We start from the raw sequence: 288358 nt of genomic DNA, 5'->3' as shown, positions 1-288358 counted from the left end.
AATACTCTAATATATATATATATATATATATATATATATATATATATATATATACTGAGTGGCCAGATTATTATGCATTCAGAGATCATAATAATCTGTCCACTCAGTGTATAGTCCACATAAGGTACATGGTTAGTCACTCAGGTATTTCTAGGCTGCAGGTTACGTCATACTCCGCCCACCAGTTGGGGGAAGGGAGGATCTATCAATTATCTTTCCTTTCCTTTTTCTTTTTTCCATTTCAGTGGTTGAAGCACTAGTCTTTCTTGCCAGGACTGAAGCTTCCTTTTATGATCTTGAGTTCCCTGCTCCTGCCTTCTCTAAGATTGCAACTCTTTTTCTCCCTGCATCTTAAAAAATCTCTTTCCTTTTCCCTCATCTATAGGATGTCCATCTCATCCATCTTTTCTAACACTCCTACATAGCATAGGCAAATGATGCTCCCCAAATCACAACCTTGATTATATTTGAGAGCTACTGAGGAACCCTTGATGACTCCCCATTGACTAAAAAATTAAGTATAAAATGTTCATTTTAACATTCAAGGCTTTTTCCACAATAATGGTCTCAACCTCCCTTATTTGCCTCATCATCCACCACTCCCTTTGCCATAAAGAACTTGAGTTTTTCACTGTTGCTAGAGCATACCATGCATTTTCTTACGAAGTGAATTTCTTTAGTCCATTTTCTCTACCTGGAATCTCTACCAGTTGAACTCATCTGTCCAGACTCATTTGAGTATTTTACCTCTATTCAGTTTCATTCATTTCAGCAAATATTGACTGAGGACTGATGATGCTGAATGCATTATGCTAGGCAGTGTGAGTGTACAGTGGTGAATAAAGGTGACTTCTGCCTTTAAAGGGCTGCAATATTATTGAAAATACATATTGGCAACATATAAGTATATTCAGCTTTTGACACTATACTAAGTGCCTACCTAGAGCTCGGCTCACAGACCATGCAATGCATGTTTGTCAAATGACTGAATAATTGTTATATGAGATGCAAACATAGTGTGTACTATGCATAGTGCACAGTAGAGAATAGGAAATAAAGATATATCAACTGGGGGTCCATCTGGGAGGCCCAAAGAAGTTGCATTTTGAGCAGAGGGATGCCATGCTGTGAAGGGGTCAAGAACATGGGCACAAGAGGAAGTTAGATTAAATGCTGCTATTGTTCTGAAAGTTCACCTGCCAGTTAAAGGGAGCCTGAGACACACAGCCTCTGTCTCCTGAAAAGTCCCACCTTGTTTCTTGGGCCAGCCCTCTCTGCATAGTCCTTTCTTGCATCTTTCTTTTTCCCAGCATTCCTAGACTTCCCCAAATCTACCAGGTGTCTGTCCCTAGGAAATCCCAAACTATTTTGCATAGAAAAACTTTCCCGTCTTAGAGAAGAAAAATTTTACTTTGCTATTCAGAGCCCTCTGGACACCAGAGGATGTTGCCTTTCAATTAGGCATTTTGCAAAACAAAGGAGTCATTTTCTCCTTTTGCCAACTTCAAACAAAGAAACCTGATTCTGTTTGCAATGGGAGCACAGAGAGGGTTTGGGGCACTGTAGTCGAAGTAGCACTAATAGTCAGCAACATGTATTAAACATTTACTATGTACTAGTTAGTCACCATATAAGTCCTTTATATACATTATCTCATTTGATCCACACAGCAAACTTTGGAGGCATAGATTATTGGAATCCTCATCCCCATTTTACAGATGAGCAGGCTGAGGCTTATAGAAGTTTTGTAACTTGCCTATGGTGACATACCTAGCCACTGGAGGAGACAGAACCTGAACTCAAGTCTTATGCCTTCATAGCTCACCTCTCTAGCCAATACACAAGAGATTGCTTCACAGTAATAGATTATTGGTTGCAGAAAAACTTTTGGATGAATAGATACACCAGCACCTCTCTTGAGCTATTGGAAATTATAAGAGCAACATTAAAAGCCTCTGACAAATGGAGAGAGAAAACTTCCTTGGCAAAAGAAAACTGGATCCAGAGTCACTTTCTTACACAATGGAAATTTAGGCAATATTATCACACATTCCCCAGTTTACTGTCACACACATACAACCTGCCTCACCCTTTCAAGGACCTTTAAGGTTGTTTTCTTTTTATGACTAGCCTGCAACAACTAATCTGAGGGGGGCGGGGGGTGGGGGCTGGCGGATCTTTTTCTCAGGAGGGAATTTTCCCTTTTGATTAAATCTTTCACTTTTATTTCCCACAGCACTTACTTTATATAGTGTTTTACAAGGGGTGTCTCAAAGGTCTTAGTGCAGTTTGAAACTTTATCACTTTCAGAAGAATATGTGTTACAAACTTACCAAAACATTTTAGAAGTTTAATATTTTAACATTTTTGTACAGTTACTACATTTTTTTTATTTTTTGGAATAACACATATTTTATTTAATTTTTCCCCTCTAAATGAAGATAGCAAACATTGACCAAAACAAAAAAAATTTTAAATAAAACAATTATTCAAAATGAATAACAGTAAAGAAATTGAAATAATACACTTTCAGAAGATTTGCTGTTGTTTTTGGTGGTGGTGGTGTTTGTAACAAATGCATGAGAAGAGAGAGAGAGAGAGAGAGAGAGAGAGAGAGAGAGAGAGAGAGAGAGAGAGGAAGGAGAAGAAGAAGAAGAAGAAGAAGAAGAAGAAGAAGAGAGAAAGAAACATCCATTTGTTGTTCCACTTATTTATGCATTAATTGGTTGCTTCTTGTATGTGCCCTGACCAGAGATCAAACCTAAAACCTTGGCTTATTGGGACAATGCTCTAACCAACTGAGCTACTCAGCCAGCATGCATATACACTTTTGGAAAAATTAAAGCTTAAAATTGCATTCAGATTTTGGGACATCCTGAAGCATGGTAACAACCATGCTTGGGTAAAAATTGCTGTTTAATATTTTAACCCTGCTGTTTGGCTTCTGTACTTATTTGCTTGCTAAAACAATAGAAAAGTTATTTTGATTTTCTGAACTTATGTATGCTATCCCAATCGATTGAATACTCCATTGATGGTGGTTTCAATATCCCATTGATTGTGATCTCACTGGTTATAGAAGCACATTCTTCTGGGAACCAGGACAGCTCAATTACCCTAAATTGCCTCAGTAGCTACAGATAATGCGTTCCAGTTGACTCAGTGGTCCCGGAATCCGGACAGCACAATTTTCCTAAATTGCCTCAGTGCCCCAGATAATGTGTTTCTGTTGATTCAGTGATCCATAGACCCAAAACTATAGATAACTAACTTGCTCAATTTCACTTCTGTAACTGCTTCGTGCAAACCAGGTTCCTCATTCCAAACCCAGAGATGTAATCGATACCTTTGTGATATTCTGCATATAAGCCAGATGTGGCGAGCTTTTTGGAGCTGCGAGATCTGGAGCTTTTGCCCCTCGTATGCCACTGGCCTTTAATAAATGACTCCATAATTCGACTTTTTGAGGCGTCCTTTTTGAGATTCGGGGTACATGCAAAAATCCTACACATACTATGCCTTAGGCTACATTGAAGTAACTTACTTGCACCTGAAGTCACTTCCCAAGCCACATGAACACCCAAACTTTGCTCAAAAAAATAATCATTTCACTAAAATACCTAACATATGTAAAAGCCTTACATTAATCAGCCATGTGGTGTCACTTTGCAAGGTTGTTGGCCATCTCTCTTCACAGCACTAAAATTAATGCTAAATAAAAATTTCAAAATGATGAGCACAATGGATATTTTAACTGCTTTATAGACAGTGTTTGAAAATCCACACTACTTACATGTCTGTTCCAAAATCAGTTAAACTCTGTCTTTAAGATAGAGCTGTTAACTATTTTTAAAAGTAAGAGCTGAACATGCCTTTATTGGTTGCTGAATTGGTATTTTCTGAAATTTTTCTCTTAGAAGTAATTGTAAAAATGAGTGTCATTTTAAGGCATTAAATTACTGTTTCCCTAATAAAATAATTATATCTGTTTACAAGCATTTGAAGAAAAAAACACTTCCTCATTTTTATGGGTTTTTTGTTTGTTTGTTTGTTTGTTCGTTTGTTTGTGTGTTTTTTTTCACATTCTCCGGCTGTGTGGGCTGGGACAGAGGGATTTGCAAAGCAGAGAACAGAATCTAAAGATGGGGAAGCCAGGGCTAGAAAGTGGTGTGTTACCTCTGCAGAGATCAGAGATGTATATAACTTTAAATTCATGGTTAGAAACTTTTAGTATGAGCGATTACTGTATATTTTCAAAAATATATCATATTAATCCTGTGAGGCAAGAATCCTGTGAGGCAAAATGAAGAAACAAATTTTCAGAGGCAAGCAACCAGTCCAAGATCACACAACCAAGGGACAAAGCTAAAGTCCAACTCGACTGCATTCGGATGACACCTGGTGGCAGAAACAGACACAGTTTGAGAAGTGCCACTTTATCCAGCTAGGCTCAGAGAAGAATTTGACCCTTGCTGAAGACAGCTCTCTAAATTCACTATATATATTGCCACCACCACCACCCTGACCCATTATTACATATCCAAAGTATTGAAAGGTTATTTTTGCTTTCTTTTTTATTCCTAGTCTATTCGTTGCAAAGATTAAGTGCCCATTACGTGCTAGTAATGGTTCTGAGTACATGGCAGAAAGCAAAACAAACAATAACTCCTTCCCTCAGGAAACTTACTAAGAGATAACAATAAATACTTCAGTTATTTTTATTTTTTTTATTTTTATTTTTTTTAAATATATTTTATTGATTTTTTACAGAGAGGAAGGGAGAGGGATAGAGAGTTAGAAACATCGATGAGAGAGAGACATCGATCAGCTGCCTCCTGCACAGCCCCTACTGGGGATGTGCCCGCAACCAAGGTACATGTCCTTGACCGGAATCGAACCCGGGACCCTTCAGTCCGCAGGCCGACGCTCTATCCACTGAGCCAAACCGGTTAGGGCTACTTCAGTTATTTTTAATGGGCTGAATTGTGTCCCCCAAAAATTCATATGTTAACATCCTAAACCCCAGTACCTCATAATGTGGCTGCACTTGGAGACAGGGCCTTGAAAGAGGTATTTAAAGTAAAATGAGGTCATTAGGGTAGGCCTAATCCAATAGAACTGGTATTCTTATAAGAAGAGATGCGGACACAGGCTTATACAGAAGGAAGACCATGTGAAGACACACGGAGACAGCAGCCACGTGGAGACAGGTTTAGGAAGAGCTACCGCTGCCCATTGCTCCCCTGGTTGCAAGTCTCCTGGGGCCCCATGGTTTTCTTCTGCAAGGGATGTGAAAAGGCTGGATTCTGCTAAATAAAGAGCCCCTCTGTCCTGGGACCTGGATATTTTCTCAGAGAACAAGGAGGGTTTTGAGGGGCAGGAGGAAGCAAGGAAGTGTAATCGGACAATCAATGCGTCTGTGCTGCTTGTCACTACTTGAGCCAATTAAGCAGAGACAGGGTTGAGTCATATACAGTAGGTCCTCGGCTTATGTCCGAGATCCGTTCCTACAGCATGACATAACACAATTTTTGCCATAAGTCAGAACCCACCTACATAAGCACCTACGTCACTCAGATGGAGCACATACACAGCAGTAATGAAGTGAAACAGTAAAAAAAAATTTTAAAGATAATAATTCCTGACCTTTACTTGTGGTAAATAAATAATAAAAAACATATAGCACATATGTACATACGTCAAAATGACAGAACATTTTTTTCATAAATAAATGGGAGATGGCGATGTAACCACGAAACAACGTCGTGTCCAACGTAACCCAAGGACTGCCTGTATAAATAAGTGGAAAAACAAATCGATCGTGCGCGCTCTCTCTCTCCTTCCCACTTCCTCTCTCTCTGTCTAAAATCAATAAATAAAAACTTAAAAAAATATAAACTTCTGCCCCTCGCCTTAACTACCTAGAAGAATTTGAATTAGAGGCCTTGCCTATAATAAGAGATAATCACAGATAACCTTTTTTGACCTATCTATGGTGCAGGACAAACTGCAATGACCCTTCTCCCCTCTAAAGCCCTAATGTGATCCTTAGCTCAGAAAGTCATATATAGCTAATTTTCCCTTTCTGTCTTTGAACCTCTCATGTATATGGGGTCTCTGATTCTCCCATGTATGCAGAATTCCCAAAAATCCCATATAATAAAAGGCTAATATGCAAATTGACCGAACAGCAGAACGACCAGTCTCTATGACATGCACTGACCACCAGGGGGCAGACGCTCAATGCAGGAGAGCCCTGCTCAGGGAGAGCGCTGCTCAGCCAAGGAGAGCACCGCTCAGCCAGAAGCTGGGCTCAGCAAGTTTCCTCCCCCACTACAATTTGAAGATATTTGCTTCTCTGCAGTGTAAACCCTCCCTCTGTCTCCCTAAGTCTTCAGTGAATCCTATATCACTTGGTTGGAATGAAAGTTTCAGCAGGAAGGAGGGATGGCACCCAGAATTTTGCCAGGTGAATCATCAGAAAGCTAAAGAACTCAGGAAAAACAGGAGCTTGGAGCAGAGCACACTGGAAGCCTCCTGAAAATATAGCTACCCTGAGGTGGGCTTTGAAATCGCAGGGGGCATGGAATGAGGTGCACGATGGTCACATTTAGATAATTCCGGGCCAGGGATAGTCCACCTGATGGCTAACTTATAGAAGCTTCTCAACAAATTTATTGAAAACAAACAACCAATCAAATCAGTTTCTTCATCTGTAAATGAGATAATCATAGTATCTGTCTCACAGAGTTGTTTGTGAAGATTAAATAAAATGATATATGGAATATGCTTAGGACAGTGCCCCTTCCCTTAAGTGCAAAATAAATGTTACCTCTTGTTATTGCAACACCCCAGCACACCCTTTGCTCATGCTATTTCCTCCTTATGATTTCTATGAAAATCTCACACACTTCCTCAGTTTTCCAAACTAGAATTTTTAACTGGCTTTATTTCTTCTTTAACATCCGTTCAGTGTTTCTGAGGAGCACCATCTCAATTATCCTCAAAGTTGGCCGATCAGAGGAATCATTTGTGCCACTCATAGAAAATACAGAGTCACTATCCTATCCCAGAACTTCTGGATCCTGAAATGTGCATTTTTAATAATGTGATCTTTATGATGAACAACTTTAAGAAGCATGGTCATATAGCATAGTTCTCAAATACCCGGCTTTCAAGTCAGACTGATCTGCCTTTTGAATTTCCCACTTTACCAAGCTCAAAGACCCAGGTAAGTTTCTTAACTTCTCTAAGTCTCAGCTTAGAGATATGTCCTCATCTGTAACATGGGAATACTAATTGTACCTACTTCATAGGATTGTAGTGAGAATGAAATGAGATCTTATGTAATGCATTTACCCCAATGCCTGGCGAAGTAAATGCTCAGTCAATGTTGGGCTATATAAAGTGCCTACTAAGTGCACACCACCTCTACTCCTATCTTTCTTTGGCAGATAATACTAAATTGTATAAATTATACGTACTGAATGATTACTGTGAGAAAACAGGTTCATAGAATTTAGCTACCTTATCCAAGATCATAAAGCCAGCCAGCAGCTGAGCCAAGATCATCAGTCTAAACATTTGTTGCTTCCATGTTCACCTTCTTGCCACTATGTCACACTGAAACACACGATCTCTTCTCCTTCTTTAAACTGCTATAGCACTGCTTTTGCATCTCTCAAGGTACATGATGTCTCTGTCAAGTTTTCAACTTATCTGTAATCATGTCTTATTGCCTCTGTAGACCAGTGGTTTTCAACAGGGGGCAACTTCCCCCCAGAGGTCATTTAACAATATCTGGAGATATTTTTGGTCTTTACAGTTTGGGGAGGGCAGTGCTACTGGCATCTAGTGGGTGGAGCCCAGGAATGCTGTTAAGCTTCCTACAATACACAGGACAGCTGGTCCTTTCCAAGAAGGAACTATCCAGCTCAACATGTCGACAGTGCCGAGGATGAGACAGCTTAGACTCTCAGTTCCCTAAGAGCAGGAAGCAGGTACTGCCGTGTTCTTGTCCTGTACAACAGTCTTTCTCAACACCCTGCATTTCACAACCGCTCGAAAGCTGCCTAACTCACCCAAAAAGTCTGACTAAATTGGTCTGGGTGAGGCCTGGGCATCAGTCTATTTTAAAGCTCTGAGGTGATGGAAATGTTCTAAAGTTGCATTGTGACAATGTTCACACAATTCTGCAAATTTACTATAAATTATTGAATTGTATACTTAACACGGGGTGAATGTTATGGATATGTAAATTAAACCTCAACAAAGCTGTTAAGAAGAAAGAAAAGAAAAGCTCTCCAGGTCTCCTTATTTGCCTTCAGTGAGTGAGAACTGCTATTCTTAAGCAAGTAGGTGGTGCTTTGTTCATAGTAGCCACTCAGCAAATATTAACTGTGTAAATTGAAATGTAACTGGATTGATTTAAATGTGTGGGACAAATGGCCTTTATATCAAAGCCAGAATGTAACTACTTTAAGTTCCTTTAAAGGTTATAAGCCTTTCATAGAAAATCGCATTACATTAAAAAGCGGTAAAGCTCTGGCCGGCTAGTTCAGTTGATTCTGATACACCAAGGTTGTGGGTTCGATCCCTGTCAGGGCACATGCAAGAATTAGTCAGTGAATGCATAAGTAAGTGGAACAACAAATTGATGCTTCTCTCTCTCTCTCTCTCTCTCTCTCTCTCTCTCTCTCTCTCTCTCTCTCTCATATCAAGCAATAATTTTTTTAAGGGAGTAAAGTTCTTTGGCCCGAGAGCTTTGGCAGTTGGTCACCCTGGAGCTGGCTGAGTGGCTCCCTGGGAACCACTGTGACATTGCACTTGAAAGCACACCCCATGTACATTCCACCAAGCAGAGCACTCAGCTTCTGCACCCAGAAAAATAGGAAACATCTCTTTTCCCACATTGCATGTGGCCATGAAATCATCCGTATGCTTAAGGATTTGCTATGCACTATCTGTCCATACCTTCCTTTTCCAATTAAACTATATTTTTTTCCGATTGGGAGCTGTAGGATAAAACTGGCCTATTTGTGTGGGTTGGTATGTTATTGCAGGCCTATGTGAAATCCTGAGTTTAAATGAACTAGAAAAAGATAATTTTTGTAAGTTTAAATTCTTTATTTTTTTAAAGTATTACATATGTCTCCTTTATCCCCCATTGACCTCTCCCCTGCCCTTCGCCCCCCAACCCCGCCACCCAGCACATGACCTTGCCCTCCTACTGTCTGTGTCCATTGGTTATGCTTAAAGAGAATATTTTTGACTATGAGTGTTGCCTTTCATCTGGAGAAAATAATGATTATCTACTTAAGATTTATTGTAGGAAAAATAAATTGTTCCCTCCCTTTGTGGCAGCAGCAGCAGAAGTTGAGTCACTGCTGTATCTGTGGAGCATGAGACACAAGATCTGGCTTCCCCTTGCTGGGGCCCCTTTAAAAACATAAAGAGGCGTGCTCTCCCTCCCAGGAGCACGCCCATGCCGTCCCCTTCCACCTTTTCTTCCCCCACACGCATGTATCTCCTCAACTCTAAGGGACCCCACGAGACTTGCAACCAGGGAGCAATGGGCAGTGGCAGCGCATCCCAGGCTCACTCCCTGAACCTGTCCCCAAGGCCCCTTTTCTCTGACTTCCCAGTGAGCCAAAGCAGCCCCACCTAGGCTCATTTCCCACCTAGTCCCTCTCCTGTTGCTTCTTCTATCCTGGGCCCTTCCTTGTTTCACTGTCCCCAGCTTTAATAAACATCCTCTACAAATCTAAAATAAATAAAATAAAATAACATTAAGACAAGTGAGTGTAGGTAGCCTCTCTGTGGCTGAAAACATTTCCTTCCATTTTGTTTTACCTAAAGGACCCTTGTCTGATGAGGACTTTCAGACTTTTCTTCTATCACTGGCTGCTAGGGGGTATTTTAAGGGAAATGCAGGGCTCCCTCTGTTCTTCTATCTTCATGGCACTTTGGCAATGTGCAGTCAGGCTCCTGGGCTAATGAGTATTATTTTGGATCTGCTCCCAGGAATGCACGCACACTGGATTCATCATACGCCCATCCTCCTTTGTTCCTCTCCCTTCTCACAAGGTGGGGTTTTCTTAATGCCTCTCGCAGTTCTGTGACCTTGCCTTTTCAGGTTCGTCACATCCAGGTCACCTGGCTATGAAGAAGCTCATCTCCCCCAGGAAGATTCCCGGGCTCCCTGCTGACCAGGGAAGGCCAGGAGAGGCCTGGAGAAGTGGCCTTGCTGGCCGAGTCCTAACCCCATCAAATCCCCCCCCCACCCCCGGGCATTTGGATGGACCATGAGACTTCCCTCTGGCCTACTTAGTCACCAGGAAGTCTGAGGGACTTCTAGGGAAGCATGTCTGTACATTAAGACTTGTGAGGCAGGGTGTGAATTTCTTTTTCTCCCACCTTATTTAATTCTCAGGTGGTGGCAGTGAAATAGAGTAGACCAGGCAATAGATAGAGACCTTGTGCAAGTTATTCAAACTCTGTGTGCCTCAGTTTCCTCATTTGTAAAACAAAGATAATAAGAGTTTATATTTCATAGACTTAAGTAGTCAATGAATGGGAAGTATTTTGCTATAAGGCAATGTAGAAATAGAGGCTTTGTCAGCAGAGCGAGGCAATGTAGTTATTCTCTGAGCAAAATTTTACATTGACAAAAGACATACTATTTGCTTATAGCTCTGAAGTGCCCCTCATCCGAAGAACCTGAAGGACTTTATGCCTTTTTCAGCTCCACCCAGGGCAGAGTGGAGATACTAGTGACTCCCAGGGCACAGAGGCTCAGAAAATGCTCCCCTGGGTGCCCTGTGGAGTGCAAAGAGGAAGGAAAGGTTGGGAGGGGCCAATCAGGGGAGGAGAAAAGAGGAGCCACATTGGAAAAGGCCCCTGGTGCCTATGGGAGGTTGACTCTGTAAGCACTAAGAGGCGACTGTGGGCACACACAGAAATACTTGGCACTGTCCTGTGCATTGCAATTGTCCAACAGTGACATGTGGCTTCACTTTCTGGTAATAGACTTTCCTGCACACCTGTCCAGACAGTTTGCGCCTGACTGAGATGTCTTTCTGGAGGCTTCTGGGAAGGCTGGGAGCACTCTAGTCAGGATGTCTACAAGGGTTGGGTAAGGGCCAACTTTTTAAGCACCGGAGAGAGAAAATGCAGAGATGAGTTGAAGGCAAGATCCAAAGAAGGAAAAGAAGAAAGAAAGGAAGAAAGGAAGGAAGAAAGAAAGGAAGAAGGAAGGAAGGAAGGAAGGAAGGAAGGAAGGAAGGAAGGAAGAAAGAAAGAAAGAAAGAAAGAAAGAAAGAAAGAAAGAAAGAAAGAAAGAAAAGAAAAGAAAGAAAAGAAAGAAAGAAAATTAAAAAAAATAAAACAAAGAAGGAAAAGAAAGTTTATGCCAAACTTTTCCTGGTACGATAAGACTTACACCATGAGGTGGGATTACAATCAAGACAGAAAATTACTGCCCTGGTGGGGTTGGTTGGAGCATCATCCTAATACACCAAGGTTGTGGGTTGGATCCCCAGTCAGGGCAGGGCACATATAAGAATCAACCAATGAATGCATAAATAAGTGGAACAACAAATCAATGTTTCTCTCTCTCTCTCTCTCTCTCTCTCTCTCTCTCTCTCTCTCTCTCTCTCTCTCTCTCTCTCCTTCCTTTCTGTTTCTCTCTAACAACAACAATAGGAAGTGATAGAGTTGTACTTACCCATGGTAGGGAAGTTCCAGGAAGAGAGAGATCAACAGGGACAAGGACATAGGGATAAATATGGATTTCAAAACCTACTCTAATTTTTCCACTCACAACTTGAAAGTTAGGCATTATTTTTCCTATTTCACTCAGAAAATTGCAGCACAGTGAGATTTAAAACAATGTCCAAACTCATGCAGCTAATAAGTAGTTGTGTCTAGATTTGAACCCAGCTTTGTCTGTGTCCAGCATGCTTTCTCATCCCACTCTCTCTTGGACTTAAGATGAGATTTGAAGAATGACGATGAATTGGATGGGTAGTGGTATAAAGAAGGGGCATTCAGTAGAAGGAAGTATAGTTTGGACTGGTGTTTGATAAGGGCGAATCCTCATTTTCTTTACTTGGGTAATTGCTGTGCATGAATCAGACAAGAAGAAAGAAAATAGCCCGGGGGCTTTCTTCCTTTGGAAACTCTTCTGATGATCTGGTGTCACCAAATTTTGCCAGGGCAGCTCTGTGGAGACAGTCCAACATAGTGCTGGAAAAGTTCCAACAGCCTCTTCATGATTTTATGAACAGATGGCACCATTTGGACCACATTTCAGGACTTACAGATTTTGTCCAGGAATTTTTTAGTTGCCTTTTCTGTGTGTAATCATATGTGCCTTGACACCTTACCTTACTGAAACATTCTCTTTTTAAACTCTACACTCCCAGTTGGTCTCTATCTGCCTACATCAATGGCCAGTTTAAACAAATAAATAGTAATTTCTTTTACAGTAATTCATGCCTGATTTTTGCCAAAATAACTCAAACTAAACTTTTTGTGAAAATTTTTAAAGTCCACTTGAATGATTATCTCTAATTCTGGTGCTAAGGTGGAGAATTAGCAATGGGTGGTTGCACTGCTAGTCACTTATGCATACATTATCTTATTTTGTCATCAGTAATACTCTGAGGTTCTCAGGCAGACAGAATTGGACTGATAGGACCAATCAGACTCCTTAGTTTGTGGTGCATAATTGACAGCACTACCTGATTGTCTCTCTTGTTTTTTACTGATTGATTTTAGAGTGGAAGGGCAAGGGGGAGAGAGAGAGAGACACTGATTTGTTGTTTCACTTATTTATGTATTCATTGGTTGATTCTTATATGTGCCCTGACCGGAGATCGAACCCACAAACCTAGGCATATTGGGACGAAGCTCCACCCAACTGAGCTACCCAGCCAGGGCCTTTAAAGTCTCTTTTTAATTTAATTTTATACATATATATTTTTGTCATCCTCACCTCCCACACTCAATGCCATTCTCCATTTCCTCTCCCACTATACATACTCATGCTCATGTATTTAATAAAATTTGTATGACAATGAACAACATAAAGTATTATTTTATGTTATGTAAAAAATATATATTTTATTTTGATAGTATTACAGATATATCTCATTCCCCCCATTCCTTCCCCTCCTTCCAACCCCTACCCAACCCCCAGGTCTTCACTACCCTGTTGCCTGTGTCCATGGGCTATGTATATCTATAATAATAAAAGCATAATATGCTAATTAGACCAGATGTCCTTCCGGACGACCTTCCGGATGAAGCCGAAGGGAAGCCCGGGTCCCGGGTGCCAGAGGGAAGCTGGTGCTGGCAGCCAGGGGAAGGAAGGCCTACTCTTGCACGAATTTCATGCATCAGACCTTTAGTAAGTATATAAGTTCTTTGATCTATCTATTCTCATTCCTCTAACACCACATCGAGGTAAGTCAGCCTGCTCCATGCCTCCATGCTTTTATTTTATGTTCTACATCAATTATGTTGTACTAAGCATTTCATTTTATTTGGGTAAAAATTAAAAAATAGTAATATATCCAAAATATGAATATTTTGACATGTAACTAATATTATGAAATTATTTAGGAATCACTTACTTTTTAAAAGACTATGTCTTCATAATCTGATGTTTCACATTTACAGCACATCTCTATTTGGACTACCCCCACATTTCAAGTATTCAGTAGCCACGTGTGGCTAGCAGTTACTGCATTAGACTGCAGAGTCCTAGAGCAATCTGTGTCACCCCTGTCATCCCACGTATCACTCAGGATTGTTATTCTGATTTACTAGCCTGTCTTTCCTTGGACTATAAGGCCCCTGAAGGCAGAGACCGTCTTCACCACTGTTATATCCTTGGCATCTAGCATGGGGCCTAGTGCATATATGTTTGCTGAGTGTATTTGGTTAGAAGGTGAGTATTCTGACCTCATCCTACTTGAGATGTTGACCTTTGTGGTCTTCTACACCTTTAGGATACTGGAACTTGAGAGATCTTGCCTGAAAGAGATGCCATTGTCACCTTCTCTAGTTAACATTAATATTAATCATTACTACTCTCAGCATTTTTAGTTTTCATTATGTTATTTGATACAAAATCCCCATGAGATGGGTAGAATATGTTTATCCTCCCCCATTTAAAGTTGAGGAAACTGAGGCTTAAAGATATTAACTTACCTAATCAATATGCTGGTAAATGTTTCACAACAAGCTTTCTAGGGAGGCAAGTGGATGAGGAAGTCCTAACTGATAGCATTTGCCCATTTCCATAGTGTAAATATTCCCACCATAGCAAATTTCAAGCTACCAACATGATGTCCCTGGAACAAGAAGCAGTGCATACAATTGGCCCTAGCCAACTCTTGTGTGAGCCAACTCCAGCACACCACTATGTGAGAAAGAGGATTTGTGGAAAGAAGATGGCAACTGGTATTTTTGAGTACCTGTTAAGCACTGGGTAACCTGCAAGGTGCTTTTCCAATATTATCTTAATCATGATTACCTGATATGATAAACATTTGAGGTAGGTATTCATTATCCTCATTTTAAAGCTGCGGAAAATAAGACAGATTGGGTACCATGCCCAAGGTTGCTTGCAAATATGTAAGATGACTAAATCAATGGCAAACCCTCCCTCCTTGACTTTTCCACTCTCCCTCTGTGCATTTGAGTTCGCTATTGCTGGCTTTTGTAAAAGTCCTCTTTTTACCTGGACTGCGTTTCTATACTAGCTCCCCCAATACCAGGGTCACCTCAGCTTGGCTTACCAGATTCCTTCAGCTACACTTCCTGCTCCTAGGAACTTTACATGCCCCCCTGAAATATTTTAGGACTTCCTCAAGACAGAAGGTTCTCAGAGACTTCTCACGGTAAGGAGCTCTAAAAAGGGGGCAAATACAGTGTGTGGGGGTTCTGGCTCAGGGACATCACAGGCTTGAGTTCATAGTCAGTGTCAGTGTGAGTAGGAGACATGTGGAGAAGGACAACATCAACGGTGTACCTGGGATGGGAGGAGACACCCATCAGGATGACACGTTTATACATATTTTTGTTTTTTTACATTTAAAAATATATTTATTGATTTCAGGGAGGAAGGGAGAGGGAGAGATAAAAATATCAATGATGAGAGAGAATCATTGATCGGCTGCCTTGAGCCTGCAACCCGGGCATATGCCCTGACTAGTAATTGAACCATGACCTCCTTGTTCATAGGTCGATGCTCAACCGCTGAGCACACCAGCCGGGCTATATTTATTTTTAAACTAATTTCCAATAACCTCAGCTATAACCAAGGGTGAGTTTACAAGAAAGATGTTTCAGGACAAAAAAATAAATAAAAACAAAACTATTGGGTATTTTTTAAAGCAAAATTTTGAAGCAAACTTTCATGTTTTTGAAGCAAAATTTTTGAAAGGATTTTTTGAAGCAAAATTTTTGAGGCAAACTTTCATTTTCCAGACCTATTTATTAGCCTAATTAGTGGACAATAGTTTATTCTAGCATAAAGAGGAACAACTGGCTACTTCCTTCCACCAGAACATACAGCAGGAGTTAAACTTCATCCTCTCTTTCCCTAGAGCGCCAGAAACAATAACACCTACTAGTTTTTTACTGGTACAATGCAGCACATGGTTTAAATACACTTCTCTAATTCTTTCAACAACCTTAGAAGATTGGTATTATTATCCCTGTGATAATCATGGAACTAGGGCTCAGACATTGAGGTAACTTGCAAAGACCCTCATCTGGGATTTGAATCCGTCTACCTAACTGCCAAGCTCACGGTGTCTCTGTCCCACCATCCTGAAATACAGGTCCCTGACCAAAGTTCTGCTTACCCAATAGCCTCTCTGGAGTTCCTTTTCTGCCTTTTGTTTCTATTGTTGCATGTTTCCTTGCTTGGCAGTCTGTTTGATGCCAATCTCAGTCTGAAAGCTGGGTGAGTGGCACCTGGCATGTGGGCAGACAGATAATTAAAAGACACTTTCCACCTCTCCTACGTTCTCTTGGATTAGGCAAGCAGAAATTAATGAAGCTTACTGACGTCAAAGGTATAGTCTTGTGGGAAGGTGTGGTGCTCTCACGCCCATTTCACAGACCAGGCAAACAGACGACTAGGGAAAGAACCAGACCTACTCAAAACAAATAGGTGGGAAGATGAGCCTAATACTTTGTCTCATTGCCTCATCATTATACCTATTCACATAGATTACCTTTGAGATAATGCTATTATTCTAAAACTTGATATCTAGAGGTACATTTCAGAACTTTTCCAGAGGGGCCTGAGTATGTGCCCTGACCGGAAATTGAACATGACCTCCCGGTTCATAGGTCCATGCTCACCCACTGAGCCACACAGGTTGGGCGCATGTTTCATTATTCCTTGTTTCAACAGATGTTTGTTGAGTCTCTGCTATGTACAACGCACTCCATTGCAAGCAGAGGATTCAGCAGAGAACAGTCCCTGCCTTTATGGAGCTTATATGAGATTACAGATACTATTCAAGTCATTACTGGAACATTAACTTTGACTTGACTTGGGGTTGTGAACACACAACACAGTGTGCAGATGATATATTGCAGAATTGTGCATCAGAAACCTGTATCATTTTGTTGACCAGTGTCACCCAATAAATCTAATTTTTAAAAAATAAAATAAAATTTAATTTTTAAAAAGAAATACTAAGATAGTCACAGCTGGTTGAATTGGAGTGGAGGGATGTTATAATCGTTTAGAAAAAAACAAGAATGTTGAAAGCCACAAATTTAGAAAATCTAATTGACCTGGACTTGATCTAGATTTTTAGACATCTGCATCCAATGCTGTGTCCAAATGTGGGAAAATTAGGTTCAATTTATATAATCTTAATTGACAGGCTGTGTGAAGAATGTAGCTACAAAATACATGAAAGAGCTGGGCTATTAATTTGTTGTGTTGGGTCAGGACTCCAGGGCCTGCTCAGAGTGGCAGAGCACAGCTGAGCTCAGTAGGTGGAGGGAACAGCACATGCCACTTAGCCTGACAGCCGAACACCGTGCTTACCCTTCTTACTTCCTATCTGCTGAGGTAATTAAGTGGTGCCCATCTGCCACTCTGTAGCCACTCAGAAAAAAGACAGTAAACAATGAAAATATGGGATAGAAACTCCACCTAGACTTGCTTCTATTTTCTACTCTGTCTTCATCACTGAAGCCCAGTGGGCCTCCTAACCTTAGACATAGCTTGACTGAGTGAAGGGTTTCATGGCACCCTACCAAATGAAGTTGGCTAAGAAAGTGACTCAGATCATAAACCACCTAAGTCCTAGAATGCTCTAATCCAATCCTGGTCTATCTTTCAGAACACAGACCAAGTATTTCCTTGTAGATTTTTCTGACTATTCTACCAAGTCCACATTGATCTCTTTGAATTCATAATCCTTCCAATGAGTTCAGGTGAGTCCTCTATTCTGTCTTTCCATTTATGAATTGGTCAAGGAAGCAAAAGTGGTCATAATTTGTCAGTATTTGCTAAGGGTGGATCATTAGGATCGTTTTATAAAATTAATCCTCACCCTGACTGGCAGCTAGACAATCGCCCACATCACAAACAATAGCCATTGATGAATGAGGATCTGGCAGGGCACTACCAATTTACAATGGAGGAAATAAGATTAACAATAATGACAAAATCAGAATAAAAGGCTGATTAGAATACCAAAAGATTAAGAAAGGCCCTTAAAGCCTGGACAGTGTGGCTCAGTGGTTGAGCGTTGACCTCTGAGCCAGGAGGTCACAGTTAGATTCTCAGTCAGGCACATGCCCGGGTTGTGGGTTCGATCCCCAGTAAGGGGTGTGCAGGAGGCAGCCGATCAATGATTCTCATCATTGATGTTTCTATCTCTCTCTCTCCCTCTCCCTTCCTCTCTGAAATCAATAAAAATATGTATTTTTTTAAAAAGTCCTTAACAAAATTGATGGCAACTCAATTATTTTTTTACAAAGAGACTCTGTGAGTGAGTGCATTAGTTTCCTATGGCAGCTGTAACAACTCACTACAAGCTGGGTATCTTTAAATAACAGAAATTTATTTTCTTATTGCTCTGTAGGCAAGAAATCTTTTTTTTTTTTAATATATTTTATTGATTTTTTACAGAGAGGAAGGGAGAGGGATAGAGAGCCAGAAACATCGATGAGAGAGAAACATTGATCAGCTGCCTCCTGCACACCTCCCACTGAGGATGTGCCTGCAACCAAGGTACATGCCCTTGACCGGAATCGAACCCGGGACCTTTCAGTCCACAGGCCGACGCTCTATCCACTGAGCCAAACCGGTTTCGGCTAGGCAAGAAATCTGAAATCAAGGTGTCAGCAGGGCCACACTCTTCCAGTAACTATAGGGGAGAATTTGTTCTTTGTCTTTTCTAACTTGGAGTAGCTGTCAGCATTTCTTGACTTGTGACCACACCACTCATTGACTTCTTGGTTATCTGTGTGTCTTCTCTTCCATGTTTCTCTCTTATAAGAGTATATGTGACTGCATTTAGGATTCACTTGGCTAATGCATGATAAGCTCCCCTTTCGAGATCCTTAACTTAATCACATCTTTTGCCATGTAAGATAATAATCACAGGCTCTAAGGATTAGGACATAGACGTATCTCTTGGGGCCCACCATTCAATTTACTATAGCAGAGATTTTCAACCGGTGTGCTGCAAGAATTTTTTTAAATATATTTTTATTTACTTCAGAGAGGACGGAAGAGGGAGAGAGAGATAAAAACATCAATAATGAGAGAGATTCATCAGCCGGCTGCCTCCTGCACATCCCCTACTGGGGATCAAGCCTGCAACCAGGGCATGTGCCCTTGACCAGAATCAAACCTGGGGACCCTTCAGTCCGCAGGCCAAAATTCTATCCACTGAGCCAAACCAGCTGGGGCTGCCAGCATTTTTAAAACATGCATTATCTGACTATTTAATCAGGGGCACTGACCTCTTTCCCCTTAGATTGTTAAATTTTAAAAAATGACAACAGCCAAACAACAATAGCCATCCAATGTGAATGCCCTGTCTTGCTTGAACCATAAATATATAGGTCATATAATAGAGTTTCATCATATTGGTCACATCAATTCCTGATACCAGAAATCTTTATATACAAGAATAGATACCTGATTTTTTGAAAAGTCACTTTGGAGCAAAAAGGTAATTACTATTATTATTATATTAGAGGCCCGGTGCAAGAAATTCGTGCACAGGGAGGGGGGGTGTCCCTCAGCCCAGCCTGCACCCTCTCCAATCTGGAACCAGTGGGATTGGTCCTAAATGGGCAGTCTGACATCCCTCTCACAATCCAGGACTGCTGGCTCCCAACTGCTCACCTGCCTGCCTTCCTGATTGCCCCTAACCACTTCTGCCTGCCAGCCTGATCACCCCCTAACCACTCCCCTGCCAGCCTGATTGATGCCTAACTGCTCCCCTGCCAGCCTGTTTGCCCCTAACTGCCCTCCCCTGCCGGTCTGGGTCCCCCCCAACTGCCCTTCCCTGCAGGCCTGGTACCCCCAACTTCCCTCCTCTGCCGGCCTGGTCACCCCTAAGTGCCCTCCCCTGAAGGCTTGATCTCTCCCAACTGCCCTCCCTTGCAGGCCTGGTCCCTCCCAACTGTCCTCCCCTGCTGGCCTGATCACCCACAAATGCCCTCCCTTGCAGGCCTGGTCCCTCCTAACTGCCCTCCCCTGCTGGCCATCTTGTGGTGGCCATCTTGTGTCCACATGGGGGCAGCCATCTTTAACCACATGAGGGCAGCCATCTTGTGTGTTGGAGTGATGGTCAATCTGTATATTACTCTTTTATTAGATAGGATAGAGGTCTGGTGCACGGGTGGGGGCCAGCTGGTTTGCCCTGAAGGGTGTCCTGGATCAGGGTGGGGGTTCCCTTGGGGTATGGGGCGGCCTGAGCGAGGGGCCTGTGGTGGTTTGCAGGCTGGCCACACCACCCGGCAACCCAAGCAAAGGCCCTGGTATCTGGGATTTATTTATCTTCTACAATTGAAACTTTGTAGCCTGGAGCGGAGCCAAGGCTCCTGCTTGCTCCATGGTGGCAGCCATTTCTGTTGGGATTTATTTATCTTCTATAATTGAAACTCTGTAGCATTGAGTGGAGGCCTGGGCTGGCAAGGGCAGGTGGAAAGCTTGGCTTCCTCCATTGCTGGCGAAACCCAAGCCTCCCTCCTGCTCTCTGTGGCTGCAGCCATCTTGGTTGGATTTATTTGCATATTCGCTCCTGATTGGCTGGTGGGCATGGCTTGTGGGTGTAGTGGAGGTATGGTCAATTTGCATATTATTCTTTTATTAGATAGGATTTGTAAGTCAATCAAATGTATATGTTTTTTTTTTGTCAGATCAGCAAAAAAATATAATTTATTCTTTGGTGTGCTGCAAAATTTCACTAATTAGTTTACATGTGCCATGAGATAGTTACATATATCATGAAGATACAGAGGACAGCAAGATGAACAGGACCATTACCCTCATGGATTTATAGTTTTATATCTGGTAACCAGTAATTACATTATGGTAACTAGTAACCATTTTTTTCCCAACATAACATAAATAATAAACAATTCAGAGGGTCCATGTTTCCATCATCTGCTGTAAATCCCCTTATAAGGTTCTGTTAATCTTGCCTATGTTTAGTGGTCTATGGTTGTAAAGTTTATATAATGAATTAACTGAGCCATGCTTGGAAGCCTTCAAAGTCTAGCATACGATGTAGCCAAACTTCTAACTAGTCCTTTAAATCATGACTAATTAATTGCTTGGATGGAAATAACAAAAGCTGGTTAGACAAAGATATGTGTTAATTATCAAAAGGAAATTGAAAAAGTAAAACAAAAATGGAAGGCAAAGCTCTTGGCCCTAGAGAAATGCATCATTTAAATCACAAAGAACACATGCAGAAGTACCAACCTGGAACTCCAACTCTGATGAAAAATATACAATTAAGAGTGAAATGCAGAAATCAACAAATATTTAGTGGGAGCTCATTCAATGCCAGTTTTTGTTCTAGGCTCAGAAGATAATGCAATGAACTAGGCCATGTCCCTGCCCTTGTGGGTCTTATGTTCCCATGCGAGACACAGACAATGAGCAAATTAGCAAATACACATGCAATACAATGCCAGGTGCTGTGATGGAAAATCAAGTAGGGTAAAGGAATATAATTGGCTGGGGGTACTATCTTATATAAGGAAGCCAGGAAAGAAGGGAGCAATGAAGTATGAAGTATGACGCATGAGAATATCTGGGAAAAGAGAGTTCCAAGGGGAGACACAGGCAATAAAGAATAGTTGGCATTCCAAGGACGAAGGCATTGAGAACAGAGGGGAGTGAAAGGGGAGGATTTGCTATGAGGCCAGATCTTGTAGCCTTTTAGGCTACAGTGGGGATTCCATCTGAAGGCCACCAGACACCAGGAGCGGCATGTGTGAGGCCTGATTCCCTTGCATCCCTTCTCCGTTTCTTCCAAAAGGTATTGTTTTGACAGTCTGAGGAAAGAGCAGACATCAAACACATGGGTCATAGTCTACCATTAATCAAGTTAATTACAGGAGCACCACTGGAGAGTTTGGTTTCCAAGTGTGGATATTATCCTCCCCCACTTTCTTGTCTTCAAACACCTGCACTGGTAGGCAGCGGAACAGAGACAGACATCAACCTTGCTAAGTCTTCCTTCTGTTCAGAGTTCCTACTTCTCAGTAAGCAATTAAGATCTAGGGCTATTCTCATAATTCATTTACTTCGGGATTTAGATTCATTTGTAAACAGTGACTTGCTATATGACATTCCTATTTGTTTTTATTTTTATAAGCATTTATTTGTGCCAAACTAATGACATATGCTGGAGATTAAGATCTCAGATGCTCCAGAGATGGACAGTTTTGCTGTTTCTTGTCTGCATTTGACATTAAGGAGGGAACGTAAGGAAGATTGGAGAAAGCAAGGCAGGGGATTGGATTGCAGGATAGTTAACAGGGTTATGTACTATCTTGAGGGTGGTTACAGTTCATTTCAAAGGTGTGTTAACCTAGGTGCACAGAAACAATAGACAGGGCTTGCTTGAGACGAAGATAATAAACCTTTTACTAAAAAGTTATATGTCTGGGGTGTGACTAACCACCATGACCTGCCCAGTTAGGAATTTAGATCAGATCACATTGTCAGGGTACTTTCTATAGAACCCTATTTTCATCCACATTACCATTTGACATTCCTATTTGAAAGATAGGAAAATTAAGTTTCAGAGAAGCTGGTCACCAGGTCCACTGCCAACTAACAGGACTATGGAAAAGAAGTCTCGCTTCATAGTATTCAGAGTTCCCATCCCAGGAGCTCCAGATACCTCTCCAAGACACTGCCATGAGTTACAGTAGATCTACGCATGCTTCACTCAGGGAGAGGCTGACAACTGGAATTACTTTAGGAAATGCTGATAAAATAGAAAATTCACTCAAAAGAAGTTTTGAGAAAAACGTCTTAGGGTTTCTTTTTATATATAAGTGAGTTTTTACCCTATCAGACCCAACAACCCCCTTTTAGAATAAATATTATCTAATGTCCTTTTTCCTACTCTAAAATGAAATTCACAGATGATATAACCTCCTAGTTGTTTGTAAAATAGAGATATGTTCTAGGACCAATAATTATAAACAGATTTTCAGCTACAACAATGTCCTTGGGGACATATGCAAGCTGGGTGGGACTTTGAAAATTTGTTATAAAACATGGGTCAGCTCCTCTTAATGAGGAAATATACTACACAGTGAGCATCCCAGATCCTTGCCCACTCTGCCAGTAAGTAGTGTATCGTTCACTATTATTTCCAAATTTCCAAAACTCCCACTAGGGAGCATACTATTTCACATTACCTTTTGAACATTAGCATATTTGATCTATACAAGAAAGCTGGGATATTTACCATTAGCGATCTGTAGTATGGATTAAATGGTAGCCCCTCAAAGATATGTCAGTGTCCTAACCCTCAAGCCTGTAATGTGAGTTTATTTGGAAAAGGAATCTTTGCTGATGTAATTAAATTAGGGACCTTGATTTGACATCACTCTGGGCTATATACGTGGGGCCCTAAATCCAATGACAACTGTGCTTATGAGAGACAGCAAAGGACACAGATAGGAGGAGAAGGCCATGTGACAACAGGCAGAGATTGGAGCTATGCTGCCACAAGTCAAGGAATGCCAAGAGACAAGGATGGATTCTATCTTATTGTCCTTAGAGGAAACACAGCCTGCTAACACCTTGATTTTACACTTCTGGCCTCCTGAACTGTGGAGAATAAATTTCTGTTGTTATAAGCCACAAAGTTTGTGGTAATTTGTTATAGCAACTCTAGGAAACTAATATGTTATGGGTACCTCTTCTTTGGAGATAGGTCCTAAAAATAACTTTAGAGTGTTAGGTTCTGAGACTGGACAACACATTCACATTCTTTATTCTCCAGAAGGACCTCCTGTACTGCTTCAGCAATAAATAATTCCTCCTATAGAATTGTGTAGCAAGGGGAAGGGTTGAAAACTTCTGTCGTCTCATTTCACAGATGAGGAAGCTGAGGCCCAGGATGGCAAAGGTCATGCAGCTGTTGATGGCTGAGCAGCGAATGGAAGCAAGTTCCTATGACTTCCAGAACACAGTTCCATCTGCAGCACCAGCCTGCTTTCTCCGCGGAAAGCTGGCTACTGTTGATGTCAGACACTTGGCACTTAGCCCTGCTATCTCATAGCCTGTGCTCAGAACCCTGCTCTGTAACTTCAATTCAGGCTCACTGGGCATGCATCCTTCTTTTGTATCTGCTTTACCAACACAGTGGTCTAAAAGTGCTATCAGTAAGACATCACTTTGATTGAAGACTTTCTGTTGTCTGGATTCCTACCCCTTTCCAGCATCCTCTTGCATCACTTTCTTCCTCATAGCATGTGCTCTATGACCACCAACCTTCTCTTTATTCCTCTAACTTGCCACAATTATCCTTTCCTTGGAGCCTTAATGTGAACAGATTTATTGGTGCCTTTCCCAAGTGGAGGTTTCAATCAGCATCCTAGAAAAAGTATGACAGGAACCAAGAAAAGGGAAACAGAGGGGAGAAAACAGTAATTCCCAGAGCTAACTTCATAGAGCCCTGGCTACTCAGGCTTTATTCATAGGAACTCAAGCTTATCCTCACACCTGCCAAGGAGGTTGATACATCTCCCCTGTTTAAAATGTGAGGAAATTAAGGCAGAAAGGTTAAATAACATGTCCTGAGTAAATAGTCAGGAGGAAAGAGACCTGGGATTCAAATGCATGTGGTCCAGCCTGTTCTTAGGGTACTTGAAAATTTGCCCACAGTGCAACTGCAGCCATAGTAGGAACAACCAATCATATTTTATATGCATTAGGGGTTTTATAGTTATAACTAGAGGCCTGATGCAGGAAGATTCATGCAAGAATGAGCCTTCCTTACCCTGGCTGCCTTCCCACGCTGCCCAGAGGACCGGAGCGGCTGGGGTGGTGCGGAATGCCTGCATCGTCACCATGGTGACAATGCAAGTGTCCCACCCTGCCCCCAGCCGCTTGGTGCCTGCATATGAAAATTAACCTTCCATCTTTGTTGGATTAATTTACATATTCACTCCTGATTGGCTGATGGGCATCGTGAAGGTACGGTCAATTTACATCTTACTCTTTTATTAGTGTAGATAGTTATAATCTCAAATTATCAAAATTTGTGCAAAAATAAATGTAATCATCCTCCTTCTACAGATGAAGAAACTGAGGGTTTGAAATGGCTTGCTTTAAGCCACCCCACTGGTGAATGGTATAATTGACATTCCTAATCTGACCCCTAGCTGCTGCCAACTTTGCTTATCAAGTCAAGCTGATAAATCACTAAGTGGGAAACATGAAGGGCTGTGCTCATGCTATTCTATGTGTGGCACTCAGGTCCCATAACCAGGAACAGAGCATGCATGTAGACAGTGTGTGTGTGGTGGGGGTAGGGAGTAGCAAGTAAAAGCTCAAATACACTGTGACACCTTTACAGAATCACCTGTACACCATAAGACAAAGCTCCCATGCCTTTGATTCTCCCTTTGAAGTCTCAGTTTCCTCTTTACTAAAGCCAGAACCATGGAAGAGGCTGTCAACTTGATGGTGATAGTGGTGTTGGTGCTGGTGGTGGTGGTGGTGGTGGTGGTGGTGACAATGATGCCAATGCGTTTAAGAATCTCATTTGGAAAAAATCTTTCACACTTAGCTCATTGGCACAAAGCTCTCTGGCTTGTAGAATTGGCATCTGCAAGATTAAATGGGAAGAAATTAATACAGAATTAGTCCTATTGAATTTCTTCAACTTGAACCTCCAAAAGGCACTTGTCTATATCATGTAGATAATAAAAAAACTAAAGAATGTCATTAGAGAATTGATTAAGGCTATGTTTTGTAAGGATTATTCTGTAGTCAATATAGATTGCAGGAGTGCCATAAGCTTTGGTAACTTCCTGCAAACACTCCCAAATTAATCTTTTTTAAGCACAGATCTAAAAAAAAAGTAGCACTCATTGAAAATGTGAGTCAAGGAGACAAGGTAGAGGGAGCAGAGCAAAGGGCTGAGATAAGAACCTTGAAAAATGCCTGCCTTTAAAGGGTTGGGGGAATAAGAGCCAGGTGGGGTGAGAAACAGAAAAGTCCAGACTCATAGATTCCCAGGGTGTTAAGAATTTTCAAGAAGGAGGCTATGATCAGTACATGGAATTCAGGAATGTGGAGGCGGTATTTAGAAGTTGGAAGGTGACAGTGACAAAGTTGAAAAGAAGTTGATGACCTGATACCCTGTATGTCAAGGGACAAAGATTATTGACCACAATGGTAGAAGTTAGTGCAACAATAATCTGGAAATAGCACTAAAGAATAACAAAAACCAGAGCCTTTTTTCTGGATTCAGAAGTTTAGGGTAAAAGAACAAAGAAACAACAACTACTTGAGGAGGTTATAAGATAGAAAAAAATAAGGTTTCAAATAACATTAAAAAATAGAAAGGGGAAGCAATAGAGACTGATCAGATCAAAGTATAAAGGATTTACTGATAATAGTATTAGAGTTGCAGAAATTACAAAGCAAATAGCTGGCATTCACTGAATAAATTACCTTTTAGTCAAGTCAACCCAAAGGAGTTACAAAAGTTACTATATGTCATCAGTTAATATCTGTCAGCAGAGAAAATCTAGCATATGTATGAATATATAAATATCAGGTCTGTTTATCTTTCCATATCAAAGTTAATTTAATGTTTCAAGTCATCTTCAATTATTGCTTTGTTTCCCAAACTTTGGGCATTTGCATGTCACCGGTATAGACTATCATACAATTGACTTCTATATATGCTATAAATTATACACTGTAATTATAAAATTTACAGTGTACATTGTTATAATTATAATATATAGTAAATATGTTATCTATATGTTATAACATGTACATTATCATTATACATTTACAATATGCATTGTTGTCTACAATTGCTTTATATAATTTACCTCTACATGTGTTATAACCTATATAGTATTGTTAGTTTTAAAAAAAATTTTAATGAGAAAAAATAGTTATATTTACCATTTCTAAATGTTTCATTTCAACTCCTCAGAGAAGGAGAAGAAGGGAAATAAAAAAGATAAGACTGAAATCAATGAAACAGAACAGTGGAAAAAATCAATAATACAAAAAAAGGTAACTCTTTGGAAAGTTCAATAAAATTAATAAACTTCAAGCCTAATGAGGAATAAAAGAGAAGTAAATTATTAATATCAAGAAAATGAGAGGAAACATAGTGACAGATTCTACAGATTTTAAAGTGATAATAAAGATAATATTAATGCAATATTATGGCAATACATTTTACAGCTTTGATAAAATGGACACATTTATTGGAAGATATAAGCTGCTTAAGCTTAATCAAGAAGAAATATATTACCTGAATAGCCTATATTAAAGACATTGTATTTGCAATGAAAAACTTTCCTACATTCTTCACCAAAGAACATATACAGATGGCAAATAAGCATATGAAAAGGTACTCCACATCATATGTCATCAGAGAAATGAAAATTAAAACAATGAGATATCACTACACACCTACTGGAATAGCCAAAATCCAGAATACCGATAATTCCAAATGCTAGCAAGGATGTGGAGCAACAGGAACTTATTCATTGCTGGTGAAGATGCAAAATGATACAGCCACCTTGGAAGACAGTTTGGCAGTTTCTTACAAAACTTAAAAATACTCTTATCATACATTTCAGCAATTGCGCTTCTTGATAATTAACCCAAAGGAGTTACAAAACTTATGTCCACACAAAAACCTGCACATGAGTGTTTATAGCAGCTTTATCCATAATTGCCAAAGCTTGGAAGCAACCAAGATATCCTTCAATAGGTGAATGGATAGTAAACTATGATACATCCAGATAATGAAATATTATTCCACACTAAGAACAAATGAACTATCAGGCTATAAGAAGACATGGAGGAACCATAAGTACATATTTCTAAGTGAAAGAAGTCCATATAAAAATGCTACATACTGCACTAACTGGTTTGGCTCAATGGATAGAGCGTCGGCCTGCAGACTGAAGGGTCCCAGGTTCGATTCCGGTTAAGGGCATGTACCTTGGTTGCGGGCACATCCCCTGTAGGGGGTGTGCAGGAGGCAGCTGATTGATGTTTCTAACTCTCTATCCTTCTCCCTTCCTCTCTGTGGAAAATCAATAAAATATATTTAAAAAAAAATGCTACATACTGTCTGATTCCATCTATAAGACATTCTGGAAAAGGCAAAACTATAGAGACAGTAAAAAGATCAGTGGTTGCCAGAGAGAGGGAGAGCAGGTGAACAGATCAAAAGAGTTCTTTCTCACAATAAAGGTCTTAAGTTTGCTGAAGTGAATATAAAGAGACATAAAACATAGTCCTCCTCAAACTGGTTTGGCTCAGTGGATAGAGTGTCGGCCTGTAGACTGAAGGGTCCCGGGTTCAATTCTGGTCAAGGGCACATGCCCATGCCAGGTTTCAGGCTCCATTGCCAGTAGTGGGAGTGCAAGAGGCAGCCAATCAATGATTCTCTTTTTTTTTTTTTAAATATATTTTATTGATATTTTACAGAGAGGAAGGGAGAGGGATAGAGAGTTAGAAACATCGATGAGAGAGAAACATCGATCAGCTGCCTCCTGCACACCTCCTACTGGGGATGTGCCCGCAACCAAGGTACATGCCCTTGACCGGAATCGAACCCGGGACCCTTCAGTCCGCAGGCCGACGCTCTATCCACTGAGCCAAACCGGTTTTGGCTCAATGATTCTCTTTCATCATTGATGTTTCTATCTCTGTCTCCCTCTCCTTTCCTCTCTGAAATCAATAAAAATATGTTTAAAAAAAAAAATATATATATATATATATATATAGTCCTCTCTTTCTGCCATTATGAGATTTATTTTCTAATCATGGAAAAAGGAAAAATATTCAGCCCTAGCCTGGTGGCTCAGTTGATTGGAGTGTCAGCCATACACCAAAAGGTTGCAGGTTCGATTCCCAGTCAGGGCACTTACCGAGGTTTTGGGGTCAATCCCAGTTTAGGCACATATGGGAGAACCAATTGATGTTTCTCTCACACATCCATGTTTTTCTCTCTCTCTCTCTTTCTTTCTCTCCCTCCCTTCCTCTCTCTAAAAGTAAATAAAAACATATGCTCAGGTGAGGGTTTAAAAATAAAAAGGAAAAATACTAAATATGATAGATATATTTATACATGCTCACAACAGTATGTAATAGCATCTACTGTGCAATGGTTAATTTTATGGTCAACTGGATCATGGGATGCCTAGATATTCAGCTAAACATTATGTCTGAGTGTGTGTGTGAGTGGGTATTTCCAGATCAAATTAGTATCTGAGTCAGTGGACTCAGTAAATTGGTTTGCCCTCCCTAGTGTGGGTGGGCATCACCTAATCTGTTGAGGGCCTGAACAGGACAGAGAGGCGGAGAAAGGAATTAATTCGTCTTTTCCTGACAATTGAGCTGGAACATCAGTCTTCTCTTGCCCTTGGTTGTCCTGGTTTTCAGGCCTTCGAACTCAGACCGAATTGCACCACTGGCTTTCCGGGTCTCTGGCTTGCAGACTGCAGACTGTGAGACTTCTCAGCCCCCATGGGCCAATTCCTTACAATAAATATACTCCTGTAGATTTCCTATTGATTTTGTTTCTCAAGAGGACCCTAACTAACATCCACTAATAGCCAAGTAGTTTGTATAGATGCTAAATGCAAAACTGGTTCAGAGGGTGAACATTACAATGAATTGGGTTGTACAGGAAAGGCTACAAGATTCTAAAAATTAACAGAAGAGTGAATTTTTAGGAATTCTGTTCAGTGAGAATTTTGTGTCTCCTATGTGACAGATTATAACTAAGTCTGCTAGTAAGTGGTGAAGCCCAGATTTAAGTTCATGGTTGTCTGATTCCCTTATTTATGCCCTTATACATAAGCAGAGTTATTTAAATTCATCTATGCCCTTTCTAATCCATTCTATGCTCTTTCTACTCCACATTGAATATTTCAGTCATATATATATATATATATATATATATATATATATATATATTTCATTTTTTAAAACTCCCATATTCACTTAACAGTTAACCACATCACCGCCAAATGGGGAAGTAATTGTTCTTCAGAGCATACCCTATTCACATCTGTGGGCCACTGGGGAGGATGCCAGAGGCCAGCTCCCCCTAGAACACGTTGGCCGTAAGTGTCCAGATGTTGGCCTGGACGCTCGCCAGGTCCTGCCTCCTTGATCTCTGTAGCCTGTTCCCATCCATATTATGGCTCCTGGGCATGTTCTCCCTCACAGCTAAAAATCACAGTCACTGTGGTTCCTCTGGATTCCAGCTTTCCACACTGCTATCCACCTGGATAAAAGCAAAAGAAGTTGCTAGGATAACAGGAAACAAGCAGAGGCATCTACGAGTGGGAGTATGGTGTGCCATCATGGCCGTATTTTTAGGTTGGTAACTTAATGCTAGAAAGGATATCCTCTTGAGCTATGTTGCTTGTACTGATACCAGGAGAACAGTCATGGTCTGGGTAAGCACCTGGAGAAACAGGAGTCTTTGCCATGGATGTGATTTGCTCGAGCTGGAAATTTTGGCATAATTAAAACAAAAACAGAACTGTATTTAAAAATAGCTAACTTCATCAAGTATTACTAAGTTATACTAAGTCTGTTGACCAAAGTTTAAGAATGGAAACAACTAGACTCAGCCAGATTGTTGTCTTGAATAACAAAAAGGTTGTAGGTTTCATTCCCAATCAATGAACATATCTAGGTGATAATTGGAAAAAAAAAGAATAGAAACAAATATTTATTTGTACCCAGACAGAGTGGCTCAGTGGTTGATCATGGACCCATGAACCAGGAGCTCACGGTTCGATTCCCAGTCAGGACACATACCTGGTTTGTGGGCTCCATCCCCAGTCAGGGAGTGCAGGAGGCAGTTGATCCATGATTCTCTCTCATTATTGATGTTTCTATCTCTCTCTTCCTCTTCCTTCCTCTCTCTGTAGTCAATAAAAATATATTTAAAAACATTTATTTGGTCTTTTATTCACTCATTCTTACTAAATTCTCATGATCCTAAATCATTTTGCCCAGTCTTCTTTTCTCCTTAGTTTCCAAAGAGAAACCCTTAAACCTTTGTTGTCACTCACTTGACTCCATTCTCAGAATTTTATCTGTTCATCATTCAACTCTGTGGAAATTGGGGAGTAAAAACTCAGATTCTATGGAGAATGGCAATAAGCCAGATCTCCATCTCTTCCTCCCTTAGCCGGCAGGAGACTTGCTGGGATAAAGACATTGCCTCTTTATGTGCTTCTGTCTTAGCCTGTTCTTAGTTTTCCTTTTAATGACGGAAGGTTAAGAGCTAATAGACACATGGAACCTATAATGGAATACATTAGATCATCTTCCCTCTCCAAGATTTCCTGACAGTGGCACTTTGGGAAGAATCAAATGACTTCTCTTGCCTTAGATTTCTAGATGCCATTAAGAGTTTATTGGTCATGTAAATACTATATTTTCCTTTGCTGACAAGTTTGGGCCTAGCAACCTACTTTCACATATCAACAAATATAGTTACTGTTTTATTATTATTACTAGTGGCCAGTGCATGAAATTTGTGCATGAAGGGGGGGTTCCCTCAGCCCTGCCTGCACCCTCTCCAATTGGGGACCCCTTGGGAAACCCACGTGGGATCAGGCCTAAACCAGCAGTCAGACATTCCTCTCGTAATCTGGGACTGCTGGCTCCTAACCGCTCTCCTGCCTGCCTGATCACCCCTAACTGCCTCTGCCTGCCTGCCTGATTGCCCCTAACCCCTCTGCCTGCCTGCCTGCCTGATCACCCCTAACCTCTCTACCTGCCTGCCTGATCTCCCCTAACTGCCCTCCCCTGCTGGCCTGATCTCAACCCAAACTGCTCTCCCCTGCTGGCCTGATTTCACCCCCAACTGCCTCTGCCTGCCTGATCACCCCCAACTGCCCTCCCCTGCCAGCATGATTGCCCCTAATTGCCTCTGCCTGCCTGATCTCACCCCCAACTGCCCTCCCCTGCCAGCCAATTTGGTTCTGATTGGTCGGTTTCTATGCCAGTCAGTGTCAAAAGCTCTGCCTCCTAGGCAGCCATTGGCTCCTCACTGTTCACCCAGATTTGGTTCTGATTGGTCAGTTTCTATGCCAGTCAGCGTCAAAAGCTCTGCCTCCTAGGCAGCCATTGACTCCTCACAGTTCACCCAGATTTGGTTCTGATTGGTCAGTTTCTATGCCAGTTAGCGTCTCCGGGCCTCTCTCCAGGCCTGATCAGAGAGGCGGGGCTGATCAGCAGCCCCCGTGGAGGCCCAGAGAGAAACAGAGGCGCAGCTGCTGGTGAAGCCCGGAGAGAAAGAGAGAGGCAACAGCTGATCAATGGAGACTGCAGATCAGACCCTGCCTCTCTCTCTGGGCCTCTCTCCGGGCCTGATCTGCAGCCCCTCGGCAGTCAGTGCTGGGTCACTGCGCCTGCACCAGTGGTAGTCAGTGCTGGCTCATCACGGCAACCAAGCACTGACTGCAGGGCTAACTTCTGGTGTTCAGCTGAGCCTTCAGTCATTTTGGACATTACGGACCCTAGGTTTTTATATATTAGGAATTATTATTATTTTAATCCTCACCTGAGGATTTTTTCCCCATTGATTTTTAGAGAGAGTGGAAGGGAGGGAAGAGGGGGAGAGAGAGAAACATTGACATGAGAGAGACACATCAATTGGTTGCCTCCCACACTCACCCCGGACAGGGCCAGGATTGAACCTGCCACTGAGGTAAATGCCCTTGACCAGGAATCAAACCTGTGACTTTTTGGTCCAAGGGCCGACACCCTAACCCAGCCGTGGGCAAACTACGGCCCGCGGGCCAGATTCGGCCCATTTGGCTGTTCTATCCGGCCCACGGAGCCGAAAGAGCGGAGGGTTCTCTTGCTCTCCCCTCCACTCCTTTACTTTGAATTTATATTAGTTCACACAAACACTCCATCCATGCTTTTGTTCCGGCCCTCCGGTCCAGTTTAAGAACCCATTGTGGCCCTCAAGTCAAAAAGTTTGCCCACCCCTGCCCTAACCACTGAACAAACTGGCCAGGGCTATAGTTACTATTTTAGACAGCATGTCCCCAGGCACAAAATCAAGTTAACACCAGGGATACCCTTTTAGAAGATAATTGAAGTAAAGTTTAACAAAGTGTCTTTTTAAAAAAAAAAGTAACAGAGATGTCAGGGCTTTCTTTTTGCTGCCAAGTAGTTCCTTAGTAAATTGCCCTGATTTGTAAATCTGCATGCATATATGCAAGAATTAAGTAATATTTCTCCAGGTTCCCTGAGTTTATGCTCTCCACCAACATCCACCCATGTGTTTCCACACAAATGTCATTCATACCCAAACATTCAGTGACTCCAGAAACTACAAGCAAGGCCACGTGGTGAACAGGACAGATCTCACCCTATACGGAAACCTGTACGAGCTGCTGGGAAAATAAATATCCTGCAACTCACTGTAAAAGTGGAGAGCTTCCATGATGAGAGTGTCTGGGTATGTCTGTGTGAAAGGAGCCTTAAGGCTCCTTTGCTAGACTGGATCACGTAGATAATAGGGTGTGTCTTCTTTGGGCTGTGAAACATTACGTGAAATATGCAAACATACTTCCAGGAGTATTTAAACGTGTTTCAGGCTATTGAGACATTGGTGCAGATTGTCTTAGCTGTCCCTTTGGAAAGAGCGAAGAAGAGGCTGAGAAAGGCAGCAGAAGAGACGGGGTCAACTATGGAAGGTCTGGAAGAGAGTGATATAGAATCATCTGAAAACTGGACTCTTCACAGAAAGGCCAGGCAATGATGAGGCAGGAAGGGATGCCTGTATTAGCCAGGTCCCCAGAGAAAGGCACCCAACTCAATTTAGTTTAAGAGGGGAAATAAAAGGGAAATATATTAGCTTTGTTACCACATTGTGGCATATCTGACACTCTTTGGTGTTCAATAAATGCTGCCTTCAGAGTTAATGCTCTCTTATTGATGTCTCTGGTTGCTATAGAGCCTTTACTCCAGAGTTCTCTGTAAGACTATGGGCATTATACCTTGTTCATAATTAGATTATGCTCTAGGGACCTATGGATGAAAGTAAGCCTGTCTCAAATGTCATGTTTCAGAATCCTAACTATAAAAATCTATAATTGACTGCCTCCTTAAGAACAAAGAGAATGATGGCTTGTCTGCCCCAAGAAGGATATGCTAGAGGAACACAAAGAATTGTTGCTGCTGGGAAATGAGATTTTTCAGTGAGCTGGGAAAAACTGATGGTATGGCTCATGGGAGTAAACTCTGTGAATATAAAAACCAAGCTGGGGACGAGGCCAATCAGTGCTTATACAGAGCACTCTGAAACTAACGTTGGCTCCCTCAGGATGCTGGGAAGTTTGAAGGTAATTACCTGTGACACTCAGCCTTTCCTTGGGACACAATTTTAAACAACTGACCTAATTTCTGAGCTGAGTGAATGCCAACATTGAATTTCTGCTCAGTTGGAACCAATTTCATTCCTAGCCATCTCTCAAGTAAGTTGGCAGTACTTGCTTCGAATTCTTTATTCTACTTATGCAGAAATAATTTGGGGTCATGTTTAAGTCTTTCTCCTTTGGGCTGGGAAGTGGTGAGGGAGGCAGTGTGTGGCATTGAGGTCCTTATTTTCCTCTTTGGCTACGTGGCTGCTTGGGTTTCTTCTTCCACTGAAGTCCTGTTCTGCACTTGGGTTCACACCAATTCCATGAGCAGTTGTTGAGGAATCATCATGGCTTTGGGTACTCTGTTAAATGCTGGAGTGGCAGGTCTGGAGGAGGAATAGTATGGTTTAAAGAGAATGTGTGATTCCCCTGGCTGGTTTGGCTCAGTGGATAGAGCATCAGTCAGCCCTCAGACTGAAGGGGCCTGGGCTTATAGAAGTTTTGTAACTGAAGGGGCCTGGGTTCTATTTTGGTCAAGAGCAAGTACCTCAGTTGCAGGCTTGATCCCCGGTCCTGGTCAGGACATGGGTGGGAGGCAACCAATTGATGTGTCTCTCTCACTTTGATGTTTCTCTCTCTCTGTCTCTCCCCCACCCATTCCACTCTCCCTAAAAATTAATGGAAAATATCCTCAGGTGAGGATTTAAAAGAATTCTCTCTGAAAAGAGTGTGTGATGGAGGAAAGAATCCTGGCACTGGAGTCAGACTCTGACTTCTAGCCCTGGCTTCCCTACCGACCAGGAAGGAGAACTTGGGCAAGTTATATACACACTGTGAAGTCAGGGTCATAATTCCAAATTGGAGAAAATTGTATCTTTAAACAAACTCAAAATCACATATTTTATCTAATAAAGAGGGAATATGCTAATTGACCCTCAAGCCATCACAAAGATGGCGGTGCCTACAGCCAATAAGGAGGGAATATGCCAATTGACTGCTCCGCCCTCAAAGATGGCGGCACCCACCCACAAGATGGCGGTGCCCAGCCACCCAGGGCCGCCCGAAGCTCAGGTAACCAGGGCCGGCCGTGGCTTGTGCTATTGGCAGTGACAGCATCAGAGGTGTGATGGGCCGTCGCCTTCCCCTGATCGCCAGGTTGCCTCCCGCCCTTGAGGGCTCCCGGACTGTGAGAGGGGGCAGGCCAGGCTGAGGGACACCTCCTCCAGTGCATGAATTCTCATGCACCGGGCCTCTAGTATTTCTATAAAAGCATAGCCTATAATCTTTAAAAAAATTTTAAAAGCACATCACAAGGCCTGCCTAGATGTTCCCATCATCTATCATCCAAGCCTCGGTGCTCACCTAATTAGGAAATGAGGGTGTTTGGTTCTCTCTGTGGTGCCTAGTGTAAATTCCACTGCATTCTAGCCCACATGAAATCAACATATAAATTGAGAGCTGTTTGAATCTCTGAGATGAGGCAACTTTGGCTTTTCTATTTGAAGGAACAGAGTCATTGCTCCTCTATTAAATACCAAAAAGAGAAAAGTTTTCACCCTCTCCCTTATGAATTATAAAACCAAAAAGGGAAAGCCATGCCCAAAATTTGACTGATGAATAGTCTGCTCCTAGTAGTTGTGATAATGTATAGATGTACACGCAATAGTAATACCCACATATATAATGTATATGTATGTATATGTAAAAAAGGAATATGTGTGTGTAATGGTATACTGACATAGCAACCATCATCAGTGGCCAATCTATGTAACCTCAGTCTCTAGAGGATAGCTTTTTGCGCCTGGGAGGTCTTCTAAGGTCAGTGATCCTCTAAATATAAAACAGAGCACGTGAAACCCCACCTAGGGTTGTTCCCAGCTCCAGGAAACAGGTGACCTGGGAGGGAAACTAAGATATTTAAGGCATCGACTGTCCTCCACAAGTAAGCATTTCTGGTTTTCTGACTTGAAGATGTGGATATTTTCAACCTTTTAATTCTAGTCTGCCTTGCACCTGTCTCCTCTGGTGGGGCCTGTTTTATCCCAGGAAAACAGTCTTTGACAAGCCACTTCCTCACAGCTCACCTGATGCACACCAGTTGGCCTGTCTTTGCCTGATGTCAACACATTTAAAGGTGCACAAATGGCCATTTTACTCCTAAAGTGTCCATTGAAGACTAATTTTATCTTAATTTGATAATACCAGTTTCTTTTAAACCCAGTTTCTGGCCAGTGAAACACTTGAGTCAAACAACTGTGTAATCAAATTCTTCCCATATCCTGCAAGCATAGCTTGATGATTTTAATGAGTGATAATTTTGTTGTTGTTAATCCTCTCACCTGGAGATATTTTTCCATTGCTTTTTTTAATTTTTTATTTTTCATGTTTTATTTTTTTAGAGAGAGAGTGGAAGGGAGCGGGGGAGACAGGGAGAGAGAAACATCGATGTGAGAAAGACACATCGATTGGTTGCAGGGCCCGGGATAGAGCCTGCAACTGATGCTTCCTTTTTAAGGAAGTAGATTAACTGAAGGTGAAGTGTGGGTATATAACCAGAAAATTGCCCTTGACTGGAATCAAACCTGGGACCCTTGGGTCCACAGGTCGACGCTCTATCCAATGAACCAAACTGGCTAGGGCTGATGATTTTTTTAACTATTTCATACAGACAGATTTTTTTTCCCCCCTAAGTCATTTATGATGCCAAGATTTCAGATAGATATTGATCCTCCTAGCAGCTTTGGCAGACCATACATTTTTTTCCTTTCCAAGGTGAGCTTATGTTGGCTATATTTTCATAGTGTTGCTGATACAATGCTCCCTTTTTAAGGAAGTAGATTAATTGAAGGTGGGAAAAGTGTGGGTGTGTAACCAGAAAGTTGTTCTCTTTTTATAGAACTATTGAGTCATTTGGAAGGCACTGTAGAAAGCATCTAGGTCTCCTCTGTAAAATGAGGGGCTGAATTGGATTTCCTTTGTGTCTTCCCCCACTTTAGCATCCTGTGAGTCTATCACCCACTTGACTTTGAACTCCTGGAGAACATCACCAGGCCTTAATCACCTCCGTATTTCCAAAGGCCTAACACCCAAAAGGGCCTCTTTACTTATTTGTTAATGGATTAATTATCTTGCCTTTTTATGTGGTTCATTCTAATACCTTCTGAACAGAGCAAGAATCAAATATTTCCATGAATGGCTCACAATATAAGATTTTCCCATTTTGTATTTTGTTCCTATGCTGTAGGGCACATACACATATAATAACCACTATCAGTGATGGTGATTTTGGTTGAGGTGGGTCAGTTCATTAACTCACACAATAATATTTGCAGGTACTAGGACCACGATGCTGAACTAGACTCAGTTCCTCCTTCCTGGCACTTAGAATATGATGAAGAAGACAGGCAGGTAAGTGTAAAACAATATAAGTGCTATGAAGGCTAAGCACAAGGAGCTGTGGGAACAGAGGAATGCAGGGAAGGTTTCCCAGAGGAAATAATAAACAAACTCAACCCTTACCATTAAATAGGAGTTAGCCAAGTACAAGTGAGGAGAAGGGTGGGTGGCACTGGAGGAACTGAGAACTATTGGTTGCTGAGATAGTGTTTATTTAGACGACAATAAAGGACTTTGGAAAGAGTTCAAGCAGAGGAGTGATATGATCCGAATTGTGTTTTAATTGCACTTACACAATTAGAAAGGGACAAGATCCGGAGCTAGACGTGTAGGAAGCTTTGGGAGTGGCAGTGAAGGTGAAGAGAGTGGCAGTGGATGTGAAAAGAATTAAATGAATTCTGGAAATAACAAGGAAGATAGTGAAGGTATATTTGTGCATGTTGGAGGGTGATGTAGGAAATAAGGAGCCGAGTCTGATACTTGCTTGGAGAACCGGGTGGATGGTGTGTCACTCACGGGAGTAGACACGCCTGCTAAGGCTGCCGCACTCTGGGAGGGGATGATGAATTCCACGGTATAGCCAAGGGACATCCAATGTGAGAGGCCTGCTAGCCTGTGGGTTATGTGGAACTAAACCTCAGGAGAGAGTTCTGGGTTGAAATTATAGAATTGGTAATCATCAATATATAGATAGAATCTGAAGGTATTAGAATGAATATCCTGGGGAGGAGAAGAGGCTCTGGGGAACCCTAAGAAATGCCAGGCTTAAAGGCCAGTCAGATATTTTGCTTGCTGATTAGTATCACCTGCTTAGTCCTCACTGCTAAGGGCCAGGTTCAGTTTAGGTCATAAAGGACCTGACAAGGCCCTTTCCACTGTGGTCCCAACCAGGAGCTCTGTGGAGGACAAAGCCAGGCCCTGAGCACTCAAGGACGCCTCACATATATTATCAAGTTCGCAGTCAAAATGATTTGCAAATATTGCTTGCTCGTGTGGGTGTGGAGAAGAGGAAATATGATTATGAAGTATACAGGAGCTAAGGCATGTTCCTGAGCTTAATGTAAGAATGCTTTTTGTAGATCGCATTGAGCACGACAGACAGGAGGTCCGATATCATAAAAATCCATCCAGGATGGAGATCCCCATGTTTATCACTGAGCTACAACTGGGGAGGGGTGTGGAGCAGAGGCAACACAAGTCTCTGCTTTCACCATCTTCCCAAATCACAGACACAACTTGATCAAGGACGAGGAGCAGAGGGCAGCTGTGATGGTATTAGCAAGAATGAGGTCTGCAAAGAGCCACGACCCAAAAAAGCACTTGTATCCTTGATAACAAACTGAAATCAAGAGCTTTCTGCATAATACCTGAGTCACACAGTTGGCCCTCTGTATCCGTGGGCTTCACATCAACTGATTCTACCAACTGCAGATCCAAAATATTAGGCTTAGATGGTTGCTGTACCAAACATGTACAGACTTTATTTTCTTGTCACTATTCCCTAAACAATACTGCGTAACAACTATTTACATATCATTTACATTGTATTCAGTATTATAAATAATCTAGAGATGATTTCAGTATACGGGAGGATGTGTATAGGTTACATATGAAAACTATGCCAGCTTATTTAAGGGACTTGAGCATCTGCAGATTTTGGCATCCGTGGGAAGTTGTGGAACAATTCCCAGTGGATACTGAGGATCAACTATAGACGTATGATGTCCAGCCATCATAAGCGCTGGTCTCAGAAGTATGTCTGTAAACAGGTTTAGGCAGAAATCCATAACTAAGCAAATAATCGTTTATTTTATAATCTTATAAAACCCTGGAAAGATTATAGTTATTTTTTTAATTTTTGTTTTCTTTTGTTTTGCTTCACATAAGCTGACGTATCCCAGAGCTATTTAAAAATCCCATCTGTTGAAACCTTCCAAGCTGGTTGTCGACTTCAGGACAAATATTTTGATTTACTAAGGAGCTTAAATCAGATAAGACATCCGGGGGGATGTGGAACCATCTAAAAATTGTTATCTTAAGAGAATTAGTTATTTTTTTAGCCTTACATCTGCTACAAACTTCAAGTCTTAAAAACTTAACTTTTTGCAGGCACTCCAGTTCTGAGGATACAGTGAATCCCTGGGATTAGACCTCTTGGTAAAAATAGACATGTGGATTAGTGGCAGATAACAGGGTACCCAAAATGGAATCACACATCCTGCTTAAAATCCTACCAACACTGTGGACTCTCTGAACTTTGACAGGAAACTGGATATTATACATTGGCCCAAGATGATTTTATGAATAAAAATCCACCAGTTTTCATTTCCTTTGTAGTGGGGTGTTTTAACTAAAGTGAATCTCTATTTTGTTTAAATTATTTTTATTGTGGTATAATTGACATATAACATTGTATTTGCTTTAGGTGTACAACAATGATGTGATAGTTGTGTATTTTGCAAAATGATGACCACAATAAGTCTAGTTAACATCTGCCACCATACATAGCTGCAAATAATTTCTTTCATGTGATGAGCACTTTTAAAATCTATTCTTTTAGCAACTTTCAGAAAAGCAATCCAGCATTGTTACCTATAGTCATCATGTTCCACATTACATTCCCATGGCTTATTAGTTTTATAACTGGATGTCTGCATCTTTTGACCTCCACCCATGTTGCCCACCCCTCACCTCACCCCTACCTCTGCCTCCAGCAACCACCAGTCTGTTCTCTGTATCAATGAGTATTGGATGTTTGTTATAGTTCAAGCACTTTACATCTATCAACTTACCCAATCCTCACAACAAATCTATAAAATGAGCACCATGGCCCTGGACAGCAGCACAGTGGTTAGAGCGCCGGCAGGTTTGATTCCCAGTCAAGGGCACTACCTGGGTTGCAGGTTCCATCCCCACCCCGGTCGGGATGCATGCAGGAGGCAACCAATTGATTTGTCGCTCTCACATTGATGTTTCTCTCTCTTTCCCTCTCCTCCTCCCCCGTTCCTTCCACTCTCTCTAAAAATCAATGGAAAACATACCTTCGGGTGAGGATTAACAACAACAAAAAGACCCAATTCCTAAGGGAAAACTAACCTTCCATGCTCTGTCTTACAGGTGGCCCATCTTCCTTTCCCTTGGGGGCAGGGTGGGAAAGGGGAGTTACTTCAAATAAAGGCCAGGTTTCTTTGGGGCCTGATTGAATTGTTCTAAAATTAGATTGTAGTGATGGTTGAATAACTTTGTAAATTTACTAAAAATCATTGACTTGTGCACTTAAATGAGTGAATTTTATTTCTGTAATTATACTTCAATATATTTGTTTTAATAAAAAACAAACCTACAATCAGCAAAGTCTCTCTAATTCCTGCACTGAACTCTGATCTCTCTCATCCCTTATAGAAGTCATTTGTGTTAGTTCTTGGTTTATCTTACCAGTTTTCCTTTGACAAATATCAGCAAATACATCCTTATAAGTAATATTTTAATTGATTTTAAAATGTTGCCTTAAATACTGGTGATTGAAGAAAACAAATCTAACCTAATCCCTTTAAAGTTTACAGGGATTCTGAAAGAAGGGCAATTCTGGGCGCCACAAAAGTTTTAGACTTTGTTACATTGGTTTCAGTATGTCTAATAACGCCTGAAAACATACAAATTTTATTAACTTGAGTGAGAGGTTCACAGATTTAAGGGGGGGGAAAGGGGAAAAGGAGAGGTTTTGGAAATGACAAAACTGCCTTGTGAGAGAGCAGAAAGAATAGCAATAGTTGGAGGTTGTAAAGCGGGGAGGGGAGGGAGAGAGAAAGAGAAAGGGAGGAGGAGAGAGAGAGAGAGAGAGAAAGAGAGAGAGAGAGAGAGAGGTTTTCTTTAGTGGCATTTGCTGAGCTGTGAGTTGTGAATATCTGAAAGAAAGACTGGTATATTGCATGAGTTGTGAATATCTGAAAGAAAGACTGGTATATTGCAAATTTTCCTGACTGAAAAAGAAGGCAGGCTTGCATTTGATAGTTCCCCAAGATAGCCACTAGGTGGCAAAATCAATCCAAGACAGTTGTCTTCTGAAAAAGGAGCTGCTTTGCAGGAGGTGTTAAGTGTACAATAGCTTAAATATACAGTACACTTTTTAAATATATATATATGTGTGTGTGTGTGTGTGTGTGTATGTGTATGTGTGTGTGTGTGTATATATATATGTTTTATTGATATTTTTTTTTAGAGAGAGAAGGAGGGAGAGGGAGAGAAGATAGAAACATCAATAATAGAGAAACATTGATCGGCTGCCTCCTGCATACCTCCTGCTGGGGATCGAGCCCCCAACAGGGCATATGCCCTGATGGGAAATCGAACAAGCAACCTGTTGGTGCATTGAAAGATGCTCAAGCCACTTTTTAAAAAAATATACTTTATTTTTTAGAGCAATTTTAGGTTCACAGCAATATTGAGCAGAGGTAGATAGATTTCCCATATAACCTGTGTCCCTACGCATGCGCTGCCTTGCCTGTTACCAACATCCCCCTTCAGAATGGTAAGTCTGTTAAAACTGGTGAATGTATATTGGCACATCATTATCACCCAAAGTCCCTGCTTACATTAGGGTTCACTCCTGGTGTTGAACATTCTATGGGTTTGGACAAATGTATAATGACATATATATACCATTATAATACATACAGTATTCTCACTGCCCTAAAAATCCCTCCCCATTCCCCTCCCCCCTCCCCACAGCCCCTTGGCAGCCACTGATGGCTTTACTGTCTCCATAGTTTTGCCTTTTCCAGAATGTCATATTTGGAATCATACAGTCTGTAGCCTTTCCAGATTGGCTTCTTGCACTTGGTAATATGCATTTAAGTTTCCTCCATGTCTTTTCATGGCTTAACAGCTCATACAGTATCCTTCTAAGCCAAGTATTCATGCTGCAGGAAGGGCAGGTATACATTTATGCATGTATAAATCTAAGAATACAAGCTGGGCAGGTAACTGAAAAGCAAAATTTCCTCAGTGGTTAACATTCACGTCTCCTCTCACTAACTCTTCCAGCTGAGGAATTCCTTTACATAAAAAATGGGTTTGGGCCTGACCAGTGTGGCTCAGTGGTTGAGCATTGACCTATGAACCAGGAGGTCACGGTCCAATTCCCGGTCAGGGCACATGCCCAGGTTATGGGCTTGATCCCCAGTGGAGGGCGTGCAGGAGGCAGCAATCACTGATTCTCTCTCATCATTGATGTTTCTATCTGTCTCCCTTCCTCTCTGAAATCAATAAAAATATATATTTTTAAAAACGGGTTTGGCCCTGACTGGTTTGGTTCAGTGGATAGAGTATTGGCCTGCAGACTGAAAGGTCCCAGGTTCGATTCCAGTCAAGGGCATGTACCTTGGTTGTGGGCACATCCCCAGTAGGAGGCATGCAGGAGGCAGTTGATTGATGTTTCTCTCTCATCGATGTTTCTAACTCTCTATCCCTCTCCCTTCCTCTCTGTAAAAAAAAAAAAAAATCAATAAAATACATTTTTGAAAAATGGGTTTGGGCCCCAAAGTGAGAAATGGTAAGACATTAGATCTTCAGACAAAATTGATTTAAACTGTACATTTACTGTCAGCGTCTCAGAACCCAGCCCTCACATTTAAAAGTGTTTCCAGGTTTTGATTCCAACTTAATATCCCAAGAGACTTCTTGTCTCCCCACTTTCTCAGATAGCGAGGATTTCTTCAGCATTAAGCCAGCTCGGCCACTTACTGTGGATGTTGTGGCTCCTTCATGCGTCCCATCTCATTAGGACGGGACCATCGGCCCATCTTCAGTGGTGTCTCCGGGAGGATTCTAATCCTGCCAGTGTCCCACACACCAGAAAAATGTATTTGACCCATGACCACCTTGAAATCACATAACCTTTTGAAGGTTTTCCAAGGACTTTTTGTTTAGTGAGGTTTGGTTTTACTGTTAAATATAACAGGAAACAGGAAAGGGATGGAAACAGCAAAGAGAGAAAGTTGCAAAGTTGCAAACAATTCCACACACAAAGTCTCACAAGGAGAGTTGTCCTCGGTGTTCATTGAAACATAAATGAAATTAAGCTTTGATCATTCTCTAGACAGCTTAGCTTTGTCCTCCAAGAGATTTTTTTCACTATCTTTGCCTCCCCTTCCTCCCACAGGAAGAGCTGTAGATACATATGGACATTTTCAGATATAAAAATAACTACATGAGATTTAATAGCATTCAGAAGAACACAGATTTTTTTACCCAAGTTTTCCTTCTTTAGAAAACTGTTGTGTGCTCTTCCTTACTTGAGCAGGGGATGAGGAGCAAATTGGGAAGCAAAGACTTGGACTGACGCTAAGGATGTAGACAGTTCAAAGACAGAGTTACAGGGACTGATGGGGTGCCTGGTAAATGCTTCCCATCCAGTAAGTCCTAAAGTATGTTATTAAACATCTGCCTAATCAAGAAATCTCTTCCAATTCAAATGAATTAATGTAATCCTGTTTGAATTAGTAATAAAAGTCTGAATTAAATACATTGAGGCAGATACTGTCAGTGCCTCAGCCTTTACTATGTCTGGCTGCCAGCATTAGGGTCCCTTTGCCCAAGGACTTTATCTAGACACTGGAGCTCACTCTGCTGCACCTGGCTCACATAGACATCTAGGGAGCAGACCTTAAAAATGACTGATGGAAACTGGTAGAACAATATTCCATTGCTTCACTTCATCAGGGAGTTGGCTCTGAAGTTTGTGTTATACTGGATCCCAAGTCCCCAGCTGGATTAAGTCTCAGTTGTTCATAGTGGTAACTGTATTGATAACACAAATCATCTGGATTGCTTTTTCTTCCTTGCCTCTCTCTCTTTTTTTAATATAATTTTTTATTTATTTCAGAGAGGAAGGGAGAGAGAGGTAGAAACATCAATGGTGAGAGAGAATCTTTGTCAGCTGCCTCTTACACACCCTGTGCTGGGGATCGAGCTCACAACCCGGCACGTTCCCTGACCAGGAATCAAACCATGACCTTCTGGTTCATAGGTCAATGCTCAACCACTGAGCCAGGCCAGCCAAGCTTCCTTGCCTCTCTTCCCCACTTACTAATATTTCTTAGTTTCCCAAGTAAACCACATATTCTTTTTGGTTATTGTTGACACTATTACAGATTTCCACCACCACCCCTTTGCCCACCTCCACCCAGCCCTTGCCCCACCCTGGCCTGCCCACACGGCTGTCTGTGTCCGTGGGCTATGTATATATGTTCTTTGGCTAACCTCTTCACCTTCTTTAATCCAGTACCTCCTGTCCCCCTCCCTTCTGAGACCTGTCAGGCTGTTCCATGCTTCCGTGTCTTTGGACCTATTTTGTTCGCCAGTTTATTTTATTCATTAGATTCCCCATATTAGTGAGATCATATGGTATCTGTCTTCCTCTGACTGTCTTATTTCACTTAGCATAATAATCTCCAAGTCCATTCATGGCATTGCAAAGGGTAAGAGTTTCTTCTTTTTTATAGTCAAGTTTTTTAAAAATTATATATATGTATTTTTTTATTGATTTCAGAGAGGAAGGAGAGAGAGATAGAAACATCAATTATGAGAGATAATAATCAATCAGCTGCCTCTTGCAAGCCCCTTACTGGGGATTGAGCCCTCAACCCGGGTATGTCACCTAACCCAGAATTGAACTGTGACCTCCTGGTTCATAGGTTGATGCTCAACCACTGAGCCATGCCTAGGAGGTATACCACAGCTTTTTTATCCACTCAACTGCTGATGGGCACTTGGGCTGTTTCCAGATCTTGGTTATTGTAAATTAGCTTCTATGAAGATAGAAGTGTATATATATTTTCTGATTGGTGTTTTGGGATTCTTAGGATGTATTCCCAGAAGTGTTATCATTGGGTCAAAGGCAATTCATGTTTAATTTTTTGAGGAAACTCCATACCATTTTCCACAGTGGCTGCACCAGTCTGCATTCCCACCAGCAATGTACCAGGGTTCCTTTTTCTCCACATCCTCTCCAGTACTTGTTGTTTGTTTACTTATTTATTTATTTATTTATCCATTCTGGCAGGTGTGAGGTGCTGCCTCATTGTGCTTTTAATTTGTATCTCTCTGATTATTAGTGATATTGAGCATTTTTTCATATATCTACTGGCCATCTCTGTGACCTCTTTGGAGAAGTATCTATTCATAAGGTTCTTTGCCCATTTTTTAATTGGATTGTTTGTCTTCCTGGTGTTGAGTTATATAAGTTCTTTATATATTTTGGAGATCAATCCCCTACCAGATGTGTTATTGGCGAGTATGTTCTCCCATACAGTTGGCTCCCTTTTCATTTTGTTGATGGTTTCTTTTGCTGTAGAGAAGCTTTTTACCCTGTTTCCCTGAAAATAAGACAGTGTCTTATATTAATTTTTGCCCCCAAAGACATGCTAGGTCTTATTTTCAGGGGATGTCTTATTTTTCCATGAAGAAGAATATGGTACACATTTATTGTTAAATGAAAATAAAGGAAATTTATTACCTGTATAAATACGGTAGTACAGTAGTTGTCAACACAAACCAGACAAACTGTGAATCCTACAGTATCAAGAATTTACTCATTTATTCAATGACAATCATGTCATCATCTTCTGGAACATCATCATAACAATCCAATTCCTGAATTTCCTGGTGAATTTCTTGTGACTCCATTTCTTTCAGAATCAGTGGACCAAATCTCTCATGTTTAGCAATAGCACTGTCTTTAAATGAGTACTTCTTGTCAAGGTAGCCTGCTCACAGTGCATTTGCAATGCAACTGTCAGTGATTTTCTCCCATAAATTCTTCACCCAAGTCACAACTTCTTGCAGTTTAGGTTTCACAAAGTTTCCACGCTGATTTCTCTCCATTCTATTTTCAATGTAGTCATTAATTTCCATGCGCAAATTGTCTTTGAATGGCTTGTTTATTGCAATATCAAGAGTCTGGAGATAGGCCGTCATTCCTGCGGGAATCATTATCTGATCTATTTTTCTTTCGTGAAGAAATGTCTTCATGTCTTTAGCGCAGTGAGTGCTGGCTGCATCCCAGACTAGCAGACCTCTTTGGCTCCCTCGCATAACAAGCGGCAGCATTAAATCGACCCACTTCCTTATAACTGCCTGTGTGGCCCAGGCTTTTTCAGTTTCAAGAATAAAAACGCCCAAAACACGTTCAATCTTTTCCTTCTTGCCCTTAGAAATGATTAAAGGTGGGATTTTAGTGCCATCCAGATGAACTGCCAAAATACAGGAAACACGTGCACTTTCGTAAGCAGTGGAGGGAATGTACGCTAAGGAGGCGCCCCGCTGTTCAATTGTTGTTTGAGATGATTGGCCCATAAACACTGCAGTTTCATCCATAGCAATCATGTTGGAAAGATTGTATTTAGAGAAGTCAGCATCATCAATAAAGGACTTGAATGCAAGTGCTCGCTTAATAACTTGAGTATCTTCCAACCTAAACAATGTTGTAGATCTTCTTAAAGACAGTTCACTTCGCTGAAGGAAATTATCCAGCCAGTGTTGTGATGCTTTGAAGTCTTTGGGGGCTATGTCAAACTGTGGTGCCATTGCAAGGGCAAATTCTTGAATCTGAGCCCTATTCACAACCAAAGACTTTGCTCTCCTGTCAACAACCCATTCACAGATCAGGTCTTCCAGCTCGGAAAATAATGGTTGCCGACCTGATCCACACTTGCGCTTTTTAGCATTTCCCTTGTCCACTTGTTCAATGAGGTTACCATACTCTGCTCGCCATTTTCGGACCAATCGGATACTCAACATCTTCTCTTTGCAGAAAGCAGTAAGATTTTGGCCCCAAGAGTCTTCCACAATTCCTTTCTTGTACTCCACGAAGTAGCTTTTTCTTTTTGCGCTCATTTCTAGGGGTAAAAAAAAAGGAATTGAGGTATCAAGGTGGGGGTAGGGGGATCACTCAAAATGACACAGGGGGGATCAGAGGGGGGAATCAAAATGGCACAGGAGAATCAGAGGGGGGATTACCATTTTAGTAACCCCCTTTGATCCTCCTGTGTCATTTTGATTGCCCTCTCTGATCCTCCTGTGTCATTTTAAGTGATCCCCCTCCCCCCACCCCTGTGCCACTGAACACCTTCACCAGACATCCCCCCTACCCCTTTATCAGACATTTACCCCCTGGGGCCTGCCTGGGGACTGTCACTGGGCTTGCTGGGGCCTGGATCTGGAGCAGGGTCTGCCACTGACTGAGAACCTTCAGTCATCATGAAGGCGGCCGCGAGCATCAGGTAGTGTCACCAGAGACAGACCAGCACTCACCACCTTCACCGCATCCCGTCTGCTCTAATCCTCCTGTTCTTTTACACGCATCTGCGAAAGTCTCCTCCTCTCTCCCGCCCTGCGCTCACTGCTCACTCCGACCTCCGCTCCGCCTCCACACAGCAGTGACGTCAGGACTCCACATAACGTCACTGGTTGCTAGACGCCAGTCGGGGCGGCCCTAGAGACTAGTTTACGGTAAATTAATTTTCATTCTGAGACAGAGTCTGGGGGCCTTATTTTCGGGGGGATGCCTTATATTTCACTCAGAAGGAAACCTGTAAGTAGGTCTTATTTTCGGAGGATGTTTTATTTTCGGGGAAACACAGGAGTTGGATGTAATAAAAAACATAGTGTTATAGTTTTAAGTCTTATGTTTAGGTCTTTGATTAATTTTTAGGTAAGTTCTTAAAAGTACATATTTAAGAGTTTTTTAAAAAGATTTTTTTAGAGAAAGAAAGGAAAGGAGAGAGAGAGAAACATCAATTTGTTGTTCCACTTACCTATGCATTCACTGGTTGACGCATATGTGCCCTGACCAGAGACCAAACCTACAACCTTGGCCTATCGAGACAATCCTCTAACCAACTGAGCTATTTAGCCAGGGAGTTATTTCACTGGATTTTTTTTATGTGGTATAAGGTAAGGGTCTAACTTAATTTTTTGATAAATAATGTGGTAAATAATTTTTAAAATAAGCCTCAATTATTATGAATTAATGTGAATAGTTTTACTTAAGGAGAGGGAGGACCATTTATTATCTTTAATAGTCCTCCTAAATTCTGTTTACATTGTGGATTTCTGGCCAATTGCCCATAATTGTAAGAGAACTAATTCAATGGGCGACACAGAATGATAATTCTGAACTCTAGGTTTTTTGTTTGTTTGCTTGTTTGTTTGTTTAACATTTTTATTGTTTTCAGAGAGGAAGGGAAAGAGAGAGAGAGCGATAGAAACATCAATGATGAGAGAAAAATTATTGATCGGCTGCCTCCTACATGCCCCCCACTGGGGATCGAGCCCACAACCTGGGCATGTGCCCTGACTGGGAATCGAACTGTAACCTCCTTGGTTCATAGATCAATGCTCAACCACTAAGACCCACTGGCTGGGATCTGACTGACACACAAATGAGTGGTTAACTTCAATGTCTCTTTCCTGACTTTAGATGGGCAAATTGATTGTGATATTTAAGAAATAAGGACATACTTTATAAAAGATAAAAAGAAGCCAAATTAGATGACATCCATTCCCAGTTGAAAGAAAGCTTAACAATAGCTTGAGATCAATAGAAGCATCCAGACAGAACCTGTTTCATCCCATTACATACACAAATGTACCCAATTTTATCCCAAATAGAATACTTCAGGCTACCAACAAAACCACTGGAAGAGTCCCTGGTGTTATGCCAGTGTGTGAGGTAGTTTCTCAGGGAGTCGCCAGGTATGGGTGAGTGGTGTTCACAGGGTTGATATGATTCAAATCCAGCTCTAGTGCTGGGTCTACAGCCTCTCGGGAGAAGTCTCAGGGTGCCCCAAGGCCAGCGCCATCCTCCTGGTGCCTACAGACCTTTGTGGTGGAGAGGGGCCCTAGGGAGTCATCAAGGTGAGGCCAGTAGTATTCATTAGGCTAAAACAGACTGAGATGTGGCCATGAGGAGGGATGGTGCTACACAGCCACCGTGGTGCCCAGTTGGGGTGCACAGAGTGGGGTGGGGGGCGGGGAGAATGGCCCTTGCTCTAGAGCCACACAACTCAGTCTCTCCCTGTGCATCTTTGTCACTCCCTGAGTCTGCCTGGTCCTCATCAAGAGCCTTCCAAGAAAGGCTGCAATGGGCCCTGGCCGGGTGCTCAGTGGTTAGAGCACTGGCCCAAAAATCAAAGTTGTCTCGGGTTCAATTCCCAATCAAGGGCCCTGGTTAGGGTGCATGTGGGAAGCAACCAATCCATTTGTCTCTCTCACACCTATGTTTTCTCTCTCCCGCTCACTTCCACTCTTTCTAAACATCAATGGAAAAAATATCCTCAGGTGAAGATTAACCACAACAAAAAAGACTGCCCAGGCTTCCCATGGCTAGTTGATTCCTCGACAGATCACAAGCTTGGCAGAGCCAGTCACAGAGTGTGGGATGGGGTCTGTGGATCTCTGAGGCCGACTCAATATAGAGGCGAGTGCTTGAACCCAGGAAGATGGCCATCTGTGGGCAGCTTGGGAGAGGGACTCAGCACAGGGGCAATGGTGGCTGTCCCTCTAGGCCTCTCTTGAAGCCATGCAACCCAATCTCTCCCTGTATGACTCCAGTCTGTTCTGAGCCACTGTCCTTTTGGGTGAGTGCCCGGGAACACAATTTTCTGTGCTGGCCCTTTAGGAGAGCACCCGGGTCTCTGGCAGACTCCTCTCTCTCCCTGGTGGGCAGGATCCCCGCTGATTTTCACAGCCAGATGGTATGTGAGCTCCTCTTCCTGGGGCTGGTGTTGCCGGCTGGGGAGCCCAGCAGGGGGTTGAAACCCCAGGCTCCTCACGGGGAACCTTTGCAGCTGAGATATCCCTCCAGACCCTCAATAACCACATGTGAGTGCTAGGCCAGCCTTTTTCTCATCTCCACCGTTCCTGCCAGTCTTGACATGGCTTCTTCCATATGTTCTTAATGGTAATGCTTCTGTTCAGCTCATCTTCAGCTGGTTATTCCGGTTGATTCTGCTATAACTTAGTTGTAATTATGAGTTGGTCCTAGGAGAAGGTGAGAGTAACGTCCACCTACTCCTCTGACACCTTGGATTCCCCCCAAACCACCTTATTTTAAACTTCAAATCATTCCTACGTCTTGTGAAAAACAAAACACTATAAAACACATTTAATTTTTTAGAACTTTGGGAAAAGAGCTTTACAAAACTAGTTTGATTTTTTAAATCCTAAAGAAGGGAACAAAAAGCTTAGAAAACTGCCTTTCTGCATTAATAGGAAATACTAAAATATGTTTTCTAAGCCTAAGGTACCTTATGAAAAATGTGTATTACAACAAATCACTAAGAAGAGGGAGATAACAATTTTAAAAAAATAAGTAGAAGGTCAAAAATAAACATTTTAGAACTGCACATATTTAGTTTAACTGAAGTTGTCTCCTCATTAGCCATTCTCTCCGTTCTAAAAGTTAAGAACAATAACGTTTCCTGCAAAGGAAATAAAGGGACAGGTACATGAAGGCAATTCACTTTTTAAGTGTCTTTTCTACATTAAGTATTATTAGGCTTTGCATCCAATTAAAGAAGAGGAAATCCCCCCAATTATCAGGGTCTTTGAAAGCACTTTGGCTGTTATTGTTTCTTAAACTGAAATAGTTTGGGTCTGAATAAGCCTGGCAAACCCTCCTTCCCAGTGGGTAATCATTACCCAGCTTATCAAATCCCAATCATTTACAGTTAGATCACACGACTCTCCCTTCCCAGAACCACAGCAAGTGGGGGGGTGGGGGGGGGCGGAGGAGGGAAAGGAAGGAGGCAATTACTAGTAAAAAGCAAACTTAATTTCTTCTCATTTTCCAGAACTGGATAACTTCAGCTTTCTTCATCTTTCCCAAGAAATGGCCCAAATGATTGTACAATTAGGAATCACACTATTTTTAAACAATAATAAGCTTCCCTTAGAGATCCTATGCCCAAATTGGATAAAAGACAGAACAAAAATAAACCAACACATATGTATTAGCTATGGTACTTAGTATAGTATGCTCAACTATGTTACCAAAATTTTATACTCTGTTAGCTGCATTTGGCTCGAAGCTTTGTACAGTACAGCTCAGCTTCAGTATCTCCTGCTTTTGATCTTTGCAAATATTTTATCAACAAGCTGAAAAAACAAATGCATCCTTGCCTCCAGCCCTCATTTTTGTCCTTCGTATTTTGTCTGCTTTGCTCTGTCCTGTTAAAGAGCAAGCAGGTAAGATTCTTGACCTCTCCTTCTCCACCTCCACTCTCCACCAGCTCCGAAGCTGGAGGGCAGGTAGGAAGCAGCGTAGCTTCCAGGTATGATATCCGATGCTCAATTAATCAGAACATCGGGATTAAAATATTTAGAATCCCCTGGAAATCACTTGTGTGTGGCTGAGACACCAACCTTATGAATTCTGAGTCATCTGGCTGGAATGGAATCCAGGGCAAATATGTTCACACCCACCCAATTTATCTCCACCTCTGGAAATTATCTTGAATAAAGCAGGCATTTTTCACTACATTGGCCCTTGGGCTTGCCCTCCTGAAAACAAATCTTTCTCGGTGGGAAGGATCAGATGTATTTGCCAAGAAAGCCGAACCACCAGGAAGCCCGAAGGCAGGCCCTGCGCTCCAGCAGTCCACCCATTCTGTCGTAGAAAAGATGTAGCTAAGCTCTAATTTAGAGTCTCTTTCAACCTGTTCAGCTGAATTGCAAAATGTAAGCTATTTGGTAAGGAATTGACATACTGGAAGCTGGCATGCATAACTAATGCGCTATTATTTATGTGCAGAAACCTGCTTACTCTGATATTTCCGTAGCCATTTGGCCCTGGTGAGAACAGCCCTTTACCATTTTATTTCTGAACCGTCTCTAGGTGGCACAACTGAACTTGTGCTCAAGGAATAAAATGCATTATAATGTTCATTTGAATGAGTAAAATAACATATATAATAAAATTATATTAAAAGCAAAGCATATGCATTATTTATCATTATTTTAAAATTGCTTCCTCCATTGAGTTCATTGCCTGTCAATTTAAATATATGTTTATACACTTAGCAACTACTTTTACTGATTCTTACCCTTAGTTTGGTATTACTATCTCAGTTCTAAGAGGTATTTAAATTAAAGGGGAAAAAAGTGTATGTGAAGGTAAAAAAATCAATGAAATTATACAAATAATCAATTATACAGGACTAAAACTGGAATATGTTTTCCTCCTTCATCTTGCTTCTTAGCACATACTAATCAAGGTAATTCATTACCCACAGTACAATAAAACCACACACTCCATTCAAGGGGCATTTACTATTCTCCACTGCTGGTTATTCTCTCCCTCATCCCCCCCAAAATGTAACATCACTGTCATTCATATGGCATTTCTTTGCATTTATTTAAATTTATTTATTGTCTAAAGTTTTACATATGTCTCTTTTTTCCCCACTTGACCCTCCCCCTCCAGCCCCCACCACCCCAGTGTCTGTGTCCATTGGTTAAGCTAATATGCATGCATACAAGTCCTTTGGTTGCTTTCTAACCACCCCCCTCCCCTGACATTTGTCTCTGGGTCTATTCTTGTTCATCAAATTATGTTGATCATTATATCCCACATATTGGTGGGATCATGTGATATTTATCTTTCTCCGACTGGCTTATTTCGCTTAGCATAATGCTCTCCAGTTCCATCCATGCTGTTGCAAATGGTAAAAGTTCCTTCCTTTTTATAGCGGCGTAGTATTCCATTGTGTAGACGTGCCACTCATCTGCTGATGGGCATTTCTTTGCATTTGATAGCTGGGCCTGATCGGCTTTGCACATTGTTTTCTCTTCATGTTTACACAGTGGCAGCCTGGGAAAAATCCTTATTGTTAATGCTATTAAACTACACTGGAACTTACTGCAAGGTGGCTTTGGGTCTGATGAAAGTCCATGTATCATGTGTTCTGTACAAAGATTCATTGTTGAAAGACCTCGCTACATGTAGCTCGGTTTCACCAAGAACACTATCTCCAGCGTGTGCCTGAAGAACATATTAGAGACAAGTTCCCTGAACTACTTATAAACTCATTTTGAGAACTGAATGTGCACCTTACCTAACTTCATCATGGAAAGGGAAGCAAAACTTTTCGAGGTATAATATTTCCTCATTTGTCACATAAGGGAGCTGGGCTAAATGACCTTAAGGTCATTTGAGCTCTGTGAATGCTTATTTTAACTCTCTGTCATATTTTAAGACCTTACAGCCACTGAATGGGATATACCTTTAGAGATTTATTTTACATATTTGCTCCTAATGAGATTTCTCCCTTTCAAAAGAGCTTTTTTTGTTTTTTTTTAATCCTCTCCAGAGGATATTTTTAGCATTGATTTTTAGAGATAGTTGTGGTGGGGGGGCTGGAGAGAAACATCAACATGGGAGACACACATTGATTGATTGCCTCTCACATGTACCCTGACCTGGGCCGGGAGGGAACCCGAAACCCAGGTACATGCCTTTGATCGGGAATCAAACCCGAGACTCTTCAGTGCACGGGCCAATGCTCTAACCACTGAACAACACCATCCAGGACTTCAGAAAAGCTCTTAATTTCTCACCTCCCAACCTTCTTACCAAGGTTAGTTAGGAATTGCTTTACATTAAGTAGTTGGTGGGACAGCTCATTTATTATAAAATAAAACAGAACCCAGGCCCAGAAGTTAAATGTCTTTCTTTGGCCCTAGCCAGTTTGGCTCAGTGGATAGATTGGCCCTACCTGGTTTGGTTCAGTGAATAGAGCATCAGCCTGTGGACTGAAGGGTCCCACGTTCAATTCCAGTCAAGGGCATATGCCCAGGTTGCAGGCTTGATCCCCAATATAGGGGGTGCAGGAGGCAGCTGATCAATGATTCTCTCTCATCATTGATGTTTCTATCTCTCTTTCCCTCTCTGTTCCTCTCTGAAATCAATAAAAATATATATTTTTTTAAAAATGTCTTTCTTTGGCCTTCTGAAAGGGTCAGTTACAGTCCAAATGTGCAATAGATTCCAAGTGGAAGGTTCTGTTTTTATTAGGAAATACGCTGCTCAGATAATTATTCTCCTTTATTTAGTGACTAGTGAACTGTATCCGGCTGGTCATTTCTATTTCCTGTTAAATGAAAATGCAAGAACTATGCCCCAGCATGAGTCAGTCTAAAATGTTTACTGAGTAAAAAATAGCTACAGCTCTCAAAGGCAGGAGTATGAGGAAATAGGATGGAAATAAAAGATACATATCTCTTCTGGGCAGCTTTCAATCTTATAGAAAAAAATAGAGATACATACTTTTGTTTTCTCTGAACTTTTGAAATTCACACAAAGCATAGTATTGACATTATACAGAATCAATACTATGTGGCTGTGTGTGGTTATTGAGTAACTGAGACAGGTTGTGGTGAGGAAGAACACTTTTTCTGGAGCAGAATGAGTTTTCAAGTGAGGGAAGGACATGGTTTGGTGGGAGAAGGATGAGCCCTCTGGGGCAGAACAATGGTATGTGTTATGGCTCCTCCATAGTGAGAGCATGCAAAGAATAACAGGCAATTCAATTTAAAAGAGATAATAACTTTGCCTTTCCATATTTGGTATCTTAGTAACTCTCATTCAGGTACTCATATAGGAAGTATGGAGTGGCTATGATATAACATTCTTTGTGCTGGATATTATATAATTACATATAAATGTCACTACTATGATGATGAGCTCCAAATAAGTACCCTCCCTTTCCAACACTTCCAAGCTCTTTTTACGAGGCCAGCATTATCCTAATTCCAAAACCAGATAAAGACAAGACAAAAAAAAGAGAGAGAATTACAGGCCAATATCCCTGGTGAACATAGATACTAAAATCCTCAGCAAAATATTAGCAAATCAGATCCAGCAATATATTAAAAAGATCATCCACCATGACCACGTGGGATGTATTCCAGGGATGTAAGTACCCTCCTTTTCCAACTCCATTCTTGTCATCTCGCTGCACATTGGCTTAACCGATGCACCATGCCACCGAGGGGGAGCAGAGTTTGCTGCCCCCACATATGCCTTTTGGGGTATATTGGTTATGTTAAGCTGGTTACTTTTAAGAAATGGAAGATGCAGGAGAAACCTTTGACCTTTCCCCTAACTGCCTTGAAGAATTTGTTAGCGGACCTTCTCCGGGAAGGGTGCTGCCATCAGAAGTCACTGGGCTTGAATGTGAACTACTCTGTGATAGACGGGGAAGACTTAGCAAGGCCCCTTCGATCAAAGCCCTCTGGGTCCCACTGTTAGAGCTGGCTCAGCAAACATTTGTTTACCGAACATTTGGTTTTCCAGCTCCAAGTTTATAACCTTGCTCCCCTTTGAAGTCCAAACCACAATGTCCTTTCCTTCTTAGCTCAACACGGCTTATAAACCTTAACTGCCTGACTTGTCCCAGGGGCCCCATATTCTTATGGAACCTGCATATGCACATATGTCATTAAATTTGGTTCTTTTCTCTGGTTAATCTGTCACATGTCATTTTGATTATTAGACCAGTCCGAAGAAGTAGGAGGGAAAAGAGGGGCCATTTTCCCCCCAACACACACTCCCCACCACCACTATATCAGTCTTCCCAGTGTAATCCCTCCCAGAATCCCAAGGAATGGCCAATTAGCACTTCAGGTTCAGGTCTGCTGTTCTAAGCCTGGAGATTGAAGTTACTTCTTTAGGCCATTGTTTTCACCTTTCTCCCCTGTTGTGTATACAATGTGAGGCTTGTGTTCTGGAATCTCAAGGTGTACTCCAAGTCTACCCCCTATCTCAAAATACAGCACCCTTCAATTTCTGTTCTTCATATCTTTTGGTGCCATTTCTGCCCTCTCACACATGGTCTCACAGTTCCTTTTAACCCTTTAGCTCCTATATAAGTTAGGGGATGTGCTCAAATGTATACAACAAAAACCCAGGGCCCTGGCCAAGTAGCTCAGTTGGTTAGAGAATCGTCCAGTATATCAAAGTTGCAGGTTAGATCCCCAGTTAGGGCACATTGAAGAAGCAACCAAATGATTACATAAAAACATGGGGAAAAATTGATATATCTCTCTCTCCACCCCCCTTCTCTCTCTCTTTTCAAATCAATTTTTAAAAAACAATCTGTACATGAATATTTTGTTTAGTTAATCCTCATCAGAGGATATTTCTTTCCATTGATTTTTTTTAGAAAGAGTGGAAGGGAGGGAGGGTGAGAGAGACACCTAGATTGGTTGCCTCAGCTGGATTGATTGCCTCCCACACATTCCCCAACCTGCAACCCAGGTACGTGCCCTTGACTGGAATTGAACCTGCTACCCTTATCAGTCATTGCTCTAACCACTTAGCAACACAGGCCAAGGCTGAACATGAGTGTTTTTAGTAGGTCTATTCCTAATAGCCACAAACTGAAAACAACCCAAATGTCCTTCAATGAGTGAATGTCTCAACAAGCTATGGTACATCCACAAAATAAAATAATACAGCAACATAAAGGAATAAACTATTGAAACATGCAGCAATTTGGATGAATCTCAAAAGCAGTATGCTGGATGAAAAAAAAAAAGCAAGTTTTAAAAGCTTATGGACTATACAAACACATTTATACCATTCTCAAAAGGATAAAACTATACAGTTGAGGGATAGATCAGCGATTGCCAGTAGAGGGATGGGAGGTGGTATAACTATGAAAGAATAGCATGGGGAACTTTTGGGGGATAATGAAACTTTTCTGTATCTTAATTATGGTGGTGGTTATACTAATCTGTACAATATGTCAAAATTCATACAACTGTACACTTAAAAAGTCCATTTTTAATATGTCATTACCGTAACAAATACTCTTAACACAGACAATTCAGCGGATGGGAGTAGAAAGTAGTGAATTAGCCATAAGCAATTTGCATGACAGTATGCCATGGGCATCTGCCAGAATGTCACAGTGAGAATGGAGAGGTTTGGCTGGCCCAGAGAGTTGGGTCAGTGGAGGTCTAAGAGATCCTCTACTGTACTTTCATAATTTCACTCTTTCTTTAATAAACCTATTCTGGTTGTTTGAAATCTCTAAATTTAAAAAATGTCAGTGTAGGAAGCAGCCCTCACGCAGGGACAGCAGGAAACAATAGAGGCCGCGCGTGGAGAGCGAGCGTTCCGTAGCTTCCCCGCCCCTCCCCTCCCGCAAAACGGTAGACCTCGGGATCCCCCTGGCTTTCCTGCACGCCATGGCCGACAAGGAAGCAGCCTTTGATGACGCAGTAGAAGAACGCGTGATCAACGAAGAGTACAAAATATGGAAAAAGAACACCCCTTTTCTTTACAATTTGGTGATGACCCATGCTCTGGAGTGGCCCAGCCTAACTGCACAGTGGCTTCCAGATGTAACCAGACCAGAAGGGAAAGATTTCATCATTCATCGACTTGTCCTGGGGACACACACATCGGATGAACAAAACCACCTTGTGATAGCCAGTGTGCAACTCCCTAATGATGATGCTCAGTTTGATGCTTCACACTACGACAGTGAGAAAGGAGAATTTGGAGGTTTTGGCTCTGTTAGTGGAAAAATTGAAATAGAAATCAAGATCAACCATGAAGGGAAAGTAAACAGGGCACGTTATATGCCACAGAACCCATGCATCATTGCAACAAAGACTCCATCAAGTGATGTTCTTGTTTGTGACTCTACAAAACATCCTTCTAAACCAGATCCTTCTGGCGAGTGCAACCCAGACTTGCGTCTCCGTGGACATCAGAAGGAAGGCTATGGGCTTTCTTGGAACCCAAATCTGAGTGGGCATTTACTTAGTGCTTCAGATGACCATACCATCTGCCTATGGGACATCAGTGCTGTTCCAAAGGAAGGAAAAGTTGTGGATGCGAAGACCATCTTTACAGGACATACAGCAGTAGTAGAGGATGTTTCCTGGCATCTGCTCCACGAGTCTCTGTTTGGGTCCGTTGCTGATGATCAGAAACTTATGATCTGGGATACTCGTTCAAACAATACTTCCAAACCAAGCCACTCAGTTGATGCTCACACTGCTGAAGTGAACTGCCTTTCTTTTAATCCTTATAGTGAATTCATTCTTGCCACAGGATCAGCTGATAAGACTGTTGCCTTGTGGGATCTGAGAAATCTGAAACTTAAGTTGCATTCCTTTGAATCACATAAGGATGAAATATTCCAGGTTCAGTGGTCACCTCACAACGAGACTATTTTGGCTTCCAGTGGTACTGATCGCAGACTGAATGACTGGGATTTAAGTAAAATTGGAGAGGCACAATCCCCTGAAGATGCAGAAGATGGGCCACCAGAGTTGTTGTTTATTCATGGTGGTCACACTGCTAAGATATCTGATTTCTCTTGGAATCCCAATGAACCTTGGGTGATCTGTTCTGTGTCAGAAGACAATGTCATGCAAGTGTGGCAGATGGCAGAGAATATTTATAATGATGAAGACCCTGAAGGAAGTGTGGATCCAGAAGGACAGGGGTCTTAGATTCATCTGCACTTGTAATTTTAGACTGCCCTTTTTTCCCTCTCAACCCTGATAGTGATTTAACACTGGCTTTGAGACACAGATTTTGTTCAGCTATCCCTCTATAATAGGTACCATCAACAATGCTATTAACCCAAACCAAGGGGTTTTCTAAATATTAACTGAGGGGCTTGATTCAGCAAAGCCACAGACTTATATTTAAATTTTTTTCAGGAATTTTCTAGTATCAAAGATCTAAAGTAACCACTGAAAGGGGAATATTGTGTGTGGTTATTTTTCTCTGTATGCCATATCCCCACGTTTTTCAGGCTCATTTAAGTAAAGGCTAGAAGTAAATAAGGAATAGAGCCAAGAGAGGTAGGTGTGTGAACCATGAAGTGTAAGTACTGCAAGATGTTTTTACTCAGGAATTAGGGGAGATTCGAGTCATAAATTCCTACTCTAAAATCTTCACACCCAACTTTTCCAGGATGCACATTTCCTACGTAGACTAGTCTCCTCTCAATTTCTTAAGTCAAAAGTACGTGTTCCTGTTTTCCATATATTTTTGCCTGTTAGTGTATTTCTTGAGCTGATTTCATATTATTTCTTTCCTTTCTATGAAATGTTTTTTTTAAAAAAACTTGGGACCACCAAGTTGTAAAGATGTATGTTTTTACCTGACAGTTATACCACAGGTAGACTGTCCAGCTAAGTTGAGAAGAGTGAATCTATAGCTTGTATTTGTTTTTAAAATTAAATTAATCCTGGATAAAAGTTGCTTTTTTTTAGGAGTTAGTCCTTGACCACTAGTTTGATACCATCTCTGTTTTGGGTGACCTGTTTCACTTACAGGCCTGTTACTCTCTATGACTAACTGTGCAAGTGCTTATAATGAAATAAATTGCTTTTCTACATAAAAAAAAAAAAAGTCAGTGTAAATGTTCTTTTTTTTTTTAAGTAACATGATTAAGCATGTTTTCTCCCCTTGTTTTTTTGTTTTGTTTTGTTTTTATCAATCCTCACCCAAGAATATTTTTTCCATTGATTTTTAGAGAGAATAAAAGGAAGGGGGAGAGACAGAGAAAGAGGAACATCAATGTGAGAGAGACACATTGATTAGTTGCCTCTGGCACATGCCCCATCCAGGGCTGGGGATTGAGCTTGCAACCGAGGTAGGGGCATGCCTTGGCCAGAATCGAACCAATGACCCTTCAGTCCATGGGCCAATGCTGTAGCCACTGAGTCAAATCAGCTGGGGCTCCTTCTCCTTTTGATTACTGAACATCAAAAACACTTTTTCCAGGCACATGAACTTTCATATGTACTTCCCACAAGAGCTATCTCAAAGTTCTCAGTTCCTCTTCACTACCCTCACTTAAAGTGGGTGACCTCTCTTACCCTCCTCAGGGAGGATGGCTTCTGTAGTGTTAGGACGACTAAGATCTCCATTGACTGGGGGCAACCTGCCAGCCCTGACCATCACTCTCATAGGGGCTTGCTGATTTCACAAATGGATGACACACGACAGAATGAAATAGTAAATCTGTGGGAGCATTCACTTGCACTCAAAACATAATTTTGGATACAGGCTCTGCTGAGGCCAGACCTTGAGAATGTTCCTTTTGAGACAGATCAAGAGACACCTGTCATGGAAACTCTAGCTAACTTTCCACCTCAATATTTCCCTGAGTCCATCATCTTTTCCTTCTACAAGAATCTCAAAGAAAACGTGGACCCTTCTTAAAGGATAATAACCCCCCTCTGTTGTGATTCTATAAACTTCTTGTAGTCAAATCTCCTTCTTTTTCCAGTGGAACACATTTTTCTATGCTCCAAAACCAGTTATTCTTCTTTAATCATTTCTATGATCATTTAGATCATCTTATTGAGAAATATGGGGATATATTTTCATACCTCATCTGTAGACATCTGTGAAATCATTCTATTCCTTATAGTTGTTATTGCTTTACCTGGAAACTTTTCTGATCAATAGGTAGAAATCCCATCTAGGTCGAATGTGCTATTAAGAGTGTTTCTGTCTACATAAACCAACACATGGGAATCTTGTGCCATTTGAGATATATAGAAGAGGAGAACGAGGTATACAGAACACAGTGCAGAGTGAAATGCCCTTGAAGATCCTTGTAATTCAAAGTTTCCTCGAATGGCCATGGTACTTAAAGCATAAGGTTGAGAAATCAGTGAGCACCAGAGCATGACCACGGCATTTCTTCTTTTTCTGTAGAACCATTTGAGGTTGTGACCCTTCATGGGAGGAAGCCACAGGAAGAAGTCTTGGGCTGGGGAAATAGAAAGAGGCCACAAGAAATGCCCACTGTCTTAACGATTTTCAGCTGTCTCAAGTCTGGCCTAAAAGGAACCCAATATTAGTCTGTCAGAAGGTCAGACATGGAGCCTGTCTGGCCACAAATGGATCCTATGAAATGACTGAAAGCCACCGAACCTGTCTTCTCCCACACTTTACACCCACTCACAAGCTCTCCTTGGCTGTCAGGGCCTTGAGCTGCTCAGATTCAAGTCTGAGTTCATGCGGAAGATATAACAATACCTAAAGAAGAATATCGGGTAAGTAACATGAGAATAACAAGAAAATTCTGATGTACATGCTATGTGCCAGTTTTTATATTAGGCATATTTCACAGAGAGAGCTAAATGTCAACACTAGCTAACTGTAACGGAGCAGCTTTCTGAAAAATAGAGAAGGTAACTTTGCTTCTGAGTGGTGACCTTGATAATTTACATATGTATTTTTACTTCCACTTGCCAAGCTTCCTTCAGAAAAAAATTTCCTCTACATAATTCCCTTTCTTCAACTCTCCTTCCCCCTCCTTTAAAGGAATGACAGCACTATGTGGACCGTGATCTGTCATTACTAAGGCAAATGAAGGGTTGATTTCTCAAAATACTTCTTATGCCTGTTCTCTGTGCTACACATCGCTAGACACTAGGGCTACAATCTACAAGCATCTGCAGGTCTTGTCCTTCTGAAGCTCAACTCCTATAATAGTCCTTTTCTACCTTTTTTCGTTATTCCCCTCCATCAATGAAACTTTTTAGAGTGTTTTTACCTAACCACCTCCACCATGAAATGTTAATACCACAGACATACTGTGTATCTGTTTATGTACTGTCTATGTTTATATATATTAAAAAACTAAGAATTTTTTTTCCCCTTCCAAGAACCACGTTTTATCCTATTGGGGGTGGTATTATCCTTGTGAAAAAATGCACGCTCTAGGAGAAAGACAGATAATTAGCAAATAAGTAAGAAAAGTAATTGTGATAAATAAAATGAAGGAAAATAAAGGGGCTAAAAACTGGGGCATGCTTACTTTGTACCCAGTTGCTTGCACCACTGACAGAGAAAAAGGAAACAGTTTATCTGCAGCTTCTCCTTATCTCTATTACTTCTCTATCTCAGTTGTTCTGGGAACACAGGGCTGTGTCTTTGCACCTGTGCAACCACATGCCTGCAGGCAAGCTCCCGAGGCCCATCTTGCCTGGAGCCCAGCTGCTTAAGTCCCCCATCTGAAAAACTTGAAAGGAAAAGCAAGGCTGAATGTACTCCATGGTGTAAAAATAATTTCTCTCTTGCAATTTTTCAGACAAATTCGGGTGAAGTTGTGCTGCCTCCCTTTAAACAAGCTCTGCCAGGAATCCAAGCTGCTTGGCCATTTGTTTCTGTGCAACTCTGAAAGGGCCATTGTTCCTTCGTGTGGGGTGAGACTATCAAAGATAAATTTAACTTGCCATGGTGGTGGGGGAACAAAGCATACATTTCTGCACAATGCTCTCTCAAATAGGTGTGCTTCAGCAAAATAATGAAGGCAGGATAACTGAATGCTGGAAAGCAACATAATGCTCTGGTTTTAGAGTACAGACCACTGTTGGTGAGTTGACAGGCAATTGAAACACTCTGAGACTCAGTTTACCCCATGTTCATTGCAGCATTATTCACGGTAGCCAAGACGTGGAAACAACCTACGTGTCCTTCAATGGATGACAGAAGGAGATGAGACTATGGGTGAGCACACAATGCAACATACAGATGGTGTACAATGCTATGTATATAATTTAATTTAAAAAACAGTTTACCCATATGTAAGAGGAGAATAATGACACTAATGTATTGGGTTGTAATAAGGACTAATGAAAGTAATATGTATAAATGATTTGGCATAATACTTAGAGCATAGTAAGCCCTCTATAAATAGTTGCTCTTGTTATAACTGTTTCTGTAGGCCAACCATATTTTTTTGTTTTGGTAATCATTCCTACTTTTGCTATTTTTGAGAATGAAAAGTTAAAATTGGGTTAAAATCAAAGCAAGATCTCTGGCATTTAGTCTGGTATTTATAGGCATTGGCCTAACATGCCTCTCAGATACACTTGCCCTTCAGTTATATTTGTCGATATTCTTCTAAGTCAATTTATTACTTTATTTTCCTACTTTGGCTGTTAAATTACATTTTATAAATGTAATTTTTGCTACCCTTCATCCAGCACAATGAGAGTGGTAGATCTGCTAACTTTAGTTTTTACAGAGACTTATTCTGTAAAAATTTATTTTAGTCCTAGAAAGTTCAAAAGCACAGTTCCTCTTTGAACCTGTATCAGCTGCGAGATCTCTACCTTGATTATGAGCATCGCATTCCTGATCATTATCTATGCTAATCCTCAGGATCTCTTCTCATGCACAGTCCAGTTTCTTACCACATCCAGGCAATATTTCTGTTCTGTGTTCCTGCCTTTCCATGCCTTTTCCAAAACCTATCAAATTATATTTCCTCAAGAGAGGTGTTGTTCCCACAGGCCAGAAAATGCTCAAGCACTGTGGAAGGGACATTAATCATGTCTGGGGCCACCCCACATGTTTAAAGACCCTTTTGATGTTTCAGGAATTTCCCATAGCTCTGAGCCTGTTTATCAAGGGCTCATGGATTAGGCCAGGAGCAAAACCTGGTTGTGTGGGGCTTGAAGCTAACACAATTATGGGCTTCTTTAAGAAAAAAAGCAACAAAATTATAAATTTAAAATTAGGTTACAAATTAAGTACTTATTTCGATTTAGAAAAAAAATAAAACAAATTATAAATTTTTAAAAGCTGACCAGTATTACAACCATCACAAACCTAGGGGGGGAAAAGTAATGTTAAGCCCGGTTGGCTTGGACCAGTGATTGAGCATCGAACCTATGAACCAAGAGGTCACCAGTTTGATTCCCAGTCAGGGCAGGTGCCTGGGTTGTGGCCTCAGTCCCCAATGGGGGGTGTGCAGAAGGCAGCCAATCAATGATTCTCTCCTCAGTGATGTTTCAATCTCTCCGTTTCCCTTCCCCTAAAAATCAATTTAAAAAAATATATTTTTAAGGTAATGTTAAAAGTAATTGTCTAATACACCCCTTTAATATTTTCCTTTGTTATTTTAGCTGTGTACTCTGTGTCTTCACATACAATGATTTTGTAATATTTTTTAAATTCTTTATTGTTTAAAGTATTACATATGTCTCCTTTTCTCCCCCATTGACCTCTCCCTGGTCACTCCCACTCCCCAGCACAGTAATATTTTTTATTTAAAAAAATAAATATATGCTTTCTTCTTTCCTTTAACAAAGTTGGTCTTTTTTAAATATATATTATTGATAGTTTAGTAAAGTTTCTTTAAACTTTCACAGCTTATGGTTGATAATATGTAAATTTAGTAAGTGGGACAGGGATGGCAGATTTGTAGTTATGGTATCTTTTGTAAATTTCCCCAAACTTATGACATTTCTAGGACTCTTTCAGGGCTGGGGGAGGGGTATGCAATTGAGAGGTCCTGAGGCTCACCCTTCATTAGCTCTATGGCACTTGCATCTCTGCATGCACTTAGCCTTCACCAGTCATTCATAATCATAAAGATTCCACACCAGAGAGGAACAACTGGGGAAGCAGGAGCCCTTACAATCTTCCATTAAAATAATTTTTTAACCCTGGCCAGTGTGCTAAATGGTTAGAGCATTGACCCATGTGCTGAAGGGTCTCATGTTAAATTCCCATTCAAGGGCACATACCTCAATTGCAGGTTCGGTGCCGGCCCTAGTTGGATCCTGTGGGGGAGGCAACCAATGGATGTGTCTCTCTCTCACATCGATGTTTCTTTCTTTCGCTCTCTCTCTCCTCCTCCCCACCCCACCCCCCCAGCCCTCACTTCCACCCTCTCTAAAAAGCAATGAAAAAAAATTCTCTGATGAGGATTTAAAAAATAATTTTTAAGTTTTTTTTTATTTTTTTTTCTTGAGAGAAAGAGAGAAGGGGAGAGGGGGAGAGAGAGAGAAACAACAACGTGAGAGCAAAACATTGATCTGCTGCCTCCAGCACAACCCCCACCAGGGATCGAACCCTCAACCTGGGCATGTGCTCCAACCAGGAATCCAACCCGCAACTCCTCGGTGCACAGGACGAGACCCAACCAACTGAGCCACACAGACCAGGGCCTTACAAACTTCCATTTCACAAGAATGACCACAGGGGCTCACTATTCCAGAACCTCCTTGGTGACATTTCTTGGGTGGAGTCCCCGGAGTCATGGGCAGGGGCTGTGGCGCCGTGCTGAGCCCCAGTGCTGCTCTCTCCCCTTCGCAGCCCTCACAACATGATGTGGGCGTGATCCTGGCTGCAGAGCCTCTCGCCTGACTCCCCAGCCCTCTTGGAGATTCCAGGAGATACCAGACATCCTTTATTAAATTAAAATTTTGTTTTCCTGCCCAAACTAGCTAGAGTGGTTTCTGTTTGCAACCGTGAATCCTCGCTGATACATGTGGGAGTGGCTCTCGGACTCGACAGGGCTAAGGCCTGGGCTGAGGCATCGGGAGATGATGGAATAACCCAGGAATGGAAACGTGAATCAGAGCGGAGTGCACGGGAGAAAACTAGGGTTCAAATACCAGAGAAGTAAGGCTTGGAGCTCAGAGTTGAAGGTAAAAGTCAGGGAGCCAAGAATCTTAATTGATGAAAAGAGGTGAGGCAAAGGAGATTGCGGGGGGGGGGGTGGGGGGTGGAAGCAAAGAGGTCTTGCATCTGGGCCACCGACATGCCATCCAGACTGAGGAAGACCCGGAAACTTCTGGGCCACGTGAGCCACAGCCATGGCCTCATCGCAAGCACGGGGAGAGGGGTGAGGTGGGCAGTGGGGGGCAGGTAATGCTGGTGGTTTGCATCATCACAGGATGAACTTCGACAAATATCACCGCTTACTAGTAAAGAGGAAACAGAGCTTCTGCCCAACTGTCAACCTTGATAAACTGTGCACCCTGGTCAGTGAACAGACGTGGGTAAATGCTGCCAAAAACAAGACTGGAGCTGCTCCTTCCATGGATGTGGTGCCATCTGGCTACTACAAAGTTCTGGGGAAGGAAAGCTCCCAAGGCAGCCTGTCATTGTGAAGGCCAAGTTCTTCGGCAGAAGAGCTGAGGAGAAGATTAAGGGTGCAGGTGGGGCCTGTGTGCTGGTAGCTTGAAGCCACATGGAGGGAAGTTCATTAAAATGTCCACAAGTAAAAAAAAAAAAAAAAGGCAAAGAAGGGTAGGTCAAGATTCCATTTGATGGGCTGGAAGAGAGACAGAAGTGAGAGGAAAGGCTTGGCATGCTCCAGTAAAAGAGAGAGAGCAGGTGTGGGGTTCCTATCTTAAGGGCTTTTATCTGGAAGTTTCAGGGGAGTATTTCAATAGAATATTCATCAGCATCCCAGGTGTGCCACCTCAAGGTCGTGGTCTTCACTGATTGGTTGGCACCAGAATAGGGGGGTCATTAGTCAATGCAGCTGGTCTGTCAGCCATGGCATAGCTCTGTCTGATTTTGCTGCTTCTCTGGGTCTGGAGCTGAAACACAGGGGTTAATGCTTAAGGGAGTGGTCATGCAAGGGCTTGTCCTTTTGCCTGTTGCTAGGCACCTGGAGCTCTCTGCCCTGGTAACCCTCTGCACCTGACTTATCCTTCCTACTCTGCTCACGCCTATCTGACTACCTACTACAATAGGATATCTCAAGTGTGACCTGACCAGTTCATAGAACAGTGAAAATATTACTTGGCATGATCTGGACCCTATACTTCTATTTTTACAGTACAGGATAGCCATATCAGACTTTGACTAATTTTAAGCTTGTGATTAACTAAAATCTTCAGAGTTTTTAAAGAACAACCTACCTTCAGGTCACAAGTAAGTCCCTTTCATACTCAAAGCTAAATACAAATACTTACACTTATCTCTGTTATGTTTCAACTAATTTATTTAAGCCCAGAATTTTACTTTACCAAAACAACTTTCAGTCTTGGTTTTAATAATTTCTAAAAAGGCATTGGGGGGGGGGGGGGAGGAAGGGAGGGTAATGGGAGTGACCCTATGCAATAACTTCAGAACATTCTCCTTAATCTTATTTAATTGCAAAATAAACACCTCCCACAGTGATCTCTAATGCAGGCCAACATTTGTGAGTATGTGGAGAAAAAAATTAACTTCTATACTTTGCCTCTGCTAATCATAGCCATGTAAGTAATCAAACTTCAACAAAGTAATTGAATAACAGAAATATATTTTTTAGAGGTCAACTTAAGGAAAATGAAAAGGATGACATTCCTTTAATCTCTCAAATAGAAGTTCTACTGTGTTTTAATTAAACACTGTATTCTTCCACCATCAGCACTGCCCCAAAACTTGATTATCAACAATATTCTTGCTCTATTGCACAAACTTAAGAAATTTAAAATTTCAGAGTCTGTGCAGATAAAATTATATTTTTCTTTGAGAACATGTAAAATAAACAAAACAATATAAGTTTAAAACCTTTAACTGAGGTTCTTCTGGAAAACTGCTCCATAGAGAAGCCATTGGTAATGTTTTTATTATTGGAAATTTATAGGAAATATTCTTGAGATGCTTCCAATTTCCCTTATCAATGTAAATCCTACATACACCAAATGTATGTTTAGAGGGAAAGATATTAAAAATAAAGAGAAACTTCTTCAACACAATTTCTATAAAGTAAAATAACTTTAGTAGAGTGAAGAAGAAAAATTCTGATAAAATTTATTTTGAAATCTCTGCCACATTTTACAAGGAAATGAGATTAAAGTCTAAACCAACAAGAATATTATAAGAAGCTTATGGGATTCATGGAGTCTAGGGCCAATATTTTTTTAACATTAAGGACTATCTGGGACATTGAATTTATACTTAAAATATTTTTTTAAAAATTCTAACCCAAGGTCCAAACAAAAATAACCCATGAAATCAGTCTTGAGATTTCAGTGCCAATAAAGTTAGAAGATAGGGAAGGTGGGACTGGGCATTGGAATGGGACCCATTTGAGCCAAGGAGAGAGGGTTTTTGGTAACCTCTGAAAAAAGAATAGTTCTTGTCTAAAGAGAACAGCAGGAAAAATATTCTTTTTTCTTCTGGACAGCGTTGGAAAACAGGGATGTGAAGCTTGTACATTCTGCATCCATTCTGTCATCAAGAGGGATGCCACCTTGAGCATGAGCCAGTACTCAGAGATAAGCATAGCCAGGAGGATTGTGAAAACAGGAGCTGTAGTTACTTAATTAAACCAACCCCTGAGCCTGCTCAACCTCTGAACTTCAGTTATGTGAGCCAATAAATCTGAGCTATGTTACCCACCCCTTCATTTTACAGAGAGAGACTGCATCCTCTTCAAATTTAAGAGACTTGTCTGATGAAGCAGAACATGGATTAGAAGGCCTGGGGCGCGGAAGGGGGATGGGGGGTGGGCTGGAGGGAGTCCATGGGGGAAAAAGCGGGACATATGTAATATTTTCAACAATAAAGAATTTAAAAAAGAGCCGAAACCGGTTTGGCTCAGTGGATAGAGCGTCGGCCTGCGGACTGAAGGGTCCCGGGTTCGATTCCGGTCAAGGGCATGTACCTTGGTTGCGGGCACATCCCCAGTGGGAGGTGTGCAGGAGGCAGCTGATCGATGTTTCTCTCTCATCGATGTTTCTGGCTTTCTATCCCTCTCCTTTCCTCTCTGTAAAATATCAATAAAATATATTAAAAAAAAAAAAGAATTTAAAAAAGAAAAAAAAAGAACATAGATTAAATAACTCAAAACAATTTTCTTTCCTTACTGCAGCCAGATTAAATATTGAGGATACATACATAATTGATAGGAACATTAAGAAGTATACATGTAAAGTGTTTCATGATCAGAATGAAGAAAATATTCCCGCTTATCTGATCAATCCAGGAAGGCTAAAGAGAGAATGGGAAGTATCAGAAAGGAGAAAAGAGATCTAAAAATGAGCCTTTTGCCCTAGTTGGTTTGGCTCAGTGCATAGAGTGTCAGTCCACGGACTGAAGGGTCCCAGGTTTGATTCTGGTCCAGAGCACATACCCTTGGATGCTGGTTATATCGCAGCCCTGGTTGGGGCGCTTGCAGGAACCAACCAATCAATGTGTCTCTCACATTGATATTTCTCTCTGTGTCTTTCCCCCTCCCTCACACTCTCTCTAGAAATCAAAGGAAAAATATCCTCGGGTGAGGATTAACCAAAAAATAAAAATAAATAAAAGTGAGTCTTTTTTATTAGTAAGTCACCTCTTATGTCCTTCCCTCCACCCTCAACTTTAGTCTCTTTAGTAGGGACTCTGCCCTACCCAACATTTACCCCCTCTATTTCTTTTATTGCCCTCCTGATTATGGGTCTCAAGATTTCTGTGCTGCTCCAAACATTTTTCCACCTGGGGATAGCCCATCTGTACCTCTGCCCAATTTTGAATACCTGAGCTCCTATATTTATATACTCTCCCATGATCTATACATCATAATTACATTTTCAAAGTAGCTTCCATATTTTTAAGTGGTTAAGACATATGTTTTATGAAAATGCACTGTGTTAATCTTCTACATAAAGAAATCTTATTAACCATTTGATAAGTAGAAATTTTACCATATTTGGCCCCTTTAAATTTTATTTTATTGATGAGAGAGAGAGAGAGAGAAACGTCGATTTGTTGTTTCACTTATTTATGCATTCATTGGTTGCTTCTTGTATGTCCCCTGACTTGGGATAGAACCCGAAAGGTTGGTGTATTGGGATGAAGCTCTAACCAACTGAGCTATCTAGCCAGGGCCATATTTGGCCACTTTAAACTTCGTGGCAGTTTCAAGCCATTCTATCTCACTGAGATTAACATTTCTATTCCAGAAAGTGTGTAATGTCACACTGAGATACTACCAATTTATACATTCTAGGTCATGCTTTTGTGATTGAAGTTTTTTTCTTTTAAGTCTTGGCAAATTAAATTATAAATTAGGATTATCCATCAAATTTAAATTTTATTTTTAACAAGCATACTATAATTATAATGAGAGCAGGACAATCTCTTCAGAGCTTAGAACTGTGCCTGGCATATAGTACATGACAAATAAATATTCATTGAATAAATATTTGAATGAATTGTTTTTTGTTCCTTTTTTTGTTTTTAATTTTTGTGTTTGCTTTTGTGTTTACTCCCTTGACCCAAATGAATGATTTTGACACAACTTTGTGATATATTTATGCATTTCAAGTTACTGAATAATTTTATTTTAAAAATTACTTCTTGGGTCATTTTAATATCAAATATTTAAAATTTCACATCAATATATATGCTAGGAAATGGTAAGCTGTGCTATCAAGTTGTTGGGCTACACATGTGATGTTGTTATTTGAACCTGTCGATTAGTAATAGAACTGGACAGACATCACAGAAAGCCTTGATTTAACAGGATATGATTATGCAAGGAACCATAGAAAGTAGCCTTTCCTCCCTGGGAGGGTGTATAACAATTAGTGTTACAATTCATCTACTATAAATTGCTACATGTCCTCATCCACACGTGGGTATGTCACTTTCTTGCCACCCATCTGTATGCTGTAGCTCAAATCAATAACATCAATCTTGGTTTTTATAGTTGTCATGGATAGAGCATGCTACCTTTGTCTTCTGAATGTTTCCAAGTTTGCTGTGGGGTCACACTATTGAGTATTTAAGGGAAACAGAAGTTGAAAGTACAGTTCTATACTAGAAAAATATGATAAATTTTGTTTGTTTGTCTTTTAATAAATCGGGCATAGTCAAAATCCTGCTGTTGTTTTCGTTTTGATAGTTTATATGCTTCTCATGGTTAATTCTTTTTTTGTCGTTCTTCTTTTAATGATTTCAAACTTTAAATTGCTTATTACCTTAAAGTGCAATTGGCATTATATCTAAATGTATGGTCATATCCTCATTATTCAGGAAAAATGGAAAAAGTATCATTTTATTCGTGTCCAATTATACCTTTCTAGAAACTCTAGTCTAAAACTTGGGTATGAATATCCTAGAAACTATGGTCCAGAATTTCTTCATTCATAATTTAAAATCCTAATTATCCAGAACACCAACCTTTGAAGTAAGCCATGAGTGGTCACTGATGCACAAGTTGATTTTGCATTTTTACATACTTTGCCTTCTTTTTTCATGAAAGAAACAAAATCATTCCTGAAACAAATGTTAACCACTTGATCAAAGGCTGAAAAGGAAAATGCATCTAAGTCTCATTCAACAGTGTCCATGCTTCATTGCCCCTAGCTCTGCCTACTTTCCCTAATTTTGTGTATCCAGGGCCACATTTGCACAGATATTTGAAGACAAGGTTTACAAAAAAAAAGTGTCCTGTTTTTTAAGAGAAGCTAGCAAGGATTAAAAAGTGTGCTACTTGGCAGCCGATCACCTATCATTTTTTCCCCTTCATGCTCAGTGTTCACATAACAAGGTGAATTTAAACTTCCTAGCCAAGTTTTACTGACTGCAGTGGTGAGCTCTTTCTGACCTTTGCTATTCTAAGAACTATAGTCATGGAATCATTTCCTTACTAAATTACATGGTAAACAAGTTATCTTCCATTTCAGGCTATCAAGGAGACTGACAAGTTATTGCGTATTCCACTTGTTTCCCAGGCCAATGATTTTTTGCTCAAACCACCATTGTTGTTTCTGATCACTGAGCTCCAAGATGTTAAATGAGACCAGAAGAGTGTCAATGACATTTGGGAACCCAACAATGGGCCACTAGAAGTCCTTGAAAGTGGGTATTAATTTTCCTATAGACTCTAGAAAATAGCACTTGAAAAGAAATTTCCATCCAGGAGCATGAAAACACAAGCAAACATCTTTTCATTTGTGGCCTCCTTACTGGCTGCCGATTTAGGATTGAGTGAACATGCCAGAAGCTGCCAGCCAGGTCTTATGACTCACAGACACATGATGCTTCTGCTTGGGAGCACCGACAGGTGGATACAGACCACACCTGTTCATCAACTTTGTTCTGAGATTTCAAATAGATCACCCACTAGTTAGTGGAAAATGATTCCATTTGCATTTTTTTTTCAACAAATGCTTGTAGACTCCAAGTAACTTTGAAAAAGGAGGATAACAAACCTTAAAATCAAGTAAGTTGTGTGATGGCAGCCTTAGTGTGAAGGGTTTTCTTTTAGGGGTGATTTAGGTCATAGTTCTTACCTTCTTTGTACCTCAAAATGGAGTTTTCCTACAACAAACTGGTGCTGGGCTCCATCCCTAGAGACTCTAAATCATTGATCCAACAATCCTACTTCTAGAAGGGAGGCAGAAGAGATTTCACTTTCATTTTGTAACTTTTATATACTGTTCGAGTGTTTCCATGCTTATATCGATTTTTTATTTTAAAACTTAATTTGAAAAGCATTTGTGCTCAATGTGGCCTTTCCTGGCCAAACCCCACTGCTAGTGGTTCTAGTTCTTCTAGGTACTAAAAATACCTACCCAAACAAACTTCTATCTGTAGCTTTCAATACATTGGACTGGCGTTCTAAATTCTTACAATACAAAAATGGATTTGAAAGTCTGGCTCTGCCAATGTATAAATTTAGGCAAGGTCTATAACCTCTGAGCCTCAGATTGATCGACTGTGTGATGGGTACTTTGATTCTGTACTTAGTTCTCAAGGTTGAGTGGATATAAAATGATACGATGCATAAATCAGTTTTATGTAGTAGGTGTTCAATAATGGTTTCTAGCCATTATCCACCCTAACCCCCATTCCCACCCCAACAATAAAAGGTAGTTTATGAATTCATTGATTCAGATCATTTTTTCTTTTTTTTTAAAAAAAACCCTTCCTTTTATTTATTTATTTAGTTAGTTTTATTGAGTTCAGAGAGAGAGGAAGGGAGAGGGAGAGAGAGATAGAAACATCAATGATGAAAGAGAATCATTGATCAGCTGCCTCCTGCATGCCCAACCCGGGCGTGTGCCCTGACCAGGAAATGAACCCTGACCTCCTAGTTCATAGGTCGACGCTCAACCACTAGCCACACTGGCCAGGCACATATGGCTCTTTTAATTACAAGTGTAGGAAATATACAAACATTTCTTAAACAGAGTATCCCATCTGAACCCAAAGGCAAATATGAGTTATTATATAAGATTTTTTCCAGTTATAAAATGTTCTCTGATTCCTTTCTGTTAGCTTTTCCTCATCACCTGCCATTTGTAGACCTAACTTTTTTCATTGGTGTTTGTTTACATATAACCCCAGCTTTTACAGCTTCACAAAGCCCAAGTAATGTTTCCGTGAGTGGTGTGTTTTTAGATAGGGGACAGATGGATTTGGGGTATGAATGAGTCTTTGTTTTGTGTTGTTGATAGTAGCGTTTCATGCCTGCCAGGTAGACACACAGTTCAGGGACTGAAATGAAACAAGGAAACAGGTAAGTTATACTAATATACTATGTGGTCTGTATCTGGAGCTTTATAGTTTTCCCCTATACTTTCCCTCATGGAACAAGTTTAATGTTGTTATTCCCCATCCTCCCACTGTGGGTGGACCAGCATCGGCATCACCTAGACACTTCGTAGAAATGCAGAATCTCAGCTGCCCTTCCCCCAGTTGCTGAATCAGAATCTGCATTTCAGTAATATCCCCACGAGTACTTTTTATTTTTATACTGGGCATTACAGTCACCCTCTATGCATAGTCCCACTGCGCCATTTCTCTGGTCCCCCTGAGAAAAGGCCTGAGCCATCTGGAGGTCTGGACGCCTCGGTCCCAGGTGAGTGGCCCTTCTCCTGTTTCCCACAGTTCTTCCTGCTAAATGTTTGAGATCGCATCTGACAGTGTGTGCAATGTTGTCCTTGGTGGAATCAGATTTCTGGTCACAGGTCAGCTCACTGCTTGGAGCAGTTTCTTCCGCCACACCCAGTGAATTCTCCATGGAGTCGGTGTGGGGTGAAGGGGCCATGCAGATTTCTGGGGCCCGCCTGCTTGAATTGGTAATAATGAGAGCAGCAGAGAATTGTCTTCCTGGTTCTAGTCAGTGATTAACTTTCTTTTTTTTTTTTTTTTTTTTTTTTTTTGTAGTGATTAACATTTGAAGGCAACTCTTCTACAGCTAGCCTAAGTGTGTGAGTGGTGTGTGTATGCGCGCGTGTGTGTGTGTGTGTGTGTGTGTGTGTAGGCCATAGAGGACCTGCTTTAAGTGTTTTCACACAGAGTTACACTCCCTTTTTCCTTATCAATCAATGGCCCACTTTCAAAGGGTTGTGACTACTATCATTGAGTCAGTAGTAATATGAGTAAATTCCAGGGATCTTCTGTACAAATTAGTGCCTGTGTTGTTAACAATAAGGTATATTATGTACTTAAAAATGTGTTGAGGAGATAGATGTTACCACAAGGAAAAAAAAAAAAAGGAGGGATGGGGACATAAGGAGACTTTTGGAGGCAATGCATATGTTTATTACCTGGATTGTGGTGATGATAACACGAGTGTGTACATATGTCCAGACTCACCATTAAATTATATACATGTATTATGTGCAGTTTTTTGTGTGTATGTTTTTTTTTTTTTGTATGCCAATTATACCTCCATAAAGCTGGGAGTGGGGAAATAATAAAGTCCTGTTCTCTCAGAAATCTCTCAATTGCCATAGAAGTGAAATTGGCATACGGTTTCCCTGATGGGGCCCTGTAGTGATGTAGGGCTGACTAAACTTATCTATGTAGCCTATGGGAGTCCACAGGCCAATACAGTGGGAAGTGCCCAGAAGGTTCAACAATCTGATTGCAGTTATGCCCGTCTGCCACATTTCTAAGAGAGGAAGCCTCAGGTTATTATATCTACTCACTTCCTATTGAAGTCATATGTGTTCATTTAGTATTACTAAGAATGAGCACAGATCTCTATGTATGTTGGAAACCTGTTTTCAACAGATTTCATCAAGACCTTCATAATGGTTTGGGTGATTATTGAATGCATATGTCCAGCAGACTTGCCCTCTCTTAAATTTCAGTTCTTTATTTCAACAGACTGCCCAGACTCTGCTACTTGAAAGACCATCTCCAACTACCAACCCCAATGCTGCATAAATCAACTCATTTTTCTTCCCCAGACAAAATACCACTTCCTCTGGATTCCCCATTTCGGTCCCCACTTCTTTAAATAAATCCTTTTTATACTCTTTCAAACTCAGCATTATATGTAATTTACTCCTCAAAACATTTTTATAAAAGTTTAATAGGTTTTATTTTTGTAAGATGATCCTATAGAACTAGAGAACTGTTCGGTTTTGGCATCATGCCTGTAACCTTTACAGGTACTAACAGCGGAATTGTGGTTCTTGGCTATGGAGGTAAGCCCAAATGGTTAGCCTTATTCAAGTGATGGATAACTGAAAGCAAGTCTTTTGTGTACATATTTGTTAACGAGTCACACTAAGAAATGGGTAAGTAATAAGTGAGCGCAAAATGCAAGGTCAAAAAAATATAGAGAGATTACTTTTTACCTATCCTCATGTAAAAAATAATATAAAATTGAATTCCAATAATGATCAATTACTGCTTCACCTATGTTCTTCCTCAACTAGACCAAATATAAAACATTTATTTCACCAAGTACTGGTGTGGTTACCCTGGTCTGTGGACCAGCTGTATCAGCATGATTGGAGATATTTTTATTTATTTTAGTCTACTTGGCTTCATTTTGCCCTATACCATTTTAAAATTATTTAATTGTGAATAACCAACATGTGCAAAGTACCAACTTCAATGGTTACAAAGGATATACAATAGATATAAAGTGTCCCTCCCATCCCATCCTGCAGCCACATCCCTCAGCTGCCCTCCTGAGCTGCATCCACTATACCAGCTTCTTGTGTTTCCTTACAGAAATATACCAGCGTGCTTCCAGCAGATATTTGGTTCATTTGTTTAATATCCATTCTCAGCTTCCTGTTGGTATGCCTGCTGGTGTAGCAGACACTAGAAAGCTAAAAATAACATCTCCCAGACTCCATTATAACCAGAGTTCCTGCAGTGATTTAGGTTCCTCTAAACAGATACACTGTATGACACTCGATTTTGAAACGGAGCTATATGAGTAGAGAGACAGGGCAAGCGACAACCACTTTGCTGGTAGAATCATGGCAGACGCTGCAAGATCAGCAGTGCAGTCTGGATTCCCAATTTAGCAGAGGCAGCTTTCTAATTGTAGTGGAGCTGATAGCTTTTACAGACAACGACCCCACCCACAGCTTCCAGATTCCATAGACACGTGTACCTGATTACATGTCAGCTCTCTGGTGGCCTAGTTCTGCACTGTGCTCTTTGGAAATGACTCCTGGAAGTTTAAATGAAGTCTAGTTAGTTATTCAACCAACAGTTCTAATGCCATTGAAATAGGTTCTTTTCTGCTTAACCTAGCTAGAATAGATTATGCTCTCTGTAACTTAATGTTGATTTGTAACATGTCTGTAAATGTATATGCTGCAGTAGACAGAATAATGGCCCCTCCAAAATGTCCATGTCCTAATCCTTGGCACCTGTGCATAGACCAAAGGGAATTGGATGGAATTAATGTTGCTAATCAACTGATGCTAAAATAGGGAGAGTGTTTTAAATTTATTCAGTCGGCCCAATGTAATTACAAGGATTCTTAAAAGTAAGAGAGAGAGGCAAAGAAAATAGTCAGAGGCGATATGACTACTGAAGAATGATCAAAGAGATGCAAAGTTGCTGTATTTGAGGATAGAGACAGGAGCCACTAGTCAAGGAATGAACTAAATTGAGAGTAAAAATTAATATCAAGAAAGACTTTGGGCCCTGGCCGGTTTGGCTCAGTGGATAAAGCATTGGCCTGTGGACTAAAGGGTCCCACATTCGATGCCAATCAAGGACATGTACCTTGGTTGCAGGCTCGATTCCTGGCCTCCATTGCGGCCCAACACAATCAATGTGTCTCTCTCACATCCATGTTTCTCTCTCTGTGTCTCTCTCCCTCCCTTCCAATCCCTTTAAAAATCAATGGAGAAAATATCCTTGGGTAAAGATTAACAACAACAACCATATATATATAATGAAAGACTTTGGGAAGAACACTGTATCCTTTGTGTGCCATAAATGTTTATAAAGTTTTAAATAGCAATAGGAGGAATAAAAAAGAGATAGTCTTTTTAAATTACAATTTTTGTAGAAGGGTTGAAAATGCTGACAGTCACAGCATTAAAGAAAATGTTTATGAAATATATTAATTTTTGTTTATTTATTTACAATTAAACAATTGATCTCTCAAGATAAATTCTTGTTTGGGAATCCTTTCCATTGTGTGAAAAGAAATTAAAGTCAGGCTGTCAATTCCACCATTTCAATGTTCTATGAAGAGGAAAAACTTCAAAATCACATACAATGGTATCCATATTAAATTATTTTCATTCAGACATAGTGAAGACTTTGAAAAAAATGAAAAATAACAAACACAATTTAACCACTAATCAAACAATAAAACAAGATTTTAAAAATGCTCTGAGGAGATAATTCCACATACTTTAAAGCTATGGAGACATTGTCCTAGTCCATTACCAATGGAGAAGGAAGAAAACTTGAAAACTTTGTGGTTGGCTAAAAGTAACTTGCCCACCCACTGATTACTGTTAAAATGAGCATATATTTAGCATCATAAAATATGCATAACAATGACCACAGAAGCAACTGAGCTGGCACGAGCACTGATACATTATTGTTCCTTTTCTGTAAGGTCAAACTTAAAAACCTGACTTCTAAATTTTTAAATAAGATAATAATTTTTAATGAAAAATTCAGATTTATTCTTGTATGCCAGAAATTCAGTCTGTGACCAGCTCTGATCATGAGTCCTGATAACAATTGATTTTAATACTCAATCAGTTGGAATTTAGCTAAAATGTGCCTTTGGTGTACTTTTTTCTGCTCAGCCAGGTTTGGAAACCACTTATTCACTTAATATTTACATGTACCAAGTCCTGGCTAAATGGGCAGTAGAAAGATAAATATCTGAATAGAGTTACACAAGACAATTTATTAACTATGTTAGCTGGTCTGGAGCTTGTGTTTGATATTGACTCATTCTTTCTTGCAGGGGCAAAGCCCTTCTGTAAACATTTAAAACAGTTCACATTCTGAGGCTGTGTAACTAGGGTGAGGGGGGTTATTTAGCACAATTTTACAATAAAACATTAAGAAATAGTGAAATAGGCCCAGCTGGTGTGGCTCAGTGGTTGAGTGTTGACCCATAAACCAAGAGATATCAGTTCAATTCCTGGTCAGGGCACATGCTTGGGTTTCAGGCTCAATCCTCACTAGGGGGCCTGCAGGAGGCAGTCAAATAATACTGATGTTTCTCTATCATCAATGTTTCTATTCCTCTCCCTTCCTCTCTCTCTAAAAATCAATAAAAACGTATTTTAATAAAAGAAATAGTGAAATACTAACATAGGTAAGATAGATCAGAGTCCAGAAATGTATCAAGTACATGCAGAATTAAGATTTGATAAAGATGGCATTGCAAATCCATAGGAGAAATATAGCTGACTGATCTCAATTATGAATAGTTAATTATTGAAGGGAAAATGAATTTGAATTTCAATCTTATCTATATACCCCAAATCAATATCACTCTAAATATAAAATGTGAAATTATAACATGACTAGAAATTTATAGTTTATAAAAATTCAGCAAGCAGAACACCTCTGATACATACTTTTGTGATTGTATATTATTTATCAGTAAACATTTTAAAACTATTTAAAAGTTTAATTACATGCAAATTTAAACTTTCTGAATGGCATAAAAGCACCATAAAAAACACACACAAAAGCCTGGCAGGTGTGGTTCAGTGGTTGAGCATCAACCTATGAACCAGAAGATCACAGTTTGATTCCCCATCAGGGTGCTTGCTCAGGTTTCTGGCTCAGTCCCCAGTGTAGGGCGTACAGGAGGCAGCCGATTAATGATTCTCTCTCATCACTGATGTTTCTATCTCTCTATCTCCCTCTCCCATCCTTTCTGAAATCAATCAAAATATATTTTAAAAAAAGAAAAGAACAGAACAGAAAATTCATTATGAGTCATGGTTAAAAATTCTCCTTCCACAATGAATGAATGAATGAGTAAATAGAGATTTTTCCCTCAGGCCTCCTGTGGCTGGCATTTTTCTCAATAAATTTGTTTTGAAAGTTCCTCTTTCTCAGGGTTCTCCCCCCACAGATGAAACTGTCCCTATGTGCTTTCAATTCCTGTCTCTACAAAGTGTCTGTCATGAAGTTCCTTTCCCTTTCATTCATTTGGTTTAAGCGGTATTCAAATGTAATCATTAATTAATACTTTCATTTGGGAAAGAGATCTGTATGTGAGCTTATATTAGAAATGGTAATTCCTCTAAGACTGTTTCTCTTGGCACAGTATCTCTTTCCTGGGCCTTGGAAACCTGCTGGCCTTTTAACAAAACTCTGCTGTGTGGTGATCACAGCACCTTTCTCTTTTGCAAATGTTTTATTTAATTGTTTAGTTGGATTCTGAAACATTGAACTCATCTCTTAATCCTGGATTCTCTTTTGTTACGTGATTTGAGGTAAAACGGTGCACACAGGTGAGTGACTAATTTCCTTACCGGCAAGTCATGACTCTTTAATATGTTTTGAGCACAACTTTTTAGTGTTATAATAGCCTGGAGTTCTACACCCTTTATATACTTTTTAAGGGTGGGAGGTGAAGTTTGAAGAACAAGGGGGGATTCCACGGTGGAAAGAGAACATGCACATGTGTAGAAACACTAGGATGTGTCTACGCTGAGGTTGGACCCTGACATTTTTAGGCTAGAACTGATTACAAATTTTTTATCTTTTCTTTTCTTTTTAATCCTCACCTGAGGATTAAACTCAGGCATCACCTGTCAGGAGTGGCTGCTCTGATGTGGACCATAAAATAGATAAGATTGTTCCAGCATTACTTTCTATCAGCGTTTATTTCACTACTTTCTCCCACCTCCCACCCCATAATTCTTAGAAAAAAAATATGATGTAATAAATGAATGTGTTTTTCTAAACATATTTCTTCAGCTTTTTTGACTTGATATTTCTAATAAAATTCAGGTATGCAAAAATTAACTTAAAATTATTATTTAATTGTTTAGGAAGGTCTGTCTTCATTATAAAAGATAAGGGGGCACTTATCTAAGCATATGTCTTAGGTAATCACATCTTGGCTTATCACTCTAAGAAGAGTTTACCACTAGGTGACAAATATTTCATTTATAAGACAGCATTCATAAGAAGAATCTGATCTAAGCACTGAAATAACCATTCTTTGATTTGAAATCTTGAGGACACTGAGAAATAATTTCACAGTGTCTTTCTATTGATAAATGTGATACATAATTATCGAGAGCCTCCTACACGTTAATAACTGGCAAAAATGCAAAGATAGGGAGGACATAGTCCCAATTTTCAAGGCCATCACTATCATGACAGGAAATGAAAGTTGTATGAAAATGACTATACTATGAGAGAAAATACATCAAATGTCCTAGGAGAGGAATAAACACAGTGTTTATGAGGAAAGGAGCCAAAGAAGGCATGTGAGAAATAACATAGATGATTTATATTGTGTACTTGAGAAATACAACTTCCTCCTTTACACCATAAGCTCCATGAAGGTAGGGAGCAGGTCTCCTTTATACACCCATCTTCTACAGTACCTGGCACAGAGTAGGTCCTCAATGAATGCTTAATGGTGGGAAAGAAATTAGCCTCAAGTATCTACTCTGTGTTAGGTCTTTTCTGGTTGATCTTCATAACAAGCCACTGAAGGAGAATTCCTTTAGGTGCTCCTCCTACCCCTTTCTCTCTTTCCCCCACCTTTTCTTTAAACCAAATGAGGGGGGAGCTAAAATCATTGCTCAAGGAGCAAATGAACTTGAGTTCGGCTGGAACATTAGCTGTAGAATTAGTGCTGCATTCAAGCATAGGTTCTGCTACCTAATAGTTATGTGATTTTAGGCAGGGTAATTACTGGTTTCAGTTTCCTGCTCTTTAAAAAGTCGTTTAAAAAAAAAACAATAACACAAAAAACGACTCATAGAGTTGTAATGAGGATCATATTAGATGAGGTCTGTGAAGTGTGTAGGTCAGTGCTCAAGACTTAAAATGGTCAGATCGTGTTAGCTGTTAATCACACTGCTTTGATGCTAATGTAAAACAAGAAGTAGTATGAGCTACTTCACTGATTTACTTTAAGGACTACATTGAGATTGTGTGCTATTAATGTGTAAAAACCTTTGTTACCTTATAATAGATTCAATAAGGTCCAAGATTATTCTGTGAGAAGATTTGTGGTGGTGAAGGAGAGTTAGAAGATCAAAGAGGCTGCAAGTGTAGAGGTTACTAGACCGGGCAAACTGGATTGAGGATCAAAGGACAGTATTAAAGAGTTAGTAGAGACATGCTGTCAGATAGCGAAAAAGGGTGGGAAGGAAGAATGAAAAAAGGAGGAAGAGGATACAATCTAGGAAATTAAGAGTGAAGAAAAGGAATAAAGTATAACGTATAAAGTTATGAGGGTCCAAATAAGAGATATGCCTGTTCAGAGAACAAAAGGAGCCATCTTGATGTTGAAGAAGAATCAATTGTGTAGACCAGGTGTGGGGAACGTCCAGCCTGAGGACCGTATAATCATTTGGTCTGGCCCTGCCAAGGCATTAGGGGCGAGTTAATTAAGTATTTGATCAAATATAGCAGGCTAACTTTTAAGTTGATAAATTTGTATGGACCTTGAATGTTGTTATAAATATTCAAATGGCCCTTGGCAGAAAGAAAGGTTCCCCATCCCTGGTGTAGACAGAATATGCAGAAGATCATTTAGAATGCCTCCGTTTACCTGGTTGTAAACTGGAGGTATTAGCATGAGCTTCAGGAATAAGGAAGTTGGACTGTACTAGGTTTCACTTGAATTCACCCTCAGATATTCAAGGAGATCAGAGAAAAGGCAAAACTGGACAAGGAGGTGTGGGCTGACAAGGAGGTTGAGGAGACCTGCTTAGGAGTCACATATACAACGTGGTACAGTAGGGGGAGTGGTGAGATGTGGCCCGGAACCAGCAGAACGGAATGTGAAGTCTCAGGAATATGCAGAGAAGAACATCTTGGGTTATGAGCTTCTTTTGCTTTGGCAGGCTTTTAATTTTAGGCATCAAAATAGTGGCAGAGCAGGCAGTTTAAAGGCTCCAGTGTCAGATGGGACATAACCCACATTATCATCTGTGCAGTTGAGGAATTTACAGGGATTTGTAATAAAGTTTCCACTTCTTGTTTCAGAAGCACAGAAATATAATAATTTGATGAGCGCCTTTTAGTGTCACATTAGGCCAGATGTAGAAATGGTAGTGCCCAAAGGATAATGATTATAGATGGAATCCTTTGTTGAATATTCTCTTGGGTTATTTTTTTAAATTTCCTTTTTTTATCATTTATACAAATTCACAAAGGAAGAAAACACACATTACTAATATTTTGTTTTTAAAAAGACTATTTTGGGCTATTGTGATATGTTCAAATATCTTCTGAATATTGGGCAACAGGTCATTTGTATTTACAGCTTAAAATTTGCAAAGTGATCTAAATAAGAATAGTGAAAATTCATGACTAAAATGAGAATGTGCCTAGTTTGGTAGTTGTGCCATGATGATTCTAAATGCAGATACTCTGCAATGAGGTGAATTTTACTTCAATAAGCATAAGTTCAAAACAGTTAAACATATCTTAAACTTCTTAGCTGGAAATCACATTCCTTAAAAGCAGAGTTTGTGTTTGCTGTGTTGAATCTCAGAATACATAGTGCCTTGTATATTATATTAGCTTAAATATTTTTATATTAGTAAAAACATATTTACTAATTAATCAAGAGTATGGGTGTTTAGTCAATGCTTATTGAAGCAAATGTTTCATAACTAAATTTTTGAGAGGTACGATTTTTTTTCTGTGACTGTAGACATGGTTGAAAGAGCAAATCCATTACCTACTTAAAATTTCTCATTAACTACCTATACCTTCTAGAATAACATCACAAATCATTCCCATAACACATGGGGCCCTCTGTGTTAGACTCTCGTTCCCTGAGCCTGGCCCCCCAAAAGGCATCCTAGGGCTTCGATGGTACACCTGCCTGTTGTCCTGGCTGTTTGAATACACTTCCTTATCCTTATTGGGCAACTCCAATGTCCCTCAAAGACTCTCCAATACTTCCTGTTTTGGAGGCAGGGACTGTGTTTCCTATCTCTATATTTATCACTGAGCAGGTGCTGATCTATACTGGGTGATCAGTTAATGTTTGTGGAGTTGAATGAATGTGTATGCATGACTGGAAATTCTTTACATAATATTGTGTGTATCACTGAATTGCCTGATATTTGAAAACGCAAATGTATTTGAGATTGCTTAAAATACTGACACTTCATCAGAGTCTAGCTTTAACATTTTGAAAAAGTAATACTTCTTGAAAGAAACTCTCTTTGAGGACCTACAAAGCTCTGTGACTTACCTGTCATATATCAACTCTATAATGACACTACAATCAGAATAAAGCGCAAATACCATTATTAAAAAGGTCCTTTCAGTTGGCAAAGTGGTGAGACATTTGGCTGGCCTCATGATGTTTTTAATTAAACGTTTTCTTAATGTGCAATAATGAAAAGTTCTGGGAGTGGTTATCTGTTTGAGCACATCCCCAAAATTTCTAGCAGAGTAGCAGGATTTTGTTCCAAGATGATGGGTCAGTTTGAGTGGGGCGATTTTCCAGCTTTAATGACACCACAGTATAGGCATTGTGTTTGAGATTATTATTTTCTGCAATTGGTTTCTAAAGAATGATTTTTAAAATTCAGATTATACATTGATGTAATTTGTGCTTAAGTACAGTATACCGTAAACTAGCCAAGCCAAAACAAGATAATAAGAAAAATGTCTAGGAAATATCATACTGTGAAACTAAGAATAAAGACACAAAAAACAATTAGTTACCTGTATATAGTTATAAGATTTGAGCTAAATGAGTGTTTAAAAAATAACACAATTGAATTGATATTTAATTGAATTTTCTTCAGAATGATCTTCCTGGTTAGAATAGTTTTTACCAGAAGGAAAGAAGGTAGACAATGTTTTCAATATATTTATCTTCTGATAAATTTCTAAGGAAATATTAGGAAGAAATGATGGCAGTATAACATGATTAGGTTGGTGTGAAATTGTATCATTTTCACAGAGATTGTAATATTCTCTTTGATACCAGATTGACACATTAGCAGATTTTTTTAAAAAAGAGAGTATTTGTCTATTTGTCTGGGAATACAAAGAAGATTGAGGCCAGATGAATGAAAAAAAAAAATCTAATCTATACTAATAATAGAGGAATATGAAAATTGTCTGGGACACCATCACAGTAACAGTAACGACCAGCAGGCTGCCTGGGGCGACCAGGCTGGCAGGGGGGGTTAGTGAGGGACAACCAAATGGCTGAACAGCAGGCCGTGTGGGGTGACCAGGCCAGCAGAGGGGGGCATTTGGGGGCAACCAGGCAAGCAGGGGGGGGCAGTAAGGGGCAAACAGTCCGGCAGGCAGAGGTGGTTAGGGGTGATCAGGCTGGGGGGGGCAGTTAGGGGCAATCAGGCAGGCAGGCAGGCAGGTGAGCAGTTAGCAGCCAGCGGTCCCAGATTGTGAGAGGGATGTCCGAGGGGTCCTGGATTGGAGAGGGTGCAGGCTGGGCTGAGGGGACCCCCCATGCACGAATTTTGTGTACTAGGCCCCTAGTTCATTATAAGATAACAATAAAGGAAATAGAGGCCAAATGAAAAATAATCTGTTTGTAGCTGAAAGGAATTTGAGGTTAAATCTAAAATGTGTGATAAATATGAGATTATCTTCTCACCATATTTTCTAATAGTTATTGCTGAGGAAACGAGCATTTTGAGCTTAATAAAGTGCTAGCTATATCAAAATATATAAAATACTAGAGGCCTGGTGCATGGATTTGTGCACTGGTGGGGTCCCTTGGTATGGCCTGTGGGGATCGGGCAAGACCGGCAGTCCAACGCTGCCTGCTGCTCTTGCCTGCTGCTCCCACTCCCACTCCCACTCCTGCTCACCCAGACCCCGCTGCGCCTGCCGTGTGCTGGTGCCCATCAGTCCCAATCCAGAGGCTCGCGCTGCTGCAGCAGCACTCACCAGCCGTGAGCCCTGCATCTGGCACCCACTGGTCAGCTGAGCAGCATTCCACTGTGGGAGTGCACTGACCACCAGGGGGCAGCTCCTGTGTTGAGCGTCTGCTTCCTGGTGGTCAGTGCGCATCATAGCAACCGGTCGTTCGGTCATTCATTCGGTCACTTAGGCTTTTATATATATAGATAGTGCATACTTTGAAGGTCTCATTGGGGAGGTAAGACAAGATGAAAAGAACTCCATGGAGTAATTAATAGGTAATATTTGCCCAGTACTTGGAATTTGGAATGTAGTTTTACATACCATTTTGTAAATTTAAAAAATACATTTCTGATTTCATTCTTCTATTGGGGTTTCCTTTGGCTTTACCTGTAGAAGATAGGATTAACTCTAGGATTGTGATTATTTTATAGCTTTACTTCAGTTTTTTTTTTAAATTTTCATTTATTTATTTTTTCTGTTAATCCTCACCCGAGGATATTTTACCATTGATTTTTTAAATTTATTTATTTATTTTTTTTTAGGGACAGTGGAAGAAAGAGGGAAAGACAGAGAGAAACATGGATGTGAGAGAAACACATTGATTGGTTGCCTCCTGCAGGTGTTCCAACAAGGTCAGGGCCAGGCCAGGGAGGAGCCCACAACCTGGCTAGGACACTTTACTTCAGTTTTCTCAACCTTTCTTATGGGTCCTATTCCCCTGATCCTTTCAATTCTTTTATGATCCAGTATTTCAGCAATACCTCATGGGATACTGTCCTCTGAATTTGCAATGATTTTGCTTATTTTAATTTTCTAACACCTAAAGTACATGACTTATTATGGAAATAATACAGATTCTGACATTTCTAGGCTAGAACTGATTGTAAATGTTTTATCTTTTCTTTTCTTTTTTAAATCCTCACCCAAGGATATGCTTTAGGGAGAGACAGAAAGAGAGAGATTAGTTGTCCCTTGAACACACCCCAACTGAGGATTGAACCTGAAACCTAGGTATGTGCCCTGACTGGGAATCAAACCAACCACCTTTTGTTGTACAGGAGACACTTGGCCAGGGCTAAATGATTTTTGTTTGTTTGTTTTTTTAAATATTTTCATTGATTTCAGAGAGGAAGGAAGAGGGAGAGAGATAGAACATCAATGATGAGAGAGAATCATTGATCAGCTGCCTTCTGCATGTCCCACACTGGTGATCCAGGCCGCAACCGGGCATCAGAATCCAACTGTTACCTCCTGGGTTCATAAGTCAACGCTCAACCACTGAGCCACGCCAGCTGGGGGCAGGGCTAAATGTTTTATCTGGTTGTCAGATCGTATGACCTGACTTCTGGTTAAGAAAATATGGTCACCTTATCTCTTTGTGGCCTCCACTCCTTACCTCTCATTTAGTCACTAAAACCTTTAACTGACTTTTAACTTTTCTGTTACATATTCTATATATTCAAAATATATAGTTATATATTATATTCTGAAATTACACTTTTAAAGGTAACCTTATTGTCAAAAACCTTATTGTCGTCTTTTTTCCAGAGGTTAGTTTTTATTAACCTCTATTCAATTCTATTCATTGGCCTTTCTTTTTGAAATGTCTAGGATTCTACAGACCTGGGAATTTAGTTCTTTTCCAATATACTATTATTCTTTGTCTCCTTTCATGAATTTTCTTTTGCCTCCCACCATCCTCATTCTTCTAAATCTGAAATTGTTTACTTTCTTATGGGCCGCTGGAGCCACATAGATTTCTTTAAGGCTCAGGAATGTTCTTTTTGTATGTCCACTTCGTCTTACTTCTAGAACTCCTCCAGGCCGAAATTATTGCCTTCTCCCAAGCTTTAGTTCTATTTATGCCTTCTTCCTGAAACTTGCCTTGCCCATAGTAATTTATCTTCCTTTAAATTCTCAGGCATTTGACCCTCCCTACCCCATACTATTAATAAACTGTGTTAATGTGTCACTTCCTAGTTAGAGTGCAAAATCTTTGAGGATAAGGGCTGTACTTCAGGTTTTGTTTTGTTTTGTTTTGTTTTGTTTTTGGTTTGCTTGGTAGGGGACAATGAACACAATTCTCAAATATTTGATTGCAAAAGACACAATATATTCTATGGTTTCAATACAACACAACTAATACATACATCTTGTTTAGGTGTGCATATTAAATTATTTTCTTTTCTCCTTTCTGGCTTCTGATTATAACTGGCAATTCTTTTTATAAAGGTACCATATGCAACATTTTAGAAGTCATAACGGAATTAAAAGTTTGCAAAAGCAGGCCTATAGGAGACAGTGGGAATGGATATTTACAAGGCTGCTACATTGTGCCAGACACTGCTTTGCATTATGAAGATTTTTTTCAAAAGACTCAAGAAACTGAAGTCCAGGGAGGTTAGTTAATTTATCCAAGATTCCCCAAAAAAGTAAATGGCTGTGCTGAGTTTCAGAAACCTAGGTCTGTCTGGTTTCAAAGGGCAAGGCAGTTTTACTATTGGATGATTGTTAGAATTAAATGACATTGTTTTTTTAAAAGCACTATGCAGAGTAGTTGGCATTCAACAAATGTTGCTGTCACACACTTCTGTCTGGGGGTTGGGTATACTTAAACAAGAAGGGAAAAAAGCTGGCTGAATTAATTATACTTTCCCCCCTCCTGTTAGTTTTCCTTAACCTCTACTCAGAGTTTCTAATTCTAAGAAAGACTGTTTGAGCCTGTGTGGCTCGTAGTTGAGAGTTGAGCGAGGACCCATGCACCAGGTTAGTCAGAGGTTGTGCTTGGATTCTGGTCAGGGCACAAGCCCGGGTTGCTTGAGGACTGGATTCCCTGTTGGGGGCATGCAGGAGGCAGCCAATGGGTGTTTCTCTCTCCCTCTCCCTTACTCTCTCTGAAATCAATAAAAATCTTTCATAAACACTAAAACAAAAAAACACACTGGGATTTAGTGAAGGTGTAACTTAGCAACCAATGTTTCATTAAAAAAAGAAACACTATTTGATTACAATAATCTTTTGCCCTTCTTAATGATGAGGATAGAAAAATATACCTGGCAATATTTCAAATTATGAATATCATGTAACAAATTATACTTATAAAAGAAAAAAGGGATTTAAAAATTATCTTATAGGAAGTCAATAATTTATTCCTGTAAAATATAATTTATTTTGTGCTTCGGGTTTTCTTTTCCCCATGGAGAAATGCTGATTCGCAAGGAACTTTGCAAGGTAAACTACGGAGTCCTGGTAGCAGCCGGCCTCGGAAGGTGGGAAGCCAGGGGATTGCTATCTCGCCGCCTCTTTTCCTTTAGGTCCCCCAGAGCCTCTGCTCTGCAGCACCGCCTCGCCGCCGCGGAAAGCGGGGCAACAGGCTCACTTTGCCTGTCAGCAAACTCTTTGTATTCATCCGAGGCGCCCAACCAAACAACCCCCCTCCCAGCTGTTCCAAACTTGAGCGCGGAGGGTTAACCGCAGTCCCTTCGGCTTCCTCCGACATCCGCCCGCCGCACCTGGATGCGGGCGGCGAGCGACCTCCGGCCGTGACGTCACCGCACCTGGCACGGGCCCGCGGGCCGGGTGGCGAGCCGGCACCCGGCGGGGCGGGAGGGCCCGGGAGTGCGAGGGAATCTCGCGAGATTTGCCTCCTCCCGGGCCCAGCTCCCGACACCTTCCCGGGCCTCGGTCCGCGTCTCCACCTCAGTCTTTGGCGTCGCGCTCGCATTGAACGGCGCGCATTGAAGGGGTGGCGCGGGGCGGGCTCCTCGGCCCAGCGAGTTGGAGCCAGCGGCCTAGAGGAGCCGGCCGGTCCCATCCTCCTGCGGGAGCCACGCAGGGTGGGAAAGCCGCTGTGTGGGCGGGCGGGGGCGGGCCAGGCGCCAGGAGCCGCCGCCGCCTACCTCTCGCCGGCCGCGCCGACGGGACTGTCCGGGGAGCGCCGCGGGCAGATGGAGGCACCTCCTAGCCCCGCCTGAGCTCAGGAGGGGCAAGAGCGGGGCGCAGGGCCCGCCTCCGGCCGCCAGAGCGGCGGCGCTAGCAGCTGGAGGAGGAGCGGCTGCGCCGGGCTTCTCCCCGCGGGGGCCCCCAGCATGGGTAAGAAACTGGGGCGCTCCCCACCGGCCGCCGGCCCGGCCCGGCCCATTCGGGAGGGCGGTGTCCCGGCTTGGTCTTCGCGCGGAAGGGACGGGGGGCGGCCAGCCCCTGCGCGGCCACACCGAGCCTTTCCTCCGCCCCTGCGTCTTGCCGGCCACCTTGCTCTCCCCGGGGAGAGGGTAGTCGGAGGGCTCGCGGGTGCGCCTCGTGCCCCCCTTCCCGCCTTTTCCTGCTCAGGGAAAGGTGAGGGGGGAATGGGGCGCCTGGTCGCGTCTCCTCGCCCACCACCCCGCTTACTCAGCTCGAGCTGCCCTCTCTCCCCGGTCCCTTCCTTTCCCCCCATGGGGAAGGGTGATCGAAAAACCTGACAAGTTACACTTTCAACTTCTTTATCTTCTGCGAGGCTTTTAAAGTTTATTTTTGGTTGGGAAAGGCAATCCCCTCCGTAAAAACTCGCAAGGGATTCCTCAAGGACAGGGAAGCGAGTATTCACTCCGTTTCTACCTAAGCGAGTCTGTTGGCATTTAAATATTAAATCCCCGAGGACTGGGTTGGGGTTTGGTAGGATTTCTGTGTTGAGCCCTTTGAGAAGCAGTTTCCTGTTTGGGAATTTAGACTTCCTTGCTAGAGGAGGGAAAAGTACAAGGCCTTATATGTTATTTACTGTATGCTTTAAAAGTTTTGTTCGGATCCAGGGAAAGCGGTGTGTGGTACACAGCCTGGTGTGAAAGGGAGTGTTGTTGAGCTGTGTAACAACTCTGCTGATAACGAAGTGCCGCGTAGGGCTAGGCACGATCTCCCTCAGTCCTTTAAAAATCAAAAATTTGAAAGAGAACTGCTTTAAAAAAAAAAATCAAAGTATGCCACCTTAAAGCATAAGTTTGCGTCACCATAAGGCATAAGCATATTCTGTCAGCGTAATCTTCATTTTGGTCTTGGACAATAAATGAAGAGAGTGCTATCACTTCTTGCTGTTGAGGAGAGTTGGAAACTGCTTCATACGGACACACTATTAACCTAAATGAATAATTTATGAAACTAACAAATGATTTAGAAGCAGGACATATACAAAACACTGCCGATGTGGCTCCTCCTTGCCCACACATTGCTTTGTGGGAAATGCTTTGAGCATAGTGTTTATAGACACTCACCTTGCTCTTCTGTGTTTTCCGAGGCTTGCCACGTTCATGTTCCCCCACCTCCTCTAACTTTCAGGTGACTTTTGTACACAAAGTGCTCTTAAACTCAAACAGTAAAACCTTTGGTATTTGGAACTTTCAGATGAATTCCTTTCTAATTGATTGGTTGAGCTTATTGGGTCATTGAGGGATTATTCCTTTAAGTACCAAATTATAAAATCACTTTAATTGCTTTGAATGAAAATCATACTGAAATCAAATAGGTAGTTCTTTTCTGTCTTGAGAGGGAGATGCAGAATGTAATTAACTTTCTTGATGACTTAGGGTCATAATTTCAGGTCTGTCAGGTACTGTCATGCCTTGAGTATCTGTTGATTGTATATAGGAGTGTTGATCAGATTCCTTTGCATTTTGATGTTATTTAAGTACTTTTCTGCTTTGCTGTTGGGTGTGCTTGTCAGTGAGATCAATGTCCCCCTTCCCCAACTCTGTTCTCTTAAATTTTCTACAAGTGTGGAGATCATGCTCATATTTGTAGTTCTGTATAAAGGAAAAATAAAGTAGACCCTTAGGTAGTGTATGAGATCCTCTCTTGAGAAAAGGAAATGAGTATCAATACTTGGGTATTGGAGTATCTATTCTGATTGTCCAGAGGTCTTTTCTTAGTGACTTTTTCATTGTGTTCTGGTTAGATGAGTTGCCAAATTACCTTGGTAAAGTGTGATTGCTGCATACTTTCACTTTGACTACCCAGCGTGTGTTTCTTGAAGGTTGATTTATTGGGGCATTTGTCGTTAATTTTTGAAAGGTATTTGTCAGACATTTTCATATGAATGTATACTTTAAATTTATTGGTCCTGTAGTAATCATAGTAAAATTATTAAAATCATTTAAAGGGTGTTTCCTCTTATAATAGAACTCTCATTTGCTTGGTTATCAGCAGTCTTTCTTTTTTTATTCCTCAGGATTTAGGATATTTTTTACATTAATTCTAAAGAGGGTGGAAGGGAGGGGGAAAAGAGAGAGAAGGGAGGGAGAGAGAGAAAAACATTGATGTGACAGATATGTCCATTGGCTGCCTTCCACATGCGCTGCCTACACACCCTGATTGGGGCGGGATTGGACCTGCAACCCAGGTACATGCCCTTGATGGGAAAGCGAACCCTTGGGTGTGCAGGCTGATGCTCTAACCATTGAACTTGCCTACCAGGCAAGCAGTCTTTATTTCTTATGCTTTCAGATGACAGCTTAAAATATTTACATGGTATTTTATTCGGTTTGTCACAAAATGAAAAAATCTTTAATTTCTTTGTTTTGAATTTGAAAGCATTTAATATAAAAATTATAAAACATGGATTGCTTTTGGTTCATTCCATATTACCAATCAAAAATACATACAAGCCCTAGCATGTGTGGCTCAGCTGGTTGAGCGTCAACCCATGCACCAAGATGCATGCGTCCAGGAGCAGCCCGTCGATGTTTTTCTCATGGAATTCTCTCTCTTTTTCCCTTCCTCTCTAAAATTAATAAAAACATATTTTAAAAAATAAAACAATGCCAGTGTTCTCAAAATTTTTTTTTAAAAAAATATTACAGCATGTGTTTTTTTAAAAAATACCTTCAAATTTTTATTGCTACATAATCCAAATTTGTTATTTTTTTCTCCCCTCCTTAATCATGGAACATCCTCCCATATTAAATGTATTTTAAGTGTGATAACTGTTTAATTTTCTAATGTATATGAAGAAATGGTGTTTTGTCAAAGGCCTGAAGGTAGGCAAGGAAAGAGCTGTAATGATTCTTGATTTGGATGAAAATAGGACAGAACTGCAAATCTGCTTCCTAGGTAAACTGGTAAAGCAAGTTGTGAGAGATCTGAAAGTTTTAGTTTGTGTTCTGAAAAGAAAGGGTGAATAAAACCTAATATATAACTGAAAGTTAGGTAAATTGGGTAATCATGATGATTGAGCTATGACTTGCTTAGTTGTAAATTTGATATCCACTACTACTAGGCAGATTGATCTCAAATAGAACTTATGTCTTTTTAGATGGGGGAGAAAACTGGTCTGGGAAGTCTGGATGGAGGTTCGTCCATATATATCTACAGTCAGTTTGTCAGCATGAGGGATATGTGTAGCAAAAGGTAGTGTGTAGACAGATAGATGGAGCAGGACAGCTTGGTGTAGGAGTGGGATGGTTGTTGGTAGCAGGCACTAAGTAGTTCAGATTGGTATCTGGGGGAAAGGGAAGGATGTGGGGTTTGGTAGTATGTAGGCCTTGAAGACCTAGCCACAGGGAAGCGAAACCAGAGAGAGTCCAGGTTTCTTGTGAGAGGTACAAGGTAGCTATTTGTTTCCAGGATGAGCTTGGTTATTGGAATTATTTAAGATAGAGGCCCGGTGCATGAATTCTTGCACCAGTGGGGTCCCTTGGCCTGGCCTGTGAGATTAGGCTGAAACCAGCTCTCTGACATCCCTTGAGGAGGTCCTGGATTGTGAGAGGGTGCAGGCCAGGCCGAGAGACCCCACCGGTGCACGATCAGGGCCGGGGAGGAATGCAGGAGGTTGGCCAACAAGGGAGGGACCGCTGGAGGGTTCCAGGGCCTGTCCGGCACATCTCACTCAGTCCCGATCGGCCAGACCCCAGCAGCAAGCTAACCTACTAGTCGAAGCATCTGCCCCCTGGTGGTCAGTGCATGTCGTAGTGAGCGGTTGAGTGGCCTTAGCATATCATGCTTTGGTTGAACAGACAACCGGACACTTAGTATATTAGGCTTTTATTATATAGGATGAGCCAAGCAGTAAAACTGACAGGATGTTGGACTCCTGTATTTTTTGTTTTGGGACCACATTAGTTGTCTATATTAGTAGTTGGATCTATAAACATGATATAAATGGTCCTAGATAAGTGGAATGAAATGAGATCATCTATCTAAATGTTTGAGGATATTCCCTGGTCACAATTTAGCATTCCCTTTGTGTGCATTTGGTCCCAGGGATTTAATGCCTGCTTTTTCTTTGCTGCTATCTATTTTTCACATGAGTCAACTCCTTTCAGACCCAGTGCAAAGCAGATTACAAAGTTTCAGCATATCCTTCAGTTTCAGAAATAAGCACACAATCTTTAATAGTGTCAAGTATTCATAACTGCCAACATAATAAGCAAGTAGGCATAAGAAACTTGAAAGTACTAATTGTTGGTCCCTTGATTTCACTGAAGTGGTGTTGACCGGGTATTAGAGAGACCTACTTGGTTTTCTTTTTTGGTAGCATGTGCTTGTCTTTTTCAGTCCTTGTCCTTTTCAGTCCTTCCCCACGTCATTTCTTCCAGCTTTCCTTAGGTTTATGTTAGATGTTCAAACTTAATAGAGTTATTTATTACCATTATTAAGCAGATAGAATCTCTTTCATAATCTTACTGGGGCTTTTCTGACCTGAGACCTTGCTATATGTTATACTTTTATTTTTCATTCATAACTTTGGCTTTTAGCCCAAGTGAGGTAGGCCTTTACCTTTGGGCTTCAAATGTTTCCTCCTTTGGAGTAAATTGACATTACTTCTGGTTTGTTTTGGATTTTGTTTTAGTTTCTGAAGGTCTCAGGTGTCTGGGTGTTCCACTCTCTCACCGTTTTCATTCAGCCAAAAATATAACTTGCTAGTTGTTTGTATTTAAAGGAGCTATTACTCACCCTGACTGGTTTGGCTCAGTGGATAGAGCGTCGGCCTGCGGACTATAGGGTCCCAGGTTCGATTCCAGTCGAGGGCATGTACCTTGGTTGCAGGCACATCCCCAGTAGGGGGCGTGCAGGATGCAGCTGATCGATGTTTCTAATTCTCTATCCTTCTCCCTTCCTCTGTAAAAAGACAATAAAAATATTAAAAAAAAATAAAGGAACTTTTACTCTAAGAAGAAACTCTCCTTTTAAAAAAGTCATTATTCTAAATTTATATCTAGTCTAAGATGTTGATCTAGTAGTGTCAGATATGGCAGTGTTATGGATTCATTCTTTCCTAAAACCTACTTGTGCTATGTCAGTCCTTCCCAATGCCTCCAAGTAGACTTGCATCTCATAATCTTTCAAATTTTTTATACTTTGTTAAACTTCCCATCATGATCACATTCTATTTCTCAACTTATTTATAAGACAGATGACTGAGATGGGATCCTAAATTCCAGTGTCTATTTTAGTGCCACTTAGTTCAGGTTCTTTTTTGATGGTTCATTGTTCAGGTAATTGCAAGAGAGTGACTGTGTGGCATCTAACCACTAGGAGTTTCTAGTAGAAAAATATTGTAAGCATAGTAACATAACGAACAATTACCACCAACACTAAGAGAAAGTTTCTATCACATCATTAGAAAAGGAGCATTCGATGAGAGATTAATGAAGAAGAATTTGTGTTATTATGAGCAATGTGATTAATGCCATGCTAGACATTAAGGGACTTAGGACAAATTAAAATTTTGGGTGCATCAACTGGTTTCCAGAAGTATTGGGTATATTATTAGAATCATCTAGATCTAAAAAAAGTTTTTCCACAACCCCTGAAAACTGGTATAAATGCTTTTGCCTCTCTTTCCCTCCATTTGTTGATGAGTGTCATGAATATACGGGGATAGTTTACAGTGTTGAGATAGGAATAAAACTTAACAGGTGAATCATTGGAAATCCAAACAAGAGAGGAAATATATAGTACATTAACATATGCCAAGTCAGATATGTTAAAATGTACTAGGAGTAACATAAGGAAGATGAGGATATAGATTCCTACATTGAAAGATAAGTAGGATTTGTTCATCTCTCTTTAGTTTGACCAGCCACATAGTGAGTACTTGGCATAGCCAAGATATCTTTTTTTTTCTACTCCTGTCACTGAATTTCTAGAGTAAAGCATACCTTTAGTTGAACTGATGTCTTTAAGATCCTTATACTTAACTATTCAAACTGTCTTAACTTTCTTAGTATCCATCAGTGCCCCAGAACTGAAGCCAAAAATTTACCCAACATCTAGACCAGGGGTGGGCAAACTTTTTGACTCAAGGGCCACAATGGGTTCTTAAACTGGACCGGAGGGCCGGAACAAAAGCATGGATGGAGTGTTTGTGTGAACTAATATAAATTCAAAGTAAAGGAGTGGAGGGGAGAGCAAGAGAACCCTCCGCTCTTTCGGCTCCGCGGGCCGGATAGAACAGCCGAATGGGCCGGATCCGGCCCGCGGGCCGTAGTTTGCCCACGGCTGATTTAGACTGACTTTACTAATTATAACGGTGTCATTGCTAGAGTATTTATTTATCATGATCATTATAATAATCAAGTGCCAAATTACTTGTTTTGGATCATAAGTTTAGAAGTTTATATATTTGTGAAATTAAGACTACATATTCATAATGTTTTTAGGAAACATTTAAAGTTGGTCTTTCAAATGTATAATCTTTCTGTATTTTGTAACTTAATTTATTGAGAAATGTGTTTTACTGATATAAAAGTTTTTGTATTAGATTTCCATTAAAATTCCAGCTCTACTGCAGTGGGCTGTGATCTGATGAGTATTTTATCTTGCTATATTGGAGTGTGTGTGTGTTTGTGCACTTGTACGTGCTATTTAAGATGAAGATTCCATTCTACTTACCTACTAATTAGACCATTCTTATCAAGCACACTTTCTGAAGCAATTTAAGAAAATTACTTTAAATAATGAAAATAGGTCTGTTGAGAGTTCAGAATTTTCAGAATGAATGTCAAATGGAAACGTAAAACCTTTGCCATGAAATATTCCTAAATTTCTTATCCTTTATAATAAAAGCCTAATATGCTAAGTGTCCAACCATCCGTTCGACCAGTTGCTATGATGGGCACTGACCACCAGGGAGCAGATGATCTGACCAGTAGGTTAGCTTGCTGCTGGGGTCCGGCCAATCGGGACTGGGCGAGACAGGTCGGACACGCCTTGGAGCCCTCCCGCAGTCCCTTCCCCATCCAGTCATGCACCAGTGGGGTCCCTTGACCTGGCCTGCACCCTCTCGCAATCTGGACCCCTCAGGGGATGTCGGAGAGCCAGTTCCGGCCTGATCCCCACAGGCCAGGTCGAGGGACCCCACCAGTGCACGAATTGGTGCACTGGGTCTCTAGTATTCTATAAAATTCAGTTGAACTTATTTATTTTTTAATTTAATTTTTTTAAAAATTTTAAATATTCAACACAAAATAATCCCTCCAACTTTACTGAGGTGATTGACCACGTCCACAACGAAATCCTGGAATTTGGCTGCTAACCCAGCCCCAGCCTCAGCTTTCTTGTTAGCACCAGCAGGCACATCACTCCTTCTGTAGTCTGTAGATGTCTCTGTTGGCTTCCTTTCCTGTGACTCTTGCAGGTTGCATGCCCTACAGACCTTTGAGTCTTGGCCTGTCAGTCTCAGGCCAGCTGTAGGCAAAGTGGCAGGCAAAATCTCAGGGGGCAGGTTGAGATAACCAGGGAAATACTGGATGCCCTCATTGGTAAGGTAGCAGTAATAATGTCTCCAGGCAAACTTTGTGATTTGAGAGACTGCATGACCTTCATGACATAAAGATTAGGCACATTCCTGTCTGCAAGCTGCAAGTATTTAAGCATGTGAACATCATTCTTCGCCACCATCACTTTCTCCTTAAAAAGGAGTTCATAGCCCTAGCCGGTTTGGCTCAGTGGTTATAGTGTTGGCCTGTGCATTGAAGTTTCCTGAGTTCGATTCCTGTCAAGGGCACATACCTCAGTAGCAGGCTTCTCCCCAGCCCAGCCCTGGTTGGGGCGTGTGCAGGAGGCAACCAATTGATGTGTTTCTCTCACATCGATATTTCTCTCTCTCTTCCACTTTCCCTAAAAATCAATGGGAAAAATATCCTCAGGTGAGGGTTAAAAAAAAATAAAATAAAATAAATTTTTTTAAAAAAAGGGGTTCATAAATGGCAATCTGGTTTTTTTTGGCATTAACTTTGCAATGACTGTAGTGTCTGGGGCCAGAGCTGGAAAGAAAGGGACCAAAACCCAATTGAATTTATAATTTAGAAGCTCATAGTTTAAAGCCAAAATAAAAACTTTTTTAAAAAATATTTTTTTATTGATTTCAGAGGAAGGGAGAGGGAGAGAGACATAGAAACATCAGTGATGAGAGAGAATCATTGATCGGCTGCCTCCTGCATGCTCCACACTGGGGATTGAGTCCTGCAACGTGGGCATGTACCCTGACCAGGAATTGGGAATCCGTGACCTCCTGGTCCATAGGTCAATGCTCAACCACTGAGCCATGCCAGCTAGGCTAAAATCGAAACTCTTGTTGTTCTCTTCATTTCATATGTAATGACCTTACTTGTCCTGAACTCATTGATGCCAGAAACTACATCACTTGTTTTATTCTATTTAAAAAATTTAACACCCTTAATAAATAACAGAAAATTGGGAGCCTACTATGTGTTCACTAAGTCAATATTCTTTCACTAAGTTCAATAGTACTTTAATTTGGAATAGTTGAGGAGGGGGGGGGGCAATTTAATGAATAATACAAAATTTAAATATATCGAAATATGTCCACCTAAACCAGATTAACAGAATGCTGCCTAAGTGGAGCTCCTGTTTCAAGTTGGTGGATGAGGTCTATCATTTTAAAAAGAAACTCTTTAATCCTTTCTGTCTGACTCATTGTGGCTCTTAAGTCCCTTTGGTAGAAAGTCACTGATCTGGGATATTAAGCATCTTGTCAGGTGGATCTGCTGATTGCCTACTCCATGTATGTTACATTGATGTTACATACTTCTAGTAAATAAAGTAAAAATTACTGATTTGCAGATGAGACATTTCTATATGACTATTTTATTATGTTAAACAAATTTAGGCATTAAGAATTAATTTAAAAATGTTTGTCTAATAACTTGAACAGTATTGGTTGAACTGTAAAATTTTATTATCTTCAGTGGGTGCTGCAAAGCAAGTGTACATATGTTCTTTGAAGTATACTGAATTGATAAATTACATACCAATAAGTTTGCTAGTAGCTATGTTAAAGAAAAAGGAATAGGTGAAATTAGTACATTATTTCAAAATATATGTAATATGTTATTAATGAGATAATTTTTTTCCCCTGGTTTTGAAATCTGGTGTGTATTTTATAAAACATCTTGGTTTAGACTATTCACAATTCAGGTGCTCAGTAAACACCTGTGCTGGTGGTTAGCAGCTGGACAGTGCAGTTTTAGTTTTAGAGTGTAAACTTTATAGATTTGTTGTGAATCTAAGGAGCATTTATGAAAATATTTTTAAAGTATTATACAATTATAAATTATTATAAGGAATTGTACTGTTTTAGGGTTTGTTAGTGATAAGTCATTTTTGTCCTTATTTGATTAATACTGTATGAGATATTTAATTAATGATAATTTATTATAATTAAATAGCAAGTATATTTTCTAATGGAAAAAATGTTCAATTTAGTGTATTACATATAATAGGCCTGGAGTTTATTTCATTCTGTTTTCTAAATAAAATGTGGTTTTGGGCACTTGGCCTACTTGTGTGAGAGAATTTGAGGCCTTTGAATGGCATTTGGATTGTTACTAGAAAGTATAATTTGGCCTTAATAATAAGAGAGCTGTTCTTTCAGTTTAGAATGCTTATCTTTAGAAATAAGTAAGATTAAGAGTCACATTTTACAAATAAATGAATGCTGTTGGTCAAAAGCTCAAAAGGAGAACACAAATAATTATTGGAGTATGTTATTCCTCAGAAATGATATGGGGAAAACATGTCAGAAGTCTGTCAGTTTTAAACATAAAATTTTGGCCCAGCCAGCATGGCTCAGTGGTTGAGTGTTGACCTACGACCCAGGAGGTCACGGTTCGATTTCGGTCAGGATAAAATGCCCAGGTTGCAGGCTTGATCCCCATTGTGGGGTGTGCAGGAGGAAGCGGATCCATGGTTCTCTCTCATCATTGATGTTTCTCTCTCTCCCTTTCCCTACCTCTCTAAAATCAATAAAAATAAATTTAAAATTTTTTGAACAGATCTTTCTGTTGGAATTGTTACGGCTAAAGGGTTTGTATCTTTTATTAGCTTTTCAGTGAGCTCTATGATATGAAAAAATTCTGAAGGACTGTTAATAGCTATTACGTGATTTCTTCCCCACGAACATTTCTACTTCTTTTTAATCAGTCATAGCCCATATTAATTGTTTTTTCCCCAGAAAAATAGAATTTTATCTTCTTAGTAAATACTTTGGTTTAAATTTGGTAAATGTTTCTTAAAGTCTTTATCAGCAAAGACAAAAGCACTCAAAATAAAAAGGTGGGCAAGATTCTTGAAGAACTTCTATTAATATTTCTTTCATGGCAGGTCTGGCAATGAGTTCTTGTTTTTGTTTGAGAAAAATATTTATTTCTCTTTCACTTTTGAAGGCTAATTTCGCTGGAAATAGCTAAATTTGTAGTTATTTTTCTTTCAGTGCTTTAAATAGTTTACTTCACTCCCTTCTTGCTTGAGTGTCTGAAGAGAAAGAAGCTGATGGAATTTTTATCCTTGTTCCTCTCTAGGCTTTTATCTTGCGGTTTCAAGATTTTCTCTGTCTTGGGTTTTCTGTAGTTTGAATATGGTATACATAGGTGTAGACTTTCCTACATTTATCCTATTTTGTGTTCTCTGAGTTTCCTGGATATGTAGCATGGTGTATGTTATTAATTTTGGAAAATTTTCTGGTATTCCAATTACAGATATGTTATATCTTTTGAAATTACTTTACAGTTCTTGGATGTTCTGTTGTTTTTTTTGCTATTGTAGTTTTTTGTTTGCTATTGTAGTTTATTTTTTTAATTATTTTTTTGGGGAAATTTCTATTGACCTATCTTCAAGCTTACTGATTCTGTCCATGGCAGTGTCTAGTCTGCTGTTGAACCTACCAATGGCATCCTTTATTTCTGTTACAGAGTTTTTTATTTCTTGTATTTCCTCATGATTATTCATCTGCTTACCTTATTAACTGTGCTTGTATATTGTTGTTTTTTCCATTATCACTAGTAACATATTAGCATAGTTATATTACATTCCCTGTCTGGCCTTGGCTGGTGTGTTCTCCCATGCACCAAGAGGCTGCTGTTTTGATTTCTGGTCAGGACACATTCCCAAGTTTTGGGTTTGATCCCCAGTAGGGGGCGTGCAGGAGGTAGCCGATTGATGTTTCTCTCTGATTTTCTCTCTCCCTTTCCCTTCCTCTCTCTGAAATCAACAAAAACATATTAAAAAAATAATAAATCCCATCTGATTCCAAAAAATATTTGAGTCCAGCTCTGATGCTTGCTTTGCATTTGTGTCTTTTCTTGCCTTTTAAAAGCATGATGTGGCACGACCAGTATGGCTCAGTGGTTGAGTGTCTACCTCTGAACCAGGAGGTCACGGTTCAATCCCCGTCAGGTCCCATGCCCAGGTTATGGGTTTGATCCCCAGTGTGGGGCGTGCAGGAGGCAGCCAAACAATGATTCTCTGTCATCATTGATGTTTCTCTCTCTCCCCCTCTCCCTTCCTCTGAATTCAATAAAAAATAAATAAAAGCATGATGTGTAATTTTTTGTTGACAGTTGGACATGATGTATTAGGCAGTAGTTGCTGAGGTAAATAGGTCTTTAGTGTAAGGCTTTATATTAATTTAGCTAGGGATTGTACTTTATTTTTTTATTTTTTTATTTTTTTTTAAATATATTTTATTGATATTTCACAGAGAGGAAGGGAGAGGGATAGAGAGCTAGAAACATCGATGAGAGAGAAACATCGATCAGCTGCCTCCTGCACACCTCCCACTGAGGATGTGCCCGCAACCAAGGCACATGCCCCTGACCGGAATCGAACCCAGGACCTTTCAGTCCGCAGGCCGACGCTCTATCCACTGAGCCAAACCGGTTTCGGCTAGGGATTGTACTTTAATATTTGCTCTAGCTGTAGGTGCCAGAGGCTTCAGATTCCTTTAGTGTCCTTGTTATTGTCTCTTGCTGTATTTGGGTTTCCCTAAGAACTCTTTCTAGATAGTATCTGCATTGTGCAGCTCTTTCAGCATTAATTAATTCTTATACTGGAACTCCATTGGTATGGTGGTAAGGTGTAAGAAAGAAGAAGCATCCTATAATCTTAGAATTAAATCTCAAACTTAGTGGATCTGTGTCCTGGGACTGTGACCATTACAAGTCTTTCTTAGTTGTCTTCCCTTCTACCCCCAACACAAAAGAGAAGGGACAGGAATCTGAGAAATGCCCTTTCCACAGGTGGAAAAGTCCCTGATAAGGTCTTTTCCTTGGAGCATAGGTCTTTGTTATGGAGAATGCTCTGGTTCTTGGTTATTTCACAGTGATTACTTTTTCCTTCCCCTTTGCCAGAACTACAAAGACTCTATGGGCTCTTCAGGGTGAGAACAGGATGGGGCTCCTAGAAGTAAAGCCCACAAAAGTGTGGGGTTCTCCTAAGACTACAGTTTCCAGAAGTTTCCCACTCTCATGATATTCCACACTCAGCCTCCAGGAATTCATTGAAATTACCATTAAGTATTTGTGATGGATTGACTTTTTGTCCCTCAAACAGCAATGGTCAAGTTCTAATTCTTGGTAAGTATGAATGCGACATTATTAGAAAGCAGAATCTTTGAAGATGTAACTAAGGATCTGAACATGATGTCATCCTAGGTTTAGGATTGACCATTAATCCAAAGACTGATGCCCTTATTAAGAGTAAGGAGAGGGAGATCCCAGACAGAGATATATATTAGGGGAAGGCCATATGCAGATGGAGGCAGAGGTTGGAATTAGGCAAACCAAGGAATTCCAGAGATTGCTGGCAGCTCCCAGAAGCCAAGATAGAGGTATGGAGCAGTTTTTCCATGGAGTCTTAAGAAAGTTCCAGCCCTCCTGGATACCCTGATTTTGTACTCTGGCCTCTGGAGCTATAATTGAGAGAAGAGTGTTATATTTTAAGTTACCTAGTTTGTGTCAGTTTGTTACAACAGCTTTGGGAGACTGGTAACAGTGTTTCTCCCAGTTTATGGCTCTAGTGGTTTCTACTGGATGTGATCTAGTAGATGATGGCTGTGACTCTCTGAATATGTCTATCTTTCCATATCTTGAAGTGGTGGTTTGCTCTGGTCCTTATTTCTCTGATGGGTTCAAAGAAAGTCATTGATTTTCAGTTTGTTTAGCTTTTTTCCTTGTAAGGATGCGAAGGATGAGAGTGACAACTTCCAAGCTTTTTACATGTTGGAGCTAAACTAAGTCACGTATTTTTAAAAAATACATTTATTGACTTAGGAAGGGAGAGAGAGAAAGAGACATCGATGTGAGAGAGAAACATCTATCAGTTGCCTTCTGTTTGCACCCCTACTGGGAATTGGACCTGCAACCTTTTGGTGCACAGGATGATGTTCCAACCAACCAAGCCATATTGGCCAGGGCCATCTTAGAATACTTTTTTTCTCCTGACTTTTGTACTGCTGCTTTTATTTTAATCTTTTTATATTTTAATTTTCTTTCTATTATTATGTTATATGTCATAACATATTACTTTCAGTTGTACATGATTCGATATTTGTATATATTGCAAAATAACCACCACAGTAAGGCTAGGTCAGTGGTCTGCAAACTGCAGCTCGCGTTCCACATGCGGCTCTTTGGCCCCATGAGTGTGGCTCTTCCACAAAATACCACGGCCTGGGCGAGTCTATTTTGAACAAGTGGCATTAGATGTTTAAAAAATTTGGCTCTCCTTCCAGCAAACAAAAGCCTGGGGCCAGACGGCTTCACAGGAGAGTTTTACCAAATATTCAAGAAAGAACTAAAACCTATCCTCCTCAGACACCCTAATACCAAAACCAGATAAAGACAACACAATGAAGGAGAATTACAGGCCAATATCCCTCATGAACGTAGATGCCAAAATCCTCAACAAAATTCTAGCAAATCGGATCTAGCAGTACATCAGAAAGATCATATACCATGACCAAGTAGGGTTTATCCAAGGAATGCAAGGATGGTACAATATCCGCAAATCAATAAATGTGATACATCACATAAACAAATTGAGAGATAAAAATCACATAGTCATATCAATTGATGCAGAAAAAGCATTTGACAAAATCCAACACCCTTTCTTGATAAAAACTCTCAACAAGGTGGGGATAGAAGGATCATACCTCAACATAATAAAAGCTATATATGATAAACCCACAGCTAACATCATACTCAATGGGCAAAAACTAAAACCATTTCCCCTAAGAACAGGAACAAGACAGGGATGACCACTCTCACCACTCCTGTTTGACATAGTACTGGAAGTATTAGCCATTGCAATTAGACAAGAAGAAGAAATAAAAGGCATCCAAATTGGAAAAGAAGAAGTAAAGCTGTCTTTATTTGCAGATGACATGATATTGTACATAAAAAACCCGAAAGACTCAATCAGAAAACTAACAGACTTAATAAATGAATTCGGCAATGTAGCAGGATACAAAATTAATGCCAAGAAATCTATGGCATTTCTATACACCAATAGTGAACTTACAGAAAGAGAGACTAAAAAAGCAATCCCATTTACCATCGCACCAAAAAAATTAAGATACTTAGGAATAAACCTAACCAAGGAGGTAAAAGACCTATACGCGGAAAACTACAGGACACTGAAAAAAGAGATAGAGGAAGATGTAAACAGATGGAAGCACATACCATGTTCATGGATTGGTAGAATCAACATCATTAAAATGTCCATACTACCCAAAGCAATAGATTCAATGCACTCCCCATTAAAATACCAACGGCATATTTCACAGACCTAGAAAGAACTCTCCAAAAATTCATCTGGAATAAAAAAAGACCCCGAATAGCCACAGCAATCCTGAGAAAGAAGAATAAAGTAGGAGGGATCTCAATACCAGATTTCAAGCTGTATTACAAAGCCACTGTCCTCAAAACAGCCCGGTACTGGCACAAGAACAGACATATAGGCCAATGGAATAGAATAGGGAATCCAGATATCGACCCAAACCACTATGCTCAATTAATATTTGACAAAGGAGGCATGAACATACAATGGAGTCAAGACAGTCTCTTCAATAAATGGTGTTGGGAAAATTGGACAGATACATGCAAAAAAATGAAACTAGATCACCAACTTACACCATACACAAAAATAAACTCAAAATGGATACAGGACTTAAATATAAGACGGGAAACCATAAAAATCCTAGAGGAATCCACAGGCAGCAAAATCTCAGACATATGCCAAAAGAACTTCTTCACTGATACTGCCCCTAGGGCAACGGAAGCCAAAGAGAAAATAAACAAATGGGACTACATCAAAATAAAAAGCTTTTGTACAGCAAAAGAAACCATCAACAAAACAACAAGAAACCCCACTGTATGGGAGAACATATTTGCAAATGTTATCACTGATAAAGGTTTAATCTCCAACATCTACAGGCAGCTTATACAACTTAATAAAAGGAAGATAAATGATCCAATAAAAAAATGGGCAACGGACCTAAATAGAATCTTTTCGAAAGAAGACAGAAGGAAGGCCAAGAGACACATGAAAACATGCTCAAAGTCACTAATTATCCGAGAGATGCAAATCAAAACGACAATGCGATACCATCTCACACCTGTCAGAATGGCTATCATCAACAAATCAACAAACGACAAGTGTTGGTGAGGATGCAGAGAAAAAGGAACCCTCGTGCACTGCTGGTGGGAATGCAGACTGGTGCAGCCACTGTGGAGAACAGAATGGAGTTTCCTAAAAAAACTGAAAATGGAACTCCCATTTGACCCAGTAATCCCACTCATAGGAATATATCCTAAGAAACTAGAAACACCAATCAGAAAGGATATATGCACCCCTATGTTCATAGCAGCACAATTTACAATAGCTAAGATTTGGAAACAGTCTAGGTGCCCGTCAGCAGATGACTGGATCAGAAAACTATGGTACATCTACACAATGGAATACTATGCTGCCATAAAAAAGAAGGAATTATTACCATTTGTAGGCACCTGGATGGAATTAGAGAACATTATGCTAAGTGAAATAAGCCAGTCAATGAAAGAAAAATACCACATGATCTCACTCATTTGGGGATAATGAAAAACATTATAAACTGATGAACAAAAAGATAGATACAGAGGCAGTAAAGCATCAAACAGACTGTCAAATTACAGTGGGAAGGTTAGGGAGAGGTGGGGGAAATAAGAGATCAACTGAAGGACTTATATGCATGCATGTAAGAGTAACCAACGGATGCAAAACTTCAATGGTAAGATATGTACACATATAATACCTTAATAAAAAAATAAATTAAAAAAAATTTGGCTCTCAAAAGAAATTTCAGTCGTTGTACTGTTGATATTTGGCTCTGTTGACTAATGAGTTTGCCAACCACTGGTCTAGGTAAACGTTTGTTACCTATATACATAATTACAAAATTTTTTCTTGTAATGAGAATTTTTAAGTTTTACTCTCTTAGCATCTTTCAAATATGCAGTACAGTATTACTAACTTTAGTCAACATGCTGTATATTATTTAATTATTTTATAATTGGAAATTTGTACCTTTTGACCACCTTCACCCATTCCCGCTTCCCCCAGCAACCACCAATCTGTTCTCCCTATGAGCTATTTTTAAAAAAATTATTTTTTATTTATTTTTTAAGATTTTACATGTGAGATCTTACGATATTTGGGTATTTGTCTTTCTCTGTCTGACTTATCTCACTTAGCATAATGCCCTCAAGTTCCATCCATGTTGATGCAGATAGCAATATATCCTTCTGTTTATGATTGAATAGTATTCTGTTGTGTATATATATCACTTTAAAAAAATCCATTTATTCAATGGAAGGTTAGGTTGTTTTCATATCTTAGCTATTGTAAATAATGCTGCATTGAACATGGTTGTGCATATATCTTTTCAAGTTAGTTTTTTGTCTTCTTTGGATAAATTCCCAAAAGTGGATTTGTTCAATCATATGATAGGTAGTTCTGTATTTAATTTTTGAGGAACTCTGTACTGTTTTCCATAGTGGCTGTACCAATTTATATTTCTATCAACAGTGCACAATTTGGATTGCTTTCTTCACACTTTAAAAATAAACTGGACCTGGCCAGTATGGCTCAGTGGTTGTGTTGACCAGGATCTGAAGGCTGAGAGTAGAGGAGGCTGCAGAAGAAAAGTTTGATGCTAGCAGAGGTTCATGAGGTTTAAGGAAAGAAGCCATCTGATGTAGAAGCATCAGGAAATTATCCAGAGATCTAGCTAAGATAATTAATGAAGGGTGGTTATATAAACAGATTTTTAATGTACATGAAGCAGCCTTGTATTGGAAGAAGATGCCATCTAGGATTTTAATAGCTAGAGAAGAGAAGTCCTTGCCTGGCTTTAAAGGACTGTCTTATTAGGGGCTAAGAGTAGCTGGTAACTTTAAGTTGAATCGGTGCTCATTTACTACTATGAAAATGCTAGGGCCCCTAAGAATTATGCCACATCTATTCTGCCCATGCTATTTAAAAGGAACAGCAAAACCTGGATGACAGCATATCTTTTTACAATATGTTTTACTGAATATTTTCAGCCCACTGCTGAAACTTACTGCTCAGAAAAAAAAGATTCCTTTTAAACTATTATTGCTCGTTGACAATGCACCTCATCACCCAAGACTTCTGATGGAGATGTATGAAGACATTAATGTTTTTATGCCTCTCAATACAACATACATCCTGTAGCCTGTGGGTCAAGGAGTCATTTTGACTTTCAAGTCTTATTTAAGAAATACATTTTAAAAGGCTATAGCTGCCATGGATAGTGATTCCTCTGATGGAACTGGGCAAAGGAAGTTTTAAAACCTTTTGGAAAAGATTCACCATTTTAGATGTCATTAAGAACATTCTTGATTCATGGAAAGAGGTCAAAATATCAATATTAGCAGGAGTTTGAAAAAAGTTTGAAAAAAGTTGATTACAACCAATATGGGTGACTTTGAGGAGTTCAAGACTTCAGTGGAGGAAGTAACTGTAGATGTGGTGGAAATAGTAAGAGAGCTAGAATTAGAAGTGGAGACTGAAAGTGTGACTTGAGCCGAAACCGGATAGAGCGTCGGCCTGCGGACTGAAGGGTCCCAGGTTCGATTCCGGTCAAGGGCATGTACCTTGGTTGCGGGCACATCCCCAGTGGGGGGTGTGCAGGAGGCAGCTGATCGATGTTTCTCTCTCATCGATGTTTCTAGCTCTCTATCCCTCTTCCTTTCTCGCTGTAAAATATCAATAAAATATATTAAAAAAAAAAAAAAAAAGAAAGTGTGACTTGATTGCTGCAATGTCATGAGAAACTAACAGATGAGGAGGTATTTCTTATGGATGAACAAAGAAAGTGTTTTTTTAAAATTATTTAAAATATTGATTTCAGAGAGAGAGAGAGAGAGAGAGAGAGAGAGAGAGAGAGAGAAAAGAAACATCGATTGGTTGCCTCCCGTATGCTCCCCGACCGGGACAAGATTGAACCTACAACTCAGGCTTGTGTCCCGACTGGGAATAGAGCCCGCAACCTTTCAGTGTAATTTTGAGATTGGTTACTTTAGCAAAGATCCAGGTTACTTTCATCTTTCTTGTCTTTCATCCTAATCATAACTGCTCTTTAACTTGTCTCAAATAATTGTGGCAATTTTGGGCATTACATTCTCACCAAGGAACATCCAAAGTCTGCAGGAGGACATTCCTTCTCTGTGTTTTGTATTTAAGGTTAACTAAACCTTTCCAGAACTCTTGCTCACATCTTATTGATCAGAATCCATCAGTCACATGCATATTTGAAAACCCATTGGAGTGTGTGCATATGAAATTATTTTAAATCAATTATCTTTAGACCTTTGCTTCTTTGACCAGTAGCATTAGGTATTCTGGGACCTACTTATTCAGAGTATGCATTTAAACACAATTCCTCAAGTCAACAAGATGACTTCTGCAAGTAAATAAGATGGTTTGATTGTACATTAGTATTTGGGAAGTACTGGTCTTGACTAGTCAAGAATTACCCCCTTGGGACTGAGACAAACCTCACTTGTTAAGAGTACAGGGTCTCAAAATAACTGAACAAAAAGATATGATGCTGTACATGGGTGGAAGAAAGATGAATGGAGGTATGGTTAGTCTGCCACCTGAATAGGAAATCTGTTACTGCTTTTCTTTTATTGAGCCCTATAAAATATTAATAGCATGCATAAGTCATGTCCTATAATCTAAAATTATACTTAAAGGAGATGAAATATGGATCTTTACTAACCTTCATTTTAGGCTATATTCATTTTATTCTGTTCTATGACAATATCGCCATTAACTTAGCAGTTTAAAACAATATACATTTATTATCTCAGTGATTTTGTGGTTCAGCAGTCTGGGCATGGCTAATGGGGTCCTCTGCAAGGCTGCAATCAAGGTGTTGGCCAGGGCTTGGGTTTTCAACTCAGGGAGGATCCAAACTGACATGATTATTGGCATCATTCAGTTTTCTGTGGGCTGTTGGACTGTGGGCCTCAGTGTTTTGCTGGCTGTCAACTCTAAACCTCCCTCAGGTGCTTGCACGTGGTCCTTCCCATTGGCCAGTTCACAGCATGGCAGCCTGTATCTTCAATGCCAGCAACTGAGTGTCCTGGGAAGATGGACATTATAATCTTAGGTTGTCATATACAGTCCATCATGTTTGTCAGATTCTGTTGGTTAGAAGTCAGTTATTGGTTACATTCATATTCAAGGAGAGGGAATTCTACAAGAACATGATTATCAAGAGATGGGATTTTGGGGACAACTTAGAGTTGTCTGCCCCTGAACATGAAGGGTAAAATATCTATATATATATATATAAAAGCCTAAGTAAACATCTGACTGGTAGCTCTGATGTGCACTGACCACCAGGGGGTAGACACTCAATGCAGGAGCTGCTGAGCTGCGGTGACTTGGCAGCTGCAGTTCTCAGGTGATGCACCCAGACCAGAGAGGAGGGAGTGCTGGGGTTCTTGTCCCAGCCTTACAAAGGGTTCAGCATTCTGGAGAAAGGCTATGTGTAGATGATTAAAGAGTCCAAAGACGAAAGATAATTTTGAAAGGCATTGGGGGTCAGAGGATCTTTAGCTAAAGGAGCTAGAAGACTATCCTTGACTAAGGACCCATGCTTTTATTAACACAATTTGTCCTAAGGCAGTGGTTGGCAAACTGCGGCTCGTGGGCCACATGCAGCTCTTTGGCCCCTTGAGTGTGGATCTTCCACAAAATACCACGTGCGGGCGCGCACGTACAGTGCGATTGAAACTTCGTGGCCCATGCACAGAAGTCGGTTTTTGGCTCTCAAAAGAAATTTCAATCGTTGTACTGTTGATATTTGGCTCTGTTGACTAATGAGTTTGCCGACCACTGTCCTAAGGCAAGGTGGAGATAATACACTTCAAAGGGTAGGGTACAGAAGCATTGTCAGTTTGGGGAATAGCCTACAGCTGTTCAGGTGTTTGGCCAACAGAAGAAAATAAAATGCCCTGAGCTGTCTGGCAGCAAGCGATTATCCTATTCAGGTTTGGAGGAAGTGCCGTTTAGCCATTTCCAACAGGTAAACTACATATGTGGCTCAGCCATTGTTGAGTCCACCAAGCTTCACCAACCTTTTGATGAAACTCTTGTAATTATTACATGCTGGAATTGGTTTCCGGCAAGGGAGCTCGATTCTGGACTATGTCACCTGAGAACCACCCTGTCGCAATCTGGGACCCCTCGGGGGATGTCAGAAAGCCAGTTTCAGCCCGATCCCTGCAGGCCAGGCCAAGGGACCCCACCGTGCATGAGTCCATGCACCAGGCCTCTATTGCCTATAAGAATAACTGATGGCATGAATTATACATTGTATTGAATCTACTACTTAAACTCGTACTATGTTTTATACTAAGGTAATCAAGAAATTTACAAATATAGCCAAATATTTAAAACCACCGAGGTAAGCCTTAATGATATCTTTGTAATATTCATTATTGTTGCTAAACAGGTTCCTTAGTTTAGTAATAGGTTTAATAGTATTTTATGAGTTAAGTTTTAGATATTAATCTATTGTTTCTTTTTTTAGTTGACTATATTGTGGAGTATGACTATGATGCTGTACATGATGATGAATTAACTATTCGAGTTGGGGAGATCATCAGGAATGTGAAAAAACTACAGGAGGAAGGATGGCTAGAAGGAGAACTAAATGGGAGAAGAGGAATGTTTCCTGATAATTTTGTTAAGGTAAGTATTTTCAGTTAAAACATCTATCTGTTGCTTTATAGGATTTAACCTTTAGCATTATATCTTAACTAGAGGCCTGGTGCACAAATTCGTGCACTGGTGGGGTCCCTTAGCCTGGCCTGCACCCTCTCGCAACCCAGGACCCCTCGGGGGATGTCAGACTGCCGGTTTCAGCCCAATCCGCAGCAGTCCAACATCCCCTGAGGGATGTAGTAGTGTGTCAAGTGGCAGGCAGCTGGGGAGGAGCCGGAGCCCAGGCCGGGTGCTGTGCTGCTCCCACTCAGCCCGGCTCTGCTGTGCCTGCTGCTGCCGCTCAGTAAGCTTGCTCTTTTGTTGAGCGTCTGCCCCCTGGTGGTCAGTGCGCATCATAGCGACCAGTCGATCAGTCAACCGGTTGAACAGTCAACAATTGCTTAGGCTTTTATATATATGGATGTTACATATAAGTATAACCACAGTGTTTTAGATAAATTTTTACTCTGCAAAATTTAAAAAACATGTACCTCTTTAATGGATGTCATTGTTTCTTAGTGTCCTGGTAGTTAACAAGACTCTGTGTGTTTGTGTATGTCTGTATGTATCTACCTGTCTGTCTTTTAAAATAAATAAATAGTAGTTTGCATTTGGGTAGCACTTCATAATTTACAAAGAAGTATTACCATGAAATTCTTATTTGAGCCTTCAAAAGTCTTGTAAAATAACTGGGATATAATAAAGAGGTAATATGCATATTAACCCTCATGCCCTCACAAAATGGCTGCCTAGGACCAGGCCAGCAGGGGGGTTAGTGAGGGACGACCAAACGACTGAACAGGCTGAGTGAGGCAACCAGGCCGGCGGGCAGTGAGGAGCAATCAGGCTGGCAGGGGGGGAAGTTAGGGGCGACCAGGCAGGCAGGCAGGCAAGCGATTAGGAGCCAGCGGTCCAGGATTGTGAGAGGGATGTCCTACTGCTGTCCGGCAGTCAGACATATCCCGAGGGGTCCTGGATTGGAGAGGGTGCAGGCTGGGCTGAGAGGATCCCCCCCACTCTGTGCACGAATTTCATGCACTGGGCCACTAGTTTTTCATAACAAGACATTGTGGCTGGGCCACAGAAATATTTGTTGTGGGCCGCATGCAACCCACGGGCCGTGAGTTTGACATGGTTGCTGTAGAGCATTCATTTCTTCCTATATAAGAGTGGGATACTCCGCCTGTTTGGGTTATTGGTAGGAATTTGAGTATGTGTCTTGCATGTAGATATATGATGGAATTTATTATTTTATCCATTTTGGAAAGGGGAAATGGGAGAAGAAAATCAGCTAAATTATTAATTTAGTCAACATATACGTAGTTTTTTTGTGTGTTTTTTTTTTAGTGCCTGTAATAGTCGAGGTACTATTAAATGTTAATAATAAAAGTAGGTAAATAAGGTAGAACTTTACTAATTGCCCTTTAGAAAAAGTGAATAGTTTTAAAGGAAGGACAAAAATAAAGAAGAAAGTAATTAAAATAAGAAAATATGGAACAAGCAGTTAGCCTGGTTAGCCTATGTGCCTAGGGAAATCATCTTGTCTCGGTGGTGGTAGTAGCAATAGAACAGATTAAGTTTATTTAAAAGTGGACCAAATGGATGAAAAACTAGACACTAAAAAAAGCTTTTGGTGTGTTAGGATTTGGGTAAGCTCTAGTTCCCTAAGATAACACTAATTGTGACAGGTCTTTTCTGTGTAGCTAGTCTTATATTTATAGAAAAATGACCTGGTGGAAATTATCTTTTTTTGTTGTTATTGAGTCCTTTGGGGAAAAAAAGTTCGTTCTTTGAAGATGAGGGGGCTAAGATAAAATGCCTTTAGAAGGTTGCCTCAGTTACAAGACGAGAAAGCAGACATCGGTGGTAAAAATATTTTTTAAAAAATCAGAATATTGGTTGAGGACCTGGGATCAAAATCTAAACTTTAACTAAAGGGGAACCTGTGCTGGGGAAAAAAAAAATACCTCCAATTCCTATTCCCTACTTGATCTCCATTGACACTTGGAGGGGGAGGAGCTTCTTGTTAATTCTGAGTGAGTAGGAAGGAGTTCAGGCTCCAGTAGCCTCCACTGATACCCTCCTTACTGGAGGGGCAGGTGTGCCTCAGTGTTGCCTTGTGGCCTGCCTTCACAGTAGGTGGGAGAGGAGGGCTCATTCCTACCTGGTTGGGCGGAGAATTCTGGCTCTCCATATGGCCTCCTCTGATACTACCCTGGCTGGGGATATGGGGGAAAATTATTAATTTGCTTAGATAAACCTCAGTGATCTTGTTGAGCAGTAGTTCAGGAAGCTAGCTTTAAATCAGGAGAACACTTGGTGTTTGAATAAGATCTCATTGCAGCCTGCTAAGGATGGAAATGTAGGCTCCCTACTTGGCCTTTGCTGGTATGGGGCTATATATTTTTTTTTTTTTAAATATATTTTATTGATTTTTTACAGAGAGGAAAGGAGAGGGATAGAGAGCCAGAAACATTGATGAGAGAGAAACATCAATCAGCTGCCTCCTGCACACCTCCCACCGGGGATGTGCCCGCAACCAAGGTACATGCCCTTGACCGGAATCGAACCCGGGACCCTTCAGTCCGCAGGCCGACGCTCTATCCACTGAGCCAAACCGGTTTCGGCTGGGGCTATATTTTTTTACGAAGGGGCTATTTTTTTTTCCCCCTGTAATTATTTGACTGCAGTGTAGTGGCTATTGTCTAAGAGCTTTCTGTCTTGCTAGACTATCCTTTCCTTGGTCCTTTGGCTAAAGAGAGAAAGCTTTTCTTGGAGCTTTTTTTCTCTCTGCCTATTGGCATTTTCAGGTTGCCAGCTTCTCCAGTACTCAGTCTGGAATATATGAGGCAAAAAGAAAATCCAGTGAACTCAGCAGGTTCAGAGGAACCTGGTCTCTTTGGCTTGTGTTACCTTCTTTCCTCCACTTTTTACAATACTTTTATCTATTTTTAAAAATATGTAATATCTAGAGTTTTTAACTGTACTTAATGGGAAGAATAGGGAAAAATACATCTCTCTGTAAGGGGAAAGCAAGATGATGATGCCTTTAAGTAGAGATTGTAATGTACATCCTTAACAGTCTAAAATCTCACAATCTAGAAGAGTTTCTTCTTTTGGAAGTGGTGTAGGAATAGTGTTTTCTTAAGCCATTGTTATAAAGTGCTAAGAAAAATGTAATATTAGCTATTTACACAAGAATAGATTAGCATTCAGTAAAAAGGTAATAAGCATAGTTGATACCTTTATTTTCTTTTATGACTTGCTTCTGAAGATTAAGATAACACATGAAAGTAGGTAATAGTGCAGTTGACTATTTATAGGCATTTAATAAATGTTAGTGAACTCTGCTCATTGAGTTTCATATGTGATAGAGTGCATAGTCTGATGACCTGAGTGAATGAGTCAGAGGAAGTTGGGGAGGGAAGAGGGTTGGGCATCAATGTAGAAGGCACATTGGGTAGTTTTACAAGTATTGAAGCACAGGAGGTCATGGGGAAAGCGGAGAAATATCAGTGAAATAAGATATCAAAAGAGGTCAGCAGAAACATTAGTTGTATTTAAAGCGTGTTAGGACAGTAGTTTTGGATTGGGAATGCCAGCTTCCAAGCAGCTTTCTTGTGGGCTTTATACTGATCTTGGAGGTGCTACAAGTTTTTATAGGATCTGTTACTGTTATGGTGATTTTACTTTAGTGTTTTAAAAAAACAAGTGGATATGTTTACAGAAGATGTCTCAGGTGTTGGTAAGTGAATTACTATATTTAAAATTTTTAAATGAAAGTTTGATCCCCTTTGAAGAGTCCTTGGAACTTTATAAAGTATTTTAGGCTTTTTGGTATAATAAGAAACAAAAGTCATTCACATATGCTACAGGAAGCTGACAAGTAAATAAAAATCATTTGGATATGTTTTGACCTAAATTTCTAGCAAGTTTTTTTTTTTTTTTCACATTTAGGAAAAAGATTTAAATTATCGAATCTGCTTTTTTTAGATTAAAAAATAGGCAGTTTGCAACTTACCTTGCATTTTAAAATGTCACTTTATTTCTAAATTATATAGGTTACAGATGTATTTAAAAATCTTTTAAAAGGCTTCCTTCAAAATACTAAGTAGCAAAATGGGGAATAAGATGATCTGATATACATGGCTACTTTGGAAAGGGTCTTAGAGATTATTTTGTTTTTTAAATATAACTTTTTTTCTGGAAGAGTGCAGATATTGTGTTTAAATCTTATGGTATTCCAATGTTTCAACAAGAGGAATTATTATTTGAGTGAAGGAAGTGACAATTTTATTTTATTTTTTAAATCCCTTACTTTGTGAAAACTATTAATTTGCTTAGATAAACCTGTGATCTTGTTGAGCAGTAGGAGATTTGTTGGTAGCTTTAATAAAATAGTTCAGGAAGCTAGCTTTAAATCAAGAGAAGATCACTTGGTGTTTGATTTACTTTCATAAATCAGAAACACAGGAGAGGAGAAAACAACTCTGTAGATAATAGAATATTAAATGGAAGACAACTTTTATTTGTTTATTGGGAATTACAATAAAAATAGCAGATATAATGCAAAAGTTGTATATAGTTATTCGTGATACCTTATAGTACATTTTCTGTTACATATTGTAAAACATTAACTATACTTTACACACTGATTAGAGCAATTTGTTTTGTGACTTGGGTTAATTTTGATAATATTTTGAATCCCATATGTACTATATTTACTGAGAGAAATAGTTTAATACAGGTAATTGTTAGAAAAGAGGTATAAGGATTTAGATTTTATAATGTGTGTTCACACACCTAAGATCTTTCTAAATGCTCTAAAACAATTTGACTTACAGTGCTATTATTTGTGGGCACACCAAGTTTTTTTTTTTTTATTAAAAACTAAAGGCCCGGTGCATGAAATTCATGCACAGATAGGGTCCCTAGGCCTGGCCGGCAATCAGGACCAATCAGGTTCCTCGCCTCCTCCTTCCCTCGTCGCCCATGTGCTGCTACCACGCGGTTCCCGCCTCCCAGCCTCCCTGCCTGCTCCTTCCTTCGCTCCCTCAGCGCCCTGCCACTGCTGCCATGTTCCGCGCCAAATCCCTGGTGGTCAGCGCACATCATAGCAAGCGATCAAACTCCCAGTCTGCCAGTAGAACTCCCGAGGGGACAATTTGCATATTAGCCTTTTATTATATAGGATAAGTAATACAGCCCTAGTTGGTTTGGCTCAGTGGATAGAGCATTGGCCTATAGACTGAAGGGTCTCAGGTTCGATTCCGGCCAAGGTCACATGCCTGAGTTGCGGTCTCAATCCCCAGTGGGGGGCGTGCAGGAAGCAGCCAATCAATGATTCTCTCTCATCATTGATGTTTCTATCTCTCTCTCCCTCTCCCTTCTTCTCTGAAATCAATAAAAGAAATATATTTTTGAAAAAAAAAAAAAAAAAAGTAATACATGCCGAAACAAAATTCAAGCAGTATACAAGTATTTATTGGGAAAAATACATTTCTTAAAACCCTCCTTTAAAAACCTCCTTTTACATTTAGGAATTTGGTAGATATTTATTTTATAGACTGTTTTCTATAGAAATTCTTTTAAATTGAAATATTTGTATCTTCATCCCCTTTATCCCCTATTTTTCACACCATAAATTTCAAGTTGAGACATTGTGATATAAATCATGTTAGTGTTTACCAGGGACTTAACTGGAAAGTTAAAATCTTAATTTTTTTCCCCTTAAACAGTTAATATATTTTGTTTCTGCAAAAAGTATTTCAAGCTGTAATGATTTAAACCAGGAAAGTTTGATTGGCAGAACGTGAGCTTCTGGGATATCTCCTGGTTTTGCTTTTAATTAGGTCAGTACTCATTGCCTGCTTGTCACTGTCATCTGTGGCCTCCAGTGAGTCTAGGAGCCTTGAGAGAAGGATCTACATGTAGGCTTGGTGTCTTTTGAGTCATAGACTAGCCCTCATCCCCTGCTGTACTTATCCTAAAACTCCTTTATCCTAGTGCTGAAAACACAAATAGCATTTTTTTAAACAAATAGCATTTTTTAAAAATTAATAAAAAGGGTGACCATTATAAATTATTGAGGTATTTTCAGTTCATTTCGATCAGTGTGTTATGTCTGAAAGAATATGGGTAGGAGAAGAGTTCTTTAGTGTTTTTTCTAATCTACTTCACTTGGCTGTCGTTAGCATTCTTGTGATAGGGAAAGGAAAGGAGTAGGATGCCAATAAATGTACATAAATCCTCCCACCCCTTTTCCTACTCTTCCCTTTTACAAATGGGGGAGGGACAGTTGAAATAGGGAGGCCCTTTGTCCAAATTGAAGAGACAGTGGTTTCATGGAGAATAGCTTATTTAGGGAAGGAGAAAAGTAAGTTTAGAAACTTTCAAAATGGCCTTCCTACATTATATTTTTACTGTTTTTCTTGATGATTCTGATATGCTAGCATTCAGAAGTACATATAGATTTCATAGTAAGATTTTTAAGAATGGGGTTAATTATCTTATTAGCTGGAACAGCATATGGTACCAAATAAACATTTAATCTTATTTTCCTTTTATTAATGTCACTTTTCCATACATTTTGATTTATGCTTCTGTAAAGTTGGAGGTCACATTCAGGATTTCCAACACTTTTTGCAAATCCTGAATGTAAACTTTAAAATAATTATGTATATTCCTTAATTTTAATTAACATAAACAGATCTGTAACTCTGTTTAGGAATTTAGTGATTAGATATCCTCTTTCGTTTAAGAAAAAAGAAGCTCTTACCTGGTTTTTATTCTTTGTGACCTTTAATTTTATAATATGGAACTTAAGTGATTTCTATTTTCAAATCATGATCATGGCACTGGCCATGATCAGAAAACCAAATTATTGTATAAATATATTACAACATGAAGGAGAGGTTGTGAATTTTGGATTGATAATCTTTCACGTTACCTGGTTTTGCTTAGTGCAATCAGAGTTAAGTATCTTTGATTACCTTAATAGGTGAAGAATAACTATATCCTCTCCCATCTTTTTAGCTTCCTCATTTGCTTATATTTCTCATGTTCCTTTAGTTCTACTTTTTACTTCCTTTAATTGTTACTTTTTACCCCTTATGAAATAAAATAATAGAATATATTCTTATCTATTTGGAAATTATCCCTATCGTGTATTTTTTCTTTGTCAATTTTGGATTGAAAAATTGGATTACGTGTTATGTAAGAGGCTTTCCTCATTTGTGGAATGAGATTCAGAGTTTTTCTGAGTGTGCTTTGTCAAGACATGATGCTCTCTGAGTGAGGACTCTTTTTTTTTTTTACTGGATCTCCTGAAGTCATTTTCAAAATCAGGAAAAAAAGTGAAGTTGGTAGACAATGGATGCTACGGGATTAATATGTATTTTATTTACTGGCTAATTAAGTAAAGGCAGTAAAGGGAAAAGAAGGAAGAAACACTAGAAGCCTTACTAATAAATAAGTACTCTATAAAACTGCTGTTAAAGATGATAGCCAAAGAGTAATTTGGGGGCACTAGGTGTCCAGGAACTAGAAAAGAGAGTTAGGTTAGTACAGTGGTCGGCAAACCGCGGCTTGCGAGCCACATGCGGCTCTTTGGCCCCTTGAATGTGCCTCTTCCACAAAATACCACGGCCTGGGCGAGTATTTTAATGAAGTGGCATTAGAAGAAGTTTAAGTTTAAAAAATTTGGCTTTCAAAAGAAATTTCAGTCATTGTACTGTTGATATTTGTCTTTGTTGACTAATGAGTTTGCCGACCACTGGGTAGGTTGGTGAGAGAGGAGGAGGAAGGGGAGAAAGGGAGGGAGGGATAGAGAAAGGAAGGAAGGAAGGAAGGAAGGAAGGGAGGGAGGGAGGGAGGGAGGGAGGGAGGGAGGGAGGGAGGGAGGGAGGGAGGGAGGGAGGGAGGGAGGGAGGGAGGGAGGGAGGGAGGGAGGGAGGGAGGGAGGGGAGGGGAGGGGAGGGGAGGGGAGGGGAGGAAGAGGAGGAAGAAAGGAAGAAAGGAAGAAAGGAAGTAGGTGCCTGGTGGTAGATAGAATCAGAAAAAGGTGGAGGAGAAGCCCAGTGTAAACTTTATTTGTAATTTTGCTTATAGCCTGGAGGTCACTTGGTACTTGTGATAATATCTTAATTGGCACTTTGTATTTGGAACCTGAGTTTTCCCTGTGTAGGGTAGACTGTGTGTATATGTGTGTGTGTGTGTGTGTGTGTGTGTGTGTGTGTGTGTGTGTGTGTGTATAATAGTTTGCTTCTCCCTTTCATTTTATATATTTTGCCCTCAAATTTATTATCCTATCTAATAAAGAGGGGATATGCTAATTAACCATCACTCCATCACAAAGATGGCTGCACCCACAGCTGAGGCCAAGTTCCTATAAGGAGCCTCAACAAGCAATCAGCAGGAACCTGAGGCTATGCCCTCCCCCGCCCCCATGGGGCTTGACAGGGGACCTCAGGCCACCTTCCACACCTGGCAGGGCTTGACAGGGGACCTCAAGGTGCGCTTCCCGTCCTGGTGCTGGGCTAGGTGACCTCAGGCTGCTTTCCCTGCCCCAGTGCCAGGCCAGGAGACCTCAGACCATGTCTTCCACCAGGTGGGGCTTAACAGGGGACCTCAAGCCATGCCCCCCACCCAGCGGGGCTTGACAGGGGATCTCAGGTCATGTCTCACACCTGGCGGGGCTTGATGGGGGACCTCAAGGCACACCCCCCACCCCGGTCTGGGCTGGGGGACTTCAGGCCACGTCCCCCGTCCTGGCGCCGGGCCAGGGGACCTGAGGCTATGTTCCCTGCCTGGCTTGACAAGGGTGGGACTAGCCAGGTCTGGATCTATCCCAATGGGGGGGGGGGGGCTGGCCAAGTCTGGGTCTCACGAGATTTTGAGGCACATGTGGGTGGGCGGGGACTTGACTCTGGGTCCCGTTGGTGTGCCAGACTCTGACAGGAAGAAGGTTTTCATATACATTTTACTAATTTTCTTTCATCTCTGACACTTCTATTATAGAGAAAGGGCAAATAGCAATATTAAATTATTTCCTCTAATTACCCTTTTAATGTGCCCGAATTTCGTGCACCAGGCCACTAGTATCTAATATTCATGGATGTGATTATGTTTCAAAGAATTTTGAAGGCCCTTCAAATGTTTCTAGATCTTGAGCAATATGTTGTAAATTAATTTTTTAGAAATGGGAAACATTGTCTCAAATATATTTATTCACATAATTTCTATTTAAAAAATAACTTAAGTAACCAAAATTATATAACTAGTAAAGAGGATAATGCCAGAATTCATACCCAAGTCAGCTGTCTCTTGATCCTGTACTTTTATTTACTTATTTTTACATATGTTTATTGATTTCAGAGAGGAAAGGAGAGGGAGAGAGATAGAAACATCAAGGATGAGAGAGAATCATTGATCCACTGCCTCCTGCATGCCCCCTACTGGGGATTGAGCCTGCAACCTGGGCTTGTGCCCTTGATCAGAATAAACCCGGGACCCTTCAGTCCGCAGGCGGTGCTTTATCCACTGAGCCAAACTGGCTAGGGCCTGATTCTGTACTTAATCATATTAAGTTAAACTAACTTTACTTTCCTAGAAGAAGAAGATTTGAATGTCCACCTAAGTTCTTGGACTTTTGTACTAAAAAGCAACAATAGCTCTCAGAGGTACGGCTTTTTATTAAAACCTAGGTAGCTCATGAGACTGGAGAATCCAAAATGAATACTCTTTGGCATGTTGAGTTTGTAAACTACCAGTTTTCACATAGATTTTATGTTTGAAAAATACTTAGTGCAGTTTGAAAACTGTAAGGTTTTCAAATGTTGATATGTCATGTGCTATTAATAGTAAATTGAAGTATTTTTCCTTAAATGAATTACCATAAGAATGAAGCATCTATATTATAAAGCATTTTGTCTTCTGTAATTTGTACTTTAATAATTTTTCACAATTCTCCACCAACTTTCACAGTTTTCCCAAAATGAAAAACTTTTATTCAGATTGAAAGACAATATTCATTGTTTAAAAGAAAACAAAAGCAAGCATCAAACACTTTTGTATAGTACAAAGGAGTCAAAATCACCTGAAATCCTACTAGTTAGAGAGTAACAACTGGTTAACATTGTGGTAGACACAAACACCTAGAGATAGAAATTTTGTTAACTTTGTATGTGAAACATATCTTCGGGTTTGTGATTCACTTTTTTTAATGCTAAGTAATGAACAGAAACTGTTAAATTTTAATATTAAATGTGTGAGGTTAGGAGTCCAGTTTCATTCCCTACACCCTAAATAGGGAACATTAGTTTTACAAGTACTATGTATTTTAAGAATCTATTTTTTCTTACTTTTTGTCTATCATAAATCAAGTTTGTTTTTTTATGGACTTTTATTTTGTTTCATTTATTAGTATGTCTGTTTTTATGCCAGTACTGTACTAATTTATAGTGTGTCACGTAGTTTTTCTCTATATCTTAGTAAAAAAGAAAAAAATCCCCTCACTTTATTTTCCCTGAAGTATTCTGGCTGTTCTTGACCTTTTGTTCTTCTATACAAATTTAGAACCTGTTTATTAAATTGCTCTCCTAAATCTGTGTGATATTTTTGAAATTGCATTGCATCATTACATCAGTTTTAGGAAGATTTGATATTTTTGTGATACTGAGTTTTTAAAATCACTGAACATGGCATAAGTTCCCTTTTCTCTTACACTTCTTTTCATGAAGGTTTGCATATCTTCTGTTAGCCTCTGACTTAAAACATGGTTCATTAAACTATGGCCCATTGGCCAAATCTGAATGCCTCCTGTTTTTGTAAAGTCCATGAGCCAAGAATGCTAGCTAAAAATTTTATAAATGGGGGGAGGGAGAAAACCAAAGGAAGCATGACATTTAATGACATTGTGAAGTTATATAAAATTGAAATTTTAGTATCCATAAATAAAATTTTGTTGGTGGATAGTTATGTTCATTCATTTAAGTATGTGGCTGCTTCTACACTTCAAATAGCAGAGTCCATTGTTTCAACAGAGATTGAATGGCCCACAAATCTAAAGTATTTTATTATTTGAACCTTTATAGAAAAAGTTTGTCCACCCCTGACTTAGAATTATTGTTTGTCATTGTTTGTTTATGTATTTCAGGGTGCCATGTGTATGTTGGGGTGGAGGTGGGGTTTCAGCCTCCTTTTCTTTACGTATATCTCCAATTCTGATAAGACCTAAACTCATAGTAAGCCACTGAAGTGCATTGCATTCTTTAAATTTGTGTGGGTAGAGAAAAGGTTTGAAAACTTTTGATATCATGTTTTATATAATAACTAGAGGCCTGGTGCATGAAATTCATGCACGGGGTGACGGGTCCCCTCAGCCCGGCCTGCACCCTCTCGCAATCCAGGACCCTTCGGGGGCAGTCAGACATACCTCTCGCAATCCAGGACCGCTGGTTCCTAACCACTTGCCTGCCTGCCTGTCTGATCGCCCCTAACCACTCTGCCTGCCTGCCTGATCACCCCTACCCACCTCTGCCTGCCTGCCTGATCACCCCTAACCACTCTGCCTGCCTGATTGCCCCAACCACTCTGCCTGCCTGCCTGATCGCCTCTAACTGCTCGCCTGCCTGCCTGATTGCCCCTAACCACTCTGCCTGCTTGCCTGATCGCCCCTAACTACTCTGCCTGCCTGATCACCTCTAACCACTCACCTGCCTGCCTGATTGCCCCTAACCATTTTGACTGCCTGCCTGATTGCCCCTAACTGCTCGCCTGCCCCGGAGCAGTTTTGTCCAGAAGGACATCGGGAAAGTCGTTTGGCTGTCCAGTCTAATCAGCATATTACACTTTTATTATTATAGATCACTTACCTATGTTTTGGCATTTTATAATAGATAATTTAATAAAATATAACTTAATTTGCCTATTTCCTAATTTTCCCTTTTATAGGAAATTAAGAGAGAAACAGAATCCAAGGATGACAATTTGCCCATCAGACGGGAAAGACATGGGAATGTAGCAAGTCTTGTACAACGAATAAGCACCTATGGACTTCCAGCTGGAGGAATTCAGCCACATCCACCAAGTAAAAACATTAAGAAAAGTATGTAAATAATTCCTTTACTTTTAAATTGAATCAAAATAGAAGGATGTCTTGTAGCTGTTCATAAATTATGTTATGAAAAATTAGCTCAACCTTTTGCAGCTGAGTGGAGAAACTTCTCACTTACTCTCATGTTACCAGTTCCTGGCCCATGTACAATTCTTTATATCAGTTGCTGACAACTATATGTGGGAATTGTTTTCTTATTATTGTTATAGGCTCTGTTGACTTGTTAACACTTTCCCTTAAATTTATTTTAATATCATTTATTTACTGAAATGCTTAAGTGTCTGCTTATCCTTAAGCAGTATAGGTAGATGCAAGAATTTTGATAGTCTGTTTCCTTAGTGGTTAGACATCTGAACATAAACATTCAGTTTTTCAAGGTGATTGCCCCAAGAGAGTGCCTTTTAAATATTTGGTACTCTGCAAATGTTAGGAGAACAGTTTAGCATAGAGAGACAGCACCACATTTGAAATCAGACATGAGTTGGAGTTTGTCTTATTACCTTAGAACAGATCATTTAAACCAGTGGTGGGGAACCTTTTTTCTGCCAAGGGCCATTTGGATATTTATAATATCATTTGCAGGCCATACAAAATTATAAACTTAAAAATTAGCCTGCTATATTTGGTCAAACATTTAATTAACTCACTCCTAATGCCTTGGCAGGGCTAGACCAAGTGATTTCTTGGGCCTTATACAGCCCACGGGCCAGATGTTCCCCACCCTGAAACTCTTGCATTTTATTTTGTTGCTGGTGAGAAAGTGTTAGAAAAAGATGGATAATATTGCTGTTCTCAAAGAGCTTGACATCTTGAGAAAGACTGTACCAGAAAGTATTAAACATGTACAAAGAAGTGCAACATTTATGGGAGCAGATAGCATTTTAATGTAGTAAAACCGGAAACTCCTTGAGAGATTGATTACTAATTACTTTGTTCAATTTAATTTAATAAGTAGTAAATTAGTGTTCAAGTACATTTATCTTAGATTAGTTTCTTTGATATTGTGGTCTTCAAATCTCTTGCAGTACCAAGTACTCTACTGTAAACAAATTATATTTACATACATTTCACAAATGTAAGAAAAATGTATGACTTCTATAGTCTCCTTATATCTCAACCTGTTACTTTCTATGCTACTGTCTGAAGTTTAGGGAAACCTGTACTTTCTGGGTTATATTACCCTTTGATTACTTTCATAAAATAAAACCAGATTTTCATAAAAAAAAGCAACAGATTTTATGACACTGAGACAGATCAATAAAAGCGTTATATGTGTTCTTTGTATCCCAGTAAATGCAATGTACAAACCATATTTAGATATTACCTGTACTCTTTTCAGTGCACTGGCTGAAGATGGAGAGTTTCAGTAGTTTTAATTGTCCTGAATTCTGAAATTCTGTTTGTTTGGAGATTGGGGACAATTAACAGAGTGTCTACATCGTACAGGTGAAGCTCTATGTAGAATTTCTGTGCACAAGGAGAATTTTTAGGCCCACAGAAGGAATATTTATGACTTCTGCCTACTCTAAAATTCACTTACCACTTTCTTTAGCTTTACTGAGCTATAAAGAGACAAGTTTCTTCTTAAGTGAAGGCTAGACAAAGGGTTTTAAGGTTATGAGTATTTTATTTTATCTCCTTAGTGGCCCGGTGCACGAAATTCGTGCACATTAAAAGAGGATTAATTAGAGGAAATAATTTAATATTGCTATTTACCCTTTCTCTATAATAGAAGTGTCAGAGATGAAAGAAAATTAGTAAAATGTATATGAAAACCTTCCTCCTGTCAGAGTCAGGGGCGCACCACGGGACCCAGAGTCAAGTCCCCGCTCACCCACATGCACCTCAAAATTGCATGAGACCCAGACCCGGCCACCCCCGCCCCCATTGGGTTAGATCCAGACCCGGCCAGTCCTACCCATGTCAAGCGCTGCTGGGCAGGGGACATAGCCTCAGGTCCTATGGCCCGGCGCCAGGATGGGGGGGCATGGCCTGAGGTCTCCCAGCCCAGACCGGGGTGGGGAGCGTGGCTTGAGGTCCCCCGTCCAGCCCCCCCAGGTGGGGGACATGACCTGAGGTCCCCCATCAAGCCCCACTCGTAGGGGGGTGCAGCCTCAGGTCCCCTGTCAAGCCCTGCTGGGTGGGGGGTGGCCTGAGGTCCCCTGTCAAGCCCAGCCATGCAGGGAGGCGCAGCCTCAGGTCCCCTGGCTCAGTGCTGGGGCGGGGGGTCTGGCCTGAGGTCCCCTAGCCCAGCACCAGGATGGGAAGCGTACCTTGAGGTCCCCCATCAAGCCCCGCTGGGCAGGGGGCGTGGCCTGAGGTCCCCTGTCAAGCCCCACAGGGGCGGGGGAGGGCGTAGCCTCAGGTTCATGCTGATTGCTCATTAAGGCTTGTTATGGGAACTTGGCTTCAGCTGTGGGAGCAGCCATCTTTGTGACGGAGTGATGGTCAATTAGCATATTCCCTCTTTATTAGATAGGACTAGTGGCCCAGTGCACGAAATTCGTGCACATTAAAAAGGGATTAATTAGAGGAAATAATTTAATATTGCTATTTGCCCTTTCTCTATAATAAAAGTGTCAGAGATGAAAGAAAATTAGTAAAATGCATATGAAAACCTTCCTCCTGTCAGAGTCTGGGGTGCACCACAGGACCCAGAGTCAAGTCCCTGGCCCCCCCCCCCCCCACGTGCGCCTCAAAATCGTATGAGACCCAGACCCAACCAGCCCCCCTGCCATTGGGATAGATCCAGACCCAGCCAGTCCCACCCTTGTCAAGCCCCACCCGGCAGGGGGCGTAGCCTCAGATCCCCCAGCCCAGACCAGGTCAGGGGGCATGCCTTGAGGTCCTCCATCAAGCCCCGCCAAATGGGAGACATGGACTGGGATCCCCTGTCAAGCCCCGCTGGGTGGGAGGCATGGCCTGAGGTCCCCCATCAAGCCCCGCCAGGTGGAGGGGCACAGCCTCAGGTCCCCCAGCCTGGCACCGGGAGGGGGTGCAGCCTCAGGTCCCCCGTCAAGCCCCACTGGCAGGGGGGGCGCAGCCTCAGGTCCCCTGTCAAGCCCCGCTGGGCAGGGGGCGTGGCCTGAGTTCCCCCAACCCAGCACTGGGGGTGCACCTTGAGGTCCCCTGTCAAGCCCCGCTGGGTGGGGAGCATGGCCTGAGGTCCCCTGTCAAGCTCCGCCAGGCAGGGGGCCGCAGCCTCAGGTCCCCTGGACCATGCCGGGGTGGGAAGTGTGGCCTGAAGTCCCCTGTCAAGCCCCACCTGGTGGGGGGGGGGGCGCGGCCTGAGGTCCCCTGGCCTGGTGCTGGGGTGGGGGGAGCAGACTGAGGCCCCTAGCCCAGCACCAGGACAGAAAGCGCACCTTGAGGTCCCCCGTCAAGCCCTGCTGGGTGGGGGCATGGCCTCAGGTCCCCTAGTCTGGCGCCGGGGTGGGGGGCGAGTCCTGAGGTCCCCCAGCCCAGACCAGGGCGGGGGGCATGCCTTGAGGTCCCCCGTCAAGCCCTGCTGGGCGGGGGGCATGGCCTGAGTTCCCCTGACCCAGCACTGGAGGTGCACCTTGAGGTCCCCTGTCAAGCCCCGCTGGGTGGGGGGCACGGCCTTAGGTCCCCTGTCAAGCCCAGCCAGGCAGGGGGGCGCAGCCTCAGGTCCCCTGGCCCAGTGCTGAGGCGGGGGGTGCGGTCTGAGGTCCCCCGGCCTGGTGCTGGGGTGGGGGGTGCAGCCTGAAGTCCCCTGTCAAGCCCCACCTGGTGGGGGGCACAGCCTGAGTTCCCCCAACCCAACACTGGGGGTGCACCTTGAGGTCCACTGTCAAGCCCCGCTGGGTTGGGGGCACAGCCTGAGGTCCCCTGTCAAGCCCAGCCAGGCAGGGGGGCGCAGCCTCAGGTCCCCTGGCCCGGTGCTGGGGCAGGGGAAGTGGCCTGAGGTCCCCCATCAAGCCCAGCAGGGAGGGGGGCGCAGCCTGAAGTCCCCTGCCAGGCCCCACCTGGTGGGGGGCCCAGCCTGAAGTCCCCAGGCCTGGCGCTGGGGTAGGGGGGGAAGCCTGAGGTCCTCTAGCCCAGCATCAGGACAGGATGGGAAGCACACCTTGAGGACCCCTGTCAAGCCCTGCCAGGTGGGGGGCATGGCCTCAGGTCCCCTGGCCTGGCACTGGGGTGGGGGGCGTGGCCTGAGGTCCCCCAGCTTGATGCCAGGGCAGGGGGCATGGCCTGAGGTCCCCTGTCAAGCCCCCTGGGGGCAAGGGAGGGCGTAGCCTCAGGTCCCTGCTGATTGCTCATTAAGGCTCCTTATGGGAACTTGGCTTCAGCTGTGGGTGCAGCCATCATTGTGACGGAGTGATGATCAATTTGCATATTCCCTCTTTATTAGATAGGATAGGACAGTGGTTGGCAAATTCATTAGTCAACAGAGACAAATATCAACAGTACAACGATTGAAATTTCTTTTGAGAGCCAAATGTTTTAAACTTAAACTTCTTCTAACGCCACTTCTTCAAAATAGACTCGCCCAGGCCGTGGTATTTTGTGGAAGAGCCACACTCAAGAGGCCAAAGAGCCGCATGTGGCTCTCGAGCCACAGTTTGCCGACCACTGGGATAGGAAAAGACACACTAAATTTTATCTTCCTTATATGGGTCGTAATTCCTTTTTTTTTTGTAAGAAAGAAAAAAACCCCATTATGTCATTGGTGCCAGGAAGCTTAGGTTTTTTCCTAAGGATCTTCTATAACTAGTTTTTAAGTTCCTGTGCCAGAAGGACTAAATTGGTCATTTGGTGCTAGCTAACATTTAAAACAGGATGCAGGTTATTTTTGCTTTCAGATTACTTTTCCAGGAAAAGCAAGCTTATGTGTTTTTTTTTTAATCTGATTTTTCTTATTGTTAGTTTGCATCATATCCTTCAATCACAAAATAGACTAGTTTTAAAAAGTGGTTCATTGCAATCTATATATATAAAAGCTTAAGCGACTGTTACGGCTGAATGACCGAACGACCAGAACAACTGGTCGCTATGACTCATACTGACCACCCCGATTGCCTGATCAGGGCCTACTGGCCAACCTCCTGATGGGGAATGGAGAATCAGGGGTGCTTGGCAGGCGGCACCAGGCCAAGGTGGGTGTGGCTGGGGCGTGGGGCCAGCAGCTGGCAGCCAGGGGAAGGATGGCCCTGGCCAGCTAACCTCCTGGTCCCTGAAGGCTTTTAAAAAAACCTCTTTCTGGGGAGGCTTTTCTTTTCCCCCCAGCAGCATGCAATTCAAAGGTGCTAGCTGCGGAGCTGCCTGCTGCAGAGCCACGCAATCTCTCCCTACTCCCAGTTGGATTGAGCCTGGCGCAGCAGGGCAGAGCACCTTGAGCTGCTGCCCACAGGCGGCCTCGGAGCTGGACCACCCGGCCCCCAGTGCTCTCTCCACCTGGAGGCGTCCAGCTGCAGACCTCCGACCCCATTAACTGGATCAGTGGTAGGGTGGAAAGCAACCCAGGAGTGTGAGGAAATGAAACTTGGGGCGATACCACGGTGCAGTCCCCAGGACCTTCCCCTCCCAGGATAATGCTGCGCTCCCTAACTTCCCATGCGCCAAGAGATAAATGTGGATTCTCAAAGAGGCAAGCCCCTGAGGAGCTTCAGCTGGGGGACGAGAGGAGTTAACTCACTTCTTCCCTAATACATGTTGCTTGAAGTACATGATGGTTTGTGTTTAGACATGTGATAAATGTGGGAAAAGCTAAGTTTTGTGCTTTAGAACAAAAGAGTCTTGAGTCTTTGGGGGTGTGTGTGTGTCTTTCACACACACACACAAACTCACTCTCTCTCTCTCTCTCTCTCTCTCTCTCTCTCTCTCTCCTCCCCTCTCTCTCTCCCTCTCTCTCTCAGTCACTCCTTCCTCCCTTCTTCCCTGGCATGGCAAATATTCACTCAGAATGTTAACCCTAGCTCCTCAGAACCCACCCTTGCTGGAGTGGCCTCTGTTTTGTTTTGATTTTTTTCTCTCACAAGGCTTTTTTTTCTAACCTCTAAACTGGCCATTGGACATCCCCTGAGGGGTACCGGATTTCGAGAGGGAGCAGGCTGGGCTGAAGGACACTCCCCTACTGCTCCCCCACTACACACACACACACACACACACACACACGAATTTCGTGCACCAGGCCTCTAGTGTTAAATAACAGTTCACGCTGCTAACCAATAAAATGTAATTTTAAGAAATCACACCTTAAGCCCTGGCCACTGTGGTTAAATGGTTAGAGTGTTGACCTGCACACCAAAGAGTCGCAGGTTTGATTCCCGGTCAAGGGCATGTACCTGGGTTGTGGGTTCACTCTCCACCTCTGGTCTGGGCATATGCAAGGGGCAACCAGTTGCTCTGTCTCTCTCACATCGATGTTCCTCTCCCTGCACTCCTCCCCTTCACTCTCTGAAAAGCAGTGGAACCCTGGTCGGTTTGGCTCAGTGGATAGTTGACCTGCGCACCAAAGGGTCCAAGGTTTGATTCCTGTTAAGGACCAGTACCTCATTTGCAGGCTAGAATCCTGGCCTTGGTCAGGGCGTGTTTGGGAAGCAACCAATCAATGTGTCTCTTTCACGTGAATGTTTCTCTCCCTCTCCCCCTCCCTCCTTTCCCTCCTCCTCCCTTCCACTCTCTCTAAAAATCAATGAAAAAGTATCCTCGGGTGAGCATTAACAACAACAACAAGAGCCCTAACCGGTTTAGCTCAGTGGATAAAGCGTCAGCATGCAGACTGAAAGGTCCCAGGTTCGATTCCGGTCAAGGGCATGTACCTTGGTTGCGGGCACATCCCCAGTAGGTGTGCAGGAGGCAGCTGATTGATGTTTCTCTCTCATCGATGTTTCTAACTCTCTATCCCTCTCCCTTCCTCTCTGTAAAAAATCAATAAAATATATTTAAAAAAAACCAAGAAAAATCGATGGAAAAAATATCCTCACGTGAGGATAACAAAAAAACAGCAACCCTTAAAACCATTTTGTAAAAGTTTATAGTGATAAACATTGCAGAGTGAATATTCAGTTTAAATCTGTGTGCCAAGACAAGTGAATTGGATGTGTTGAATTTTGAATAAGCAACTAAGGACAAGCTCAAATAGATAATATGATGTTAAATATCTGGAAGCTATTTGTTAGCTACTTTTTTTTTATAGTCTCTAAAGCCAAAAAGTGTTGCCTTTTTTGTGAAGTCTAGTCATGAAGCCATTGAAATTTTCTTTGTGCCCTGCCTGGTGTGGCCTAGTTGGTTGAGTGTCATCTTATGCACCAAGAGATTGCCAGTTTGATTCTGGTCATGGCACATATCAGGGTTGTGGGCTCCATCCCCAGGAAGGGCCTGCAGAAGGCAGCTGATTGATGTTTCTCTCTCATCAATGTTTCTCTTTCTGTCTCCCTCTCCCTCTAAAAAAAAAAAAAAAAAATCAATAAAAACATATTTAAAAATAGAAAGAAAGAAACTGCGTGTAAGTTAAGCATGATAACTTCTTCAGTCAAACAAACAGGTATTTTCTAGAACTAGTATTGAATAATGTTTTCCAGGACAAAGTTGACTGTTATAAGTTGCTGAAGTTATAGAAGAGCAAAACAGATACAAGTCTCACATTACTTCTGAGATCCTTGTAAAATCAGGCACAAAGATAATGGATGGTGTAGAGTATTTTACTTAGAGAGTAAAGATTTGACATCTTTCAGCATCACAACTCTAACATTAATTGTGGAATATTAGTAGATATTTCACTTTATATGTGGAAGAAATGGATGTCAGATAAGAATCTACACTTAGCATGTGTGAGGGAAGGTTATCAGTGCCTGTAAATTTCTATTCCTTATTAATGGGAACTCATGCTACAGAAGTGCTTTTTTTGCATGTAAACAGATACATCGAGGTTGATAGTGATAGATCACTAGTAGCTGTGGTGAAAGAAATGATGTTGCTACATGAAAAATTAGTTGACTAGAATGCCAATCTACACATTGTTTCATTCCCAGTAAACATTTGGTAGTAAATAGTATGCCTCCTGATTTTGAGTAAGCACTGGAGAAAGTAATGAAAATTCTGAATACTATCAAAATACGGTCACTGACAATACATCTTGCAGTTTACATTTTTTAAAAAATGAGCATATTAGTTCAGGCTCTGCTCTTTGACAGTAAAATATTCTGACTCATAAGGGGAAAAAGACCCATTCAGATGGCTCCTCCCCAGCTACAGCCTCTCAGACGAATGGGGTAGGGTGTTCTGTCTCTTTTCTGACATCATATTTTATTTTATTTATTTTTCTCTCATTGAACCCTTCCACCCTGCTCTTAACCTCTCCCAAGGCCTTCACTGCACTGTTGTCTGTGTCCATGAGTTATGCATATATGCATATAAGTTGTTTGGTTAATCTTTTCCCTACCCTCCCTCCCAACTTTCTATTTTATTTTGAAAATTTTAAAATTTTATGGAAACGTTGAAAGAATAATTGTGCAGTGAACATGGTATGCTCTGCACCTAAGTTTGCTGTTTACATTTTGTCAAATTAGCTTTATATCTGTATGTATAAATAAACAAATACATATTTTCAGCTGAGTCAGTTGAAAGTATATTGTAGACATGATACTGCATCCCTAATCATATGAGTTTTTGCTTTGTAATGGTGATAATGATAATATTTTCTAAGATTTTGATTGTTTTAAATAAAGTGGTATATCTCAGCAATATAACTAGAATCTTGAACAGCTTGAATCTTTCTTTAATGGCCTAGGTCAGTGGTCGGCAAACTGCGGCTCATGAGCCACATGCGGCTCTTTGGCCCCTTGAGTGTGGCTCTTCCACAAAATACCATGGCCTGGGCAAGTCTGTTTTGAAGAAGTGGCGTTAGAAAAAGTTTAAGTTTAAAAAATTTGGCTCTCAAAAAAAACTTCAATCATTGTACTGTTGATATTTGGCTCGTTGACTAATGAGTTTGCCGACCACTGGCCCAGGTGTTGTGATTTTTTATTGAATGTGGGTAAGAAAGAATTTTGCAGAAGATTCACCATATACATAACAAATAACTCAATCAATGTGTTTCTTAACTTTTGATGGTTTTCTTTGAGGGTTATGGAGTTCCAGGTAGAATTGCTACCTTTGTTAGACCTCTGGAGAGAAGCAAGTACATAGTATTTTCAAGGAATAAGGATCTAACATGACTGGACTGCATGAACTATGTTAAAGAACTGTTGTCTGTAAAGAAGACAACATAATGATATAGTAGAAAGATAAAACACTTGAGTCAGAACTAGATGTAATTCTAGTTTTGCCTCTCTTTAGCTCTGCGGTCTTGGACAGGTTAATTTCTGAGTTTCTGTTTCTCATTGGTAAAATGATGATAATACATTTTCTTTCTTCTTATTTTTTTTTAATCCTCACCCGAGGACACTTTATCCATTGAATTTTAGAGAGAGTGGAAGAGAGAGGGAAGGACAGAGAGGAACATCGATGTGAGAGAAACACATAGACTGGTTGCCTCGTACGCATGCCCCAACCAGGACCCAGGACACGGAGGAGCCTGCAACTGAGGTACATGCCTTTGAACAGAATTGAACCTGAGACCCTGCGGTCTGCAGGCCAATGCTCTATCCACAGCCAAACTGGCCAGGGCTGATAATACATTTTTCATGGTCTGCTGTGTGGAGGATGTTTGTGAAAGACCTAGAATAGTAGTGGTACATAAAAGACATGGAATATGTCCCTGCCTTCGTTGTATCGCCTTTTTTTTAAATTTAATAAATCTTTATTGTTCAGATTATTAAAATTGTTTCTCTTCCCCCCCCCCCATAGCTCCCCTCCACCCGGTTCCCACCCCACCCTCTGCCCTTACCTCCCCCCCACTGTCCTCATCCATAGGTGTATGATTTTTGTACAGTCTCTTCCCGCACCTCCCACACCCCTTTCCCCCTGAGAATTGTCAGTCCACTCCCTTTCTATGCCCCTGATTCTATTATATTCACCAGTTTATTCTGTTCATCAGATTTTTTATTCACTTGTTTTTTAGATTCACTTGTTGATAGACATGTATTTATTGTTCATAATTTTTATCTTTACCTTTTTCTTCTTCTTCCTCTTCTTAAAGAATACCTTTCAGCATTTCACATAATACTGGTTTGGTGTTGATGAACTCCTTTAGCTTTTTCTTATCTGTGAAGCTCTTTATCTGCCCTTCAATTCTGAATGATAGCTTTGCTGGGTAGAGTAATCTTGGTTGTAGGTTCTTGCTTTTCATCACTTTGAATATTTCTTGCCACTCCCATCTGGCCTGCATAGTTTCTGTTGAGAAATCAGCTGACAATCGTATGGGTGCTCCCTTGTAGGTAATTAACTGTTTTTCTCTTGCTGCTTTTAATATTCTCTCTTTGTCTTTTGCTCTTGGCATTTTAATTATGATGTGTCTTGGTGTGGTCCTCTTTGGATTCCTTTTGTTTGGGGTTCTCTGCGCTTCCTGGACTTGTAACTCTATTTCTTTCACCAGGTGGGGGAAGTTTTCGGTCATTATTTCTTCCAATATGTTTTCAGTATCTTGCTCTCTGTCTTCTTCTGGCACCCCCATAATTCTGATGTTGGTATGCTAGAGGTTGTCCCAGAGGCTCCTTACACTATCTTCAAATTTTTGGATTCTTTTTTCTTTTTGCTTGTCTGGCTGAGTGTTTTTTTTGCTTCTTTGTATTTCAAATCTTTGGCTTGATTCTTGTGGTCCTCTAGTCTGCTGTTAGGTCTCTGTATAATATTTTTTATTTCAGTCAGTGTATGTGTAATTTCTAGTTGGTCCTTTTTCATATCCTCGAGGGTCTCGCTAAATTTATCGGCCTTTTCTAGGAAATTCTTGAAAAACCTTATAACCATGGTTTTGAACTCTATATCCAGTCATTTGTTTTCCTCCATTTCTTTCATTTGTGATCTGTTTCTTGGTCTCTGCATTTTCGCTTCTTCCCTGAGTTGGTAGAATAGCTTTGTGTGGTAGGTGCCCTCTAGGGCACAGTGGCTCAGCCTCCCCAGTTAACTGAGGTGGACACTCTTGGTACACCCCTTTGTGGACTGCGTGCTCAGCCTTGTTGTAGTTAAGTCTTAATTGTTGTTGGTATCACTGGGAGGAATTGACCTCCAGGCCAATTGGCTGTGAGGATCAGCTGTGTCTACGCTGGGAGAACTTATGTGCTGGAGACACTCTTATGAGACAAGACTTGCAAAATTGCAAAAGCCTCTGTGCTCACCTTGGATGGGGCGGAGTTTCAGAGTGGAGCAGACAGCCTTGGTTTCATGTCAGCCCTGCCCTCTGAGGCCCCTGGGTCTCAGTGTCCCTTGGTAATCGCTGCAAGCACCTCTGAGAGAAAGTCGCCCTCGAGTTTGGCCCTCTGCCAGACAGTCCAGTTTTTCCCCGAATGAGTCGGGGTTCCCAGAAACTTGCCCGGAACTGGAGTTCAGCACAGACGGGAGCTTCTGTCTCCCTCCCGCTTTAGAAAGCCAGCCGTGCACTCAGCCTCCCGTGCATTCAGCGGTCAGTCCTCTCTGCACGCGCGCGCCTCCAGACCTCTGCCTTCCACAGCTCCCGAGTCTCAGTGTGCTTTCTCTTTTCCTGACAGTCCAGATTCCCCCCGAATGAGTCTGGTTTCCCAGCGTCTCGCCCGGGACTGGAGTTCAGTGCAGTCAGGAGCTTTTGTCTCCCTCCCGCTTTAGAAGGCGACCCACGCAATTAGCTGCCTGTTCACACAGCCGCCCGTCTCTCCACGTGTGAGTCTACGGACCTCAGCCTTTTGCAGCTCCTCTGAGTCTCAATGTGCTTTTCTCTTTTCTTCTAGTTGTAGAATTTCCACTCAGCCAGCTTTCCTGTGGTTCTGGATGGTGTCTGTTTTGTCTTTTAGTTGTAGTTTTGATATTGTTGTACGAGGCAGCAGTTTAGGTGTTTACCTATGCCGCCATCTTGGTTTCTCCTGTTGTATCGCCTTTATCCTCTTCCTTGTTAATAGTTTTATTTATAAACTAGTGAGTAAGCGCTGGATTAAAAGGGGATTAATTAGGGGAAATAATTTAATATTGCTATTTGCCCTTTCTCTATAATGGAAGTGTCAAAGATGAAAGAAAATTAGTAAAATGTATATGAAAACCTTCCTCCTGTCAGAGTCTGGGGCTCACAATGGGACCCAGAGTCAAGTCCCCACCTACAGACCCGGCCGCCCCCCCGCCCCCATTGGGCTAGATCCAGACCTGGCCAGTCCCACCCTTGTCAAGCCCTGCAGGGCAGGGGGTGTAGCCTCAGGTCCCCTGGCCCGGTGCCAGGACAGGGGGCGTGGCCTGAGGTCCCCTAGCCCAGAGCGGGTCTGGGGCGTGCCTTCAGGTCCTCCATCAAGCCCCACCAGGTGGGGGACACGGCCTGAGATCCCCTGTCAAGCCCCGCCGGATAAGGGAGGGCATAGCCCTAGGTCCCTGCTGATTGCTCGTTAAGGCTCCTTATGGGAACGTGGCCTCAGCTGTGGGTGCAGCCATCTTTGTGACAGAGTGATGGTCAATTAACATATTCCCTCTTTTTTTAGATAGGATTATCAATATAAAAACTTTCTTGACATTGTTTGTAGATATGAAAAGCTATGTGGAAATTACTTGTGATAAGAAAATGCTGGTTACTACTTTCAAATAGTATTATGTAAAGTAAAATAAGCCAGTTAAAGAAAGAAAAGTACCATATGATAACACTTATATGTAGAATCTAATGAACAAAATAAACTAAGAAAGTGGAGACAAACTCATGTATACAGAAAACAGACGGGCAGCTCTCAGAGGGGAGTGTTTGGGGGCTGGGTGAGAAGGAAAGGGATTAAGCAAAGCAAAAAATAAGAAGGAAGACTCATGGACACAGACAACAGTATAGAGATTGCCAGAGGGAAGTGGGGGAGAAAGGAGGTAAAAGAGGGTAAAGGGGGGATAAATGATGATGAAAGGAGACTTGACTTGGCATGGTAAACACACACAACAGTATACAAATTAATGTATTGTATAATTGTATACCTGAAACCTATCTAATTTCACTAACCAATGTCACCCTAATAAATTCAATTTAAAAAAGACAGCACTGGCTGGTTAGCTCAGTTGGTTATAGTGTTGCCCCGCTATGCCAAGATTGCTGGTTTGATCCCTGGTCATAATACATACAAGAATCCGCCAGTGGGAATTATAAGATGGCAGCAGATTAAGTGGAAGCTACACTGACATTCCCCGCCCCCTCTCCCCCCCCCCCCCCCCCCGCCAACCCCCAGTACCAAACTGGAATTACAACTAAAATATAGAAAAACCATCCTGAAATACCAATTGAAGCCTAGCTAGGAGAACCCTTATAACCAAAGATGGAAAGTGGAGACTACATAAAGACTGGTAGGAAGGGTAGAGGCATTTGAGGGCTGGCTGGGCTTCAATAGACAGCAGCTGAAGTTTCGGTGGGATATCTCAGCTGCAGGGGGTCAGGGCCGTTCCCTATTGAGAACTCTGGGGTCTAAACCCCAAGATGGGCCCAGAACACCAGAACTGAGAAATGTGCCCGCATAACATCTGGCTGTGAAAAGCAGCGGGGTTTCTATCTGCCAGGGAGAGAGGGCTAGAAATGCAGGCACCCTCTTAAAGGGCCAGTGTACAAAATTTTGTGTGCAGCCACTCACCTTGGGCTCCAGCAGAGGGAGGATAGAGTGGACTAGAGCTGTGTAAGGAGAATTTACAGTTGGTGGCTCTGGGAATATTCTGTATATATAAAAGGCTAAGTTGACTTGCGCATGCGCAATACATATAAAGCTCTCACTGGCACCAATCGCACGCATGTGTTTCAATCTGTCATTGTCCATTGTGAATTTGGTTGACACTTCTATTATAGAGAAAGGACGAATAGTGATATTAAACTATTTCTTCTAATTTCCTGTCAAGGTGCATGAATTTGTGCGCCGGGCCTCTAGTCAATAATAGCCTTACATGTAAATGGATTAAATGCTCCAATCAAAAGACATAGAGCAGCTAAGTGGATACAAAAACATGACCCAGTTATATGCCGTCTACAAGAGACTCACCTCAGAACAACAGAACAAAAGACTCACACAAGATGAGAAAATGTGCCATGCATATGGAAAAGAACAAAAAAGCTCGGGTAGTAATACTCATATCTGACAAAATAGACTTCAAAATGAAGGCCATCAGAAGAGACAATAAAGATCACTACATAATAGTAAAGGGATTGATCCAAGGGAATATAACCCTGGTAAACATATATGCACCTAAATATATTTAAAACAAACTTCTGGAGGACTTTAAGGGAGAGATTCACAGCAATACAGTCATAGTAGGGGACTTTTTACACCCCACTGCACTGGATAGATCTTCCAGACAAAGCATCAACAAGACAACAGTGACTTCAAATGACATACTAGATCAGATGGATGTAATTGACATTTACAGAACATTTCATCCCAAATCTGCAGAATATACATTCTTCTCAAGTGCTCACGAGACATTTTCAAAGATAGACCACATGTTTGAACAAAAAAAAGCCTCTACAAGTTCAAGAGAATTGAAATTATATCAGGTGTCTTCACAGATCACAATGGCATAAAATTAGAAATCAACTACAGTAACAACAGTCAAAAACATTCAAACAAATGGAGGTTAAATAGCATGTTATTAAACAATGAATGGGTTACCAATGAGATCAAGAAAGAAATTAAAAAAATTCCTGGAAACAAATGAAGACACAACCCAAAATCTCTGGGACACAGTAAAAGCAGTCCTGAGAGGCAAGTTTATAGCACTACAGGCCTACCTCAAAAAACAAGAAAAAAAAAGTATTTAACCCTACAACTTAAAGAATTAGAGAATAAGAAAAGCACAGAGTAAGTAGAAGGAAGGAAATAGTAACATCACAGTGGAAATAACATTGAGACTAAACAAGAACAACACAAAAGATTAATGAAATGAAGAGTTGGTTCTTTGAAAAGATAAAATTGATGAACCTTTAGCCAGACTCATCAAGAATCAAAGGGGGCAAAAAAGAAAGAAACAGAGAGGACCCAAATAAAATCAGAAACAAAAGAGGTGTAGTAATAACTGACATCACAGAAATATAAAGGATTGTAAGAAAATACTATGAACAACTATATACCAACAAGATGGACACATGGGCGAAATGGACAAATTCTGAGAAAAATACAATCTTCCAAAACTGAATCAGAAGAAGCAGAAAGCCTGAGTAGGCCAGTAATAACTGATGAAAGGGAAACAGTAATAATAATAATAATAATAATAAAAACTCCTAGCAAAGAAAAGCCCTGGTTCATATGGCTTCATTAGGGGAATTTTACCAAACATTCAAAGAACTAATACCTATCCTCCTCAAACTATTTAAAAAAATCCAAGTGAAGGGAGCTCTTTTTATGAGGCCACATTATCCTAATTCCAAAACCAGAAAAAGACACTACAAAGAAAGAATTATAGGCCAATATCCCTGATAAATATAGATGCTAAAATCCTGAATAAAATGTTAGCAAATTGGATCCAGCAAATATTAAAAAGATCATACACCATGACCAAGTGGGATTTATTCTAGTGATGCAAGCTGGTACAATATTTGCAAATCAATAAATGTGATACATCACATAAACAACTTGAAAGACAAAATCACATGATTATATCAATAGATGCAGAAAAAGCATTCGACAAAATCCATCACCCATTTTTGATAAAACTCTCAGCAAAGTGGGAATAGAGGGATCATACCTCAGTATAATAAAGGCCATATATGGCAAACTTACGGCCAACATCCTACTCAATAGGCAAAAACTAAAACCATTTCTCCTAAGAGCAGGAACAAGACAAGGATGTCTGCTTTCACCACACTTATTCAGCATGGTTGTGGAAGTCCTGGCCACAGCAATCAGACAAAAAGAAAATGTAAAAAGCATCTAAATTGAAAAGGAGGAAGTAAAACTCATTATTCACAGATGACATGGTATTTTACATAGAAAACCCTAAAGATTTCACCAAAAAACTATAGATTTAATAAATGAATTTAGCAATGTTGCAGGATGCAAGTTTCCCCCCAGAAATCGATGGCATTTTTAAAGAATATATATATTTTATTGATTTTTACAGAGAGGAAGGGAGAGGGATAGAGAGTTAGAAACATCGATGAGAGAGAAAGATTGATCAGCTTCCTCCTGCACACCCTCTATTGGGGATGTGCCCAAAACCAAGGTACATGCCCTTGACCGGAATTGAACCTGGGACCCTTCAGTCTGGAGGCCGTCACTCTATCCACTGAGCCAAACCTGTAAGGACTTGATGGCATTTTTATATACTAATAGTATGCTCTCAGAATAAAAACTAAAAAAAATCCCATTTGCCATTGCAACAACAACAACAAAAAGATTTTTAGGAATAAACTTAACCAAGTAGGTTAAGACCTCTATTGGGAAAACTACAGGTTGTTGAAAAAAGGGATAGAGGAAGATATAAACTAATGGAAAAATTACTGTGTTCTTGGATTAGTAGAATTAACATGATTAAAATGTCCGTACTACCCAAAGCAGTCTATAGATTCAATGCAATTCTGATTCAAATACCAACAGCATATTTCACAGATTGAGAATACTCCAAAAATTTACCCTGAACCGAAAAACACTCCCAGTAGCCACAGCAATCTTAAGAAAGAAGAGCAAAGTTGGAGGGAATCACAATACCAGATACCAAGTTATACTACCAAACCACTGTAATCAAAACAGCCTGGTATTGGCCTAAGAAAAGGCATATAGATTAGTGGAGCAGAACAGAGAACCCATAAATTGACCCTAGCTATTATGCTCAATTAATATTTGATGAAGCAAGAGCACACAATGAAGTAAAGATAATCTCTTCAAGAAATGATGCTGGGAAAATTGGACAGGTACATGCAAAAAAAAAAGAAAGAAAGAAAGGAAGAAAGAAAGAAACTAGTCCACCAACTTACACCATACACAAGAATAAGCTCAAGATGGAGAAAAGACTTAAATGTTGGTCATGAAATCATAAAAATCGTAGAAGGAACCATTGGCAGGAAAATTTCAGACATCTCTTGCAGCACTGTGTTTGCCAATCCATCTCCTAGGGCAGTGGTCGGCAAACTCATTAGTCAACAGAGCCAAATATCAACAGTACAATGATTAAAGTTTCTTTTGAGAGCCAAATTTTTTAAACTTAAACTTCTTCTAACGCCACTTCTTCGAAATAGACTCGCCCAGGCCGTGGTATTTTGTGGAAGAGTCACACTCAAGGGGCCAAAGAGCCGCATGTGGCTCGCGAGCTGCAGTTTGCCGACCACTGTCCTAGGGCAAGGGAAACTAAGAGGAAATAAATTGTACTACATCAAAATAAAAAGTTTCTGCACTACAAAAGAAACCATCAACAAAATGAAAAGGGAGTCCTAGCTTGTTTGGCTCAGTGGATAGGGCGTCAGCCTGCATACTGAAGGGTCAAACAGTTGAATTTAAAAATGGGCAAAGGACCTAAATAGACACTTGTCCAAAGAGGACATATAGATGACCAAGTGACATTTAAAAAAATGCTCAAAGTTACTAATCATCAAAGATGCAAATTAAAACAACAATGAAGCATCATGTGTGTCAGAATGGCTACCATCAACAAATGATGTGTCATTGGACACCAAGACTAAGATCACTCACACTCTCATATTTCCAATTACTATCTACAAATATGAAAATTGGACAGTGAAAAAGGCGGAGAGAAAATTAAATCAATTCTTTTGAAATACGTTGCAGGAGAGCTGTATAATACCCTGAACCACCAGAAAGATGAACATGTGGGTGGGTCCTAGATTAAATTAAGCCTGAACATTGCTGGGGTCAAAAATGACAAAACTGAAGCTGTACTATTTTGGGCACATCATGAGAAGGCAGTTACTTCAGCTCTGACATTCTGTGAATCTATGAAATTATCAACACAGCATGTTTGAAAAAGATATAGGAAGATATAAATAAGTGGAAGAATATACTGTGTTCATGGAATGGTAGAATTAACATCAATGAAATGTCCACACTATCCAAAGCAATCTATAGATTCAATGCAATCCCTCTTAAAATACCAACAGCACATTTCACAGATCTAGAACAAATACTCCAAAAATTTATGTGGAACCAAAAAAGTCCCTGAATAGCCACAGCAATCTTGAGAAAAAAAGAACAAAGTTAGAGGGATCACAATACCACATAAGTTATCCTACAAAGCCACTGTATTCTGAACAGCCTGGCATTGGCACAAGAACAGGCATATAGATCAGTGGAACAGAACAGAGAACCTAGAAATCAATCCAAGTCATTAACACTCAATTAATATATGACAAAGGAGGCAAGAGCATACAGTGGAGTAAAGACAGTCTCGTCAATAAATGGTGCTGGTGAAATTGTACAGGTACATGCATAAAAATGAAACTAGACCACCAACTTACACCATACACAAGAATAAACTCAAAATAGATAAAAGACAAATGTAAGTTCTGAAACCATAAAAAACTAGAAGAAACCATAGGCAGTCAAATCTCAGACATCTCTCGTTGCAGATTTTTTACTGTAAATTCTAGGCTCATTATAAAAGTTTAAAAATGATTTTTCTTGTTATCCTCACCTGAGGATATTTTTTCCTTATTTTTTAGAAAGAGTGGAAGGGAGGTGGAGAGACAGAGAGAAACATCGATGTGAGAGAGACACATCAATTGGTTGCCTCCCATATGGGCCAGGGATCTATCCTGCAACCAAGCTATGTGCTCTTGACTGGAATCGAACCCACGAACCTTCATTCTGCAGGCTGATGCTCTAACCACTGAGTAAACTAGCCAGGGCTAAAAATGTTTTGTCATGAAAAGAACCATTCCTTTAGGAAAGGGGGAAACTATTCCTGAAATGTAACTGTTTCTTTTTTTTTTTTTTTTAATTCTTTATTGTTTAAAGTATTACATAAGTCTCCTTTTTCCCTCATTGACCTCTTCCCAGCCACCCCCCCCCCTTCCCCAGCACATGCCCTCACCCCCCTACTGTCTGTGTCCATTGGTTATGCTCATATGCATGCATACAAGTCCTTTGGTTGTTCTCTTACTCCCTCATCCCCCGCCTTCCCTCATGTGTTGGACAGTCTGTTCGATGCTCCTGTGACACTTGTTCTATTTTTGTTCATCCGTTTATGTTGTTCATTATATTCCACAAATTAGTGAGATCATGTGATATTTATCTTTCTCTGACTGGCTTATTTCGCTTAGTATAATGCTCTCCATTTCCATCCATGCTGTTGCAAATGGTAAGAATTTCTTCTTTTTTACAGCAGCATAGTATTCCATGTTTAGATGTACCACAGTTTTCTGATCCACTCATCTGCTGATGGGCACTTAGGCTGTTTCCAAATCTTAGCTATTGTAAATTGTGCTGCTATGAACATAGGGGTGCATATATCCTTTCTGATTGGTGTTTCTGTTTTCTTGGGATATATTCCTAGAAGTGGGATTACTGGGTCAAATGGAGGTTTCATTTTTAATTTTCTGAGGAAACACCATACTGTTTTCCACAGTGGCTGCACCAGTTTGCATTCCCACCAGCAGTGCAAGAGGGTTCCTTTTCCTCTGCATCCTCACCAGCACTTGTTGTTGTAACTGTTTCTTATTTGAGATTATAGATTCTTCTATCTACCTGATTGTCATGTCTGTTTTGCACATCTTCACAATGTTGGTTATGATGTTCTTTTGTTGTTTTGATGGTTCAATTGGATTTACTTTTTGTGTTGATAATTTCATAGATACATAGAATGTGAGAGCTGAAGTAACTGCCTTCTCATGATGTGCCCAAAGTAGTACAGCTTCAGCTTTGTCGTTTTTGCCCCCAGCATAGTAATTCATGGTGTAAACGTACCACAGCTTTTTTATCCACTCATCTGCTGATGGACACGTGGGCTGTTTCCAGGTCTTAATTGTTGCCCATTGCGCTGCTGTGAACATAGAGGTGCATGTATTCTGTCTGATTGGGTTTCGGGTTTCTTTGCATATATTTCTAGAAGTAGGACCACTGGGTCAAATGCCTGTCCCATTTTTAAATTTTTGAGGAAACTCCATACTGTTTTCCATAGTGGCTGCACCAGTCTGCATTCCTACCAGCGATGTACTAGGGTTCCCTATTCTCCACATCCGCACTACCACTTGTTTTTCATGATTTCTCCGAATTCTTCCATTATGACTCTTCCACGTCTTAGCCTCCTCTTGATTTCTTTGAGTAGCAAGAAGCAATCCTTTAATTAACCATACCTGGTCACCTACCCATAGCTGCTTTAATGATTCACTCTTAAAGATGGGAGTGATTCTGAGTTCCCAATTATTAAGAGTTCAAAAGAAGTTGAGAACCACAAACCTGGATGGTTATAAATGATCATTACTTGTCTGAATAAATGAACTTTATTTGAAAAGCTAATGCAAAAAATTAAAAAAATATATGTTTTTAATGATTTTTAGAGAGAGGAAGTGAGCGGGAGGGATAAAATCATCGATGAGAGAGAAACATCATTGATCAGCTGCCTCCTGCATGCCCGCTACCGGGGATTGAGCCCACATGTGCCCTACTAGAATTAACCAGTGACCTCTTGGTTCATAGGTCAATGCTCCACCACTGAGCCACACCAGCTGGGCTAAAAATAAAACTATTTTTATCTTTTCCTATACGAGTTTGATTTTTATCTGTCAGAAAAGAGGGCTATTAAAGAAGATAAAGTACATTGTAGACTTGTGTATTTTATCTCTTTAAATAGGTACTCTTAAATTAGTGCATTTTAAGTATTCCTAGGCTTTGATCAGGATGTAGTCTGGAAATCACTGACTTGGAGGACTTACATGTGAAACTTTTTTTGTGCCAACAGTGTCTTTTATTATCTATACTAGAGGCCTAGTGCATGAAAATTCATGCACTGGAGGGGGCTCCCTCAGCCTGGCCTGCCCCCTCTCACAGTCTGGGAGCCCTCAGGGGTGGGAGGTGACCTGGCGATCAGGGGAAGGCGATGCCCCCATCACACCTCTGCTGCTGCCACTGCTGGCAGCGCAAGCCTTGGCTGGTCCTGGTTACCTGAGCCTTAGGCGACCCTGGGCAGCTATGCAGCTGCCATCTGAGGCTTGCCTGTGCCTCGGGTGTTGGCTGGGCAGCTGCCATCCCAAGCTTGCCTGTGCTTCGGGCAGGCCCTGGGTGGCTGGGGTCTGAGGGGACTGGGGGACTCCGGAGGCAGGCACGTGGAGCAGCCAGACCCTCCTGGGGGCGGGTCCGGCCATGCCACGCGCTTGCCGCCCCGGCAGGTCTGAGGTGACTGGGCGCCGCCATATTGTGGCTTTGGGTGCCGCCATCTCTGAGGGCATGGCAGTCAATTAGCATATTCCTTCCTGATTGGCTGTGGGTGCCACCATCTTTGTGAGGGTGTGACGGTCAATTTGCATATTCCATCTTTATTAGATAGGATTTTTAGTCTCAAAAGTGGCAGTTGGCATTTTACTTTCGTGTAATCAGTGGGATCAATTGTATAAATGGTTTCATTGCTGTGATCCTTATATATTATTTGTAGTTGGTTTGAATTTATTTGGGGCTGAATAGATTGTAGCGTGGGGGCAAGGTGGAAAGCCAACAAGAACTGATTGTGGTTAGTTGCTTAGAATGCTTACATGTTCTGTTTTTGTTCGCGTATATCAGGGGTGGGCAAACTTTTTGACTCGAGGGCCACAATGGGTTCTTAAACTGGACCGGAGGGCTGGAACAAAAGCATGGATGGAGTGTGTGTGTGAACTAATATAAATTCAAAGTAAAGGAGTGGAGGGGAGAGCAAGAGAACCGGATAGAACAACCGGATTTGGCCCGCGGGCCGTAGTTTGCCCAAGGCTGGCGTATATAAATACTCTAACAATGAACATAGTATGTAAATAAAGGTACTATTGCTTATTTTAATGATCTTTCTAACCTAATTTTTTTAATGTTACTTTTTTTAGAGATCAAGAAGCGGCAATGTAAGGTTCTCTTTGAGTACATTCCACAAAATGATGATGAACTGGAGTTGAAAGTGGGAGATATTATTGATATTAATGACGAGGTAAGGAAAACGTGTTAGAGATAAAGCAGCAATAGGAATTGATGCTCTGGGTATCAGAAAAATGCTTTGTAAGGGTATTAATTTTTTGTTTCGGTTTTTTGCAAGTTTATTGGTTTTCTTTTTTAATAAAAATTTTAAGATACAGACTTCAAAATGAATCTTTAATGACTTAATATCTCATTGTCTTATATGTAGAAATAAAATTTCACTCATCCTTGCTATATCTAATGTTTGTGTACTGTTTGTTGACTTTAGGAAGTCAAAACCTTGTTAAACTAAAAATTAATGTAATATGAGTGGTTCAGAATATAAATAAACCTTTCCTTTGATTCTGAATTCACTTTAGGAACAAAGCAGTAAAATAGAAGGAATTTTGCCTTTTACACACCAAAGGAATACTAAAGTAGAATCTTCAAAAAGCTTTGCATTGTTTGAATTATCACATTGAAATATTGCCCAAAAACATGTTTCCCTCATTTTAATGTTTTAGAATGATATTTAAAAATATTTTAGCCCTAGCCAGTTTGGCTCAGTGCATAGAGCCTTGGCCCTCGGACGTAAGGGTCCCAGGTTGGATTCTGGTCAAGGGCACGTACCTCGGTTGCAGGCTCTATCCTTGGCCCTGGTCAGGGGCATGTGCGGGAGGCAACCAGTTGATGTGTCTAACATCGATGTTTCTCTCTCTGTCTCTTCTCCCTTCCTTCCACAAAAATTCAGTGGAAAAATATCCTCAGGGGAGGTTTAATGACAACAACAAAAATAATAATTTCACATCTCTGCTTTTACCATTAAAGGAATATTAAAGTTTTACTTGGCAGTTGAAATTCTCATTTTCAGAGTATATGTTTTCATATCATATAGTGCCACAGGGATTGATATTGTGTCCTAACATGTAATGTAGCTTATCACTTAGGTTTATGTTAAGTTTAGTGTATTTATACAAAGGGCAATTCTGTTTTATTTCTACTAGTTGGCAATGATAATATTTATTGAACCTATATTATGCCTGAAAAAATGTTTCATATGTATTATTTCCTTTACATTTTTAAACAACCTAGAGATAGGAATTTTTATCCCAGTTTTACATATGAAGAGATTGAGTCATAGAAGATAAGTGATTGGCTGTTCCATTTACTGTTGTGGTAAAGACAGGTTCATGTGTGTGTGGGTCTGGAATTCAGATAGGGCACTAAGGATGACTTGTGTCTGTTCTTTGATGTCTTGGGGCCTCCTGGAAAGATTCAAGGTTGAGTGCTTATGGAATCATGAGAAGGCCTCTTCACTCTCATGTCTGGTGCTTAGAAAACTTGAAGGTTAGGACTGCCTATGGAGAGCCTTTATGTAGCTTCTCCATCAGGCTTGGCTTTTTTACTGTAGCCGGGGGAGGTCTCACGATAGTTGGACTTATTACATAGCATTTCAGAGCTCTTAAAGTGTAAGCATTTCAGCAAACATAACCTTTTATAATCTAACTTTCACCACATTCTGTTGGTTACAAGCAAGATTGAAGGGGGTGGGGACAAAGGCCACCACTTCTTGGTGGGAAGAGTGTGTCCAGTTTATTTTGTAGGTGAGCATATGGGGTAGATCTTGTTTCAGGCATCTTTGCCCAAGTTCATATGCCTGGCATGCAGAGGAGCTGGAATCTGAATCCACACAGTCTGTTTTTGAATCAGTGTTCTTTACCACCATACTACCTACCTCTTAAGAATTCCTTAATTAATAGGAATTATTATAGGGTTATTTACCTAACTACCCAGTTGCTGCCAATTTGGGATTCCAGGTGTAGGTAAGTTTTTTATGTTTTCCTCTTTGTTGTGCCTGTTCAGTTTGGTCTACTTTCACAATTGAGTCCCCCTGAAAATGCTCAGGTTTTAGATTTTAGTTTATTTCTGAGCGTTTTCTTCTCCTTATGTGCCTCTTAGTACCTTGTAGTTATAATGCACCAAGCCAAACTGTCCCTTCTTTTGGGTCTATGGATACCTTCGAGCAGGGATGTCAAGTTAATCTTTCAGCACTCACTCCTCCAACCAGATAAAGAGATCGGCTACTCAAAATTATTCATCAACAGAATCAAGTGCCTTTATTGTTGGTATTTTTTTCTAGTCTTTTTAAAAAATCTAATTATAGTAAAGAAAAGGGTTCACTTTAACCAAACAGCTTGTTTCAAAATCTAATAAAGGATTGATTTTACTAGTGATATTCCCTTTAATGTGTTCCTATGCATAACATTAAAAATTAACCTGAAAAAAATACTATTAAGTAACTTCATGAAAATTTAGTATCCTTGTTAGTGAATATAAATTTTTCTAAAGAGTTTGATTTCTGAAGATATTTTTGGTTGTGGTGGAGGGAGTGATTAGTAGAGCCTGAAATCTTGACTTTTTAAAAGTAAATGATTCTTTTTCATACTTGGGTTAAGACTTGCTATTCAAGTAAAAGGCTGAGGAATTTCATCTGTCAATTAGGAGGGTATATTCTAATATTCATCAAACTTTTTCCAAATCAAAAATTTACAAATACTTAAATATTATGTCATAATTACAAACCAAGGCTCAGTAGTCTTTAAAAGAGTAACATTCCAGAAGAAAACTATTTTCTTGCTATTAATACATTATTCTTGGTTATCTGATAACTTTCATGAAAATTACTTCTTTATAGATTACAATTACAAGTTCTCATAGCAAATGTTTCAAAGTGCTATTGATATGGTTAACCCAATCCATTTAGATTTAATCTACTTAAATATATTTTCCCCTTGTATTTTTTTATAGGTTTAAAGGAATTATTTTGCATTACTAACTTTGTGCTCATTCACTTCTATAGCTTAAATTTTCCCATAGGGGGAAGATTTTCATTTAGGAGAAAATTTTTTTAAAATTTTTGAGTTGTGAACTCTTTCAGGTAGAAGAAGGCTGGTGGAGTGGAACCCTGAACAATAAGTTGGGACTGTTTCCCTCAAATTTTGTGAAAGAATTAGAGATAACAGATGATGGTGAAACTCATGAAGCCCAGGAGGATTCAGGTAAACTCTAAAAATGTTTAATAGATTTAAATAAACTTATATATCACCTAGTGTTTATACTGGAGGCCCCGTGCACAAAATTTGTGCATGGGAGGTGCAGGGGTGTCCCTCAGCCCAGCCTGCACCCTCTCCAATCTGGGACCCCTCAGGGATGTCCGACTACCCTCTCACAATCCAGGACTGCTGGCTCCCAACTGCTTGCCTGCCTGATTGCCCCTAACCACTTCTGCCTGCCAGCCTGATCACCCCCTAACCACTCCCCTGCCAGCCTGTTTGACGCCTAACTGCTCCTCTGCTGGCCCAATTGCCCCCAACTGCCCTCCCCTGCTGGCCCAGTCACCCCTACCTGCCCTCCCCTGCAGGCCTGGTCACCCCCAACTGCCCTCCTCGGCAGGCCCGGTCCCACCCAACTGCCCTCCCCTGCAGGCCTGGGTCCCCCTCAGATGTCCTCCCCTGCAGGTCCATTCCCCCCCACCTCTCCTCCCCTACAGGCCTGGTCGCCCCCAACTGCCCTCCTCTGCTGGCCCGCTCACCCCTAACTGCCCTCCCCTGCAGGCCTGGTCCCTTCCACCTGCCCTCTCCTGCTGGCCTGATCGCGTACAACTGCCCTCCCCTGCTGGCCATCTTGTGGTGGCCATCTTGTGTGTTGGAGTGATGGTCAATTTGCATATTCCCTCTTTATTATATAGGATTTTTTGAAACTCTCTTCTTACATTTGAGCTGTGAGTTTTGGTTTATCTACTTTAAGAAAAAACCCCACCAACAACAACTTATGACAGGGTCTCAAAATGAGCTAAGTAGGCAAAATAACTTAATGTTTTTTTCCTCTGATGTCTGCTTTAGCCTGAAGTAAACCTGTAGTACTGTACTCTGATTTTGAAGTGATAATACTTATGTTATCGTATTTCTTCCCACTTAAGATATGCTTACATACAGTTTTTTTAAATACATACTTTTATTGATTTTAGAGAGGAAGGGAGAGGGAGAGAAAGAAACATCAATGAAAAGAGAGAATCATTGATTGCCTGCCTCCTGCATGCCCCTCATTGGTGATCAAGCCTGTAACCCAAGTATGTGCCCTGATGGATGAATCAAACCATGACCTCCTGGTTCATTGGTGGATGCTCAACCACTGAGCCACCCTGGCCAGGCTTTACATACAGTTTTGATCTGATTTTGCAAATATCCTACCACAATTTTAGAAATTCCTCAAGTCAAAGATGCTGAAGTTAGTCTTCAGTGCAGATACTGATTCCATTGAAAGATAGAAAATCATTGAGTTAGGAATAAATAGAGGAGTCATAACAAATAGACTTAGTATTTTATGTTACACTTATTTGGGAATGTTTGGTACCAGTTCTGAAGTTAAAACTTATGTTTTAAGGATGTATAGTAACCATTAGAGAACAAACAAGCACTGAAAACATCTGGCTTAAATTTAATGGTACACTTACTCCTTAGCAGACTGTCCCCTGATTTACTTCTGTTCCATATTGGTATTTCTTATGTTTTATAGGTATTGGGTTCTCTGATATTTGTTCTTAACATTAGAATTTGGTATTAAAACTTACCATGAAATGATTTTTATAATGCTATATAAATTGAGCCCTTAAAATATGTACAAAATTTAAAGTTCATGTGGGACCACTAGCAAAAGAAATCAAATTTAAATTTGGATGTAAATAATTGTAAATATTTTGGGCATTTTTCTCGCATTGTTTAGCCTTATTTGAATTTTAGTAACCTTGCAGTTATATCTGTTAAAAATACACTTCCTTGCTTGTTTAACCTGTTTACAATAACAAGCATTCTAAATGTGGAGCTTTGTGATTATGGGGTGGTAAGTCAGCGGTTTAAGTGCACTATAATTCCTTTTTTTTTAAACTTAAGTTTTAGGCAGAGAGTATTTGTTTGAATATTGATTTAAATGTCAGGAAGTGAGTGTGCTATAAATATTTTAGAACTTTAGTGATAAAAGTATATAATCCTTTAAGTTTTAATTTAAGAGTTTGATCTTATTCATTAAAGAATTGACCTTCACTCTTCCTGTGTCCTAACAAAGTGTAATATCCTCTGTTTATAATTTGTATTTTGACAGTCTTTTTAGGTAGTAGTGTGTATTCTAGTAGCTGTTATAGGAATTATAGTCGACTATATATTATGAAATGTTATTTTTTACTTATAGTATTGTAATGCCATATCCACCACAATTTGATTATTTTACATAGTTTCTCCTTACCCTCTTTTCATTTAGTAGAGCTCTTCTGTTCTTTTAATCAATAAACTGAAATAAATGGGGTAACGTTCTTGGTTTCACCAGTTAAACTCTGGCTGTCATGCTAAGGAGATAATTCTGATTCTAAACAAAAGCTAGACAATATTTCCTGATCCTTCACGGTAATTTATTTTTATACCCTCAGATTTTATTGAAGGACCATAGAATAAAAGTTACAAGAGCCACTATTACATTTTTATAGGAATGTGGTAAATTCATAATTTGTTCTGTTCTGATTGGTTTCTATATAAAATCTCAAGATAAAAATCTTTTTTAGTATTTTCATGAAAATTAAATTCTCAAGGGAAGTGTTATACTTCCATTTTTATAATGAATATATGTAACCTTTTTTTTTTTTAGAGTGCCCTTATGGATTCCACTTATTTGCTAACACTTGCTTTCAATTTTCCCCCTTAAGCTATAAAGCCCGTGACTATATCTGCTGGAATTTTTCTCCCTTGTATAATCTTTTCCCCATCCTAAATCTATCAAAATCTCCATTTATATCCAATAAGTATCTTAAACTTAAGATAGTCAAAACTGGTCATCTGTTCTTTTCTTGGCACCCAAATCTGCTCTATACAGTCTTTTTTATCCAAGTTAATGACAACTCCATCTCTCTTTTACTTAGACCAAAGACTTGGATTCACCTTTTACTCTTCTTTTTAATCTCACACTCTACTTGTCATACTTGTCACCTACTAAATAAATGTGCAGAATCTGTTTTCATTTACCATCTCCACTGCTGCTACCCTGGTGTAAGTTTTATTTTGCTGTATAGTTGTAACGGCCTGTTATTTGCCATTACTTCCCTTCTGAACGTTCAAGTGCTCACCTCTAGTAGTTACGCATTTTAAGAAGTCAGGAACATTTTGGTCTCACAGCCTTTGTACTTGCTGTATATCTTTGGGAATGTTCTTTGAGATCTCCTTATGGCTTTTGGTCTGATTTCAGTAGTCTGCTCAGAAGTTACCTTTTCAATTAGGCCTTTTCTGATAGCTCTGGGTAAAACAGCCAAAAGCTCCCATCCTCCACTCTAATTTCCTTTTCTTCTTTGATCTTTGATAATATTTGTTATTGGTCCTTATTAATTTTCTTATTGTCTGCCTGCCCCTGTGTTAAATATACATTTTGTTTTGTTTATTGCTGCATACCCAGTTTCTAGAATATTGGCACATTGATAGCTCAATGAATGATTGGTCTTTTGTGGTTTACAGAGAACTTTTCAAACACTTTGTCATGTTAAAGTCTCATGACTTTGGAGAAGATTAGTTCACTCCTGTTTTAAAGGTGAAGATATTGTAACTCTGAGATAATTTATCCATGGAGTGGTAAAAATCACAATTGGAATTCTGTTCTGATCTTTTTAATTCACTATGCTATTTTAACATGTGAGGGTATGGATATTAGATGATTCTCACTATTTTATCGCTTTTGTTTGCCTGTTGTCTTTTAATTTAAAAAAATCATGCCTGTAGAATTGTCTTCTCATGTACTTTTATTCCTATGCAAGTTATGGGCAGTGATATCAGTGGCATTTCCCATGGAGTCAATGTATTCTTAAATCTAAATTTGAAAGTCAAAGCCGGTGAAGGAAAATTCCTAATATAAATACTACTATTTAATTAATTCAAAATTCATATATTTGTTTATTCAATATATTGAGTGCTTATTGGTGAGCATATTATGCAAGGTTCTGAGAATACAGTAGTGAGCAACATAGGCATGATTCTTCTCTTTGAAGCTTTTGGTCCTTTGGGAAAGAAAAGACTTAAACAAGTGATTATAATTCCACCTGAGAAATGTTTGTGACAGGAAACTTTAGGGTGCTATAGATGTATGTTAGAGAAACCAAATTTAGCAGGATATGAGAGAATGTGCCCTAGAGGAAGTTACAGATTGAGATCCCAAAATAGGTGGGAGATCCCTAGGCAAGTTTGTGTCAGAGGATAAAGAAAGAGCATAGTATTTTCAAGATCCTGAAAGAGATTTAAATCAGAGGGATTGTAGAGTATATAGTTGTATGTGGTGATGGTTGAGGCTGGAGAAATTATTGGGTCAGGTTTAAGAAAGCATTGCAAAAATGCTAAATCCAGGCACCAAGAGTGAAATGATTAGATTGTTTTTAGATAAATTGGTTTGGTTGCATTGTTGAAAGTGATTTAGAGAAGAGTAAAGACTAGATAAGGAGATTAGCTGAGAATGTTTTGATAATTAAGGTAGAAATAGTATCAGCTTAAACTAGAGGAGTGATCATAGGAATGAAGAAACATGGGTAGAATAGGAGCTAAATAGGTGATATAAAGAACTTCACCGTGTAATGATGGGAAATGTAAATGATTGAGAAGGAAGAGCCAGTGGCTACCAGGTTTTGGGCTCAAGAAGCTTTTTTATTGAATCATTATACTAAAATGTTTAAAATGGTTTTGGGGTCATCTAGAATTACATTCAAATGTTGGCTTTGTTACCGTGGCCTTGGCAAAGTTCTTAACATCTCTTTGCCTAGTTTACTTATTTTCAAAATGAGGAGTAATAGTGCTAATGTTAAGCCTATGGGTAGTTATACAAATTAGATATAATTCATGTATAGTGCTTAGAAAGTGCCTGGTACAGATTAAGCCAGGAATAAATGGTACTACCATTTTAATTATTACTCATTTCTTTCTTACTGTTAAATATCAATGAGCTGATAATCACAGATTTTTAGGGAAATGATTCTTGAATTTTCTTTGATGATTTACTTTAGAACTTAATTTCTTAGATTATAAGGCCCTTTGAGAATCTGTTATGAGTGCTTTTACCCAGAAAAATGAACTGAAAAAATACCCACACAGTTTTCCTTGGGATTGGTCATGGACTCATTGAGGCCTCTGAATAAGAACCTTTGCTACTGAGGAAGCATGTAGAAACAACTTTCTTACCCATATAACATTAGGCTTTCTTTAATATTTTTACCATTATAATGTAAAATTTCATGGACTTACATTACTTTATCCATGAGTTAAAAGGACAGATCTTGAACTGTTGACTTTTTAAGATAAAAATTTTCTAGTATTACCAGTTTTTGTATTTGGAAACTTACCCTAACTTTGATTAGATTGAGTAATACAACTTTTAAAAATGATTAACTTTATCTCTTTTAATGCTTCAGTCTTACATTTCATATCTTTGCCCAAAGCTGTAAATTTAAAAAAATATATATTTTTGTTGATTTCAGAGAGGAAGGGAGAGGGAGAGAGAGATAGGAACATTAATGGTGAGAGAGAATCATTGATTGGCTGCCTCCTGCACACCCCACCCTGGGGATTGAGCCCATAACTCCGACATGTGCCCTGCCTGGCAATCGAACCCTGACCTCCTGGTTCATGGGTTAATGCTCAACCACTGAGCCACACCAGCTGGGCACATTTGTAAATTTGACATGCTCTTGTTAAGGATTTTATATATTATGATTTCTTGGATTTCTTAATTAGCATTTCACTAATTGAAAATACCTAAATTGTCATTGTTTCACACAACATCCAGAAAAATATCTGGATAAAGTACATCTTACTCTTTTGAATATGTTAGTACTCAGTAATTTAATTTATTATTTTTATTGGACATTTTTTATTAGGAGGCATAGAATGTAAACACTATGGAAGGGGAGTATCAAGATTTTCATGTCATTCTTCAAAAACGAATTATTCTTTCAGAAACTGTTTGGACTGGGCCCACCTTGTCTTTCCCGTCTCAGGGGACTGGGAATGAAACTTCGCCTGGATCAGTGACACAGCCAAAGAAAATTCGAGGGATTGGATTTGGAGATATTTTTAAAGAAGGCTCTGTGAAACTTAGGACAAGAGCATCCAGTAGTGAAACAGAAGAGAAAAAATCAGAAAAGGTAATATCGATAAACTTTACTTAGATTAATATCATCATTTCTCTCATTAAGCATTTTTAAAAATGTAAAAATCACTTTGCAACTCATAAATGGTTTTTTTTGAGATCGCTGGTCATTAGTTAAGAAGACTGAGAGACTCTTCAAGTTTACAGTGATTAATGTTTACATTTGATTTTTATAAAATTAGAATGTTTTGTGGTAAATTTAACACAAACTCTGCTTAGTGGAAGCCTTAGAGTTTTAGTTATCACAGTTTAAAAATAGAAAAGGCAGGTCTTTCATTTCCTTTTAAAACTAAAATTATATATTTAATTTGAAGTAGGCCTCAAATGGACCATTTTAAAATGGCTTTAAAATGAGATAGGAAGTGTATTAGGCACTGCTTAATTTTTCTCTGGCATTGTAAAATAGGTCAAAGTGAATGTACCATCGTATCTAATAAAGAGGGGATATGCTAATTGACCATCACTCCGTCACAAAGATGGCTGCACCCACAGCTGAGGCCAAGTTCCCATAAGGAGCCTTAACGAGCAATCAGCAGGGACCTGAGGCTACGCCCTCCCCCGCCACCGTGGGGCTTGACAGGGGACCTCAGGCTGTGTCCCTGACCCGGCAGGGTTTGACAGGGGACCTCAGGCTGCGCCCCCAACCTGGCAGGGTTTGACTGGGGACCTCAAGGTGCACTTCCTGTCCTGGTGCTGGGTTAGGGGACCTCAGGCTACTCCCCCTGCCCCAGCGCCAGGCCCTGAGACCTCAGGCCACGCCTCCCACCAGGTGGGGTTTGACAGGAGAACTCAGGCCTCACCCCTCACCCCAGCACCGGGCCAGGGGACCTGAGGCTGTGACCCCTGCCTGGCTGGGCTTGACAGGGGACCTCAGGCCGTGCCCCCCACCCAGTGGGGCTTGACGGGGGACCTCAAGATGCACTCCCAGTGCTGGGTCGGGGGAACTCAGGCCGCGCCCCCGCCCAGCGGGGCTTGACAGGGGACCTGAGGCTGCGTCCCCCTGCCAGTGGGGCTTGACAGAGGACCTGAGGCTGTGCCCCCCCTCCCGGTGCTGGGCCGGGAAACCTGAGGCTGCACCCCCCCCCCCCATTTGACAGGGACCTCAGGCCATGCCCCTCACCCAGCAGGGCTTGACAGGGGATCTCAAGCCATGTCCCCCACCTGGTGGGGCTTGATGGAGGACCTCAAGGCATGCCCCCCACCCCGGTCTGGGCTGGGGGACCTCAGGCCACACCCCCCCGTCCTGGCACCCGGCCAGGGGACCTGAGGCTACACCCCCTTCCCGGCAGGGCTTGACAAGGGTGGAACTGGCCGGGTTTGGATCTAGCCCAATGGGGGGGGGGGGGCCGCGTCTGGGTCTCACGCGATTTTGAGGTGCATGTGCGTGGGCGGGGACTTGACTCTGGGTCCTGTGGTGAGCCCCAGACTCTGACAGGAGGAAGGTTTTCATATACATTTTACTAATTTTCTTTCATCTCTGACACTTCTATTATAGAGAAAGGGCAAATAGCAATATTAAATTGTTTCCTCTAATTAATCCTCTTTTAATGTGCATGAATTTCGTGCACCAGGTCACTAGTACATTATAAGCTCTAATAAGAGATTTAAAACTAAATCTTTATTTTTTTGGTGAAAATAGCTACAATCTGAAGGTCATTTATTTCAAAGCTGTTGTTCCTGGTGTTAATTAATATCTGGGAGCTTCAGATCAAGTACTTGTTTCAGATAGGAGGCTTTCCCGTGATGTTTACAGCATTGTTTCCTTTTTAGTTCTCAGTTGTATGTCTTTATTTAACTCTTAAGAGTTTAAAATATTTCAGTATTTACTTGCCTTGTTTAGCTGTATTTCACTTTAAGACTGTTTTGGTTGGTGAAATATATATTTAAGTTTTCTCCTAACATGTTTAGTTTCAACTTTTTTTTTTCTTCCTTAGCTTGCTACATATTTTCTCATGTAATTGTAATTTGGGTTCAAGAAAGAAAACTTGTATTTTGTATCTTATCTTCTCTTAGCTATGAGACTTCTAGCCTTAAGATTATGGGGCCTAATTGATTCTTGGTTTTCAAGATAAAGATTGGAATTCTTGTGGATTTTGGAATGGTGCTGTAGCCATAACAACTAGGAATGTTGGAGAGGCAATGTCTGCATTGGAGAGCCATTAGAATAGATGATATGGGGCCTCTTCCCAACTCTACAGTTTAGGATTATATTGAAACACTTCATTTGATTAATGATGACACTAACGTTTTTTAATTATTAAGAATATTTTTATTAAACAAAGTAAAACTGCAAAAATAAATATGTGCCTTTTCCCTAAAGGCCACTGTTTCATAGTTCCATTTTATCCTTCGCTTGAGAATCGTCTGTTTTGCTTTGGAAGGTCTTTCAGGACAACTTGAACACTCTTGTCAGGTGGGAGTAGTAAAGGTGAATATGTGTGCAAAACATTAGCAATGGCATTTAGAAGATGATGCCCAGGACCACCAGTTGCAGGTCCAGGTGGATTAATAAGAGAAATGGCTGTGGAACAGGGATTTACACCTGTTTTGGGGTGTGGCTCCTCAGGATGGTTGAATAGTGGCAAATTTTTAGCTTGTTTTGTCTTTCCTGTTGAATCTCAAGGCTTCATATCACAAAGCGGAGTGTTTTGCTGTTGGAAAAGCTGAATGAAATTTTGCTTCTAGATATTTCACAAAAAGTTCTGAAAAAGAACCTTCATGCACAACTGCTGTATTGGTCTCAGAGCTGTGTGGGGGACACTTTTTGATCTAAGCCGCTTGATCACCCACCTAGTAACACTGCCTTGCTCTTTATTGAACAACTGTTCCATTTCTTCGCTTTTGATATGCAGGGTGCTTCCCATCAATTGTAACACTTCATGATGTTCATGTTTAGGTGTTTGAAAATATCCTCTAAAGAGGTTTCTCATTTGGACTCTGTCGACTTTCCTTCTGTGCTACTTAGTAAGTTAATTAATTTCTTTTTTTTTTTTAATGTTACCCAGTACTTCCTGCTGGACCTCATTTTGTTAAATTCTTTAATTTGTTCTTCCTTCTGATACAAGCCAGCATTCGTTTTATCTAGACACTCCTGTAACACCTCAGTTTTCTATCTAGACCAGCCTTGGGCAAACTACGGCCAGCGGGCTGGATCCGGCTGTTCTATCCGGTTCTCTTGCTCTCCCCTCCGCTCCTTTACTTTGAATTTATATTAGTTCACACAAACACTCCATCCATGCTTTTGTTCCGGCCCTCCAGTCCAGTTTAAGAACCCATTGTGGCCCTCGAGTCAAAAAGTTTGCCCACCCCTGATCTAGACTGTCTGCCTTCTGTATCCATTCAGCTAGTACCAACTTTATGTTAGCTAATGTGTGAGCACACTGCTTTTCTTGTTCCAGAGACAGAAAGCTGTAACACACTTTCATCTTTCTCCTTGGTGACAACATTCCATTGTTCTGTTACAGAAAACCAGAGAAGAACCAAGCAATACTTAGAGAGATGGAGTTACATTTATTATGCGTGGGTCCAGAGGAAAATGTCTCTCAAATTCTGGGCCCCAACATGGAGGAATCTTCCCTATTTATATGTTTTTACTTTCTTTGTCTCCCAAATATGGGGTGTTTCCAGCCCCTTTTGCAAGTTCTTAAAGAGCCCCTGGGGCCTTGAGACCTCAACCAAAGGCCTGGCCTGGTGCCAGCACTTGATAATTTTGTCCGGAGAAGGTTTAATGGCCTCTCTGAAGTGGTAGTAGTCTCATTTTCCTTATTATTTAAGCAAGCAAGCATTTACAGAAGCCAAATAGCAGGGTTAAAATTTCAAACAGCAGTTTTTATATAAGATGGATGCTTCAGTTCCTGCAATGACTCTACCTACTGACTGACTCCATGGCTTGCATTAGAAGGTGAATCTGGCTTTTCCTACAAGCACTGTGACTTTCCTTCTCAGATTAGCTGCTCCATCTTCTGTAGCCCAGGCTTCTGGCAAAGGGAAATCTTGTGATCCTAAAGCATGGTTAAGGGATCTCTCTAGCTCCTGGTTTAAGTGTAATTCTTTGTCACATAAATACTGAACCTCCTTCTCATAAAGCACAGTTTTCCATTTGTTTCTGTTTCAATGCAGACAGGACTTCATTTCCCTCCTGATGAAACATAACTCTCTTCCGGAGTAATGTGACTGCCTTTAAGAGCTGATTTAATTCCCTCATCTTGCCCTGTTCTTTTTTTTTTTTCCCCCAATAATTACTCTAAAACAAGGGTCTTTTTTGTCATTGCAACATATTCCAATTCTTTTTTTTTTTCCACCATAAAAAGCCACACATTTGTCTCTTGTAGTGCTTGATTTTCTGTTTGCTTTTCCTGTGAAGTTTCTACTACTTTTTCATTTCCCTGTTTGATTTTCCATATGTTGACTTCAAGAGTCAGTAGTCTCCTCCTTTAGGTTGGTTACCATCTACCTCAAAAGTTTATTTTCACTCACTTAGTGAAATTTTCACTTGAAGAAAGAAATTTATCACACACTGCTTTGAATAAGAGCTCTTTTTTTTTTCTTTTTTCTTTTATTTGCCCCACCCCTTTTTTTCTTAATAGATTTTGTAAAACATCTTGTTTCTCCTTTAGCTGCTTAATTTCTGAATCCGTTTGTTCACGTTTTCTTTCTGGTTCAGAGGTGGCAGCAATTGACTCAATCTCTGGTGATCTTTCTCTCTTTCTTGATGGTTCTAATTGTTGCTCCTTTTTCCTGCATTGATTTTCTCAGCCCTTGAAGCCCTTCTGGGAGCAATTTAGAAGACTCACTGAGTTCATCAGATTTCATTGCCTTCAGAGAGAGTGCATTCTGCGGTCATTGACCCGGTGCAGGGCTGTGGTGAAATAAGCTCAGACTGACCTAAAAGAGCAGAGCTACCTTACACTGAGCTGAATTAATGCTGGTTTCTTTTCCTAACGTTGGTTGTTTTCAATGAGATTGTTACCTTAGTGTAAGCTACTCCGTCGCATTATTTTATTTTCAGCAGCAGACAGTGCTTGTTGCACTCAATGATTCTTCCATGAATGTACTTTGGGGAAAAACTGTCACACGATTTTGCTGTGTAACATCAGGCTTCAATTCACATTCTTCAGCTGTTTCCCTTTTCCTCATTCTTCTTGTCTTGTTCTCTTCTTGAAACATCTCTCATTCTGTACAGAAGGTAATTTTTTCTTGAGGGATTTAATTCTGATTTAAAGTCCTTTGGTCCTTTTCGTGAACTGTTTTGTTGGGGTTTTTTTTCCTGTTTGTAGAATTTGAATAGGTTTTTGCATATCATGAATTTTAGATTTTGTGATATTTAGAGAACTTTCTCAGATTCCCCAGCCACCCTGCTATAACAGATTTTCAAGTTATTCTATTTTTTTCTTCATATTCATTTATTTATGATACCTATCCCTTACTTATTCTATTTTTTGTTTGTGAACATTCTGCAGTATTGCCATTTCAAATTGATGTTCATCCATATACTTGTTTTGCTTCTGTTTAAGTTTCTTGATGGTTTATTGGAATTTGTAGAATTCATGGTGATAATAGCTGTTGGCTGTGGAAGTCTGAACAAAACACCTCCAATGGCTAACTTCAGCCTCAAGTATTACAGTTTATTTCCTTGTGATGAAATCAGGTTAGGAAAGTCCATGTCATCTCCATTGTAAGCTGCACCATGAAGGATGATGTCATCACCACTGAAGGTGATGCAGGGGTGATGGTACAAGGCCGGCTCCAGAATTTCTCACTGAGTGGCTGACTGCAGCTTCTGCACCTTGTTCTTTAGCACGATCTGTCTTCCTTCCAGAAGTTTGATTTCCAAGTCTTTTTGTTGTAGTTGATGTCAGAAAGGAGCATTTTTGTTGCTTTTTTTGAAGCTCTGACGTTTCATACTCCTGTTCTAGTCACCACAGAGAGTTTCAGGTCTCTCATTCTCTGCTCTTGAAATTGCCTGAGTGGCTTCCACCTCCTTCTTCTTAGAGTCAAGTGTTTCTTCCTCTCTTTTTTTAAAATATATTTTTATTAACTTCAGAGAGGAAGAGAGAGATGGAAACATCAATGATAAGAGAGAATCATTGATTGGCTGCCTCCTGCATGCCCCACACTGGGGATCTAGCCCGAAACCTGGGCATGTGCCCTGACTGGGAATTGAACCGTGACCTCCTGGCTCATAGGTCGATGTTCAACCATCTGAGCCACGCCAGCCAGGCTCTTCCTCTTTATTTTATTTTATTATTTCATCAGCACCTCTTTTGTGAAGTTAGAGATATGTCTCTGAAAGGAGCCACAGTGCTGCCCACTTGCCCCAGGGAATGGCCTTAGCCAGAGCCAAGGCCACCAAACATAGGACTGACCTGATCCGCCTGCCAAAAACATCCTGTGCCCAGGACAATCCCACCAACTGTCCAGGAATTGCTGCATGGGCAGGGCTAAGGATCAAATCACAGTGATCCATTTCTAGGCCATGCCTGAGTGATGGAAGGGTCTTGACACGTGGGGGACACCTGGGAGCTGAAAGGTCTGGCCTGAACCTGACAAAGGGGGCTCCTCTGTCCCAGTGACTATTTCCACTCCACAAACATAGACTCTACTGCCACTATGGCCACTATGAAGGCATTGCCTTCAAACACTCCCTACACGCAGGCAAACAGAAATACACATTCCCTTTGATTTTTTTGTCACACAGCTCATGTTGTCCTGCAGCTTGTGATTTCCACACCACCATTTTTATTTTATTTTTTTTTTTTTACATTTGGGGTAGAATTTACAGTGACACATTCATCTTAAGAGCACAAATGGGTGATATTGGATAGATATCTGAGCCTGCGTATTGAATCCTACACTATTGATGTTTTAATTGCCATTTATAATGTCCACCACTCCAGAGTTGTGATTATGATAGTAGTCTCAGGGTCACCCTACATGATGGGCTTGCGAGGCTTGCTTAGATCACTGACCTAGGAATTGATAAAGTAGGGACCACATTTGCTATGTTTGTAGATGACACCAGATTGGAAGATATGGTGGTTAGAATTGGGAGGAATTAAAGTGAGTGTCTTAAAATTGAAACAGAACAGCCCTGGCCAGGTGGGTTTGATTCTCATTCAGGGCACATACCTAGATTGTTGGTTCGATCCCTGGTCAGGGCATGTATGGGAAACAAACCCCCCTTTTTTTTTTTTACATTTTTAAAAATATATCTTTATTGATTTCAGAGAGGAAGTGAGAGAGAAAAAGAAAGATAGAAACATCAATGAGGAGAGAGAATCATTGATTGGTTGCCTCCTGCATATCCCCTACTGGGGATCAGCCTGCAAACCAGACATGTGCCCTTGACTGGAATCGAACCTGGGACCCTTCAGTCCGCAGGCTGATGCTCTATCCACTGAGCCAAACCAGCTAGGGCAAGGCAAACCTATTGATGTTTTTGTCTCGCATAGATGTTTCTCTCTCTGCCTCCCTCCCCCTTCCTCTCTCTAAAATCAGTGGGTAAGTTAGCAGTGTGTTCAGATTTTTAACTGAAGCAATAAAATCTAAGGTCAAATAGAATATTATTTCTGGGAATAGGACTCAAGGAAATGGTATAAAATGGCAAAGGACTTAACTGTAGTAAATTATAGTGGAAAATTGTCTACTAGACTATAGTTATATTAAGACTATAGTTATAATGACCTTAATGGTATTTTCAGTTCAATAGGAGCAATGAAGTACCAAGACTTTTTTATTTTTATTTATTTTTTTTACCTCTGTCTCATTGTAAGGAAGTTTAATGATGTTTAAGAGCTCACTCTCTGGAGTTATACTTTCTGGGTTTCAGTCTGGGTTCTACTAAATTACTCTTCTCATGGTCGGATTATGTAACTATTTCCTAGTCTATAAAAGGAATAAATGATAGTGCCTGCCTTATGCAGGGTATTCTGCAGACTAAGTTATAATGAATGTAAAGTTCTTAGCTCAGGGATTGGCCCATAGTAAGTTTTTAAATGCTATTGTTATTTTAGAGGTTCTAAAATTAGGCTAATGTATTATGGGTATCAGAATATTTTTTATCATAAAACCAGGAAGTTTTAAAAGTTAGATGTTCCGAGCTATCATTTCAGTCACTTTTTTTTAATTTAATAAATCTTTATTGTTCAGATTATCACAATTGTTTCTCCTTTTTCCCCCCATAGCTCCCCTCCACCCGGTTCCCACCCCACCCTCTGCCCTTACCTCCCTCCCCCCCACTGTCCTCATCCATAGGTGTATGATTTTTGTCCAGTCTCTTCCTGCACCCCCCATACCATTTCCCCCTGAGAATTATCAGTCCACTCCCTTTCTATGCCCCTGATTCTATTATATTCACCAGATTATTCTGTCCCTCAGGTTTTTAATTCACTTGATTTTTAGGTTCACTTGTTGATAGATATGTATTTGTTGTTCATAATTTTTATCTTTACCTTTTTCTTCTTCCTCTTCTTAAAGAATACCTTTCAGCATTTCATATAATACTGGTTTGGTGGTGATGAACTCCTTTAGCTTTTTCTTATCTGTGAAGCTCTTTATCTGCCCTTCAATTCTGAATGATAGCTGTGCTGGGTAGAATAATCTTGGTTGTAGGTTCTTGCTGTTCATCACTTGGAATATTTCTTGCCACTCCCGTCTGGCTTGCATAGCTTCTGTTGAGAAATCAGCTGACAGTCGTATGGGTGCTCCCTTGTAGGTAATTAACTGTTTTTCTCTTGCTGCTTTTAATATTCTCTCTTTGTCTTTTGCTCTTGGCATTTTAATTATGATGTGTCTTGGTGTGGTCCTCTTTGGATTCCTTTTGTTTGGGGTTCGGTGTGCTTCCTGGACTTGTAAGTCTATTTCTTTCACCCGGTAGGGGAAGTTTTCGGTCATTATTTCTTCCAATATGTTTTCAGTATCTTGCTCTCTGTCTTCTTCTGGCACCCCCATAATTCTGATGTTGGTACGCTTGAAGTTGTCCCAGAGGCTTCTTACACTATCTTCATATTTTTGGATTCTTTTTTCTTTTTGCTTTTCTGGTTGAGTGTTTTTTGCTTCTTTGTTTTTCAAATCTTTGACTTGATTCTTGCGTTCCTCTAGTCTGCTGTTGGGTCTCTGTATAATATTTTTTTATTTCAGTCAGTGTATGTTTAATTTCTAGTTGGTCCTTTTTCATATCTTCAAGGGTCTCGCTAAATTTATCGGCCTTTTCTAGGATATTCTTGAAAAGCCTTATAACCGTGGTTTTGAATTCTATATCCAGTCGTTTGTTTTCCTCCATTTCTTTCGTTTGTGATCTGTTTCTTTGCCTCCACATTTTCGCTGCTTCCCTGAGTTGGTAGGGTAGCTTTGTGTGCTAGGTTTCCAATATGGTCCAGTGGGTCGGCCTCCCCAGTTAACCTGAGGTGGACACTCTTGGTGCACCCCTTTGTGGATTGTGTGTACAGCCTTATTGTAGTTAAGTCTTGATTGTTGTTGGTATCACTGGGAGGAATAGACCTCCAGGCCAGTTGGCTGTGAGGATCAGCTGTGTCTATGCTGGGAGAAGTTCGGTGCTGGAGACAGCCCTATAGGATTAGACTTGCAAAACTGCAAAAGCCTCTGTGCTCAGCTTGGATGGGGCGGAGGAGTCTCAGGGCGGAGCAGACAGTCTTGGCTTCCCATCAGCCCTGCCCTTGCGCGCGCGCCTCCAGACCTCTGCCTTCCGCGACTCTCCTGAGTTTCCGCCTGTCAGTGCACATTCCCCCTGTGAGAGCGTGGGTCCCCAGGGGCTCGCCCAGAACTGGGGTTCAGTGCAGTCAGGAGCTTCCGACTCCCTTCTGCTAGGGAATGCCTGTGGCACCCTCCGCATTCAGCTTTCTCTGCGAGCACTCGCATGCGCGCGCGCCTCCAGACCCGCCGCGGCTCCCCCGGGTCTCAGAGTCTCTGTCTCTCTCTCTACCTGACAGTCCACATTCCCCCTGTATGAGCCTGGGTCCATGGGGTTTCGCCCAGAACTGGGTTTCATTGCAGTCAGAACTGGGCTTCAGTGCAGTTGGGGGCTTCTTTCCCCTTCCCGCCAGAGAAAGTCAGCCAGGCACTCAGTCGCCCTTCCTCTCTGCGCGCATCTCCGTACCTCAGCCCTTTGCCGCTCCTCTAATTCTCCGTTAGCTTTCCTCTTTCCTTCTAGTTGTAGAATTTCCACTCAGCCAGCCTTCCTGTGGTTCTGGATGATGTCTGTTCTGTCTTTTAGTTGTAGTTTTGAAATTGTTGTGCGAGGAAGCAGTTTAGGTGTTTACCTCTGCCGCCATCTTGGTTTCTCTCGAGACAGTTTCTCCATTTCAGTCACTTTTGAAATCTTTCTTTTTCATATGGCAGAATTTTCAGTCACGTTCCTGAGTACTATTAGTGAAAACTGGATACCTGTAAATGGAAACTTTGTTTAACAGCGTTTTCTTTATTCTAACTTAAAATAGTTGATCTCATCCTTTTCTGTTGTAGCCCTCAATCATACAGTCACTAGGATCCAGAACTCAGAACACGGAGATAACAAAATCAGACACTGAAGGTAAAACAAAAGGTAAGTGTTTCAATAAAATCTTCATACTAGGAATGAAACATATTCAGAATTTTATTATTATATTTGTTGAAGGCATTTGTCAACACCATACAACTTGATCAGTGTATTAAATCCTGCTAGCTATAGGTATCATGTGGTCAAAGATTTTAATATGCTTTGTTCACTGATGTTCTACCCTGACAGATAGAACTGTGCCTAGAGCATAGCAGGAACTTCGTAAGCAGTTGAATGAATGATTAATGAAATTGTTACTTAATTTCACATATGGTATTGGCTGAAATTATTAAATTCATTTTAATAGTTTCTAGTATATATTTCTTTGCACTAGATAGAAACAGGTATTTGTGGAAAGAATCAATGTATATAAGTTATGTTATTTACATTCTTTATTTTAGCTAAGGAATATTGTAGAGCATTATTTGCCTATGAAGGTACTAATGAAGATGAACTTACTTTTAAAGAGGGGGACATAATCCACTTGATAAGTAAGGTAAGATCTTTCTCTGGTTTGAAAATCATGTGTAATTTATTCATAGAAACATTTTTTCAGTATTCTTATATTCCTCCTGGCACCTGAGCCCTGGAAGTGCTGGGACTTGTCGTGTGAGCATGCGTGTGCGTGCGTGCGTGAGTGTGTGTCTGTGTGTGTGTTTAGGAAACTTTGTCTTCGTTATAATAGATATTACTGGGAATTATTTTTACTGTCACGTTGCATTTTTCTTTAACTTTAACCCACCTTCAGGTTTCTGTTCTTACTTTCTCTTTTACCTCATGCCATTTTATTTGAACCTACTGTTTGTTGTATTGTTTTTAATATTAAAAAAAACCCACAAGGAATAGTGAGGAAACAATTTAAATGTCCCTCAACATGTAAAAATTATACAGTGTAAAGTAGTGCAGCTAAACAGTATTATTGGGATGTAGGCAAAATCCTATAATTAGTCCTTGTAAGCGAGCAAAATTATAAATATTTTGTTTTTGGTGTAATCCCTTTGAATCATTTTTGAAATTTATTTCTATTGTTTTAAATTAATGACCAGCTGGTTCACTGTATGCCATTTTAAATATTCATACAGTTTGGACTAATTTCTCATGGAAGGATGGCATTTGGAAGGAATTGAAGAAGAGCTTGTTAATTTCTAAACCAAATGAATAATGTGATTGATATTGAGTATTAAAATATTAGGAAGAATGTTTAGTAAGATACAGTTTGGAAATTCATATTCTCTTTTCACCCTCCTCTCCTGCTTTTCTTTTTCCTTTCTCCTCCCCAAGAACTTTTTATCCTTGTAAATTAAATTTAAAACACTTATAAACCCAACTTTATAACTACTGCTAGAATCAATATTGAGGAATATTTTTAATTAGGATGATCTCACGATGTATATAGCTATTTTTTTTCTCTTGTAAAAATAATGGGATTCAATAATTTCTATAATTTTTTACTTATTTAAAGATAACCCCTATTATCTTAATTATTCTTCATGTTGAATTTTAGGAGACTGGAGAAACTGGCTGGTGGAAGGGTGAACTTAATGGTAAAGAAGGAGTATTTCCGGACAATTTTGCTGTTCAGATAAATGAACTGGATAAGGACTTTCCAGTAAGCTTTATTTTTCAGTGATGATATAGTGTAAAGAACCTTTTATCAATATTTTTTAAAAAACAGGATTTTTACATTGTTACTAAATACTGTTATGAGGATATTTTAGATTCATATCTTCAAGTAACTTATTTGAATTATAGTAAAAACAAAACAATATTTCAGTTCTGTGCTTTATTCCTGGTTTTCTTTCCCCTACTGATAATATTGGAGAGTAACCTTTGACTCGTTACTTTTTTTTTTTTTTTTAATATTTTCTATTGATTTCGGAGGGGAAGGGAGAGGGAGAGGGAGATAGAAACATTAATGATGAGAGAGAATCATTGATTGGCCGCCTCCTGCATGCCCCCTGCTAGGGATGGAGCCTGCAACCTAGGCATGTGCCCTGACTAGGAATCAAATCGAGACCTCCTCTTTCATAGGTGAATGCTCAACCTCTGAGCCATACCAGCTAGGCTTATTACTTTATTATAATTAAGTGGGAAGGGAGTCAGAGGTGGTGGAGATGGGAAAAGCGGTCGGGGGAGAGGGATACCTGCAATAATGTCAAATTAAAAGTTTTCTTTAAAGGGCAGAAAAGTAACACCAACACACACACACACACACACACACACACATCTTTTAATATGGAAACAGATACCGTTAATAAATTATAAAAAAATAAAGTATTACATGCAGTGGAAAAAGAAAAAGGAAAATAAGCTGGCCATACTAGTTAGATAAATTAGCACTTAGCTGGAAGACATTATATTTTTATTTAATTTATTGAAAATAAGGCAATGTAAATCTTACTGTTACTCTGTCAGTTCAATTTTTGATAGGATAAAAAGCAGTCTTTGTCTCCTTATAGGATTTAATGTATCTATTTTACTTCTCACGGTGAATAAGGTGAATCTGAGTTTCATCAGTAATCTTTTGTTTTTGTGCACCTTGATCCCTTCTTTTCCCCATGGAGTGATGGACCTAATTGAGTTTTAAAAATATATAGGGAGAAAGGGAGTTAGAGTGCAGATACACAGCAAGGCAGTCTACCACATTTGATTTAAGCAATGCAGAACTCTCTGATCTTTTCAGTCTTTCATTTAGTTAAGTAAATTACCAGAGGTTACTCTGTGGAGGCTCACAACTGTTTGAGACCCTTCCTTAGCTGGATTTGATTCACTGTTGATTCAGCCTCCAATGTGCTTTATTTTTATACTTTTCCTGCTTACTGAATTTAGGGAGAGAAAGAAACATCAATTTGTTGTTCGATTAATTTATGCATTTATTGGTTGATCCTTGTATGTGCCCTGACTGGGGATTTAACTTGCAACCTTAGTGTATGGAGATAATGCTCTAATCCACTGAACTACTTGGCCAGGGCCTTTTCTTAATGAATACCTTTTTTTTGGTCTTTAATTGGATGATACCCTGTTGATTATTAGTTATTTTAAATTTGGAAAAACCAAATTCACATACTTAGAAAGGTGCCTCGAGTTTTTTAACTTAATTAGGTAAATCCTTCTGAATCTAAGAGAATTTTAATAAATTAAGGAAACACATTCCTTTGCTTTTATCTTCTTTTTGAGCGTTTTGAAGAATCAAGAATGAAAGCTACATATATTTACTAGCTGCTGTTTTTTGTTGTTTAAACAATGAGTATTTCTTTCCCTTCCCCTGCCACCCCTCCTCACCCAAGTGTCAACTGCTACACACAGTGAGATGGTACATAGGAATCTTAAACTACAGGAGGCAGGACAGAACAGTTTTGCTCTTCAAGAATTTGTAGGTTTATCTAATACTGATAAATTTTGAATTTTGATCAAGGAGGTATTATAATAGAATAAAATTTTCTCCATGACCTTTTGTGGCGTTGTTAGGATTTTATTTTATAATTTTTAGCAGGTAGGGGATGAGGAGAGATGTTCATATAATTTTGATTTTTAATGATCAGAATTTATTTTAAGTATATTTAATATGTAAGTATTGAACTGTTTTCACCATTATTATTTTAATAGAAACCAAAGAAACCACCACCTCCTGCTAAGGGTCCAGGTATGTAAGAAAACTGTTTTTTAGTTTGCTGTTTTCATATCTTTAAATTCTAAAATGGTGAAATTTGGTTTTATGTACACCATTTATTTTTATTAGCAAAAAAAAAGTATGTGCTTTTTATCAGTTTTTAGAAATATATAGAAACTGAGTGTTCACATGCATTAATATCTGTTAGTATTTTTCAACAGATATTAATACAAGGTATATGAAATAGGAATGTTGAAAAATAATTTATATACTTTAGTTCTATGTCATTTTTATTAAGAGAATTGACTAAGTTAAGATCTGCTGAAAAACTTAATATATTGACCTGACAAATTATTTTTTCTGTCCAGATGAAATCCATTTTTTTAAGTCTCAAACAAATATTGATTTTTATGTACTCTTCCTTAAGAGAGTGTGTTGGGATTAAAGAAACTAGAAGAGTTTATTTTTTTAAACAGTTGAATTAAACAAACCTAGAAGAATTTTTCATAATTAATGTTTTATAATCTGGCTCTTTGTCTATGTCTGTGAATTTCAAAGTCTCCAATTTCTGATGTTGATAAATACAGTACAATTTTTTCTGAAAGATTTGCTCTTTGTAGAACAATGCAAGTCCTTTCCTGCTCAACAGTTTTAGCTTTGTATCTGCTCACCTAATCCCAGACCATGGAAAACACAAGTTAAAAATAACTTTTTATATAAGATAGTGTTGGAGGCTTTTTAGACACTAGTTAAATTGGTCCTACAAAGTTAATTAAAATCTTCTATATATATAAAAGGCTAATATACAAAGTGTCCCCTCAGGAGTTTGACCAGGAGTTTGATCGCTCCCTATGACGTTCACTGACCACCAGGGGGCGGTGCGGAATGAAGGAAGGGCCTGGCTGGCAGTCGGAAGGCCCCGATCGGCCCTGATTGCCGGCCAGGCCTAGGGAACCTACCTGTGCACAAATTTCGTGCACCGGGCCTCTAGTTATCTATAGATGTAATAGAGAAATATGCTAATTAACCGGGACGCTGTAACAGGTCAACCAGACAGGAGGAGGTTGCGTGCGCAGTGTTTGGGAATGGGGCGGCAGGGGCCACCGCGCATCTGCGCTGGGGGAGGGCCTGATCAGCAGCAGCCGCGGCTGCTTCCAGGGCTGGAGAGGGAGGCAGGGCCGGACTGGCAGTGGCCACAGCTGCTGCAGGGCCCGGAGAGCAAGGCAGGGCCGGACTGGCGACTTGAGGGTGGGCAACGCCGCATGATTTCAAATCACACGCTGGGCTCCTAGTATAAAATAAAACACTTAATTCCACAGTTGCAGTAGCAGCATTTCAAGTCTCAACAGTCAATATCAGACAGCACAGCAATAGAATATTTCCATCATTGTGGTTCTCTGGACAGTGGTGGTGTAGAGGACATGAATACCTTCATTTGACAAAAAAAAGAACTGAGATTACAGAGTTATTACTTACTCATACTAACAGTGGGAGGTTTAGCATTAAATTGAGCCTAGTGATTTCTGCTTTATTGTTCTTTCTGTTGAACCATGTTTTCATCTGATGTTATTTTTAAATGAACCCTTACTTTACTAAAATTGTTTTTGTGCTCTAAAATGATTTTTTTTAAGGTATGAACTTTGTTTTTTTCCTTAGCCCCAAAGCCTGAGCTGATATCTACAGAGAAAAAGTATTTTCCTGTAAAGCCTGAAGAAAGAGGTGTGCTTAATATTTCCACTTTAAAAAAATATAGCTTTCTTTTGTTGTTGCTCCACACTGAGCCATTTACATTGATATTTAATAAATGTTTAGTATTTACTTTGCAGTGTTTAGTGTTTTCTGGGAGGACTAGTTTGTTAAGATCTATAAGAAGTTAAGATTTTACTCAAACTGATCCCAATTTATATCCATTAAAATGTTAAACCATTTTTTAGTAAGGGTATAGTATTTATTCATAGTTATTTCAAATAATGTATAAGAAAACTAAGCATAAACATTCATACTTTTATTATTTTTATAGTGCCCCAGTTGAGAAACATTTTTAAAATATATCTTAGTATTATTTAAAACATGGAAGTGATTAATTATGTATTGTTAAATTTTCACTTCACTTGTCATGTAAACTTGAACGTTATTCAGGATAACTGTATGTATTTTGTTAAAAAACATTACTTCAACTCAGCCAGTGTGGCTCAGTGGTTGTGCACCCATCTATGAACCAGGAGGTCCCAGTCAGGACACATGTCCAGGTTGCAGCCTCAATCCCCAGTGTGGGGCATGCAGGAGGCAGCCGATCAATGATTCTCTCTCATCATTGATGTTTCTATCCCCCCCCCCCTCCTTCTCTAATATCAGTAAAAATATATTTAAAAACAAACAAAAAACATTATTTCATTACTTATTTTGTATGGTTACTATTAGTTTGTAGAATACACCTCCTTTGTACAGAAAGATTTGGAATGGTTATATCTAGTAGATGAGGCTGTATGTATCTGCAAAACATGAATACTGTTTTAGAATGGTTTTGTTTCTACTGCCTTTCTTTGTTTCTTATCTAACGTGTGACTGACCTCTTTTAACTGATTTCTCCTACTTTAGTTCCTTGTCTTGCTTATATTTTACATCTTTACAGAATTCATTTTTTTAACAGACTATTTTTTTAAGTTTTTTTTTAATTTATTGATTTGGAAGAGAGAAAGAAAATTGATTTGAGAGAGAGAGAATTGATTTGTTGTTCTACTTATTTATGCATTCATTGATTGATACTTGTATGTTCCCTGTCTTGGGATCGAACCTGAAACCTTGGCTTATTGGGACAATGCTCTAACCAACTGAGCAACCCATCCAGGGCTTAGAACAGTTTTAGAGTTAAGCAAAATTGAGTGGAAAGCACAGAGTTCCCATATACTAATTACCTGCACACATGTACAAACTTCCCCACTATCAACATCTCCACCAGAGTGGTACAGTACTACATTTCTTATAATCAATTCACCTCCATTGACACATCATTGTCATCCAAAGATTATAGTTTTCATTAGGGTTCATTCTTGGTGTATATTTTACAAATTTGGACAAATGTGTAATTTGGTAAATGTACATTTTTAATATCATGCAAAATGGCCTCGCTGCCCTAAAAATCCTCTGGGAGAGGCCTTTTCGTTTCTTCCTGCTCCCAATTCCTGACAACCACTGATCTTTTCATTTTCTCCATAGTTTTACTTTTTTCACAATGTCATATAGTTATAATCATACAGTTGTAGCTTTTCACATTGGCTTCTTTTACTTTTTAATAAGTCTTTAAAGTTCCTTCAAGTCTTTCAGAGTTTAATTGTTCTTTTCTTTTTAGTGCTGATTAATATTCTATTATCCAGGGCCGTTTACCTACTAAAGGGTTGCTTCCAGCTTTGGCAGTTCTGAATAAAGCTGCCCTTCACATCTCCATGCAGGTTTTTGTTATATGTATGTTCTCATTACACCAGGTTAAATACCAAGGAGTGTGATTGTTAGATCATATGGTAAGAGTACACTGAGTGGCCAGATTATTATGATCTCTGAACGCATAATAATCTGGCTACTCAGTGTATATCCTATATAATAAAAGGCTAATATGCAAATTGTCCCCTCGACCAGGAGTTCAACCAGCAGGCAGGCCGGCCAACCACCCATGTCCCCTCCCTGTGGCCAGGCTGGCCGGACCTCACCCATGCACGAATTCATGCACCAGACGTCATATATATATACATACATACACTCACACACACACACACACATACAAGTGTGTGTGTGTGTGTGTGTGTGTGTGTGTGTGTGTATGTGTGTATGTATGTATATTCTGAGTGGTCAGATTATTATGCATTCAGAGATCATAATAATCTGGCCACTCAGTGTATGTTTTGTTTTATAAGAAACCACCAAACTGTCTTCCAAAGTGTGTGTACCATTTTGCATTCCCACCAACAGTGATTGAGAGCTCCTATTGCTCAATATTCTATCCAGTATTTGGTATTGTTGGGAACTGATTCCAAATTATATTTTTGTTACCATCTTCTACTATTGTTTTCACTTACTAAATGCAACAACCACAATCTTTTCCCTGAATATGTTATGCACCTTCATAGCTTTATCTCTTATTCAGTAATTGAGTTCTGTGTGTGTAATGCAAAGCGCTGAGGCTTGGCAAAACCTCAGGGTAATGCTTGCCGATTCCAAAGAAATAACCTGAAGGACTGGCTGTGAAAGAAATGGATTTATTAGGACTACTGGTACATGCACACCGGGGGTGGCCATGTGGTAAAGTTTTTCCCACTGCAACGGCTATCACTTGTGAATTTGAGCCATTAAGTCCCATCTGGCCTACAGATAGGCGACACAGGGGGTGGGCGGCCAGTACTATTGTTTTGCTGCCAACCAGACTTTCCCAACACAAGATTTTATAGAGTAAAAAAAAAAGAGAAAAACAGAGCTTGCAAGGGGAGGAGGACAGCCTCTGTGTGAGATCAAAATACTAGCTGTTTTCTTGATTGAGGAGCTGGCTCATCTCCCAAGGTCTCACAGTCCACTTGCTGATGACCTTCACTATATTCCCTACAGGGTGGGAGTGGGAGGGGGAGCATGGGAAGGGGCCCATGTTCCCATTTACCATATAATGTGTAAGATTTCTGTATTCCTTTTTTTTACATTTAAGAATTTTATTTATGATGTAAAAGTAATTTATCCTATATAATAAAAGGCTAATATGCAAATCGACCAAATGGTGGAATGACCGGTTGCTATTATGCACACTGACCACCAGGAGGCAGACACTCAACGCAGGAGCTGCCCCCGGTGTTCAGTGCGCTCCCACAGTGGGAGCGCCTCTCAGCCAGAAGCTGGGCTCACAGCTGGTGAGCACAGCAGCAGTGGTGGGAACTTCTCCTGCCTTCCCAGCAGCGCTAAGGATGTCTGACTGATGGCTAAGGGGGAGCAGGCTTAAGCCATCAGTTGGACATCCCCAGAAGGCTCCTGGACTAAGAGAGGTACAGGCTGACGGACCCCCGTTCCCCACCCTGAGTGCAGAAAGTTCATGCACCGGGACTCTAGTACTTAATAAAAGCATTTCTCTCTCTCTTTCTTTTTTTTATTTTTTTACTGATTTTAGAGAGGAAGGGAAGGAAGAGAGATAGAAACATCAATGATGAGAGAGAATCATTGATCGGCTGCCTCCTGCACGCCCCCCACTGGGGATTGAGCCCGCAACCCAGGCATGTGCCCTTGGCCGGAATCAAACCTGGCACCCTTCAGTCCACAGGCCCATGCTCTATTCATTGAGCCAAACCAACCAGGGCAATAAAAGCATTTCTTAATCTCAGATTATTTCTTTGTGGTATCGCTATTATTAGGTCTGATTTTTGGATCAGTTCATTATAGTACTTGGTTATAATATCTGTCCCTCATGAAACTCATGTGCAGATATGTAGAAGTGTGTTGCTGGTTTCATCTACATTATAATATTCTTTTTATAGTCCTCTCCATCAAATAGATAGCGGTTTGTTAAAATTCAGATACTGACTTCTCATATATTCTGAGATCAGTGAGTTGATCTTACAAACAAAATCAAAGATATTGCTTTTTTACATTTATTTCCTCAGAATCCTGACCACAATGAAGTAGCAAAGACTGAATTTTCCCTCCTGAGTTAAACAACTAGGAAACGACAAAATATTTGACAGTTTCAGATACTGAACAACAAGTTGCATAGGATTGTTATACTGAGAGAAATTTTCACTGAAACAAGGCAAGCCCTGAAATTATTCCCAGCTTATTGTCTAGAGCAGCTGTGGGCAAACTACGGCCTGCGGGCCGGATCTGGCCCGTTCGGCTGTTCTATCCGGCCCGCGGAGCCGAAAGAGCGGAGGGTTCTCTTGCTCTCCCCTCCGCTCCTTTACTTTGAATTTATATTAATTCACACGAACACTCCATCCATGCTTTTGTTCCGGCCCTCCGGTCCAATTTAAGAACCCATTGTGGCCCTCGAGTCAAAAAGTTTGCCCACCCCTGGTCTAGAGGCATTTTATAAGCAACAGAAAAGAGGAAGCAGACAGAGCTTAGTTTTTCTGCAGAGTTGAGATTGGGGTTTAGGTAGGCCAAGGCAGCTACAGTGTGTGGGGCAGAGTGCCAAATGGCTATAACTGCACAAGAGAGAGCACTCAGAGATCCTGTAGAACTTACCATGAGGCTTGCTTTGGCTGAGTACTGAATTACACACATGTGTAAGAGAACTTGGATAGCTGGAGAAATAAGTGCTGAAAAGCATTTGGTGAAGCAATTTCTGGAACTCACAAAAATTTTGTTCCTACAAGCCATAGTGGAAAGAACTAACAAGGCATTAGATAGAATTTCTAAAAGAGTATCTCATCTTAGACTAAAGGCTTCTCTGCACCTACCTTGGAAACAATGAAACTAATTTTAGAACAAAATTCAATAGAATGTTTTTAAAAAACCTACAGGCATACCTTTTTTTATAATTATTGTGCTTGGCTTTATTGTGTTTCAAAGATGTTGCGTTCTTTTACAAATTGAAGGCAAAATCCTCCACCAGCAAAGATTACAGCTTGCTTTATTGTGATACTTGCTTTATTGTGGCAGTTTGGAACTGAATCCACAATATCACCAAAGAGTGTAAAATTCACAATGTCCATTATCTGATTTTAAAAAATTTAGCAGATATGAGGGAAAAAACAGGAGAAAATAGTGACCGATAACTCAAAAATCATTTCATTTAAGGAGACCCAGAAATGATAAGACATAATGGAAAAAGCAGCAAGGACCTTAAAAGAGCTATTGTAAATGTATCCCATGTATTCAAGAAAGTGGAAGAAATTTGAACATGATGGTGACAGAAATGGAAAATAAAAAAAGAAACCCCAAATTGAACTTTGTGGATGAAGAATACAATATCTGAAATGAAAACCACTGGATGGAATTACCAGGAGACTGGAGAATAGAAAAGAAAATATTAATGAATTAGAAGATAAAGCAATAGAAAGCATCTAAAACAGGGGTCCTCAAACTATGGCCGGCGGGCCACATGCGGCCCGCCGAGGACATTTATCCGGCCCGCCGGGTGCCGCTGCCTGTCCTGCTTAGCAGCCGACTCGTCCCGGGCCCACAGTGTGCATAGAAATTTGTTCATAGTTTTTTGTTTTTCTTTAAACTATAGTCCGGCCCTCCAATGGTCTGAGGGACAGTGAACTGGCCCCCTGTTTAAAAAGTTTGAGGACCCCTGATCTAAAATGTATAGAAAAGACTAGAGGGGAAAAATGAACAGAGCATCAATGACCTCAGAGACAATATCAATTGGTTTTACTTATTGATAAAATAAGTAATGGAGAGGAAGTGGGGACAGGAAAAAATATTTGAAGAAGTAGTAGTTGAAAAAATTTTAGATCTGGTGAAAACTATAATCCTTCAGATCCAAGAAGCTTAATGAATGCCAAGCAGAAGAAACATAAAAGAAACCACCTAAGACATATCATAATACATTTGACTAAAGCAGTGACAAAGAAAAGAGCATAAAATTGGAAAGAAAATAACTGTCAACCTTGAGTTGTCGCCCAGCAAAAATACCTTTCAGGAAATGGAGGCAAAATAAAAACTTTCACACAAAATCTGAGGGAACGCATACCCAGCAGACTATATGCATAGAAAATGTTAAAAGTTATTTTTTGGAGGAGGAAAATGATGCCATGTAGGCATTTGGATGTAATGAGGGAAGCCAGAAATGGTAAATCTATACTAATAAAAGGGTAATATGCTAATTAGGGCAGATATCTTATGGACCACCATCTGGACGTCCTTACGGACAAAGCTGCAGCGGCTGCCCAAGGCTCAGGCAAGCTGCGGATGGCGGCTGCCACAGCAAGGGCCAGCCCGAGGCTCAGGCAGCCATGGTGGCCGTCAGTGGCAGCAGCAGTGGGGTGATGGGGGTGGTGCCTTACCCTGATCGGCCAGTTCGCCTCCAGCAGAAGGAGGCCAGACTGCGGCTTAGGCTGGGGGCCGAGGCAGAGGCAGCTAGGGGTGATCAGGCCAGCAGAGGGGCAAGGTAGGGGCAATCAGGCCAGCATGGGGGCAAGGTAGGGGCGATCAGGCCTGCAGACGTGCCGAGGCAGTTAGGGGTGATCAGGCAGGCAGGCAGAGGGGTTAGGGGCCATCATGCAGGCAGGCAGAGGGGTTAGGGGCCATCAGGCAGGCAGGCGGTTAGAGCCAGCAGTCCTGGGTTGCGAGACAGACATCCCCGAGGGGTCCCAGATTGGAGAGGGTGCAGGCCGGCTGAGGGACCCCCCCCCCATTCACGAATTTTGTGCACCGGGCCTCTAGTATGTAAATAAATAGAAAAGACATTTGTTCTTTTAGTTTTAAGTCTTAATACCAAAATTTCACTGAAAAGATTTTTTCTTTTTTAAGAGAGTGAAAGAGAGGGAGGGAGGGAGGTAGAGAAACACACATTTATTGGTTGCCTCTTGCACACACTTCAACCGGTGTCGTGATTAAACCTGCAATTAAAACACTTGCCCTTGACTGGGAATTGAACCCATGGCTCGTTGATGGGCAAGTTGATGCTTTAATCACTGTGCAACACCAGTCAGGGCTTCACTGAAAAGATTTTAAAACTTACTTTAATGTGTTGGTTTCAAAGTTTAAGTGCAAATACAAGAATTGTTTTATAAGTGAAACAAGACTAATGCATAACAAGGGACAAAACTCGGTATTTTTCAAAATGTTTTTATTAACTTGACATGACTTTGATAGATCTGGTGCAAAGAATAGGGAAAAGGGACTAGGGGAGAGAGCCAGTTTCAATCTGATATTAAACATTGGTACAGATTAATTTAACCCTTTTTAACTAAAAATAGGCATACATTAAAGTTCTGTCCTTGTTCCACAGTCAACAGAGCAACCCTTTTCAAGCCATATCAAGTGCCACCTTAGGAGCCTTAGCTTTCTGACAGGAAATACAATATATTTCACCAGTAAGTTTGTTGCTGACTTTTATCTCTCATGATCCTAATTGCAGAGAAGATATTTTTTGAAAAGCTCTGCTGTGTTGGGGAGGTGGGGAAAGGAGCCACTAGAAGACATGAATCTGATCATCCTACATTTGACTCTTAAGTAAGGATGCTTTTTTCCTTGGAATATTTTTTCAAATCTTAAGAATGGAGTTTAAATCTTCACTGTCTACTCCTTACCCCAAGACGCCATGTGTATCTTCTCAGACCTATGTAGCAGTTTTTTTTTGTTTTTTTTTTTTAAATATATTTTATTGATTTTTTACAGAGAGGAAGGAAGAGAGATAGATAGTCAGAAACATCGATGAGAGAGAAACATCGATCAGCTGCCTCTTGCACACCCCCTACTGGGGATGTGCCCGCAACCAAGTTACATGCCCTTGACCGGAATCGAACCCGGGACCTCCCAGTCCGCAGGCCGACGCTCTGTCCACTGAGCCAAACCGGTTTTGGCCTACGTAGCAGTTTTATGCCGCTGATTTTCTCAGAGGTACCTTGAATGCCAGTCATGCTGTGGCTCAGACGACTAATACTATCAGCACTTTGGAGTTTAAGTTTTTCTCTTGCTTTTTGGAAAAGCTTTCCTAGACATACCTATCAGTAGTTTATTTCATTCTTGGTGTACTTTCTCATCGTTGGCATGAAATATGTATGACAGGAAGGGATGAACTGATGTTATTTTGGGGTGCCAGGCAGGGAGGTGTATGATAGGATACAACAAAAGCTCTATCCTATATAATAAAAGGGTAATATGCAAATTGACCAAATGGCGGAACGACTGGTCGCTATGATGTGCACTGACCACTAGGATCAGATGCTCAATGCAGGAGCTGCCTCCTGGTGGTCAGTGTGTTCCACAGGGGGAGCACCAGTCAGCTACAAGCTGGGCTGAGCACAGCAGCGGTGGCGGGAGCCTCTCCCGCCTCCAGGGCAGTGCTAAGGATGTCTGATAAGCCCTCAGTAGGACTTCCCCTGAGGGCTCCCAGACTGCTAAAGGGTGCAGGCCGGGCTGAGGGCCCCCTCCCCCCAAATGCATGAATGTCATGCACCAGGCCTCTAGTCAGGCTTGTAAAAATCAGTTAAATGGTAACCTTTAACATGTCCTCCTCAAGGCCCCAGGCACATCCACAGCAAGAACAGAATAGGCTGCCGAAGCCTCTCCTGTTTCCACATTTTTATTATTAGAGGCAGTGAATCTGCTTACTTTTCCTTGAGGAGCATTTCTTCTCTGTTTGAGAAGTTGGGGTCAGCCTTCTTATTTTTCAGTTGATTCTAAACAGAACATAACCAGACTCATTTAAGGTCATTTATTATTGGAGGTGTCTTTTAATCTGTGACACAATCTGTAGTACATACTAGTAGACATTGAGTTGAGAGCTGTGGCAGGACTCTATTGTATTTTATATTTAGCATGCTTACCAAAAAGGAAATGATACTTATCTCTAATGTTCTACAAAGAACATTTTGATATCTCTAATTTCTTTCTCCAGATTGAACCTAAAAATAATCTTGACCTCTTAGGAAGTGTCAAACTATATTCTTCATTTATAAGCATACCTAAAACAGACTTAACGAATGCTAAGCATATAACATAAATTCAATCAGTTATGTATGAGGCAACTTGCTTCTGTTAATTACTAGGAAGATTTAAAAGTTTCTTTTTTAAAATATTCTGACCATTGCTAGTTGAATAGTTAATAGACATTAACTACTGTATTGTGATTATACAGAGACTTGGAAAATGAGCAGAACGTGTTGGCTAGGAAAGCAAAGGTGACTCTACAGAAAGAGTATGTAAAGAATGAGAGAAACCATAGCATATTCAGGAAGTGGCTACAGGCACCTAGGAGGAGTTTTGAGGAGCTAAGCTAGAAAGGTAGCTTTGGTACAGTTGTCCTCAATCCTGGTCACATGTGAGAACACTTGGGTGTCTAAAAAATATGTTGATGCCTAGGTTCCTCTACAGAATTTTATAGGGTAGGGCTCAGGTACCATTATTAGCATATATAACATGATTCTTAATCTGAAGACAAAATTGAGAACCATTTGTGTAGTTTATGAAAGGCTTTTCAATGGTATGGGATGGAGCGTGTATTTAACTTTCCTATCTAATAAAGAGGTAATATGCAAATTGACCATCACTCCAACACACAAGATGGCCACCCCCATGTGGACACAAGATGGCTGCCACAAGATGGCTGGCAAGGGAGGGCAGTTGTGGGTGATCAGGCCAGCAGGGGAGGGCAGTTGGGGGGCAACCCAGGCCTGCAGGGGAGAGCGGTTAGGGGGGACTGGGCTGGCAGAGGAGTGCAGTTGGGGGCGGCTAGGCCTGCAGGGGACGGCAGTTGGGAGCGACCAGGCCTGCAGGGGAGGACAGTTAGGGGCGACCAGGCTGGCAAGGGAGGGCAGTTAGGGGCAATTGGGCTGGCAGGGGAGCAGTTAGGCATCGATCAGGCTGGCAGGGGAGTGGTTAGGGGGTGATCAGGCTGGCAGGCAGCAGCGGTTAGGGGCAATCAGGCAGGCAGCAGATGAGCGGTTGGGGGCCAGCAGTCCTGGATTATGAGAGGGATGTCTGACTGTCTGTTTAGGCCCGATCCCACCGGGGTCCCAGATTGGAGAGTGTGCAGGCTAGGCTGAGGGACACACACACACACACACACACACCCCTGCACAAATTTTGTGCACTGGGCCTTTAGTCTATAATAATAAAAGTGTAATATGCTAATTAGACTGGACAGCCAGACAACCTTCCGGACGAAGCTGGGGCTGCGACGTCTGAGCCCCTTGCACAAATTTCGTGCATCAGGCCTCTAGTTTGTTTATATCTTGTCCTGCTCCAAAAAGGATTTAAAGTAGTGATAAGGGTTTCAGAATTTATACTATGGAAATAAATAGTGTATGTGTATTTTCCCTCGAATATGTGTGTGTTATATATAACACATCAACTTAATGTGTTTGAATGCTTCCTATTGCATTTGGGAGAAATATCCAGTTTATAATATTTTTTTTCTCAAAAGCAGACTTTCTTGATTACTTTAGCCTTAGCCTAGCCTTGCAAGTTTTGAGTGAACTGGCTTCTGTTGACTTTTCTAATATTTCTCATAATTTTCTTGATCACTGTGTGTAGTACAGTCCCCTACTATATAATGTTTATAGAATACCAGTTGTTTTTTTTTTCATAATTATATGGTATAGTACTCTTTCCCTGGAATCCTATCTCTCTTATACTACTTTCAGAAACTTTTTATGGCTATTCCTTTTTATTTTTCAGGTTTCAGTTATAATATCCAGTTTATATCACCTTGAATTAGTTTTTTTTAATTACTCTTACTAAAAGTAGATACAACTCATTGTCGTATGTTACCTATTTAGTTTTGTTTTTTTTCTCACGTGACTAAACTTCATAAGGGCACAGGTTTAGAGAGAGAGAGAGAGAGAGAGAGAGAGAGAGAGAGAGAGAGAGAGAGAGTGTGTGTGTCTAAATCTTATTTGACATTGGTTCTGTAGTTCCTTGTACAGTAGGTATATAACGTATATGGATACCCAGTACAATATTTATTGTATAATTTAAACACTGGTGTGACCTGTTTAGATATATGTTTTTCTGAAACTTTGTTCTCATGCTATTTAGGTAGATGTAGTGATGGTATGGATAAAAAAAAGTTGGACGATTTAAAAACAAAGAAAAGAAAATCTTCATTCAAACTTACTTAAACAATAGGGAAACAGTCTTAGGTAATTGTAAGTCCAGAAGTAGGGGTCATCCGACCTCCCTCACCCCGAACTCTGTAATTTATGATGAACTTGGATAATCTCTCTCTCTCTCCATTCTGCCGGCCTTAGTGTCTACTTTATCTTCTAAATTGGTTCCCCTTGTGTGGTTACAACAATATTGACAGTGACAGGGTAACATGACATTTTTCTAAAGCAGACACACAAATGGCTTACAAGCACATGACAAGATGTTCAATGTCATTAGTCATTAGGGAAATGAAAACCATATAATATTAAAAATGGAAAAAGCAATATTAGCAAGGATGTGCTGAAATTAAACCCCTTGTATATTGCTGATACGAATATAAAATGTTACAGTTGCTGTGAAAATTTTTGGTAGTTCCTCGAAAAGTTAAACAAAATTACCATATGTTTCAGCCATTCCTCTTAGATATAAACTAAAAAGAATTGGAAACATGTTTTCAAACAAATGTTCATAGCACCACAGTTCACAATAGCCAAAAGGTGGAAACAACCCACATGTCTTTCAAAAAATGAATGGATTGTGCTATATTCATGGATACTATTCAGTCAGAAAAAGAAAGAAAATAGTGACACCTGCTATAATGAGGATGAACCTCGAAAACATTATTATGCTCCATGAACTAAGCCAGACAAAAAAGGTCACGTATTGTATGATTCCATGTATATATAGAATAAGTAAATCTATAGAGGTAGAAGGCAGCTTGGTGGTTTCCAGGGGCTGGGTAGAGGGAAAAGAGAGTAAATGATTAAGGAGAACTAAGTTTTCTTTTGGGAGATGGAAGGGTTTTAGAGGTAGGTAGATGTGGTGGTTGTAAAACATTGTGAATATACTAAATGGCACTGACTTGTTCACTTTAAAATGGTTAATTTTATGTAAGTTTTACCTGAATTAAAATCTAGTACACAAATACATTGCCATCATATATTAATTATATATGGTGTCCCCAAAAAATGTGTACACATTTTAAAAGCAGCTAACTCACTTAATTTTCATTCCTTTCAGGGTTTAACTAATTTGAAATAATGGGTGAAGCCAGACTAAGCTTTGAACAAAGAAAATTTATCCTAAAGTGCCACTAGACTTTTTTTTTTTATGGGGGTACATAAAAGATAAAGTTTACCATACAAAACCAGCAACAGTCGACGAATTGAGGGTGCACAAATACCAAAGGAAATGATTCTTGATGTCTGTCATTTCATTGCTTCGTGTTATCAGCAGTGTCTGGATCAGAATGGTCATCAGTTTGAAAACAGGCATTGACAAAAAAATTTCTGTAGATTTTTTAAAATTTTGAAAATGGACTCTATATTAATAAACACTGACTTTATAATGATTCAAATTATGTACTAGTATACATTTTTGGGACATCCTGTATAATAAATCAGTATACTATAGTTCAGTGGTCGGCAAACCGCGGCTCGCGAGCCACATGCAGCTCTTTGGCCCCTTGAGTGTGGCTCTTCCACAAAATACCACGGCCTGGGCGAGTCTATTTTGAAGAAGTGGCGTTAGAAGAAGTTTAAGTTTAAAAAATTGGGCTCTCAAAAGAAATTTCAATCGTAGTACTGTTGATATTTGACTCTGTTGACTAATGAGTTTGCTGACCACTGCTATAGTTGATTTAATCACAGATATACCAGGGATGATTTCTTATTTTTGTTACATTTGCTTTCCATTAATATTATCTGTTAAAAGAAGTATGTATATTCAATTAATCAGTGAACTTCTATTTGCTATCCTTTAACATTTTCCTGATTTTTTTTTTTTATTAAACATCTATTTAACTGTTTTATAGAAATTTAAGTTTGGATGACCAGGGTTTTAATAGACTAAGCTATATTTCAAATGATCCAAGGAAGTGTGTTAATACCACCATGCACTTTTAGTGATAATATTGTTTTTCTTAACATTCTTTAAAAATTTCCTCAATGTTGTTTTGTCCAATAAATATTTTCACATTTATTTCATAGAGTTAGTAAATGAAATGTTAATAAAATTTCTAATACCAAGGTGAGAATTATAAATATAGCATGTAATTTTCTTATCTTTGCTTAATCAGCCTAGCATCAGTTTCTCTTAACATTTGATTTTTTTTCTTTGTCACTGTGATTATTTCAAAGTAATTATGTTAAATGGCACTAGGATTCCTACTCATTTTCAGCTCCCTCTACTTTATTTTTACTAAGTGATCTGATGGACTTAAGTCTAGATAACTTTGTTCTCAGCTTAGCGTAAAATTATATTTGAGTGGAATACCACCCCTAAGAGCAAAGGATGCTGAGAAGACAATAAGAACCAGGCGGCATTTATATATCAGAGCTTATTTGGGGGCCCCCCACCCCACCAAAGTAAACTTTTTTTTAGATATTTAGGCTTATTGTAACTTTAAAACATAAAACAGTGTGCACGCGCTCTGTTTCACACTTTTCCAGCCTGGCATTAGCTTTAAGCCATAGAAAAACCTAAACAGTTCCCATTGTTAATAACTTGTTAACTATTTTTAAATAATCAGATGAGAAATCCATTCTGGACCAGAAACCTTCTAAACCAGCTGCTCCACAAGTTCCACCCAAGAAGCCTACTCCACCCACCAAAGCCAATAATTTATTGAGATCTTCTGGATCAGTGTACCCAAAGCGACCTGAGAAACCAGTTCCTCCACTACCACCTGTAGCCAGGTAAGTTTTAAGTTAGTTTATTAATTTACCTGCCTTTGACATCAATGCCTTTCTAAATCTCAAAGAAAATTTTGAAGTATTTGGTTTCCATGTTTTTTCTATAGATTTTAATAATTCTCTATTAAATGTTAATCTTATATTCATACTTATATTCAGTGAATATACTCATATTAAACTGTTTTTACATTTCTGATTTTATTGGGATTAGTTTTAAGGTAGAAGTCAATATTTATGGAAATCATTTTATAGAACAAAGAAAAATCAGTATTATGCTATAACATCTTTAGTGTCATTAAATTAAAATGTTACAAAATGGTCATATTTCACATACAAGTGATTTTTGCCTCTGTTTGATTTTCTTATTTCAGAATTAATGGGGAAGTGCCTGCCATTTCATCAAAATTTGAAACTGAGCCAGTATCAAAACCAAAGTTAGATTCTGAACAGTCACCACTTAGACCAAAATCAGTAGATCTAGATTCATTTACAGTTAGGAGCTTTAAAGAAACAGGTAAGTTAACATGTAAAAAGGTGGTACATTTTGAAAGTTGCCAATATAGTTTTCAGAACAATTTAAATAAATTTGTATATACAATTTGTATGTGGACAGATACAGTGGAATTTAATTAAAATTTGTTTTAAATCTGTGAAGCCAAAATAGAAAAACATAAAAGAAGATAAATGGGCAGAATATTTATGATTCACATAAACTTTCTTATTGGCCAGAGGATGAGGTGGCGATTAAGAGTTTATCCATTTATCATTCTGTCTCTTCAGAATAGAATGACCACACCACCTAAGTCACACAGATCTGAAGATGTTTTAGTTTTAGAAGTTTAAAAATAAAGAGGTGATGTAGACTTTAATGCCAGCACTAGATTACATTTAAGAATATTTTTTATTTTCTGCTTAATACCAATATACTTTTCTATTCAGACAAATAGGCTTTTCGTGACTTACTCTCTTTCTACATATCACAGGCTTTACTTCTTTAGGTAAATGTTGTTCATTAAGTTTTAGACTGATTTTTTCAGCCTATTAATCATCTTTATTAGTTTCCAGTCTTTTATTCATTTTAGTTCTAAAATGGAACACTTGAAACAGAGGAAGTCTTGATACAAGTCAAAGGTGTCACTATTAAAGCGTTGTACACTTGTGGTGATGGTTTTCGTATAATGCTTTGAATTTGTTTTTAGTTTTTATACATTTTCAAAGCACTTTCTCATATATGTTCTTATTTTATCTTTACAGTAATTGTAAGAGGCAAATACTAATTTTTCTATGGTACATCTAAACAGAGTAAGCTAAAGGTACATCAGATGTTCAAGATCACATAAACCAGAAGGGAACTTTTTAAATCACCTTTATACTAAACGCTCTATGAAATATTTTTTAAAATTTTAGTATTTTAAATATATTTTTAGTTTCAGTGTTAATGTAAACTCAAGGTCAGTTACGCTTAGATTTTTTGTCACTATATTGGAAAATGTACTATTTATTAACTTTGAAAATTCTTCAGATGATTTTATTTGTCTTTCCTCTTCAGTTTGCCAATACCAAAGCTCTGACCTAACCATGGCCTCCCACAGTTTTTTAATTTGAGTGTCTTATCGATCCTTTTATCATGTATTTTGGATCCTGCCTGCTCTGGATGAAGCTATATTCATTAATAATTTCTGGAATTTGAGATGTTGGTTGTACTTTAGAGGCATTCACTCAAATATGTTCAGTATACTTTATCTGATGAAAATTATTCATATTCACTGTTAGTTAAGTAAAATAAAATTCTCTTTGTGTTTTTCAAAATACTCCTTTCTATTGAGGTTAGTGGTAAAAATGTGATTCTATCAGTTCTTATTTGTTTTCTGTTTGATGTAAAATACAGCTAGAAATGTGTTTTCAAAAGTCATAGTTGGAGAAATAAAGATTAAGTGCACAGTTTTAACTCTGGAAATCAAAACTCCATGGACATTACCTTTTTAATTTCCACAATTATCTTTGATCTTTATCAGAAGTCTTAAATTTTAATGAGTCATTTTGGGAGCTGAAGAAGTAATATTTAGAACTTCTATATTCTCTATTTTTCTGTTACTTTGTATCATTCTTGCATATTTTTCATCATTTGGTTGTCTCAAGGTCATGAAAATTGCAAAAAAAAATTTTTTTAAGTAAATAAAAACCACTTTTAGTTTTCCAAACTTTTTCTATATACGATCACCAATAAATTTTGTTTCCTTTGCTACATTTCTAATAAAAATGATGTGTAACAGTGTGGAAGTATTGGTGGTTGAAAAGTTCTACTTTTTACCTTGTTTTTGGTCCCAATTCTTATCTTACATCCATAGCCATTATTCAGTCTTCATTAAAAACCAAAGAAGCTTTGTGGAACAGGGTTTTGAAATTTTCTGATTTCTTTATCAAATGAATAAGGGAGTAACTTAGAGATGCTGAGATTTATATATGGTCGAGAAACTAACAGCTGACTTTCAAGCTGCTGTCCTTTATTCTTTCAGGGATAAAGTATCAGGCTGCCCTAGGTGTACCACATTTATACCCTGTAAAGTTCAGAAAATATAAATTTTGGAAATTGAGCTCATCTTAAGTGGCAGATATTTACGAAGAAGTGTTCTCTCTTCAGTACTGTTGTAGGTATAAGTAGTGTATCAACATAAAAGGCATAGCTGCTGACAGTAGCTTATGGTCTCAGACCATAACTCAGGCTATTCCTTATTTTCTTTTTATTAAAGTATCAGATGTTCTTAGTACATGTAGTCAAAAGGTGTTTTACCTCTTCAGAAACTGTGTTCTGCATCAAATACAGCCTCAAATTTGGCATATTTTAAATTATATTTTTGACTCAGTTTGAAGTTTTAAAATTTTTATGCAGCATATCAGTATAGCCCTTTAACAAGTTTCAGACAGTTTTAAAAAATACGAAAATCTTCTTAGAGTTTCATTATGATGTAAAGTAATAAATAATTTCAAGTGAAATGACAGAGTAGAAAGTACACTGACCTTGCTATTAAAAAATGTGGGTTGTAAATTATTAGCTGATGGTCATTATTGGCATATTTCTTCTATAAATCTATTTTCTTGCTTAAGTAACAATTGAACAGCCCAAAATTTCTATGATACTTACTAGAATGCCTGACATGGAAGTTGGTATAAAAAGTTATTTCCTTTCTGCTCCCCTCCTCCATTGTTAATCCCATCTCGTTCTGTTTCTGCTCCTATCTAGGAAGGATGTAAATTCCTGATCCTCCTCTCAGATAGGATTTTCCTGTATATAAAGGCATATAAAACACATGTATGTATATAAGTACAGACTCTGACTTTTGTACATGTAAGAAAAACATTCCTAGAGCAGCCAATTAGGTTTTATTTTTCTTTTGAAAAGTATATATATATCCTCATATATGATATAAAATAGTACTACAAATTGTAGAGCTGTTACAACCATGTTTTAATTGCTTTTTCAAACACTTCATTAAAAAATTGGTTTGGATAATCTCGCTGCCATTACTGGTTAATTATAAACTTTATGTGATCTAAATAGTTAATTTTCCAGACAGTTTACAATTAGTTTTAAAATAGAAAATTTAGTGGTAAAGTAATTATGTCAAAAGCACAGATGATGAAGTATTCTTAGAGTGTAGCATTTTATCCTTTTTTTGTTGTTGTTAATCCGCACCACATGATATTTTTTTTCATTGATTTTTCGATAGACTGGAAGAGAGGGGGAAAGATAGAGTGTGAGAGAGAGACAGAGAGGGAGAAAGAGATGTAAGAGAGACACAGTGATTGGTTGCCTCCTGCACATGCCCCAACTGGGGCTGGGGATCGAAACTGCAACCCTTTTGTATGCAGGGCCACTCTCTAACCACTGAGATACACAGGCCACAGTGTATTTTATCTTTTTAAATTGCTTTTCTGTGGTAAATTCTTCTTGGGTTAAAATTTGTATTTTCTAATAATTTCCTTGATGTCATTCTAGAGAGTATAAGATATTATTGAATTTTCATTTATATATATATGAGATTTCAAGTGTTATATACTAAGTTGCATTTTTATATTGAAATATTTTAAAAGAATAATATAGTTTTTATTAGATCATAGAATTAAAATTTTCTCATATTTACTATATGCTGAAGACTAAAACTTGACTAAAAGGTAGTTTAATTTTAGTAACAGCTATATTAATGAGTTGTTAATATATTGATTTATTACTCTGACCACTAATTTTAGTATTAAAACATCCTTTTAGAAACTGTCTTGGTGTTCAGTGAGTAATAAAAAAATGCTTTTTAAAAAATATATATATTGAAATTTATACCCATCATAATTTTCCCTTTGAAAAACAAAAGAAAAAATCTAAAATCCAGGACACATCGTATGTAGGTTTAGATTATTTGTAATAGGTATATGCTAAATATTGAACTGTTTCTATTCGTTCTACAACTGTTCCTTTTTCCTGCTTTGTAAAATAATTTTTTTGGTTTAGTCTTTTTTCTAGACATTTCTATCCTTGACTTTTCTTTCCAGATTTTGTTTCCTAGCCTGTTTGCCATGTTTCCCTTCTTACGTGTCAGAAAATTATTCTACCTTTCTCCATTTTGGTAAGATAACAATTTATAAAAGAAATCAAAATATATTCAGTATAAATAGGTGGTGCACATTGATTTTTTTTTTTTTTTTGTAACTTTACTAAAAGTGTACATGTTTGTCTGTCTATTCTAACCCTTTGGTTTTCCATTTTAAAATAAAATGAAATTCATGTTGGAAAAATTTTCCTGGTCAGTTTAAGATATTTTTTGATAAAAGTTTTTTGTTTACTTGAAAACAAAAATCAGTTTACTTTCTCCCCCAATTTGATATTTCATTGTGATTTTTAAAAACTCCATGTCTTCTTAGGCAGTATTTAGAAATTTAAATGGCTGGCAGAGTGACAATATGATTGCAAGAGTTAAGTGGTTGTCATGCCTTTTATGCCACGTGGACAGTCTAAATCTATTGTTATTACTCAGGGAAATTGAAAAGTGTTTAATATATCATGAGTCCAAGATGTGCACTATTTCATTTTACTAACCTAATGGCTTCAATGGAGGACCTGAGAGAGTTTTAGAATAGTAAAATCATTTATCTTGGTGTTGTAGCCCAAAATTGGACACATAAAAGGCCTTTTTTTACATGAGCATGATGTATAATTTACCTTTTATTTACCCTTTCAGTTTCATTTATCTTCATCCCTTTCTATGGTTTTCTGTTTATTTCTTTTTCTTTCTGCAAGTTGCTTCAATATGCATTTGAAAATAATCTCCAGGGACCAAAATGATTGGATTGTACTTTTCAAGGTGTTTTTTTTTTTTTTTTTTTTTTTTTAGGTTATCAATAAACATTAGTGTAAAAAATATTTTTTCACCCTTTAAACTACAGTATATTTTTAACATTTAAAAAATATTGATTTACTTTGTTGGTGACATTTGCACACAAAGTGATATATATACAAACACAAACACACTGTATAATGACTTTTACATTAAATCCACTGTGTTTATTATGATTTATTTTATAATTACTTATAGACAATTATTTTACTCAAGACAATAATTAAAGCAAGCACATTAGATTGCCTGTTGTGACGTATTAACCTAGTGACTAGATGTAAAATAGAATCCAGAATATAATCCCAGAATGTGAAGGTGGAGAGGAATTAAGTGGTCAACAGACATTTAAAGGTGTCACAAATTGCATATTGCCCAAGAGTGATACCTAACTTCCTCTGCCTTACCCCTTTTTTCTTCATCCCTTTAAAAAAGATCTAAATGAATTACTTTGAATATGAAAATTGATGAATAGGCTGAGGGCAGTAATGATTAGAATCTTTAGATTCTTTTATAAAATAGTATAACTGAGGTGGGGCATCTAAATATTTTGACAGAAAGTGTATAAACATTCAGGTAACAATAACATGAAGAATGATTCTATCCTGGAAGACTAGGCCAAAGAAATCTGCCATTTCAAGAATCTTGACTGTGGTTAATATCCCTAGTTTATAATTTGGGCTTAAGGAAGATAATATTGACAGTGGAAGTATCTGGAATTACCCTTAAGATTTTTGTATACTTACAGATACCTGTGCTCCAAAATTAAAGACCAGCTCCTTTAGGAAGGTTTTCTGGATCATGTAGAAAAAAAGCATTATACACTATTGTTTCAGAGATACGAATTACTAGATTTCTCTTTACACCTGTTATTGGATCGAAGGTCAGCCAGCCTTTGATGGTGGGGAAACAAGTGGATGATCTATGTAGAATTTTTCCTTGATCTCTCATCTGCCTTAGATTTATAACTACCTTGTAACTTCTAAACATGGTGATGTCTCAGCAGAAGTGCAGTAAACTATAAACAGTGTGCATCCCAGCTATAGTATACTGTGTACATACATACATATATCAAACACATTAAATTGTGCTTTCACTTTACATTGAGAAAAGCAACTGGAAAGCAGCAGTGTGGGTCCCAGGTATAGTTGAGTCCTTAAAATTTGAGTATCAGGATACTACCTGAAGTTTAAAACAAAGTTTTTGTTTTTATTATATGATACAGTAATTATGAGTTGAAATAAATTATTTTTTTATAAGGAAGAACTTAAGATGATAGCTTTTTTTATGCAACAACAGCTTGTGACAAGTACAGATTTATATCTTTCAAGAACTTTTTGCTCTGGTCTGTCTATTAAAAGCAAGAACTTTATATTGTTACTAAAATCTTATACTATAAAATGTATCAGGTGAAGAGGATGTTTGTTTTCTAAGGGTGAGTGTTTTCTAAATGCATATGAAAAGCACAGGTCAACTTGTGAGTCCTTTAATTTAAAGTTTGCTAAAAATCCAGAAATATTTTTTACCTTTCAAAATGCACAGTTATCTCTTAGTGTATACATTGAATTTTATTCTCCAGATATTGTGAATTTTGATGACATAGCTTCCTCAGAAAACTTACTACATCTCACTGCAAACAGACCGAAGATGCCTGGAAGAAGGTTGCCTGGCCGCTTCAATGGCGGGCATTCTGTGAGTTACACTTACTGTTGTAAAACGAGGAATTTAGCAGCTCCAGAGTCCTTCTGAAGATAAGATTGATGGAGGCTCTATAGCTTTACTAAAGTTAAAAAAACAGGAAGATAGCTGTTGCACTCAAGTGGTACATGGTTATATTTAAGGAGATGTGGGGAATGTGTCCTGCTCATTTAAAGAGCTGGGAATGGAAGGTTCCAGAATCAGAAATAGTGTGTCCTGAGACCATAACCACAGAGCACTCAAAAGAGGACACGGTGTATTGTATAATCTGCCTAACCAACAACAATAATTAGAGTTGAGTGGTACAAATACATTTTAGGAAAGATGGAAAACATCTTTCTCCTTGAAGTAGGAAGTGATTTATGTAGTACTAATCCTGGTATATAAATGTGGAACTTCCTTTTATGCTTTTTATACATTACCTGGGATACTAGTAATACTTTAGTGCTAATATATTAGTTTTTAAGCATGTATCTGTAGAGAAAATTTTCACCGCTGAGAGGGAACCTGTTTTTCCCTCAAGCTATGCAAGTGTCTTATTCAGCTTGAAATTATGTAACATCCTCTTAATAATAATGGAACATTAGGTGCTGAGAACAGAGATAAAAGTTATTTATTTTATTATCAAGTACTAACTTTTCCTGCTTTGGTGTTTTCTGTTTCTTGATTTTAAAAAAATCATTTAGCCAACTCAAAGCCCAGAAAAAATCTTGAAGTCACCCAAAGAAGAAGATAGTGCCAACATAAAGCCATCTGAATTTAAAAAGGATTCTTGCAACTCTCCAAAGGTGAGGTGTGGTCCAAGATTTATATACTGTAGTTGTGGTCTAAGATTTATATATTGTATAAGATTCTTTTTAAACGTCAAAGCTGTGTAATTTGAAGTGTCCTTTAAGAAATATCTCTTATGCCAAGAAATAAAATAATACCTGCTAAAAAATTGAATTGTTAAAGTTGTCACACTATTCTCTGCAGATCTTTTTTTTTTTAGAAGACCTCACATTTATTTTAAATGAGTAATAGAAGAATGTTATATGTTTTCTACTTGTTAAGGCATAGATCTATACATTATTTTACTTTCATGAAACATAAACTCATTAGGGCAGAAGCATTCACGTGTTTACTTCTTATCTAGCTTGATGCTTGGTACCATAATAAGCACTGGAATGAGCGGTAGAATATATGGTTTCTCCCATCTATTTTATGATGTTAAGACCTTTTTCTAAACTCTTGCCATCCTATCTAATAAAGAGGGAATATGCTAATGGAACCTCACGCCATCAGAAAGGTGGCGACGCTTACAGCCAATAAGGAGGAAATATGCTAATTGACTGCCCTGCACTCAAAGATGGTGGTGCTGCCCTAACTGGTTTGGCTCAGTGGATGGAGCGTCGGCCTGCAGACTGAAGGGTCCCAGGTTCGGTTCTGGTCAAGGGCATGTATCTTGATTGTGGGCACATCCCCAGTGGGGGGTGTACAGGAGGCAGCTGATAGATGTCTCTCTCTCATCGATGTTTCTAACTCTATCCCTCTCCCTTCCTCTCTATAAAAAAAATCAATAAAAATATATTTAAAAAATAAAAATAAAACAGGAGAAACCAAGATGGCGGCATAGGTAAACATCTAAACTGCTGCCTCGCACAACAATATCAAAACTACAACTAAAAGACAAAACGGACACCATCCAGAACCACAGGATAGCTGGCTGAGTGGAAATTCTACAACTAGAAGAAAAGAGGAAAGCACATCGAGACTCAGAGGAGCTGCAAAAGGCTGAGGTACGGAGATTCGCATGCAGAGAGGACCTGCGGCTGTGTGCATGGGTGGCTGATTGTGCAGCTGGCTTTCTAAAGCGGGAGGGAGAAGTAAGCTCCCAACTGCACTGAACTCCAGTCCCAGGCGAGACGCTGGTAAACCAGACTCATTCGGGGGGAATCTGGACTGTCAGGAAAAGAGAAAGCACACTGAGACTCGGGAGCTGCGGAAGGCAGAGGTCCGGAGGCACGCGCGCGCAGAGAGGACTGACCGCTGAATGCACGGAGGCTGAGTGCGCTGCTGGCTTTCTAAAGTGGGAGGGAGACAGAAGCTCCCAACTGCGCTGAACTCCAGTTCCGGGCAAGTTTCTGGGAACCCCAACTCATTCGGAGAGAAACTGGACTGTCTGGCAGTGGGCGAAACTCGAGGGCAGCCTTCTCTCAGAGGTCTTTGCAGCGATTACCGAGGGACACTGAGACCCAGGGGCCTCATAGGGCAGGGCTGTCGGGAAACCAAGGCTGTCTGCTCCGCCCTGAAACTCCGCCCCCAAACTCCACCCCATCCAAGCTGAGCACTAAGGCTTTTGCAATTTTGCAAGTCTTGTCTCATAAGAGTGTCTCCAGCACAGAAGTTTTCCCAGCATAGACACAACTGACCCTCACAGCCAATTGGCCTGGAAGTCAATTCCTTCCAGTGACACCAACAACAATCAAGACTTAACTACAACAAGGCTGAGCACACAGTCCACAAAGGGGTGCACCAAGAGTGTCCACCTCAGGTAACTGGGGAGGCTGAGCCACTGTGCCCTAGAGGACACCTACCACAAAGCTACTCTACCAACTCGGGGAAGCAGCGAAAATGCAGAGACAAACAGATCACAAATGAAAGAAATGGAGGAAAGCAAACAACTGGATATAGAGTTCAAAACCACAGTTATAAGGTTTTTTAAGAATTTCCTAGAAAAGGCCGATAAATTTAGCGAGACCCTTGAGGATATGAAAAAGGACCAACTATAAATTAAAAATACACTGACTAAAATTAAAAATATTATACAGAGACCTAACAGCAGACTAGAGGACCGCAAGAATCAAGTCAAAGAGTTGAAATACAAAGAAGCAAAAAACACTCAGCCAGAAAAGCAAAAAGAATCCAAAAATTTGAAGATAGTGTAAAGAGCCTCTGGGACAACCTCAAGCGTACCAACATCAGAATTATGGGGGTGCCAGAAGAAAACAGAGAGCAAGATACTGAAAACATATTGGAAGAAATAATGACCGAAAACTTCCCCCACCTGGTGAAAGAAATAGACTTACAAGTTCAGGAAGCGCACAGAACCCCCCAAAAAAGGGATCCAAAGAGGACCACACCAAGACACATCATAATTAAAATGCCAAGAGCAAAAGACAAAGAATATTAAAAGCAGCAAGAGAAAAACAGTTAATTACCTACAAAAGAGCACCCATATGATTGTCAGCTGATTTCTCAACAGAAACTATGCAGGCCAGATGGGAGTGGCAAGAAATATTCAAAGTGATGAACAGAAAGAACCTACAACCAAGATTACTCTACCCAGCAAAGCTATCATTCAGAATTGAAGGTCAGATAAAGAGCTTCACAGATAAGAAAAAGCTAAAGGAGTTCATCATCACCAAACCAGTATTATATGAAATGCTGAAAGGTATTCTTTAAGAAGAGGAAGAAGAAGAAAAAGGTAAAGATAAAAATTATGAACAACAAATACATATCTATCAACAAGTGAATCTAAAAATCAAGTGAATAAAAATCTGATGAACAGAATAAACTGGTGAATATAATAGAATCAGGGGCATAGAAAGGGAGTGGACTGACAATTCTCAGGGGGAAAGGGGTGTGGGAGGTGCGGGAAGAGACTGGACAAAAATCGTACACCTATGGATGAGGACAGTGGGGGGGGGAAGTAAGGGCAGAACCAGGTGGAGGGGAGCTATGGGGGGGGGGAGGAACAATTGTAATAATCTGAACAATAAAGATTTATTGAATTAAAATAAATTTAAAAAAATAAAACAAAAATGGCAGTGCCCACAGCCAATAAGGAGGAAATATGCTAATTAACTGCCCCACTCTCAAAGATGGCAGTTCCCACAGCCAATAAGGAGGGAAATGCTAATTGACTGCCCCCCCCCCCCAAAGATGACAGCACCTACAGCCAATAAGGAGGGGATATGCTAATAACTGCCATGCCTTCAAAGATGGCAGCGCCCAGTCCCCTCAGCCCCCCAGCGCCCAGGACCGACCTGCGGCGCAGGCAAGCCTCAGATGGCGGCTGCCCGAGGCTCAGGTAACCAGGGCTGGCCAAGGCTTGCGCTGCAGGCAGTGGCAGCAGCAGAGGTATGATGGGGCATCACCTTCCCCTGATCACCGGGTCGCCTCCCACCCCTGAGAGCTCCCGGACTGTGAGAGGGGGCAGGCCGTGCTGAGGGACGCCCCCTCCAGTGCATGAATTTTCATGCACCGGGCCTTTAGTTTTGATTTAAAGGAGTATTACCACTATGGAATCATATTTAAGAAGGTCATTTTTCTCCCTTACATTCATTCCAGGGCATTTGTCTGCTATTCCAGTTTTTCAGATACACATAATCAGATTCTTAGAGCTGTTAGCAGTCCATTGAAATTTTATTTGCTGTTATTTTAGTGAAATAGTAAAAAAGGTTATCAGACCATGTATTCATTTTAATGCCTCTATATGTACTTCATAATTACTTGTAAGTGAAGCTCTTTGGGTATTCTAAATAATAACTTTAATATCAAGAATCAAAACAATATTGTAATGGTGATACAGTATTCTCCTATTATCTGTGGCGATTTTGTTTCCAGACCCCCCAATATATATAATTTTATTTTTAATACGTACATGCATACATACCTTTTTTCTTTGGGGAAGCATCAATGGCTTCTCTTTAGCATATCAATTGCCAGGACAAGTTGATCTGATAACCAAGATGGCTACTAAGTGACTAACAGTCAAGTAGTCTATACGCCGCTTGGACACTAGGACAAACAGATGATTCACATTCTGGGCAGGACAGAACGAGACAACTTGAGATTTAATCACACTACTCAGAATGGTCTGCAATTTAAAACAGGAATTGTTATCTTTGGAATTGTTTATTTAATATTTTAAGACGGAAAAGAAATGTTTCACACCGAGGTTGACTGCAGGTAACTGAAAGTGCATAAAGGGGAACTGCAGATAAGGGAGGAACCGTATATTCTTGCTTCTAGATATTCCACTAGGCAAACTATTCATAATGTAAATCTGATGTATTTTTTTTTTTAAGAAAACAAAATCCTTGCTATTTCTCACAAAAATTTCTTAGTGATTTGCAATTTCATTCTTTAGTGTAGTGTTTTCCAGTTGTGAACACCAGACTGCTTTTAGTATTCCAAATGTACTATTTATCTTGCCATATTGCTTTATTCATCTCCTTGCTATAAAAACCTTTTGGACTTAAATGTAATATTAAATCTGAATACAAATAAAATCACAATAATTTCTATTGTATTTTCAGCCGTCTCTGTACCTTTCAACACCTTCAAGTCCTTCAAAACCAAATGCGGCTAGTTTTTTAACTCCATTAGAAATCAAAACTAAATTAGAAGCAGACGATGGGAAAAAAAATTCCCTGGATGAAATTAAAGCTGAGATGATTGAGCTGCTGTGCATTGTGGAAGCACTGAAAAAGGAGCACGGGTAAGGAGCCCCTGTTTGCGTCCTTGAATACTACTTGACACTTGTGTAAAGAATTCTTCCAAATCAGATGACGTATAGATGCAGTATTCCAAGTTATTGGTATCAACAAGTATGTTTTCAAAGAAATTTCCATTAATAGTGCTTATCTCCTCTTGGCAAAAAACTTGAATTAGAAAACTTGTCCAAGTGGCCCAATTATAGAAAAGGTACAGACATACCTATCATTTAAAGCTAGAAATTTACTGGCCAAACTCAGGAGTTAATTAAACTTAAAAAATTAGGAAAACCATATTGTATGTTGGATCTGGGTATATGTTTTTGTATGTTTATTTCTCAAGAGGACTTTGATCGCTGTTTCTGCTACAGTCAAGCTGCATGTTTATAAAACAAATGGGTTGGGATAGGTCAGTGGTCGGCAAACTGCGGCTCGCGAGCCACATGTGGCTCTTTGGCCCCTTGAGTGTGGCTTTTCCACAAAATACCATGGCCTGGGCGAGTCTATTTTGAAGAAGTGGCGTTAGAAGAAGTTTAAGTTTAAAAAATTTGGCTCTCAAAAGAAATTTCAATCGTTGTACTGTTGATATTTGGCTCTGTTGACTAATGAGTTTGCCGACCACTGGGATAGGTGGTCTCTAAGACCCATCTGTTACTTCTGAAAGTTTTTGATAATGGTATATGTTGACACATACTCTCAGTGAAAGTTAAGAATGTTTTCTGGAAAAGCCCAGTAGTTAGATCAAAGATCAGCTATCTAACTGAAGTGAGGGTAAAAGGTTAGGTGCTCTTTTCCTTTCTCACTGTCTCCTGTAGCCTCTACAAGTATTTCCTGGAATCTGGAATCTGGTGTAAAAGTCCCCACCAGATACCATGTTACCTCTGAGCTTGAATGTACCATTTCTCCCCCAATACTCAGTTGGCATTGGGATCTTTAATAAAAACAATATTAAGATGAATAATAGGATGTATTTGTAGTTTGCAGAGCATTTTTTTAAACATCTCTTGGATACAAATAAAAATTTATCTTGAGCGATTACTTAAATAATGCTCTATGCATATATAATCATATAGGGAGAGTATTTGTAATTTGATATATGATGGCTCTTTCTTGAATCCTTTAGTTAATCTCTTCTGAGTTCAGCAATTTTTTCACAGATTCTGTAATATACACATTATTAACTGTAAGTTATTTCATCTAGGAAATATTTACTGAGTACCACCCATGTACCCAAGAACCCTCCTGACTTATTGATTTTGACATTTTACGTTTTTGATACCAGGTGTGCTTAATGAACTAATAATTACATATACAAATTTCCTGTAAGTGCTCTTAAATTAGCTGTAAAATGAATAAAATATTTATGATGTATATTTATTTTTAAACATGACATATTTTATAAGTCTTTACTTCCTCTGAAAAAATGAATGGCAGTGATTTAAACTGAAGAAGAGCATCACAGGAGAGTATGTATATATATATCCCATATATGTATGTATATTGATACAGAGAAATACTGTACAGTGTACAGTGATAAAAATAAATGAATTACGGCTACATGTGTCAACATGAATTAATCTAAGAAACGTTGGGGCGGGAAAAGTAAATTAGAGACATACATACAGTATTATTTTATTTACATAAAGTTGAAACACATACAACAGCAAACAGTATTTTGTTTCATGATACATTTATATGCGTAGCAGAATTAGAAAGAAGAAAAAGAACAATCCTATATAATAAAAGCCTAATATGCAAATGACCGTTACTCCAACAAACAAGATGGCTGCCCCCATGTGGTCAAAGATGGCCATCCCCATGTGGACACAAGATGGCCACCACAAGATGGTTAGCAGGGGAAGGCAGTTTTGGGCTATCAGGCTAGCAGGGGAGGGCAGTTAGGAGGGACCAGGCCTGCAAGGGAGGGCAGTTGGGGGTGACCAGGCCGGCAGGGGGGGACCAGGCCTGCAGGGGAGGCCAGTTGGGGGCAACCAGGCCTGCAGGGGAGGACAGCTAGAGGTAACCAGGCTGGCAGGGCAGTTAGGGGTGACCAGGCTGGCAGGGGAGGGCAATAAGGGGTGACCAGGCTGGCAAGGGAGGGCAGTTAGGGGCAATCAGGCTGGCAGGGGAGCAGTTAGGCGTCGATCAGGCTGGCAGGGGAGTGGTTAGGGGGTGATCAGGCTGGCAGGCAGAAGCGGTTAGGGGCAATCAGGAAGGCAGGCAGGTGAGTGGTTGGGAGCCAGCAGTCCTGGATTGTGAGAGGGATGTCCGAGTGCCCGTTTAGGCCCGATCCCACTGCCCCCCACCCCCAGGCACGCATTTTGTGCACCGGGCCTCTAGTAAATACTATAAAACTCATCCTATAAAGGGGAGGGGAGAAATGGGATTGAGGAGGGGGGGTCACTTTGGGTATCAGAGGTACTGGTATTGTATTTTTTATTTCCTAAGCTGACTTGGAGTTCTTAGCTTTTTGCTTTGTTAATTATATCTTTATAGTTTATAAAAACATAAATAGACTTTATGCATTCAGTGTTAAAACCTTAAATGCATAGAACAAGTCATTAAAAAACTGAGGGAGATTGCCATGCAAAGAGTAATGGAGGAATACATCAGTTGTTTATTTTTTCAGTAGAGAAGTTACAGGACAAGATGTGTAGTTTGAACTTACTCTTTAAAGAGAAAACAATGCTATGTAAAAAGCTTATATTTGTAAATGTGTTTTTGAAAGACAATAAAGATGTGAAGGTGGCACTAAATTATCAAAACAAAAAGCAAATAATGTAACAGTATTATAAGTATAGATATAGAGAACAGGATAAGTATTCTAGGAGTAGATCCTAATTTAGGTATAAGTTATAATAAATTCAGAATAACTGGACAAAAGAAGCATTATTTTATTTAATGAAAACTATCAAAATAGGAAGTTAAATAGCTTAGAAGTACCTTTATATCACATATCAAACTTAACACTAAATAAATATGAGTTAAATATTTTAAATTTAGTAGAAAATTTAATCACAATATAGCTTTATAATCATTGAAACCAAAGAAGAAATTAGTGTTGATACTATATAATTTAAAACTTCCTTTTTTTCTCATACATTCTTTATGAAAATTTTCACAGTTTTCTCAAGCTATTTCTATAATACTCTTGAAGATAATTTTCCTAGTATATCAAGAGGCTGATAATATCCACACTTTTTGGTTTAGAAATTTGATCTATTGATGTGTTCATGATGTTATATAAAGTTCCTATTCCTCCCATTTCCTTTGTTCCCTCCAAACCCAACTATAGCCAAATAAAAAACCTGAATATTTGAATACTGAACAGCAGTCATCAGAAATATGAAAATTTTAGCAACATGGAAATGTTGTGTAAAATACTTTGTGAAAAAGACACATACAATATATACTGAGATGTGTGGAAGGAAAAATGACTATAAAAAGGTAGATAGAAATAGCAAAATGAACACATGAGTTAAAGAATAGGGATTGTTGGCTGAAGTTATTTTGTATATTTGGTTTTGGGATTTTAATGTAACGTTTAATTTAAAAAATAGAGGAGAAATGTTTATCTTATTTAATAAACTATAATTTGCCTTATACTGGGGCATATTTTGACATTTGTTTTACCAGATTGTTTAGGGAAATGCAAGTTAACTGAATGTAGGAGATTGCTTCTAAAAACAAGTTATTATTTATTTTGTCATGAACTGTTCTGTATTCACTTAAAAAAATTTTTTTTATTCTCAGGTACTTGTGCTATGTTTTGTTGAGTATTACCTCTTATACTGAACCATTCCATGTAGAGATTTTGAAATTTTTCTCAATTAACATGGCTCTTTCCTTTAAAAAGTTTCCCCATGTTTTGGGATGTCAGGCAACACAGAGACTGGTAACCTTAGTCAAATGCATTATTTTAATTGAAAGCCTCAACAGTAATAAAGACTTTGTTTTTAGGAAAGAACTGGAAAAACTACGAAAAGATTTGGAAGAAGAGAAGGCAATGAGAAGTAATCTAGAGGTAACTCATTTCTGCCAGCCTTGAGATTGCAGGCAGGACAAAGTAGACGTGTTTTTTTCCATCCCAACTTGGTGATTGATTCCACTACAGTGATGCTATCCTCCTTCAGCTGGACACTCCCTGCTGCTTGTAGCCATTTAACCTCTTGTTGACTCCCTGTCACATTCCATTGTGTGATTGAGCACATGCTGTTTGTGCACTACCTCTCATTGGCAGTGCATGAGGCACGTGGGTAAAGCATGGTTCTTGCCTCTTAAGAGTGTCTACTTCTAGATCTTTTGCACTCAACATTGCTTCTTACTGGAGCTAAGTTCTCTTTTTTTTTTCAACTTACTTTTGCTGGGGGCAAAGCTGGTGGTGGTGGTGGTGGTAATGGGATGGCTATTGATTTGCTGACTTGAATTTCTCACTGACTTGTTTATAACTGTAATGTCATCATCTTCACTGTGCTGATGACTGACAATTTCACTTGTTTTCTTTGTCTTCTTTAACTTTTTCCCCATCCTCACTGACTTTGGCCTTCATTTGTCTTTTTTTCTGCATATGTCAGAGAAAGTGTGTCCTGCCTTTTTTCAGAGGCTAATTCCATTCTCTATTTATACTTTTCCCAACTTTTCCCTTGCCTCATTACACTTACCCATTTCTTCTGTTAGCACTGAGACATGGAGAGGACATGGATTTGCCATTAAAAACTTGGCTTCTACTCATGACTTCCAGTTTTAAACCATGGGTCAGTCAGGCTTAACGTTTCCTGTACATTATCTCATTGGACACACATAACAACTTGTAGAATTACTGTTCTCATTTTAAGGATGAAGAAAAAGGATTAGAATGATTAAGTCACCGGTGGAGCTGAAATTTTTAACAAAAGCAGCCAGACTTCAGAACCTTTGCTCATAGGGATTAAGTTATACAGTTTGAACTTGAGGAAGTCACATAGCCTTATTTGGTTTGGGTTGTTGAGGTGTTATATGTGAAGGTATTTGGTCAATTATCAAAACTCTGTTCTTACTCTTATATGACACTAGATGATCGGGGCCAGGGAGGGACCACCGGTAGGGCTCCAGGGCTTGTTCAGCCTGTCTTGCCCAATCCCAATCAGCCGGGCAGGCCCCAGGAGCAAGCTAACCTACGGGTCGGAGCATCTGCCCTCTGGTGGTCAGTGCGTGTCATAGCGACTAGTTGAACGAATGGTCGGACACTTAGCATATTAGGCTTTTATATATATAGATATCCCCTTTACTGGCTCTTCTTCCATGAAAACACTCTTTTTTTTTTTTTTTCTTTTCTTTTTTATTTTTTTCTTTTTTATTTTTTTAGTCTATGTAAAACAAAGAAAAGCCCCCTTTCATGTCCAGATACCCTCTGGATCTACTGTAGTTTTCTCTTTTCATTTGGGATTCATTTATTGAAGAAGAAAAAAGCATGCATTAGCAGTCTCTAATTCTTCACCTTTAATTCAGTCCTGGCATTGAATTCACCCCTGGCATTTTTGGTTTACTGATAGCAATTCCAAAGTGCCTGCAGTTTCCACAGCATTTCCCATTTTGACATTGCCACTCTTTCAAGGATTTGCTTGGTTTTTATGATCCTGCATTTTTATCTTTAACTTTTCCATCTCTTCCTTTCTTGTGGAATAAGTGAGGTGTTCCCTCAGTACTGTCCTTGATCCTCCTTTCTGTGCATTCCCTCTTCCTTCTCTGAGCCCATGAATATCGTGATTAGCTCTAGTGCATCGCCATCTAAATCTAATCCTTCTTGTCCCATCTTCTATCTTGTGTTTCTAGCTATTAGTTTTCCTGGATGTTCCTCTTGAACATAGACTTAGCATGTCCCCTATGAAATTTATCATCTTTCTTTCCTACTCTTGTGATTCTTTGTTTCTGTCAGTGGTTTTGTTGCCCTTATAGGTATTTGGACATGGTACTTCTGTTCTCTTCTGATTCTATTCCATTCAGGCCTGTTAGCTTCACATCCTAACCTTCATCTCCTTATTCCCACTATTTCTCATGCTCTTTATCTTCTGTTTGGCTTGGTGAAGTTTCTCTCATTCTTATTTCAAATTTCCTTACTCAGTACTTTTCAGAACTTTCTCTTAATTGCTGAATAAAGTTTAACCTTCCTGACTCAGCATATGTCTTTTATGACCTGATCCTAGTTTATCTCTCTTTCCTCACTTGCTGATCCTCCATAGTCCCTTACAGTTAATCATCTGAACTTTTATGCCTGTTGTATTTTCCTTTGGTCTCATCTTCTCATGCCCAAGTTCTACAGATTCTCAGGGCCCAGCTCAGTCACCTTAACTTGGTAATCTTAATCTTTTCTGATTAAGATTAATTTATGTTTCTCCAAGTTCATATACTTTAGTTTTATAAGAGATTAATTTTATCATTGTTGCATTATGTACTTCTTTTTGCCTACCTTTTAGCTATAAGACTGTTGGAGACAGGATCTATGTCTGTTTCATCTTTGCCCATAGCTTCTAGCACAGTGCTATGTACATATTAGATAGCTAGTCAACTTTTGTCAAATTGATAAATGTTAGAGGATACATGCTAAAAAGGTTTTAAATTCCCAGTGTGTAACATGTAGAAATTGAGAAATTTCAAAATATTTTTCTTGATTTTTATTCCTTACATTTTATACATACACATTTATATTCATATATGAAAATAAGATAATAGGTAAGAGGAACTAATACAGTGTTGAGTCTCAATATATGATTTGTCAAAAAAAGCTACAAAAATCAAATGAACTGTTGGGTTTTTTGTTTTTTCTTTAATTGATTTGAGAGAGAGAGAGAAATGTTGATTTGTTGTTCACTTATTTATTAGTTGCTTCTTATATGTGCCCTGACCAGAAATCGAACCTGCAACCTTGGTGTATTGGAGCGACGCTCTAGCCAACTGAGCTACCCGGACAGGGCCTGAACTGTTTGTTTTTTGAAGAAAGTTCTTTGACTCAATATTTTAGCCAAATCAGCTATCAGCCGCTCAGTGACTTGTACTATTGGTTTTTTTCCTTAATGGGGAAAGTTTTGACTTATATTTGTAAAAGCATTCTTCTTTAGGCATTTGAGTTTTAGAATCATCTGTTTAGAGGAGAAATTTTATTTCCCCAATAATTAAAAGTAGTACTTTGAGCTACTATGAAGTTAGCATTATATAGCCCTATATATGAATAATGAACATAAAAGAACTAGATGAGAGAAACTACAGCAATATAAGTATTTGCCTAATATCTAAACTTATGCAGTCTTTCAGGAGTATTACTGACTGCATATGGGATTATTTTTTCCACCCCCTACTCTCTCTTCCATCAGTGTTGTTTTTTTTCCTATTTCTGTGTATCCTCTCCCATTAAAATTGGTACGGTTGGTTAATGTATCTTTGGACTAGAGACAATAATAGCACATTAGGCAGACGATTGAGCAATTTTGGCTTCATCCAGTCTGAAGACTAAGAATTGTCCCAATCCAATGCTGCTAAAATGTTTAATAATCATATTAGTCGAATAATAATATCAAGAAAGATCCTGGAATTAACAAACCATTCTTTTTCTTTTCTTCTTTTAAATATATTTTTATTGACTTCAGAGAGGAAGGGAGAGGGAGAGAAATAGAAACATCAGTGATGAGAGAGAATCATTAATCGACTGCCTCCTGCCACTGGGGATCGAGCCCACAACCCAGGCATGTACCCTGACCGGGAATCAAACTGTGACCTCCTGATGCTCAACCACTGAGCCACATTGGCTGGGCAACAAACCATTCTTGAATGGTTAGAATCCCTTGGAGATATTTGAATTACAGTTTTTTACTGACAAAAAACACTCTTCATATATAATAAAAGCCTAATATGCTAAGTGTCTGGTTGTCCGGTTGGCCATTCAGCCAATCAAAATGTAATATGCTAATGATATGCTAAGGCCGCTCAACCGCTCACTATAATTTGCACTGACAACCAGGGGGCAGACAGTCCACTGGTCAACCAGTTGTTATGATGTGCACTGACCACCATGGGCAGACAGTTGATGGGTCAACCAGTCCCTATGACGTGCACTGGCCACCAGAGGGCAGACGCTTTGCTAGGGTCCAGCTGATTGGGACTGAGCAAGATGGGCCAGACCCTCCCTGGAGCCCTCCTGTGGTCCCTCCCCTGCTGGCCAACCTCCCGTGTCCCTCCCCGGCCCCGATTGTGCACCTATGGGGTCCCTTGGCCTGGTCTGCACCCTCTCGCAATCCGGGCACCCTGGTGGGATGTTGGAGAGCTGGTTTTAGCTGATCCCACAGGCCAGGCCGAGGGACCCCACTGGTGCACGAGTTTGTGCACTGGGCCTCTAGTTGTTTAATAATGAACTATTTGTCAGAGGTTAGTCATAACATGTATGGACTTTTGGGTAGAGGGATGATGCTATCAGGAGATGGTAAGGCCTAAATATTTCCACATGCCAAGAAAGGTCAAAGATGATCAAAATATATCAATGTAAAGAGAATATAAAAACGGTGCTTTAGGGCCTTAGACTTTATCAATACAAGTTCTCTGCCACTTACTAGCACAGAACCATTGGCATGGTATTTAATCTCTTTGAGCCTCAACTTAGTTAGTTGTAATATATCAAAATTACATAACTGTAGTTATTGTGATAATTTAATGAAGTTTTCAAATTTTCTTAAGTTTCTGAATTGTGAACTTCTGTTAATGGAAGGATAGAGTCTGCCTACAGGTCAAAATATTTCCAATACATTGAATCTTAAATGCATTTCTGGGATTTAAAGATAACAATCTAGAAGATGTTATTTGCAGATACAGAAATTGAGACCAAGTGAGGTTAAGTGATTTACCAACATTGGTTGTACATGAAAAAGAGAACTAAACTGGCGCTTTATGTATATATTTTTATTATTTTTTTTGCTGTTCTGTATTGTCCCTTTTGTTTAGTTAAAGGTCTGTGTATAAATTCTTAATTTGGTTTCAAAGATCCTTGTTCTTTGTGGGGCTGATTTTCTTACAGTTCTTCTAAATGCTCACATGGCTTAACCTTTTTCTGGCTGAAACAACTGTAGTTGCCTTTGTGTTGTTGTTGCCTGACATTTAGGAACTTGCATGGTGACATTTTCTTCTGTTGAACTTTGTAAACACCATTGGAAATTGGATTTAGACTGGAAATCAGCATCTGTAGGTTTGAAAGTATGACCAGATCTTAATGACATATGATAAAATAAAAAAACTTGACTAGGGTAAAGATATTGTCTCTGCTGCTCAATTTATGTTTTGTATTTTAGGTAGAAATAGAGAAGCTGAAAAAAGCTGTCCTGTCTTCTTGAAGAGGCACAGACCCAGTATTTATAATGAAATGGGGACTCAGAGGCAACACTATGAACTTCAATTGACTGGTTACTTAAAAATAACAAATGCTGATGTTGTGGTAAAGAAATATGAGTATATGAACTATAATATCTATAGAAAAGTGGGGGGAGGGTGAAATTTTTTATATATTTTGCTTTGCCAATATGAGGGGGAAAAGAGGCCTTACTTCTTACGTGCTGGGATTGCAAACTTCTTTTTTAGTTTGCTTGAAAATACTACTGAATCTGTATAAAAAGGAAAATTCACAATAGTTTTTTTTATTGAAACGTATTATTTTTAAAGAGATCTATACTATAAATATGGTGATATCTTTACAAATAATCTGTAAAATATACTATTTGAGAGGGACAAATTAGCTTTATAGTAACTATAGTCACTACGTTATACTTAGGGGATATGTACTTTGTGTGTATATATATATATATAAATTTGTATTTTTTTCTTTTAGCTTCTTACCCAGGATGACACTGTTGTGCCTGTTTGTTTGCAGTGCTGTTTATATTCTGGGCGATGTAATAGGAGTTTTCTAGCTGTGTCCAGATTACTCACCCATGCATATAGTAATATCTAATGAATTAATCAAAATAATTTCTTCTGCTTTTAGAATATTTCATATTGCTTGCACTATAGGATTTATAAAAGGAATTTAGTTAAGATATATTGGATTGTTAAATATATTTGGAAAAATACGAGCTATATTTTAAATTCATTGGGTGTAAAGAACTAAAAATGTCCATTTAACCCTTAACGTGTTGTGCCTAGAAACTATAGCACATACATGATATGCAAACACCAGCCTTATTGCTGTGCTTTTCTGCTTATTTTACAGGCTTCTCTGTTACCCATTTCATAATCTTATGATTTTAATCCTTTATTGCCCTTCCTCTGATTGTTAATAATTGTAAACAAAACTCAAAACTTTCAGAAGTTCAGTGTGAGGTTTCATACTTTGACAAGTTATCATCATGTAAATGCTAGATTTCACAATGTTTAATTGACCTAATAGACTAAACTAAGTGGTGGAGATATTTTGGACTGTGATTTAGGAAGCAACTTCATAAAGAGTGTTAATATATCATTAAATTGTAGCTTATTTAAAACCAAATATAGTTGACCATATCAAAAAAGCATTTTTACAAAATGGATGAATTAGCAGTTCCTTCAGAGTCATTTATGAACAGTTGGATATTTTAAAGTGTTATATGTGTAGTCTGAAAATGTCCGTTTTTATAATAAAAGTAGAAATTTGACATTCTTCATTTGCAAAATAATTTAGATTTTAAGATTTTTTAATTGCAAATGACTTAGATTTTGAGTACCCTCTATCATGCTTCCTTTTTGTGTTATTTTAAAGCACCAAACCAATATTTTTCCTTTAAAGTTTTGATCTTATAATTCTGAAATCTTGTATTAATTTTGTCACATTTCAAATAAAATAACTAAAGCTGAAAATAGTAGAAATTCCAATTCATAATTACTTCATATTAGATTCACAACTTACATGAGTGTTTGGAGCAAACCTGATTGTGTTGAATATGTATGTTTTAACTCTTTAAAGTCCTTGGGCTCTTCTGATGAGGTTCATTACTGAACAAAATTGTTTACTCCTGTTCTAAAGTTTTTAAATGACTTGTCAAATGAATGACTTCCTTCTTGTTAAATAAGTTACACCTTATTTTCTTTTAATGAGAGTCCTCAAGTAGAAATATAAACAGTGTGTCCTAGAAATTATCCTCAGCTTTCTGTCTGAAAAAAAATCTATAAGTGACCCATCCTCCCCCTAATAATGGGGTGGGGAAGTTTCCAGCAGACTTCAGGCTATTGTTAAAGTTTCTGTTGGTCATTTTCTCACTAGCACATAAAGGCAAGATGGTCATGAGTCCAGAACACATTTCAAGTGTTTGCTTATAAACTTCCTCAATCAGAATAGAAAAATAAAGTACTGTCTCTATTTTTCTACCTTTGACCAAAAAGTAGAGAAAACCAAACAAACTCATACTCAAAGGGAAAACTGGTTACTTAAATCTAGTAACAATATTTGTCCTTGATATGGGAATTTTGTTAATTCTTATTCATAAAGTTTATAACACAAAATGGTGTGTAATAATAACAGCCTTTACTTGGGGGTAAATCATTATTATTTGCTCTGAGAGCATAAATGACAGATGGGTGAGTAGCACAGAATCTGTCATTGCCAAGTTATTTGTGAATGTATCGTTCAGGTTGCTGTTCTTTGAAACACAATATTACTAATTTCCTAATTGTGCTTCAATATTAGAAGTAGTATGTGTGTGCACGCATGTGTGACCACAAAGCTCCTTTACAGAATTTAATTCTGAAGCTTCTTCAGAAAATCTAAGTCTGAAGATAGGAGAAAGGAAAGTGGGCCTGGAGTAACAGATAATTCTTTTTTATATGCTTCTTACTGTGATCATTGAAACCAAACTCAAGTGCTCTCTAGGTGTTGGTAAACAGTTTATGCTTGCATTTAAACTTGAAATGTATAAGCAGAATGAGACAATCAGTTGAAACCAGAAATGAGAAGTGTTACAAACTTCATGGCCTTGTTTTGCTATAGCAATAAAATGACCAAGTGCAATGACTTGATTTAATAAAATCATCTTGTAGAAGTTGCTGCTATGAATATTTTTAACCATGAAATTTTACCCTTGTTTTTGCCCAACTTGCCTTTAGTAACTATTGCCTTCATAACTATTATGTAATGTAATGCAGTTTGGTGGTGTGGTAAGCTAACATTCCGTGGAGGGTGGGGAAAAAATATATATAAAAACTCAAATTCAAAACTCACTGACTTGTTTACAGGTGCTGTAAAAAAAAAAAAGCATGCTTCTCCTTAAAAAAGAAAAATTAATAATAAAAAATACTATTGCCAGTCGTGTAGTCTCTTGGTTATTTTTTAATTAACTTCAGCATATGCTTAGTGCAGAGTACAGTGAAAATTATTTTATATTTCATTTATATTTCAGTTTTGTAAATAAAAGAAACAAATAGTAAAATGAAAGCATTAAAAATTCTAGATCTGTGTGATGTTTACTAAACATTTATGAGTCTGTTTTTTCACCTAGAACTGTGAGATAATATTTTCTATGTCACAGGAATATTGGGGGAATTTGAATGATTTATATAAAGTACCTTATAGAGTGCTTGGCATTGAGGTTTTTTTTAATGGGAACCTCTCCAAACTCTTCTCAAAAGCATTTTACAGAGATGGATATGGTTAAGAGAAAGGAGGCCTAGTACTGCCTTTTGGGGGAAATACCCCTTTCTTTTGTATTATATTCACAACAGAGCTGCTTCCATCTCACAGATTCCACCTTTCTGGCCACCCAGTGATTGGCAGAAGGGAGAGGACTGTGCCCAAATTGTGTTATTGACTTAGAGACTTTGAGATTTAAAACGTTTGAAACATAAAGAGCTAGACTCAGCATGGGAGCTCTCTGCAGTTATATTCTTCTGCCACCTGGAAAAAGCTGATTTGAAAGAACCTACTTAATAAAGCATACAGAGATGCATACAATCCACAAGGATTTTTAAACTGATTACAAATCATTCCTGAGCCCCAGCTACCCATGCATTGCTAGGTTCCTTAAGTATAAACATGCTCATCAACGTGGGTTTCTGAACTTACAACTGGAAATCCTGGTAAATACGACACAGTCTGGAAGACATCAGGACTATGTACTCTTGTTGAAAATATGCCATGTACATGGCTCCAGGCTTTCTAGAAATGCACTGAAATGAGACGCGAATCACAGGAAAGGAGTAAGACGCCACTGTGAAGCTCTCAGGCCTTGGTGCAACACAGTTCAGCTCAGTTTGGGGGGAAAAGTCAAGATCACTGGAATGGCTGGCAGTTAAGGTAGAAATGGAGTGGGGGGCGGCGGTGCTGTGCCTGCTCTGGTACCTGCTGAGCATAGTCAAAAGGTGATCCTGAGCGCCTCTGCGTTCCGCCTGCCTTCTCTGGGCCACATCCTGGCGCTGTGCGTGGGGCTCCACCGCTGTTGCGCGCCTGGCGCGTGACCTGCCACCCCACTAGCCACTGCTCTCAGGCGGGCACGTGCCAGCCACAGTTGTTGCTACTGCGGCTCCTCCGGCAGGATCCTGCCGAGGAGCTGGGTGAGTGCGGCGAGTTGAAGTGGCGGAGCCAGGGACACTGCTGCGGGTGGCGGTGCTATGCCTGCTCTAGCACCCGTTGCCCGATCCCTGCCAGTGACCAGGCAGGATGGCAGGGGTTCAGGGCAGTGGCGGGGGGAAGAGGGGGACACACAGGTGCAGGTGAGGAAGCACAGAACGGGACGGCTCGGGTGCGGTGCTGTGCCTGCTCTAGTACGTGCTCAGCTGGCCGGCTACATTGCCCCCGTCCCCCACCAGCCACCCCACCCCTGCGCCACCAATTTCCTGACTGAGTGGCTGACTGCAGCTTCTGCAACTTATTCTTTAGAACCATCTGTCTTCCTCTCAGAAGTTTGATTTATAAGTCTTTGTAAGCAGCAGTAGCCTGAGGGTTGATGTCATCACCAGTGACGGTGATGCAGGGATGATGGTACAACCCAGCTCCAGAATTTCCTGACTAAGCGCTGACTGCAGCTTCTGCACCTAATTCCTTAGCTCTGTCTGTCTTCCTCTCAGAAGTTTGATCTCCAAGTCTTTCTGTTGTAGTCTGTCAGCAAGGAGCAGTTTGCTGCTGCATTTGGAGCTCTGACGCTTCATGCTTCTGTTCTAGGTCACCACAGAGTTTCAGGTCTCTCATTCTCTGCTCTTAACATTGCCTGAGTGGCTTCCACCTCCTTCCTTCAAGTCAGGTGTCTTCCTCTTTATCTGATCCTCCATCAGCCCCTCTTCTGTGAAGTTAGAGCTGTGTCTGTGAAGGAAGCCACTCAGCCGCCCACTTGCCCCAGGGAATGGCCATCACTGCGGGTCATAGGACTGACCTGGTCGCTCTGCCCAAAGCGTCCAGCGCCATCAGACAACCCGGCCAACTGTCCAGGAATCACTATGTGGGCGGAGCTAAGGATCAGATCGCAATGAGCTGTTGCTAGGCAACGCCTGAGTGGGGGCTTCCAGGTGGGGGCACCTGGGGAGGAGGAGGCCTGGGGAGGGGCCCTTCTCCAGTGACACCTTCCTGAGGGCCTGTTTCCTCTGTCTCAGAAAACACACCATGCCTTTGGCTTTGTCACACAGCTCATGTTGTCCTGCAGCCTGTGATTTCCACGCCGCCATTTATTTTACGTTTGAGGTAGAATTCACACAGTGATGCGCATCCATGTTTAGTGCACAGGTGGGCGCTTTTGCACCAGTGCCCACACTAATCTTCCCATCGCCATCGATAACGCCCATGGCTCTAGAGCTGTCCTTAGTGAGAGTCGTCTCAGTCCCTGTGATGGGCTTGTGAGGCTCGCTCTGATCACTGACCCAGGAGTTGATAAACTGTTAAACATTTGCTATGTTTGCAGGTGACATCAGATTGGAAGATAGGTGGTTAGAATTGGAAAGCTTAGCAAGGAGTAAGACTTGGGGCAGAGTCAGTAGAAACTAAGGGATACTTTTGGTTTTGGTTTTGTTTGAAGAAGGAAGTTATTTGAACATATTTGAATGTTAATGGAATAATGCCTTGTCGAGGGAGAAAGTGATGAAGCAGGGAGTAGGAAGTCTTAAGGAAGTGTGGGGAGAAGGGGACAGCTCCTGGGAAGGGACAAGTTTTGACAGGAAGACAGACAGTTCTCTAAGATGACAGGAGGGAAGGCAGAGAAGGTGGGAATGCATGCAGGTAGGTATGTGGGTCTGAAGGTGAGAGTGGATAGAGTTTACATCGGATGGTTTCTATTTTCTCTGCAAAATGTCGTGACGTTGACAATGTGAGGAGTGGGGAGAAGTTCTACCAGCACTTTGAAGAGATCAAATGTATGCCTTAAGTCATCCAGGATCGTGGAAAAACGAGCCTGCCAGTGAATCAGGAGGATTGCCCAACTTCATGGAGGGCTCTGGAATTCTGTATTAATTTTAAAAAACACCCAAACGACCATGTTTTATATTGGTCAAATCCAAGACGTACGCTGAAATTGGAATACCTTCTAATATTGTTCCATAGTTTTCTAGCATTGTTTCAGAGTTTGTCAGCATTTTTTTAAACCAATGGTCCATAAAACAATGAGCATCTTATAATCAATGAAATATGGTAATTGTATCTTTGCCAAGTTCAGCTGCCTGTGTGAAGTCATGGAAAAGGCATTTCTTTCAGGATCAGGTTTCAAAAACAAGATGAATAGATAACAGCTTGACAATAGCTGGCTATCACAAAGAGGCCTATTTGAGCCCACTCGCATTTTTAAAAAAATATTTATTGTTGAATGTATTCCCAGGATGGAGCCATCAGTGTGGGCCACATTGATGGAAACTCAGATGTGGCTACCAGTCAGCCCTATAATGGGGGAGGTCCTAGCACAGGAAAAATGACCCCTGTGAGATCCCTGTCTGGGAGAAAGCTGCCCCTGAGTTCCTGCCTGTATGTCCCTGGACTCCCCCAAAGCCGCCATCTGGTGCTGGAGTTTAGGGGAAGTGAAACTGTGTAAGTTCATATGTGGACCCTTTAAGAAGAACACCTGGGACTCCAGCAGTTTACATGTCACTCAACCACAATCCCTGCTGGTTTTTATAGCCCACATTTATAGGGACTTCTCTTTCCAGCTCTGGAACCCTGAGCTGGTGTGCAGCTTTCTTACAGGGGGCTTTGGCGATATCCCTCCCAATTAAAAAATGTTGCACATGGGTGTCAGACCAGCCCGTTGTGTGTCTTTGCCCCTCCTACCAGGAAGAATATGCTTTATTCTTTACTTCTCTAGTTGTAGGACTTCCAGTCAGCCAGATGTCAGGTGGTTCTAGATGATGATTGTTCTGTTTTTTAGTTGTAATTTTGATGTGGTTGTGGGAGGCGGTGAGTAGAGGCGTTTAGCTATGCTGTCATCTTGGTTCTCTGAGCCCACTCACATTTTATGTATTTCCAACCTCATTGTAAGCCCATTCTCCTGAGGTGATGAGCTCTATGTTACTGGAAGTGTTTCATTTAGACATTTGGTCTACAATGCCAATCTCTGTGATCTTTTGCCAATTTAAGATTCTATCATAAAATTTTCTTGTAAGTTTAACTCTCATGAAATGATAGTTCAGAATTCCTTTGCCAAGGTGTTCAGTATTGGATGCTCAGAAGTTGTATCTTAAGTAGAAAGGTGGTTATTGAAGAAGGGATCCAGGAAGCATTTGTATCCATTCATAAAATATTATTTGCCTACTATATGCCAAGCAGTCTGTTAGGTTTGGGGGAAATAAAATAATGAAATCTGGGTATCTGACCTATAGGAGCTCACAATCTGTTGTGAGATGGACAAGAAACAGAGTTGTCACCAGAGTTATTCATTCCTCTGAACACTTATATAGCACATTTATTGAGCTCCCTCAAGGTGTCAGGCATTAATCTAGGTCCTGGAAATACAGCAGTAATGAAATTGACTAAATTCCTGCCTCTATAATCCATGGGGAATAAAATTAACCAATAACCTTTCCAAGCATGATCATTTTGACTAGTTACATAGGTAAAAAGTAAGTGGATGTGAGAGAGAATGACTGGGGTGCTGCTACTGACAGGGTGTTAGAAGTATCAATTAAGCTACTTTGGCCACAAGTAATAGAAGACCTCACCATGGCACAAGTCTTAGGAGCATTAATTTTTTATTTTAAAAGCCCAGAGGTTATCGATCCCAAGGTGGGCTTAGTCATTTAGTGGTGTCATTAAGGACCAAGGCTTTTCATCCTTTTGTTCCCCTGCCCTCAACATTTTGGAATATTCCTTAGGCTTGATGCTTCATGGTTGCAAGATGGTTGCTGTAGCTGCAGATATTACATTCTTTTACAGATTTGAAAGCCAGAAACAAGAAAGAAATAGGAGAAGAGGGTCAAGGTAACCTTTTTTCTAGAGTTGGTCTCTCATCTTATCAGGAAAAAAATTTTCCTAGAAGCTCAGTCCTCTCCAGCCAACTTCTCCCTAAAATTCATTGAACACAAATAGTCACATTTCTATATCTAATTCGATGACCAGAAAAGAAAAGTGGCCACAATGGGTGAAAAAAATCATTATGAATCATCAAATGTAGATTTTTGGCAACAAAGAAGATAGAATGACCGTGGGTAGGTAAATGGTGGCTGCCAAATTAGGGAATGCTTCTCTGAAGAGGTGACATTTGAATTCAATTCTAAATGACTAGAGGCCCAATGTACAAAGATTCGTGCAAGAACAAACCTTCCTTCCCCTGGCTGCTGGCACCACCCTTGCTCCGGCCGAAGCCGCCTTTCCACCTTCCCACCTTGCCCAGAGGCCTGGAGCAGCTGGGGTGGTGTGGAACGCCTGTGCCATCGCCATGGCTACCACACAAGCTTCCCGCCCCGCCCTCAGCCGTTTGGTGCCTGCATATGCAAATTAACCCGCCATCTTTGTTGGGTTAATTTGCATACTCCTGATTGGCTGGTGGGCGTCTCAAAGGTACAGTCAATTTGCATCTTACTCTTTTATTAGTGTAGATGAGCTGATAGTTGCTAAAGGGGTGGGGATGGGGGGAAGGGAATAAAAATAAGTGATGAGATGGTGTCAGTCTTGTGTACCATGTACCATGGTGGTCTGGGCCAGGGTGGTTGGTCATGGAAGGTAAGACAGTGGAGGAGACACTTAAAGACAAGGATGAGTCAGCCAGGTGAAGCTCTGGGTAGAGGTGGGCGGAGTCCACTCAGGCTGCAGTGGAGGCCAATGGAAAAGAAAAGGGATGTGAACCAATTTGACATTAGGCTAGACTCGCAGCCATGGGCAAACTACGGCCCGCGGGCCGGATCCGGCTGTTCTATCCGGTTCTCTTGCTCTCCCCTCTGCTCCTTTACTTTGAATTTATATTAGTTCACACAAACACTCCATCCATGCTTTTGTTCTGGCCCTCCGGTCCAGTTTAAGAACCCATTGTGGCCCTTGAGTCAAAAAGTTTGCCCACCCCTGGGCTAGCAAGATGGACAAGACAGGGCAGATTTCCACCCTGGTGAAGATGACATCAGAGGGGAAGATTCAGCTTCCAGCATTATAGCATGAGCGCTAGGGGAATGTGTGCAGACGGAGGGGTACTCAGTTTCACCTCAGGATTTGGAGGAGACTTTCTCAGGAGACAGTTGGGTTGAACCATGACTAAGGACAAAGAGTTGGCCAGCAAATGAGATGGAAGGTTGACCTAGGCATAAGGCATACTGTGTGCAGAGGCCTGGAGATGTGAAATGACACAGTGAAACCTCCAGCGCAGAAGCCTATGCAGGGCCTGGCATCCTGAACAGGGAAGAGACAAGGCAGAACAGGGCCCCAGGGCAGGATTCTAGGAGGAGTGGAGCCCAGTGACCAGGGCCAGGCCAGCCCAGGCCTGCTCTGTGACCACAAGGACAGGGAGACAGGAGTGTGTCTGATGAGTTAGATCAGTGGTCAGTAAACTCATTAGTCAACAGAGCCAAATATCAACAGTACAATGATTGAAATTTCTTTTGAGAGCCAAATTTTTTAAACTTAAACTTCTTCTAATGCCACTTCTTCAAAATAGACTCGCCCAGGCCATGGTATTTTGTGGAAGAGCCACACTCAAGGGGCCAAAGAGCCGCATGTGGCTCGTGAGCCTCAGTTTGCCGACCACTGAGTTAGATCATTTAGGAGGCAGGGGGCTGTCTAGCCAGGTTGGGAAGGCAGGGTGAGAACTGAGAACAAAGGCCCGGAGGCTGGAGAGAGCTGGCATGTTCCCAGACTGCAGAGCTGTATGTGTGTGTGTGTGTGTGTGTGTGTGTGTGTGTGTGTGTGTGTGTGTGTGTGGTGGTAGTGGTCATGGTGGTGGGGATGGGGTGGGAGGTAGGGATGACAAGACAGAAGTTCCATGGGGCCCAGGAGCTTCGATTCCATCCAGTGGGCAAAAGGAAGGCTTTGAGGCTACAGCGAATCACTCTTGGGAAGACCCAGGACTCAGCGCTCTGGGCAGGAGGAAGTCCCCTGGATGAAAGAGGACGGCGCTGACTGGACCAAGCCCTGCACAGACCACCTTCACCCACTTGGATCCTGGGATCTGTCACTCCCCTGTCATAAGGGACAGGAGGACAGGAGTGATGTTCATCCACTATTTAGGAATGAAGGACTTCTGCTCCTGGCGTCCTTGGACTTTTGCACCTGCCCCATCTCTAGGCACTGATGAAGGCTGCCATCCTAGGGTGTGGGGACCAGAGGAGACTTACCCCCAGCTTCAGGGCCATCAGGGGCCCCAGAGCTCTGCGGACTCAGACACAGCACAGGCCATTCAGGGCGGCCACATCCCAAAGTTGACCCAGCTCCTCATCATTGAGCTGCCTCTGTGACAGGGACAAGGTGCTGTCCTGCTCTTTCCAGAGCAGTGAGCCCCCTTCCAGAAGTGGGTGTTGTCATCTATCTGAAATGACCACTTTAGCAGCCCCGGGTGCCTCAGCCCCAGACCCCACACAATGGACCACAACTACTACCCCACACCCGGCTGGGGGCTGTGGCAATACCAGCAAGAACAGACACCCCTGACCCCTCCGAGGAGCAGTGCAGTCACCCCCAGGCCTGCCACTGCCATTTCACCCCTGGTAAGTACTGTGTGTGTGTATTTTTTAGATGAATATTATATTTTAAATTGTATTTATTTTGAAATTAAATTTATTGGGCTCTGGTCGGGTTGTTTGATTGGTTGAAGCGTTGTCTGGTGCACAAAAGGGTGCGGGTTCAATTCCTGGTCAGGGCATGTACCCAGGTTTCAGATTTGATCCCTGGTCATGCCGCATACCAGAGGCAACCAACTGATTGGTGTTTCTTCCTTCTCTCTCTCTTTCTCTCTCCCTCCCTCCCTCTCTCTCTCTCTCTCTCTCCCCCCTCTCCCTCCCTCCCTAAAATCAATAAAGATATCCTCTAAAGGTGAGAATTTAACAAGTTTGTATTCCTTTCTCTTGCTGATTGGTCTGGCTAGGACTCCAGAGCTATTTTGAATAAGTCGTGAGAGTGGGCATCCTTGTCTTGTTCCTGATTTTAGGGGAAAAGCTCTCAGTTTTCCACCATTGAGTATGATATTGGCTGAGGGATTGTCATATATGGTCTTTATTATGTTGAGGAACTTTTCTTCTATATCCATTTTCTTGAGTATTTTGATCATAAATGGATGTTGTATCTTACCAAATGCTTTTTCTGCATCTGCATCTATTGATAAGATCATATGATTTTTATCCTTTCTTTTGTTAATGTGGTGTATTACATTGATAGATTTGTGTATGTTGAACCATCCTTGTGCCCCTGGAATGAACTCCACTTGTTCGTGATGAAATACTTTTTAAATGTATTGTTGTATTCAATTTGCTTACAAATTGCTTGTTTCTTGTTTAGGATTTTTGCATCTGTATTCATCAGAGATACTGGTCTGTAGCTTTCTTTTCTAGTGTTATCCTTGCAGTTTAGTATCAGGGTTATATTGGCCTCATAAAATGTTAGGAAGTATTTCCTCTTCTTAAAAATTTTGGAAGAATTTGAGAAGGATGGGTATCCACTCTTCTTTGAACATTTGGTAGAATTCACTGGTGAGGCCCACTGGCCCTGGATTTTTATTTTTTGGGAGGTTTTTGATGGTGTTTCAGTTTCCTCATTGCTGATTGGTCTACTTATATTTTTCATTTCTTCATGATTCAGTCTAGGAGGAAGGGTATTATATATTTCTAGGAACTTATCCATTTCTTCTGGATTATTGAATTTGGTAACATATAGTCATATAGTCTTTCATAGTATTCTAGCATGATCCTTTATATATCTGTGATGTCTGTAGTAACTTCTCTTTCATTTCCAATTTTGTTTACATGGGTCTTTTATTTTTTCCTTTGTGAGTCTAGCCAGGGGTTTGTCACTTTCATTAACCTTTTCAAAGAACCAGCTCTTTGTTTATTAATTTTTTGTATAGTATTTTGGTTCTCTATTTCATTTAATTCTGGTCTAGTTTTTATTATTTCCTTTCTTCTGCTGACTTTGGGTTGCTTTTGTTCTTCTTCTTCTAGTTCTTTAAGATGTAATGTTATGTTGTTAACTTGGGATTTCTCTTGTTCCTTGAGATAGACCTGCAATGATATCTCCACATATTTGTGGGTTTCTTTACTTCCTATTTGTAGTTGATTTCTAATTTCAAAGAGAATATGCTTGGTGGTATAATTTCAAAATTCTTGAATTTGTTGAGGCTAGTTTTGTGACCTACCTTATGGCCTATCTTTGGGAGTGTTCCATGTGCACTGGAGAAGAATGTATATAATCTGATGTTCTGGGATGAAAGGCTCTGTAGATGTCAGTTATGTCCACTTGGTCTAGTGTGTCATTTAAGGCCAATATTTGTTGATTTTCTGTTTGGATGATCTGTCAAGAGCTGTCAATGGAGTGTTAAGGTCCCCCACTATGATTGTACTTTGGTCTGTTTCTCCCTTTAATTCTGTTAGTAGTTGCTTTACATATTTTGGTGCTCCATGATTGGGTGCATATTTAAGAAGTGTTATGTCTTCTTGATGTAATGTTCCCTTTATCATTATAAAATGTCCATCTTTGTCTCTTATTAGTTTTGTTATCTTGAAAGCTATTTTGTTAGATATAAGTATGGCTACACCTGCTTTTCTGTGGATGTTATTTGCTTGGTGAATCATTTTCCACCCTTTTACTTTGAATCTACCTTTGTCTTTGCAGCTTAGATGTGTCTCCTGAAGGCAGCCATATGTTTGGGGTTTTGTTGTGTGTTTTGTTTTGTTTTTATCCAATCTTCTCTGTGCCTCTTTATTGGTGAATTCAGTCCATTTACATTTAGGGTAATTATTGATGTATGAGGATTCCTCTAGCCATTTTATCTTTTGTTTTCTGGTAGTTTTGTGCCTCCAGAAAACAAAAGATTTGTTCTTTTCCTTTGTGTTTTGTCTGCTATTTTTGTTTGATGGTGTTCCATACTTCTTTCCTCTTTTCTATGCCAAGTATCTCAGTTTTGTTTTTGTGTGTGTGGTTTCCATTAGATTTATGAAAAAGTAAGTTTCACATATACAGTAGTCCTTTTTATTTTGAATAATCTGTCTCCACCCTCCTTTGCAAATTCAGACTTTTATCCCTCCCCATTTATGTTTTTGTTGTCAGAAATTATCCCTGTTTATGCTGTAAGTCTGATGGCGATCATACTCATAGTGTTATGACCTTTTGTTCTTTGTTTCAGGTAGAATAACGTCCTTGAGTATTTCCTACAATGGAAGTCCTCTGGTGACAAATTCCCCCAGCTTCTGTATGTCTGGAAAAGTATTTATTTCTCCTACATACTTACAGGTAACCTTATTGGATATGTTATTCATGGCTGGTAATTTCTCTCTTTCAGTAATTTGAATATTTGGTTCCACTCTCTTCTGACTTGTAGAGTTTCCACTGGGAAGGCCGATGATAACCTGATTGGCTTTTCTTTGTTGGTCACTTCCTTCTTTTCCCTGGCTACTTTGAGAATTCTTTTTTTGTCATTAATTTTTGACAAGTTTAATGCAATATGCCTTAGAGAAGGCCTCTTTGGATATTGAGTTATTCTCCAGAATTTCTGTTTGATTCTTTTTTTTTTTAATCCTAACCGAGGATATTTTCCATTGATTTTTAGAGAAAGTGAAAGGGAGGGAGGGAGAGGGAGAGAGAGAGAGAGAGAGAGAGAGAGATGTGAGAGAGACACATCAATTGGTTGTGCTCTGGGGATCCAACCTGCAACCCAGGTACATGCCCTTGACCGGGAATCGAACCACGACCCTTCAGTGCACAGGCCAGTGCTTTAACCACTGGGAAATACCAACTAGGGCTCTGTTTGGTTCTTTTCAAAGTTTCAATCTGTTTGGTAAAGTACTCATTTTGCTCATTAATTTGTTTTCTGAAAGCATTAACTTGCCTGTCTGTATTTTCTCTCATCTTGAGTATTTTCAGAACTGCGATCTTGAATTCTGTCACTTATATATTTCCATGTCCTTAAGCATGTTTTCTGGAGATTCATATTCTTTCTGAGCTGCCTGGCTACCTTGTTTATTCTTCGTAATTGATGGATTCCTTGTCTGGGCACTTCTTTAGCAGATTAATACAAAGGTGTCTTTCTATTAATTTCCAGTAGGTGGCGCCAAATAACAAGTTTTTAGCTCTGTGAAATCCCAGCGAGTCCTTGCAGCCAGGCGCTATCAGTGCAACAGAGATATCTGGGGATGGGATAGGCTGGAGGAACTGGTCAGCTTCTTTGTCATTTTACCCTTCAGTAATGGCGACCTCAGACCTCCCTGGGGTCCCCCTGAGCCCCGACCCTGGCACCGGTCACAGAGTGCACCCTTTGCTCAGGGGAAAATGTGATTCTGTAGTACCAGTTCTCAGGTTTGCAGATAATGTGCTCCGCAGTTCCAGGAGGCTGCAGGCCAGCAGGGCTTTATGCGCTGTTGCTCTGTCTGAAAGGCACACTACTCAACAACCGCAGCTGCACCCCTGTGCTGTGTCCTTGCCCAAGTCTCTGGGCTCAGCCGCAGCTCAGGCTGCTCACTCCTGCAGGAGTGCCCACCAAATCTCTCTGCTCCTCCATGCTGAAGGAAGCGCCGGCCACAACCGAATTCCTGCCCTCTCCGGGCTGAGCCCCTCCCAGGGCTCTGGGCCGTAGGGCTGCGTCCCTGGATCATCTCAGCCTTTCTGCCGTCTCACCTCCACTCTCAGCCCTTTTCCCTTCTTGCACCCCCGCCATTTGTTCCCATGTGACCACTTTTGGATGTTTCAATGGGCGGATCTCTCTGATCCCTCAGGTGCATTTGTGGGTTGCTTTTGTTGAGTAGCTAGCTGTTCAAATTGTTGAAACTTCGAGAAGAGAGATCAAGGGGCTCTCTCATGCAGCCATTCCTCTGACTTTACTTCAGTACTGTGTTTATTCTCACCCATTGTTATTCTTACTGTTAAACTTCAACTGACTCTCAGTTTAATGAACTGATATTCTGTATTTTTTCCTATTCCTCACCCCCTCTCTGAAATGTTACTGGAATTTTTGTGGATGATTTACTCAATAACTTAATTGTTTAGATTATAAGGCCCTTTGAGAATCTGCTGTGAGCTGTGCTTCTTTTACCCAGAAAAATGAACTGAAAAAATACCCACACAGTTTTCCCTGGGGCTGTTCATGGACTCATTGAGGCCTCTGAATAAGAACCTTTGCTACTGAGCAAGAATGTAGAAACAACTTTCTTACTCCTCTAATGTTCAAGTTTTAGAAATATTTTTTACCAATGTAATGTAAAATTTCATGGACTGCTTCAAATTTAGGCTTACATTACTTCATCCATGATTTAAAATGACAGATCTTGAACTGTTGACTTTTTAAATTAAAAAAACACTAGCTAGTATTATCAGTTCTCATATTTGGAAACTCACCCTAACTTTGATCAGATTGAGTCATTCAACTTTTAAAAATGGTCAACTTTACCTCTTTAATGCTTCAGTCTCCTATTTCATATTTTCTTTGTCCAAAGCTGTACATTGGACCAGCTGCCATAAGGATCTTATATAATATGACTTCTTGGATTTCTTAATTAGCATTTACTAATTAAAAATACCTAAATTGTTCTTGTTTTACACAGCATCCACAAAAATATTGGCATAAAGTGCATCTTACTCTTTTGGATATGTTAGTACTAATTTAATTTATTATTTTTATTTGACATTTTTTATTAGGCATAGAATAGAAACACTATGGAAGGGAGAGTATCAAGATTTTTAGGATGTTAGGTGTCATTCTTCAAAAACAAATTATTCTTGTCCTAGCCAGTTTGGCTCAGTGGATAGAGTGCTGGCCTGCAAACTGAAGGGTTCAGGGTTCAATTCCAATCAAGGACACTTATTCCGCTCAACCCTGGCCCCAGATTGGGGTACATGCAGGAGGCAACCAATCTATGTGTCACATCACTGTTTCTCTCGTTCTCTCTCACTCCCCTTGCCCTTCCACTCTCTCTAAAAATCAATGGAAAAATATCCTTGGTGAGGATTAATTAAAAACAAAAACAAGTTATTCTTTCAGAAACTGTTTGTTTTGGGCCCACCTTGTCTTTCCCCTCTCAGGGGAATGGGAATGAAACTGCACTTGGATTGGTGTCACAGCCAAAGAAAATTCCAGGGATTGGATTTGGAGATATTTTTAAAGAAGGATCTGTGACACTTAGGACAAGTACTGAAACAGAAGAGAAAAATCAGAAAATGTAATATTGATAAATTTTACTTAGATTAACTCCATTTCTCATTAAGCATTTTTTAAAATATAAAAAGTCATATTGACTGCAGCTTCTGCACCTAATTCCTTAGCTCTGTCTGTCTTCCTCTCAGAAGTTTGATCTCCAAGTCTTTCTGTTGTAGTCTGTCAGCAAGGAGCAGTTTGCTGCTGCATTTGGAGCTCTGACGCTTCATGCTTCTGTTCTAGGTCACCACAGAGTTTCAGGTCTCTCATTCTCTGCTCTTAACATTGCCTGAGTGGCTTCCACCTCCTTCCTTCAAGTCAGGTGTCTTCCTCTTTATCTGATCCTCCATCAGCCCCTCTTCTGTGAAGTTAGAGCTGTGTCTGTGAAGGAAGCCACTCAGCCGCCCACTTGCCCCAGGGAATGGCCATCACTGCGGGTCATAGGACTGACCTGGTCGCTCTGCCCAAAGCGTCCAGCGCCATCAGACAACCCGGCCAACTGTCCAGGAATCACTATGTGGGCGGAGCTAAGGATCAGATCGCAATGAGCTGTTGCTAGGCAACGCCTGAGTGGGGGCTTCCAGGTGGGGGCACCTGGGGAGGAGGAGGCCTGGGGAGGGGCCCTTCTCCAGTGACACCTTTCTGAGAGCCTCTCTGTTTCCTCTGTCTCAGAAAATACACGTTGCCTTCGGCTTTCTTGTCACACAGTGGTCATTTATTTATTTGGTTATTTATTTGTTACATTTGAGGTAGAATTGGCACAGTGATGCGCATCCATGTTTAGAGCACAGGTGGGCGCGTTTGCACCAGTGCCCTCACTGATAATCTTCCCATCGCCATCCATAACGCCCTCGGCTCCAGAGCTGTCCTTAGTGAGAGTCGTCTCAGTCTGTGTGGTGGGCTTGTGAGGCTTGCTCTGACCACTGACCCAGGAGTTGATAAACTGGTAAACATTTGCTATGTTTGCAGGTGAGACCAGAGTGAAAGATAGGTGGTTAGAATTGGGAGAAATTAAAGTGAATATCTTAAAAGTTATACAGAACACACAACGATAGGTAAGTTAGCAGAATGTTCAGATTTTTAATTAACAGTGGAAAATTGTCTACTAGAGTAGTTATAAGGGTTATAACGTTCCCCAAATATTTTCATTTCAATTGGAGCAATGAAGTACCAAGACACACACACACACTCTCTCTCTACCTCTGTTGCATTGTAAGGAAGTTTAATGATGTTTAAGAGCTCACTTTCTGGAGTTATACTTTCTGGGTTTCAATATGGGTTCTACTAAATTGCTCTTCTCATGGTTGGATTATGTAACTGTTTCCTAGTCTGTAAAAGGAATAAATGATAGTGCCTGCCTTATGCAGGGTGTTCTGCAGACTAAGTTACAATGAATGTAAAGTTTTAGCTCAGGGATTGGCCCATAGTAAGTTTTTAAATGCTGTTGTTATTTTAGAGGCTCAAAATTAGGGTAATGTGTTATGGGTATCAGAGTATTTTCTGTCATAAAACTGGGAAGTTTTAAAAGTTGGGTGTTCTGAGCTATCATTTAAGTCGCTTTTAAGATCTTTGTTTCATGGAAGAGTTTTCAGTCACATTACTAACCTGGTCCTAAGTACCCCTAGGGAAAGCTGCATAACTGTAATTGGAGACTTTGTTTAACAGTATTATCTTCATTCTAGCTTAAAATAGCTGATCTCATTCTCCTCTATTCTAGTCCTTAATCATACCATACAGTCACTAGGATATAGAATTCAGAGTGTGGAGATAACCAAAATCAGACACTGAAGTAAAATTAAAGGTAAGTTTTTCAATAAAATTTTTATACTAGGAATGAAATATGCTCCAATATATTAATTGATTTGTTGGAGACATTTGTAAACACTGCACTACTGAGATGGGATAGTAAGAAGCAAGGAAAATTCCTGGGCAAGTGGAATAGGGAAACAGACTAGATAAGTAAACAAGGCCAAATAACTTGAGCCGTTTACAGCTAGTAAATCTCAAGACCTTATCTTCCCTAACCAAGGGCACTTGAGAGCAAATGGTTTATACCTCTCCTCCCTCAGCAGAGAGTACATAGCTTAAATCACCCTGGCCTGGGGAAATAGAGAACAAAGTCCCAATTAATGCCATTTAAACCCAAAGATGGATGAAGTCAGGGGAACAAATAACAAAAACGCAATGAGAAGCAGACACCCAAGATAAAAGTGAAGCAATGAAACTGCCCAGAGAATAATTCTAAACTTCCCTGTACACTCATTCTGATGCATCAGCATATTAAAAATGCACTTGGAAAGCTGATGAATATTCTGCTGAAACCCTGAGTCTCCCCCACAGAAGATTAAAACCCTCAAGACAAAGAATACCAGTGAGGGCTCTCTGGAGCATACCCATGCCTTTTCTCAGGCAGGAACTTTTTACTTTCTTTTTCCTAAACTCTAAGGAAAGGGCTTGCAACCAGAGGAGCAGCAGGCAGCCACAGCTTGTCTGGGACTCCCCTCCACACCCGTCTCCAAGCCCCCTCTTTCTCGGACTTCCCAGAGAGCTAACAGCAGCCCTGCTGAGGCTCTCTCCTGCTGCCTTTTCTATCCTAAGCCCTTCCTTTGTTTCACTGCCCCCAGTTCTAATAAACATACCCTTAAAATCACCTGAACACCTGTTGTGGTATCTTTCCTACAAGAAGTCAAGAATCCACACAATACCCTGTGGCCTGAAGCAGACCCACTGGTCCCCATCTGGTAACTCCAGGACCTATAACCAAGATTACTCTACCCAGTAAAGCTACCATTTAGAATCCAAGGACAGATAAAGAGCTGCCCACACAAGAAAAAGCTAAAGGAGTTCATCAAACCAGTATTATATAAAATGTAGGAAAAAAAGGATAAAAAATATGAACAATAAAATGGCAATAAATATATATCATCGACAATTGAATCTAAAAACAAACAAGCAGAATAGAAACAGACTCATAGATACAGAGAACATTTTGATGGTTGCCAGATGAGAGGGGGTTTGAGAGGATGAGTGAAAAAGGTGAAGGAATAAAGAAGTACAAATTGGTTGTTACAGAATCATCACGGGGGTGTAAAGTACAGCATAGGGAATATAGCCAATAATCCTAACATATAAAAAGCCAGGGACTGTCACGACCTAAACAACCATATGGATGACTGAACAGCAGGCTGCCGGCGGGAGGGCCCCAGCGGGGGCCTGGCAGAACTCTGGGTCTCGCACGATCGGGGGCATTGCCAACCTTCAAACCAGACCCTGACAGGAGGGAGGAGGGAGCCCCATTCCTCACAGAATCAGCCGTTGGACAGCTTGCTGTCAGCAGCCTGCCAGCCAGGAATCCCATTCCCCTGCACTCCGGACCCTGATCAGACACTGGCCTCCCATTTAAATTAATTTGAAGACAGTTTCCCGTGATGCCAGCATTTGCCATGACTATTAATAAATCACAAGGACAAACTCTAGACAGAGTAGGAATATTCCTACCTGGACCCGTTTTCACACATGGTCAGTTATATGTTGCTTTCTCTCGAGTTTGAAGAGCATGTCATATTAAAGTTAAAGTTGTAAATACTTCATCACAAGGGAAATTAGTCAAGCACTCTGAAAGTGTTTTCACTCTTAATATGGTATACAGGGAGATATTAGAATAAGTTAAATCAATTTATCAGTCATTGTTTGTATCAGTGTTGTTTTTACATCATGTTTTTGTTGTTTTTATATCATGTCTTTGTTGTTGTTATATCATGTTGTGATTGTTTATTTATTAATAAATTTATATATTATTTTCATATACATTTTACTAATTTTCTTTCATCTTTGACACTTTTATTATAGAGAAAGGGCAAATAGCAATATTAAAATATTTCCTCTAATTAATTCCCTTTTAATGTGCACAAATTTCATGCACCAGGCCACTAGTATTCTAATAACTATGTATGGTGTCAGATGGGTACTAGATTTATCAGAATGATTACCTAGTCAGTTTAGTAATGTCTAATCATTGAGGTATATACCTGACAGAAATATAATAATGTATGTCATCTTTAATTGAAAAATAAATATGATTTATTGTAAAGTATTACTTTAATTATTTATCTCCATGTTATAAAAATCTTTTGAACTTAAATGAATACAAATAAAATCAGAAAAATTTCTATGATCTTTTCATCTCTCTGTACCTTTCAATACCTTCAAGTGTCTCAAGTGCTTCTAAACCAAATGTGTTTTTAAAAAGAACAATAAAGCCAAAACCGGTTTGGCTCAGTGGATAGAGTGTCGGCCTGCGGACTGAAGGGTCCCGGGTTCGATTCCGGTCAAGGGCATGTACCTTGGCTGCGGGCACATCCCCAGTGGGAGGTGTGCAGGAGGCAGCTGATCGATGTTTCTCTCTCATCGATGTTTCTAACTCTCTATCCCTATCCCTTCCTCTCTGTAAAAAATCAATAAAATATATTTAAAAAAATAAAAAAATAAAAAGAACAATAAAAATGTGAGAGTGATACTAAATTATCAGATCAAAAAGCAATTAATTAGAATAATGTAACATTACTGTAAGTATAGATAAGGAGAGCAGGATAAATATTCTAGGAGTAGATCCTAATTTAAATATAAATGAAATGTATATTAAACTCAGAATAATAGAATAATTGGACAAAGGAAGCATTAGTTTACTTAGTAATAACCTTATGAAAAAAAGGAAGTTAAATAGCTTAGAAGTACATTTTATATCACATAGGAAAATAAGCTCTAGATAAATTTGAGTTAAATACTACTTAACAACTATAATCAGTTAAAACAGAAAATTTACTTCCAATATAGAGAAGTTTTTTAACTATTAAAACCACAGACTAAATTTGTTTTGATACAATATAATTTAAATTTTTCTTCCATTCTCATATATTCCTTCTCCATGAGAGTTTTCACAGATTTCTCAAGCTATTTCTACAATACTCTTGAAAATAATTTTACTAGTATATTGAGAGACTGAAAATGTCCACACTTTTTTTTTTTTAAATATATTTTTATTGATTTTTTACAGAGAGGAAGAGAGAGGGATAGAAAGTTAGAAACATCGATGAGAGAGAGACATCGATCAGCTGCCTCCTGCACGCCCCCTACTGGGGATGTGCCCACAACCCAGGTACATGCCCTTGACCGGAATCGAACCTGGGACCCTTCAGTCCGCAGGCCGACGCTCTATCCACTGAGCCAAACCAGTTAGGGCAAATGTCCACACTTTTTATTTAGAAACTTAATCTACTGATGTGTAAAGCAAACTTTCTATTCCTCCCATTTCCTTTGTCCCTCTCCACAAATCAACTAACTAAACAAAAAACTGGTTGTTTGAATACAAACAGCTGTTGTCAGAATTATGAAAATTTTAGCAGCATGGAAATGTCTTAAAATACTTTGTGAAAAGACACAATATAAAATATATACTTAGAGCTATGGCGGGGGGTTGACTCTATAAAGAGATAGATGCAACACACAAAAACGAACACATGAGTTAAAGAAGAGGGATTGTTGGCTGAAGTTTTTTGTTTATTGGTTTGGTTTGGGGATTTTTTTAAAAATATATTTTATTGAATTTTTACAGAGAGGAAGGAAGAGGGATAGAGAGTTAGAAACATCGATTCAGCTGCCTCCTGCACACCCCCTACTGGGGATGTGCCTGCAACCAAGGTACATGCCCTTGACTGGAATTGAACCTGGGACCCTTCAGTCCGCAGGCCGACGCTCTATCCACTGAGCCAAACCAGTTAGGGCTGGTTTGGGGATTTTAATGTAACTTTTTTTGTTTGTTTTGTTTTTGTTTTTAAATATATTTTATTGATTTTTTACAGAGAGGAAGGAAGAGGGATAGAGAGTTAGAAACATCGATGAGAGAGAAACATCGATCAGCTGCCTCTTGCACACCTCCTACTGGGGATGTGCCGGCAACCAAGTTACGTGCCCTTGACCGGAATCGAACCTGGGACCTTTCAGTCCACAGGCCGATGCTCTATCCACTGAGCCAAACCGGTTTTGGCTAATGTAACGTTTTATTTTAAAAAATAGAAAGAGAAATGTAAAGCCTAGGTTCTTATTTAATAAACTATAATTAGCCTTATGTTGGGACATATTTTGACATTTATTTTACCAAATTGTTTAGTCTCTTAGAGTGTCCAGCCCGGGAAATGCATGGTAACTGGATATGAGAAATTGCTTCCAAAAGCCAGTAATATTTATTTATTTTATCATGAGCTGGTCTGTATTCACTTAAAAAATTTTTTTTAAATCTCAGGTAGTTGTGCCATGTTTGCTGAGTATTAACTATTACATTGAACCATTATTTCATCTAAGATTTTGAAATTTTTCTCAAGCAATAGGGTTCTTTCCTTAAAAAGTTCTCCCCGCCCTAGCTGGTTTGGCTCAGTGGATGGAGTGTCGGCCTGCGGACTGGAGGGTTCCGGGTTCGATTCTGGTCAAGGGCACATGCCTGGGTTGTGGGCTTGATCCCCAGTAGGGGACGTGCAGGAGGCAGCCAATCAATGATCCTCTCTCATCATTGCTGTTTCTATCTCTTTCCCTCTCCCTTCTCTGAAATCAATAAAAAATATATTAAAATTAAAAAAAAAGTTTTCCCCATGTTCTGGGACGTCAGACAACACAGAGACTGGTAACATTAGTCCATTTATTGAAAGAGTTAACAGTAATAGCCCTGGCTGTGTAGCTCAGTTGGTTAGAGCATTGTCCTGATACGCCAAAGTTACAGGTTCTATCCCTGGTTAGGGCACATACAGGAAGCAACCAATGAATGCATAAATACACAACAAGTTGATGTTTCTCTCTCTTTAAAATCAATCAATAAATAAAAAATTTAAAAATGTTTTGAAAGCCTCAACAGTAATAAAGACTTTGTTTTTTAGGAAAGAACTGAAAAAAACTCTGAAAAGATTTGGAAAGAAAGCAATGAGAAGTAATCTAGAGGTAACTCATTTCTGCCAGCCTTGAGATTGCAGGCAGCAAAAAGTAGATGTGTTTTTTCCATCCCAACTTGGTGATTGCTTCCACTACAAATGATGCTATCCTACTTCAGCTGGACACTCCCTGCCGCTTGTAGCCATTTAATTAACCTCTTGACGACTCCCTGTCACATTCCATTGTGTGATTGCCAAGTTGAATTCAGGATATAATTTTGCCACTTGCCCATGGACCTAGTGGGCCTTCAAAATAAATCTTCACAAGATTTTTTGGAAGTAGGACATGAGCCTAATGATGATCCAGGGGGCACACAAATTATCTTTGACACTCGGGGTTTTGTGCCTGGGGCAGGTTGTGCAACAAACCAGCTTTAAGATTAAGTTTATGCACTCAGTAACCTCAGTGATCACTGAGGAAGATCCTTTGCTCAGGTGGACTCTGTACAGATCTTACTCTACTCTCAGTAAGGTGACATCAATCCATTCTATAGCATCTTGGTGCCACCAGTCAGGGCTGAACTATGCCGAAGCATAGTCTCCTCCCCGCCTCCCCCTCCGCCTGCGCCCGCCCCAGCGCCATAAGGAACTACTTGCAATGCTGTATTCTGGACATTTCTAAGAAATAAATGAAAAATATGTGATAATCCCCCCCCACCCCCCGCCCAAGAAAATACTGTGACTGGGTCTTCTGGTTACAAACTGTCTTTTAAGATAGTCCTGTAATTAATGATTAAGTATATAGATGGACAGTGTCTACACCACATATAATATGTGGGGGGGAAACAAAGAAGAGTATTGGTTAAAAACCCTGGGTTGTGTTTGACAAGATTTCTTGTGTTGTATGCCTTCTGCTCTTTTTTTAAAAAAATAATATTATATTAGACACCAGGCCCTGGCCAGGTAGCTCAGTTGGAGCACCCTCCCGATCCACCAGGTTTGCAGTTTGATCCCTGGTCAGGGTGCATACAGGAATCGACCAATGAATGCATACGTGGGTGGAACAACAAATGGATGTTTCTCTCTCTCTCCCTTCCTCTCTCTCTAAAAAATCAATCAATAAATTAAAAAATTAAAAGACTAAAGCCTGGTTAGAATGAAAAGTGAACTAAACAACAATAATCACAGCTAAGTTTGAATATTTCTTGTATGCCAGGCATTGTATTTTTAACTTACTCCTAGAGGAAAACCCTTTGAGATGGATACCATTTGTCATGTTGTAGAACTCTGACTTACAACATCTGGAGCAACTAGCCTGGGAAGGCAAACTATAGGCTCTGCTGCAATCAGCCCAGAGAGATTAGGATGTGGTTAATGCCAGCTTCCCTATTTGACTGCCAGCTTCCCTATTTGACTGCACCCTTCCAACTCAGGACCCACCAGAGAAAGCCCCAAACTAACCATATAAGAAACCCCTCTACCTCCAGCTCCCCATACTATCAGAGCATACACGAAGCCTTCCTTTTTTCACTATTGTCAAAGGAAAATTGCACCAGAGTTAAACAGGTAAGACTTTATTCAAGACTATGCAATAGGAGAGAGTGAACTCAACCCCTTTGAAACAAAAGGTGGGAGGGTTTTGAGGCACTGGAGTGAGCTCGTGGAAGAGTACTGGAAAGCCATTAGGGGAGGATGGTCAGTGTCAGTAAGCCATCTGTTTGCTAACTAATGCTTAAGAAGGTTGGGCCCCTGTGTGGTTAGGGGTATGGTCTTTCTTTTTTAAAAATACATTTTATTGATTTTTTACAGAGAGGAAGAGAGAGGGATAGAGAGTTAGAAACATCGATCAGAGAGAAACATCGATTAGCTGCCTCCTGCACACCCCCTACTGAGGATGTGCCTGCAACCAAGGTACATGCCCTTGACCAGAATCGAACCTGGGACCCTTCAATCCGCAGGCCAATGCTCTACCCACTGAGCCAAACTGGTTAGGGCTAGGGGTATGATCTTTCTTGATTACCTTTCAAAGGAATGGCTCCCAGGACCTTAAGAAAGACACTCCTAGGTTGTAGACACTCCAAGAGGTTGGGAGATTTACATCTCAAAGGGCAGAGAAAGAATTTATACTTGCAAGTTTTCTCAAGTAAATGCTGTAGGAAAAAGGGAGGTCAGCAGCCTACAGACTAAGACACCTGTCTAAATTTCAGTCAAGCTGAGGATAATGTGGTCACTTTAGTTACTCTAGAGTTTCTCACGACCCTGCCTGCTTTTGCTCCCTGCCAAGCACAAGTGCTGCCGACCGACTCCCTTCCTATATCAGGCTCTGAAAATTTTTGTCCTTAGTGGTGAAGGCTGCGGTTTCCTACAAGCTCTCAGAATTCCATTTTACACGGAGTTAGAATGTAAAGTTAATGCCTTGCTTCGAAGTAACCAAATCTTGTTTTGTTAGCTATTGTCTGCCTGATGCCTGAGAGCTGGTTATTATTCCTTATGTCTTTCCAAAGTACACTGAACTCTCTCTTTTCTTATCTAAAGAAGCTACAAAGCCTTTTGCTCAAACGAAAGAGGAAAGTAGAGCTATAAGATGTCCAGATGTTCAGCAGTCACAGCCTTTGTTTTCTTATCTGAATCAGTTGATTAAAATTCAGGTTCCACCTTTGCCCAACCTCCTAGCAATTTACTACAAGTGCCGACAAGTCCTGGCTAGCCTGCTGAACTGCGGCAACTGTGCTCTCATTAATGACTTGTTGCCCTCCTTCCCTAAGGGTGTTTTTGTGTGTGTATTGTTTCACATTCTTAGATAATGAAAGAAGCACATTTCTGAAATTCAGTCATGTGCCGCATAAAGATATTCCATCAAGAGGGACCACATATAAGTTGGTGGTCCTATAAGGTTATAATGGAGCAGAGAAACTCCTATCGGCTGGTGACTGGGTAACCATCCTGAAGTCATACTGCAAAGCATTACTCACGGGTTTGTGATGTTGCTCATGCAATCAAACCTCTTGCACTGCCAACTGCACAAAAGTACAGCACATACAATTATGTCCACTACATAATACTTGATAATGATAATACGGACTACGTTACTTATTTTTGTGTTTAATATACTTCTTAAATTTTTTTGTTAATCCTCATCCGGGTATATTTTTCCCATTGGTTTTTAGAGAGTGGGAGGGGGCAGGGGGAGGGGAGAGAGAGAAAAAATTGGTGTGAGAGAGACACATTGATTGGTTGCCTCCCGCATGCACCTGCCCCAACAGGGGCCAGGGACTGCACCTGCAACCGAGGTACATGCCCTCGACCCTTTAGTCCATAGGCCGACACTCTAAACACTGAGCTAAACTGGCTATGGTCATATACTACTAGAGGCCCAGTGCATGAAATTCATGCACGGGGGGGGGGGGGGGGGGGGCGTGTCCCTCAGCCCAGCCTGCACCCTCTCCAATCTGGGACCCCTCGAGGGATGTCCGACTGCCCATTTAGGCCCAATCCCTAAACGGGCAGTCGGACATTCCTCTCACAATCCAGGACTGCTGGCTCCCAACTGCTCACTGCCTGCCTTCCTGATTGCCCCTAACTGCTTCTGCCTGCCAGCCTGATCACCTCCTAACCACTCCCCTGCCAGCCTGATTGATGCCTAACTGCTCCCCTGCCAGCTTGTTTGCCCCAAACTGCCATCCCCTGCAGGCCTGGTCACCCCTAACTGCCCTCCCCTGCAGGCCTGGTCACCCCCAACTGCTCTCTCTGGTAGGCCTGGGTCCCCCTCAACTGCCCTTCCCTGCAGGCCCGGTCGCCCCAAACTTCCCTCCTCTGCCGGCCTGGTCACCCCTAACTGCCCTCCCCTGCAGAATTGATCTCCCCCAACTGCCCTCCCTTGCAGGACTGGTACCTCCCAACTGCCCTTCCCTGCTGGCCATCTTGTGGTGGCCATCTTGTGTCCACATGGGGGCAGCCATCTTTGACCACATGGAGGCAGCCAGCTTGTGTGTTGGAGTGATGGTCAATCTTCATATTACTCTTTTATTAGATAGCATAGAGGCCTACTGCACGGGTGGGGGCCAGCTGGTTTGCCCTGAAGGGTGTCCCGGATCAGGGTGGGGGTTCCCTTGGAATGTGGGGCGGCCTGGGCAAGGAGCCTGTGGTGGTTTGCAGGCTGGCCACGCACTCCGGTGACCCAAGCAGAGGCCCTGGTATCTGGGATTTATTTATCTTCTATAATTGAAATTTTGTAGCCTTGAGCGGAGCCAAGCCTCCTGCTCGCTTTGTGGCCATAGCCATTTTTGTTGGGATTTATTTATCTTCTATAATTGAAACTTTGTAGCCTTGAGTGGAGGCCTCGCCTGCCAGGGTGTGCGAAAAGCTTGGCTTCCTCCATTGCCGGAAAAACCCAAGCCTCCTGCTCGCTCCGTGTCTGCAGCCATCTTGGTTGGGTTAATTTGCATACTTGCTCCTGATTGGCTGGTGGGCGTGGCTTGTGGGTGTAGCTGAGTGGTGGTTAATTTGCATATTACTCTTTTATTAGATAGGATACTTTTTATCATTATTTTATAGCATACTCTTTCTACTTATAATGAAAAGCCTCATCATACATCTTGTGTTTAGCATGTCTCTTGATTGCATTATTTTCTCTTGTGCTTGACTTTGTCTCATTTTGTTTTATAAATGTAGTGTAGCCTGAGTGTACAGCGCTGATAAAAGCTACAATAGTGTACAGTATTGTCCTAGGCTTTTGCACTCACTCACCATTCACTCTGACTCACCCAGGGCCAATTCCAGTCCTGCAAGCTCCATTCATGGTGAGTGCCCTATACAGGTGTACCATCTTTTATATTTTATACTGTATATTTATCGTACCTGTTCTATGTTTAGATACACAAATACCTAGCCTTGTGTTACAACTGCCGACAGTATTCAGTACCGTAACATGTTGCACAGGTGTGTAGCCTGGGAGCAATAGGCTATTTACCACAGAGCCAGGGTGTGTAGTAGGCTGACCATGTAGGTTTGTGAGCACACTTTATGATGTTAACACGAACATGAAAATGCCTACAATGCGAAAATGCATTTCTCAGAATGTATCTGTCTTTAAGCCCCACATGACTGTAGTTCTAACTCCCATCATCAATCAATGTTTTATTAGGAAAAAATTTAGAATAATAAGGCCTTTTTAAAAATTACAAAGCTTTTTAGAGCTTTCTTTGCCAAGTCACAAATCAATATCTACCAGACTTCATTTTTTTGTAATCTCTAAATGTTTTCATAATTCTATAAAGTATTATTTACACAGTATTGTTAACCAGGGGGAATGAATACAGGGAAAAAATAAAAACTTTTTACAGGTGACAAAGTGGGATACAGAAATACATACATTGTAATGTCAATCTCTAACATTTAGAGATTACAAAAGAGTGAAGTCTGGTATATATTGATTGTGACTTCTCAAACTTTAATGTGAATCACCTAGGGATTTGATCAGCTGCATATTCTGATTTGGCAGATTGGGGGTGGAGCCTGACATTCCGCATTTCTAAACTTTCTTGAGAATGTCCAGGCTGCAGGCTCATAGACTACACCTTGAGAAGCATCAGCATACATTAGTTTGTGTAAAGATAATATTCAGATACTATATATATATATAGTTTATGCTCAGAAAAGTGTACATATACATATATAAAAACAGAATGAAAGCAATAAAACCAGACTGGAAACATACCAAATATGAAAAGAGATGTGTGATCATGGGTAAGTTTGTTTTCTTTTATTCTATTTTTCTTTTCCCTAGCAAAATATTTCCTCAAATTTTTCTGCAGTGGACATAACTTTTTATTTTCATAGAAAGCTTTCTCTCTCTTTCTCAGTAGCAAGTCATGTATTGAATCTCAAAAGTGATGGAGGTTGTGGACAAAGGTTCTGAGAGAGGTTGACACTTGCCCGACCCATGGTGGTTATGTGACTGTGATACTGTCTTATGGTCTCTTGAGCGGCCAGGTGGCTTCGGGAAGTCCTTGCTGGGATTGATCCACCTAAGACAATTTTAGAGGGTCACATTTTTCAGTGAGGTGGAGGTGAGACCAAAGAGTCAAGACCCAGCCATTCTCAGAGACATCTTAGTACTGATGATGGCCACATTTCACTTGATTCACTCCCAGGACTCTGTGAATGGCAAGACTCGACCGGCTCTTCCCAGGACAAAGTTCTGCTGGGATCAGGAAAACCTGTGAAGCAAATTCAGCAGCACTTCAACTTTCTACTTTTCCTATCAGGGAGACATCTGTCTAAAGGAAATCTGTAGGTACATTGCAGGCATTTAACAGGGAGGTTGGTAAGTGCTTTAAAAAGAATTTTTACTTAAAAGTGTTAAAAATAACCTCAACGTATTTGGATGAAAGTGTTGGGGGGAGGTGCACTATTTGGGGTGCTCCATTAACATGGTTGTCATTAGTTTTATTTTTTAAATTTATTTTTATTGTTACCATGACAGGTGTCCCCATTTCTCCCCACCTCATCCTTTGCCCACCTCCACCCAGCCCTTGCGCCCCCTTCCCTCTGGCCATCACCACACGGTTGTCTGTGTCTATGGGTTATGCATATACAGACAGTCCTCGGGGTACGTAAGACTCGACGTTCGTCGTTTCATGGTTATGTAGCCATCTCCCATTTATTTATAATAAAAAAAAGTTCCGTCATTTTGACGTATGTACACATGTGCTCTATGTTTCTATTATTTATTTACCACAAGGTCAGGAATTGTTATCTTTCTTTTAGATTTTTTTTTACTGTTTCACTTCATGCTGCTGTGTATGTGCTCCATGTGAGTGACGTAGGTGCTTATGTAGGTGGGTTCCGACTTTCAGCGAAAATTGCTACCTCGTGCTGTGGGAACGGATCTCCAACGTAACCCAAGGACCTACTGTATGTTCTTTGGCTAATCTAGGGGTCCTCAGAATTTTTAAACAGGGGGCCAGTTCACTGTCCCTCAGACCGTTGGAGGGCCGGACTATAGTTTTAAAAAAAAAACTATGAACAAATTCCTATGCGAACTGCGGGGCCCGGCGGGCCGGATAAATGTCCTCGGTGGGCCGCATGTGGCCCGCGGGCCGTAGTTTGAGGACCCCTGGGTCCCTTCAGTCATTAGGTAGTTGTATTTACGTGTACCAAGTAAAGGAAATGGGAGTCACATAAAAAACTCACCTCCCTGAAAGGGATGCTTAGCCATTGCTTATAGCCACTATTTGGTTAATTACATATTGCTTTGTTCTTTGCAGCTGGCTGCACTTACCAGGCTGGGTTCCTGTCAAGCTCACTGTATTGACAGCTCTTTCTACAAAATACTGTGCTCCATTTTAACATTTAGCAAGAACAGCATTTAGTAAGAACTGCCCAGACCTTGAGACCCTTATCCTAACAAATGGAGTTTAGCTGACTTGAATAAATACATTCTAAAAGAAAGGAGATACTGTAAAATGGAAACTCAATTGTGCCCATTCTGCTTTTCTCTTACAACAGAGCATCAGATTTTGAGTCCCAGAGGGAAAGCAAACGACAGGTCCTAAAGAAAGAATTCAAAGCTCCTACCAGCCCGCAGGAACTAAGCCAGCCGTGGGCAAACTGCGGCCTGCGGGCCGGATCCGGCCCATTCGGCTGTTCTATCCGGCCCACGGAGCCGAAAGAGCGGAGGGTTCTCTTGCTCTCCCCTCCGCTCCTTCACCAGCAGCAGTGTTAACATGGCAATGTTGGGAAACACGGCCGCAGCTCCTTCTGAGTGGGCGGATTCAGTAGAAGGAACAACCTCTCAATCTTCCAGAGGCTCCTTGTAATGCCCGTGGACGCGTCCCCCGACATCACCCTGGGAATGCGTAGACACGTTATCGTGGTGATGTAGGGAGACACGCCCCTGGAGAGCACAGTATCAGAGCATTAGCTAAAAAGGAGACCAACAACACTGTTCCCACTGAAGTTGATGTTTTAAAGACCAAAAACCTTTCAATCCAGTCTACATTGCCATCTACATCTACGTCCCGGGCATAATTTGGAAGTTGCACTAAAGAAAATGTTTAATTTACTGTTTACACATTTTGTTCTTTTCTATTTGTTTTAGTTTTAAATTATTTTATTATATTTAAGTTTAATTTGAAAGGCTTTTGTACCTTTCCTTCGTTAGGCAATTTTATTTTGCCTTTGCCATCTTCAATATAAGGTATGTTATTGTGCTATGATTCCTCCATTTTTTGAAGTTTCAAATTATAATAATTAGTGTTTACATTCTTCTTGTTAAAATGTTTGAAATGAATAAAACTATTGAAATAAAAAAAAAAAAGACCGTACCCTTTTATGTAATGATATTTACTTTGAATTTATATTAGTTCACACAAACACTCCATCCATGCTTTTGTTCTGGCCCTCCGGTCCAGTTTAAGAACCCATTGTGGCCCTCCAGTCAAAAAGTTTGCCCACCCCTGAACTAAGTAAGCAGTATGTGAAACCCCTTCAAAGACACAAGCATGGTGCACAGTAAGTCTCTGAACCTTAGGGTGAATCCTTATTACAAAGATGAGGTCATTTCTAAGGAATTTAAGGAATGTATTTTCCTGATACTTTAAGTATTGGAAAAAGCTAGAAATAAGTCTTCTTTCAGCAATGAAGAAAAGAGTGAATAAAAACCACTGGTTTTGAGTTTGATATTTCTTGGGCTGTATGCCTTCAGCTGATTTTATTAAACAAAAGACTGACACCTGATTAGGATGAAAGTGAACTAAAAATAACAATAACATGAATGCCTGGCTGGTGTTGCTCAGCAGTAGAGTGTGGACCCAGGAACCAAGAGGTCACCAGTTCGATTCCTGGTCAGGGCACATTCCAGGGTCGCAGGCTCAATCCCCAGAGATGGCCTACAGGAGGCAGCTGATCAATGATGTTCCTCTCTCATCAATGTTTCTATCTCTCTATCTCTCTCCATTCCTCTATCTCTAAAAAGCAATAAGAACATACTTTAAAAAAAGAATAACACTAATAATAATAATAATGGCTAACTTTGAGCATTCACTACATGCCAAGCATTGTTCTAAGTATTTTTCATTTAACTTAATCCTAGGGGGGAAAAACCCCTATGAGGTTGATAGAATCTATTATCTCTATTTAACAAATAAGGACACAGAGGCACACAGAACTCCATAGAGAAGGCAACCAAATGATGCTGTTTTTGATCAATGTTAAAAAAAAAAAGGCTTTTCTTGTTGACTAGTTAATGCTCTATCACGTGGGACATACAATGACTCACAACCAAATTTACTAACTCAGGTTTGAAATCTGTCAGCCAAGTTTAACCTCATAGGCAGGCAGGGTTGTTGAGGGTGGGAGTGGGGGTAGGAGATATGGGATCTTTTTTAAAAAAAAAAAAAATTTTATTGATTTTTTTTCTCTTTTTTATAGAGAGGAAGGGAGAGGGATAGAGAGTTAGAAACATCGATGAGAGAGAAACATTGATCAGCTGCCTCCTGCACACTCCCCACTGGGGATGTGCCCGCAACCAAGGTACATGCCTTTGACCGGAATTGAACCTGGGACCCTTCAGTCCGCAGGCCGACGCTCTATCCACCGAGCCAAACCAGTTAGGGCTATGGGATCTTTATTACCTTTCTACCCACCAGGCACTTTTGAACACAAATGTGTTCAGGTCCTGAATTCCTCTCTCAAGTGAGGGGCTCATGGGCCTGAGAACTGTTAGTGGTGGCTCTTCAGCCAACAGGCCTTGCAGGACTCAGGGACATCAAGGTGACTCTAGTACTTCTCATGAATGTGAGTTGGAAAACCCAAGATCACCATGACTCCCTAGAAGACCTGCTAAAGGCCATTCCCAGCCTTTAGGCGAGAGATGATCCTATCCTTGCCTACCTTAGTGCAGTTGGTTTTATCTGGAATTATTGAAATAGCACCTAGATACAAGGAAAGTGCATGCTAGTTTACATTTACATCCTATTTACCCATAAATGCTTCACCATTTCAGTAGAAATTTTGCCCTGAATATCCTGACCACATGCCAGGGACTCTGCTACACATCAAAGAGTGAAAGCCCTTTATAATTTGAATTTTATGACCGGTCATACAAGGTCCGGCAAACAACGCCCCACAGGTCAAATCAGGCCATCACTGTTTTGTACGGCGAGTGTGCTAACAATGTCTTTTCATTTTTAAATAGATGAAAAGAAATGATAATAATATTTCATGACATTGGGAAATTATATGAAATTCAAACTTTCGTGTCCATAAATAGTTTTATTGGGGCACAGCCACCTGTATTATTTGGTAAGAAGATGCTTTACTAGCTGTGTGACCTACACAAGCCACATGACCTCTAGGCCTCGGCTGGCTCATCTATAAAACAGGAACATCCTTTACCAATCTTGTCTGCCAGGAGGCAAGACGTGGATCAGAGGATATTTGAGGGCATTTCAAGCTCTAAACTGAAAACAAGGGGCAGAGAGAGGGGAGCCGGTAAGGTAGGGGACACTGTGAACAGCTTATTCCTCAAAAGCCAAGTCCCCTTGTCAATTCTTTCGGTAACCAAATACCTGCCCTTCAGTCCTGCCAGTCAGCAGTCTATTTCCAGAGCGGGTACCTGGCTCAGATTCCCAAACCACGCCACGCTATTAAAGGGATAATAAAGATGGAATTTAATAAAAAGAGGAATATGTAAAATAAAAATGCTTTCCATAGCACCAGAAGAAATGTGTTTTCAACAGCATCAGGAGAGAAGTATTTTCAATACGGTCTTGACTACATACCTTATTAATAAAATAACCATGGACAAGGAAAATATATAGTCATTTTATGGCAAACTATACATTTCCACCTTTAGATCAGAAGATTTATCTGGGTATTTTAAACATTAAGATAATTAAAGTTTTCAGATGAAAAGTATTCTGACTGGACTGAAGTAGACACTTTGGGGTAAAGCTCTTTTAAGTGGCATTTCACTGCGGGAGCTCCATTCCTAGCTCCTCTGTTTTCTTCCTAACTTAAATGTGAAAGAAGAAAAAAGTGCACACCAGAAGAAAGTCAACACTGTTTGCTTGCTGCTGTTTTACTTTTTCAGCTTTTAAAATGTTCTGCTTTGAAGTCTTAAAGAGAAAGTGGGTTAGCAGAAAACAGATGAGTGAGAGGTATTGCAAAATGAGAATTAACAACAGATTTTCTTATTTCAAAAGTCCCACATTCTGTTAATTTCAAAATACCCACTCCTTCTGAATGACGTGGGTCTCTAAGACCCTCACAGTATTTAAGTCACAAAAGAGGTAGGACGTTGCTTACAATTCTCCCTTCTGCGTCCGGCGCCGTCAGCTGCCTGCCCAGCACCGCCGCGCCAGCCTCTCGGAAAGTCCTCGCTGTTGGTTAATTGCGGGTGGGGTTCCGGGAAGAGCGTTTTCGGTTCTCGAGGATTTTCGCTCATCCCCCATGCCCAGCGCATCGCTCCGGCTCCTCCTCCCTGGTTTACCTCCTCGGGGAATCAGGGCCTCGTGGTCGAGAAAAGATTGTCTCTCCGCAGCGTGGACTCGGGGCGCCTCTCTCTGTGCCCAGGGGTCCCTGCGCCCCACAACCCGCTTCACCGCTGGTGTGAAACGTGACCACGGTCATGGCGCGCTCCTCGGTCCGGGTGGCCAGGCAGCCCTTCGTCCACTCGGTCAGCTGGACCTCCTGCGTCGCCCGGTAATCCTCCACCCGCACCAGCAGGCGCTTGGGCGGCGCTGCGCTGTCCCGCGGCCGGGCTGCGGGGGGAGTGTCCGCGCGGCGGCCCGGAACCCGCTTTTCCCGAGGTAAGTGAGGAGAAGGGCACCCCCCGTCCTCCCCGCCCGCCCCCTCCTCCCGCGCCGGGTCCCCGCGAGGCCGCAGCCCTCGCTCTGGGTGAAGAAGAAAGAGCACTTTCTCTCGGACCCAGGACTCAGAGTCCAGATCCTCCCCGGCCCCCCAGGCCTCGGGGGCGCCGCCCGCGCTTCCGCTCGCCCCGGCCGCCGCTGCGGGACTCGGGGTGTCCGCGGCCAGGGGGGGCCCGTGCCCCACCTCGCGCGGAAAGAGCCCGGCTCGCCCCAGGCGGAGAGGGGCGTGCGCGAGGGGCATAGCTCCGCGGAGACGCGGGGCCCCCATCCCGGCAGGAGGGTCATTCATTCGCCGGCTCCTTCCCCGGTTCGCGCAGCAAACTCCGTCCGAGCCCTGGAAAGCGCGGGACCGGCCGCCCGGGTGTGGTCACGCCGCCCCCGCCCCCGCCCCCGCCCCCGCCCCCGCCCGCGGAGCTGGGGGTGATCGTCTCGGGCCGGCCTGGGACAGGACCCGCCCCCTCCCTCCACTCCCCTCCCCTCTCGCCCTCCACCCGCGGCGTGTAGTCATATAAAGACAAAAAGCCTGACCTCCCGAGGTCGTAGCTCCGGTTCTGTCCCCTCTTTCCTCGCATCTCCATCCGACTCTCCGCGCTCCCCCGGAGCCGAGGCGCCGGACACCCCCGCTCTGCGCACCGCTGAGCTGCCCAACGAAGTATCTCCCCAGGACGCGCCTCCTAGTGAAGGAACAAGGAAGTTCCCTGAAAAAGTTATCTGACCTAATCAAATTCTGAAAAAGGGCTCCTGTCCACTCGGAACCCACCCACCCTGCTGCCTAGGTAACCGAATGTCGATCCAAGGATCAGATTGGGAAAGGTGACGCCTGTGGGAAAAGGGCCTTTGTTTGCTGGTCTCCCTTCGGAAAGCCTGGGTCTGCGGGACGGGGTCGCACCCGTCTCCCTTCTGGTGATAATCAGCGTGCTTGCCAGGAAGGGCCTTGGTGCCTTTGACCAAATGGAAACAAAGCGCTAAACGAACTTCTTGAGAATTTAAAATGTGTTCATGTCGTTTTGTTTGTTTGTTTTATTTTCCCCGTCACCCCTCCCCCCCTCTTTAACTCCAGAGGTTGAAAATAGATGTATCTCCGTGTGTTCTTGGCATCTACTTACTGTGAGCCCCCTGCCACACTAATCTTTGCCGGAGGTTAACGGGGAAGCTAGCTAACAGGAAAATGGGAGCTTAGTGTGTGATGTCCTGTCCATTCTTAGTACCAGGTACTTGTTTTATTAGAAACTGCTCAGTTTTCCTCTCTGCTTTAGAAAAATGACTGCAGTGGTAGAAATGTTTGCCCATATGTGAAGGACCAAGTAGTCGGCCAGGTTTTAGAATTAAGCAAAGTGTGGTAGGAGTGAGAAAACGTGGGTCAGATCTGGCGGATTTGATGCCTGGCCTTGGGCTGGTTTCTGGTAAATCATAGCTCACTGAAGTTTTTGAGGGTTTTAGATTTAAAACTCATTTACTCTTTGCAACAAACTAAGGAAGGAGTGATACTCTGGTAAAAAGGAGCTAAGGCAAGGCCAGACACTATAGGCTTGTCTATTGGGCAGCTTCACCAGGAAGCTACAACTTTACACTCCCCGGGTTTCTAACAAAGGGGAGTTAGAGCATGCCCAGCAAAGTTGGGGTAACATAAGGAAGGTGCTTGCTGTCAAAAAGGTCATTGGCCAGAATGGGCATGGCCACTGCAAGGGCAGGAAATTTGGGATATTTTAATCCCCTGAATGAAGGAGTACATGCTCTTCCTTCCTCTTGCTGCTCTGGGTTTTTTTGTGTGATTTTGGGCTTGTGGGGCTCCCTTGTGCCCCCCCCCCCCACATGGCCCATGGTCATGCGGCCCCACACACAATGGACTAATGGACTACAACTAGCCATGGTCATGTGACCCCACACACAATGGACTAATGGACTGCACCTAATGGGCTCCAACATGGAAAGGGAACTCTGGACTCTGATCTGCTTCTAGCTTTGTGGAAAGGATGTAATTCCATGGAAATAAAGCATTCTACCATATCTCATCCTCTGCAAGTGCTTATCCCAGTGGTACTCCAAGAACCCTACTTCCACCAATAACAGAAGTATTACTCCAGTCTCCTTGAAAACTTTGAAGGACAGGGAGGTTACGTATTTGTCCAAGGTCAAGCACTAATAAAGAATGGAGCCAGAAATTACCTGCCTATTTTAAGCCTATGGCTTCATGTTCTTTCCTGTTCATTTACTTGGCCAGTAATTACTGAGTGTGTGCTAAATGTCGGCCACTATTCTAGGTGATGGGGACGTGGGGGCCGGGGGGGGGGGCGGGGGGAGACAAACCAAATTGCTTGTCCTCTTGAAATATTCTTCTTTATATGTAGTAACATAAATCAAGTTCTCTATCCAGAAATAAGAGATAATAAATGAACTTTGATATACATGAAAATCACCTGCAAATTAATGCCCTAACCTACTCTCAGATTCTGTTCTTATAAGTTTGGGGCAGGGGTGGGCAAACTTTTTGACTCGAGGTCCACAATGGGTTCTTAAATTGGACCGGAGGGCCGGAACAAAAGCATGGATGGCGTGTTTGTGTGAACTAATATAAATTCAAAGTAAAGGAGCGGAGGGGAGAGCAAGAGAACCCTCTGCTCTTTGGGCTCCGCGGGCCGGATAGAACAGCCGAACGGGCCGGATCCGGCCCGCGGGCCGTAGTTTGCCCACGGCTGGCTTAGAATATGGGTTTTTAGCAAGACCCTCAGTAATTCTGATCCTAGTAGTCCCTGGACAACTTTATGAGAAACATCACCAAAAATCAGAAAAACTCGAGGCCTTTTTTTTGCTGCTTTCAATTGGCAGGGAACAAGAACACTGTATTTTCCTTCTTTACAGGAATATTGGGGAAATTCCAATGAAGAAGTCTGTATTCTGAGGGAAGCCTAATGTAAACCACAAGATTTATTGCTTCCAATATTTTAGTATTCAGCATTTCCATATTGGAGAATGAGAAAAACCCATTTGTTGAGAAATGAGAGACACCCATCACATAGCACCTGAATTTCTAGATGTCAAGAATTGTATGTAAATGCATAGAAGAACATGAAGAGGAAATGCTAAGTAAATTGAGCTTCAATGAGACAAAGCCTAAAAAGATTGTAAACCAGAGAAACAGGTGGCTTGCCTCCAGGGTGGTGGTGTCTGCTGTGCTTTAATGTCTCAAAGTGCCTAAAAGGCTGAGAAAGATTGTAAAGGACCCCACTGGCTCTCTGAATTGCTTATTATCGTTTTGGGCCGGTCAGGTAGTAAAATAATTTATATCCCTGAGGTCCGAAAAGTCACCGCAGACATTGCACCCTGGTAGTGTCAAAGGAAGCCTGTCATTTGGAGGTAGCCTAATCTCCCAAGGACCTGGCCCTCTCGTTTGCCTATTAGACTCAGATGTTATTTTAAATTCTTCTACTATACTCTCATTCTCAGTTATTCTAGTGCCTTTGCCTTTAGGAGGTTTACCCCCCACTTGCAGGCCTCTGGCTTTGTTTTATAGCCATGGGGATATTTTATAGCTTTCTTCTCCTATCAGATCTAAAATTCTTGACTTGGGAAACTGGCCTAGTAAACAGTTTTTTTACTTGTGGAAAAGTAAAAATAAAGCAGCCCTGCTGGCAGCCAGGCCGTGTTGGTGCCAATGGCACTTAATGAACACTCACATATATAAACATTGTCCATGTAAAGAACATGCTGTGACCAGAGACAAGGCCACTACAAAACCATAAAAAAGATCCAACATCTCCCCCTCCCACTCCCCTATGGCTAACATAATTGGCCCTACTGCGTTCCCAATGATTCCGTTCTTCTGCTCCTGCTTGAATTCTCTGGTTTGCTAGATAAAAATCGCCAAGGCACCCTTTCTCTGCATTGCCCCCCTCCTTGACGAGATCTAATCAAGACCAGCTCCCGCTTCCTTAGAATCAGCTAACTTGAGTCTGAATCCTCTGAGATGTGCCTCCCAACTCCACTTAATGACACGTCCCAGAATTTCTCAAAGGTGCATTCTGACTTGCTGAAGCGAGATAAATAAGCCTAATTAGATTTTTAGTGTAGGTGTGTTTCTGCTGGTCTTTGGCTGCCGTGGTTTACCATTTGCTAATTTGGAAAGTTTATAGTGCCACGCCCTGCCACGCCCTGAAGTGAAATAGGAATATTGTTGGGGCAGGGAGAGGCTGGGGTGAAAAGGGAGGGGGAAAACTGCCACCAGAATGGATTTCTAGTGGTTTGGCTACAAGCAGCTTGGGGTGGCTCTGGCATTAGGAAATGAATCAATACCTCTCTTAAATCAGTATATTAATCAAAGTAATACGGTAATAGATTTTCACTTTTAACACTCAGGAAATGCAGAGTCGTGGCAAATGGAATGGTCAAGAAATGTTTATTTCAGCGTATTGGCTACAGTTCACATTTCCACATCTGGGTTGAAAGTTTCCGTGACACTTTTACTGGGGCCCTTGGCACACTGGCAGAGTGAGGGCTTATCGGTGCCTTTGGCCACGGAATTCACAATTCAGACAAGAGTCTTTCAGTAAAGACTCTGTGGCTCACTTTTATTGGGTCTGTTGGTAAATAAATTTGTTCAGATAGTTTCTCATCTTTAGAAATAAATGAGCCTGTCACATTATGATAGGTCGTGCTCACGCACACGTCACTTTTATGGGGAAATATCAGGGTTTTCTCGAGGATGGCTGTTCATAAAGCTCAGGCCTCCCTTAATCAAATAAGTCAGACCAGGTGCAGGCAGGTGTATTGTTTTTAAGCCACCCTGTCTGAAAGGACTAATGGATCACTAGGTAATGGAACTTCTTTATTGTTTGCTAGATATGCCTCCATCACAAATAACTAAGTTATCCTTGCTAAGTAAATGCAAGAATTCCTGTTTTGAGGAATTTACAATCACATTGGGAAGACAAAACGAATAGACATGAAACAGCCAAATTTTCCAATCTGAATGAACTTGAACTACCTCTTACTTTTCAAACTTGATTACACATTGGAATCACCTGGAGAGTATTTTAAAAAAAAGTTACCTTCTCCCTGGCCGGCTGGCTCAGTTGGTTGGAGCATGGTGGTCCCGTACACCAAAGAGTGGTGGGTTCGATTCCCCTTCATGGCGTGTAAGGGAGGTTACCGATCTCTCTCTCTTCCTTCCTCTCTAAAAATCTATTTTAAAGAAAGTATTATCTGGCCCACTCTAAGAGATCTGATTCCGTTGGCCTGGGGCAGCTTGGGGCACTGGCGAGTTGATGAATACCTTCCCAGCTGATTTAACAGCCACCAAGTAGAACCACTGAAGTAGATTATCTTTAAGACTATGACACCAGGAGAAGAAAAATTAAGAACAATATATATATTAGGCACCACAGTTACTGAAAAGAAGTTAAAGAAATCCAGTCTGGGGTCGGGGGGATGGCTGACAGCTAGAGCAATTAAGAAAAGCTTCACGGAATGAGTGGAATTCTATCTGTGCTGGTTCGGGTCGGTACTCTGGTTGGAAGCCGCACGATGTTGGGTTAAAAGACAAAAATACTAAGTTTGCCGGTTAACTGTGAGGGGACCAGAGTTTGCCCTTGCAAAATATGCCTTTTGCCTGGCTGGCGTGACTCAGTGGTTGAGCATCGACCTATGAACCAGGAGGTCACGGTTTGATTCCTGGTCAGAGCACATGCCCAGGTTGTGGGCTCGATCCCCACTGTGGGGCGTGCAGGAGGCAGCAAATCAGTGATTCTCTGTCATCATTGATGTTTCTATCTCTCCCCATCTCCCTTCCTCGCTGAAATCAATAAAAACATTAAAAAAAAAGGAAAAAAAATTAAATATGCCTTTTGGGATATTGATTAATTTAAGCTGGTTGTTTTTAAGAAACAAAAGACTCAGAAAGAACCTTACCTGCCTAAAGGAATGCCTGCTTGAAGGAAGGGAGCTGTTCACCTTCACCATTCACCTTAGCACACTCACTTAGCACACTCACCTTAACACACTCACCGTAGCACACTCACCTAGCATATAACTGTGTGGCAGACACGGAGAGATCTGGCAAAGCCTGCTTGTTTCTGGGTAGCCCAGCAAGAATTTGTCTGTCACATGCTTGCTCTTTCTCATCTGCCTGTGAACTGCCTACTTGCCCTTTGAAATCCCAGACCCCTGCCCCCCTCTCCTTACTCCAGAAAGGCCAATAAGCTTCAACTGCCCAGTGTGTCCTAGGGGCTCATACTCTTATGCTAACTCCATATGCATGCATGTAATAAAGTTGGAGATTTTCTCCTGTTAATCTGTCTCATGTTAATTTGATTATGATTCTGGCCAGAAGAATTTATTAAGGGGGGAGAAAAAATTATTTTTCCACCCCGGCAATTGCAAAAGATGGCTCATGTAGCACTCAGTAATAGCTGCTTAAATGATGTTTTAAAATTGTAAGTCAGTGTCAGCTGCCTGCATTATCCCAAGTTTTAAAGTATATTCATCATCGTCCTCTCCTGGTAGAGGCCAGGATGTAAGCCGGGGCCCTCTCCTTGAGTATGATGACTAAGTGACTTATTAAACAGGAAATGGCATCATTAGTGACTTAGTCAGCATTTAGTGATAAGAAAGAACCAGTGCTCTTTACCCTACACTCATCTTCAGCATAAACAAAAGTCCAGCAGCAGCAGGTAATGTTATTCCAGAGATCATTTTATCTGTGACTCAACATGGGTGTATTAATATTCATTAAATATGTTAAATAAAATAATCACTTGGGTGGTAAAATAAAGGTCATGATCTTAATACCCAGTCTTGATTAGGTTATAATTAAAAATTTTAAGGGGCAAGGCACTTTTTCTTTCCATTGAATTATTGTATTAATCAATGTGCATGTATGTGATCAGGTGGGGATGACAGCTGTGGAAATCCTTAGTAAGACTTCATTTCCCAAGTAGCTGGGGGTTATAATGTGCTGTGTTATAGCAACAAAGGAAAGAGTGGGTGGAAAAGAATGAGTCTCTTGTTTAGCAAGTTTGCAAACTAGTTGATCTGGAATGTCCATGAACTCAAAGAAACTGTTAGTAATAATTTCTCTTTTCCTCTTACACATACTTCATAATTCACTCCTCAAGGGCAAGTGTTCGCCAAAATGGTATAATACATTGACTTGGCCCCACTGTCTCTCTCAACTTACTCCTCTTTCTCAACTTTTATATTAAGGACAATCTTACATTATTTTCTTATTTTCCATACTATAAATTCATTAAGAAATGTTTGGAATCTAGCCCTTCTTTAGTTTAATACTCCTAATAGCTATCCTTTACTCTGACCATAATTTGTGTCTCTTCTACTGTTTTTCTGAACTTTCTTCTCCTCAAACCCTCCCCCCCCCTTTTTTTTTGCAGTTCCTTCCCTACTTATGTGATATAGTGCAGAATTTAAGAGTGTGAGTGGTGGAGCCAGACTCCCTGGATTTACTTCCTACCCCGCCATATATTAGCTGCATGGCTTTAGGCAGCGTACTTTCTTTGTCTTAGTTGACTCATCTGAAAAGTGAGGTTAAGAATAGCACTAATGCCTGTCTTCTAATACACTGATCCAGTCCTCAGTTTTTCCTAATCTGCTGTGTATTCCTTCCAGTGTGATCTTTATTAGTGTTATGTCAGCCTATATTTCTGACTGTCCTTTTTCATAGTTACTATATCTTTTCTCATGCTGTTGAGCATCTTTACCATCATTATTCTAGACTCTATATCAGGAAATTACTTATCTCCATTTCATTTCTGTTTCTTCTGGAGAATTCTCTTGTTTTTTCTTTTAGGGGGGTGTTTTTGTCCGCCCATTTTGGCTGTCTGTTTGGGTTTGTGACTAAGTATTAGGTATATCTGCTACACCTCTCAATCTCCAGTGTAGGATAGTGTCAAATGCTGTTTCTGACTAATGAGATCAGGCAAATACCCAAAGCCTCCAGAGACCAGCCTCTGCCTGTAGACTGATTGGATTAACTCTTAAGTAGCCCTCAGACAATCGTCCTCAGGTGTGGTGAGAGATGGTCCAATAGGGTGGGGCAATTGCTGCTGCTTGGAGGCTAATTGTCATTCTCAGTCTCTTAATGGGCCTCAGAGACTCCACACCATGGGACAACCGTCTCCCCCTTAGACAAAAGCTGCCTGCATAGCAAAAGTCTGTCTGAGAAAGATGGCCTCCTCAGCATGAAGGAATGACTAAGCACTGAAAAGCGTGGTGTCTGCCTTCTGAGCTCTAACTTCAGGATGATATATTGATAATTGAGTTGTAATTCCAGTTTGGTTCTGGGAACTTGTCTGTGTAGCATCCACTTACTCTGTAGCAATATTTAACTTTCCTTCTTATGGACATTCTGAGAACAGCATTCTGGTAAGGGTTTATACTCAATAGCGCCATCTTGTGGGCATTCGGAGAACAGCACCCTAGTGAGGGATTTGGTTCAATAGTGTCCCCTGGTGGACATTCTGAGAAGAACACCATAGTAAGGGATTAGGCTCAATAGCTCCTTCTTTTATGCTTTTGGAGACCTGCACTCTAGTAAGGGATTAGGTTCAATAGTGTCAAAAAAAAAAAAAGGAATAGCACCAATGCTATAGGTTGTTGGGGTGGAGTTAATATATGTAAAGTCCCAAGAGCAGTACCTGCCCCATAATAAATGCCATTTCCTCTAGAATAAATAAAGGCGGAGATATTTTTTAAATTTTGTGCACTGCAATGTAACTAAGACTGCTGTATCCCCAATACCTAGATCAGTGCCAGACATCATTATTGAATTAATCAGTTTTCTATTTCTACTATATTTGTCTTTCAGTTCTTTTCTTTGGAGCTCTGCTTCCTCTTTCTTTCCTTCTTGAGACCTCTTTGTTTTAAGTTCTGCATTCTTTGCCTCTCATGTTTCATAATCTGTTGCTGACCTAAATTGTCTCCTGTCTGGGTTTAAGGTATTTTGGTTTTCTTAAATCCTATACTTGCCCCTTCTGGGGATCAAACCTGCAACCTTTTGGTGTATGGGACAACACTCCAACCAATGGAGCCACCAGGCCAGAGCTGGGTTTAAGTTTTTTGAGTGGAATAAAATATAGCACTTCAATATTTATTAAAAATTATTAGTCATGCCTGGCCAGCATGGCTCAGTGGTTGAATGTCGACCTATGGGCCAGGAGATCACAGTTCAATTTCCGGTTAGGGTGTATGCCTGGGTTGCGGGCTTATCCCCAGTGTGGGGCATGCAGGAGGCAGCTGATCAGTGATTCTCTGTCATCATTGATGTTTCTATCTCTCCCTTCCACTCTGAAATAAATTTAAAAAATTATTAATCATGAGGTTACCAATGAAAAGATAAAGCAGAACCCATTGCAGGAAAAGTGAGAATAAAATAACATTTAAAATAAAGTATTTTACATTAAAATTTTTAAAAAATCCTCACCTGAGGATATTTTTTCCCATTGATTTTTTTTTTAGAGAGTTGAAAGCTGGGGAGTGGGGAGAAAGAAGAAAGAAACATCGATGTGAGAGAGACACATTGATTGGTTGCTTCCCCCATGGGCTCTGACCAGATCAGGGATTGAACCTGAAACCCAGGTACATGCCCTTGACTGGAATCAAACCCAAGACCTTCCAGTTTGTGGGTTGACCCTGTAACCACTGAGCTACGCCAGCCAGGGATACATTAAATTTATGGTGATTTGTGTATGTCATTTGTACACAGTTTGAGCCTGTAAATCTGCAACCTTTACCAATAGTTTTATTTTTATTCAAACATAAAAATAGTTGAAAGAACAGTATAATAAATAACTGCTGTACCCTTCACCTAGATCCACTAATGGACAGACAGACAAATGGAAAAAGTATGGATTTAAGTATTTATATTTTGGATCAGTTTGGAAGTTATTCTGGTATAGGGTATGAGGTATGAATCCAACTTTTTTATTTCAAATTGTTACCTAGTTGCCTCATTGCTGTTTATTTAAAATGTCATCTTTGCTCAGTGGTTAGAGCATCGGCCCTCAGACCGAAGGGCCTCGAATTCGATTCCCTGTCAAGGGCATGTACCTCCATTGCAGGTTCAATCCTCAGCCCCAGTTGGGGCTCAAGCGGGAGGCAATCAGTTGATGTGTCTCTCTCATATGGATGCTTCTCTCTCTCTCCCCATCTCCCTCCTCTCTTCCACTCTCTAAAATTCAATGAAAAGAATACCCTCATTCCTGGAGTGAGGATTAAAATAATAATAATAATAATAATAATAATAATAATAATAATAATAAAATGCCATCTTTACCCCAGGGATTTGAAATACCACTTTGGTTTCATTTAAACTTTCGTAAGTACTTGTAATTCTGGACCTTTCTTTTCTGTCTCATTGTTTGGGTAATCATGTAGCATTGCTCTACTTTAAATGATGTAATCCTTACAGTATGTTTTAATATTGATAGGTTAATCTCTCCTTTTACACTGTTTGGTTTTTCTTTCAGAATTTGTGTTGCTATCTTTATGTATTTATTTTCCTCAAAAGCCCTAGAATAAATTTGTGTAGGCTCAGGAATCTGCTGCAAAGAAATAGTGCAAAATGTAGCAAAAATTCTGATGTAACAACAAGAAACAATTCAAGGCCCTCTCTTTGGGAAAGAATCTGGAACTAAAATCTGACCTCTGCTGTTCACTGCAATAACTGCATGGCATTAACTAAACGTCTGATCGTCTTACTCTAAGCAGTGCCTTTCAATAGTGTTTAAAATCTAGAGCATATTTTTCCTCGGAGAAACATAGATCTGTTAGCGAAGAGAAAGCTGCAAATAATTCAGTATGAGGATGTTAGCTGTTCTTATTCATACTTTTTTAAACACAAGGACAGGAATAAGGGAAAATGAAAAAAAAAATTCATCCCAGAAAAAGACAAGTTCACTTAACAAGTGGACAGAATTGGAACAGGGCTGGGAACATACGTGACGCCAGCACTGCTGAGGCAGGAGGGGGTGAACAGGAGAGGCTGGGTGGGGCTATTCCCCTCTCCATCTCATTCTTCAGGGATGGTAAGTGTCAGCATTAGAAAAAGTAAAGGGCCACAGCAGTTGGGTTTTATAGTTGGGGCGAAGAGTTCTATCAGATTGAGAAACGTGGGCTATTAGAAATTGGGAAAAGGGAACCAGGCTGTTCGTTCTAGCTATAGAACACACCTCCTTCTGTATTCTATCCCTTTATTATTTTCATTATCCCCTTTGAAATAATTGTAATGCAATCGTCCCAGGCTGGAAGGAAGAAGTAATCTTTGCAGTTAGTGCTCTGCTATTCCATCTGTTATAGGCACCTCTCACCGACACCAGAGAAATGTTACCAGACAGGCTAGCCCCCTGAGTCTGTAGAGAGGGCTGTCCCCAACCTCGATCCTTGTCTTCCCATATAAATGAATGTATAGGAGAGACCTTGACTGCATTGTGAAAAGCCAACTTATTAAAGCAATTAAAGCATGAACCTTTACTGAAAAAGCAAAGCAAGCAAACCTACACATCTGGCTTAGGAAGCACAGATGGGCTCTCAGCTAACCTGAAGAGCAAGTTGGGTGGGGGTCCGAGGCGTTCTATACCCTCCTGTCTATAGGCCTCAAACCTCCTCTGCTGACTATTTTGATACAGATTCATTCTCAAGGTCCCTTTTTTAAAATTTTGTTGTGGCTTTCCCAGAATTCACAGAAAGCACCTGGCAACTTTATCTTGCCAAGCCTTGAGGCTGCTGGCTTCTCTGCTTCGGGAGTAAAACTGCCCCTTTTCCATTTCCCCTTTCCCCTCCTTCTCTGCATCATTCTCCCATTAAGGTTTTTTTTTTTTTTTTTAAATCCTTTGTTCTCTGTCCTTGGCCGGGGAAGATAGTGGCTTGTTAATTACAAGCTGGCTGCAAAGTACCCACACATTGGTCTTGTTTTACCTTTCCTGTCTCAGTTTCCCTATTCCTCCTGCCCTGGAATCCGGTTACACATCTGCTGTTTTCTGCTCAGTTTTATTGTCTCCTGCCCCTAGTGTTGCCTGAAGTGAGGGACAGTTGATACAAAACTTTAGGGATTGTCATGGACAACTTAAGGAAATTTAATTCATAGTGATTTCATTTCTTTCTCAAAATTCAAACCACCAAACAAATTTTTTGATTAAAAAGGCAAAATGAAGAGAATCAAAACTGGTGACATTAGATGGGATTCTCTTTTAGACGATGCACAAATATCCCCCACCCCCCAATGACACTGCCTTATCTGGCTCCCAAAGAGTGAGCAGGTTGAATTCTCAATTGTCCCTGTATGTTTCCTCTCAGTGGGTCTTGGGGAGAGTGAATAGTCATTCTTGCTCAAATACACAGACACTTAACCTGCCGAAATGGTCAACATTCACCCCGAGCTGAGCATGCTCATTGTATGGACTTCTTTTGTAACCTGACAACCGAGGGTTCCGGGCTGCCTGCCACCACCTGAGCCAGTTTAAGAGACAGGGTTGAACCATAGATGAGCGTTTATTCCAATACTGCCGGCAGTGTGGGAGAGCAGTAGGCCACCACACAAAACTGCTCTGACCCCCCTTGCGAGTTGGTTGGTTATACACACACGAGGGAGAAGATAGCTACGTGCAGCTGCGAGCCACAAATCTAACATGGACAGGGGAGGGTAGAGTCTGCAGACCAGCCTTCAGGAGCTCCAAGTCTGATAACAAGGTGGCTAGTCTTCTATGATGTTACAAAAAGCCTGTTCCTGGGACCTGAGAATGGTCAGTGTTCCTGAGAAAAACTCCCGGAGCGGGGCAGGGTCCAGGTGATAACCGGAACGGTGAGCCAGGTGTTTTCCCAGGGTTGTGTCTCATGACACCAAAGAATGAGCTACGCGGACCAGAAGGTTTAAGCACAGCGTGGGAAATTTGTTACAAGCAGGTTCAGACTCCCCGCAAGGGGAGGGGGGCTTAAGAATGGGCTGTCCGTTGAAGCCTTGTGGTCCAGGGGTATATATTTGCTATAAGCCTGCTCTATGTCTACCTGTGCCGTCACCTGATAGAGTCCCTCAATTGTTCTTGCCCAGCAACGGACCTATGTGTTCTTTCTCTGTTTCTATGTGTTCTTTCTCTGTTCTTATGCTGAACTTTTGCTGTTTCTATGTGTTCATACACCTTGTTTACTGCAGGCCCTCCCTTGGTTCCCATGCTTCCCCTCTGAGTCCAGAAACATTTTTTTATTTCTGCTTGGTTGGTTCCTGTGGTTAGGCCAGCTCAGACTGCTGCGTCTGCCCCTGCCTATGTCCCACCTGCCTTTGTTTTCCACTGCACCCCTGCCCTATCTGCCTGTGTTTCAAGTTAACCCTCTCACAGGCACAGCAACCAAATCAAAGCGTGTCCTGTCCTTGGTCTGTTCTCAAATGTATTTCTTTTTTAAGTGATGGACCCATTGAGGCATCTTATCTTTTTACAGCCTTGTTTCATCTTCCAGGTCCCAGAGTCTGTAAGAAAACTTCTTATCTGTAGTTAGTAAGGTGGATAATTATTAAACAACTGTGGCTCTATTCTCATTGCATGTCCTTCCCCACTCTCACTTTCATCATCATACCCAGCCATGACCACACCATGAAATACTTACTGCCTCTTACCAAACGCTCCTGTCTTCCCTGGAAAAGCCATTAGACTGCTTTCAGAAGTATCTACCTCTCTGCTTACTCATTCCTTACCTTCACAGTTGAATCTTAACTAGATGGTGCATAACTTTCCATTTACCTGTCTGCTTACTCCCTCCTTATCTTCACAGTAGAATTTAAAATAGGTGATTCATAACTTTTCTGTAATTGCTTTGCATTTAGCATCATCACATACATATTTTCCATGTCAGCAGTCATAGTTTTCTAGTGTCCCGTAGAGTTTCGTCCAATGGTTATACTATATTTAATCTGTGAGTTACTTAAACTATTTAGTTCATTTTCAATCTTTTACAATTTGCATACTTGTTTTTATACCAGTAGGATAAACTTTAAGAAGTAGAATTGTTGGGTCAAAATCCAATTTCCCCCACTCCTGTTTTCTGTTCATGGATATGACATTTTGCAGAGTAACATACATACTGAAAAGTGCATAATGATTCTGCAGCTTAATGAGCTTTCACAGAGTGAACACACCTGGATGACCCACCAGGTCAAGAATCGGAATATCACCAGAAGCCGCATCTCACCTCCCTTCTAGATCCTGTCCTTCTGAAGGGCACCTATCCATGACTTCTCAGCTGGAGATTAGTTTTGCCTGGTTTTGAGCTTTATATGAACGGAATCGTACAGTGTGTATCCTTGTTTCAGGCTTCTTCTTGGTCCATAGCTTTAAGATATTTGATAGGGTGATGGCAAAGTTTCATTTCCTTCGTATTCTTGGCCTCCATGTAATATGACACGATGGACCATCCCCAAATCTTGAATTTTGTCTCCTTTCTCTTCTGTGATAGTCATCTCCTGGCTTTCCTCTTATCTTCCCGCTGCTCCTTCTCCCATTCCAGAGCCTCCCCGTCACTCAGCCTTAAATGCCTGTGTGTGCGAGTTCCAGCCCAAGGCCATTTCAGCCAGATGCGGACATGGCTTTGTTAGCATCTGTGTGCCTAGGCCCTAAATGCCTGTTTCTACCGCAGACAACTTCTCTGAGATTCAGATATCCAGCTTGATCTCATTATTTGTATATTTCAAAACTCAACAACCCAAAACTGAACAGTTCCTCTGCTCCAATTGCCCCAGACCTGGCACTCTTCTGGTGTTTCCTGTCTCAGAGGAAAACACCACCAGCCACAGGGCTCCCAACAGTGAAACCCAGGACTCATCCTGACGCTTCTCTCTCATCATACCCGGCAGCCACTACGTGCTGACAGCTTCTCCTCCTAAATAGCTCTGGTAAATGGCTCCCTTATCATCATCGCTGCCAGTATTCAAATCCAAGCTAAACTTAATCCAAGCTATTGCAATAATCTCCCCAAACTGATTTCCAAACAGATTGATATTTTGCTTAAGACTCTTCACCAGTTTATACATTATACTGAACAAGTTACTGACATCAGCACTTTACCAGACTATCTGCTGATCTAGCTCCTTACTACTCTGAGTCTCTCTCTTCTCCTTATTCAGAAATTGCTCCACATAGTCCTTAACAGGTCAGAAACAGGGTTGGAATTTGGGCAATTAAGTCTAACTAGAGGCCTGATGCACGAAATTCATGCAAGAGTAGGCCTTCCTTCCCCCAGCTGCCAGCACCGGCTTCCCTCTGGCACATGGGACCCACATGGAACCCGGGCTTTGCTCCGGCTAGGCTAATTAGCATATTACCCTTTTATTATTATAGATTAGTTATCTGGAAGATAAAAGTTAAAAACAAAGAATGGGTGTCATTTGGAATACATTGTTCAGAGAGCAATGAGAGAAAGGAATAATTGCCCCAAGGAATTCCAAGCAGCTTAAGAGGCCAATTAGCATAATGTCTTCTGATCATGACTCTGCCACTTTTAAAACCTGCATAACTTTTGGTGAGTCATACTACTTCTGAGCCAGAATTCAACATCTTCTCCTTCACAGGGATTATGTTATATATCTCTGCTCTTTGGCACAATTGTTAGCACATAGTCAAACATTAAACGGTAGGCATGTTACTATTAGGAAGAAAATAAGCCTATAATATTATTCCCATAGATCAGGTAGTAGTCGCCCAGGCTTAATTAATGCCAAAGATAATGAGTATCCTGGGCAGGGACGAGACCATATTGTCCCGAGAGCTTTCTGAACTCTGTTCCTTGGTGCTCTCTTTCGCGCCCCCGCTCCCCCCCCCCCCGCACCAAGGAGACATTTATTTCCAGGTAACCAGCAAGGTAACCAGGTGCTCTGGACAACCTAAGCAAGAGTCTTATTTTTTTATTCAAATGATGCTCTCCTTCAGCCAGTTGGTTTACTTTTCTCAGGACAAACACCTAACATTGGGTTTCCCCTTATCTTTGTAGGTGGAATTTGGGGAACCTCTGTGAGATAAGAAACCAGTATTTTCTACATGGCTAAGTGAATGTTATCCAGACTAGACAGATGCAACCATTGTGCGGTGCCTGCTTTTACTGGAAATGGGAGGCTACTGCCTTTGGTGTTGATCTCTGTCCTCGAAAGATACCTATACACAAACAATTGGAACCCACGTTAAAAAAAAATACTGACAAGGATAAAATTTTGATTTAATTATTTAAGCATTTAAATTTCCTTTGCAAAAAGATACATGATTGAGTGAAAAGAAAATAGATTGAAATCAAAATGACATCATTCTGGCTCGGCCTCTAGCACTGATTATCTGTGTAATCTTGAAGTCATTTGTTTTCCTGGGTTCTCAAATTCTTCATATGCAACAAGAGAATTAAAACATATTATCATCACAATTCTGAGTTTATATGCAGAAAATATGAAAGAAAAATACTTATATATTTATGAATGTGTGTATATGTATGTTTATAGGCGCATCTGCATATCCATATTCACATCTATATATGCAGCTTAGTTTCTTAAGAGAAAGCAAATTATAGACAAGGAGGCTGGAATAGGTAATAGGTAAGGTCCAGTCCTATGCTGCACCAGCTATTTCTGCATTAAAATGCTTATATCGGCCTTCCCCCATCCGAGGCAACTAAGCAGTGGTGACTTGTTAGAAATGCATTCTCAGGCCCCCTGACTCCTGTGGGGAAGAGGCTGTGTTGTAACCAGCCCTGCAGGTGACTCTGAAGTGTATCAGATTGAGAACCATTGCCTCCCAATACTCCCAGGGAAGAACTCTAAGCTAGAGGCATAAGCAGAAGTAAAGAGCCAGGAATTAAAGACGAAAAAACAGAACAGTCCACAGAGAACTGGGGTCAGAGGTGGTAGGCACTGCGTTTGGGGAGACAGAGCAGTGTGCGCCCAGGTTAATGTTACATAGGGTAGCAGGGAACTGGTGTGGTTGTGAGAATTCAGAGTGGAAGCCCAGGCAGGTAGAAAGCAGTAGCCACATGCTCCTGTGTTAAATCATTGTCCTCCTGCTGTCATTTCTGCCTCTGTGCTGAGAACTGCTGGCTGCAGGACCTGTTTCCTGCGGTGGATCCCACAGGAGGGTCATTCCCTCTGTTAACAGCCACAGCGATCCCTGACCCCGGCTATCTATCTATCTATCTATCTATCTATCTATCTATCTATCTATCTATTTTCTGGTTATTGACTGTAAAAACCTGAGACAGGGCTGGTTAAGGCTTCTCAGGCTGAGCCTGCATGTTTTCTCCAGGATTCTCCTGATCCCAGTTTTCATTTTCTCTTCACTGGCCTTTAAGGAGGATGTGAATCCTCAGGGGATGGAAGATGATACCTGCCGCTTCGCTGGGCTAGAAGTGAACTTGACTGGACAAAGCTGCTGGGGTGAGAATGAGCCGGTGGAAGCGACAAGGCAAGAACTCGGCTTTGATAGTCTTCAGGAGGCTTATGGAGGCCACATTGTCATCGCGGACATTGCCCTGCATGGGGAAGCCCCGACTGTGCAGCTTCCTGGCCAGGGTGAGGGCCACCAGCTGGCTGTACCCTTTCCTGCGATGCTCTGGCAGGGTGTAGCCGTGGCACATGGTGGCAAACTGGTCTGTGATAGACCAAGAGACCGGGCTTCCCTCCTCATCACGGACACACACGCTGGGGAAGCAGGAGATGAGGTTGGCGATGTACCGGAGACACTGCTCATTGCCGCCCCGCGACCAGGTCCGGTTGAGCAGATCAGCATCAGCTACACTCAGGTAGGTGAGTCGCGGGGGAGAACTCCTTCTAGAAGAAAAGGACAGGACAAGAGATGGGAACTCAGGGTCATGTGACTTCCAACAACTCCTCCTCTTTGTAGACTGCGTTAAAGGGAGACACCATCCCAGAGATAGGGCCTAACAAATACGAAGACAATGTCAATTAATTAGATTCCATCTCTCCCCCATTCACAAACATCTTGCAGAATTTCATTTCTGATAGGACAAAATACTCATTATTTCAAACTGATGTCTTTCCTTCTAATTATATGCCCATTTCTTCTCGTCTTCAGTGTAGATTAAGGCAAGTGGAACAACTCTCAGACTTCTAAGTCCTGATTTTATTGACACCTTCCCTGAAGCCTTGAAAAGACCTGATTCTTGGGCCCTGAATCTTTTGGTTTATAAAAAAGCCCAGCTGGTGTTGCTTAGTGGTTGAGCATCTACCTATGAACCAGGAGGTCCTGGTTTGATCCCCATCAGGGCACATACCCAGGTTGTGGGCTCGATCCCCAGTGTGAGGTGTGTAGGAGGCAGCCGATCAATGATTCTCTATCATTATTGATGTTTCTCTCTCTTTCTCCCTCTCACTTCTTCTCTGAAATCAATAAAAGTATATTAAAAAATGTTTTAGGATAGAACAGTGGTCGGCAAACTCATTAGTCAACAGAGCCAAATATCAACAGTACAACGATTGAAATTTCTTTTGAGAGCCAAATTTTTTAAACTTAAACTTCTTCTAATGCCACTACTTCAAAATAGACTTGCCCAGGCCATGGTATTTTGTGGAAGAGCCACACTCAAGGGGCCAAAGAGCCGCATGTGGCTTGCGAGCCGCAGTTTGCCGACCACTGGGATAGAACTTCTATCTTGATGCATCCATGACCAGAAAACAAATACAACCTTAACATTCCAGGCATATGTAGATGCTCAAAAACTAGCTCAGTTGGCTCAGTTGGTTGGAGCATCGTCCTGTGCACCAAAAGGTGGCGGCTTAAATTCCCTGTCAGGGCACATCCCTAGGTGGTGGGTTCAGTCCCCAGGAGGGGAGCTTATGGGGAGCAACCAATCAGTGATGTTTCTCTCTCCCTTCCTGTCTCTAAAAATCAATAATAATAAAGAAATTCTACCTCTTCCAGACCTTCCCCTAAAAGGTTTGGAAAAGGTCTAACATCTCATGGCATTAAGGTAAGGAAAAAAGATAAGAATTGGTGCCATTTCTAAGAGCCAAGGTGGGTTATTTGGTTGAAAGCACATGGGGCTGGTTGTGTTTCAGGATTTGCTTTTGTTCTTGAAGTCACCAATGTGGTGAGGCCATCCCCAGTGACTGCTGAGAGACGGGTAACATCATTCTAGCTAAGATCTTCTTTATAAAGCCCAAGCTTGTGCTTTCTTTTCATTAGTTCTGCAGTGTTAGCTCACATCCCAGGCATCCTGTGGGCCCTGGCACTGGGACAATTACCTAACCACTAAGCAGGGGTAGAAAAATAAATAAATACAAGCAATAACTGGCTTAATAGAATTTTTATATTTAAGTTTCGAAAGTGAACTTGAAATAAAAACATTGCTAAGGCTAGCCAAGTGCTTCAGTGGTTATACTAGAGACTTGTATCTGAAGAGCAGGGTACCCTAAACACAGCACACACATTTGGATGATGACTCTGTTAAAAGACAAATTGTCTAACTTCTCATGCAGAAGGGAGCAATTTAAGTCAAAAACTGATTTTAAAAGGCCTGATTGGGGATAGAGGAAAATTTTAAATAACACCTCAGGGATATGACAGTAAACAGACTGTGGAAAACCCTAACTCTCTAAAGGACAAATAGCCTGGTTTTTGTTGTTGTTGTTGTTTGTTTGTTTTTAAGTAATGTAAGAAATATAAAATGAAATGAAAGGGGAACCTATAAGTTAAGAAAGATATTAACCAATTGCAATGTATGAACCTTTAGATGTTTATTCAAAACAAACTGCTAAACATCATGGTAATTTGGGAAATGTGACTGCTCACTGGTTATTTGACTTTAAGGAAATATTGTTAACAAGATGTCAGGTGTTGGGCAGGCAAGAGTTAAGACGGCAGGCGTGAGGCCACTACTGATACAATGGTAGGTTGCCAGCTTGGCCCTTGGCTTGTGTCTGGCAATGTGAGTTTCTGGAGGGGCCCTGCCAATCCCGGAACTGATATGCATGGCGCACTGTGCCTGACTGTTTGCACAGCCAATGTGGTTTATGCTGAACACCTGCTTTCTGCTGGGATTCTAGAAAATTGGTGTAGTCTAGGCAGAGGGTGCCTCCGATAACAGTCTGATCACACGCTGTCACAACTCATTGCTGGGGAAATTACACATTTCATGTGATTCCACCAGGAAAGGACTCTGGGAAGCTTTCCTCCGGACTTAGCCAAAGCATCTTATTCCTTTGCTGATTTTGATTTGTATCCTTTCATTGTGATAAATGACAATATATATTGAGTCCTGTGAGTCTTCCTAGTCTATCACTGTCCTGTCACACAAGTGATATTAGTAAATTTTTAAGAATCCTTATCTTTTCACTGTATACATATAAAAATCATTCTTTGATATCCTCTTTCCCCAAATAATTCCAAATAGCCTCTGTTGTCTGAACCCAAACAGACATATATATATCTTTTTTGGAGATATATATTAGAATGTTTAAGAATAATGGATAATATCTGGAAAATTTCCTTCAGAGTAATCCAAGGGTGGAAAGAATAGAAAGGGGTAAAACAAGACGACTCACATATTGATGGGAAGGTTTATTATACTACTCTCTGTACCTTTTGTATGTGTTTGAAAATCTTCATAACTGATTGGGGGGGGGGGGGGGAAGTAAAGTCCAGCCTGGCTGGTGTTACTCAGTGGTTGGGCATCAACTTATGAACCAGGAGGTCACGGTTCAATTCCCAGTCGCCCAAGTTGCGAGTTCGATCCTCAGTAGGGAATGTGCAGGAGGCAGCCGATTGATGATTCTTTCTCGTCATTGATGTTTGTTTCTATCTCTCTCTCCCTCTCCCTTCCTCCCTTAAATCAATTTTTAAAAAGTATATATTTTTTTAAAAGTAAAGTCCAGTTGCTTTATGTAACTTAAAGTGTCCATTCTTGTTTAGGTTTAGTCTTGTTCTTTCAATAATTCCTTCAACATATTTTATACAAGTGAAGAAAACTAACATTCACCAAGCTGGGTTCTTTTCAAGTATCATGTTCCATTTGCTTATGAAAAACAGATAAGGAAGATATTTTGGATTAATTTTCAAGAAGAAGAACTTGGTTGAGGCTCAGAAAGAGGAAGCAAAAGGGAAGGTAACTGGTAAGTGACAGAACAGGGACTCCAAAGCAAGAAAATAAGAACCAACACGTGTTTGGAAGAATTGAACTCGGATCCGGCTTTGTGGGATTTGTTTCCTGGCTCTACAGTTCACTCCTGTGTGTTACTTTGTTCAAAGGGGATGATAATAGCGCTGCTTTGTAGGGTTGTAGAACGGGTTCACGTGGTAATCTATTGAAAACATCTAGTGCCTGGCCTGTAAGAGCTCCACACGGCTCAGTTACATACCCTCATCCCTGAAACAACAAAACAACCACCACCACCACATTGGGCTCAGACAACAGAGGCTACTTAGAATTATTTGGGGAACGAGGATATCAAAGAATGATTTTTATATGTATACAGTGAAAATGCAGGACTCCTGAGTTCATTTGTTACTATGGACAAAAACACTGATTCGATTTTGTAGGAAATTATGAGCAGTCAAGCACAGCAGAAAGGAAAGGAGTACACACACACACACACACACACACACACACACACACACACAAATTTAGACTCAATAGCCCCAATTCAAAATTCAAGGTACCTAAATATTCCTTCCTGATACTAAGTACTCCAGGTACCACTCTTGGTACTTCCCTAGCAGTAAGTCCTATCCCAAATGCAGAAACTGGATTTACATACAGGAGACTGGTGTCTGGTGGAGCTGAGACCAGGGACAAACGGACCGCCTTGCTGGAAGTGAGCTTCACATCCAACTGCTTGGAGTTGGCAACAGCTTTGGAAACGTCATACAGCTCACTCTGCAGCCCTGTATATGGAAAGACATCAGGAAAATTGCGGGCATTTTATCTGAGACCACAAAAAGGAAATTCGTTGCAGTGTTTTTGAACCTGTTATCATCAATACCTCTGTGCATGATCCTAACCACTGTGTATTTACATAGGAATCATTATAACTACTCCCTATCTGATTTTCAAATTTAGTGCAGAGTTTTCAAATTCCCATCCCGTTGCCCTTGGTGATCACGAATGTCCATGGAATCTTCTGATGGAGACATCCCCTAGGCATTTGGAATGTCTTGTGGGCATTTTGATTTCTCTGACTTCTCAGACTGATCAGGGAAAAGACATGTTACGGCAGCTGGGAGTGTAAAGAGCTTAGATTCATTTGGCATGGAATTCTCTCTTCCAGCCTCGTGGCGTCATGCTCGCTGCAGAAATATCCACGTATAAACTCAGTGTTGGTGAGAGTCACCCGGAGCTTAACTCAGCCGATCCCTCGCGTTTACCACAGCTATACTCTATGATCTGCAACTCTTAGTCAGTGCTTGTCCTGGGCACTGCTTCCCAGTGGGACAAAAGAGTGGCCGGTCTGTTCCGACAGAGCTCACAGCGTGGCAGCCTCGCTTCTGCTTACTAGACCTGACTTGTTCTGCTTCTCCAAATCCCCACCTGCTCTGTCCTTTCCCTTTGGCGTTCTGATGGATGGAGTCCTCTGGACATTGACTTTCCTGCTCCCTTCCACATCTAATGGCTTGTTTCCTCCTCTCTGTAAGTCACTTCCTCTTGACAAAACACGACTGTTAAGTCATGTTGAACTCAGTCTGATACCTAAGCCTTGGCTCCTCCCTCAGGGAGTTAAGTCTAAGAAAAGATAAGGAAGTCTTCAAGTTAATGCTATCAACATTATAGATGCTGTGGCTAGCATCCCACGTGATAACACTGAATTAGATCTAAGTAATTCAAAATACTATCTGAGGGGAAATAAGAGTAGGGCTAACTAAAGGTAGGGATGGTAGTTCAAACAGAATTTCTTTCTCCTGGGGTAGACTGAACCAATTCTTTCCAAAAGTCAGATTAGGCCTGGCCAGGTAGCTCAGTTGATTACAGCATCACCCCGATCCACCAAGGTTGTGGGTTTCATCCCCAGTCAGGGCACATACAAGAATTAACCAATGAATGCATCAATAAGTGGAACAACAAATCCATGTTTCTCTTTCTCTCTCCCCTTCTCTCTCTCTCTCTCTCTTTCTCACAATTTGTATGCCATAAGCATCTATAAACGCAAGCGGCGGACCTTTTTAAATTCAATTCAATATATTGTGGTAGTTAACTGGTTAATAAATAAAAATTTAAAAGTCAAATTAACATTTATTTTAAAAACATTTAAAATGATAACATATACAGAAAACTGCAAAAAACAAATGCATAGCTTAATAATTATTACATATTTTAACCATGTACTGCTAAAGCCTCAGCTACCTTCTATTTACCACTCTCCCAATCACAACTCCTTCTCTTGCCTCTAAAAATAACCACTATCATTGTTTTTATGATAATCACTGTTTTCTTTATAGCTTTATTATCCAAGTGTGCATCCTTAAACACTATAGTTTGATTTTACCCATTTTTTTGTGTCTTGTAAATCTTTTGATCTAAAGGTTTTCTTTTAATTCCCACCTCCTCTTTTAAAAATTATTTCAATTCATTTGTTCAAGAACCCAGTTGTTTGCTGGGTAGCGTTTCCATAGTCTGGACTTTGCTGATTGTCTCTCCACAGTGTTGTTGACCATGTTCTTCTGTCCACTCTTAACAAATGGTTCTCTCCATTCTCACCGAAGACAGGAACTGCCACGGATTGTTCTGCCTTTGTCCACCCACCTCCACAGATGGGGAGGAATTGCTAACTGGATGAGCCAGATTCAGGACATTCATTGGACCACAGTTACCCGTGGGCAGGCTTCCGAAACTTTCAAGTTAGTGCTCATGTAGACAAGCTCTCGCTCGCCTACAACTAACCGTGAGCCAAAGAGCCTGGCCTGTCTGGGTGGCTGTATACTTTTTCCTCACTTGCCCTCGCATGGCAGACACAAGGAGTTGGGCTCCTCTGAGTAGGTTAGTGGTTTAACCCTGGTTTAATATTGTTTGTGCTGCTGCTCTGAACACCCAGCACTGAAGCAGCATGACCTGTCCAGGCAGCCAGCTCGTCGCTCCGACCAGAGCCTGCACTGTGGCAAAAGATTGGACACATGCGTCAGTAGATGGGCTTTGGAGCTGTTCAGAATATGGAACACATATGGCAGTGGACAGACTTTTGGGGAGTATTTGGGAATGTTATGAAAACAGCATCGTTTTGGGTGCTCTGATTAAGATAGGAACATACTGATGGCCGCTTAGAAGCTCTTCAGTATTCCAAGCAAGTTCTAGCTATTGTCACAGAAGCCTACAGCCAGGAGACCACATCAGAAGCCACGGATAATACCTGCTCTGACTTAAATGTTGAGTGAGGGGCCTTTGCCACTCCAGCTATATTAGGTGTTACTAATTCACATCTGTCCCCACCAAGCCTTCAGGAAGAGGGGATGAGTCCATCTAAATGACTGTAACTGACTCGTGGCTATCAGCTTAGCCCAGCCTTGGGCAAACTACGGCCCGCGGGCCGGATCCGGCTGTTCTATCCAGTTCTCTTGCTCTCCCCTCCGCTCCTTTACTTTGAATTTATATTAGTTCACACAAACACTCCATCCATGCTTTTGTTCCGGCCCTCTGGTCCAGTTTAAGAACCCATGTGGCCCTCAAGTCAAAAAGTTTGCCCACCCCTGGCTTAGCCTGTTGGAAAAAGAATATTGGCAATTGGTAATGCTGGATTCAGGTGATTTGAAGAGAGTAGGCCTATAGCACCAATATCGATCCAATTACAGCCATGATTTCTCACACCAAGGAAGAGGTGTACTCATCTCCACATTGAAGTAATACTGGTGAGAACATTTTTCTGAATTGGCTAGACCCGTGGTCGGCAAACTGCGGCTCGCGAGCCACATGCGGCTCTTTGGCCCCTTGAGTGTGGCTTTTCCACAAAATACCATGGCCTGGGCGAGTCTATTTTGAAGAAGTGGCATTAGAAGAAGTTTAAGTTTAAAAAATTTGGCTCTCAAAAGAAATTTCAATTGTTGTACTGTTGATATTTGGCTCTGTTGACTAATGAGTTTGCCGACCACTGGGCTAGACAGTTGGTAAAACCATGTGTCCCTTCTAACCAGCGTAACTGGGGTAAATCTGTAAAGGTGAGGGATGGTTAGAACGTCCTCCATAAGGTCTTTCCGAGCATTTGCAAATGGATTTTATACAACATCCCACCTCCTTAGATTATGAATATGCGTTGGTCATTGTTAGTAGATGGACACAAGGAAACCTCGTGAGAGGATGTCAGCTGTATGTGACTGAAAAAAATGACCAGACTTCATATTTCTAACATGGAAATGCCTGCCTTCAATGTCAAAGGATCAAGGAACTCATTCCACTGGAACGGTTACAAACAGTAACTTCATTGCCTGTATTAACCCCCAAACATTATGAAAAATTGAAAACAGTAAGTGACACACTGAAGCATAAACTGTCCATCTGAACGATCAGAAAATTTTAGCCTGCTTCTTCTTCCTTGGCCTACAGTTCTTCCAGTAGCATTGGTGGCCACACAATTATATCCTGGGAGTTCACATATATTCTTCCCTTATAAAGTCATTTCAGGATATATGAGGCAGATTAGCTGATTAGCCCTTTCTAGAATTATTTGCTTCAGAAAGAAGAAAAGCTTACCTATTGGCTTAGATTGAAATTAGAATTATTTTAAAATGCTGTAACAGCAAATGGTTAAGGGTAATAAGGAAAAATATGCTGATACTCACTGATATCCCTATTACATAACAGTAAAAATATCACTTAAATGCAGCCTCATTTCAATGGCCTCTACCCATCCCCAAAGCCAAGCCTCATTAGGAGTAAAAACACGTGTTCTTATAAAACTACTAGAGGCCTGGTGCATGAAAATTCATGTACTGGAGGGGGGGTGGTCCCTCAGCCAGCCTGCCCCCTCTCACAGTCCAGGTGACCTCAGGAGCAGGAGGCGACTCGGTGATCAGGGAAAGGCGACGCCCCCATCACACCTCTGCTGCTGCCACTGCCAGCAGCACAAGCCTTGGCCGGCCCTGGGCGGCTGGGCAGCCACCATCTGAGGCTTGCCTGCACCTTGGCAGGCCCTGCTTGCCTGAGCCTTAGTCAGTGGGGGGTGCAGGAAGACCCGAGACCCCCAGCAGGGCTGAGGGGACTCCGGCAGCAGGCACGTGGAGCAGCCGACCCTGGCTGAGGAATGGAGGATACTCTCAACAACATGAGTTAGAACTTCCAATTTGTTGGACACCACAGTCAGGCTTCAGCTTCGGGGGAGGGATGAAGAGAGGGATGGGCAGCTTGTTGGAGGAGCCTGGGCGAGCTGTCAGTCAGTGGGGAGTGCAGGAGGTGGGGCTGAAAGGACTCCAGCAGCAGGCGCACGGAGCTGAGGGGACGTCTTGTGATGGTGTGATGGTCAATTTACATATTACCTCTTTATTATATAGGATAATACATGAATTGTAAAACATATAAAAAGCACAGACATGTGTTTGTGCATATGTGTATATATATATAGCGTATATGTGAAATATGCATATCTGTCTATCTGATATATGTGACTAAAAGGATTTAACGATGACCTAGTGTCTTGCCCTAGACCTCACCTTGTATGTGAAAAACCTGGTCCCAGTTGATAACATCATGTTCTTCCAGCAGCCGTTGGTAAGCTCTCACATCCTTGTAGAACACAGCATAGCCGTTTGTGTAATGGTCCAGGTTGTCTGTCTCAGCCTGGGTCAGAAGACACATCATAAATATGCATCCTCTATCAGTGGTCGCCAACCGGTGGTCCATGGACCACTGGTGGTCCGTGCGGTCCGAAAGGTTGGCGACCACTGGTTAAAGGAACCCTTTGGACTAGCTAATTGAAATCCTAGATGGCGTGGATACCATAAGCTGTGCGTGTCCAGGTAATTTCCATTAGCAAAATCAGTCATCTGTACACAGTGGCTACGTGGGAATGTGGAATACCCTGCAGTGAGGGAAAGCACAGACACTCGGAGCCTTTGCTTGACTATCTCTTCTAGTGTTAGGGAGGTTTTACATTTATTTCACATAGTTCCGGGATTTGTAATTTATTTGTAAAAATATAAAGGGTGTAACTCAAGGGACCCACCAATAAGACTTAAATAGAACTCTCAGAACTTTCCTAATGTGGTCACAGCAGCACATCTTTGATGATTTGAGCCTCTCTTTGGTCCCAGAGGCAGAAGTGGGCAGACGCTGCCTTTTTCAGTGTTTTTCCATATTCACACTCATGACCAAAGTCCCCATCGTCATACGGAATCATCAACCCAGTAAAAACACTGGTATGTGCAAATGTGCATGATTTCTGCTTCTAGAGATTATGAAACACTAAAGATATAGTTTATTGAACGCATTTAGGCTGGAGGTTTTCCGTATGTCCGATACTCCAAAGACAGTTAAATTAGAAGCCAAGGATGAAATATGTAGCTTTGTAAGTTAAAGTATTTGGCTATGATGGTTATAATATCCCCTATACCTCATCTTTTCTTTCTAGTTGATGCCAACTCTTATTTTTTTTGCCTTTTAACACTGTACCTCTTTCTGACGCCGAGTGATGACAGCTTTGAAGTCTGGCCAGGAGTCCAATACCACTTCCTTTTGAAAGGGGTTCCCACGATTTATGTTCATCACTGCTCCATAAACCTGAGCCAGAGAACCCAGAGAGACAAGCCAACGGCATCACCAGCTGTTTCAGTTGCATATTTCCCTTTTCACCACAAGTTCTACCAAAGAATTATGGCCCTCAAAGCAGATATTATAAATATACACACAACATACACACATACAAACTCCTCCCTTAATATTTCATCAGTGCACATGAAAACTGCTAAAAAGTCAATGAAAGGCTAAGAAAACTCTCTCTAAACTTAGTGCTTCACAGTACAACTAGGAGAGGTACTCAATAGGCTTACTAGGTGGGTGCTAGGTACATAGGTTAGCAATAAACATTATTGAATGAATCAGAATCTCTTGTATGGCTTTGGGGCTCATACATCTTTTAGAAGTTCCACAGGTAATTTTTTTTAAAATATATTTTATTGATTTTTTACAGAGAGGAAGGGAGAGAGAGAGAGTGTTAGAAACATCGATGAGAGAGAAACATCGATCAGCTGCCTCCTGCACACCTCCTACTGGGGATGTGCCCGCAACCAAGGTACATGCCCTTGACCGGAATCGAACCTGGGACCTTTCAGTCTGCAGGCTGACGCTCTATCCACTGAGCCAAACCGGTTTCGGCTCCACAGGTAATTTTGATGCTCCCTGCTTTTGAAGTGTATTATACTATCTAAAAATAACCTGTGAAGTGCAACTACTCCTTCCACCCTGAGTTACAATTAAACATCACAAGATAGTGAAATACACCCCCCCCCCCGCCCCATAAGCCAAAACCACAACCCTGTATTTCAGATTTGATGGAGCAAGGCTCTGCAAGTATTCCCTGAGGATTGTAACTATGTCTCATTCATTATTACATCTATGGAGCCTGACACAGCTGATCAAATACTTTTTTAAAAGTATATATTTTTTTATTGATTTCAGAGAGGAAGGGAGAGAGAGAGGGAGAGAAAGATAGAAACATCAATGATGAGAGAGAATCATTGATTGGCTGCCTCCTGCACATCCCCTATTGGGGATGGAGCCTGCAACCCGGGCATGTGCCCCGACCTGAAAACGAACCTTGATCTTCTGGTTCATAGGTTGATGCTCAACCACTGAGCCCCACCGGCTAGGCTCAAATGCCTTTTAAAAAATATATATATATTTTTATTGATTTCAGAGAGGGAGAGATAGAAACATCAATGATGAGAGAGAATCATTGACTGGCTGCCTCCTGCACGCCCCCTACTGGGGATTGAGCCCGCAACCCGGGCATGTACCTCTGGCCAGAATTGAACTCGGGACCCTTCAGTCTGCAGGCTGATGCTCTATCCACTGAGCCAAAATGGCTAGGGCTCAAATGCTTTTTGATTAAACAATACTAAATAATAGTATTGGAATTCTCTGTGGCCTTTCACATTTTTTTCTCCACTAAGAATCAAAGATGTCTGTCCTGCAAAACAACTCCCATATGTCATCTGTGTGCTTCTAGAGTAGAAAAAGTGTGATGGTAATGAGGAGAGCTGAGCTCTGGGCCAGTGTTCATAGATAAAAACTGGAAACAATCTGTTCACCAGAAGTGGAAAAATAAATCAATTGTGGCATATTCATACTCTGGATTACAAAACAGCAACACAATGCAGAGCAAAGGAAACTAGATACAAAAAGATACTTCCTCTGTGATCCAATGTATATTAAAAAACATGCAAAACTAAATGATGGCTTTAGAAGTCAGGACAGTGGTTACTTTGGGGGAGCAGGGAAAGGTAGGATTGGAGAGGAGCATTGATGATGGGAGGGGCAGCCTCTCAAGTCATGTTCTTTCTTGGAGTGGAGGTTATTCAGGTAATCACTTTGTGAAAATTCACTGAGCTGTGTAAGTATGTATGTGCACTTTTTTTTTTTTTTAAATCCTCACCCGAGGATATTTTCTCCAAGAGAGTGGAAGGAAGGGAGGGAGGGAGAGAGAGAGACACCAGCGTCTCTCACATAGATTGGTTGCCTTCCGTACCCACCCCGACCGGGGCTGGGGATCAAACCTGCAACCCAGGTACATGTCCTTGACCAGGAATCAAACCCACAGCCCTTTGGTGTGCAGGTCAATGCTCTAACCACTTAGCAACACTGGCCACTTGTGTGCACTTCCTAGTATATGCTTTACTTCAGTGAAAAAATTTAAATTATAAGGGCATTAGTACCTATGTTTTACCTTCTTTATCACTTAGTTCAGATTACCTCAACACCTAGAACATTTTCCAACTAACTCTCTTTTGGTTTACCCAATCTGGGATTTCACTCAAATCTTCCCAAGGAAGGTATTTTTCCCAGTGTAGTCTGGCTGATACCAATGTGTAACATGGATCACACTTAGTGAAAATCTAAGAACTAAAGTAAATTGGAAGGGTAATGGCTTTTTCTGCTAATAATTTAATCTGATTTGTTCTGTTAATCATTCAATGCTGGTCTGCTGACCTTACATATACTACAGAGTAATAAGTTTATCAAAATGGTTTCCCAGAGGAAGCCAACCACCCTTATTCAAGAATGGAGCTTAAGTATGCTTGGAAGGCTTCTAGAAGGGTTAAAGGGAAAACTTGTTGCAATATTCAGATTCTGCAAGAAAAAAAACATAGCTTGCCTGCCAAAGATTTGGAACCAACTGCAAGATTTCTCATTGACTGAAAACAAACCATCCCTTCCAATAGTTATTTCAAAGGGTGAGTATTGAGAGGAGATGGGAAGTGGCTGGGGAAAGTAAAGATGCTGGAGGAGTGAGCAGTTAGAGCTTGTGATGGAAATTTGGAGAGATGTTTAATTACTTTAACACTAACATCAGATTATAAAGTGCATAGTCATAAACTCCAAAGAATGGGAGAAGGGTGCCCTGGCTGGTGTTTCTGTGTTTAGAGCATTGGCCGGCGCACTGAAGGGTTGAGTGTTCCATTCCAGGTCAAGGGTACATACCTGGTTGCAGGTTCGATCCCCAGCCTTGGTCTGGGTGTGTGTAGGAGGCAACCAACCGAGGTGTCTCTTTCACATTGATGCTTCTCTCTCTCTCTCTCTTTCTCTTTCCCTCCCACTCTCTCTAAACAAAGAGTCAATGGAAAAATATCCTCTGGTGAGGATTAACAACAACAACTGAAATCCTATGTAATAAAAGCCTAAAATGCTAAGTGTCCGATCATCTGTTCAACTAATCAAAGCATAATATGCTAATGATATCCTAAGGTCCCTCAACCGCTCACTATGACATGCATTGACCACCAGGGGACAGACGCTCCAACCGGTAGGTTAGCTTGCTGCTGGGGTCTGGCCGATTGTGACTGAGTGAGATGGGCCAGACACATCCTGGAGCCCTCCCACGGTCCCTCCCTGGCTGGCCAACCTCCCGCATCCCTCCCCGGCCCTGATCATGCACCAGTGGAGTCCCTTGGCCTGGCCTGTGCTCTCTCACAATCCGGGACTCCTCGGGGGATGTCGGAGAGCCAGTTTCGTCCCAATCTCACAGGCCAGGCTAAGGGAGCTCCGGGCCTCTTAGTAATAAAATAAAAAGCAATGGAAAAATCCTTGGGTGAGGATTTAAAAAGATAACATATATGCACAACTCATGGATACAGACAATAGTGTGGTGAAGGCCTGGGGGTGTGTGGAGGGGGTCAGTGGGAGAAAAAAAGGGGACATCTGTAATACTTTCAACAATAAAGATAAAATTTTTAAAAAATAATGGAAGAAGGGTAAGTAACAAAACTCCTTTATCTTTTTTATCTCTAGAGGACTTAGGGTAACATATCCTTGGTGAGGATTAAAAAAAAGTGTTAGGAAGTTGTTGGAAGGCTAAAAAAAATTGAAATTCTCTGTGTGCTAAAGTATTATACAAATATAATAATTATAATTTAAGGGCTCATCATTTGTCTTGATTATAACGTCCTTCATGACCTTGTGAAGGTCACTGAAATCTTTTCAGGTCTCTCTGCTAAAACCATTAGTCAAACACGTTGTCAAAGAAATGTAGCCGATCATCTCATTACATTTATTCACCTCAGTGCAGCGTTCAAAACGGGAAAATTTAGGTCAGCTGGTCCATTTGGCACTTTTTCAGCTGCATGCTTCCACTTTATCTCTCTGATTTTCCCTGCCACATACAGTTTAAGCACAATCAATAAGGCAAGGTGACTAGATTTAATCAACCCAGTAGAGGGCACTAGGACTTTCTTTAGGCCATTTTTGTTCCAATTTTAGTGTAAATGAGGTTTTTGTTAAACATATAGGTCCTCGGTCTCTATCCTCAGAAACTCCGATTCATTATGTCTCTTCTAGGTTATTAGCAGCCTCACATTTGAAAACCATTGTTGTCGGACTCTTGGCTCAAGAAACTCAACCCTCAAAGACAATGTTCATGCATTCTACATTTTTTCTTCGAGTGTTTCAAATATTTCTCATCTTACATTGAATTGTGATCTTTGATTAACATCATCCACAGTAACTCTGAGTTACCAGTAAGCCCTCAGGGACTTTTAGAAGATTTCAACAGATAGAGGATAGATGACCAAGAAAACCACTGAAAATACTTCAAAAATAAAGCTTTTGAAATAAACAGGAAAGGAATTTATAACAACCCATAAACTTCAATTCCACTGTGTACCTAGTATACATTCTTACCAGCAATGCCAACCAGTCTATACCCATTTGCCATTTAAAAACATTTAGAACTCAGATTGACCTTAAAAACAGTCTAGTCCAGCATGACCTAAATTTTCCCAGGAGTCATCTAAAGTGACTGTCAGGAATATAATTATCTGGGTCATATCCACAATCCATTGAATCAGTCTCTAGCAATTGGGGAGTGGGAGCTGTGTATTTAACAAGTTGCCCCCGAGTCTTATCACTGGAAACTTTGGGAAACAGCTACCAGTTGGACATTATTTTCACAGATCAACACAATAGAGAAATAAAATAAAACTCAAACGCACAGTACCTTGAGTGATTCGGGAAAGTGACTCTTGAGCGCTTTTTCCAGTGTCAGTAATTTGGTAGCACAGTTTAGGACCAGCATCTTCTCCAGAGCGCTAGCAGCTCCACACCTAGTAGAAACGTGAAGGTATACATTTAACTTTTGCCTGTTAACATATGAATCCACCTGGGAACATCCTGGAAAGCCTGTTTTTCCTGGCTGTGATTCTCAATGCCATTGCTCCCCCTGAAGAGGGAAGGAGGAGGAGAGGGAGGCCCTGGGATGGGTAAGTCAGAGAACACCTAGAAATGGAAAGTGTTAATGAGCTGATTCTGGAAAGATGTATCTCCACTGGGTAAAGCCTTCATCATTTACACATGCATAGTATTCTGAACTCCTCCTTCAGGATACAATAGCAGTTGTAAATTTACATGTATGTGTGTTTCTTTTGATTGAAGTATTTCTCAAGTAGACTCTGAGATACATGAAGGAAGGGACCAGGTCTGCTTTGTGCTGCACCGTCTCCCCTGCACCTACCACAGGGCCTGGCACACAGTAAGGGACATTCCAAGTAGTTGTTGAATGGCTGATGTGAAGCTCAGGGTAAGACTCTTCACAATGTGAAACAAAGACCTGAGGGGCTCAGCTATCAGGTGGTTCTGAAGAACAATTTGGAGAGGAACAGCTAGATTGCAGATGAAGAATCCTGTGTGAGCAAAGGCTCCTTTCAGTCAGATAAAATTAAGGAACTGTAACAACCAGAAAAGCCTACAAATAATGTATACAGCTTCACCCATTCTGATGCAATTATATTTTCTAGATTTGGGAGCTCCAATCTCATGCTCTTTTGCCCCAAGAAAACTTTTCCCTCAACATTCCAGTCAGGTCTTGACTAGGTTAAAGATATAATATATATATATATATATATATTATTCAACTAGAGGCCCGGTGGTGAAATTCGTGCAAGGGGCTCAACCTTCGCAGCCCCGGCTTCGTCTGGAAGGTCGTCTGGATGGTCGTTCCGCATTTTGGCCATCGGGTCCAATTAGCATATTATGCGTTTATTATTATAGATGTAGCAGAACTTTTGCACCTCATCTTCACAGCCAGGCACTCGGAAGGCAAAGAAAACTCAGGAGACTTGGAAACGGGTCTTCTGGGATTGTGGTGGTTTATTCCTTTACAACACATTTCCCATGGGGCATCTCTGTGTGGCCATAAGATACTCAGAGTGTTCGATTGTGATTTACTTAAATCCACTGTATAAAACCCTGTCATATTGTTTACATGAATCTGAACTTTTAAGAGGCATGTTTGTGATGACTGAGCCAGCTCCAGGTCAGTGAGGGGGGCACGTGAGGTGTATGCATTCTCTGCAGGAGTCCGAAGAGAACTAAGGATCAAGGCAGCATCAGATAATAGCCTGGGCCACATTAGAAACTTTGAAAAAAATAAGTTTCCAGAGTTCAGGTTGAACAAAGAAAGAAGAAGTGTAGCCACTATGCCCTCATCCTTGTATCTGCTCACATTTCCACTCCCTTGTGTCACCTCTACATAAAACTTTAACTTCTTCATTAAACACATTAATTATTTTAATTTGAGGCCTTTTGGGAGAAAATGAAATATTATTTCACAGGGAAGGTGATCATGTGTCTCTTATTAGGTTTGATGCCTAGAGATCTTTTTATATCCTAATATACAGCACAGTAGCTAGTGCAAAGAGGAGGAATCCTAAGCTTACTTTTTGCCTGGTTTGTTCCCCAAAGGATTTAAAACTACTTATAAGCATAGGTAAAATATAAAATAAAATTCAGGCACGGGGGGAAATAGAGGTACCAAAGTAACATGAAAGAGACATATGAAAACCTGCTCAAAGTCACTAATCATCAGAGAGATGCAAATCAAAACAACAATGCGGTACCATCTCACACCTGTCAGAATGGCTATTATCAACAAATCAACAAATGACAAGTGCTGGCGAGGATGTGGAGAAAAAGGAACCCTCGTGCACTGCTGGTGGGAATGCAGACTGGTGCAGCCACTGTGGAGAACAGTATGGAGTTTCCTCAAAAAACTAAAAATGGAACTCCCATTTGACCCAGTGATCCCACTTCTAGGAATATATCCCAAGAAACTAGAAACACGAATCAGAAAGGATATATGCAACCCAATGTTCATAGCAGCACAATTCACCATAGCTAAGATTTGGAAACAGCCTAAATGCCCATCAGCAGATGAGTGGATTAAAAAAATGTGGTATATCTACACAATGGAATACTATGCTGCAGTAAAAAAGAAGGAGTTCCTACCATTTGCAACAACATGGATGGAGATGGAGAGTATTATGTTAAGTGAAATAAGCCAGGCAGAGAAAGATAAGTATCACATGATCTCACTCATTTGTGGAATATAATGAACGGCATAGACTCATGAACAAAAACAGATCCAGAGACTGAGAAACATCGAACAGCACGTCATACCTCAGGGAAGGTAGGGGAGGGTGGGGATAAGGGGGAGAGATCAACCAAGGGACTTGTGTGAATGCATATGAGCCTAATCAATGGACACAGACAACAAGGGGGTGGGGCATAAGTGGCGGGTGGGGGGTTATGGGGGAATAATTTGTGTTTTTGCCTCCCTGACAAAGTTTATATAAAGTTACAAAAAGAAATTGTCAGCCAGTTTGAAATTGAATTGCAATGGCCTAGAGCAAAGAATATCCTTACATGATATTATTCTACAATGTCATTATAATTTTAGATATTTTACAACAGCATATTGTACAATTAACCCAAACAAACTTACAAACTAATTCTTGGAATGTTTGGCAGCAATTTAAAAAATAAAATAAAGAGGACATGAAAGGACTTAATCCCTTTCAGAAGAATTAAGACACTGGGAAGGCACCTGAGCATTCTATATTGGCCCCTCTTGCCTTTTGTGCCAAGAGGGACCCTCTTCTCACAATCCAGTTGCCCTCAGCTGTGCCTGAGCTTTCTTTTCATGCTGAGCTTGAAGCCTCGTGGTGGCTGGTACCATGGATCTGTCTCTCGCCCAATTGTGTGAGCTGGGCCCTCCCTGGAGAAGAAACCTGAGTTCCCCGAGACATGTGATCAGTTCTGGGGCCCCGCCAGCAGGCCAGGGGATCCCAAGGCAGGTGCTGGGCGTGGAGGCCACGGGGCATAGGCTACCAAGGAGACAGAACTGAACCTCACATCACCCTGCTTGGCCCCGGAGGATGACTGGTTAGCCAGAGACGGGTAAGATTCCTCAGGGAAGGAACAACCTAAGACAGGCACAGTCGCAGAGGGGCCATCAGGAGAGAACTTGGGGATCAACAGAGGTGGGGCACAGACCCCCACCCTCCCAACCTTGCAGGGGCCTGAACCCTCACCCCGTCTGAGGGAGGTCTCCTGCTCCCATGGCTGCTTTGCTTCCCACGCCCAGTTCAGATCGGGACACATGTGACAGACAGTGACTTGGCCCAGCTCAGATTGGGACCCAGGTAACAGACAGAGGCTTGGCTGACAGCAGCTGCCCTATATCTAAATCCAGCCTAGCACCAGGAATGCTCAGGGCCTACTCAAGAATGCAAATAATCCTTTCCACTAATATTTACAGGGTAAACTAAGATTGTTGGTAGAGTATTAAATTTGACAGTAAAATAATAATCAAGTTTTCAGATTAAATTAAATAGGCTAATTCAAATAAGTGAATATTCAAGAAAATTTAACTGTACTGGACAAAAAGCTGTTTCTAAAGTGTTAACTAAAATTTCTATTGGTAGTTCATCTCATGGTAAAATTCCTGAACATGCAATGAAATTAAAGCAGCCATATTTTTGTACAAAAAAAAATTAAAATTTAAAGTTATCAAGACTGCATTATAAAATCTACAAAAGCCTCCATTAATCAAAAAAGGGGGGATAGTAGGGTAATATCATGTAAGGAAAAATATCCTATAAGTAAATTACATCTAGAAAATTTTTACTTTACAAAATTAATTTTTATTTGTAATGCTAACAGGAAGACACCCATGAAAAACACACATGGTGTCTAAATAAGACAAAGGAAAATCGTTTGGGCAAAAATAAAAAGGATCCCAAATCAATTATATAGAAAAGATTCCTGTATTAACTTTTGGTCAGGAATATGTTTGTATATTTTCAGAAAACAACTCCAAGACCATGTGGATTCCTGCAACAGAGAGGAATTGACAGGTCTGCTCCAACCACGAAGACAAGAGGAGAAACAGTCCAGAGATGGAAGACCCTGATGACGCCTTGCCATGCTAGCAGTCAGAAGCTGTGCGACGCAGCAGCTTGCCTAGGACCAAACCAGAGAGGGTTGGACCTGCATTGCCACCATGTGCCCACCATCCAGATATCATTGCTGACATGTATACATAAGGAACTGTTTGACATTGAAACGGGGACTCAGAACTGTTGGACATTGAAATTGGGACTCAAACATTTTTTGTTATTATATGTTTATTTCTAGTCTGCAGAGGCAAGATTTTTTAAAGGAAAGAAAAGGGGAAAAAATAGATACAGAAGCAAAGAAACATTGAACAGACTGTCAGGCTGCAGTGGGAAGGCAGAGGAGGTTTGGGGGGGGGCTGTAAGAGATCAACTGAAGGACTTGTACGCATGCATATAAACATAACCAATGGATAAAAGACACTGGGGGGCAGGTAAAGGCATGTACTGGGGGGAAGGGGAGGGTGGGGGGAGGCCAATGGGGGAAAAAAAAAGAGACATATGTACTACTATTTGTAATACTTCAAACAATAAAAAAAAACTTAAAAAAACTTAAAAAAAAACCAAAACAAAGTAACATGAATGCCAAGCCAGTGTTGCTCAGTGTTTGAGCATCCACCCATGAACCGAGAGGTCACTGGTTCAATTCCCAGTCAGGGCTCATGCCTGGTTGGGGGTTAGAGCCCAGTATGGAGGTGCAGGAGGCAGCTGACCGATGATGTTTCTCTCATCAGTGTTTCTCTCTATCCTTTTCCCTTCCTCTCTCTCTAAAAATCAATAAAAAACATAATCAAGTCCTAGCTGGTTTGGCTCAGTGGATAGAGCATCGGCCTATGGACTGTAGAGTCCCTGGTTTGATTCCAGTCGGGGTTACATGCCTGGGTTCCGGGCTCGACCCCAGTGGGAGTGTGCAGGAAGCTGCCGATCCATGATCCTCTCTCATCATTGATGTTTCTATCTCTCTCTCCCTCTCCCCTCCTCTCTGAAATCGATAAAAATATTTTTAAAATATATTTTTTAAAAAGTAACAAGGAGTCAGTCAAGAGAGAGGTCAGCAGGCAAAGCACGTGGAGAACGAGCCCTACACGTAGAGTTGATCCTTTTTATATGTGGAGTCCATATTTGTAAGTTCACCTGCTTGCTCATGTATGTGTATCCCCCAAATCAATACTGACAGTGCTTTGCAGTCAGTTGTGCAGAGCAGTGAAACATCTGAGTCACCTACAACCCACATTTCCAGCTACAGTTGAAGAAGGTGACTTTTTGTTTCAGCTCTCATGCTGTATAAAAGTCTTTTATGTGTCTTTTGAGTGCCAAGGTTTTCTTTTCTTTGCATTTTTGTTTTTTGCTTTTTTGTTGGTGATTTCACTGTTTAAAATGGCCCCTATGCCCTGACCAGTGTGACTCAGTTGGTTGGAGCGTCATCCCCGTGCACTGAAGGGTCGTGGGCTCAATTGCTGGTCAAGACACATGCCCAGGTTGTGGGTTTGATCCCTGGGCAGGGTGCTTTATGGGAGGCCACCAATATATGTTTCTTTCTCACATCCATGTTTCTCTCTCTCTTTCCCCCTCTCTCCCCCTTCTTTCTCTCTAAAATCATTTTTTAAACATTAAAAACATAAAATAAAATGGACCCCAAGTATAATGCTGAAGTACTGGTTAGTGTTCCTAAGTGCAAAAAGGCTATAATGTGTCTTATGGAGAAAATACGTGTATTAGAGAAGCTTCCTTCAGGCATGAGTTATAATGCTCCTGACTGCGAGTTCAATGACAATAAATCAACAATCTATATTAGATCACATATCTTTAAACAGAAATATACATAAACAAGGTTACTGGTTGATCTGATGATGTAAACGTTGGGACCAGAGGTTTGTAGGAATCTAACCTTGTCTATATTTTCCCTAGGAGCATTGGTTCAAAATTCGCCAAGACAGTATTGTTGCCTTTGATGTTATTGAACCAAGGACTGTGGGGAATGAGAATTAACTACTTGCAGGAGGTGAGAGCCCATTTTTTTACTCTAAACTTTCTGGCAGCTAATACCAAGAGAAAGAAAGATGGGTAGCTACATGGCTCAGTTTCCCATAGAAGTATCCTTCTGGTCTTTACCACAGCATTTGCTTGACTTTTCACTTGTGCCATCTCTAAATGAAGTCCAGATCTCTAGCTTCTAAATATTCAAAACCCTCCTTGATCTGGCTTTAATCTACCTTTCTAGACTAAGCAGCTATTTCAACTCACAAACAAATGACTCAGGATGACAAATACTGATGACATTAAAATCAGGGACATTTCTCCCAGGGGTTCACACAGAGAGAAGATACTATAATTAATGAACAACATTAGAAAATATCCTTTCAGTAAACTGTGATGAACTTCATAAGAATATTTCTTTTATTAAATGAAAAGATAGTTTTTTAATTAAAATATTTTTTTTTTGTTAATCCTCACTTGAGGATATTTTTCCCATTGATTTTTAGAGAGAGTAGAAGGTGGCAGCGGGGGAGGTGGGGGGGGGGAGAAAGAGAGGGATAAAGATTGATGTGAGAGAGACCTCAACCAGTTGCCTCCCACACTCATCCCAACTGGGGGCCAGGGATCAAACCTGCAACCCAGGCACATGCCCTTAACCCGGAATTGAACCCTAAACCCTTCTGTGCGCAGGCTGATACTCCATCACTGAGCAACACTGGCTAGGGCTAAAAAGATAGCTTTTGAAGGCTACAAGACCATACAGAAATTCTCATAAGTGCAGAAAATATTTTTTACACATTATTGAATTATATCTGAAAGTCATAATGACAACTATTAACTCTGAAAGCTACAAGATTAGGATATCATATCCTCACCACCCAATTATAAAGTCTCTATAATTAATATGGGGCCCAGAATTAATTATGGTAAATGTTTGTAAATCCCTTAGCCAAACTCTTATCAACAGAGTCACTAAGTGAAGTCTTTGTGAAGGAAATTATCATGCTCATATAACTTTTATTTATTTATTTTTAAAATATGTTTTTATTGAGGAAAAACCAAGATGGCGGCATAGGTAAACACCTAAACTGCTGCCTCGCACAACAATTTCAAAACTACAACTAAAAGACAGAACGGACACCATCCAGAACCACAGGAAAGCTGACTGAGTGAAAATTCTACAACTAGAAGGATAGAGAAAAGCTCACAGAGAATTGGAGGTACGGCAAAGGGTCTTTGTGCACGCGGAGAGGAAGGGCGGCTGAGAGCCTGGCTGACTTTCTCTGGCGGAAGGGGGAAGGGAGCCCCCGATCACACTGAACCCCAGTTCTGACTGCACTGAACCCCTGTTCCGGGCGAGCCCCTGGGGACCCATGCTCTTGTGGGGGGAGTCTGGACTCTCAGGCGGACACTCGGGAGCCGGGGAAGGCGGAGGACTGAAAGTCCTCTCGCGCCAGTGCGCACAAAGGCTGCGGAGGCTGCCACAGGCTTTCCCTAGCGGAAAGGAGTGAGAGGCTCCTGACGGCACTGAACCTCAGTTCTGACTGAAGTGAGCCCCAGTTCTGACTGCAGTGAACCCCAGTTCCAGGCGAGCCCCTGGGGACCCACGCTCTTGTGGGGGGAGTCTGGACTCTCGGGCGGAGACTCAGGAGCCGGGGACGGCGGAGGACTGAAAGTCCGCTCGCGCCAGTGCGCACAAAGGCTGCGGAGGCTGCCACAGGCTTTCCCTAGCGGAAGGGAGTGAGAGGCTCCTGACGGCACTGAACCTCAGTTCTGACTGAAGTGAGCCCCAGTTCTGACTGCAGTGAACCCCAGTTCCAGGCGAGCCCCTGGGGACCCACACTCTTGTGGGGGGAGTCTGGACTCTCGGGCAGAGAATCGGGAGCCGGGAAGGCAGAGGACTGAAGGCACACACGTGCGCGCAAGGGCAACGCTGACGGGAAGCCAAGACTGAGACCCCACCCCATCCAAGCTGAGCACAGAGGCTATTGCAATTTGGCAAGTCTAATCCTATAAGGCTGTCTCCAGCACCGGACTTCTCCCAGCATAGACACAGCTGATCCTTACAGCCAACTGGCCTGGAGGTCAATTCTTCCCAGTGATACCAACAACAATAAAGACTTAATTACAACAAGGCTGTACACACAGTCCACAAAGGTGTGCACCAAGAGTGTCCACCTCAGGTTAACTGGGGAGGCAGACCCACTGGGCCAAATTGGAAACCTAGCACACAAATCTACCAACTCAGGGAAGCAGTGAAAATGCGGCGTCTAAGAATCAGATCACAAACAAAAGAAATGGAGGAAAACAAACGACTGGATATAGAATTCAAAACCACGGTTATAAGGCTTTTTAAGAATATCCTAGAAAAGGCCGATAAATATAACGAGACCCTCGAAGAGATGAAAAAGGACCAACTAGAAATTAAACATACACTGACTGAAATAAAAAATATTATACAGAGACCCAAAAACAGACAAGAGGAACACAAAAATCAAGTCAAAGAATTGAAATACAAAGAAGCAAAAAACACTCAACCGAAAAAGCAAAAAGCAAAAAAAAAAATCCAAAAAGTTGAAGATAATGTAAGAAGACTCTGGGACAACTTCAAGCGTACCAACATCAGAATTATGGGGGTGCCAGAAGAAGACAGAGAGCAAGATACTGAAAACCTATTTGAAGAAATAATGACCGAAAACTTCCCCCACCTGGTGAAAGAAATAGACTTACAAGTCCAGGAAGCCCACAGAACCCCAAACAAAAGAAATCCAAAGAGGACTACACCAAGACACATCATAATTAAAATGCCAAGAGCAAAAGACAAAGAGAGAATATTAAAAGCAGCAAGAGAAAAACAGTTAGTTACCTACAAGGGAGCACCCATACGACTGTCAGCTGACTTTTCAATAGAAACTATGCAGGCCAGACGGGAGTGGCAAGAAATTTTCAATGTGATGAATAGCAAGAACCTACAACCAAGATTACTCTACCCAGCAAAGCTATAATTCAGAATTGAAGGGCAGATAAAGAGTTTCACAGACAAGAAAAAGCTAAAGGAGTTCATCACCACCAAACCAGTATTATATGAAATGCTGAAAGGTATTCTTAAAGAAGAGGAAGAAGAAAAAAGGAAAGATAAAAATTATGAACAACAAATACATATCTATCAACAAGTGAACCTAAAGATCAAGTGAATTAAAAACCTGAGGAACAGAATAATCTGGTGAATATAATAGAATCAGGGGTATAGAAAGGGAGTGGACTGATAATTCTCAGGGGGAAAGGGGTATGGGGGGGTTCATAAAGAGACTGGACAAAAATCATACACCTATGGATGAGGACAGTGGGGGGTAGGTAAGGGCAGAAGGTGGGGTGGGAAATGGGTGGAGGGGAGCTATGGGGGAAAAAAGGAGAAATAATTGTAATAATCTGAATAAAGATTTATTTAAAAAAATAAAAAAAAAATAAAAAAAAATGTTTTTATTGACTTTTTTTTTTTTTTTTTTTTTTTTTTTACAGAGAGGAAGGGAGAGGGATAGAGACTTAGAAACATTGATGAGAGAGAAACATCGATCAGCTGCCTCCTGCACACCTCCTACTGGGGATGTGCGCACAACCAAGGTATATGCCCTTGACCGGAATCGAACCTGGGACCTTTCAGTCCGCAGGCCAATGCCCTATCTACCGAGCCAAACCCGTTAGGGCTCATATAACTTTTAGAAACTGAAGTTTCTTTGGGGCACCTAAAGTATTTTATTCATATTAACTAGACAATAAAAGCACGGTACTCTCCTGGGAGACTTTTAATTCTCACAACTAAATAAAACAGAAGGTCCCTGTGTTTATGGAGTAACACACCATTTGTAATAAAATAGTCAGTTTTTCAGAGGATAGGTTTTTCTGTTTACAAAGATTCCTGTCTTATCTGATCAGGAATAATCCTGTCTTACGTGTTCAGGAAGATTCCCATCTTATTTGTTTGCAGAAAAACTTCTATATTTCATAGTGCTTATTTCCCCATATCAAAATTTAAGAGTAAAAAAACTAAAAACACCCAAAAAACATCTTTCCCTCTGAATCTAATTAAATTTATTCTTCCTATACAATGTTGAATTTCATCTCTCCTTGTTCTATTTCCCCATTTATTCTTGCATTAAAATTAATGATTTGAAACTTAAATGTAATTAATGAATTTAATTAAAATGTATTAATTAAAACCTGGGTTTTCATTAATAAATGCTTACCTGCTGTTGAGCAGCCTGTAACAGGTTTTTCACTGGGCAAGCAGCAGCTCTTTCTCCTCAAATGGTGAGTTTATTCCTCAAGCCTCGTTCCTTAATCCTTAGTGCACAGAGAAGGGAGGGAAAAGGAAATGTCACACCTGTAGAGAGGGAGGAGTTTCTGATGTCAGGTGAGATTTACCATGAATGCAGCACCAGTGTTTCCCACCACCTCTTCCTTTCTGTCATATTTAATCTTACAGTGGAAGAGCCGCTGAGTACTAATTTTGATTTAGATCTGAACATTTTCTAGACACAAAACCTACCTATTCATCAGGCTCTAATGGAAGAGGATAAAAGGTCAATGGGGAAAAAAAGGAGACATATAGTACTACTATTTGTAATACTTTAAACAATAAAATAAAATTAAAAAAAGAAAAAAAAAGAAATGGGACATGGGCAAGTGGGGAACAATAAAATAATGTGGATATTGACTTCTTATATTTTTTTATCTATTCTAAAAAAAAATAATTTTGCTGCTCTGAGCTTCCCAGGCTGAAAGAGGATGTCTAAAGAGGATGCTTGTAAAATTGAGAGTATCTTTGAAAATGTTAATTCTTTTACCCTATTCTTTTAAATGAAAAATCGTTCACAGTTTACTTGCTTCCCTCTAATGGCTGCAATCTCAGGCACCACAGAAGCATTTGCAGGAATCTCAGCACACAACACAGTCTCTGAGTCTTGGATAATAAACAATACAAATGTCCCCAAGGCCTACGGAGACTACTTCAATTTGAATGTGATCACCTGGGAGGATACTGTTTACCACGTATGTCTCATAAAGTCAAGTTCAAATGAAGGGGTAGGGCATTCTTTACTTAAAGATGCTGGTTTTAAGTAATACACTGGGTAATTGGTGGATGAAAGTGACTGAAAAACTTGTATTTGATGACAATTACTGGACGTCAAAATAAGTGTTTATGATCCTGATATTATTGATAACTTTTTAAAAAGATGTTATGGAGGGCGACATATCCCTCTGCATGTTCCTAAGGGTACTATATAAATCTAGTCTTCTGTAAATATTATCTGAGGAAAATTGATTTAAAAATGAACAGAAGCTGTTATGGGTAGAACAGAATCTGCTTTAGATATAAAGTACAATACCAGAAACACTTTAAAGGTAGGGGTCAAGTTATTTATGGACTCAGAGAGATCTATACAGTAAATGTCTTCCCAGATTTAGGCTACATCCTGTTTCCTGGTGCATCCAAAACTGAAACTTCTATTATTTTTTCAAAGTTCTTTGCTTTCTATAAAATATCAGAGCTAATTAAAACAGTTGCTTTTTGCCATTAGGAAAAGTAACCAATAAGGCAAAACATATTACTTTTTCAGGAAAACTACATTGGTTGAAGATAATTATATTTGAAATATGTCCATTAAGCTAAACTGAAAGTTTAACTCTGGGATTTACAAGGAAAAAGTGGGAGGAAAAGGAGGTTACTAATACAGGATAAATTTAAAGAGATTTTCTTCTATAAACCCAAGTGAACAAATCCGTAATACATATTATCATAGAAAAATAGACGGACTTGTACATTGTTTTTAACAGGATTTACACATCAACTTCCGTAGCCCCTTCTATTTGTAGTGTATCAGCAAATTCCTAAGTCAAAATTACAACTTTTTTTCGCTTCCTAGTTCTTTTACTTGCTATCTGAGGATCTTATGACAGTCACTTAGTTTCCCATGCCTCAGGTTCGTCACCTGCAGAATGGGGATAATAGTGACTGTTATGGGGTTCAATCCCCATAATGTTATTAGGATTAAACACTGGCATAAATGTATATACACATGTGATGGGCTTAGAATAGTGTCTGGCACATAGCACGCATCAGGAAATGTCAGCTATTTTTATCAGTTATTGTTGTCATATGGTGCTGTTGTCTCATATGAAAACCTACTCTAATTTTAAAGACCTCGTTGGGGGTATGAAACGGTGAAATTGCCTAATGCACATTTGTTTCTATTAGTTAAAAAATGAATACTTTCATTTTTAAAAAGCCATCTAGAATCATTTATTGAATTTGGGGAACAGCCCTCTTTCTTCTTCCTCTTTGTCCAATTTTAACACGTTAAGCGCCAAGCCTGTTTTGTCTTCCTTTCCGTTTAGCCTGCGATATCCGATTTCACCGATATGCTGGCGGCCGGAGACTGATGAGGTCCAAACGGAAAGTATAGTGTCAGTCAACGGTGACTGACATGGCGCTTCACGTGTTAATAACTATAATCTATCTTAAATGTGGCTGCTACAGCAATTTCATAGCCTTGGTAGCAGCAGAGGTCACTTTAATGAGAGCAAACATCTAAGCCAAGAGAAACTATTTCCATGGTGGTTTAGTAGTGAAGGACCACCTTCAGTGGCAGCAACTTTTAATAAGAAAAGCTTGTTAATAACACACACAGGGCTCAGTCACTTTCGACATGGTAAAGTCCAAATGGGAAATTTGAATTTCTCTCTGCTTTTGCTTTCCTTCTTTCCTCTCTCTCTCCCGCAAAGCTGAATATTTCTTGACAATGAATGAAACATGAGAGGATTTAGAAGTCTTATGTTTGGAAACTAAGCCAACCTGCATTCAAATACTAATTTTGACAGGTGCACCTGCATTTATTTTTGATAAATAGAGAATGCCAGGAAATTCAACCCAACCAAATAGAAGAAAGTAAATCCTTTAATTTTAGGTTCCAGCGCAGGTCAAATTTAAACAAAACCTGTTTGTTAAATATATGCCCCTCTGAGATTTGGGGGAAATGGAAGGGCTTGTATAAAGTATTTTTTTAAATATATTTCTTTATTGATTTCAGAGAGGAAGGGAGAGGGATAGAGAGATAGAAACATCAATGATGAGAGAGAATAATTGATCGGCTGCCTCCTGCACGCCCCCTATTGGGGATCGAGCCCAACGCCCCCTATTGGGGATCGAGCCCACAACCCGGGCATGTGCCCCTGGCCGGAATCGAACCTGGGACCCCTCAGTCCTCAGGCCGACGCTCTATCCACTGAGCCAAACCGGCCAGGGCGCTTGTATAAAGTATTTTTAATGACTGGCAGTACCCTACGGTTCTGCAACATATGTGTACAAGCTGCCTCCCTCTAACCCTGTTCACACACACAAATTACACCAGTTCACCTTCCTTCCTTCAGCAGCACCAGTGGGGACCCACTTTCCCTTATGTTCAGCAACTTTCCCTTTTAGCCTTTTTCAGTCTGATAGGTGAAAATGTTTTATTTTGCATTGAAGTGAACATCTTCCAAATACACATTGGCCATTTATGGATCTTTGAGAATTGACCACTTTCCTACTGGTATTTAATCTATTTGTTACTGACATTTTAAGTTTATGTTTAACTTTATTTGGAATCGATCTATACTAATAAAAGGGTAATATGCTAATTAGGGTGGACGTCTTCCTGATGTCCATCCGGACATCCATCCGGACAAAGCCACAGTGGCTGTGAGGGCCTAGAGCTGTTGTCACATGGGAGAGGTGGGTGGGTCTGGCCCCGCATGGGAGGGGCTGGTGGGTCTGGTGCTCCTGCGGGAGGGGTAGGCCAGGCCGGTGCCACTGGTCCAGCGCTGCAGCCCCTTTTGCAGAGGCAGAGAGAAGGCAGTGCCGCACCCCTGCTGCAAAGGTAGTGCAGGACAGGCTGTGGCGTGGCCTGGTCCCAGTGCTGCCCCTTCGCAGAGGCAGCCACAGAGGCAGCAGCTCCGGCCGGGTCCAGGTGCCACATCTCCGCAGAGGCTGGACGGGGTGCAACCTGCTGTGCCTCAACCTCCCATAGCCCCTCCCACAGCCAGCCTGGCCCCAGGTCGCCCCCCACCCACCATTGGGCAGTGGGCGGGGCCAGCGCTAAGAAGTGAGGGCTGAGGGCCAGCAGCTGTGGTGGCTGGCAGTGGCAACAGCAGCGGGGTGATGGGGGCAGTGCCTTCCCCTGATCAGCCTGGTC

The 288358-nt window shown here is 40.8% G+C and overlaps 3 protein-coding genes and 1 pseudogene across 5 annotated transcripts; 2 read left to right on the top strand and 2 right to left on the bottom strand.

Annotated features, from left to right (window-relative positions):
- Positions 1–57789: 57789 nt before the first annotated feature.
- On the top strand, positions 57790–59420 carry LOC308246596 (histone-binding protein RBBP4-like). Its single transcript, XM_080665009.1, has one exon. The coding sequence runs from the start codon at positions 57799–57801 to the stop codon at positions 59074–59076; it is 1278 nt and encodes a 425-aa protein (XP_080521135.1). The 5' UTR covers positions 57790–57798; the 3' UTR covers positions 59077–59420.
- A 29889-nt stretch (positions 59421–89309) lies between these two features.
- On the top strand, positions 89310–209107 carry CD2AP (CD2 associated protein). Of its 2 annotated transcripts, XM_080666983.1 has the most exons (18): positions 89310–89725; positions 111006–111166; positions 123131–123284; positions 145330–145430; positions 148335–148455; positions 154426–154613; positions 165098–165176; positions 165572–165666; positions 166675–166779; positions 168777–168813; positions 170437–170499; positions 184100–184265; positions 184634–184776; positions 191226–191338; positions 192031–192132; positions 196648–196829; positions 200785–200848; positions 206133–209107. In XM_080666983.1, the coding sequence occupies exons 1-18, from the start codon at positions 89722–89724 to the stop codon at positions 206172–206174; spliced, it is 1920 nt and encodes a 639-aa protein (XP_080523109.1). In that variant the 5' UTR covers positions 89310–89721; the 3' UTR covers positions 206175–209107. The 2 variants fall into 2 exon arrangements, with proteins under 2 accessions (XP_080523109.1, XP_080523110.1); XM_080666984.1 differs by lacking the exon at positions 166675–166779.
- LOC308245933 (small ribosomal subunit protein eS10-like) lies at positions 97084–106483 on the bottom strand (annotated as a pseudogene). Its single transcript has 2 exons — positions 106463–106483; positions 97084–97531 (listed from the first exon to the last, which is right to left on the bottom strand). The product of its transcript is annotated as a small ribosomal subunit protein eS10-like (transcript).
- A 49571-nt stretch (positions 209108–258678) lies between the features above and the next one.
- Positions 258679–274015, bottom strand: GLYATL3 (glycine-N-acyltransferase like 3; the record flags this gene model as incomplete). The annotated part of the gene is made up of 5 exons (XM_080663839.1): positions 273917–274015; positions 268879–268986; positions 267921–268047; positions 263051–263177; positions 258679–259105 (listed from the first exon to the last, which is right to left on the bottom strand). The coding sequence occupies exons 1-5, from the start codon at positions 273992–273994 to the stop codon at positions 258679–258681; spliced, it is 867 nt and encodes a 288-aa protein (XP_080519965.1). The 5' UTR covers positions 273995–274015.
- Between the last annotated feature and the right edge of the window lie 14343 nt (positions 274016–288358).

Source organism: Plecotus auritus (assembly GCF_963455305.1).
Source record: "Plecotus auritus genome assembly, chromosome: 4".
Lineage (NCBI taxonomy): Eukaryota > Metazoa > Chordata > Mammalia > Chiroptera > Vespertilionidae > Plecotus > Plecotus auritus.
This window is presented reverse-complemented; position numbering and strand designations above follow the sequence as displayed.

Coding starts and splice junctions, on each gene's coding strand:
- LOC308246596 (XM_080665009.1), top strand. CDS start 57,799: ATGGCCGACAAGGAAGCAGCCTTTGATGACGCAGTAGAAGAACGCGTG.
- CD2AP (XM_080666983.1), top strand. Junction 123,285..145,329: donor AAGTAAAAACATTAAGAAAA/GTATGTAAATAA, acceptor TACTTTTTTTAG/AGATCAAGAAGCGGCAATGT. Junction 165,667..166,674: donor TAATCCACTTGATAAGTAAG/GTAAGATCTTTC, acceptor GTTGAATTTTAG/GAGACTGGAGAAACTGGCTG.